Source organism: Spermophilus citellus (genome assembly GCF_964194105.1).
Source record: "Spermophilus citellus genome assembly, chromosome: 6".
In the NCBI taxonomy this organism is placed as follows: domain Eukaryota; kingdom Metazoa; phylum Chordata; class Mammalia; order Rodentia; family Sciuridae; genus Spermophilus; species Spermophilus citellus.
Window position 1 is genome coordinate 138,188,178 of NC_138187.1, and position 254,003 is coordinate 138,442,180.

At 32.9% G+C, this 254,003-nt stretch overlaps 1 protein-coding gene across 1 annotated transcript; it reads left to right on the forward strand.

Moving 5' to 3' along the window:
• Nucleotides 1-5,321: 5,321 nt before the first annotated feature.
• DENND1B (DENN domain containing 1B) lies at nucleotides 5,322-238,947 on the forward strand. Its single transcript, XM_081300539.1, has 22 exons — nucleotides 5,322-5,707; nucleotides 7,894-7,958; nucleotides 77,324-77,367; nucleotides 99,664-99,713; nucleotides 101,724-101,843; nucleotides 112,575-112,644; nucleotides 113,336-113,416; nucleotides 117,877-117,930; nucleotides 120,615-120,725; nucleotides 137,661-137,761; nucleotides 143,472-143,517; nucleotides 148,883-148,984; nucleotides 159,853-159,978; nucleotides 171,746-171,847; nucleotides 199,626-199,716; nucleotides 206,443-206,483; nucleotides 207,154-207,222; nucleotides 211,465-211,521; nucleotides 212,324-212,431; nucleotides 231,291-231,370; nucleotides 232,317-232,533; nucleotides 233,499-238,947. Exons 1-22 carry the CDS (start codon nucleotides 5,691-5,693, stop codon nucleotides 234,030-234,032), a joined length of 2,286 nt encoding a protein of 761 aa, XP_081156665.1. The 5' UTR covers nucleotides 5,322-5,690; the 3' UTR covers nucleotides 234,033-238,947.
• Nucleotides 238,948-254,003: the final 15,056 nt, after the last annotated feature.

The window sequence follows — 254,003 nt, forward strand, 5'->3', positions numbered from 1 at the left end:
ATTAATAAAGATGATGAAAGTATTAATAAGTTTAACCAAAGAACAATAATAAGAAGCTGTGCAGAGTTAGATTCTACAGAATGCCTGACTTGGATACATACTGACTACAGTTAATGGGAGGGATATATCTAAAAGCTTATTTTTAAATTAATTATTTGAAACTCAAAAGTTTAATATAAATTGGTGAGGTTCACAGCCCACTTGAGTCTAGTTAAGGTATATTGAATCTAAAGCATTATTAATGAAATTATTTTAAAAATGGTAATTCTAGAGTTTACAACTGTGTTTTTCTTTTCACACTCCAATGGGAAAGAAGCTGTCCTCTCCTGGTACTTCTGGGTATCAGTAACTCATCATTTTTATTTAAGGCACATTTATATATGGATAAGTAGCAGGAGGTTGGGGTGCCAGGGCTTACCCGTGTGGTTATCACAGCATATCAGGAAACAGGGCAGCTGGCTCACTGAATTCCCTGAACTGGATTTTTCCACACCATTAATATATAAGGATGTAAAAGTAAAGGACTATTTGGGTATGGCTTAAGGAAGGTTGGAATATTAGGTCACTAAAAAGTTGGTATTAATTTATTTTATATGATACTATAGACAAAACTATGCAATTACAATAATTTAGTCAAGACTTCCATTAATATCAACTAGAAATCCAGAATTTAAATTTTTAAAAAAATTATTTAAAAGTTTTTTTTCTTTCTTTCTTTCTTTCTTCTTTCTCTCTCTCTCTCTCTTTCTTTCTTTCTTTCTTTCTTTCTTTCTTTCTTTCTGCTAGGAATTGAACACAGGGCTTTATACATGTTAAGCACATGCTCTACCAGTGAGCTAGACTACCAGCCCTAAAAAATATTTTAGATGTATTCAAGAGCAGGAAGTCAGGTAAAGAAAGAGTTGGGGGTGGGGGAGTGAAAGTCAGAACTGGATGAATTTGAGCATCTGTTGTCATGGCCACATGAGGCTTGAGGCCTTTCCTAATATGGGAATCCAATAGGATACTCCTCATAAAGCAGACACCCCAGAGGGATTTAAGGAAAATCAATTACTTCAAACACCAAAACAGAGTTAAGGAGAAAAAAGCTTCCTGGAGGATTCATAGCTACAAGCCAGATCTCATATGGGTGGTCTAAAAATTTTCAAGCTGAGAATTTAGTATGAAATGGTCCTGAACTGCTGGTGCCTCCAGGCATCTATCAGCAGTTTTCTCCAGAGAACTTATCATTTCAAAACTCACTAAATTTCCATGCATAAAGCTCTAAGGATCAGATAACTAAAAAAATCACCACATACATAAGAAAATAATGGACCATAAGTAAGAACCAGCATGAACAAAAATCAGAAGAATCAGATCCATATTGCTTCAGATATTAGAGTATTCAGAAACAGAATTTAAAGTGTATATATGAAATGTAATTTAAGAAATTTAGAAGAGGGCTTTAAGATATGTGTTCAGAGAAAGAAAATTTTAAAAATAACCAAACATAACTTTAGAAATAAAAGTAATATACATTAGAAACTAAAAAGATGATGTTAGCAGAAGATGAGACAAAACTGAAGAATCAATGAATAGGAAGACATTTGTGAAATTATCCAGATGCAGTCCAGAGAGATAAAGAGAAAGATACTATGAAAGAGATGTTAAGAGATATGGAGTATAGAATGAGAATACATGTGCTATCAGCAGCCTAGAAAGAAAGGAGAGAAAAAGTGGGATTCAGAACGTTTGAGAACTGATGAAGTCACCAAGTCTAGAGTAAAAAAAATCCAAGGATAGCAAGAAAGATGGATTTAAAAAAATCTGTACCTAGATTTACTCTTATTGAGTAAAACTATTGTAAACTAAAGACAAGGAGAAAATTTTAAATGTAGCTAGAGAGAAAATATGGATTACATTTCAAGATTATTTTTCAAAATTCAAATTGTAACTAAGGAAGCTAGAAGATAGTATGATTTTTTTTTTAAAAGAATAAGGGTAAAATACATTCCCAAACAAAAAATGAGGGGATATACCAGCACTTACATCATATAATTTAGGTAAATGTAAAGTGATCCTAGATGGGAGATCTAAGGGAAAAATAGGAAAAAAGAACAAAATGAGTGGTAACGTTCTGGATTAATCTGAACAAACATTGACTATATAAAACAACATTCACTGGGCCTAGTGCACATGTCTGTGATCCCAGTTATTTGGGAGGCTGAGGCAGGAAGATTGCAAGTTCAAGGTTCTGTCTCAAAATTAAATATGTTATAAATACTTAATTACATACTGTAGTTTTGGATGGGCTTTTAAAGATTCTTGTGTTGTTTTGGAGAAATTGGGTCTATCAGTGAACTCTGAATTTAATCAGTTAGAATCTGCCTGTTAGATGTTATAAACTGTCAGCTAAAGGCATAGAAAGTACAAAGCTTTCAAACTTGAAGGTTGATGTGTGAGTGTTGAAACAAAAGCATAAAAAACCATAATCAATCCTAAAGAAGATGAAGGAGGAAAACAAACCAGGAGACACTGACAGGAAGCACAACATTAAAAGGCAGAAATAAGCTCATATTATCAGAAATTATAATAGGTGCAAATGATTTAAAAGCTGGATCTAATTAGACTAGTTAAAAAGTAAAATTTATTAGGCAAATTCAAAACACAATGATTTAAAAAGTTCAAGTGTAAAAGAATGAAAAGAGATATACTTATACCAGACAAATACTACTCAGAAGAAAACTGCTTAGCATCTAAGGCAAAAGAAATTCACCACATAATGATGAAAGGTTTCATTTACCTGGTAGATATAATAATTATAAACTGGCAAGTATAACTGCAAACTATATGAAACAAACAAATAGAAATATTTGCCAGGACTATAAGGTGAAACAGATGAATCCACCAATGTATTAGGATATCTTAACTCACCCCTCCCATTAATTGAACGTGTCAAGCACATGGAAATTCAGTAATAGAAAATGTCAAAACACACTCACTATCCTTGATACATATTGTTAGAATACTGTACCCAAAGGCTGCAGAATATATATTCTTTTTATTATTTAATTTTTCTTGAGGGGCCAAGGATGAAACTTAGGACCTTTCATATGCTAAGCAAGCACTCTACTATTGAGCTACAATTCCGACCCCAGAATATACTTTATAAACCTACACAAAACATTTAAAATAACTCTGAAAACATTTAAAAACATTAATAGTGTGCAGACTGTGGTCTTTGAAAATGTTAACATCAAATGTCAATAAGGAAATTCTGCTGAAATTTGATTTTTGGAAGGTCTAATACCAATTTGAAAGTCTGCCCTTTGTACACTTCTCTATCAGTCATAGGGGAAGTTCTACATGAAGTGTCACTAAGATTATACCACCGGTTTCAATAATCATATTACCAAGATAAGTGAGTATTAAATTCTTCTCCAGTAGTTTTTAGTAAATTATGTATGTAAATCATGTCCATCTGTTTCTCTTTTACCTTGGTAATCTCAGAATAAATAGAACTCTTCATTACAGATACCTAAAAGGTGGTTTAAAAACATTCACTTTGGAGTGTTTTTTTTTCTCTACACATACAAGGTAAATAGAATAAACAACACTGCATATTATGCAGGGCCATAACTGTCACTTAAAATACCAAAAATGGATGGAGAAAACAATTGTACTTTCTCATGATGTAGGCATCCCAGGTAGGGTTTTTTTTTTCTTTTTTTGCTTTGGAGAAGAATTAATTATAGTGAAAGGAGAAGTTCAAAAAATTCATAACACTTGGAGCAGAAGTGGTTTTTAGTTTACAGAATTTATTTCAAGTCTTGGAGTATGCTAATGTCTTAGGTAGAAAAAACTTAATTTGGGAAAAACAAATTTATGTGGTGTAGTTGAAATTCACAGAATAATTTTTTTAAAAGATCACACAAATTTATAGAACTTTAAAAACTTGAAATTACTCTGTTCATATGGTATTACTATAATTCCCATTTTATAAATGTAGGAACTGAGAAACTGAAGTTAAATGTCTTACCCCAAGTCAAGTTATGACAACACATTATGCCAAAATGAAACTTCAAAAAAATTTCAGTTATGTTTTAGCTTCATTTTTGATTAAGAGGCCATAGCTGTGTAATGTCTTGTTTTGTTGACCAAGTAATAATAACTTTGGCAAGAAAGTTTCAGATCTTTGAATTTAACCTTAGCTTTTTTGATTCTAAGTTCCCTAATTTCCAAGACCTTGTCTGACTTTTATATCTCATGACACACTATATTCATACCACATTGGATTACCTCCTGCATGAAAATAGACTGAAGTAACACACATTTGGATGACAATCAGTGTAGCCATGTGTCCTATGTTTGCTGGGAGGCTTCCCTGGAAGACGTGGTACCCTCCAGCCTGGGTCAGTTTTGAAAGTTCATCATAAGACTTTTTCTACATCTCTTCTGGTAGACTATGAGGCAGCAAGGCAGAGGAAGATGTTTTAATAAGTAAAAGTAAATAGCATCAGATAGCCCTGGGTCTGAATTCTAGTATTGCCATTACCCACTGCTTATGCTGGCCCCAGTATCTTCATGGATGAAATGTAGATAAATTTAACTGTAAGAGTATGGCAAATACTGATTCAATGTTTATAACCTACTTTCTAGTTCTTTGGTGCCCCGTAAGTTAGCCCCTCCTATCCTCATACTTAAGTGGATCCTCCTCGTGGCTCCCCCTACACTACTGGTCCTTGAGGCCTGCCACTACAAGAACATGTACTAAAGTTAGTCCTTGGTTGTGCTGCAGTTCGTGGCATAGGAATGTCTGTTTCCCACATGTGCGGACAAGTGGAGCACTATCGTTTTGCCACTTGACAGGGTTATTTAGCAGGTGCACATGTCTGAACATTCCTGAAGCAGGAGGGGGCAGCTCTGGATTTCCCAGAGCAGTAAGTAACCAGGCCACAGCTGGAGTGAGGCAAAAGCCAGGAGCATCAACTTGAGCTCTGAATTTGCAGTCTGAAACGAAGGGAACCCAATTCCGTGTGCACTTGATGTTGTAAATACTACACAAGTCGAGGAACCTTTTCAGGTACTTCACTGGTAGGGAGGCTATAACCTGGACACTCTCGGAGCCTGGACTGGACCCAGAAAGGAAGGCGGTTGGTCCAGTGCTGAGGACACAGGAGGCACCTTGCATTCTGGCTCGGTTGCAAAACGGTATGTGAGCAGGCGCCTGCACCCCCTCTCTCCCCGCTGGCCGCCTGGGGCGCCGGGATCCCGGCTGAGGCGTCCTCTGCAGGCTCCCGCCCTGGGGCCGCGCGGCCCAGGTGAAGCTGCCGGGCGCGTCCCCGTGCGCCCCTTCCCCCCCCTCCCGGCTACTTCCTGGTTTGTAGAAGGTGCAGGAGTCGCTGTGGGCGGCCTCGGTCGCAGGAACTAAGAGGCCCCTGCTTTGGTGGCGGCGGGGGCGGCGGCCTGCGGAGACGGGGGCGGCGGCCACGCCGCTGCTGCTGTCACAGAAAGGCTCTAGGGGTGGGGTGGGAGGCGGGGTAGCTCCGGGGGCGCCGCGACATGGGCCCGCCGCCACCGCCGCTGTGAGTAGCCTCCTTGGCGGTGGGGCGGCCGGCGGAGGCGGGAGCGGCGCGACCCTCGAGTGGAGGGCAGCTGGCTTCCAGGCCGGCCGCGGGTCGGGACGGACAGCCCCGCAGCGACATGTAACCATGGAGTGCAGGACCAAGTGAGTGGGGACCCGGGCGCGCGGGGTGGGCATCCCTCGGCGGCCCCTCCCGGCTCGAATCCTGGCCCGCGCGGCTGCCTCAGCCCCGCGGGGCCGGCTCCCGCGGGGTCGGAGGGGGCGGCGCAGGCGGGGGCGCGGCCGGGCCCCGAGACCCCGCCGCCGGCGGGACGGCGCTAGGCCGCAAAGCCTGCCGGCCCGCGTCGCGTCGGGCGGGGTCCGCGGCTGCCCCTGGCCGCCGGGGCTGCGCCGACGCCCGCACCCCGGGGTGGCCAGACAGCCCGGCCGCGCCGACACCCCCCGCCGTGGGCTTCTCCTCCTCCCGCGGGTGTCAGACTCGACGCGTCTGGGTGGTGCGAGGTGGCCGGGAGGAAGCAGCGTTGAGGTTAAGCGGTTATTATTTAAAGTGCTTTCCTAGCATTAAGAACCGTTTTTGTAAGTTTTTTTTTTTTTTTTTCAGTTCTGACTTGGATGTTTCCTTTTGCTGTTTCTTAGAAAATTAAACGGGTCCCTGAGGCTTGTTTATTGGAGGCATTGTGTGGTGTGTGGTGCTGGCAAAGGGTATGCCTGTGTCAAAGTATTCATCAGGGGCTGTCTTACTTCAGCAGATTAAGTAAAAAGCAATTTGAATAACGATGGGGATTTTTCTTTTAGGTATCTTAGAGGCATGAGTTCTTTATTTTTCTCCTGAAACTAACTTTGGAAAGCATTCCGCCTTTTACTTCCCTCCCTTCAAACTCTTCCCTCAAATTACAATAATAAATATCACATATATTTGTATAATTGCAGAAGGCCTTTTAAATGTCAGAGTGTAACTGAATCAATATTTAACTTTTACACCTAAGAGAAATTCTAAATAATACTAGAAAAATAGGGAAACTATGTAATTTAAAATTATTTTCTTCAGTGTTTGACACCATAGTGAGTAGGGTGAGTAAAAAAAAGGAGGATACTTTTTGACCTATTATAAGAAGGAAATTACCTGAGTGTGCATTATTTTCATTGAAACAAGCTAATAGTGGGAAAGCCAAGAAAATGTATATTTGCAAATTGATTTATAGAGTTTGTCACTTCCTATGATTCTAGATATATGTAAAGATTTTTTAAATGAACATTTATTTAAAAGAGCTGGCATTAATTTCTTGAAGGAAATACATATTAAAAATTGCAAATGTACAAAGACATTAAGGTCTTGGCAGGGGTACCTGAATTATGTGTATTAGCATTTTGGCATTGTGGTGTCACAATCTTGTGATTGTGATGGAAAGAGAGATTAAAACCAGTATTTTGGGAGAGAAAAGTGGCTTAATAAATTTCACTCCACTGTTTTTGAAATTTAACCAATAGGTTAAATGTGTGAGAAGTTAGTAAAATTGTCAGTAAATTCCCAATGAATCAAAGCAACCTTGCTGTTCCTGTAGGGAAAAATCTAATGTGGAGGTAGATATTCATTTTCCCCAAAGATAATACCTACAAAGCAGATCTTTTTTGTTAGCCTTGGAGTGTATGAATAGTTTGCTACCATAAACATGTTTAAGTACAGTAAGTACATCTCAAGAAGAGCATATGCAAAGTACCACATTTATAGAACATTATAAATATTACATGGCAATGGCAAGTGGAACCAGGTAGTCATTGCAAGTCCTTTGAAAAAGGCCTGAGAACCTATGTTAAGGTGTGGCAGGGTTTAAAGGCACTGAGGAATGCAGTGGCTTTCCAATTTTGATTCAGTAGGATAAAAGCAATGTTTTGCATTTATACAGCAGTATACCTTTATATGGTACTTGCACATATATTATCTGATTTATAGTTTTCACAATTCTGTGATGTGGACAAGACTCTTTATAGGTAAGAAAACAGTCTTTGAGGTTAAACTCTTTGCCTCAAGTCTCTCTTAAGTTGCTAACTGATAGTGTTATTTTTGCTGTGCTAGTTATGGTTATGTACTTACAAAAAGTATATTGAGACAAGAACAAGATTAGTTTTAGAATTAAGAAAATATAGGGGATGTGGGTATAGCTCAGTGGTAAGTGCTTGCATAGCATGCATAAGGCCCTGGATTTGAGTCACAGCACTTCATCCCTAACTCCTACACACACACACACACACACACACACACACACACAGAGCTTTATACAGATGTTTGTTTGTTTTAGGAAATAAATATAGCAAAGTTCTTTTTCTTTTAGGGAAAATCCAGAAAGAACCTTTGACTTGGTATTGAAGGTGAAATGCCATGCCTCAGAAAATGAAGGTATGTGTGTTCTAATTCTTAAAATATTTGATTGCATTTGTCAAAACAAGGGTTAACATCATGGACTGCTGGAGCATGATAGTATCAGGAAAGTAAATAATACTACATGTGGATTCTGCATCAAATGTCTCAAGTTGCTAGTAATAAAAATAGATACTAGGTCTTTATGGTGGGTTTGGAGAAATCAGGCTTAACACATGCAGCTTGAATTTCAAGCATGTGTTAAGCCTGTATAACTTACAATGTATTTTTATCCTTTGTTGATAAAAATAATTTTTTCATAATGGTGAAAGAGTATGTCTTTTCATTTTCTTTCATTTGTTTGAAAATTTAGCTCCATTTAAAAAATGTTTAGTGCATATTCTCTTGCTAGTACTGATGGGACCTTCACCAGTTTCCTGGTAATGTTTCTAGAATGTGAAATACAGCCTGAGTAGCCCCTACTATTGATTTACTCCAGTAACATGGCATTTTCAGATGTTACATTTCAGTGTAACATTATTTGGAAGAGTTTCAGCTAACAGTCTGTACAGTTTCCTGAAAAGACAGGATATTTTAGTACTATGACTTTTGTCAGTTTTTCCACCACTTTTGTTATAATGTATGTGTTTATGGGGGAAAGAGAAGCAGAAAAGGATAAGAAGTATCTTTTCTCATTTAATTCTTTCTAGTGTGTCCATACATGGTACATCTTCATGGATATGTTCAGCATTTAACTTTTATTTGCTGTGTTCTTAGACCCTAGATAGCATTCTGTGGGGTTTTGTGGAGACTAGTTGGCCATCTAAAGCCTTGGTGTAAAGTCTGCTGACATTCTTAGTTTTAGAGACTAGCCAGCAATTACATATTTTTAAGTAATTCAGAACTGCACACCTTAAAATAGAGGAGCCCAACCCAATTGTGGTGAAATGGGCATGGCTAATTTTAGGTAGTAAGTCACACACATTCCTGACTCTACCAGCTCTGCCTGCTGTTCTTCTGGCCTGTTTGAATTACAGCTGTGATCAGGTGTGTCTACTGGTAAGGAGTGATTCTAAGGTTGCAAGGAGCCTTTTTTGATTAAAAAGGTTATCTTTTTTTATCCTGTATATTGTAGTTTGTCAGTTTGCATTCTTTCAGGCCCAACCAAATCCTCTTTACAGAATAGACATGTTATGTGGAATAGATAAATAATTTTTTTCAGCTCTGATTTAAATTTATACTGTATTTATGGTATTAGTTAATCTTGCAAATACCTACCATACTATTACCTCAGTGTATGAAGTAATTCTTACCTGAAGTGTTTGTAAAATAGCCTAAATTCATTTGGAAAACATGGAATGTCTGTGGTTTTGAATGCATGATTTAAAAATTCTAAAATGGTCTTGATGAAAGGATGAATCTGCCTTATATAACAACTGATCTATTCATATGTCACAGAGATTGTGACCTGCTGTAAGATTTTGAGTGGTTTGCTCCCTCCTTCTTCACTTTGCTCTTTCACTTAGCACGAGCTAGTTATTCCAATATGTATCTTGTACTTCCAACCTTTTTAAATTGCCGCTGTCGTCGTCGTCGTCGTCTTCTTCTTCTTCTTCTTCTTCTTCTTCTTCTTCTTCTTCTTCTTCTTCTTCTTCTTCTTTTCTTTTTTTGCTGTTGTTATTATCTAAATCACTACTTCCTAAAAATACCTTCATATGTATTTGAATAGTCTATCCAATTTGGTGAAATTGAAATGTTATGATGGATAAAGTAAACAATTTGTTTTTTCTGTAGGTTATAGTTAATGCATTTTATATGGCTGTTTGGAGCAAAAAATTCTGAAGATTTTTTTAAAAAAAGCTAAACTAATTGTAAAGAGCATTAGTCTTTCTTTTTTGATTTTGATCTAAATAGTATGAACAAAATGAATATCTTAGGGTCTAAAAAGTTATAAATTTTGTGCCCTAAAATGTAATGATATCTCTAAGAGGGCTATAAAAGTTAAATTTTATGTCAAATTGAAAGTTTGATGTTCTATAATAGTTTATCAGTTTTTTTCCTTTATTGATAAATAAGAAGGGAAAGTGTATTGAAATTATTTTTTGAATTATTGGACTATTTAACTGTGCATAAACTCTTTTAAATATGACTATGATATGTATACTAACTTATTTGAAGTGGAATACTTTTTTTTTTTTTTGCTAACATGTAGACAAGCATGGGTGAAATTTTTACATGGTAATTGAAGTGGAAAACAAAATGTGTAAATTTGGATGCTTTGGGCTACCAACATAAAACTGGTTTGAATACTAAAGAAACTTGAGAGTTCATATAAGAGGAAACCCAGTAGGTCGTGAGTGATCCAGGTTCTTTCTACTTCCCAGCTCTTCCACCCACAGAAGGCTTAGATTCTTGTGACTATAAGATGACCATCAGTAGATGTTGGAAGTCTCCTCTCCTGTTTATGTCTGTAGGGCTTTTTATGGCTTTTATATATGGCTTTTTATGGCTCTCTCTTTAGATTCACAAGTTTCTTTCCTAAAATACCCCAGAAAACCTCTTGTTGGATCTCAGTGGCCTGAGTTATCTTGGGCATCACCATTTCCAGTGTACCATTGGCAGAGTAGGTGGAGGGCTGTGGCAAGACAACCATGATTCATTTACTGAATAGTTGGCAAGGAGAAGGTGTTGGGAAACCAATTAAAATATTCTTGGTAAAAGGTTTCTCAGAACATTGCTTTTTTTTTTTTTTTTTTGATGACTACTTGATCAAATAGAAAATAGGTTCAGGGTAGACTTGATTTATCCAAAGATTGAAATGCTCTTTACTCTTTGTGTTAAGGTATTTGGTATGCTTCTCTTATTCATTATTTAAATAGGGAAGTTTTAATTTCTCTCATTTTTCCTGAGTAGCTTAGGTTATAAGTATCTTTAGAGATAGTTATTATTAAGTTTTAGTTAGTAGTTTGAAACAGTATGAGTTGTTTAAATATAATTTGATATAGCCAGCTGTGGTAAAATAGTGATCTTGACCTGTTCTGTTGCTATTTGGATTTGCTTCAGAGGCATTACGTTGATTGTTCTGAGCACAACACATTTTAAAAATTTATTAATTAACTAGTACCAGGGATTGGATCTGGGTGCTTTAATACTGATCCACATCCCAGCCCTTTTTATTTTTTATTTTTGGGACAGGGTCTCTCTAAATCATGTAGGGCCTTCCTAAATTGCTGAGGTTGGCTTTTAACTTGTTATCCTCCTACCTCAGCCTCCCGAGTCACTGGGATTACAGGTGTGAGCCACCATGCGCAGCCACAATAAATTTTAGAACACTGAAGAGTAACTTAGCTTCATATGAAGTGCCCCACAAATTTAAAAAATCACCATGAGAGGGGTTGCTAGTGTTTCCCATCATGCTTCCTGTGTGTTAGTAGAATTGCTTCTGGTGGTATCTGTGGACTGCTTGTGGCATCTTTTAATGGCCATTTCCCGCAAGATAACCTTAGTAACTTGTACTTTAACTCTCCAGAGTGAAGTGCCGAAATTTAGATCTTAATGCTCATACTGGTAGATCTCCAAGCTAGTTGCCCTCCTCCCTCTTCTCTTTTTTCTTCTCTATTCCCCATCAGACAGGGAAGTACAGCCAGCAGTGATGGCCTCTGCTCAGTTCTAATAACAGAACTTATTGTTATTATTCTGCCTCCATTTTTCCTAAAGTGATTTAAGATTTCAGGGAAATGAAAAGTAACCCTTCCCCAGTAGAGACAGGACATGCCTCCTCTAAAGGTTTTTCTTTTATGCAGTGACTTTGAGACTGTAGTTTTCTCTTTTTTTATTCTGTTGATAGTTTGCTGCAAGCAACAGAAGCAGCAAACAGTGGTACAGTCCTTCTTCTGTGGCACAGTCCTGATTTTTTTTTTTTAAAAAAAACACATTGTCTATTTAAGCTTCACAAGTCATAGGGGACCAGAAATATTTATCTCTATTTCACAGATGAAGAAGCACAAGGAAATCAAGAAACTCGTCTGAAGTACTAGTTGCAGAGTCTGTACTTTAATCACTGCTGTATTGCATAATGACTTTATGTAATCTCAGTATAGGCTGTTTTATCATTGGAGGAAATATGCTATATGTGATGCAGGTAATTTTTTTGAAACAGTAATATAGTGTTTTAAAATTACTGAATCCAATATAATTCCACCTAAAACTACTACCAGGTTTTTTTCATGTGGTTATAGACCCTAACTCAGCAGACTAACCTCCTAGTCCTTTATTTTTTTTTTTTTTAGAATTTTATATCTCTATATTTAATGAATCTTTGATCCAGTACTTCTATTTGTTAGTAATTTTAAGCACATATATAGCAAATATTTTTCCTTTTTTATTTCCTCTTTATCTAGAATAATTTTCCTTAGGAATAAATCTCTTTTTATAAACAGACTTTCTGCTTTGATCAGCTTATTCAATCTGGTATCAAATTATCCATTTTTTAAAAATCTCTGGTTTATGTTAGCAGTTTAATGACCTTTTACTCTTCTTAAATCAGACCATTAAGTCAAAGAATCCTAACTTAGTATTTCCTGTGGCCTGCACAAAAAGGCATTTCTAAGCCGACTTTGGCATTTAATAATGTTTTCTTCTATTGATACCATTCATACTAGAATTCAGAGCCTTTCAATTCTGCATATATTTTAGCACTTATTGTGTTCTTATAGAAATGTCTAATATAGGCACATATGGTCATACAGATAATATGACTAAATGTCTGTTTACCTGCTTGAAATAAGCTCTTCATAGACCATATTAACAGATATATATTAAATTGTATCCTTAAGAAAAAACTTATTGCAGTTATCGGACATGTTTAGTGAATATTTACACAATGAAAAAAACTTGGACCTAGTTTATTTCTGGCCACTGAATTATTGAAATGCTGATTAAATTAATTAAATTAGTTCCTGGAGAGCTGTTTGTAAAAGTGATCTTAGATGCATGCTGGCATGACAGTATCAGGGACATTAACATACACCTAAGTCCAACAACCCTGGCATTTAGAAAATAGAATCTTGGTGAATTATACATACAGTAAAATGGTTTAGGAGATGTTGTTATTGTCCAACATGGAAAATATCTGTGAGTAAAATGTGGTTACCATGATAATTATTTTTGCTCTAGCTTTGTGTTCATTAAGATATCTTTTTGTGTCGTTCTCAATCTAGATGTACTAAGATAAATTAGATAACCCATACTGGAAATACAACTTTATATCCTAGTTTGTTGAATAAAATTAAATTGTTTTATTTTTTCATACTCACCCAGCAGGAACTGAGTTAATGCAAGTTAATGTGATTCTTTTAGAAGCAGATCATTGGAATATGCCATTTTTGTTGCATGCACAAAATAGTTAAGCTTGTCTGTATTTTTATAGCTGTCTTGAAATATAAAAAGCAAATCAGATTTCACTTTTCAATTTTTGTTCATTATTACTTTGATAGGCATGTTACCAAGTTTTTATTTTGATAATTGATTATAACTTATCTCATCAGGCACTTCTGTGTTTCACATGTTCTCTGCCTTTGCTGCTTTAATCTAAGTGACTCCTTGGCTTTGGGTGTTAATGATTCCAACTGTTATAGGTGAAAGGCTATAGGCCTCTGATGCAGTGTTCTTCAGTGGTGTGCTTGCCCACTGCTGTCTGGCCACTACTGTGTTGCCACAGTGTAACAAGTTTGTTCAGGTTTCTTCTTGGAGCTTTCTTTTCTTGACTTTCAGGATAATGTGTTCCTGACATATGTTGAGAGCCACAGCCAAAGGGGCCCCAGCAAACTTCCAGCTGCCAGCAAACTTCCAGCTGCCCGCTGATGATTGGTTCATAGGCCCCAGCAACATCTAGCTGATTGGCTCCTCTGCGGTGATGTTCATTGGGCTGTTTCCCCGTCCTTTAGACTGCCAGCTGATGATTGGCTCACAGCGGCCCCAGCAACATCTAGCTGATTGGCTCCTCCATGAGCTGCTCATTGGGGAACTTCTTTGGCTCTGCCCACGCAACCCAGCCAATCGGCCTCAAGAGCAGGAGGATTGGGGGAGGTGGAGAGGTTTGTGTGGGGGTGAGAGGCTTGTGGGAAGCCAGTGGTGGCAGTTGGGCTCTGAGGGTTTTTTCCTGAGGAGCTGTTTTGTTTGGCGTTTGTAGTTCTAAAAATAAAGTTAGTTTCTTTTGACAAGTGGCTCCTAAATTGTGCCCAGCCAGACTGCGGCAGACATATATATATTTTTTTTTAAAGAGAGAGAGAGAGAGAGAGAGAGAGAATTTTTTTTTAATATTTATTTTTTAGTTTTCGGTGGACACAACGTCTTTGTTTGTATGTGGTGCTGAGGTGCCGAGGATCGAACTCCGGCCGCATGCATGCCAGGCGAGCGTGCCACCGCTTGAGCCACATTCCCAGCCCAAGATTTTTCTTATGTTCATATAATATCCTTCTTTTTCCCCCTTCCTGTATTTATTTTTGACTTGCACATTATAGGATAGTAATGCATGTATATATATATGTATGTGTATATAAATACATATCTATATATGCATGTATATATATATGTATGTATATGTGTGTGTATATATGTGAAATAGGCATTCTGGGGTGCTTTAAGTAGGTATTTTGTGGTGCTTTGAGTAGGTGTTGAAGTTGTTTTAGATAACAATGAAAATATTACACTTAATCCCTATTATTTTTAATCAATTCCAAAAGAATAATTCTTTTGGGTGCAACCCATTACAATTTTGATCCCATTCTTGTGATTGAACATGATGTGGAGTTATACTTGTTGTGTATTCATATATGAGCTTAGAAAAGTTTTGTCCGATTCTTTTCATTGTCTTTCCTATTCCCATCCCCCTTCCCTTCCCTTTATTTCTCTTTGTCTAATCCAATGAACTTCTGTACTTCCCTTCCTCATTCTCCCTTGTTATGGGAGAGAACATTCGACCTTTTATTTTTGGGACTGGCTTATTTACTTAGCATGATATTTTCCAGTTCCATCCATTTACCAGCATATGCCATAATTTCATTCTTCTTTATAGCTGAGTAATACTCTATTGTGTATATGTACTACATTTTCTTTTTTTAATTTTATTTTTAAATTGTGCTAATTAGTTACACATGACAGTAGAATTTATTTTGACACATCATACATAATGTGTCATTCCTCTGGCTGAACATGGTGTAGTCTCACTGGTAGTGTAGTCATCCATGTATATAGGGTAATAATGTCCATCTAATTTCTACCGCCCTTCCTGCCCACTTCCTTCCCCTCTTTCCAATCCAAAGTTCCTTCATTATTCCCTACCCTCTTGCCCCTATTATTGATTAGCATCTGCTTATCAGATAAAACATTTGGCCTTTGGATTTTGGGATTTGGTGTATTTGCTTAGCATGATATTCTCCATTTCCATCCATTTACCTACAAATGCCATAATTTCATTCTTTTTTTTAATGGCTGAGCAATATTCCATTGTATATATGTACCACATTTTCTTTATCCATTCATCTAGTGAAGGGCACGTAGGTTGGTTCCATTGCTTGGCTATTGTGAATTGAGAGGCTATAAACACTGATGTGGCTGTGTCACTGTAGTATTCTTATTTTAAGTCCTTTGGGTATAAGCTGAGGAGTGGGATAACTGGGTCAAATGGTGGTTCCATTCCAAGTTTTCTATGGAATCTTCATACTGCTTTCCAGAGTGACTGCACCAATTTGCAGTTCCTCCAGGAATGTATGAGTGAACCTTTTTCTCACATCCTCACCAACATTTATTGTTACTTGTATTCTTGATAATTGCCATTCTGACTGGAGTGAGATGGAATCTCAATGTAGTTTTAGTTTGCATTTTTCTAATTGCTAGAGATGTTGAACATATTTTCATATTTTTTTGACCTTTTGTATTTTTTCTTCTGTGAAGTGCCTGTTCAGTTTCTTTGCCCATTTATTGATTGGGTTAGTTGTCTTTTTGTTGTTAAGTTTTTTGAGTTTTTATATATCCTGGAGATTAATGCTATATCTGAGGTGGAGATGGTAAAGATTTTCTCCCATTCTATAGGCTCTCTCTTCATGTTCTTGATTGTTTCCATTGCTACAAAGAAGCTTTTTAGTTTGATATCATCCCACTTATTGATTCTTGATTTTATTTCTTGTGCTTTAGAGGTCTTATTGAGGAAGTCTATTCCTGAGCCAATATGATGGAGAGTTGGGCCTATGTTTTCTTCTAGTATATGCAGGGTCTCTGGTCTAATGCCAAGGTCCTTTATCCACTGTGAGTTAAATTTTGTGCAGGGTGAGATATGGGTGTTCAATTTCAATTTACTACATGCGATTTTCCAGTTTTGCCAGCCCCATTTGTTGAAGAGGCTATCTTTCCTCCAATGTATGTTTATGGTGCCTTTGTCTAACATGAGGCAAATTATATGGGCATGTCTCTCTGTCTTCTATTCTGTTCCATTAGTCTTCAATTCTATCTTTGTGCCAATACCATGCCATTTTTATTACTATAACTCTGTAGTATAATTTTAAGGTCTATTATTGTGGTGCTTCCTGTTTCACCCTTCTTGCTAAGGATTTGCTTTGTCTATTCTAGGCATCTTATTTTTCCAAATGAATTTCATGACTGCCTTTTCTATTTCTATGAAGAACATCATTAGAATTTTAATGGGAATTACATCAAATCTGTATAGTACTTTGGTAGTATGGCCATTTTACAGTATTAATTCTGCGTATCCAAGAACATGGGAAGTCCAAAGAAATGAGTTTTAACATTTAACATTCAAAAGTGATTCCCACTTTTGATTCTTAGTTTATGATAGAGAGACATCACCTGAAGCTGGGAGAGTTTTTGTTTGTTTGAATGTTTCAAATTTTTGAATGTTTCAAACAAAAAAGGGTTAAAGATACTTTTGAGAAACTCCTGAGATCCAGGTATTCCTATATTGTTAGGTTGAATGATTTCCCAATTGTAGTATTTATTTTGGGTTGTTAGATTCTTAGTTTATATAAGGGTAAATTGATTTACTTCAGATACTAATTTAATTTTATCTATAGAAAGTGTAGGTTAATCATTGGTATATGGGGTACTAAGAGTGTTCCTCAGTTGACTTATAGAGGTATGTATTTAAGGGGTTATGGCAGTAACACTTAGGACACTCTATAGAAGAAAGTAGAATGATTGAACTTGAAGTACCTATTGCTTCCGTGACTTTTGCAGCTCCTGCAGCCCCTCTTACCCTGTAGGTTCTGTTGTCATTTGCTACCCCGTGGCTGCATAAAGTCTTGTTGCACCCCAAGCACACTTGTTATAAGATGATCTCTCAGCTCTTCAAATAACAATTTCTTTAAGTGGGTGGGTATTAGTATTTATCTGATCAAAGTAACTCACAGTGAAGTGAAACAACTGATAGAAAGCTCTCAAGGGAACATTTTAATTGTATTTATTTATCTATTTATTTATATATGTGGTGCTGAGGTTTGAACCCAGTGCCTCACATGTGCTAGGCAGGCGCTCTTTGAGCCACAACCCCAGCCTGGGAACATTTTGATTTTAAAGAAAGCCTTGTAAATTCAAATTAATTTAGAAGGTGTAGTTTGTTCTAATGGAAAGATCTCTAAACTAAGGATGAAATGTAGCTTTAACTGTAAAATCCTGGTTAGATTTTACCTTCTTTATTTCCTCTGTGTTGATACTTTGTAATTTTTGATTGAAGGTTTTAATAATTATGTAAGTATATTTAATGAGAATATTTGTTCAGTGAATTTCATTAAGATTTTTCGGTTTAAAATTCTTAGTTAATGAAATAAAGCTGTAACATCATAATTACAGAGCTTTATTTATCAGTTTATTTCCTTTGATTAGGCTTCCAGGTAGGTTTTTACAGAAATAGTAATAAAACTATTTACTGCAGTCCGGGGAGGTAGAGACTGCTATCCTTTCATAAAGATAAGGAATTGGAGGCTCAGAAAGGTTAACCAGTTTGCCTAAGTTCCATAGTTTTAGAAAGTAAGACTGGAATTTCAACCTGTTTTTGTGACACTAGAGCCTGAGCTTTTATCCATTGGTACCTCATTTCCTTCTTTTTTTAATATTTATTTTTTTAGTTGTAGTTGGACACAATATTTTATAATAATTTATTTATTTTTATCTAGTGCTGAGGATTGAACCCAGAGCCTCACACCTGCTAAGTGAGTGCTCTATCACTAAGCCACAACCCCAGCCCCGTGGTACCTCATTTTAAACAGTGAACTTTCTCTAATGGTACAAGATCTTTGGCAGCAATTTTCGAAAACTACTGGATTTTAGAAAATCCCTGACAAATTCCAGGATTGACTAGAGTTGTTGTGATATTTTATCAGTTCTTAGTAGACATCCAAACATAATGGGAAGAGGGGCCTAAACTCCATGGGAAACATTTGTCCCTTCCCATCATTTGGTGAATGTGTGTGAGTGTCAGTCATGTCAGGTAACTTCATTAGGAAGGTGACATTCTTTAAAGGGGCCTTGAATGATTGTAACAGTGCACAAGGCTATGGTTTGTAGCACTGAAGTTCTTCTAAGGGGGCATCTAGCTGGGCTGTGAATGTGGCGTGGGGAAGCTCAGGGGTAGGTGATGGATTGGAGAGATTGGACATTTTGTCAGCCCTCCATTGGGCGTTAGGTGCTTATCTTTCTCTAAGTTATTTGGAGGGTTACTTTATATTGAGTGTGAGTAAGAGTGAAGAATATATTGCTTTTGCTGTAAATATTTACATCTAAAGAAGATCAGGAATTATTCTTGCTTATACAGTGTAACCTGCCTTGGCAGGGAGCTGTTGGGGTTAGTTTTATTTACTCAGTACATAAAACAATGTCTGACTCATAGTGTGTGCTTAGTGAATATTTATTGAAGAACTGATGAAGATGCTTTAAAGTAAAAGGAAATTGTTTCCTTAATTGGTGGTGAAGGTTTGATAATTATCATTAATTTCTTCTTTAACATTATTAATAATGAAGTTTGTGAAAGTGAAGCTACAGAAGTAAAAGATAACAAAAAGAAGTTGCTGTATAATAATCCTTTTGGTGCTTGTCTTGTGGCAGTTATATTCTGCTGTGAACTAGGTATTCATTTTCCTGAATTATGCTGTCCCTTAGGTTTTAGGCTTTTGAGGCTGAATTTTGTGCAGACTTTGGGAAGGTGTCTTGTATATGGATGGTGTTCAGTGATTACTTGCTAAATTATATTCTGCTATTAAAACAAAATTAGAAAAAGGTTGTCCTGTAATACCAATATCTGTTGAAGATTTCTTAACTCTTTTAATTTATGTAGAGGACTTGAAAGACTGCAGGTTTTTTTAATTTAATCCTCACAAGCAATGGGTGCTTTATTTAAAAGAAGATTTTTAAAATAGAACTGTTGATTAACCACAAACTGTAACTTGCTCAGCAGAACTGGTGAAGATCAGATAGAAAGAACCTTTTCCTCTTTCAGTTCCTTCTTATTTATCACTTGAATCTGAAAAAAAAAAAAAGCCTGTAGCTATCGGTTTAGTACATCTGATGGTCTTCTGTAGATGTATTTGCTTCTAAAAATTAGTCATTTCAAAAATAATTTTGTCTTGGTTTGTTAGCAGAAATTCACTAACATAAGGGTGTATTTAGTATTTAATTAATGCTAAGCTGTCTTAAAACTTTGTTACCTGAGTAGTTGTAAAATTTAGGTGACTTTATTATGTTGATAAGATACTTAAAATTAACTTGTGAATTTATGTAGAAAACATTGGTTGTAATGAAATCCAAGTGAGTTCAGATGTGTTTTAATACGCTGAAACACATTTTCTTCAACTATGCTGTTCTCTAGATTTTAGGCTTTTCAGGATATATGCATTAAAAGTATTGTTTCTCTTAAATGGACATAGAAGTGGTTTAGAATGGAGTTTTAAATGGTGAGTTATTTAAAAAAGTTAAAAACTTTTAAGATTCCCATGTATCTGGGATGATGTTTGGAAGAGGAAGTTGTATAATTTTGGGAGGAAATTTTTTCAAGATCTTGGTCATTTTTACCCTTTAAATAAATTAAAATAGCATTTTCTGTTTAATATTTTGCAAGTAGTTAATATGGATAATTAATTTAGTTTTTAGAAAATAGTGTGTTATCTTTTAAAACTTGTGTATTATTACAGGACTTGAGAACTAAGTTTTAAAAATTAGTGCATTATAGTTATATATAATAGTGGGATTCATTTTGATATTTTTATAATTTGCTCCATTTCAATCCTCATTACTACCCTTTTCTCTATTCTTCTTCTACCCCGTGATCCCCTTCCTTTACTCTATTGGCCTTCCTTCTATTATTAATCTACTTTATAAATTCTTACATTATAGTTGTACATACATAAAAGTGGAATTCATTGCGATATATTCATATGTGCACACAGAATACTTTGGTGAGAGTTAAGTTTTTGTTTTATGATGAAATTTTGGTGCAATTTTGGTGAATATGTGCAGAGGAATCATTGACAAAAAGGGAGAGCACAGTTTCATCAAGATTATGTATTGGTTGTATTCACTGTTTGTGCACAAGTTTAGACATGTTAAAGAAGAAATTGTAAGCTGAGTTTTGTGATATACAAAAATTCTAGCTTCCAACTTTTATTGGTTACTATAGTGTTGTTAGTGACATTGAATGTTTACCCTAAGAAGTGAAAATATTAAAATTGAATACAAGTTGGAAGACAAAATTTGAATTTTTAAATATTAGAAATATTTAGCTGCAGAATTAAAAACATAATGTGATGAACATACACAGGGTTAAGCTTAACGTGTCATTTTTCTAAATTTGGTCTTTGAGGTAGAAATTGCTATCCAAAATTCCTTATAAAGCCCATTATTAAATCAATTTATTTATAGTTTATTCCATTTAGGAGATTGGCAATGATAATTTTGTTTGTAGATGGACTTCGAAATAAGACAGATATAGCCTTAATGTCAAATGTTCTACCTTAATCCTTGAATAATTTACTACTGCTTTCTTCCTTATAATATTCAAAATAGTGGTGTAAGTGTTAAAAACATTTGAAGTCACTGAATACTACCAAATTGCCTTCCCAGTCATTAAAGTGAGATTAAAATGCATTGAGGATATCTGACAGTTTGTTTTTAAGGCATTTTAATTCTTCAAAAATGTATAATTATATTTAATACATATGATAATAAATAACTTAAATTTACTTTTCAAACAAATTTTAAATATGATTAGAATTGATCTTTTTTAGATATTAAATCTAGTTTTGTCAAAATAAAATATTTGTTTTTGTTTTTCTGTTAAGGGGCATGTCAAAACTAGATTCAGAATTGAAACTTCATTTAGAAGCTAGGTTTGGGGAAGAGTAGATAATGGGTGCTTTTGCCTATGAGTCTGAGAGGTTAAAGCCAAGGGCAGCCCTCAGTGAGAGGCGTTTTCCTCCCACACAGCTGTTTTTAACCTAGAATCCGGATCAGGAGTGTTGAGTTTTCTCCAGAGGTCTTGTTTTTTACTTTTGGGATCTCTGACCAGTATGGCCCAAAGGAAGCCTGCTAGTTGCATCATCTTGAGCCACCTACATGAAGGTGTGGTGCATGTACCATCATTTTGGAACTTGTGGTTTTTACTTTTTTTGATGTATTCAGTATTTATTCTTTCTTTGATTAGACAGTTAATATTTTTATATTACTTTGAAATGTTTTAGATTCTTTGGTTTTTAGTTGTACTTTGCTTATTTTTATTATATTAGTTTATTTATTATCTTTTAAAATTTTTATTCTTTTTATTTAAAATTTATTTAATGAAAAAATTATTTAATGAAATACTCTACTTGTTTGGAAAAAGTTTTGCTCTTTCCTAATCTGATATAAGTAGCAAATCCTTTGCCTTTGAGTTCTTTTTTTAGAAAAATAACTTTTTTCTAATGAAGAGAAAAGGACAATTAGTAGAGAAGTAAAAATATGATGCAAAACATAAAAACACTCTAAATTTATACTTTGATTAAATATGAATAGATAATTCAATCTCTGTTTCAAGGTGAATATAAACAAATGGATTAGATGCCATGATTTTCTTAAAACATAAAATCTGGATCCTCTCATGAATAAAATAGAATGGCTTACCTGATTGACATCATAGTGGAGTGGAAAGATACTGGACTAAGAGTTGGAATACAGATTTTGGTTCTGACTTCACCACTTATTAAATGTTTTACTTTGGCTCTGTCCTTTAACTTTTCACATTTATAAAATCTTTGCACAGCATATCTCAATATTTTTAAGAGTTAAGTACATATATTGGCCTGAAAGTATTTTGTAAATCGCACTGTTAAACACTATCTGTACATAAACTTTTATTGTTTTTTTTTAAATCTGTATTGTGTTTAGCTGTGTGAAAAGGACATAATCACTTCAACAGAAAGGAAACATCAGTGATAAAACTCTCCTGTTTTGATGTGTGTCATCAGTCTGTAAGAAAGGAATGCTTAAAGGAAAGTTGCATAGTAACTTCTAAGTCCCCTATTTAATATCACAGTAGTATCAGAAACAAGGTTGATGGAAGACATTAACGTATTTGAGGCTAATGAGTCAGTTTCACTTTGAAAAGGTTATTTGTCAGAGGATGAAAATTTGTAGCATGCAAAATTTGTTTGTGTTTTTTATATATGTGAAGGCAATTTTATATTATATATGTATATATGTATTAGTTTAAAGATAATCTTATACAATATTTTTGGCACATCTGCATTTTGTGAATGTCATATGAAGTCAGGTGTAGAATTTTTCCATTTGTAAGATAGCATACACTTCAAGACTTGATAGCTTCTAGAGGAATCAAGGAAGACTTAGACAATATTTCCTTCCTTCCTTCCTCCTTCCCTCCCTCCCTCCCTCCCTCCCTTCCTTCCTTCCTCTCTCTTCCCCTTTTCCCTTTTCTGCCCATCTTTTTTTTTCCCCTTGAATTGAATCCAAGGCATTGGACATGCTGGGAAAGCCCTCTCATTCTACTGAGCTGCATCCCCAGCCATGTCTTTTCTTTGGCACTTCTTTCTTCTGAACTCTTCATATACACAAACTTGAACAGCAAAATGGGAGTTCCACAGATGTATAAGTTCCACAACATTCTAAGAGTTAATATTAGCAAGCTAGAACATTATTAGAACAGGAATAGCATTAAGGGTTCATGACTCTGAAGGAGTAAGGATGAGAAAAGATTAAGGATAGCATTACGCAAGTGCAGGGCTTCTCAAAGGACATATCAGTTAAGAGGTACAGTGCAGTTGGCTTGTGAGAGCTGTGTAAGCAGATACCGAGAACAAGTTGAGTAGTCCTTATCTGAAATGCTTCATATTGGGCATGTTTGCCTTTTGGATTTTTTTCTTCAGATTTTAGAATGTTTGTGTATATATAATGATATTTGGAGAAATAGACCCAAGTCCAAACACAGTATTCATTTGTGATATACATTTTATATATCAGGTTACATATAATATATAAAACTGTTAAGCTTATATACTCTTTTATAGTATTTTTGACACATCTACATTTTAACTATGACTGTTATTTTCCACTTGTGACATTATGTTGACACTCAAAAAGTTTCAGATTTTGGATCATTTTGGATTTTAGATTTTTGGATTAGGGATGTTTATCCTATATTGCAATTTTTGGATGAAAAAAATTATAGCAAGTATAAGTCTATCTGTGTAAGGACATTACTCTAATTTATTTGAATTCCTCTATAGCTTTCTTGAAAAAATATGAAATTAATTAATTAATTAATTAATTTTAATAGATTTAAAAAAAATAAATGACAGTGGAATGCATTACAATTATTACTACACATATACAGCACAATATTTAATTTGGGTTTAGAAATTATACTTGAAGCAAGATTCTTGTCAAGTGAGATTCTGTCTCTTTATAAGTGATTTAATAAAGTTTATGAAACTTATATTTTGTCAAACTAATTTATTTAAGACTTTTCTTATACATTACTTAGTTCTCAGCAATAGTGTTTCTTAACTTTATGTTATGACACATAGAAAATGACAATATGTGTATAATGCTTCAGAGCAAATGGACTTCATGCAATGATAGGAGGTATCTGGTCTGGGGGCTCCTAGGATTAAAGGGGTCATTATTTTCTTTCTGTTACCCATTAGAATGACCCAGATTAGAACGTTCTCTTCATTGTGTTCTTGGTGAAAATCTACTTTTTATTTATTATTATTTATCCTGGAAGAGGACAGCAAAACTCTAGAGTTTGGCTGGAGTTAGAAGAATTTGGGTTGTAGTTCTGACTTAAGCTTTCTGAACCTGCCTTTTGTTGTTTAAAATGAAAATAATTATAATCCCTTCTCTTTCAACCATAAAGCTGTGATGTTCAATCAAGATAGTAAAGTGCATGAATATGCTTTTGAACATATGGTTATGTTACTTATAATTTTAACTTAATAATAAATTTTTTAATTCAAGAAAACTCCAAGTATATGCTTTTCATAACTTTCTAGTGTATGCACATATATATAAGCATATATATATATATATAAAAAATGTGTCTATATTTTAATAAACAGTGGTATAGTGTACACCAGGTATGGCTTTAGGAAGGAGAATTTCAAGATTTTAACAATGACAATAAAAAGTAAATATTATAAGGGATGTATTACATTTATGACTGTGTTTCTTTCCATTTCAGGCTAAGTCCTTTTAATAATAGTTAACTTTAATTATGAGTTCTGATAAATATTATAGGTAACAATCTCAATGTCATCTATTTTCATGTATTTTTAAAATAAAAGATATAATATCAATAATAATGACTCATATGAAAGAAAACATTCAGCCTTTGGTTTTTTGGGATAGGCTCACCTCACTTAGCATTATATTCTCTATCTCCATCCATTTACCTGCAAATGCCATGATTTTATTCTCTTTTAATGCTGAGTAATGTTCCATTGTGTATATATACCAAAGTTTCCCTATCCATTCATCTACTGAAAGGCATCTGAGTTGGTTCCACAATTTAGCTATTGTGAATTGTGCTGCTGTAAACATTGATGTGGCTGTGTCCCTGTAGTATGCTGTTTTTAAGTCCTTTGGGTATAAGCTGAAGAGTTGGATAGTTGGGTTAAATGGTGGTTCCATTCCAAGATTTCCAAGAAATTTCCATTCTGCTTTCCGGATTGGCAGCACCAATTTGCAATCCCTCCAGCAGTGTATGAGCATGCCTTTTTCCCCACATCCTCGCCAACACTTATTGTTGTTTGTATTCTTGATAGCTGCCATTCTGACTGGAGTGAGATGAAATCTTAGAGTAGTTTTGATTTGCCTTTCTCTAATTGCTAGAGCTGTTGAACATTTTTTCATATGTTTGTTGATTGATTGTATATCCTCTTCTGACAAGTGTCTGTTCAGTTCCTTAGCCCATTTATTGACTGGGTTATTTGTTTTGTTGGTGTTAAGGTTTTTAAGTGAGTGCTTTACATATACTGTGGCAATGGAGGGGAAGCATGGGAGGAATGGAGGAACTTTAGATAGGGCCAAGAGGAGGGAGGGGGCAAAGGGATAGGAGTAATGGTGGAATGAGTTAGACATCATTACCCTAAGTATATGTATGAAGACACGAATGGTGTGAAAATACTTTGTGTATAATCAGTGACTTGAGAAATTGTGCTCTATATGTGTAATATAAAATGAATTGCATTCTGCCATCTTGGATAACAAATAAGAAAAAATAAATAATAAAAAAGATACTGAGCCCAAAAGCCAACTGTGTGACCCCGGAGATCCAGGCTGTCTGATTCGCGCGGCCTGCCCCGCGGCTACAGTAGGCGTGGGGCCGCAGAGAAGGGATTAACTAGTAAGCAGGGAGATAAGTGGCTGCGACAACGCGGTGGAATCCTGCCAGCCAAGCCCGCACTGACCCCCGGGCTGAGTTTGGGATTTCAGACGGGGAAGGAAGCTGTACAGTCCCATCCCCCACAAGGGACACTCCACTAAGGCAATCAGCGGCCACCATCTTGGAGAGCTGAAGTATTCACCGCCACTCTCCGACAGATTGCAACAACAAAACAGGTGTGTGTCACGCAGCTCAGCCCCCATACATAGGGGGATTTCGCATAAAATCTCTCCTAGACTTTCCTGGGGAGGGAGTTTCAGAGTGAGCCTGCATAAAGACTAAGGGGAAACTAGAGGCACCTGACCTTCAACCCCCCCCTCCCATCAGCAGCCAAAACAAAACCTGTCTAGCCAGCGCTGGGGGAGGGGCAAGCAGAAAAAATCAAAACCATAGAGTGCCGGGGATCCCAAAAGCCAACTGTGTGACCCAGGAGATCCAGGCTGTCTGATTCGCGCGGCCTGCCCCGCGGCTACAGAAGGCGTGGCGCTGCAGAGAAGGGATTAACTCGCAAGCAGGGAGATAAGTGGCTGTGACACAGTGGAATCCCGCCAGCCAAGCCCGCACTGACCCCCGGGCTGAGTACGGGATTTCAGACGGGGAAGGAAGTGGTACAGTTCTATCCCCCACAAGGGAAACAAAACAATAGAGTGCCGGGGTTCCCAATAGCCACCCTCCACACCCAACAAACGGCAGGCCCAGAGTACAGTTTGAACTGCCGAGAACCATCACTCAGGGGAAATCTGGTCTAGCAAGAGAAACCAAGACTAGCAGGAGAAACCAGGGGACTAGAGGCAAGGCCCTCGCGACTGGGCGGCTGTAAACTGCAGGCCCACCGGCGACAGTTCACCCACTGCCCGCGTAACTGGGCGGTAGGAGAACGCCCGCCCGCTGGCGACTGATCACCTGACCACGGCCTGTGATACTGGGCGGCTGGAGACCGCCCGCCTGCTGCGACCGGGAGCTGAAACCAAACAGAGACAGTCCAGTCACACCCCCCCATTAGGACACCCCGGCAAGGAGACGGAGGCCCGTCATAGCAGAGTAGTGTCGTCACTGGAGCTCGGACGTTGGAATTCCTTCCCAGCAGAATCCACGTTAGCAGGCATAGTTTAACAACACAAAGGAGAGACATCAGAGTAATACAGAAACAAAACAAATCTATAGAAGAGAGCAAAAACACGACAATCAAATAGGGCTGGAAAGTAACGTGGACACACCAGAACATGAGAAAACAAGGGAAAAAAGGATTACAAACAATGCAAGACAACTCAATTCTACAGGAGGACATAGAAACATCAGAAACAGGGATAGGGAAAGAACTCAAGGCATACCTAACTCGAATGGAAAGGAATATTAGAGAAGACATGAGACAGCAAGTCCAAGAAATGAAAGTATATTTTGAAAATGAATTAAACAAACAAATTCAAATGGCAAAGAACGAGCTCTACCAGGAGATAGAGATCTTAAAAAAAAAATCAAACAATAATCCAAGAATTGCAGGAAACTATAAACCAAATTAAAAACTCAAATGAGAATATTACAAATAGACTTGATCAAGTAGAAGTCAGAACATCAGATGATAATGAAGACAAGCTTTATCAACTTGAAAAGAATATAGTCAACACAGAAAAGATGCTTAAATCCCATGAGGAATCTATTCAAGAGATATGGGATGTCATAAAAAAACCAAATTTGAGAGTCATAGGGATAGAATAAGGCACAGAGATTCAAACCAAAGGAATGGACAGCATATTAAATGAAATAATTCTAGAAAACTTCCCAGAGCTGAAAGATGGAATGGATTGCCAAATCCTGGAAGCCTACAGGACCCCAAACATTCAAAACCATAATAGACCAACTCCAAGACATATAATTATGAAGATAGCCAACATACAGAACAAGGAGAGAATATTAAAAGCTACGAGAGAAAAGAGGCAGATTACATTCAGGGGTAAACCAATTAGGTTAACGACCGATTTCTTATCACAGACTTTGAAAGCGAGAAGATCCTGGAACAATGTATTTCAAACGCTGAAAAATAATGGATTCCAACCAAGAATACTGTATCCAGCAAAATTGAGCTTCAAATTTGACAATGAAATTAAAATCTTTCACGATAAACAAAAGCTAAAAGAATTCGCAGCAAGAAAACCAGCTCTGCAAAGCATTTTGAACAAAACACTACAAGAAGAGGAATTGAAAAATAGTGCCCAAAACTCACAGCAGGAGGTATCTCAGTAAAGGGGGAGGAAAGTAACCAAAAAGTAAAACTAGCTAAACTAAAATAAATAAATAAAGAAGCATGACTGGAAGTACAAATCATATCTCAATTGTAACCTTAAATGTTAATGGCCTAAACTCACCAATCAGGAGACATAGGCTAGTAACCTGGATTAAAAAAACAATATGCTGCCTTCAGGAGACTCATATGATAGGAAAAGACATACACAGGCTGAAGGTAAAAGGTTGGGAAAAATCATACCACTCACATGGCCCTCGGAAGCAAGCAGGAGTGGCCATACTCATATCGAATAAAATCAACTTCAAACCTAAGTTAATCAAGAAGGATAAAGAAGGACACTATATACTGTTAAAAGGAACCATCCACCAACAAGACATAACAATCATCAATTTGTATGCACCAAACAATGGAGCTGAAACGTTCATAAAACAAACTCTCCTCAAGTTCAAGAGTCAAATAGACCACAACACAATAATTATGGGTGACTTCAACACACCGCTCTCACCATTAGACATATCCTCTAGACAAAAACTGAATAAAGAAACTATAGAACTCAACAGCACAATCAAAAACCTAGACTTAACCGCCATATATAGAATATATCAACCATCATCAAGTGGATACACGTTCTTCTCAGCAGCACATGGATCCTACTCGAAGATAGATCATATATTATGCCATAAGGCAACTCTTAGTAAATATAAAGGCGTGGAGATAATACCATGCACCATATCTGATCATAATGGAATGAAATTGGAAATCAATGATAAAAGAAGTAAGGAAAAATCCTACGTCACATGGAAAATGAACAATATGTTATTGAACGATCAATGGGTTATAGAAGACATAAAGGAGGAGATGAAAAAATTCTTAGAGTCAAATGATAATACAGACACAACATAGAGGAATCTATGGGACACAATGAAAGCAGTTTTAAGAGGGAAATTCATTTCTTGGAGTTCTTACCTCAAAAAAAGAAAAAAGCAACAAATAAATGAACTCACAGAACACCTCAAAAACCTAGAAAAGGAAGAGCAAAACAAAGCAAATGTAGTAGAAGACAAGAAATAATTAAAATTAGAGCAGAAATCAACGAAATTGAAACAAAAGAAACCATTGAAAAAAATTGATAAAACTAAAAGTTGGTTCTTTGAAAAAATAAATAAGATAGACAAGCCCTTAGCCATGCTAACGAAAAAAAGAAGAGAGAGAACTCAAATTACTAACATACGGGATGAAAAAGGCAATATCACAACAGACACTACAGAAATACAGAAGATAATTAGAAAGTATTTTGAAACCCTATATTCCAATAAAATAGAAGATAGTGAAGATATCGATAAATTTCTTAAAGCATATGATTTGCCCAGATTGAGACAGGAAGACACACACAATTTAAACAGACCAATAACAAAGGAAGAAATAGAAGAAGCCATCAAAAGACTACCAACCAAGAAAAGCCCTGGACCGGATGGGTATAGAGCGGAGTTCTACAAAACCTTCAAAGAAGAATTAATACCAATACTTTTCAAGCTATTTCAAGAAATAGAAAAAGAAGGAGCTCTTCCAAATTCATTCTATGAGGCCAACATCACTTTGATCCCAAAACCAGACAAAGATACTTCAAAGAAAGAAAACTACAGACCAATATCTCTAATGAACTTGGATGCAAAAAATTCTCAATAAAATTCTGGCGAATTGAATACAAAAACATATCAGAAAACTTGTGCACCATGATCAAGTAGGATTCATTCCTGGGATGCAAGGCTGGTTCAATATACGGAAATCAATAAATGCTATTCACCACATCAATAGACTTAAAGACAAGAACCATATGATCATCTCGATGGATGCAGAAAAAGCATTTGACAAAGTACAGCATCCCTTTATGTTCAAAACACTAGAAAAACTAGGGATAACAGGAACTTACCTCAACATTGTAAAAGCTATGTATGCTAAACCTCAGGCTAGCATCTTCCTAAATGGAGAAAAACTGAAGGCATTCCCTCTAAAATCTGGAACAAGACAGGGATGCCCTCTATCACCACTTCTATTCAATTTAGTTCTCGAAGTACTAGCCAGAGCAATTAGACAGACAAAAGAAATTAAAGGCATAAAAATAGGAAAAGAAGAAATTAAATTATGGCTATTTGCGGATGACATGATAATGTACTTAACAGACCCAAAAGAGTCTACAAAGAAGCTGCTAGAGAGTTAATAAATGAATTCAGCAAAGTGGCAGGTTATAAAATCAACACGCATAAATAAAAGGCATTCCTGTATATCAGCAACAAAACCTCTGAAATGGAAATAAGGAAAACCACTCCATTCACAATATCCTAAAGAAAATAAGATACTTGGGAATCAACCTAACAAAAGAGGTGAAAGATTTATACAATGAAAACTACAGAACCCTAAAGAGAGAGATAGAAGAAGATCTCAGAAGATGGAAAAATGTACCCTGTTCATGGATAGGCAGAACTAACATCATCAAAATGGCGATATTACCCAAAGTTCTCTACAGGTTTAATGCGATGCCATTCAAAATCCCAACGGCATTTCTTGTAGAAATAGACAAAGCAATCATGAAATTCATATGGAAAAACAAAAGACCCAGAATAGCAAAAGCAATTCTAAGCAGGAAGTGTGAATCTGGAGGTATAGCGATACCAGAGGTCAAACTGTACTACAAAGCAATAGTAACAAAAACAGCATGGTACTGGTACCAAAACAGGCAGGTGGACCAATGGTACAGAATAGAGGACACAGAGACTAATCCACAAAGTTACAACTATCTTATATTTGATAAAGGGGCTAAAAGCATGCAATGGAGGAAGGATAGCATCTTCAACAAATGGTGCTGGAAAAATTGGAAATCCATATGCAACAAAATGAAATTGAATCTCTTTCTCTCTCCATCTACAAAAATTAACTCAAAATGGATCAGGGAGCTAGATATCAAATCAGAGACACTGCGTCTGATAGAAGAAAAAGTTGGCTACGATCTACATATTGTGGGGTCGGGCTCCAAATTCCTTAATAGGACACCCATAGCCCAAGAGTTATTAACAAGAATAAACAAATGGGACTTACTTAAACTAAAAAGTTTTTTTCTCAGCAAGAGAAACAATAAAAGAGGTAAATAGAGAGCCTACATCCTGGGAACAAATTTTTACCCCACACTCCTCAGATAGAGCCCTAATATCCAGAATGTACAACGAACTCAAAAAATTAAATAATAAGATAACAAATAACCCAATCAACAAATGGGCCAAGGACCTGAACAGACACTTCTCAGAGGAGGACATACAATCAATCAACAAGTACATGAAAAAATGCTCACCATCTCTAGCAATCAGAGAAATGCAAATCAAAACCACCCTAAGATACCATCTCACTCCAGTAAGATTGGCAGCCATTATGAAGTCAAACAACAATAAGTGTTGGCAGGGATGTGGGGAAAAGGGTACACTTGTACACTGCTGGTGGGGCTGCAAAATGGTGAGGCCAATTTGGAAAGCAGTATGGAGATTCCTGGGAAAGCTGGGAATGGATCCACCATTTGACCCAGCTATCGCACTTCTCGGACTATTCCCTGAGGACCTTAAAAGAGCGCACTATAGGGATACAGCTGCATCAATGATTATAGCGGCACAATTCACAATAGCTAGACTGTGGAACCAACCTAGATGCCCCTCAATGGATGAATGGATAAAAAAAATGTGGCATCTATACACAATGGAGTATTATGCAGCACTAAGAAATTACAAAATCATAGAATTTGCAGGGAAATGGATAGCATTAGAGCAGATTATGCTAAGCGAAGCTAGCCAAACCCTAAAAAACAAGTGCCAAATGTCTGCTTTGATATAAAGAGAGCAACTAAGAAAAGAACAGGAAGGAAGAGCATGAGGAAAAGACTACAGTAAACAAAGACGAATGGGGGGAGAGAAACGGAGAGAGAAGGGAAAGCATATGGAAATGGTAGGAGACCTTCAATGATACATAAAATTATAAGAGGTCATGAGGGGCAAGGGGGAGGGGAAAAAAGGGAGAGAATTGAACAACAGCAGGGGAGGTAGAGAGGGAAGATGGGAGGGGAGGGGAGGGGAGGGGGGATAGTAGGGGATAGGAAAGGTAGCAGACTACAACAGTCACTAATATGACATTATGTAAAAATGTGAATATGTAACAGATGTGATTCTGCAATCTGCATTTGGGATGAAAATGGGAGTTCAAAACATAATTTGAGTCAAATGTATGAAAGATGATATATCATGAGCTATGTAATGCTTTAAATAATCAATAAAAAAAAGATACTGAGTGAAGTCCAAATAGAATAAACCTAAATTAATCTATGCTAATAAAAAAAAGATAATAGTGACTCATTCTTACTGAAAGTCAGGATATTGGTACCATTTTTTCCCCATAAGAAATAAAACTACCTATCTTAAAGGGAGCATGTTTTAATTGTTGGAAAACACCTAATAGTAGCCTTTGGTCTTGACATTACAATCTTCAGAGCATCAGGGAAGTATATTAATTCTGTCAAAATACTCTGTTTCTTAAGCATGTTAACTGTATGTTTATGATAATTCCTAGGACTTTTATTGAGGAATTAGTCTTATACAATTGTTGAAGATGAGATTTTTGGTTTTATATATATCAGTAATGTTCTTGTGAAACCTAACAGAACATCATACTCACCATAGTGGGCTGGCCATTCTGATTATGTAACCAGTAATGTGGTAATCTTGTCCTGCCAGCAGGCTTTTGATCTCCATTGCTAACTAAAGGTTTTCTCAAACTGGGGCCTGCAAATAGAAAAAGCAATCTTGAAATTCATCTGGAAAAATAAGAGAGCCAGAATAGCTAAAGCAATCCTTAGCAGGAAGAGTGAAGCAGGTGGCATCACTATACCAGGCCTCAAACTATACTAAAAAGCAATAGTAATAAAACCAGCAGGGTATTGAACAGACTGGTAGACCAGTGGTACAGAATAGAGGACACAGAGACTAACTCCCAAAATTACAATTATCTTATATTAGACAAAGGTGCCAAAAACATGCACTGGAGAAAAGATAGCCTCTTATGCAACAAAATGGAATTAAACCCCTAACTTACCATGCACAAAACTCAACTCAAAATGGATCAAGGACTTAGGAATAAAACCAGAGACTCTATTAGAAGAAAAAGTAGGCCCTAATCTCTATCATGTGGGATTAGGCCCCAACTTCCTTAATAAGACTCCTGTGGCAAAAGAATTAAAATCAAGAATCAATAAATGGGACAGACTCAGCAAAAGAAACAATCTGTGAGGTGAATAGAGAGCCTACATTTTGGGAGCAAATTTTTACCCCTAACACATCAGAGCACTAAACTCTAGGGTATCTAAAGAACTCAAAAAGCTAAGCACCATAACAACAAGTAACCCAATCAATAAATGGGTCAAGGACCTGAACAAACACTTCTCAGAAGATGATATACAATCAGTCCACAAATATATGAAAAAAATATTCATCATCACTAGCAATTAGAGAAATGCAAATCAAAACCACTATAAGATTTCATCTCATTCTAGTCAGAATGGCAGCTATTATGCATACAAACAACAATAAGTGTTGGCGAGGATGTGGGGAAAAAGGTACACTCATACACTGCTGGAGGGATTGCAAATTGGTGCAGCAAATCTGGAAAGTAGTATGGAGATTCCTTGGAAAACTGGGAATGAAACCACCATTTGGTCTAGCTATTTCTCTCCTTAGTCTATACCTAATGGACTTAAAAACAGCATATACAGAGACACAGCCACATCAATGTTTACAGCCCAATTCACAGTAGCTTAACTGTGGAACCAACCTAGATGCCCTTCAACAGATGAGTGAATAAAAAAAAAATGTGGCATACATACACAATGGAATATTACTCAGCAATAAAAGAGAATAAAATCATGGCATTTGCAGGTAAATGGATGGCTTTGGAGAATATAATGCTAAGTGAAGTTAGCCAACCCCCCAAACCAAATGCCAAATGTTTTCTTTGATATAAGGAGGCTGATTCATAGTGGGGTAGGGAGGGGGAGCATTGGAGGAGTAGACGAACTCTAGATAGGGCAGAGGGTTGGAGGGGAAGGGAGGGAGCATGGGGTTATAAATGATGGTAGAATGTAATGATCATTATTATTATTATTCAAAGTACATGTATAAAGACAGGAATTGGCGTGAATATACTTTGTATACAACCAGAGATACGAAAAATTGTGCTCTTATATGTGTAATAAGAATTGTGATGCATTCCGATGTCTCATATAAATAAAAAAAGAGAATAATTCCATAAAAAAGTGAGCCTCATCTCCAGAATGTATCCACATTTAATTCTTCTTTTCTTTTGGTACCAGGGATTGAACCAAGGGGTGCCTAACCACTGAGCCACATTCCCAGCCCTTTTATTTATTTATTTTTTAATTTTATTTTGAGACAGGGTTTCACTAAATTCTTAGGGCCCTACGAAGTTGCTGAGGCTGGCTTTGAACTTGTGATCCTTCTGCCTCAGCTTCCTGAGTTGCTGGGATTACAGGTGTGAACCACCCTACCTGGCCACAATTCTAATATTCTAGATCCTCCATGATGTGGATTCAGATAATCATTCTAGACTTTACTTCACTACCTGCACTTCTCATCACTCAAACAAATTTTAGGTAATCATGCATAATTTTCGTTCTGTGCAGAGTGTTATTATTTTCCATTTAATGTGGTCGATTTGTATTCATCATGAAAGTTCAGCTTTCAAATCCTGCCTTCAGGATAATATGTCAGTCCTCTCCAAATGCATGTTAGTATATTTAAATTACTATAATCAAGTTACATAATTTATTTGATGGTAATTTTTTAAAGTTTATGCTTGCCTTAATGGAAATTATTTAAAACATACTTTTGAGTAACAGTCTTTAAATCAGAAAGTAATAAATGGAAATGGTAAAAATTAACATTACTTTTAAGGGGCATACAAAGAAAAACATGTCTTCTTTCCTACCTTAAATCAAAGTCCTTACCACCTCTTTCTAGAGTATACTCATTGTTTCTTTTACATTTCCTCAGAAATTTTCAGTGTATTTGTTGCATGTTTACATAAATATCCTCTCGGACCTAAGTGGATGCATTTTATGAAGATTCTTTTCTCTTTGCCTTACTTAATTTAGTTTTCAGATTGTTTTAACATCAGATTGTGTTGACATAGAGTTTGAGTTGCTGCGAAGTGTGCTGGTCCAACGTCAGTACAGTGAACTGGTTTAATTTTCAAACTTTTTTCCTGAGATTTTCTGTTGTTTTTCCATCTTTTAGGTCATTTTTGATGTGAGTGATGTATTAAAATACCTGAAAGATTTTATGCTTACTCTTCCTTATTTTTGTTATTATTAATGTTATTGATTCTATGAAGTGGAATATATATTAACTTTAGTGAACAGAAAATTTCACTTGCATATTTCATCTAATATGGGCACATATTGTGAAGATTATTAACCCATTAAATTACTCTTTGAAAATATAATTTTTTTCATTTGTAGCATTTTTATTAATTTTTTAAATAATAGCATTAGATTATTATGCAATCTGGAAGATATGAGTTCCAAATACATTTGCATGACCTACCATATAACTTTGTGCAAATTACCCTTTTTGTATTTCTCATTCCTCATCTGTCAAGTGAGAAAATTAAATTGCAAATTATGAAATCATATACAAATGTTATGATAAGACCTTAAAACCAGTTTATCATCTAACAAGGTTTTCCCCTAGAATAAGTCAAAATAGTATCTGTAGATATATTTTTTCCTTCATTTTCAACTTTTATAAAATTTATTTATTTTTTATGGTAATAGCCAATATAACTCTTAATCTGCTTTCTTTATTTTCCCATGTGTTTTGGAAATCATTTGGTAAGAGGGTTTGTATAATATACTATGTTTAACTTTTTAATAATGCCAGTTCTCTTCTCCATTTGTGAATACAGTGTATTCTTTTTATTGAAAGAAATGTTATTAAATTCTTAAGGAATGATTAAAAAGAAAAAGCATGACTTCTGCCCTAAAAAGCCATTACTGATTCTGCCTAGACTTCAATATTGCTCAGTTTGCTTTTAGTTTCTCCTTGTGTGCATTTTTGTCTGTTTTCCACCATTAACTTCACTTTTTTTCTTTGACATTCCAGCTGGCCTTTGTATCATCTCAGTCCCATTTCATTTGTGGGGAACCAGTGTTGCAGTGATCACCCCTTCTTTCTCCTTCCAGTTGCCCCTATGTTCCCTGTCAACTTCTGCCATTCCTGGATCCTGTCTTTAATAAGCAGTTTGTTTGTTTCTCAAATGTTAGAGACATTCTATTAAACTTCAGATCTCCATGGCACACAGACTTGTTTGTTCCACTGCTTGTTTGTCCATCCATCCATCTATCCTCCTGAATATAAAAAGGCTCCTTGATGTTAGAAGGAATGCAGAGATGATACTGGGGCCTACTCAATACAGGAATTTACAATCTAGTGAAACAAAAGTGTATTTAGGGGTTATTAGTTGTTAGAGTTTAGATTTTTTCCAAGCCCCATTTGTAACTGCTACTCTCATTAAAAGACTCAATGCTTGAGAACCCAGTAATTATAACCAGATGAAATAAGTTTTGATTCTGTTCTTAATTTATTGAAGTATCTCAGTTATTAATATCCTCTCTGAATGTGACCACTTCTAATTTGAAGATTCAGTTATTAATAAGGAGGTGACAGGGAAGAGCTATTCCAAAACCAGTCATTAAATAATACTGGATCACAACTGGTCTTAGGTCTTTGATTTTACTAAGGTTTTCAGATAACTTCTGGGAAGCTCTTCAGATTAAAAAAAATCACCCTTTCGATTTTTTTTAAATTAACTAACAACTGGGTGAACTCAACATTGAGGTGATGAAGACAGGTATTATTTCCTGATGGTTGATGGCTTACTTTTCCTGTCAGTTTTGGTAACATTTGCAATAAAAATCCAACATTGACTAGGTAGTGTACTGAGTGACTAATTTTTTAATGTTTAATATGTTAATGCTAGCAGAGTAACATTTAATAACTAATTCCAGCTCCCAGGTCTGGTTGTGACTAGGATAGGAGGTACTGGGCCAGCTAGGTCTCCAGGTCTGTGTTTCAGCATCAAGCTGCTTTTGCTGCTGATAAATCTCAGATACAGGTGTGAAGATTGAGCATCTTTCTTATTCCTGGGTTATAATTCTGTTCTGCTACTCTTTTCCATGTGTATCCTTGTTTTTATAATTGGGTTTATATTTGTGTTGGTACTCTAGTTTATCCTTCAAATAAACTATAATTTTTTCTAAAGCAAGAAATGACATATGTATCACCTATTATCTTTGAATTCTATTCCCTAATATAGTTCTCTGTGTTTAGAAGGCATTTAAATGAAAGTATAGTAATGAGTGATGATAATGCTTACCTCTTCCTAATTTTCTTCCCATTTAAAAAAGTCTGCTTTTCCTTGTTGTTACATATTGTATCTTTTCCATTTTGAAATATATTGCTTTTAAGAATATACCACTACTAATATTGTAGAAAGTATTTTCAGAAAGTATTTTTACATGAGTTACTTATTTGATTTTCATATCAATCATTAGATGGATATTAATATTTTTGTTTAAAATTGAGGAACCTGAAGAACAGAAAGTGAAGTGACCAGGCTTACACAGATAACTGGCAGACTTAAACCAAGATTTCAACTCTAAAACCTACTTTTATTCCAGTACACTTTGATTATATTTCAGATAAGTGTGGTAAATTATGAGAATTATTCCAAACTATAGGATCACATAAATTATTTTTTAGGTAGAATGAACTTTTTTCTTGATAAATCATAAATCAGAAGTTTAAATTGAAGTAGCCAAATACTATGTGTTATCTATATGTGAGTGGGAATGCCTTCATGATTTACGAAAATAGATCCAAGCCCATTGTAAAAAATTCAAACAAAAGAAAAAAAATAACATGAAGACACCAAAAATCATCATAAATACTATCCCCCAAAGAATGTTGTGGTTAATATTTTGTTGAGTAATCTTCCACAATCTCTGAATATTTGTACATTATATTCTTTTTCATAAACTGGCTCCTCTGCCCATGGCATCCTGTAATTTTACCTTTAACAGTTGACAATTTATCATGAACATCATTTTGTGTCTGAAAATGGAGATATACTCAAATTTGATAATTCTCTGAGTTCCACTGTTTTGAGTCTGCTGTGCATACATCTCATGGCACTGGTATTATCATCTACTTTGAATAGTTTCTTAATAATATCATTTTTGAACTTTTGGTATGTATTGGCAAATTGTCTTCACAGAAAAATTGTGTTTACTATTGACAGTTTGAGAGCATCTGTGTACCACTCTTCTCAACAATACTATTAATCCTTTTAAAAAATATTAACAGTATCAATTCAGCATCTCAAAACACTATTTTAATACGCAGTCAACATGAAAACATTACAAAAACAATTCATACTATTTTTTCTAGTCTTTGAAGTCCTGTATTTAAAAAAAATAGATATTATGTTTCAGAGCAATTTTAGTTTCTTAGCAAAACTGAGTGTAAAGTACAGAATTCCCATATGTCCCCTTCTCTCACACATGCAACTTCCCTCACTGTCAGCATTCTTCACAGGAGTGGTAAATTCATGATAAGCATGGTAAAATCAGGATCACGCAAAGTTCATGGTTACTAGGGTTCACTCTTGGTATATAGATTCTCTGGGTTCTGACAGTTTTAAAGGTATGTACCCACCTTTATAGTACCATATGTAGTTATTTCACTGCCCTAAATTTTTTCTGAATTCTACATATTTATCCTTTCCTCTCCAACCTCTGATCTTTTTACTGTTTTCACACTTTTGCCTTTTTTCCAAAAATATCTCTGTTTTAAAATTTTGATTACATTTTTCCCTATTGTGCTGTACTTTTTGTCTTTGATTACAGAAAAGTTGACCATTATTTAGTGTTGGCATTATTTTCTTCTGTTTTTGTCTTATATACATTGGATAGATCTAGATTAATGGATTTTCCCTTTTAGTACTTATGTTTTTCTTCTTCTGTTGGCTTTGTTTTTAGAAACTTAAAAATAACATTGTACATCAATAATGATCCTATCTACCATGAATTAAATACTCATACCAGTGCTAATATGAGAACTTTTCAACAGTAAACAATATTTATTCTTTTCCTTCCTTTGTGGTATTGTTTTCATACATTTTTCTATCATGTAATTTATAATTATTCTCAGTAAATCCTTAATTTTCTTTAAAAATAAATTAGTTTTTAAAGAAGTTTGGATATAAAAGAATAATCTTGTATTTACCTACTCATTTACCATCTTTGGCAATCTCCTTTATGTAGATTCACAATCTGGTCTAGTATTACTTTCTTATACTCTGAAAACTTTAAAAGAATATAAATTGTAAATGAAGTCTGCTGGAGACAAATTCTCTCAGACTTTTTGTATCTGAAAATGTATTTATTATACTTTAATTATAAAAAATATTTGGAGATAGATTTCTAGTTTGAGAGCTTTACCATTCAACATGTTAACATTGCTGTTCCCTTGTTTTTTAGCTTGCATAATTTTTTATATATATTTTTAGTTGTAGTTGGACACAATACCTTTATTTTATTTATATTTTTATGTGGTGCTGAGGATTGAATCCAGTGCCTCACACATGATAGGTGAGCACTCTACTGCTGAGCCACAACCCCAGCCCCTAGCTTACATATTTTTTTGTGATATTGCACCAGAAATTTTTGATTGTTATTCCTTTTGTATGACAGTGTATCTCCACTCTACTCCAGCTGCTTTTAAGATTCTCTTTCATTATGATTTTAAGAAATTTCATTATTAAGTGTCTAGTTAGCTTTTGTTGTCTTTGTAATTATACTGCCTACGACTTTTTGAACTTCTTGAATCTGCAGATTTGATTTTATACAAATTAAAAACTAAATAAATTTAATTTTATACATATGTCAAATTAAGAAAAGTGTCAATCATTGTTTCTTTCAAACTATTTTTCTATTCACCCTCTTCTTTACTCTTTTTCCCTTAGAACTACACTTTATGTATGTTAGACTGTTTAATATTACTTTAAAGAGGCTCTTTATTTTTTCTCAGTATTTTTTCACTGTGCTGCTTTATTTTGTATAGTTGTATTTATTCTGTATTTAGATTTTCTGACCTTGTATTCTGTATTCTCTTGTCTGCATTAAGCCCATACAGTGACTTTTGTTTCAAATAACTTGTCTTTCAGTTCTAGATTTTTTAAATTTTACTTTGTGCTTTTATTTATTTTTAAATTTTCAAAATTGATTTTTTAAAAATAAATGACAATGAAATGTATTACAATTCTTATTACACATATACAGCACAATTTTTCATATCTCTGGTTGTATATAAAGTATGTTCACACCAATTCACGTCTTCATACATGTACTTTGGATAATGATGTCCATCATATTCCACCATCCTTGCTAACCCCCTGCCCCTCCCTTCCCCTCCCACCCCTCTGCCCTATCTAGAGTTTGTGTATTCCTCCAATACTCCCCCTCTCTACCCCACTATGAATCAGCCTCCTTATATCAAAGAAAACATATGGCATTTGGTTTTTGGGGATTGGCTAACTTCACTTAGTATTATCTTCTCCAGCACCATCCATTTACCTGCAAATGCCATGATTTTATTCTCTTTTATTGCTGAGTAATATTCCATTGTAAATATATGCCACATTTTTTAATCCATTCATCTGTTGAAGGGCATCTAGGTTGGTTCTACAGTTAAGCTATTGTGAATTGTGCTGCTATAAACATTGATGTGGCTGTGTCCCTGTAGTATGCTGTTTTTAAGTCCTTTGGGTATAACCAAGGAGTGGAGTAGCTGGGTCAAATGGTGGTTCCATTCCCAGTTTTCCAAGGAATCTCCATACTGCTTTCCATATTGGCTACACCAATTTTCACTCCCACCAACAGTGTATGAGTGTACCTTTTTCCCCACATCCTCACCAACACTTATAGCTGCCACTCTGTCAGTTCTAGATTTTCTATTTGTTCCTGTTTATTAGTTTCTGTTTTTCTACTGAGAGTCTTCATCTTGTCATTCATTTTTTTTCCTATCACTTCCTTTAAACTCTTAGAAATATTTGAAATAACTTGTGTTAGTTTTTTTTTCTGTTTTGTAACAAAATACCATAAACAAATATCCTGACTTAGAATAGTACACATTTATTATGTTAAAGTTCTGGAATTCAGAAGTCAGTAAAATCAAAGAATCAGCAGAGGTATGTTTCTTTCTGAAACATATGGGAGATCATTTTATTTCTCACCTTTTTTTTTAAGCTTCTAGAGGTTCTCTGCATTCCTTGTATCATGGCCCCCTTTCATCTTCCTAACCCACAATGGCTGAATAGCCCTCCTCACATCTCATCACTGACACTTCTGCTTCTCTCTTCAACATATGAGGATCCTTGCAGTTATATTGTGACCACTTGGATAATCCAGGATATACTGCCTATTTTAAAAAGTCACCTAATCAGCAACTTAATTCTCTCTGAAATTTTAATTCTCCTTTGCCATATTAGCTAATATAGTTACAGGTTTTAATGATTAGTACATAGACATCTTTGAGAGGTCACTATTCTGTCTCCTGTGTAATTATTTTAAAATTCTTGCCTACCAATTCTAGTATCTGTTTCATGTTGAAATTTATTTCTATTCACTGTTCATTCCTCCTGTCCTCCATCCTGATTATGAATTATACTTTATTGCTTATTTTCATGTCCAGTGACTTTTTGTTGTGTGCTGAATATTGAGGATATATTATTGAAAGTTTAAAATTTATCTTCTTTTAGTAAGTTTTGAATTTTGTTTTGCTGTGCAATTTTGTGCTGGATCAGTTTGATCCTTACAAGATTAATTTTTAATCTCTGGGTGGGTTTAGAATATTTTACTCTAAGGCTACAGCAGCTGACTCTTTAGGTTCTCATACTCTTTAGGTTTGTATCAAGAACTGTGCAGAGTCTAACCTTTTACTCTATTTGCGTGCCAGTTAGCCTATTAGAGTTTCATGAATACTATCAGAAGATATGAGTTTGCAGAGTTAGATACAGAGAACTTCATGACATGGCACAGCAAGTAGCATGAGCATCAACATATTTGCATCAGTATTACTTGCCCCTAAATCACAGAAATATAAGGTGAATAGGACCAGATGGATGACTGTAATTGGTTGCATTACCAGAGAAGAACCTTGAGCTTAGAGAACCCAAATAGCATGTAATGTACAATAAGTATGCCTGCCCTTTACTGCTGGAGGGTGAGCTCATTTCTATCTTCTAAGGATGTAAGCTGATTTGCCCTTTGCTTTGGATGGAGACAGATTGTCTTTTCCAAGGTTGTTTGCTTTAATCATGTTACTATTATGCTAGTAGTTTAGAATGGCTTTAATGATTTCTTGCCCTATAAAAACATGTTGGAAGAGATAGTCTGGAATAAAACCCAGTTAGTGCCTGTGCTCTCAAAGAGTAAGAAAACATGAGAGACTCCTGGGATTCTTTCCCAACAGTGTGACATTTCTGGGGTAGTATTAGTTGATTTCCCATTTGTTCATGGTTTTATATGCATGCCACTTGGCTATTCACTGCCAGACTTTGTAGAATGTCATCCTGCTCATTGCAACCTAATAATTTGACCTATTGTGACCTTTATGCAAATTTCTGGAGCTCCTAATATTTGGTAGCTTTTCCTACTAATTTTGCTTCCTTCCCCAACTTGATTCTGTCCTTTCTCTCCTCAGCATGGCTGCTGTTCTTTGCTTGTGTGCTGTAGTTCTAAAATGCCTCAAAGCTGAAAGCCAGGCAGATAGTAGTATTCATTTCATGTAATTTCTTTCTCTTAGGACCAGAATTTTGCTTTGCTTATTTCCCAACATTTGTTTCAAATATTTTGTGCAGTTTTATTTTATTTTACATTTTTTACAGTTAGCTAACTACTTTATGCTTACTATCTCATGGCCAAAGTGAAATGTTTTAACACTTTACATGATTTATGGGTATACAGCATCATGCCATCTACACTGAAAATTACTTAGAGGTATTTTCTGCTTTTTAAAAGTTCTTCAGAGTGTTATATAAATAGATACTCAATAAAATGTGCCATGTTCTTTGATATTGCTGTCATGATAACGATAAGAAAAAAGGTTACTTGATGACAGATTGGTTTATAGTTATTTACCTCTATCAAAACATATGCCCAGTTGATCACATACTTTTTCTTTCTTTTTTTGGTGCTGGGAATTAGAACCCAGGGCACTATACATACTAGGCAAGTGGTCCTATGATTGCACTACACCACTAGCCCCAGATAACATAAACATTTTTATGAACCATTACTGTTTTGAAAGAGAACAACAACTGGAGAAATTTGTAAAGGCTGCCATATTTGGTGGTATTTAATGATTTGAAATAGTGTCATTGTATTATATTTATTATTTCCTTATATAATTTAAATTTGTATAATAATTTATAGATTCAAAGGGGTTTTGCACACATTGTCTTAAGCTAATTTTGTATTTCTCAACAACTCTATATTAGCTTCAGCAGCTATTCCCATTTCACTGATGAGAAAATTAGATCTCAGTAATTTCATACTTAAGATTCTAAATCCATGAAGTAATGTTAGTGAGCTTTGGCGTCACTCTGACAAAATATCTGAGAAAAACCAGTTAAAGGAGTAAAGTTTTATTTTGACTCATGGTTTCGGAGGTTTCAGTCCATAGTTGCTTGGCCCCATTGCTGTGGGTTTGTGGTGAGGCAGAACATCATGGCAGGGAAGGTGTGGTGGAGCAAAGCAGCTCACCTTCTGGAGGCCAAAAAGTAGAGAGAAAGAGAGGAGGAAGCGAGGAACAAGATATAGTCCCCAAAGGCACATTCCCTAAGAATCCTCTCCCTTCAAGTAGGTTCTACCTCCTGTAGTTTTCCTCCACCCCTCAATAGTTCATTCATCTGTGAATCTGTCCATGGGTTAATCCATTGTTGAGGTTAAAATCCTCATGATCAATCACTCTCTAAAAGCCCCACTTCTCAACATTCTTGCATTGGGAACCAAACCTTCAACACATGACATTTGGGGGATATGACAGATCCAAGCCATAATAGAAGTAGAAAAGCTAAGGGTAAAAATTGAGACTTTAAATAAAGTGTACTGCTCTTTGTGCATATGTGGGTTGCCAAATTTATTTTATATGAGTGTATATAATTTATACCCACTTCATTTATTTTGTTCTTGTTGTTTGATCTGGAGCTAAAAATTTAAATCATAATAGGGTGAGATCATATATAGATATAAACTTTTAAACTTTATGATCTTTTACATATTTGAAACTTACTTTTAAAATTTTTAAAATAGCAAATCCTTAGTGAAGGCATAAAAAGTATGTTTTTGTGTTACTTTATTCAGTAATTATTTAAATTGTCAATTGGATAATTAGGTTCAATCTATTATGTAAAAACTTGTTGAAGATTGTTTATTCACACACTCTTACATTGGAATTGTTATATTGATATTAATATTTCAACATTTAACTTACTTTAAATCACATTAGTAGTTTAAAACTGCTTTAGTGATTATTTGCCCTGTTTGCATGTATAAAGATGATACCATTGTAGTCACATTACATGCTTATTTGGGTAACATATCTTTGTTTAAATTGAGTTGGTAAAAATGGGAGTTCATAATCCGATTGAATCAAATGTATGAAATATGATATGTCAAGAGCTTTGTAATGTTTTGAACAACTAATAATAAAAAAATTAAAAAAATAAATTGAGTTGGAAGTGTTGAACATTTGGAGTATGTGCTTGAATTATATTGTCTATATAATCTATATGATCTGGGGGTATGACAAAAGTACTACTTCAGTGAAAGAACTTTTTGGTAGGAGATATTAATTTTTACCAGTTTGTGGTGTTTGATCTTGATTTGAAAGAACCTAGCTCTATCAACAAATAAAATAATGATTTACTTCCCAAGAAATCCCAGAAAATAATTTTTGTTAGGAGAAAACATAGTCTGTATATGAAAGTCTTTGAATGTTTTTCTTATCAAAATACAAAAAACTGTCTTTGGATTTACTGGATTTAGTTATTAACATAAATACAATTTTGCTTTTCACTCCTTCCCTCAGATAGGGAAAATCTTTGGAAATCATAAAAGCAAATGAATATGACAAAAACTTATCTTGAACCAATTTTGCAGAAGTACTTTATAAATTTAATCTTTTCTTCTTGTTCATAATACTATTGCCATACTATACTTCATGTCTCTGAAAACTTATTTCTAGTTCTACCCTAATCAATTACTAGTTACATGACCTTTCCTAGCTCAAGTTCCTAATATTGAACAAAAGCTATAGACAAACCTATAGTTCCTTGCAGTTTCAGCATTCTATCATTTTAAATATATTGTTGCTTTAGTTCAAATACATTATCAAAATAGTTTTCAAAATATATTGTATAGCATGGTGAATATAATAATAGCTGTTTGTTTACAACATCAATTCCTAAACCTCAGCTTTCCAAGAGTCAGTCTTCCCTCTACAGGGATATTCTACTCATAGTTCCCCTTTTTTCATTCTTCTGCTTTTTTAAAGTCATGTAAATAAAAACTAAGGACCTTCTAGGGACTGATATAGCACTATATAATATGACTATGATCCCTTCTTTCCACATTTTGACCTCATCCTCTGTAACTCTTGCCCCTAGCTCTGTCAGCTACGCCACATTGGCCCTTTTTGCTATCCCTGTAGTACATTCACATTCTCCTTCAAACATTTGTACTTTGAGTTTGTTCTGTCTCTGATATTTTCGCTCCACTGTATCTGCCTGATTCCTTTGCCTTCTTCATGTGTGTGTGTGTGTGTTCATTCTCAGTGAGATCCACTTTGACTAACTTAATAAAATCAAAACTGCACACACCTTTCTCTGTCACTCTCGAGTAAGTTATATATGCCTTTTCCCAAATCACGCACAAATTCATGACTGTATTGATTGGCTTTGCTGATACAAAATTCAATCTGATGGCACACAGTTTCCCTAGGATAACTGAATGGAGCTATTGACAATATTTTAGAACACTGGCATATTCTAATTTGGAAGTGAAGTCTGATTTTTTAGAAATTGGTGGATGCATTTCACAACTCAGTTATATTCTATTAGAATGAATTCATGTAATTATTTTCCATGGGTGTATATTATTTGGTGAAACTCAGATATTTTCTTTACTTGTGTTGTTTTCTTATTACTGAGTTTTGAGGATTTTTTTTGTATTTCTAGTGTATGGTAACTTTAATTTTTCCAGGTTTGTCTTTCTATTCTCTTAATGGTCTCACAAAGTAAATTCCTTTATTTTGAAACAGTTTTATTTTCATTTTCATTTAGTTAAATATATTTTTGGTTTTTCTTTTCTTCTTTAATTCTTCTTATTTAGAAGTGTGTTATGTAGGTTCAAAATACTTGGGTATTTTCTAATGATTTTTCTGTTCTATTTTGATAACATAATTCCTGAGAATATTGGTTGCATGATTTGGATTTTTTAAAAATCTATTGGAACTTGCCTTATGGTCCCAAATATAGTCTCTCTAGTTAAATATCATCTACTTAAATTTTTAATTTTTTTAGAACATTGTTGATTTGTTTGCAAACAAGTATGAACAATGAAGGCTTACTTTTAAGCTTAGAGTTGCCTTTAGCTACTGTTCGTTTTACTTCACTGCTGTGGTATTGTCTTCTGAGTACTATATTCCGTAGCCTGGTTATTAGGTGTTTTTATCCACCCTGGATGGTGTGGATATCAACTATTCCTGGTCCTGGGACCTCTCCCTGTTCTTTTGTGTGGTCCTGTCCTCAGCTTTGGGTACCTTCCTCCTATATGCACACTGGTCAACACTCCATTGAATACTTTGGGTGAAGTGGGATGGCGTGGGTATAGTGAACCCTCTGCAGTTCCTCAGAGTTTTGTTTCTGAAAAACTTCCTTTTCCCTAGTACTCTTTTTGTGGACTCTTTTGACCTTGTCCCAAGCCTCAAAAATTTGTCTCCTCATTTCAGGAAAGTGCCTAGGTTTCTTTTTTCCAGTTGCCACACTATGGAAACCCTGGCTGGTACATTGGGGCAATTTTCTGTTTTGTGCACTTTTAAAGGATATCTGAAAATTAGTAATGATACTTTTTGAAATTTTAGTTGTTAAAAAGGGAGGGTAAAACCAGTCTGTTATTTTTAGGGTTTTTTGTTTGTTTTTGTTGTTGTTTCTTTGAGATGGCATCTTTCTGTGTTGCCCAGGCTGGCCTTGAATTCCTGGGCACAAGGGATCCTCCTGCCTCAGCATCCCAAGTAGCTGGTACTACAACTATGTGCCACCATGCCTGGCCATTCTGTTACTTTTTTTCCCCCTTACTTTGAAGCAGATGTCCTGTTTATAGATTGTTAAAGTACTCTTTACCATTCTATACCCATAGTTAAAGATAAAGGTAACTACATATATGGGATAAATAATTTTGGGAATATAATTATAATTATTATGGTACTTCTGAGAATCTTCTGTCATCTTTCTACCAAAAAAGTGATTTAGCATCAGCATATCCTATTTTGTGTGTTTTGCAGTTCATAGTTCAAGTCTTCTATATGAGAGGAACTGGCCTGGGTTAGGTCAGGTTTTTGGCTAATTCAAAGCTTTGGGTCATATTCACCAAATGTGGGTGCAGCTAGTAGAAACCCACCCTGGGTAAAGGGTCCAGCTTCCAGGAAAGGGTGTTGTTGTGACCTGGGCTCTAGTTACCATTCTGTACTTAATATTGATATTTTTAAATTTACTATTTTTTCATAATTATAGAATTTTAAGACTTTTCAGCCATCAGTAAATTACATTATTGTTATCGCTGTGAATGTCTTTTTTGTCCAGCTAGTATGGGCATTTTAAGAAAGACAATAGTAATAAATTAAACATTAATCACAAACCAAAGGCCTGAAAACCAAGTAATAAATTTAACATTAATCACAACAAAAGGCCTGAGAACCAATAGGATTGTTGTTTCTTCTCATCATAATGATTAAATAAGGTGTCCTAGAATACTTAGTAGATACAAGCAAGCAAGTCTAGAAGAAAATACAAAAATCTCTTTGTTTTGAGGTACTTCATGCCCTCCAGGTGGAATGTCCACATTTTTAAAAAAAGATCTGCTATTTTAGTGTTTGTTAGAATGTATTTTAATTGGTTCATTGATTAATTAATTAATCATTAATTAATTAGTTAGGAAATTTGATTCTGGAACATATGTTAGATTGTTCTAAGGATGGAGGTGGGGCCATAATGTACATTTTAAAAAGTTTCCCAAGAATTGTTTGTATCTGAAAATTAAAAGTCATTGTCTAGAGGAATTGGGCCATTTGTGGTACATAGTACTACTTGGACATTGGACAGATGATTCTCCCACTAGATGTTGCAGGTATATTGATATGATGTCTTTTAAATAAATTCAGGAGAGGAGCATTTGTGTTCAGGTGGAACAACTGGAGCAGGGTTTGGATTGAAAAGGGCTGATAGTGGTTAATAGTAACAGATGCCAAAAAAAAAAATGAAGGATAGTTTGAACTGTGAATAGACCTGTAAACATGCAATTAGGCAGTCTTGGATGATTTTCAGTATAGTTGATGTTTTAGTCAGCTTTTCATTGCTATGAACAGAATGCCTGGCAAGAACAACTAAGAGGAAGAAACGTTTATTTGGGGATCACAGTTTCAGAGGTCTCAGTCAGGTGGCTAACTCCATTGCTCTGGGCCCAAGGTGAGACAGTGTATCATCGCAGAAGGGTGTGGCAGAAGAAAGGTGCTCTCCTCATAGTGGGGTAAGGAAGCAGGGGTGCAGAGAGGCCACAGGGAAGATGCACCCTTCCAGGATACACCCCCAGTGACCCACCTCCTCTAAACATGCTCCGCCTGCCTAGAGTTACCACCCAGGTATTCAAACTAGGATGAACTGATTAAGTTACAGCTTTAATGATCTGATCATTTTACCTCTGAATATTCGTGCATTAACAGGAAGTTTTGGTAGACACCTCATATCCATAAGAAATAGCCACAGATTGTTGATGTCTCACGTGGATGCTAGTGTAATCAACCCCTTGTAACTGTGAGTTCTTCAACCAGTTGTGGACTGAAATATATATACATATACACACATAGGTGTGTATATGTATATATGAGTGCATATATATATGCACACATATATCTGTACTGCATCTGCGTCTGTACTGAACATGTACAGACTTTACTCTTATTATTCATTAATAGTTACAATAACTAATTACATAGCATTTACATTAGCTATTATAAGTAATCTAAAGACAACTAAAAGTTTATGAGAAGACTTGTGTACATTGCATTGCAAATATCATGCCTTTTTACATTAGGGACTTGAGTATTTGAGGATTTGGGATCCACGGGAAATCCTGGAACCAATCCCCCTAAATAAATGAGAGGTGACTATATTGAGAAATTCTGTTTATGAAATAGTCTTAAGGAGACACTGAAGAAATAGAAGCTTTGATATCTACTCAGCACTCATAAAAATGAGAAACTTGTTTTCAGAATGAATATGGAGAATAGCACAAATATGGATAGCAGTTAGAAGAGGAAGGGATATGAGATCAGTAGAGCCCTGGGGTTAATTAATAGCCATTCCAGTACATCAGTCATGTGATGTGGGCCTTTTTTTTTGGGGGGGGGGTACCAGGGATTGAACTCAGGGGCACTCAACCACTGAACCACATCCCCAGTCCTGTTTTGTATTTTATTTAGAGACAGGGTCTCACTGAGTTGCTTGGTGCCTTGCTGAGGCTGGTTTTGAACTCGCAATTCTCTTGCCTCAGCCTCCCATGTTGCTGGGATAACAGGCATGTGCCACCATGCCTGGCTAGTATGGGCCTTTTAAGAAAGACAATAGTAATAAATTTAACATTAATTACTTAAAATTTTTTATATATATATAATTTATCATTTCAATTTAAAATATAAGAATTGGTCAAAATGTTTCATGTCATTGAGTCTCAAAAGAGGTAGCTTTCATTAGATATTTTAGGCTCCCTTTAACTCAAAAATTTGTTATTATCATTCAGTAAAATCTTTAATCTGTAGAAAGAGGGTTGTTTGATAGGTATTCCAAACTGTATTTTCTAATAACAGTTTTTATTAATAAAAATCTAAATATCCACAATGGAGTGAATGTCATATAGGTCACACTGAAGTGAGCATAAACTGTTAAGCAGTACTTCAGATCATTGCTTCTGAAAAAAGAAAATATGCCCCAGAGCCCATGAGAAGTAGCCTCAGACTATTGCTTTTTTTTTTTTTTAATATTAAGTGTGATGGTGAAAACTCTGAGGTAATGCTCAACTTGTGCTTCTAAATTTTATTTTTCAATATTCCTTCCAAAAGCCAAGAGCATCTTATAAAACTTCCTATGGAGCTGAGCAGTATACTCACGCAATAAAAAAATAATTGAAGTAGATATATTTTGCAGAACATATAGTAGAACAGAGTCACTCTGCTTATAATATTTGGATGGTTATACTTGGTGTTACAATCAGAGAAACAAATCAGGACCTGGACATGTAGAAATATTTAAAGATTCTGCACCTGGAATTCTGAACTTTGAGCAAGTACTGATAGAAGTCAGAATTTTCCTTATCTGATATGTTGACTTTGATATAAAAAAGTGATTTGTCCATTTTGAATGAATGTGGAGTTTTGTGCTATTTGACAAAGAACCATTTGCATCCATCTTGCGAATCTTCTCTCCTGTATTCCTTTTTTGAATAAGGCCAGGTCATCCATCTATCAATTCATTCATTCATCCTTAATTGGCAGCAGACTTTGTTCTAAATATAGTACTACATGCTGGAGATAGGAGTTTTTGAAAATAATTATGCTAGTTTCCAGATTAAGCTTGCATCTCTTATTTTTTTCTGATCCTTCTTTTTCTTATGTGTTCTGGGATAATCCCTAAAGCTGTTTTTTTGAAATTGGTTACTCCTCTTTCAAAATTCCCATTCAGTTATTTAGTGCTGTGTTATAAAGAATAAAGGCCAATCTGCTGGGGGTGGAAACCTTCCAAATACAGAGGCTTAGATACCACGGAAGTTTGAAAGCAGATGGTCTGACTAGAGGGCACTGATCTGTGAAGTTATTCAGGGATCCATGTTCTTACCTCTTGTTGTTCTGCTATTCTCTGGACTATTATTCTTATCTGCAGAGTCAAAGCTAGGTTACTAACTGTGTCCAAGTTCAAGCCACATGACAGGCAAGAGAAATACTTCAGGCAAGAAATTTCTTCTAAGACAAGGCAGTGGAAAAATTGATATATCGCTTTCCTTGCTAAGAACGAGTCACATGGCAATTCTTAGCTATAAGTGAGGTTGGAAAATATACTGTTTAGCTCATTGATCAAGTGCTTAGGAAGAAGGGAGAAAAAGATTTAAGGAGGTCAGCAAGCAGCTGGCTACTCATACCCATACTATTGAATGGGCCTTTTTTATGAATTCAAGAGCTCAACTCTGGTCCAAGGAACTTGACCTCTCACATACAAACAGCACATTTTTGGCTCAAACTGGCTTTCTTTTTCCTCTGTTCTTTCTTTTTTCTTCATCCTTCATCTCCAATGCCACCCTTTCCTCATCTAATTTCTAAATACAAGCTGATTTACATATCAGCAGTTTAAAAACATGTCAGGGTAAGAGTGATGGGAATGGAGTTACTCTTTATACTAGTTACATGGATTCTAATTCAGCCAGCCAAAAATGTCTAGTTACACTTATAATAGAAAAGAATTTAAAACAGTGAATGAGTTTTATTAAAGTGCCAAATGTTAGCTGTAATGTATATTTTAACTATTTATTACAATAAAAACTTTGGTCACTATCATACCATTCATTGCATTCTCTCTCTCTCTCTCTCTTTTTTGGGGGGGTACTGGGGATTGAACTCAGGTGCACTCAAATACTGAGCCACATCCCCAGCACTATTTTGTATTTTATTTAGAGACAGGGTCTCACTGAGTTGCTTAGCGCCTTCCTTTTGCTGTGGCTGGCTTTGAACTCAAGATCCTCCTGCCTCATCCTTCTGAGCCGCTAGGATTACAGGTGTGTGCCACTGCGCTGGCCATGCATTCTCTTTTGTGTAAATCCTTCATCTTTCTACCATATTTACTCTTCCTTCTCTGTTCTTTATTCTTTCCAAGAATGATTTATTTCTAACAGTAAGATTTTTAAAATTTTTAAAATATGGAATATTAATGAAGTTATATAACATAAAATAATCAAATTAGGGTAATTAACATTTCCATCTCTTTATCTTTTTTTTGTGTTTGGAGTCTTCAAGTTTCTTTTTTATTAGTTATTAAAAATACATAATAGGTTATTATGAACTATAGTTATCTTGCTGTACTATAAAATACTAAAACTTATTACTTCTATCTATGTTTTAGTAACTGTTATCCACCCTCCCTGTATGCCATCTCACCCCTTCTCTTCTGTGTCAGTCAACTTTTCAATCACTGTGACTTAGAGAAAGAAGTTTATTTGGGGCTCATGTCTTCACAGGCTGAGTGTATTGTAGACTGATTCATTGCTCTTAGCCTGAGATGAGGCAGAACATCAAAGTGGAAGGGCCTGATGCAAGAAAGCTACTCAGCTCTGGCCAGCAGGAGGAGAGAGGGAGGGAGGGAGGGAGGGGGGGGGAGAGAGAGAGAGAGAGAGAGAGAGAGAGAGAGAGAGAGAGAGAGCGCGTGCGCGCGCGCGCGTGATCGCGCAAGGGAGCGCACAAGGAAGGAACCAGGGACAAGAATATAATCCCCAAGATTTTGCCCCTAGTGACCTACTTCTTGTCATACTTCAACTGTCTATGCTTCCCACCCAGACATTCATTCATTTTTTTTTTTTTTTTGGTAGTTGTAAATGGACAGAAAGGCTTTGTTTATATTTATGTGGTGCTGAGGATTGAACCCTAGCCTCACACATGCTAGGCAAGCACTCTGCCCCTGAACTACAGCCCCACCCCATCCATTCATTATTAATCCTTTGTTCCATTTATTTATTTATTTTTTATTTATTTATTGGTCACTATGATCAAAACACCTGACCATAAGAACTTAGAGGAGGAAAAGTTTATTGGGGGTGGGGTGTTACTGTTTCAAAAGTATCAGTTCATAGACAGCTAACTCCGTTGCTCTGGGTCGAAGGTGAGTTAATACTCATGGTTAAAGGGTATGGCAAAGGGAAGTTCTCCTCATGGCAGAGTCAGGAGTAGAGGAGGTGGAGGAAGGGCCTCCAGGGAGATGCAGCCTTCCAGGGCGTACACCCCCATTGACCCAACTCCTCCAGTCATGCCCCACCTGCCTATAGTTACCACACAATCATTCAAACTAAAATGTATTGATTAGGTCACAGCTCTCACAATTCATTTTTCCCATTACTGCATTAATATAGAAGCATTTGTGGGACACCACATATCCAGACCATAACAACCATCAGATGGATTAATCCACTAATGAGGTTACAGCTCTCATAATCTAATATTTACCTGAAAGCTCTACCTTTGAACTTTGCTGCATTTGGGAGATGTTTTCAAAACAGGAACTTTTCAGGGAACATTAAAGAACATTCCCACCCCTGATCCCCAAAAGCTTTTGCCCATTTCAAAGTGAAAAAAACAGAGTCCATTTCTAAGAGGTCTCTATATATTCTTAACGTTTTCAACATTGCTTACACATCAAATTTTCATCCAAGATTCAAGGAAAACTCTTGACTGTGAGACCTTTTAAAGATCAAAAACAAGTTAAATACGTCCAATATGCAGTACCACAGAGTAGACATTACCATTCAAAAAGGGAGGAATAGAGCATAAAAAGAAGGAATTGGAACAAAAAAAGGCATAAACTCAGTTTAGTAAACAAGTCCTATAGCTCTACATCCAGGGAACATGGTTGCAAAATGATATCTTGAAAGGGTTTGAGCTACTGTGTCCCTAAGGCTTGCTGATTATAGCCCACATGGCTTCTCTGTTGGCCTGGCTCTGCTCACTTACTGCAGCTTTCCTTGGCAGACAGTCCACATTCCTGGCATTTCTTAATTCCCGAGTCTCCATTGCAGCTTTGACTTCTTTCTCATGTTTTCACACATCATCCTCTCAGGGACTGTCTGGAGGAATTTTAGACTCGGATATATTTTGACTGAGTTTCCAGGCCTTCCTCTGAAATCTAGGTGGAAGCTACCATGACCTCTTATCTCTAGCATCCTGCATTCCTGAAGGATGAACCAGCACCATATAGATGATACTAAGCTCTCCTGCCAGCTTAAAGCAGTAGCCAGGCCCCCTTGGACCATGGCTGCAGCAGCCTCTGAGTGCTGGGATAGCTAAACACTCTGAAAATAATTCTGGGGAAACAGCTTTTTAGGTGGCCAGCATGCTCTATTCTCAAAGCAGTATTATTCAAACAAACTTTCACTTTTATGCCCTTGAGCCTGCCATGGGGTCTTGCTGATTCCTGAGATGCCCTCAAGGCATCTTTCATGTTATCTCTGTGCAAAGTACTTAGTTTCTTTCTAGTGACAGTAATCTCTTCAGCAACTACACCTTTCCTGGTCTCAGTTATACCAGTGCTTTCATGGCCAAACTGCAAGATATTGAACTCTGTCTTTGCTTCCTGCTTCTGATTCTTCCAGTAAACTTGGCTAAAAGCCACTAGCAATACCCAAGCCACTGCCTGAATGCTGTGCTGCAATGAAATTTCCTCTACCACATTAATTGGTTCATCACCTTTAAATTCAGCCTCACAGAGTCTTAGGGCACAGTCAAAATATGGACAGGTTCTTTGCCAGAATGTAATATGAATGGTCTCTAATCTACTTCCCAGCAGAATCCTTATTACCATCTGAAACCTTATGAACATAGTTTTTATGGTCCACATTCCTATCTGCATCCTGGTGTTTTGAGCTCCCACCAGAATTCCCCATTCCAAAATCACAAACCTTCCAAAAGCTTCTAAACCACACGTTCAGGTGTTATCCCAGCAAGGACTCTACTTCTTGTTATCAGTCTCTGTGTTAGTCAGTTTTTTTTGGTCACTGTGACCAAAATTCCTGACAAGAAAAACTTAGAGGAGGAAATTTTATTTTGGGCTCATGGTTTCAGAGACTCAGTTCATGGCTGGCTGACTCCATTGCTCTGGATATAAGGTTAGGCAGAACATTTGGTGGAAGAAAGTGGTATAGGAAAGTTGCACAGCTCATGGCTGCTGGGAGGGAGGGAGGGAGGGAGGGAGGGAGATAGAGACAGAGACAGAGACAGAGAGAGAGAGAGAGAGAGAGAGAGAGAGAGAGAGAGAGAGAGAGAGCACGCGGGCGTGCACGCAGGCAGGAGCAGTGACAATACATAATCCTGCACTCCTAATGACCTACTTCCTCCAGCTATGCTCCACCTGCTTAGTTAGTACTCAGTACTCCATTAAAATTATTAATCCATCATATGTATTAATCCATTGATGAGGTTATAGCTCTCATAATCTGATCATTGCCTAAAAGGTCCTACCTTGGAACCTTGTTATATTAGGGATTATACTTTTAAAAAGCAAGCTTTTCACAGAGGGACATTAAAGATACAAACCAGGATACCTTCCTACCTCTTGTAATTACTATTCTATGTCAAGATTGGCTTTTTTAAAAATTAAAAAATATATATTTTTATAAATTTATTTTATTTATTTATTCTTTATGTGGTGCTGAGGATCAAACCCAGTGCCTCACCCATGATATGCAACTGCTCTATCACTGAGCTCCAGTCCCAGGCCCAGCCCCAGCCCCAGCCCCAGCCCCTAAGATTGACTTTTTAAGGCACCACGGGTGTAGAAAGAACGTGCTGTATTTGTATTTATGTGTCTGATTTATTTCACTTAATATAATGTTATCCAGTTTGAGCAGTTTTCCTGAAAATCATAGAATATCCTTCATTTTTGTGGTTGAATAACATTTCATTGTGTATACGTCTGTGTTTTCCTTACCTATTTATCCACTAATGGGCATATAAGTTGATCCTATATCTTGGCTATTGTGAATACTGCAGCAATAAACATGGGAGTGTAGATGTTTCTTTGATTTACCAGTACCATTTCCTTTGAGTATACACTCAGAAGTGGGAGAGCTGGATCCTATGGTAGATCTATTTTTAGTTTTTTTGAGGACCTTCATGCTGTTCTCTCTAGTGGCTGTATTACTTTGCATTTCTACCAATAGTGTATAAGAATTATTTTTTTCAGTATCCTGGTCAGCATTGTATCTTTAATGTAGTTGTGATGTTGATTTTTGTTATTTATTTTTTAAGAGATGGTGTCTTTGTTTCTCAGGCTGACCTTGAACTCCTGGGATCAAGTGATCCTCCTCAAGTGAAGCCTTTAGAGTAGCTGACTACAGGTATGGGGGCACCATGCCTGATGTGATATTGATTTTTAACAGTCATGTTAATTGGTTGTATTTTTTTCCATCATTTTACTTGTGGGATAATTCATGGAGAGAGAAGATATTTAATATTAGGCATGATAGACCCATTCAGTATTTTCATAATTTTGCTTACTTTTATGTTATTTATATATCATAGATTTTGCCAAAATTTATTTTTACAACTACATTTTTGTTTTATCAATGTTTTCTTTTTTAATTTTGCTAATTTTTTGGTGCATTTTTCTTATAGAATTAGGAATGGAATATTTAACATTTTCTGCCAGTCATTGCTGGTGTGTACCAGCAATTTTTCACACACTTTAAGTGTTTTTTTTTTTTTGGCCAGGTTTAAATTTTAACATGACTCTTAAGAGTAAAATCATGCTCTCCCAAGTCAGTCAGACATCTGCTATGTATAAGCATTGATTTTGTTCCCTCCTAAGCATAGATTTTTTTTCTTTTGTTACGTTTGTTCATCATGACCTCTTGAAGTTATCAAGCTAATCATCATCATAGGTTAAAAAAAAGCATGTTTGCATTTCTTTTAAGTTTGGGGAATCAGTTTATATTACTGTATAGCAAATGATATATATGTTATTTAATTTTGAATTCTGTGCATAGTGGTTGTACCTGTATCTTTCATTAATAATTATCTATATGCATTCCTTTGAATTCTGATTATTCTGCAAAATTTCTTTTGTTTTTAAAATTATCGGCATAATGTGTTATAGGAAATATTGAAAAAATGAAGATAATTTTGTTACATAGAAACATCGGTTTTTGAGCATACCCTTTTAAAGTTAAGTATGAGCTTATTTACTGTGTTTGCAATCATATTATATAGTTTTCAGTTAATAATTTTGTGTATTGATTGTTGTCATGAATGTGAATTGTAAGATCATTTTTGAAAAACTGCAGTCCTCTCCACATCATTGTAAATATTCATGAACTTACCCATAACAACATACTTGAGATGATGATTCTTTTACTGCTATCTTATGATTAAATTTGTCTAATGTGTTTAACATTTTATAGGTTAAAATATCTTACAAATGGTTTTTATAAGTATGATTTGATTTATGTACTATTTTTATTTCCATTTCTAAGTTTTAATCAAATACCATGTTTGGCTTACTATTTCACCTTTGTTCAACATTAAGAACTTGTAAAAAATAAATATTAAGGAATATGGAAAGATGGGACAGTTTTCTTTTGACCTGCTTTTTGACCAGTCTTTACAATGATAAAAATAAAAGTAAAATTTCTAATAAGAAATATTTAATGTAAAAACTGCAAAAAACTTTTGTAATTTTTTAAAAAAGTATGCTTTGATTAGGCACATTTTTAAATGCAAGAGATTGGAATGTCATAAATAAGCCTGTATTATTTTAGGAGATCATATAGAGGAAGGGATTCTATGTTAGTAAAATACATTTACTGACCCATGTTCGAATTGGTGACCAAGATTGTCAGAGCATTGAGTTCTAAAAGTTTTTCTCTTATCTTTATGTTAAACAATGGAAAGTTTTACCGTATGGTCGAATAACATCTTCATCAGGTTCTCAACAGGATACCTTAGTTAATTTTCAGCTGAGTGCTTGACAGGATTTTCTCTTTGGCTAGCTGGTTGGATGAGAGTCTAGACACTGAGAGGCCAGGCTTTCGTGGGGCCTCACAATATCATTATTGTGCATGTTGAGTAGGAGCAGCTTCCTCTGATGTAGGGGCTCCATGCCCAAACAGCAAAGACAAAGACATAGCTTTTGTTCTCCAAGAGAGGAGCTAATCCGACTGCTGCACACTGTGAAAAACCTATTATGAGAGAGGAAAAAAAACTTTCCTGGAAGGTGAAGGGTTAGCAGTTTAACCTCTGACCATAAAATAAGCCAGTAAGGAGGAAAAAGTGTTGGGTAAGGCAGAAGACTAAGAAGAGAAACCTTTTTCAAGGTTTGTATGCTGTGTTTGTAAAAGCAGGTCAAGCAGAGATGACTGTCAGAGATGGATACTTCAGTTCTAATAATACATGCAGTTTTCCAAATGTGTCTTTTGATTTAATATTCTTCAACATAAGTGTTTACCTTCTTAATTTGAAGATCATAGATGGCAGACAATACCATAAAAGCCGGAAACAATAGAAGACTATCATTTTTCTTTTATTCTTTCTCCTAAATTAAAAAGACCCCCTATAAATTTGTCAAGTTCTGAATATTTATTTTCTTGTTATATGAGGATAGAAACTGGTTGATTCATTTTCTTCATTGTTTCCTACTACTTCCCACTACTTTCCTTATTTAACATAATTAGGTATCTTTAAAGAAATAGAGAAATAGGATAGTGCACCTATATAGTCATTATTGAAAGTCTCTCCTATTTTGTCTGTGGCATTTTGCTACCTGTTCTATGAATACATGGGTCTTCAGGTGGCCAGTATAATTATAATTATAATTATAATTCATGCTGGCTACAACTTAGCATGAAAAGAATCTGGAGTCTCCTGTCTGATCTTATATTGGTATTATCAATATTGAGAACTTAGTTATAATTTAATTGTTAATTTCTGTGTCATCTGCCTGCTTGTATCTACCAATCTGAATTAATTGCTGCCCCTTTTCCTGTCAATGAGAGTCCTCCTCAGATGTTAGTCTTGGAAAATAATTTAGGTTTTATCCATTTGGGTCCCTTGCTTGGCTATACTAATGTATGTAACTTATTCCTGAGAATAACCAAGTGTAAATATTGGTAAGCAGTTTGCTTTTGCTTTTCTCTTGACAGAAAATGAGAAAAATAGATAACATAAGAGAAAGGAGGAGAGAGGTTATGGCATGTATTTAATAAAAATGACATAAGGGAGATAAGCATGGAAGGTAGAAGTTGAACTGGGCATGGTGGTGCATGCCTGTAATCCCAGTGGCTTGGGAGGCTGAGGCAGGAGGATTGTGAGTTCAAAGCTAGACTTAGCAATTTAGCAAGCCTCCAAACAGCTTAGTGAGACCCTGTTAAGATGTGGCTTAGTGTTTAAATGCCCCTGTGTTCAACCCCTGGCACCAAAAAACTAAAAAAAAAAAAAAAAAAAAAAAAACCAAAACAACAACAACAACAAAAACAATAAAAATATAAATGTAGAATTTGAGAGTGAGTTGAGGAAAAAAAGAAAGGAGGTGAAATAAAATGGATGAGTTATGTAGGACTGTGAAGGGAACTACAGTGCAGTGTTCTGAATTTTGAACCAATAAATAGTTGAGACCATAAACATAAAATTTGATAAGGAATTACTCTTTTTTTAGTATTTATTTTTTAGTTGTTGTTGGACACAAGACCTTTATTTTCTTTATTTTTATATAGTGCTGAGGGTTAACCCAGGGCCTCGCACATGCTAAGTGAGCACTCTACCACTGAGCCACAACCCCAGCCCAGAGAAGGAATTACTCTTTAAGGTAGAAATATAAAAGGATGGTGCTATGTAAAGCAAGTGACCAAACTTGGAAAGATCCTAGATGAGGTGAAGTAGATTTATGTGAAGAGAAAGAAATAGTAATAACCTGTCATTTTGGCTAATGCATTATCTCCATTTACCATGGTAAAATTGGTGCATGTACATCTTACCACTTTTCCCCTCTTGCCCTACAATATGAATACTAATGATGGCTGATACTGATATAAGGCTTCCTAGGAGTTACTGTTCTAAGTTATGTATGTATGTATATAATCTCTACTTTTCAACAACATTGTTTGAAGTAGGTACTAGTTCTCACTATTTTCAAGGAGAAAACTGAGGTACAGACCGTGAAGTATTTGAGAAAGTTCAAATGCAACTAAGGAATGGCAGCGTAGAGTGTGTTTACATGGAGTTCAGCTTCAGAACCCAGCCTTTTAAGTGTTATGCTATGAATTCTCTCAGAATTCAGTGAAGATGTAATCAGAAACTGACTTAAGTTTTAAACTTTAATCCCTCTTTTATTATTTCACTTCCTTAGTACATCTTGTAAATAGACTAAGTGAAAATATATTGTTCACTGTCATAGAGAATGGATATTTTTTGTCTGTATCTCATGAATTTCAAATTTTTCTTTTTTTGTCTTATTTTCCCAATATAGTTTTCAGTTAATAATTATTTTTCCAAATGTATTATTCTCTTTGTTGTTCCAAATGACATAATTCTTCTCTTTGTTACTCCTTTACAAATCTGTTTTAATCCTTTTGAGTATCTGGTTTTGTCATTGTCCTTTTCAAGTTGTGATGTGAATATTCTCAAGAAGTTATCTGGAGAAAGTGTTTGCTATTCCTCAAAACTCCCTAGTGGCTAGTATCCTTTGAGATACCAATTATTCTTTATGTTGAGTCCTGGAATTATCATATGGTAATATCAACATTTATGAGCTCCAGTAAACTCTTTTAGAATGGCAAACTCTACCCCAATTTCACAATGTATCTATAAAATTCAGACATCTCAAAATTTTAAATTTCTAGAATGTGTGTGTGTATATATGTATGTGTATATATATAATATATATATATATATTATATATATACACCAATTATGATTAAACAACTGTCTCTGGCTCATTCTTTTCAAAGTGTCGTTCTTAAGTTCATGGAACTAGTCTGTAAATAACATCTTGCTCATTTAAAGTGTACTTAGGAGCAGCAAAATAAGGAAGGATTCTCTTGCATTTAGAATGGAACATTTAAATGGACTTAGGCAACACATAGCATCTTGCATGTACAAGCCAAAAATTAAAAATTCAAGTACAGAGTTGGTTACTTTTTGATTAATCTTTCATAATGTTTTCTTTTCTAATTTAAGTCCCTATGCCATAACATACAGGTTAAAAGTTAGTGGTCCCTTGATGTACCTTATTTGGCTATAGTATTTATTGAATGTTCACTTATTTTTCCCAATTTTAAAATTAGATGATTTGTTTTTTATAGAACTGTTGGCTTCTCTTGAAAAATCAAAAATATCTGCCAACACAGGGCTTACATTTCATATGGCTAGAGATGAATAATGGCTGCTTTCTTGAGAAGGGGAATAGTATCTGTCTTATCACATGGTCTTTCATTTTCCATTGTTTCCTGTTGGCTCACTCCTCTCATTTATATTACACATGTGATATCTGTAACGTGTGTGTGTGTGTGTGTGTGTGTGTGTGTCTGTACTTAAAAACACATATTTAACCTTAAGATCTCCCACTTCCCTTTTCTACCTATAAAATGAAGGAATATATTTACATAATAAACAAATATTTGCACTTTGAATTTTTCCCAGGTTTTAAAGAAAATCTTACTTTTTTTAACTTTATACTACATTGTTCCACTGTGTGCTGAATCTGTGGTTCTCAAAGTGTAACCTGGAGGCTGTGAGGATCCCCTAGAGGTCTTCAGGGGACTCTATGAGATAATAATAATAATAATGGTGAAATGTTTTATCCTTTCTCACTTCCATTTTCCACAAGTATATTATAGACTTCTGTTAGAGGCTTCACATGACGAAGTTAATTACTTTGATGACCAATGAAATATATAGTTGCGGATTTTGTGTCTTACTAATTTCTGACTTTAAGTTTTATTAGTAAATATCATTTTCTCTAACTCAATAAAAAGTTCTCTGATGACCTTAATACTATTAAGATACTAAAATCAATTCTGAGAACTACTGTGCTCTACAGGGGAGGCTAACTGAAAACACATCAGTGGCAAATGTCCAAGGATGATTTCCAGAAAATTACTATTTATTTGGTCCTTTCTTTCTTGAAGCATGGTTTTATCTTAATTAGTAATGGCTTTACCCTATTGATACACTTGTTATCTTTAATGAAAATATGTAGTGAAAATATATAAGAGCAGAATGCTTGACTCTTTTTCATATCCAGAAATACTTGATTTCTTTATATTTAAGTCAGAATTGATCAGACTTGTGTTGAATTATGATAGGTAATCTCAAAAATAAGCAAGATTAAATAAATTTATGAAATTTGCTCTGAAGAAATTGATATGATACTAAAGAATTACATATGTATTGTATATGTTCATTGAATAGAGAATGAAAAATAAATTCAATGAAACAACTAAAAAGGCCACTTTCATAAAGTATGCATCAAGAATATAAAACAGTTTATGGCTTCAGGAGCTTTATTTAAATGAGGAGACAAATAAAATATTTAAGTAGAAGTATAAATCAGTATTGCACATTTCAAAGCATCTGGGTCAGTCAGTATGTATTGCCTGGAAATGGGAAAGATTGTGTGACTTCAGTGCTTTGCGAAAGCCTCATAGCTTATGTCCAGAGAAATTCATAGAATTTGGAGAGATGGAGAAAAGAGAATATAGAATTTCATGTAAGGGGTACAGCGTGTGTTGGAGTATGAATAAAGCCTTAGAATTGGAAGTATATGCTACACGAAAGATAACTGGATTGGGTAAAAATTTGGGTATTGGAGTGTGGTGTGAAATACATTTTGATAGATAGAATGGAATTAGGTAGGAAGTGCAGAATTTCACTACGCTAATTGGATGAAGTTATTTATTGTGTTAAAATGGCATATTTTATTGAGGCATTAAATGTATATGTATTTTAAGGATTTAGGTTTTGATAATGTAAGCAGTAGGGAGCCACTGAAATTTTTCTTTGAAGGGAAGCATAATAAAAAACACTCTTTTAAGAAGATTAATTTACTGGCAGTGGATTGAGAAGAGATGTGACAGGAAAACTACTTAGGCAATAAGGATTTAGAGTAGGATGAAAATGGGAGAGGAGGACTGCATATGGGCTACATTTCAAAGGAGAACTAACATGATTAGGTAGCTGATTAGATGTAGAGGATGAAGAAGGCATGATAGGGCTGATTCTGGGATTTTTATTTTGGTGTCTGGCTTCCTTTAATAGAGAGAGATGGATAGGATTCAGTTTTAGACACTTAGTTAAGGGGATAGTATAATGAAGTCAGGGAAAATTGGGCTTGAGAATGCAGAATTTTGCTGTATCTATGAAAAGCATTTGTGTTTTACATATGACATTATTGGCTGAGTATCATTTATCTGAAATGCTTGGTACTAGAGATGTTTCATATTTTGGAATATTTGCATAGGCTCTAGCTATGGAAAATCCCTAATTAAAAAATTCAAAATTTGAAATCCGAAGCTTTTTATTTTGTAGTGCTGGGGATTGAACCCAGGGCTTTATGCAAGTGCTCTACTATTGAGTTACATTCCCAGCTCATTTGTTTTGTGTTTATTTTAATTTTTTGAGTCAGGGTCTCACTAAGATGTTGAGGTGCCCTTGAGTTTGCAGTCATCCTTCTTCATTCTCCTGAGTTGCTCAAAATCTGAAACAGTTTGAGTGCTCTGTCCTTGCTGTATATGTCATATTTTAGTTCTGAGTACAGCTTGAAGCAGTTTGAAACCTAAAAAGACTAAGTTTAAAAGGCTTGAGGAAAATTTTTCTTCACAGAAATATTGAGGCAGTGATTATTATTAGCTCAGGCCACATGTTCGAATCACCTTCAGAATTTTTTTTTTTTTTAAATACAGGTGTCTAGTATGGTATGGAGTTGGGCTGAGTTTTTTTTTTAAAACATGATATCCTTTAAGTAATCCTAATGAGCAAAAAGAGTTGAGAATCACTACATTTATACAAAGGAAATACTTTAGAGTTTTAGTAACAGTTTGAGTTTTAAAAAATTTCTTGTGTGATTATCTATTTTCTTCTTATCTTTTCAACAAGAGAGAAACAAGAGTTACATTCTTTCCTAAGAGATTTAGTTGAACATTGTGAAGAGCATTCAACCATTAGGTTTATTAGACAATTTAGTAGGGAAGCTGAGGCAGTTGGAACAGTTCCTATGTACGTGCATGTACACTTGTTTTAGTGGATATGAAGAAGCTTGACATGCAGGAATGAGGTCTCCTTTGATCCCTCTACCTGTGATCTACAATATATGGTTATGTTATTCTCTCAGTCTCACAGATTAAAATAGTCCACATTTTTCTTGAAGTCTCCTCAGAAATAGAATTCGGTCCATTTGGTCCCCAAACCATATCACTGTTTTCTATTTGAAATACACATGCAGCCAAGTCTTTTAAAATGTAATTTCCAATAACTTGGTAATTATATGTTCTTAGGAAAGTAAGTGAAAATTGTTCTAGGATTTAATTATTGGTAAGCGTGTTCAGACTAATAATTTTCTGTCCCTTCAAGGAAGCGATTTCTTTGAACCAAATATGCCAAAATCAGTGGTATATTTCCAGTCATAATGTTGACCTCAAAGGTTAATGACATACACTCAATTTTCATTCAAGGAAATTCTGGATATCATCAGAGAAAATTTTAGAAACAAAAAATATTTAATTGGAAATAGAATGATTTGTTTCTCTACTTCTTTCATAATATTTCAAAAGAAACTTGAAAACTGAAATTTAATATCTAGGTTGTGCTCATTTTGCTTGATATTTTACTTTACCCTTAATAAGTTTCTTAATTTTTATTGTAGTCATTTTAAAGCTTACCTAGAAGTTCTTAGGCCTCTCTGGGAGTATAGGTGACATCAGACTGATGTTTAGACTTGATGTTGACAGCTTGATCACCTCTGAGTATTTTTTGGATCTCAGTCCAGGAGGACCTAGAGGTTTTCATTTTCTTTTCATATTTTTGAGGCATTTGTTTTCTTTTCATATTTCTGTGGTCCCTGTGGGGTATCTCAAATGTACCCAAGAGCTGCTCATCTCCCTCAACTGCTATGCTTTATGCTTCTCCCTTGAGGTTTCCTTGCAGATATTTCCACTGATGCAGTTCTTTTAGTCCTCTGTGTAGGCTAATGCTTGTGACATTGGTTGATACTGATTATGTAACCTTAACTCAGACTGTTTGAAGTGTACCCTGTATCTCTGTTGCTGTACTTGGCTCCTGGACTGCCATTCATGATGACATTGCAATTATGGCTCTTTGTACTTTCAGTGTCACTTGATCTTTCCTAATCTGGTTATAGTTCTGAAAAGTGGACAAAGAGGTAGTTCTTCATCATCTGTGTTAAAGGTTCTGCAGAAGAAGAACCCTCTTTTAGTTTTGTAGAACATAGTCCTTTCCTTCTAAGATTATCCACATGCCACCAACATCCTTGGGTCAAATCATTTTCATAAAACAAATATTCACTGTAATCTTCAGGGAGAGTTTCCCTTTGACCCTTAGGTCTTATTGTATTTTGGCATGAATTCTGTCTCAGAAGAGTGGATTATCTGCTTCCTTCCTTCCTTGCTGTTTCTCCATGAATTGCCCACATATGTCTGAATTCCAGAGTTAATATTATATAAGATCCAGATTCTTATCCTAGGAAATTCATTTTAACATTATCTGAATTATTAAAGTAACTTTATAATTGAGTTCTTTTTTTTTCTTTTTTTAAAAATATTTTTTAGTTGTCAATGGACCTTTATTTAATTTATTTATATATGGTGCTGAGAATTGAACCCAGTGCCTTATATATGGTAGGTAAGTATTCTACCACTGATCTACAACCTCAGCCCCCAAGTCCTTTATTATCTTTCTTTCTTTTTAAAAATACCTTTATTTTGTTTATTTATTTTATATGGTGCTGAGGATTGAACCTGGTGCCTCACATGTGCCAGGCAAGCACTGTACCACTGAGCCACAACTCCAGCCCAAGTTCTTTATTTTCTTATCATTCAGTTTATATTCAACATAGAAGCCAGGGTAATCCTTTAAACTATGTCAGATGACGTCACTGCCCTACTCCAGCTCTCTGTGGCTTCCTTCCCTAGAGCGTGAGCCAAGTGCTGTTTTACAACTCTTCAGGCCTTGTAGATTCTTTCTTTTCTCCCCTATCTTTCTGACCTCATATTATCTCCCTTTATTATTTGAAACTATATCTTCAGAGATTTCTTTATATGAACAAGTAAATTTTTTTTAAAAAAACTGTAGTATTTTCTAGACTGTGTAGTATTTAATAGAATAATAGTTTATAAAACCATTTTTATATTGATATGCATGTACATTGTTTCCAGGACATTGTTAATTGTAAATGGTGGTTCAGTAAGCACTGTTGTGCATATATGTTGGCACAGAGGAGAAGTATAATTTCATGCATTTTACAATGTCCTTTTGGATAATTATCTGTTTTTCCTGATGTTATAGTTTTTAGTCACTCCTTTACTCCTTGACAAATCTTTCAGCTTTATTTTTCTGAAAATGCTTTTATTTTGGCTACACTGCTGTCCATATATTCTTAAAGATTTTGAATATATTATTCCACTGTCTTCTGGCTTTCATTGCTGCTATTGAGAAGTCTGCTGTCGGTATAATAACCTATATTTTCTGATTTTTTTTTCTCTTTAGGATGTTTTTAATGATAAACATATATCTTTATATTTGCAATTTCATTATGATACATCTAGTCATCTTTTTTTTGCTTAGATTTGCTGTGATTTGTAAATCTTAAAATTTATAGGTGTCAACATTTTGGAAAAATCAGTCTTTAGTTCTTCTAATATTATTTTGTTCCCTTTCCATTATACACATTTCAGTCTCTTTGGTCAGATATTATAGAACTCTAAGAAGATGTTATGTTACCATTCTGATCTTTGTTTTTATGTGTCTCTCTCATCTCTATGCCTCATTCTTTTAATGTCTTTTGTGTTTTTGTGTCTAACTCAGTTCACAATTTTTCTCTTCAGTTGTATATTGTATGTTGCTAATTCTATCCATTATGTTTTTAATTTAATATATTATACTTTTATATTTTGTAGAGTTCTAGTTTTCTGAACTTGCCTTTTAAAAAATATTTTCATTTCTTGCTCATGTTTTGAATCCTTATTTTATTCTTTACACATTTTAAGTATTTTTATTATATATGCTTTTTAGATAATTGTAATATCAGAAGTCTTTGATTGAGAGGATTAATTTTATTCTGTTTGTTTTTATGGGTTTTGATCACAGGTATTTAGATTTGCAGTATCTTGTTTGGCAAGACCTGAGTTGAGTGTTTCTCCTTTGAAAGAGCACTTGTACTTGCCTTTGCAACATACTTGAGATGCTAACTCTCTAGGCTCACAGGATCTAGCCATAGGCTTTGTAGATAAAAAGATAAATAAGAAAATAATTATTGTACTTATAGTAACTTTCTTAGTGAATTTATCTGTTTGAGTCTTAAATTGATTTTATTTTACATTTAGTTTGATTCTAACTTGAAAGTATTCTTGGAAAACTGATGCATGGGTGAGTTTGTTTTTTTAATATTTTGATTTCTAATTGTATTTTTCATTTGAAAATTGATTTTAAATGTTTTTAGTAATTATTCTTCATATAGCTTTCACATATTTTTATTTTGGTAAACTTCAAGTCATTCTTATAGTTAGTATGATTCTATTCATGAACTTAACTTATTCCAAAAGACTGGAACTGTGTGTACTGCATGTAAGAATGCTAGGCATCTATCATAGGTCAGACTATTTTTTTTGTATTAAGTCATGTGGCTCAGTGGTAGAGTGCTCACCTCTACCACTGATCTATCTACCAGCGCTCGATCCTCAGCACCACATAAAAATAAATGAATAAATAGAATAAAAGGTATTGTGTCCATCTACAACTAAAAAAAAATTTAAAAGGCATTTTCCAAGTTTGTATTTCCAGTCACACCTGTATTATGCTGTAATATGAAAATTATCTTAGGGGCTGGGATTGTGGCTCATTGGTACAGCGCTCGCCTAGCTTGGGTGGGCCCTGGGTTCAATCCTCAGCACCACATTAAAAAAAAAAAAAAATAAAGGTATCGTGTTGTGTCCATCTACACCTAAAAAATAAATATTTTAAAAAATTATCTTAAATGTTAGGAATGTTTTAAATGTTAGAAATAAATTGAAACTGCCTTAAGAGTTTTATATTTCTGAAATTTCATGTTAAGGCTGTAGATCTTGTAAATATTTTAAAACAGAGTTAAATACAATGAATTTTGAGAAGAAGTATATCTCTTTATATTTGATCATTTACTTATAAAAATAATATAGAAAAATAACTGTGTATTGCTAAACCTGGCTTTTGCCTTCTTTCTTTAAGGGAATCATGAAAAAGCTAATGTATGTGAGGATATGTTGAACATATCAGCTGACTGAAAGGGCATATCAGGTTTTATATGACAGATCATCTTTCTACAGCAACCTATTAACTTTTTTCCCCCTGTGTTCTTATAAAAACTTTTGTGTTGGCTTTTAATGATTGGTATCTGAAAAACGTCAAAACATTGATTCTCAGTTGTAAGTTCCTTGTCATAGATTAATCAAGATTGAACATCTGTGGTACACATTTCTTTCCCTTTTTTGTTGTTGGTATTTTTTTTTTTTTTAAGTCTCATGAAGGGCCCTTGGGACAGATGGCCCCTCACTGTTGATGGTTCGATTACCATGATCACCCACAGCTTCAGAGGAGTGCGAAGAAAAGAAATTGCTTTCTTTGTCAAGGTGTTTTCAATTCAATTCTCACCCATTAGCCCTGTTTGGTTAAGTTTGGAATTACTCTATCAGGTGATTGATGAGGGTTTTCATTTTATTATAATAGGTCTTTTTAAAAAGGGAATGGAAGAAACAGAATGATATATCTATCATGCTATGAATTGGATTATATTTTCTTAAGGTTCTTTGAAGTTCTATTTTAATTGCCTTCATTAGAATTTTCTAGTTTATGAACAAAAAAATGCTTCTTCATTTTGAGTTATAATGCTAATTTCAGATCATTCTGGGAAGAAACATTTAGAAAGTGTAGAATTTTCCATTAAATTGTTTGTATGGTTTGAGTTTCAAAAGTATCACAATTATTCTCTAGTAGGATTAGTTTGATTATCCTATATCTCTTTACAATGAAAAGAATTGCAATGGGATCCTAACAATAGTTTTTATTTGTATTACCACTTATGTACATTTTTTAGGAGGATGAAAAAAATAACCAAATTTAAAAAATTGCTTGCTTTTATTTTTAAACATATATATTATATAAAACACAGAAGTGTAATCTCTCTGTAAAACACTGTGAAATAACATTTTCATTTCCTTTATGTTTTTTTAATATGTAGTCAAACTTCCATGGTTAGGAATTATGTTACTTCCAGATTGAGATGGTATTGATTTAAATACTATTAATGATTAATAGCCTTTTCTAGGTTTCTTCACATAATGTTTTCAAAATTTGTTTAGAAGTGTTCTATAGGGTTTACACTATTATTTTAAAATTTTTTGAAATACATAGTTTGCTGAAAGTATCTTCCTGTGGATAAGAAATTTTCTATATTTTTGACCAAAACTATTGCCCAGTGAATGAAGGGAGATCCACAAAGTAGAGCAAATTGTTTCTTTCTTTCTTTCTTTTTAATGTAGTTTCTTTTTTTTTTAAAGTGAAAATCATTTTTTTATTATAACATTGTACAGTTTCATGAAAAATAGGGATTACCTCCCATGTTTGGGAAACCCCTTCCAATAGAGCAGAGATATGTGAAATCAGCTCTGCACTAAAATCAGAATTCTGCATTGTACTTTTTTAAAATTTTTTTAAATTTTTTAAATTTTTTTATTAGTTGTTCACAACATTACAAAGCTCTTGACATATCATATTTCATACATTAGATTGAAGTGGGTTATGAACCCCCAATTTTACCCCAAATGCAGATTGCAGATTCACGTCTGGGCATAAAAGAAACTACAGCAGAGCAGCATAGTTAGGAAGGAAGTCCTACTGGGTACAAGGATACTAAATTCTAATTTTGTCTTTAGTAGTTTCTAGCTCAAGACCCAGGATCCAGTGTAACATTTTTAAGTCTGGATCATCAATATAATCTTTAAGATCCCTTCTCATTCAGAAAAATTCCAAGATTCTATTCATATATAATGAGACATTTCTTAAAAACATCAACACATAAATAAATATATATGTATTTACAGATACCCTTTTTGTGCATTTAATCTTTCAGTTGTTTAGATTCAAAGTAACTGCTTAAATTCTGTGAAGGAAAGGCTTCTAAGAACACACATCAAAAATATTTTCTCACATATCTGAGATGGTAAAGTACAAAAAGAAATCGATTTTATTTAAATATTGGATTATGAATGTCTATGTATCATGCAGAGGTAGAGAATGCTAGCATATATTTATGAACATATAACTACAGTCTCCATAAGTGTTCCTTGAATAATAGTTACAATGTTATAAAATATTACATTTTGAAATAAAATTCTTAGTAAAATATTACTAATACTATAGAATTATAGTATTAGTAATATTTGTTAGTACAGAAAAGGTTTTAAAGATATTTTGTCAGCATTTTTTTTTGCTAAAATTTCTGCTATAATTGCCATGGTTGATGTTTTTTCTAAGCTTCAAGAAGATATCTCTCTTGTCAAATAAAATATGTATGAAATAAAAGGAATTACTGCCCTATTTTAAATAATATTTTTAATCAACAAATATTAAATTGTGTTGTATAATACTGATCATTGTGAAAGATAACATGGTATGTGAGGAAAATAGTTCTCAAAGTGTGGTTCTCATAGAACCAGTAACATCGGTATCACGTGGGAGCTTGTTAGAATTGCAGTTTCTCAGACCCATGGTGAGGCCTACAGAATCAGAGCTTATTTGAGTGGGACCCAGTATTTTTGCTGTAACAAGTTCTCTTGGTGTTTCTGTTGCATACTAAAGTTTGAGAACTATTGAATAGTGCATTAAGAAGATACTAAAATTCTATATTATCAAACATATATTTTTTAAAACATTAACATAGGAATTGTGCATATTTATGGGGCACAGTATGACATTTCTTTGCATGTAAACAGTGTGTATTGCTCAGAATAGGGCAATTGGTATATCTGTTGCCTATCATCTGTATGTTAGCCTTAATTTGTATAATATTTGATTATATGTGTTTTAATAAAAATATATGTGTTCGAGGCCAGCTCAGCAACTTAGTGAGGCTAAGTTTAAAAGAAAAAAAAAAAAAAGAAAAAAGCACCCTGGTTTAAATCCCTGTAGTAGTGGGGGGTGGGCGGAAAGGAGATAGTCTGAATTTATTATTATTTATTTTAGTTTTACTACTCCTTATGTTTTTAAAGTTTGTAATGCAATCCATAATATTAGGTTAGTTTTTGGTGGGGTATGAATCAGTAGAGCTTTTCATTAATCCTTTGTTATGGGACTGATATCCTTCCACCAATGCTTTAAATTTGTGTTTTGTTGGAGTGCATGCCAAGGAAAAATGTCAAGGTATTAGTTTTCTGGATCTCTAACTTCACCAGGGTCCTAAATAATTGAGTGAGATGCTTTCTTAAATTTTTTTCTGCAGTCAGGCTTGCTATGAAAATGCCATAATTAATGGTTTGGAAATCTATTGTGACAGATTTAACAAAAATTATAATTTTAACCATAATTATCTAACTATATACTTTTCAATCTTTTTTACACAATAGTACTTGTATAAAAATGATATTTGTTTGGTGTACTTGGAAAAAAAGGTGATATTCTTTTCTTTAGTGTGAACCTAGAGAGAGGAAAAAGGGAGAAAGATAAAGAATTCAGAATTTTAAAGGATCTGTCTCTAGTCATAAAAAGTATTGTATTATTAATGGTAGGCCATCAGCTGCTTTATTTGATAATTTTACAATGCTTCCATTTTATTTATCTTATTTCTCAATCCTGCAGTCTTTGTATATATGTAATATATTTATAAAGTGCATATGTATTTCTATATATAGCATATATTGTTGGATTTTATAGAAAAAAAATCCACCTCCTTTTTAATTAGTTTTAGGTAAGTCATTTATGTCTGTACTCTTTTGTGCAAGTTCTCTTTTTATCACACATGTTGGAGAGAAACTCTGACCCTGACTGAATCCACCAATTTTATCTTTCATCTGAGCTGCTGGATCATGATAAGAAAATCCTACTTTGTTACCTTTCAATGCCAGAATGGACACTTTCATAAACTGAATATTAATTATTGCCTAAATCTTCTCCTTCAACCTCCAACAATCCCTCTCTAAGCTGAATACTTTGTTTTAGAGAGCTTTTCACCAGGGAGGGTAAAATACCAGTTTTTACATGTTTCATCTTTGAGCCACATATCCCACAAACTTGTCTTCTCCCTCCTCCATTTTCCTTGTAACAGTGGAAGGCTAGCTCTAGCTTCTGTCCGTGGCTCATATCACTATCTTGGTCAGGATTCCACCCTTTCTGCCTTCTTAGGGATCTTATTTTCCTTTTTTGTTGGCTTTCACTGGCTATTAATTCCTATCAGCATGTTCTAAACTATCCTGACCAAAAAAAAAAAAAAAATCTGTTTACCTTAATCTTTCCATTTACCTTTACTTTTTTCTGCCCTATGTAGCCTTCCTTAAATAAGTTGCCTCCATACACATTGCCTCTTTTCTCATACTTATTCCATAGTCATCTTAAATCTGCCTCCTCACCAACATTCTAGCTGAATTCTGCCTACTTTGGGGTTGTTTTTCTCCTTTGGTTTATACCACTAGCTGCTGGAATAGCTTTTCTTGCCAATCCAGCTTCATCTCTCGACATTCTTTCCCTTCTACTTTATGTTCTAGACATTAGATTTTTTTTTCTCGTTTCTAAAATGCATTCTGCTTTGTTTTAACCCCCAAGATTTCATGCTTGTTGTTTCTCTAGTCTAGAACTTTCTCCGTTATCCACTTTATAGTCAAATTATCCTTTGTGTAATGTAAATGTCAATTTAGAGGTCCTTTTCTTTAGTTGCTCTCTAAAGTAGGTTAGATTTTCTTATGATATCCTTTAATCATAGTAACCCACATTAAATTTTTTTCATATTTGAATGTTTTTCTTTTCTATAAATTGACCATTATATCACCACAGTTAAAAGAATGAAAATCACACATTTTCCAAAAAACAGTTTAATTTTTTTGCTCACTTTTTTTCAAAACACATCTTCATTCCTTCATTTGCAACATTTCTTGAAATTATTAAGCTGATGAAATTTTAAGTTGAATTAAAATGACCCTGAAGTCTACCATGTTTAGAATAATACCTTGCACAAAAACTAAATAGCCTTTGACATATTTGTTCATGACACTGTAGGGTACTGGAGGACAGAGACTTTTTCTTTTTTTTTTAGCAGTCTTTAGATTTTTGAACAAAATAAACTTAAATGAGCCACAAAATGGATTAATTTTTGGAAATTATTTAAAATAGGTGCTTCTTACATGTTCAGAATGCTCTAATCTCAGACATTAGATAGCTATATGATTAAGCTAACTTCTCATTATTTTGACTTCTGTTTCTTCATATATAAATTCTGTTCTAATTCTATAATGTAAGTAAATCAAGCAATAAAAGGTATAAACAAACAAAATATTATTATTTTATGTTCTACTTTTTCAAAAATATGTCCTTTTGAACTGTGAATTTTTTAAAGTGCATACTTTAAAAGATAGTGTATTCTTAATTCATTTTTGAGTTCTATGAATTAAGTCAGTTTTATTCACTTATGCAATTAGAAAGTTTTCCCTTTTTAGTTTTTGTGATTCAGTAGAATCACATTAGTATTCCAAGTTATTTTAATTTTTCCTTTTCACTGTAGGTCAAAAAATGTGAAATATCTGATTGAAAAAGAAAATAAAATATCATCAAATTTATCTTATTTTCCATTTTTGTAAAGGTTTAATCATGAAATAAAAATCTTTGTGATAGTAGAGCATAGATAATAATTTAAACATTTTTCCTTAAATGTTTACTGACTTGATAAAAATTTGTGTATTTTTCTTATTATACTGTAATTTATCTCATTAAAACAAATTAGTTATATTTATGTCAAAATTAAGATACGTTCTTCCTTTCATATTTATTTAGTTTCTAGATTGTTGGCAGCAAAGTATTTTTAAAATAAAGATAGAGTCTCCTTTGAATTACTAGTAGAAGTTGGAAAGAAGAGAAACTGTTATTATCAGTCATCACTGCACTGATGACTCCTGCCATCAGTTCCCATCCTTTCACCCATAAAATCAGCATAAAATTGGCCTAACATTGCCAGATCAGATTGATTATTTAGAAAGTAATCCTCAGGGAACAGAAAATTCAGTCTTTGTGCAAAGTTGTAGAATTGAATTATTATTTTTTTTAGTCCCTTTTGTTTCTTCCTCTGCAGTACTTATGAAAAGTTGCTACAAAGATATGTCAGATGTGGTTTAAATATAACCACATAAATATTAACTAAGTTAATGCATTTTAAAATATGGATGCATATGATTCTAATAAAGTTTTGAGTGCTGAAGAGTAAAATTTATTTAATGAAAACAATAGGATATGTTCCACTAGATAATTAAACCAGTAGGTGCTGTTTTTATGTACTCACTTATTCTTTCTCTGTGAATAAAGAAAAAAAGAAAAAAGATTGAGTAAGGGATTAGTGTAAAGTAAGGCAGTAAACCATACTTAACTAAATGCTGCTAACAATGAGAGCAAACTGTGAGAACTACACCAGTTAAAAGTCCTGATTTAAAGACAGAGGCATTGTTTTTTTTTTAAAGTATTTATTTTTTAGGTGTAGATGGACACAACACAATGCCTTTATTTTTATGTAGTGCTTAGGATCTGACCAGTCCCGCTTGTGCACCTGTGCAAGGCGAGTGCTGTACCACTGAGCCACAATCCTAGCCCCGAGAGGCATTGTTTTTTGTTGTTGTTTTGCCCTTTTTTTTTTTTTTTTTTTTTTTTAGGAAGGAATTAACCCAAGGGCCCTTTACCACTGAATCTCATCCCTAGTCTTTTTTATTTTATTTTTTTTTAATTTTGAGACAGAGCCTTACTAGGTTGCTTACACCCTCCCTAAATTGCTGAGGCTAGCTTTGAACCTGCTATCCTCCTGCCTCAACCTCCCTTCTTCATGCTGGAAGGAATTATGGGCATGAGCCACTGTGCCCGGCTTAAAGACATAGGTGTAAAACACTTGCACAGACATTTTCTCAAATGTCTCTCAAAAGTTGTTTAAAAGCGATATTTTAAGCACATTGAAACCCCTTAATTTCATTATTTATGAAAAAGAACTAGCCTACATTTTGTGTGATGATTTATTTATATGGCCATTAATTTTTATGTTAATTTATCAACAGTAATAATTTTTGTTTGCTATTTCATGAAGATTCTGTCATACACCTTTGTTTTAGGAGATTTAAATCTGATCAGTTATTTTATTTGCCACTTAACATATCATCTTGTATGCCTGTGAAACATATAATAAATGTGTGTGTATGTGTATTCCAATTGGTAATAGTTATCCTCAGGACATTAATGCCTCAGGATTTTTAAGTGATCTATTGTTCATTTAACTTCATTTCAAATATGTATACATTGTTTTACGGAGGGCATAATCATTTGTTGTTACTTCATAAATTTGTAATGTATATGTTTTAAATGACTTACCTGTGTTAATTTATATGGAAAGTTTTTATTGCTTTATAAGTAAAAGGTTTAGTTATGGAAAGCTTGCTTTCTTTGCGTTTTAAGTTAAAATACTTGAAAAAATTCTGTTGAAGTTACAAGTAATATTTTAGCTATTCACTTTTTAATTTGCATGTCTTAGATTTTAAGATTCTGAATATTTTCAATTGTCTGCCAGTTGAAAATACGAGAGGAGCCTGCTCATGCTAAAAATACTGCTAGCCATTCTTGAGTTTTGGAATTAGCACTTAGGAAAGTATGCATCCTTGAATTTTATTTTAAAAAAGCACTATGGAATATTGGAAATAATGGATTAGGGCTGTAGTTTTCCACTGACTTGGTACATAAAGTGAATACTTTGACTTACCAAATCCTTTTGCTTAGGTTGGAGTTCAAGCACTGTCAAATTGGCAAAGTTTTATTGTGGACTTTCAAAAGTTTTTTAAATTTTTTTCCCCAGAAATAATATTAACTCATTTACCTTTTAAAACATTTAAAATATTCAGAATTTTATTTTTGGCAGTTAAAAAATAAGTGTATGACCAAAATATTTACCTAGTGATAATTAAGAATTTTATTATACCAAGTGGAAGAGAAATAGTTTAAGGAACAATGAAAATGTAAAACTGGTGTGAATATAAGTAAAAGAATACATATATATATATATATATATATATATATATATATTAGATATATTAGAAAAAAATTTCTGAAATATCCTGCAAATATTAATTGTATTTTAAATAAGCAGTCTTCTACCTACCTATTAACTTATCTATTATTTTAAAACTGATTTATAGAGTTTATTTTGTTTTAGTCTCTGTCAGTTGTAATGTTTGATTACATATTTACCACATTTATATTCTAATTTCATGTTAAAACCAATAATTTAAAAGTATAGTTAACATTGAAAATACTCAGAATCTTAAAATATATGATATATAAATAAAATGTCAATTGCTAAAAAATGATTTTTATAACCTTACCAAGTTATTAATTTCATTTGATCCTATTTCAAAAGTCACTAAAACCTTAAAAGATTAAAATATTTAATTTGATAAATAGTACACAGTGACCCTGGCCAAAAAATTATGATTGTAGTTTGTGTAATTAAATGTTTTTCTTTGGCTCTTTTTAATGATGATGTATCAATTATTTGCAGATCCTGTGATATTGTGGAAATTCCCAGAGGACTTTGGAGACCAGGTTGGGACAACATAATTTAAAAACATTAGAAATGGAATATTATGATTATTATTACTCCTGTTACACTTAAATTGCCATAATTTTTTTTTCTTGATCAATGTGAGGGAAGAAGGAGCAAGTGTGGACAATAGGTAGAAGAATATTTTTTAGTGTTACCAAGTAGATCAATGAAGACTCTCTTATGTTGAAAATAATAGGGCCTAGATATTTACAGTTTGAACATATTTTCATACTTATACTTAATTCTATGTAGACATTATTTCTGTTACTTAGAATTAAGGATAACTGCTATAAGTAAGTGATCAGTTCTTTCCTTATCACAGTGATATCTCAAATATTTACAATTAGAGTTTGAATTATCAATATCTTCTTACTTATAATTTTTACCTGTAGCTTTATTTTCTTAAACATAGCATGAGTGTCTGCAGGATTAATTTATTCCATTTGTGTTTTAAGTTGTAGTCTTCTATAGTTTCATAAGTATTTAGTATTATCAACATGATGAAATATTTTTATATCATATATGTAAATAGAAAAATATTTTAAAATTTGTATGTTAGATTTATCATTTTGAAGTTGAACTATATAATATATGATTAACAATACAAATTTAAGTTTTGATAGAGATAAGTACTTTTTGTTGGATATATAATGAGTAGGTTCCTTTCGTTTTGAAAGAAATGGGATAAAACAATCTTATCACTGTTGGAATTATAATACTACAAATTTATAATTTCAGTTCACTGATAGGATTCTGACAACTTACCAAACTTAAATCTGATAACAGTATACCTTTAAAACAATTCATTCAGAAATAGACAGGTGCATGATTTTGAATGTATGTGGAAATATAATGTTTTAGATGAAAGAAATCTGAAAGAAAAGTCAATTAAATGAGCATGTTAAGCATTAATTAGATCTAGTGCAGACCTTGACAGTGGTTTCAAATAGAAAGTAGGTATGTACTTTTAATATGGTTTTAGCCTTTTAGAGAAAGGATAGATTTATAAATATCTTAAATATATAAAAGAAGTCCCTGTGGTGAAAACTTTTTTTGGAATTAAGAAGCTTAATTGGATATGTTCCCAAGTTGTATATGAAGAATAGAGTCTTGCTGACTCATTTTACCCTTCTGAAATGTTCTTTTCCTAGTCTTCTCAATTCTTTCTTGCCAACTGACCCAGGAACAAATCTTCTGTCCCTTTTCAGGTCTTTTTTGTTATTTTTATTTTCACTGCTTAGACTACCCCTAAGAATTTTCAGGCGATCCAAAGAGTCCTAACTGGATTTGCATATGAGTGATAATGTACTTGTTGGGTCTACTCCTAGAAGAATTTTTTGTGAGTTCAGCTATAGCTTTTCTTCTTTGTGACTCTTAAAGTGATGCTTGGAATTTTTCACTTGGAGCTGAATTGTTGCTCCGTTTCTTAAATTTGTGAGGTCATCAGAATATCAATAAGTCCTCACATTCTTAGTGAAATACTAGACTCATTAACCATGTAATAGTGATGAACATCCCTAACCCCAATGATTTCAGTTCACAGCAATTCCAAGACTTTTTGAAAGTTAGAGCTGAAAGGAAGTTTAGTTACCATTTTGTTTACCTACCTCACTTTACATGCTGAAGAAGCTATGCTTTATAAGGGGCCTAGCAGAGGGCCTTGAGGAATGGTTATACTGTGTGCTTTTTGGGGAATGTACTAATACTACAGAAGATGCAGATGCTGTTTGTATTGCTTACTCTTTGATCTTCTTCTTTCTTCTACTTGCTATCTACTTTTGTTCAGAAGACATACTACAGAATGTAATTTTACTGTAGAAATAAAGTGTACTAAAGTAATGGCTGGGTAGTTGGGTAAAAATGTACATTCATGTGATGTAACTGTTAGTTTATGTGTTTAGTAATCTGATAAATTTGGGAAAAACAAACTCAAATAGAATAAAATATGTGCTTGTACTGTACTTAACATTTACTAAATTAGAGGATATGGCTATTTTCATTAAGCCAAAATTATAAATCTTAACACGTTTCCTAAAGATTTGTATTAATGACATGAATTTGATTTCTCTAAGAAGAATTATTTATCTATCTATCTATTTATTTATTTATTTATTATTTTGAAGTGTTAGGGATTGAACCCAGGGCTTTGCAAATGCTAGGCAGTGCTCTACCACTGAACTACAAATCATTCTTTTAAAAATTTTATTTTGACACAGGGTCTTGCTAAATTCCCAGCCTGGCTTTGATGTTGGGATCTTCCTCTTTGAGCCTACCAAATAGCTGAAATTATAGATGTGTTCCACTGTGACTGAATAAGAACTACTTTAAAAATCTACCTCATTTAAGATATTAGAAGCTCAGTTTTCTCTAATTTTATAAGACCTTTAGAAATATTCAGTTTACATATTTTTGTAAGACAGTCAGAACAGTGCTTCTTTAATTTATGAGACTTTATAATAGGAAAAACATTTCATGCTAACATGAGCAAAAGCCTTTATGGATTATAGACATATACTGTACTATCACAGATGGAATTTTTTTGGGTGGTATTTTTAGGTATACTGTTTACAGTGAACAGATAATCTAGTTTTGAAAAATAAATTTATAAAAGTAATGTGATATTTTTTCAAGGGCTTTTTAGTGATGTTTTTGATTATTATGAGATTTTTTGCCAAAAACTGAATAAATTTTAACTTTGGCAGTTATCATGTAGCATTATCTTGCCTTAAAAACTTAAAATTATTCACCGAGTACTTTTTGCAAGGAGCAAAAAAGTAAAGAAGAAGGCATTCTAGAAGGCTGTTAGGGAAAGGAAGATTTGGAGAAAAGGAAGATTTGGCCTGGGCATCTGAAGTGAACTATTTTGGGCTCTGCTTCTACCATGAGTGCATTGTTGAGAATGCTGGTAGTAAGAAAGGGAGCATGGGAGGTGATTCGTAAGCTTTATTTGACCACTGAGTTTGTTTTTTTTTCTGTTAGTTGTTTTTCTTCAGATGAGAGTAAAGGACAACCCCATGCATAGTTAGGGTAACTGAATGTGATAATCTGTTGTATTAGAAAGAATGGTAAAATTATTTCATTATTCAAAGCTGAGGCAGAGTGATAGAGATATTAGAATGTTATTCCTTACATTAATCTTTCAGTCCTAACCTTGTCAGTTATATTATTTTTACCATTAGGAAATGTCCTCTGCTATGAATAACATAATAGTTATTTCATGGGATTCACAATAGGAATCAAGGTCTGTAAGAAGTAGTGAAGTAGGCCTGGCTAAATTTCCTTCACACCTAGTATACCTGTTTCTCAGGGTTTTGTTTTTTTTTTTTTGTGTGTGTGTGTGTGTGTGTGTTTGTGTGATATTTCTATTTTTACTTCCCTTTTCCATTCCATTCCTTCTTAGGTTTTGTCCAGTTCTTTTTATTTTGAAGATTAAGTTTGAAAATTAGTTCTTTGAAGACTTACATGAACATTTATAACCAATAGTCTACACTTCCGTAGCCTCTATTATATTCCTCTATATTCTACAGTTTTATTTTCCTTTATTCCTTCCTTCCTACTTGGGCTGTATGTTTCTTGAAGGAAAGGGGGAACATTTTCATTATCAATTTCCACAGTTAGCAGAGTAGATGGCACATGATGGTATCTGAATAAACATTATTTGAGTGTCTCCTTGAGTGGGTGACAGGTCAAAGGAAGTTGAATAAATTCATGATATCTTATCATAATCATTTTAGAAAAACAGGAGGCAGGTAATCTACTGAAAGGGATGTGAGCACAGTTTCATTAAAATTTGAGTGAAAAGATGTGATGTGGCACAGGGTTTAGGCAGTTTGAAATTTAGTGAGTGGGTCCATGATGGTTACTCATGATGGGTACTTGATTCATGTGTTCCTCCTCCCTCCTCTCATCTCTATGGAAGGCTTAAAAACAATTTAAATTTCAGCCTGGTGTATGCTCCCATGATAGGTGATCGAAGTGCATTTAGAAATATTTTTAGAAAAATGCATGTATCACATGATTATTTTTATAATAATAATAATAATAATAATAATTCTGTTCATTAAGTAACTTTGGGCAGAAATGATCTGGAAACAGTTTGTATTACAATTATAACGAATACCAAAAATAGCTACGTATTGTACAATAGTAGCAGAGCATTGAAAAATTTATCCTTCAGGTATATCTTTATAGTTCTTTTTATCTGTAGACAGCCTACTAATCAGCTGATACTAAAATGAATGTATTCTACATTGTATACAATTTTCTTTTTATGTGCCACAATGCCTAATGATTTTTCTGCATGGTTTAGGAAAAATGCCTGTTTTTAAATAAAAATTTATATCTATATTAAAATATATATTTTAAGAGATTTTGTCAAAACAAATTTAAAGTTGAGGAACATTGATATCTGGGAATTTTATGTTTGTTTCTTATATCAGTCATAAAGTAGATTATAAAGTAGAAACAATCTATTAAATCCTAATAATCTCAAAATAAATAATTTCAACAGTTGTGAATTTTTTAAGTCAAAACTTTTTACTCATTTGCTCTTAATTTTGTCATTTTCAACTACCATTTGATTATACCAAACAAAAGATAATTTAACCACTTCTAAACCAACTATTGTTTTTCTAAATGGAAAAAATGGAATGACTTAAACTGGTTTTTAATGTGAGAGAATAAATTTTTATTTCATTACTTATTGAATATGTATACATATTATATACGAACACACTTCTGAGACAAATGATTTCTTCATTTTTATCAAAATAAAATTTCATAAAGGAGATAATGGATAATTGTAAGGGAATTATATCATAACTTGTAGCTTTCTTTCATAATCCAAAAATTTTGTAAGTGATCTGTTTTAATCACCTTAAAATATCAATTTCTTCTCATCAGTTTACTTTGTGGTAGATACACTTATTGTATTTTTGGTACATTGCTATGTCTAAAAGAAGAAAATCTAAAAGAAACACTATAAGGTGACAAGCCTGTGGGAAAATACATAAAAAATAAATCAAAGATAAGATCAGTTGTAATTATATTTTTCTATCTAACGAAGCTTATAAACAGTTTTGTTTTGGAGGTGCAGTGTTGGGAAGCTCATGGCAAAACATGATCACATTCTTATTTTACATAAATGCTCATTTTATATTTTTTGCTGATACAATTTAAAATTTTGTTCAAAAGAAGGAAACTAATTTGGGAAAAAATGGTGATTCTTAGAAATTTTGCTTTATGAATGACCTGAGTTTTTTTCTGTATAACAAAACTATGTGATTTAGCAAATTCCTATTGAATAAAATATTTTTAATGGATTTTAAATTTTATTTGAAAACTCCTATAACAATCATCTTAGTTTTCTGCTGAAGGATGAAAGATTTTATTTTAATGAGTTCTTAGAGGTAAGGTTTTTATATCTATTTTATGACAGTAAAAATATTATATTTTAACTGGAATATCCAATATTTTTAAGCAACTTTTAGAAATTAAATAATATATAATATAGATTAAAGTAAATCAATGTGGTTTTGCAGAAACTTACTTGAGCATTTGACAAAAGTAAAATTAGACTTTAGTTCTATTAAAGGGTTCTGAGTCTTTGAGAGAAGCAGAATAGAGAAATGGTTTTTCAATGTAACACAGGCTGATGAATCAGAATAAATTCTACCAAAGTCATAGGAAAACAAATTGAACATAATATTATGGGAACATGAAAGTCTCTCTTCTAGTTCAAAATTTTATTCTTAAAATTTTTATTTACCTTTATTTTAAAAAGAAATTAAACTTGGGTATGAAACAAAGTATGGAAACAACAAGAATAACATGTTTAGATGTTACTTGATGGAAATGAGGTCTCTTAAAACTCACATAAAGTTACAGTTCATTCACCATGTTACTTTGAAATAATTTTGTTTATTTTAACTATACTGCCTTAAAAATGACTTTTAGGGAATTTTATTTTTAAGAATAGATTTAAGTTGAATGGGATTTCAGAGGTAAAATAGTAATTATCCATAAATTGCCATTTTACTTTTATATTTAATGTTTTCTATCTTTTCTTCCCCTTTTCACTATGATATTAGTAGATAATCTTTTGAAAGGAAGTATTGCCAAATTGCTCATCAGTGTTTAAATTTTTGGCTTGAAATACAACTTGGGAAACAAGTAAACATGAAGACACTCAACTATTGAAAATTTTAAGTTTAAAAATATTCTGTGTCAGCCTAAAGTATTGAACTTGATCAACATATGGTACCAGCTAGCCTCATCCCCACCCGTTCTTTTGTTATCTTGTTATTGTTATAAGGCTTAATGACAGTTGTAAGCCATAGTTCTGGATGTGGGGGTTAGTTCACCCTGGGGAGAAGAAGAGGAAACTGCAGTGTGGATTATGGAAATATGGATTGATTTAAGAAGAGACCTCTGGTAAAAGAATGGGGCTCAAAGAAAAGCTAGGAGAAACTAATGAAAAGATGATGGAATATGATGTGAAAATGATCATTTGAAATCTTTTCTTTCATTCCCAGCTGCTGTGTTTTGCAGAAAAGGAATGCATTTGTGTATTAAGGGAAAGCTAAAAGAGGCCAGATGAATAGTATTATTTATTAGATATATTTTCATTTTGATTCAGATAAATTATGTGCATTTAAATAGACTTTGCATATGTTAAGGCATTTTAAATATTAAGGATGTAATGTTAGAGATATTTTATAGAAATATTTTACGTCTTACATAATATTTGGCCTTCTTTACATACACCTATTTCAAAAATTGACCTCATGTTATAATATTATTTTTATTAAATATGACTGTTTTATTGATAATATGAATTACTTTTAAACTTAATTATTCAAATAGATAGCTAAATGTTTATCAATAAGTATTTTTTAGATAAGTGATAATATTGCAGCTTATCTTCATTAGTACTGAGTGATAATATCCAGCTGTTTGCCAGATAACAATTCAATCTAGTGGTCATTTTTTGCAAAATACAGATGCTAAGTACATGTGGCTTGAACTTGTTTCTGACATCTTCGTATACAGAGATTGTTCCCTGATTCTACAGTTTGGGAAAAGTTAGACTAGGAGAAATTTAGCATGAGAGTATAAAAGTAAGGCTTTTGGGAAGAGGGTCATATTTTAAAAGAGGATGGTGTTTTCAATTTATGTAAAGTATTCCAGAAGAATATATTTTTTTAAGTTGTAGGAAACCTTTGACTGAAGTTAAGGAGAGAATGTTTATATGGACTTTACTTGTGTAAATGAACTTAAAGAGCTAAGATGTAGCGTCTCAGAGAATATCTGCTGCTTCTATACACCTCAGCCTTATTATAAACTTATAATGATAAGTTTAGTTTGATAATCATACTCTGTGACTTTTACATAAATATTTTGTTTTGAAAGAGATGGATAGTACATCTGACTTCCTCTTTCAAATCTGATAGATTCTAGCTGGCCAGGTAGGATCATTTAATATTTTGCATTGCAAATTTCAGTGGTTCAAAAATTTTGTTGATTATCCATGGAGTTAAATCAAGTAAAAAAGTGTGACTTGATTACTTCTAGGATATGGAATATGAAGGAGGGAGAATAATATTAAATAATTCTAAGTTTAGAGCCTTTGGGTGTAGAAGGACAGCATATGAAATTAAGCACAAGAACTTGTTACAATAGGCACTAATTTAGTGTGACTGGAATGGATGGGGCTTGATGTTGAGTATAAAGATTGTTGGGTCCAGATTAAGAGCTTTGGTTTATGTTCTTTGGTGGTGACCTATAGGAACTAAGTGATAACCATGAAGGGTAACAGATTTCCAGATATTCCATCTGTATTTTAGGAGGATAATTTTAGGGTAAGTGCTTTGGAAAGGAGAACAGGAGCTTGTTTGAGATATGGAGACTAAGTGAAAGTCCATTGCAAATGTTGAAAAGAACTGTTGAGAGTCTGAACTAAGGAATCAAAGATAAAGTGGAAAAAGGAATTAATTTGAGATTATTATTATTATTGTTTTGGAGGAATAGATACATGAGATCTACCCTCTTCATAAAGTGTCCCCCTCTTCCCACCCCCTGGCAATTATCATTTGACTTTGTTTCTAGGAGTTTAACTGTTTTATATACTTCACATAAGTAGAATCTTTCTAACAAATATTTATTTCACTTAGCAAGCTGTCCTCAAAAGTCATTCACCTTTTTGCATATGGTAGGATTTCATCCTCCTCCTACTTTTTCTTCTTCTTGTTCTTTTTTTCCCCCTTTATTGCTATGCTGGAGATTGAATCCAGGGCCTTACACATGCTAGGCATGTACTCTATCAGTGAGCTATACCTGTAGCCAGATTTCCTTCTTTTTAAGACTGAATACCATTTCACTGTATGTATATGTCATATATCCTTTATCCATTAATCTATCAGTGCAGATACATTATCTCAATTGTGAAAAATGCTGCAATGAACATAGGAGGTCATATATCCCTTTGAAATCCCTATATTGCTTATTTTGATAAATACCCAGAAGGGGAATTGCTGGATTATATGGTAGTTGCATAAGGAACTTTTTTCCATGCCTACTGTCCTACATTCTCTACCTACCATTAGTGTATAGGGGTTCCATATTCTCTATATTCTTTCAAACACTTCTCTTTTGGTTCTTTTTATGTTGTTTTTTTGATAGTGGGCATCCTATTAGGAGTGAGTATCCCATTGTGGTTTCAATTTGTATTTTCCTCACAATTCGTGATGTTGAGCATCTTTTTTCATGTACATGTTAGACATTTGAGTGTCTTATTTGGAGACATGTCTGATAAATCCTTTGCCCATTTTTTAATCAGGTTTTTCCATCATCTTGCTGTTGGGTTATAGGAGTCCCTTATATATTTTGGATATTAACTCCTTAACATATGTATGGTTTACAAATATTTTCTCCCATTCTGTATGGTTTGTCTTTTCACTGTTGGTCATTTTTTTTGGGTGCTTAGAAACTTTGGAATTTGATGTAGCCCATCTTTCTGTGTTTGCCTTCTAGCCTCTGCATTTATCCATGCACATCTATATCACATATATTGGTGGTACATTCAGGAGATCATTGCCAAGCCCAACAACATGAATCTTTCCCCCTTTGTTTTCTTCTAGGAGTTTTAAACTTTCCAGTCCTTTAAAGTCTTCAATTTTGAGTCAATGTTTCTGTATAGTGTAAGAAAAAAGTCCAATTTTATTCTTTGCCATATGAAAATACAGTTTTCCAAATACCATTTGTTAAAGGGACTTGTGTTTTCTGCATTAGCTATTCTTGAAAACTTTGTTAAAATCATTTGACCATACATACATGGGATTATTTCTGGGCTTTATTCTGTTCCATTCATCTGTGTGTTTATGCCAGTATCATACTGTTTTAATTACTATAGCTTTATGATAGTTTTTGAAATCATGATATGTGATGTCTCCAGCTCTGTTCTTTGTCATGATTCGTTTGCATATTTGAGTCCTTTTAGTTCCACATCAATTATAGGATCTTTTTTTTTTTTTTGTCCTATAAAAAATGTCACTGAAAGTTTAGGGATTTCATTGAATCTGTAGATCACTTTATGTTGTATGGATATTTTAACAATGTTAAGTCTTCCCATCCATAAACTCAAGATGCCCTTCCATTTATTTATATGTTTTAAAATTTCTTTCATCAGTATTTTATAGGTTTTAATGTATAAACCTTTTACTTCCTAGGTTAAATTTATTCATAAGTATTTTCTTCTTTTTGTTGCTAATTGTAAATGGGATTATTTTTTCAATATCTGTTTCAGATAGTTTGTTGTTATTATATAGAAACACAACTAATTTTTTTTTAAAGAGAGAGTGAGAGAGGAGAGAGAGAGAGAGAGAGAGAGAGAGAGAGAGAGAGAATTTTTAATATTTATTTTTTAGTTCTCGGCGGACACAACATCTTTGTATGTGGTGCTGAGGATCGAACCCGGGCCGCACGCATGCCAGGCGAGTGCGCTACCGCTTGAGCCACATCCCCAGCCCCCACAACTAATTTTTGTACATTGATTTTTGCATCCAGTAACTTTTGCTAAATTAGTTTGTTCTGTTACTTTTTGATGGTCTCTTTTGGGCTATTTACATATAAGATATGTCATCTGTGCAGAAATAAATTTCCTTCTTTTCAATTTAAATGCCTTTTGTTTATTTTCCTTGACTAGTTGCTCTGACTGGGACTTCTACTATTATAGTGAATGGCAGTGGCAAAAGTTAGCATTATTGCTTTGTTTCTGATCTTAGAGGAAAAGCTTTTAGTTTTCCACCTGTAAGTATGATGTTAACTGTGAATTTTTCATATATAGCCTTCATTATTTTGAGGTAATTTCCTTTTCTTCTTATTGTCTTGAGATTTTAAAAAATCTTAAAAATGGTATTGAATTTTTCAAATGCTTTTTCTGCATCTTTTGGAAGTTCTATATGAAAGTGAGTAAAAGAGGGCTGAAGTTTCTAGTTTTAAAACTTAAATGATGATGCTGTTAATTAAAGACAAAGAAGTTTTGAGGAGAACGATTAGATAAGTCTTTGAAACAATGTGTTTCACTTCTTTCTATATTCTTAAAATATTAATAGTTGCAAATGTAAAAAAAAAATGTGCACCCCTGGGAAGACATGGGGCATTGATAATATTAAGAAAAACCTTTTCTAATGCTTTCCCAGTACTTTACACTTGTTAATTCATGTAATTTTCACTTAAGTCTACAAAATAGATATTAGAAATTATATCCTTTTATAAATAAGGAAACTGAGACACAGAGAGGTCAATCACTTGCTCAAGGCTCCAGAGTTAATTAAGTTGCGGAACATTGCTTTCAACCAAGGCAATCTGAACTCAGCATTTATACACTTAACTGTTATGCTATTCTGCCTCTGAATTATAAAGGCATGTATTTCCTAGCATGCTTAAAGTTTCATTGTGTTGAAACTTTTCTTTACTATGTGAATTAACTTATCTAATCTTCAGCATGCCCTTGTTATTTCATAGATAAGGAACAATTATGTGCATGATTTTATATAGCTGTGAAGTAGCTATACTGGACTCTAAACCTAGCATTCAGTCCAGCAAGCACAAGTTTTTATCCATTGTATGACAGTGAGAGTAGATTTCTCATTGAGACCCTGGAAAACACCAATAGGGAGGCTTATGGAGAAGGAGTTGTGTGGTAGTATGAAAAGAAGTGACCAAGATGGACGGAGAGGTAGAAAAAGAGAATGTGGACATCTGGGGAAGATACTTTTGAGCTGGATGAGATTAGTCAGAAGCATTGGTTTTCTCAGATCGAGGGGTGGAACACTTTCATCTGTGAATCCCAAGTGTTTTATATATAGTAGATACTCATATTAAATGATGTTCATTAAATGGATGCTCAATATTACAAAATTAAAATACAATAGAGGATGGAGAATAGACTATTTCATGTAGATATCCAAGATCACTGGCAGCAGTAGCTTGAAAAGACTAAAAAACAAAAGGGGGTTAGAAATTTGTTGAGTGTCTTGAAAGTATGCTTTCAGGACATTTACAGTGTAATGAGCTATTTTACTTTGTAGCTCATGAAAGGTCAAATCAAACTTTATATAATGTGTCTTAATCTGCTTTTGTAAGTAAGGTGCTCTTGTTTTTATATTACTCCTTATTTTCCCTATATCCCAAATAAAGTAGTATTTTGTAAACAATAAATAAAAGATTTGAGATAATTTATTCAGGAGAAATATAATAATTAATGTAACTGTGAAAGCATATCAAGTAAAATGTTTAGAAATGTTTTAGGACTTCTCTCATACATTGAGTAAAATCCTTTAAAAGAGACACAGGAAACTGTGCTTTCTCTTTAAGGTCACTTGTGCCAAAGTGGCCTAGATTAGGGCTGAGCAAAGCTCCTTGCTGTTTGGTAAGGGCTGTTTGATGGCTTTCTGTACGTAAAAAGAAGCAGTGTTCATTTTTCAGTTTCTCATAGAAAGGGTCCTCCATTATAAAAACGATGAACAAAATTGGCACCTTCACTTAGAGTCTCAGCAAGAGGCCAAAGATTACATCAGCAGGGAGTGTGAACTAAATTTTTATTTCAAGAGGTGGGTCTTCTGTAATGGGTGCGGCAGAATAAGTTTGCAACATGATAGCTCACAGTATTTCTATTTAGAAATACTTACTTAAACCACTTATAACTTCAAATTAAAAATTATGGGCATGTGCATATTTTATAAGAAAAATCTTGCATAATTTAATATCACCTAAAAATACAGAAGAGAAATTGGAGCTCCTGGATTATTGAGTTTTTTAGTTCAGCTTTCTGGCTAAATAAAACCTGAGTCAGTCTTTATTTTAATTACTGAGTACTTAGTTCCTGCTTTAAATTGAAGGACTTAAAATGTCCAATAAAATTTATTGAATAAAGTTGCTAAAAGTATAATAACTGACCCCAGTGTGTTTGCCATATGAGCTAAAGTTTTCTATTTGGCCACAAGATGTAGACAGCTTTGATCCATCTACAGATTCTCAGAACCTAAGCTAATGAAATACCTTCTCAATTCATTGTCCATTTTTATGGACCTCATTTAATCTTATCCTGCCTGTGTTACTCTAGTATTTTTTACTTGATCTTATATAACTTTTTTCTAAATGCAACACAGATTTTAAATAAAATACTTCAAATTCATTTATCATTTTGTTCAACTGAGAATCATTTTAAGTTCTTATTTACAAGTCTCTTACTTGAAAGAAGTTAGGTATATTTTTTGACACAAATCTTATATCTTCAGTAGTAAGTAACAAACAAGCATAGATATGAGCAGTATCTTTTTTTTCCCCCCAGAGCTTACTTTTAAGGGAACAGAACAGTCTAGGGCAAGTAAAACTCATATTTGTGATTACATATTGCCCCACCTCTTGACTTTTACCATTTGTTGATTCTCTGCCATTTTATTTTCCATAAATATAACTGGTTGAAGTTTGATTCTGAAGTATTAATTGAAGTATCTTAACTTTTCATATATATGAATAATACCTATCATAGAGATGAAGTAGGCATCAGATATATGGATCTGCTAATTATAGATTACAACCTGGTTGGGGAAAAAAAGCAAAGCAAAATGCATAGGATGGGGCATAATGGCTTTCAGCTTCAGGTTGTGGGTCTACCATATTTCATTACATTATTATCACAGATTTTATCCAAGTTTATCCCAATTTTTACAAAAAATTGGAAGTTTTTAAAAAAATTGTTCCAGTATTACATAAAAATCATTTATTACTAAATTGTCTTTGATGCAAGATTAGGATCCATGGAATCATTATGAATATATATTAATACCATTGTGATGATTATGCCGTGAAATATGGAAATGCTGACTTTACCATTTGCTAGCTGTATGACTTTTCTCAAGTTTTAGCCTCTCTGTTCCTCAATTTAGTATTTTTCACATTTAAAAGAGAATGAAACACAGAGTGTTGTAAGGATTAAACTAGTAATATATGTTAAGTGCTTAGGTCAGAACTTGGCACATAGTAAACAATTATTTTATTGTATTTTATCTAATAGGAGGATAGAAAAGAAAGCTTGAAGACTGTTTTAAATTACATTTCTTTAAAATGTCTGTCAGGAAATTGATTATGATGGTACTAAATAGTGTCATTTCATGAGCTCAATTTTATTTTTTCTCAGCCTGAGTGGTGTGTCAGCACTGGTTAGGCTTTAAGGAAACTCCAAGTAGAACAAGCACTTGAAGATTTTGGAGATACATTTGTTCCAATTGATTATGCCAGTTATAATAACTAGAACTTTCTGGCTAACTACTAATTTCATCCATCTGGCTGCTGGCTCATCAATCACATATTGTGACTACTATACCAGAAGTGGATGGACCCCCCAACCTGTGCACTTTCTTCTCCCTTCCTTTCTGCTGTAGCTCTGCCAACTTCTGACTTTTCATTTCGTTACTTACATGTGATCTCTTTCCTTGGAACTTCTGACTATGCTTCACCAGGAACTTCCCTCCCAAATTTGGTTTGTTTAACTTCTTCTGGACCCCCTGGTGTTTTTCTCTTTTTCTCCCTGTTGCTCTTACTACTCTGTGCATTGCTTAGCTATGGTTGCTATTCATACATTGTAAAGAGGATGTTTTCAAAGTGGACCTTCAGGAATATCTTTTGCCAAGACAGTTAAGGGAAAGTCCTAATTTGAGATTGTAGAAGAGGGTGAAAAATACTTCCATTACTTAAATTGGTCATTGCTTTATATAAGTTTGGTATTTGATTTTTGTTAAGTGGATTGAGGAATAAGTACATGAATGAAAAAGGAATTTTATTAATCTCTCCTTAAATGAAAAATATCTACTGACATAGCTTTTTGAAGAAATGTTTAATTTGAAGAAAGCAGCTGATTCAAAGGAAGTAAGCTCCCTGAACATATTGAAATCATCAGATATGCCCATTGTATGACAGTGTTTGTGTCTATTGTGTCTATTGTGTTGGTTAAAAAGAAGTGGTTGGATATTCCCAAGTATATGTCCATATGTGCATCTATGTCTATATCCATATACACCTATATAAAATATATGAAAAATCTTAAAGGGAGGTAGATGAATTATTCAATAAACACTTTATTATTTTGTAATCTCACTATATTAAAGTTTTGGCAACAGAACACAGGACCTTTAATGTTATAATTAACTCAGTAAATACTTATTAATATAAATATCTTTCTTCATTTGATTTAGTACCATGTAGCTAATAAAGATAACAGTTGTTTGGAGAATTTTATTTTTGTTATTGGTTCATCATAGTTATAATATTACATTAGGATATATTTTGACATAATTTTAAATGCATGGAGTATAGTTTGCTCCAATTAAGTTCCCAGTACTTACCCTTACTCTCTCCCACCTCCCTCCCCCTGTTCCCTTTCCTGTATTGTACTCATTGGTTTATTTATACTTTTTAAAAGAATTAGTGTCTTGTTGGGTATACATAATGGTAAGATTTACTGTAGTTTATTCATATATATAGTCAGATTCATCCCATTGTTTTCCCCTTATCTTGTCTATCTCAATCCCCTTTTTTTCTCCCCTGATCTTTTTTTGGTTTTGAGTTCATCAATTCAAATAATTCCCCCCCGCAATTTCTTTTTTCTCTCTCTTCTATACCCTAATTTTAGATTAGTTTCCTCATATCAGGAAAAACATTTGAACCTTAACTTACTGAATCTGATTTATTTCATCACTTAGCATTATAGTGTCCATAATGAAATGACATAATTTCATTCTTTTTTATGGCTGAGTAATATTTCATTGTGTATACAAATATATACCAAAATTTCATTATTCATTCATCTGTTGAAGGACTCTTAGGTTGGCATTTGTCAAAGTAAAAAGCAGTCATTTATGTTTAAAACACTAGAGAAAGAAGGCAGAGAAGGAACTTACTCAACATTGTAAAAGCTATATATGACAAACCCAAGGCCAATATCAGACTAAACAGAGGAAAACAAAGAATTTTCTCTAAAAGCAGGAACAAGACAAGGATGCCCACTTTCACCACTCCTATTCAATATAGTCCTTTAAAATCTATCCAGAGCAATCAGGCAAAAGAAGAAAATTAAAGGAATACAAATAGGAAAAGAAGAGGTCAAATTATCCCTGTTTGCTGATGACATGATCCTATATTTAGAAGACCTAAATTCTACCAGAAGACTTTTAGAGCTGATAAACAAATTTAGTAATGGAGCATGATACAAAATCAGTACACACAAATCAATTGCTTTTCTACATTCCAGTACTGAATCTGCTGAAAAAGAAATTGTGAAAACTATCCCATTCACAATAACCTAAAAAAAAAAAAAGCCTAGGAATTAATTTTTTTTTTTACCTGTCCGAGATTTTATTAGTGGGACCATAGTGGCCAGTTGCAGAAGATAAGGGTGTCGAGAGAGAGAGAGAGAGAGAGAGAGAGAGAGAGAGAGAGGGAGGGAGGGGGTGGGGGTGGGGGGAGAGAAAGAAAAGAGAGGAATTAATTTGACAAAGGACATGAAGGACCTCTACAATGAAAAGTGTAGAACCACTGGAAAAAAAAAAAAAAAGAAATTGAAGAAGACCCTAGAAGTTGGAAAGACCTTCTATGTTCTTGTATAGGCAGAATTAATATCATCAAAATGGCTTTGGTGCATTTTAGACGCTAGGCATTGTCCTAATCATTTTACATGGATTTACTTGGACCTCACATAAATCCTTAAATAAATCCACATTTAATCCTATGATATAGGTACTAATTTTTGTCCATTTCTTAAATGAGGTAACTGAAGTACCTAGCCAGTAGATTGCATAGCCAGTGTTTAGGTGTTAGCTGTTTGACTCCAAAGCAGTGTCCACTGAATCACTCTAACAAGTCACCTTGGGGAGCTCAGTTGGTAGAGTGCTTGCCTTGCACATACAAGGCCCTGAGTTCAATCCCCAGCACCATAAAAAAACAAACAAAAAAACAAAAGAAGAGAAGTCACCTTGTATATATACTGGTGTGCATGCCTGTCTTATCTCATAATCTAATCTTGAGTTTTCCCACTTCTGAAAATCATGAATCGAATTTTTTTTTTACCCATCACAGCATTGATTTGTGGGTGGATAAATTGACTTATATAAAACTCATTTGTTTAGAAAACTTGAAGCATCTTCAAACTTATATTACTCCAACTTGTCTTGACCTAAATAATTGGTTGATACTCACTTTAAAATACCCTAGTATCTACAAATGCATTTAAATATTATGGGAAGTATCTATTTTTTTAAAATTTATTTCACTCAATCTAAAGATGTTACTAGTTACAATAGGAATGAATGAAGCAAAGAGTAGTTACATTAGTCTGAGAGGGTGTGAAGTTCCATTGTCATTATGGAAAAAGAAAGGATGCCTTCCTAAATGGCTTTTTCATAGAGTTGGGTAATGCTGTTCAAATCCTTGCTTAAAAGTGAGGGATAAAAATTTATCTCATTAAGTCTCAAGTTATCAATTCTGTATAGGAAAAATGGTTTGTAATGGGTTAAAGGCAGTTTGTAGTGGAAGTTATTACAAGAAAACTCTGAAACCCATTTGTTTTACGTATCCTTTCATGCTTTTAAAATGTTTCTTTTTATTAAATTAGCAAAAGTAAACATTTTTTTTTGTGTGTATGTGTGTGTGTATAGGTACATTTTGTATTGTCACTGTGCACTGCCTTTTGGGTGGGGGAACTGAGGATAGAACCCAGGGGTGCTTTACTTCTTAATTACATCTCCAGCCCTTTTAATTTTTTTATTTTGAGACATGGTCTCTCTAAGTTACTGAGAATCTTGCTAAATTGCTGGCCTCCAACTTGTGATGCTCCTGTCTCATCCTTAGCCTATCACTGGAATTACAGGTGTGTACCACCACACCCAGTCTCCTGCATTGGATCTGGGCTATTTCATTAGCATTAGATCAAACTGAAGTGATAGGAGACTGAGTAGATCTTATCACCTAAGACTGATACATATAGAATTAAAATTTTTGAAATTTGTATTTCTTAGCAGTTTTAAAAATAATTGTATTTGCTTCAAGGCAGTTATTTTTTGTTTTGTTTTGTTTTGTTTTGTTTTTGTGGTACTGGGGATTGAACCCAGGGCCTTGTACTTGCAAGGCAAGCACTCTACCAACTGAGCTACATCCTCAGCCCAATGGCAGTTATTTTAATTTATTAATAATAAAATTCATCAAAAAGTTTTGATAAATGCATTTCTAATTTATTTAATCACTCAGTTAGGAGGCTGAGGGTATATGTAGCTCAGTGGTAGAGCACTTGCTCATTATGTACAGGGTGCTGGGTTTGATCCCTAACACTACAAAGAAAAAGAAAAAAAAGTAAATAATCACCTTTTTATTAAAACTGTGTGTGTATGTTTTCCTGGAAAATTTAAATATCTGGTAGTGTCCCTGATAGTTCGCTATTATGCCCTGAAACATTTCAGTGCAGTGTTTGGGAATTTCAGTTCTGCATTATGCAACCTGCTCATGGCTGTGTCGCTCAGTAAATGTTTCCTTTAAGAAGAAGAAGAAAAAAAAAAAACCTTATTACTCTCTTATATAAAACACATATAGATTGAAGGAATACATGGTGTTTATTCTCATTTATATGGAAAGATAGTACTTAAAGTTAAGCAGTCATCTTTTTAGAAATCTATGGCCTTTGTGAAAAATGTAATTAATTTGACAAGTGAACCTTTTGTTTTTGCAAAATTATTCTGAAAGTGTTATTCATGTAAATAAAATCATGGATATTTGAAAACTGTCCTTTTATAACATTGTGATATATTTTTCTTGAGAACTTTAGTGAAAATTTTATTATTTGATGAATTTGATTTTCAGGATTCTTTGGAAAAAAATGTTGCTTCACCCAAACTTCTTTATAGTTACATGTGTCATAGTTGTTAGAATGTGAGGGGTCTGAATTCTGACTTTTTCTCTGACCAGTCTAAGGCAAAACTGATCATAGGTAGCTAGTGCTCTTGTCAGTGATTAGTTTAGGGTGATTGGTAACCCTGTGGCTAATTAGATACAATGGGAAAGTCAGGGGTGGGGAAAGGTTTCCTTACTGATATTAAACACTGCATACTGCTATATTGCCATTGTGTCTTAGTGTGATGTTCTGAACTTTGCTAGCTTGTTCAGTGACCATGAGTAGAGAGGTAGTTGAGGACAAAGCTAGGAGACTCAGCACAGCGTAGCAGAAGGAGTCCTTGAGGATGATGTTGAATTAAACAGTCCTTGAACAAGTCTGCCTTGTCTCTCTGTTTATATATGTGTTAAATACTCTTAGCTGATAAAGTTATTTCTATTCCTTAACTGTAGATGCTATTCAAACTGAAGCAAAAAACTCAGGACCCTTGGGGGATTGCAGTATAAGTAATCAAATGTGTTTTGAAAAACATAAGTGATTCTGTTCTCATCTTCCTTCTAATACTTTCCCCCCCATTGAGAACTTTTGGAATAAGTTATGAAACTGAATTAAAGGATTTGGTGAATGATCGTTTATATGGAGAGGCCAAGGAAAAAAGAGGTGTCTAGATGACTACCATGTTTTAGGCTTAGGTAACTGGGTAGATGGTGCTGTCATTCTAGATAAAAAGCACTATATAACTCAAAAAACAACTTGTTTTGTACATAATGTGAGGTATCTGGGACTATCTGGAAAGTGATACCAGAAAGTTGGTAGGCATATAGTCCTGGAGTTCAAAGATATGTCCAAAGTATAAGATGAAGAGTAGTTGTAGTTTTGAAACCCTAGGTATAGATAAGGTGCAGAATACTCCTTAATGAGTAGGGAAGAGAAAAATATGGAACTTCAGAGAACACTAGTATTTCAATATAGAGTAGGAGTCGAAGTGGTTGAGGAGGAAGAAAAAATGATTACTGATATCCACAATGAAAAATCTCATTTCGTGTTAGTTTTTCTTTTTTTTTTTCCCCCAGAGAAATTCTGATACCTTTGTAGTTATGGAACTTACTGTTTTTTTTAAAAGGCGAATTCTTTCTGAAATTCAGCTTGTTTTTACTTGATCAATTTGTAATGTTAAATGGTAACCTCATAGAATAAAAAGCTAGCACTATCAGTTAATTCTCTTCTCTTTTATAAGATTGATATAGGACCAAGAAATATATAAATTTTCATTAGCCCTTGTCTACAGTCATTAATATGATAATAGATGTCTTGTTTTTAAGATTTAAACAGACATTTATTATTGCTGCTTGTATTTTACTATGCATATTTTTGTATTCTGTTCTGTTCCTTTTGTTATTTCTGTTTTTATCATTTGATATGTGTTAGCTGATATGTTCTTTTATATAAGAATAATATATTCAGGAGAGTTAGGAGTTCTGGAACTTCCAAATAAGGAAATTGGCTAAGGAAATTAAAAAAAAAATGAAATCCTGTAGAAACAGGAAACTGATAACTTCTAGAAAGCATTGCCTTAAACCTTTCATGTAATCTGTGAATGCAAATCTAGAATTGTGTGTGCATGCATATGTGTCATATTAAAAACTGTGTGGTGGAAGTATCAGCCATTTATGAGCATTTTCCCCAATAAATGTAGAAATAAAATTTTCAATTAGCGCTATTGCTAAAAGCGTTGAAAAAACTGTTTGAATATTTATTCCTCCCTCCAACTCTCTTTCTTTTCTTTTACAACTTCAGTTTGAATAGCACCTGTAATTAAGGAAGAAAACCGAGCCCTGGGAGCTAGGTAGGACTTCCAGCTATTGATCTGTGTAAACCCTGCTTATACTGTCAGGGGAGAAACAGTCAACTGCTGAGCTGCTTTGTCACTGACATAAGCTGAGAGAGGATTTTTTTGTCTATACTGTTTATACACTAGTCTATAGACCTGCTGGCTGGTTGAATTTTAAAGAGTGCGGAGGTTTAAAGACTTGTCCCCTGAGGGATGCTTCTGCCAGTTGGGAAGCGAGCTGAGGCTGTTTTGCAGAAGTGTGTGCATGTGTGTTGCTTTTGGAAAAAAGGAGGGGGGTGGTGTGAAAGACTGAGCAACTGAGAAGCTTCCTTCTTAATTTGAGTCTTAACATTGATGTGACATATATGACTAATTTGGATATTTTATAGGTGGACACTGGATTTAGACTATTATAGAAATTACATATGCAGTTTTGTAGGAGGATATCTGAATAATGTTCATGTCTGTAGTAAATTGAATGGCTTCACTTGATGCAGCACAAGATAAAGATTAAGCAACAGTCAAGTAAAAATAAACTATTCTTATTTGTGATGAACTATTTTTTAGTAATCTACTTCCAGTTTGGTGACTCCTGTAATTAAGTTTAAAAATATATTATCAGTAGTAAAATAGCTTTCTCCAGATATGGGGCCTGTGCTCTTGCGTTTAAAGGTCCATGCTCATAAGGAAGCCTGGGTACAATGCCCTTAAGGGTAGAAGTGTACTGTTTTTTCACACCAGGCATTTCTTTTTTGCTTCCGTGAGTTACGGCTCTTGGAGCTTTCTTAGATCTTGATATAGGAATTCTACAATGTTTTATTATTGTTATTCTCTTGCAGTGTACACTTTGAGAGAATTCAAGACATTCTACTCAGCACTATATTTATATGTTGGGTTTAAAAATTTGATATTGATGATTTCACAGGGTATTAGTTTTATTGCTGAAGAGGTGGTTGTTAAAGTATTTTTATTGGGAATGATGAAGATATTTGCTTTTCTCCCCCTTTTTAATAGGAAATAGCCTCATACATCTTTGCTTTGTTTTCTAAAATCACCAGGGCTTTGAACTTGTATGATATTGTCTTCAATTCTGAAGTTTAGCTTTTGAGTCAGTTAATTTGAAGTAAATTTTCAGATCTAGTGAGATTCATTCATTCCTTCCTTCCTTCCTTCCTTCCTTCCTTCCTTCCTTCCTTCCTTCCTTCCTTCCTTCTTTCCTTTCTTCCTTTCTTCCTTTCTTCCTGACAGTGTTTTGCATTCTGTTAATAATTGTTAAAACTTGTGATTTCTGAAATTTTAAAAAATTATTTTTAGTACAAAATCATTGAAGGTTTCAAAATCAGATTATTTCTATGCTACATAAAACATTGATTTTAATATGAAGCAATTTTTAAATGAAAGCTCCCAGAATATATGTTATAGTTTAATATAAAGGTTTGCTTATAGATATACATTCATTATTTAAGATAAAACTTAGTTCCAAGTGTTATGATTTTTTTCTATAGAAAATTTTTTCATTGTTAAACCATTTGAGTATGGGACATGTAGAATTGTAACACCTCTCAGTGATTCATTCCGCTGCCAACTTCATTCCCTTTTCTCTGCCTGCATTTTAATTGAAACAACATTTATATTTTTGAGCCAGGATCTGTCAGAAGTCCCTATGGCTAGTCTGTGGTACAAGTAGCAGCAGACGTAGCTTACCCATATGGTGCGGTGCTTCCTGTAAAATCCATATGGCCTTGTTGAAGGGAATCCCAGCGGGATGTGAAGGGTGTTAATACCCTTCAGGCCAGGCCTTTCCCTCCTGGGGCTTCCGTGGCATTGTCAGTGCAATCTGCCAAAGCACAAACTTAATTCCTTTTTAATAATCAATTATTTTAGTCTAGGAACCTGTGCTATTTTTCTTCAGGGGGAAAAAAACCCAGCAAACTTTTTTTTCCCCCTAGAAAATGTCTCAGCATTTTAACTGCACCTTTAAAAAACATTCTAAAGCTTCTTGTTTCTTCTTTTAATTTGCATTTGTAGGAAGTACTACAGAGCGTGCCAAAGTTCTGTTTCCCCTTTGACGTTGAAAGGTACGGTATGAGCCACTATTTAAAATAATTTTAGCTCATCTTAGTGCATATTTTAAAATGATTTCATGTGCTTTTTTTGATAAAATGAAACATGTTTTCATTGTTTCTAGAGAAACAGTGGAGACTAGAAATTCAAAGTTAAATAATATTGGAACAAAGAAGCTTGATTATTATATCTTTTACTTTCTCCATTGTGGTGTGAGTTAGGAGAAATCTTAAAGTAGTATTGCCAATAGGTTGTATTTCTTCCATTTATTCTTCAGGTATACATTGTAAGCACTAGCAGAATAAAAGAAATGTCCTTGATCAGAGCCTTTGAATTGTGTCTTTTCAAATTAGGTGTATATGTTCTCGTTTCATCCTAATTGAAAAGACCATCTGTATGATGTTGTAATACTCATGGCTAGTTGTCTCCCAAGTGTAGCTTCATAGAAACAGTACAGTATTATGGAAGACTCCAAAAACTTTTCTAGCAGTTTTTGAAATCTTTTGTTTGTATTTTACTGAACAAATATTGAATGAACTACTTGTATGTAGTGGGAATTTAATAGAGTTATATTCCTTTGAGCATGATAACAGATCATTTATTGTTTTTTATGTACCTTTCACACCCTATTATCAGTTTTCTTAAGTGTGTGATGTGAAAAGTTTTAAGAAAAATTTATTTAAGGAAAATATTTTCCTAAGGATGAGTGAGACTATATTAAAGATAGAGCCCTTCTGATGATGGGATAATTGATAATAATAAGTATTATTGATGAATGCTACTCCTTGTTTTACCTCACACCTGGGGACTCAGTTGTCCTCCCTCACTTCCCCAAAGTTAAAATTTTCAAATCAATAGGAAGAATGAAAAAAAAGGAAGAAAAGTTGTGAAAGGATATCATAAACTTTGAGCACTAGAGGACACATTAGTCAGCGGAAGTTTTATTTGAAGAATATAAGTTTAAAAAAATTGCCCACTTTAATGTATGTTTCTTAAATATCTAGCACTTGAAATTCAGTATTTTCTGACAAAATAGTTTATAGTATTGGTCCATTGGTAATAATTTATTTTCTTTTCTACAATCACTATGGCTGTTTTAGAACCAAAGTTAAGGAATAATGGATTTTTAAATTTTGGGACAGAGCATCAAATGTTCAATTAGTCATGTAATGTTAAGGTTATATCTAGTATCTGAAAGTATATTCATATATTTTAGTAGTAAGGATTTTATCTAATGGTTTATACTGTTACTTAAACCCCAGTGTAACACATATTATAGTGTTATGATAGTAATTAGCTAAAATTATTTACAGCTTAGCAGTATGCTCCTTTGGAGATGCCATATTCTTATTTTTTACCTGAAAATTTATTCCTTGGTACATCGATAGCTCTAAAACACTGTTTGTTGTGATAGTTTATTGGTTGAGAATGTTAACAAAAGAAACAATTTTTAAAGAGTGGGCAGTGGTTGCCCTTAGATTTTGGAGCAGTGTGATTTGCTATATAAGCAATTAATATTGGATAAAGCAGACTGGGAAAATAGAGTTGAGCACAAGAACTCAGTCATCACATGTAGCTTCTTCTACAGTTTCAGCAACAGTTATTTCATAATTTACAAATATTTTCTGAGGACTTCTAGTCTTATGACAAGTTAGAACAAATTGTCTTATGATTTCCTGGTAAGGGATTAGCATATGCTCAATTGGTTCAGTCTATGAGGTATTACAATTTATCTTGATGTTTGACTCATGAGTGAGTTTACACATTTCACACTCATTCTAGTTTTAGAAGACAGTTCCAGCTTTAAGAACCAACTGATGGGAGATACGAAAAATTGTGCTCTATATGTGTAATAAGAATTGTAATGCATTCTACTTTCATATATAAATTTTAAAAAATAATAAAAAACCCAACTGATGGGATAGATGAAACCAATGCCACATATAGATATATTCTTGCCTTTGTCTTTCTTTTGGAAAATAAAAATACTGGGCTTACTGTTTCATACTTTTACTATATTTTAGGGTATCCCAAAATCAAGTTGGACAGCACTTTACCTTTGTACTGACAGACATTGAAAGTAAACAAAGATTTGGGTTCTGCAGACTCACATCAGGAGGCAAAATTTGTTTATGCATCCTTAGGTAAGTAATTGTAGTAGAAAAATTGATTGCAGGATAGACTAACTGTGTTATTCTTTATTTTGTTACGACAAAGCAAAAACAGTAAACCTCTTGTTTTTCTTAACTCTTTTTTTCTAAATCTGAATAAGTGGAACAATAATTTTTCTTACTTCCTACATACAAAATCAGTTATGTGTAAAGATTTACCAGTACCATAGTCAAATTTTTCTTCAAAGACCTTTACTTTTTTAAACATAAGGTTTTGTGGATTTATTTTTAAAAATTAAATATTAAGATATGAGTTCAAATAATATGTGAGTTTTACATATTAAAGAGGATACAAAAAATTCAAGTAAACTAATGTGTGCCCTTTTCTGTCATTGAACCACAACTTCAGAGTATTTGAGATGAATTGCTGTTTTAAAGCAAAGGTTGCAAAATTGTGATGGGGCAGAAGTTAAAGGTTTTTGTTTGGCCACTGGGTGTTTTAAAAATTTTAAAAGATGTTGTTAACCTTATAAATTTTAGGACGCTTTGTATAAAATTTATATTTCTAATTCCTTTTGAGAAATGGGAATGTCTGCTAATTACAGTCCTTTACTCCCCAATGGCAGCAATAAGCTGAAACTGCATGTCAGATTTTTAGTTCTGTAATTATCTTGCTAGTTTCCATAGTTCTCACCTGTTCTGTCTCAATAACTTTCCTGATGGGCCTAGAGTTAGTAGGTAGACTGTGTCTCTGGCCTGTGGACCTCAAATTTGAGTTGCTGGCTATTGAGGAGGAGGGGTTTTAAAGGCAAGCATTCCTGCAGTGTGTCCTCATGAATCAGAAATAAATTTGCATGTAGCATTTAAATTTAGTAAAGCCATCGTTACTTCAGAATATTTACATAAAATATAAACTATGACTATTTGTTAAATGACTGTAACATGAGTACAGTCTCCATATCTGCATTCCAGTTTTCATTCATTTGTAGGAACAGATTCTAAAACACAGTAATCAAGTTATTTTTTTTTTTGTGGTTCTCAAACTTGTTTATGCAAAGAACACCTGAATGTTGAAGTATTCTTTAAGTGTTAGGAGAAGTGTTATCGCCAAAAAAATGTTTACATAAATACAATAAAATATCAAAAGTTAAATCATATTTGTCAATCAAGATAACCTGTCACATAAGCATTGTTCATTATTTTATCTTTTATTAAAATTATTCCTTTTATATGTGATGACTTTTTTAGGTCATTTGACAGTGCTTTTTGGTAGATGTGAAATATATGTAAAAGCTCTATGAAAATAATCACAGAGAAAAATTTTAAATTGTGAAAATTCTATCCTCCTCCTTATTTTTTCTTTGTAACTTAGGAAAATATTTCCTGTTTGACATTTTAATGGCATATCTTAATCTGTCTGAAAGTTAGCAGGCCTAGAGCGTCCTTTGAGAACAGTTATTTAGAGTAGTCAGATAATAGTTTAGTTTTAACAGTAAACAGGGAATTCAACTATAGTAGAATTAAGCAAATTATTCAGAAAGTTGTTGTGGATGGGTAAATATCTATCTGTAAGTAGTCAGCATTCTCTCTTGGAAAATAATTTTGGCAAATCTCTTTAAGTGCTATATAGCTAGAGGACTAATAGTGTTCTTGGTTTTGGTTTGTCTACCTGGTTGGATCATCCTCTGCCACTTTATAATTGTTGAAAGGAATGATGAAACTATAAATATACTAGAAAAAATACTGCTGACTTTAAAAATATTACTGTGGTGGTGAGAGCTTTTATGTACCTAACCTGGATTGCTGAAACCTGAAAAATAGGTGCAGTTGCCCATGTGATGATGATGAATATTTTTGTTTGGTGACAAATATAATAAGGAAACTTAAAATATAAGTAATAAACTGGTAGAAATAAATTTATAACCATTATAACAGGGTTTAATAGTCATAATATATTAAATACTTAAAAATTAATAAGAAAAAGAAATCAGTAGAGAAATAAGTATCTGAATAACTCAGAGTAAATGTGAGTAGTACACTTATGACTGCTGCTTAGCCATACTGAAAGTAAAAAAAGAGCATATTTAGATCAGTAGAATTGAAAAAATATATTCTTAATAAGCTTGAGTTAACATACATTTTATGTGCTAATTAGTTGGATCTTGTCATTTCACAATACTTGTATACTTCAAAACATGATATTTAGGGGCTGGGATGTGGCTCAAGCGGTAGCGCGCTTCCAGGCATGTGTGCGGCCCAGGTTCCATCCTCTGCACCACATACAAAGATGTTGTGTCCGCCGAAAACTAAAAAACAAATATTAAAAAAAATTCCCCCCTTTCTCTTTCTATCACTCTCTCTCTCTTTAAAAAAAAAAACATGATATTTACATGATTAACACACATCATTTATATACAATTTAAATAATAATAAAAATAAAACATTTGATGACCACAGGATGAATATTCTTCAACAGAACTTGACTAAGTACTTTATGGTGCATTTCCCAGCCTCCATTCTATGCCAGAATTCCTTATGCTACCTCCAAAAGCACAGAGAGTTTTGACATACTCCCACTGTTGGCAGCAGTGCCTAGCATATATGAATGCTTAGTAGATATAATAGATACTTGTAGAACAAATGAGTGAATGGCTTAATACAAGGAATGTTATTTAATTGCTAGGCAAAATTAAACACAAATCTACATCCTGACTTGGAGAAATGTTCATGAACATTTCTTGGAGATTTATTGCAAAATGATGAAAATTTTCAAAGTAATGTTTATGAGACTGTATGTTCTATGTTTATAAAGAACATATCATATGTATGTATTTGAATATGTATTTTAAGAAGTAGCTAATCTATGACAAATTATAGTATATTAGTCTATGAGTGCATATTCTTATCAAAAAGTCTAGAAGGATATCTTCTTCCTTGTTTATTAAACACTTTAGAGTTTATCTTTTTTTGCAATATGAAAAAATCATTTCAATTGTTTTTTTCTGAAATTTTGAGCTTCCAACATTTTACAGATAATAAACTATAAGTATGAAACTATAGATAATATGTTAAAAATTATCTTTTTTAAAAATCATCTTTTCCCTGATAAAATAACTATCTTATTAATGTATTTCAGTATAGTCAGCAAGTTGATCATGGCAGTGTAACAGAATTAAAATGGGAAGGGGGAGATTTTTTCCTATACTCCAGAAATGTGAAGATGTAAAAGAATAACCTTGGAAAGAAAAAACTATTGCTGATGTTGTGACTGTGACAATCTTAGAGTCTGATATTAGTGCTTTTCTGTAATTTCAATGTAAAACATAATATTTTATGAGATGGTTAGATAAATGCTAATATAAAATACTAAATTTTATTTCCTATTTTCCCCCTTTTAACAATGCTCATTTGACATTATGCTTAAGATGTAGTATAAAAGAGTTTTGAAGACTTTTGAATGTTAACATTTAATACCTTGTCCTTGAAGCTGTCATTTGGTACAGTATTAATGCATTTATATTGAATCATACTGCATCTCTAAGTGTTATATTGTGAGAGACATTGGTTTGATTATTCATTTATTATTATTCATACTCAATAGCAAATGAATTAAGATTCTTGGGTAGAATTAATTGTTGTTTTTCTTGTCATTTCTACAATAACATGAACTCTGAATTTTTCTGTTGTTATCAAATATGTCTCCCCCATATTCTCATTTATGTTGTTACCCCATAATGTGTAAATTTGTGTTTTAGTGATCTAAAAATTCTAAAAGAAAAATATTTATAAATGACTCTTGATATTTTGTTGATATTGAACAGTTAGAAATGTTTTAGGACCTTTAAAGTAGTTATAATAAAATGATACATCTATCTACCTATCTACCTACCTACATATATAAGGAATTTTAAGATACTTTATTGCAAAGTAAAATAAACCACTGCAAATTGACACAAAATTTTCATTAGTGCAAGCAGAAAACAACTTTGATGGTTGACTTTTTGAGTAGCAGGGACTCTTAAATTAATGAAAATTTTCATGATGACAGCGAATTAGCAGCATCATGTAGTGTTTGTTTGCTGTAGCCACATTCTCTGCTAAGTGACTTATAGGCATTATTTTAAAAAATAATTCTTGGAGTTTAAGTTAGAAATTTATATCCAATACATTAAAGCTACTTTTCTCCTGGATCATGCTATTATGAGATTTAAAATAATTTAGATTTATGTTCAAGTTCTAAGTGGGATAATTTGTACACAGTGCTATAAAAAAACTATGCACTCTTTTCCTCCTATACATACACTATTATAAAACTTAGAATTTAGTATTTTTTAAATTGTACTCATTTTGTTCACATTTTAGAAGAAAAATTAGAATTTAGGCCTATGTAATATAAAAGTTGATATTTAATTTTGAGCCACTGTAATATGCTTTAGTTATTTTTCTGACATATTAATAATTTAAATCTTACCATTATTTTTATTTAGGATTGTTTTTAATAGGCTAGCAAAAATGCAAGAAATAACTTTTTTTCTTAATTTGATTAACATAATTTTATGACTATAAAATTGTTGCCAAGTGTTCAAAATGAAATACTCTTAATAAGAAAGACAGATTTATGTTTAGGGCCTTTGTAGTTCCCCTTGTCCCATTTAACTCATACCAAACTCCAAGCTTTCACACTCTTCCTTTGGGCAAATCCCTTAGAAGCAGAATGTTTCAATTTTACACATTTTGTGTCAATTTTCCAGACAGAAAAACAGCCTCTAGACATTAGACGTTTTTCTACGGAAAGGCAGTTTCCTTAGTTTTATTTGATTACTATAAGTTAGGTTCCGGCTGATCACTCAGACCGTTAGTGGTTACCTGACTATTTGACAAAAAACATTTCCTTTCCTTTATTTAACCTTTGACTTTGGAATGTAAAAGTTTTATCAGCTCTATGGTGGGAGTCCTCCTGTGCCACAAAATGGACTCTCTCTTTCTCTCTCCTCTCTCTCTCTCTCTCTCTCTCACACACACACACACACGCACACACACACACTCATAAATACATACACCACAGGCACACACAAAATCATACCTATCTTTTGTCATAAGTCTTTAAAGAAAATTAATAATCTTACAATTAAACTTTAAATTCCTCCTGTCTTTTGTTTCAAAATAATTAGTTTTAATGTATTTGTTTTTCATTTTGTATATATTTGCAATACTATGAAAGTCACATTGACTATTAAAGAAATTACATGATCTGTTTTAAAATAGTCTTTACAATATGTTGAGTAAGTTTTTTAACTTCTAGGATTTTTAGGTTGATTGTGAAAAACATTTTGAATATCTTTGGATGTATAAGATTTAATGAAAAAATATTAATGATAATCAGTTTAAGAGCTAATAGATTAGTTAAAATTATTTCTTTCAACATATATTATTTGAGAATTTCCTCAGAAACCACAAAAATAAAGATATGGGAATAACATTTCTTAGCTCTCACAATGTAAGTTTATAATTTACAGTACTCATTTTCTGTATATGTGTGTGTTATATTCAGATCAAAAGTTTTGGGCATAGTTTCCTTTTTAAAAAAGGATGTTATTTTTCTCCACATATTTTGATTTAAAGTGTGAAATGGAATCTACTCAAAAGTATTGGCGTTATTATACTACTTTATGTACCCTGGACTGTTTTCTTGTCAGTAAGGAAATTGAACAGTAGGATTTCTTGTTGAGTGGTTACTTTGTATCAGGCATTGTGAATTCAGTTACCTGCAAGGACCAGGTTGGTGACTCAAATGAGAAAAGTAGGTTAGGTTCCTAACTATGGACATAAGTTTGGTGATCTGAATAACATACGACGCATATAAAGACAGAAGTCAATATTCAGCTTTAGGCATTTGTAACAGAGTGAAAAATGAGTGTCTAGTAGTGCCAGTTCTTTTGATTTTTATAGGAACAGAAATTGAGATGTTGAAGTGAATTATCTGAGATTTAGAAATTGACAAGTTACTCAATTAAACAACAGCCACTACTCCGGGACTGTGATGATCACACAGAATATGGCCATGGGCTGGCTGGTTGCAGCCTGCAGATAGCCAGTTTACAATCTGTGTTCTAGATGCTTGCATATTTGCAATGGAAAATGTTCTTGCTTTCTTGATGCTTCAGGAACATGTGGCTGGGTTTTGGATTAATTTCACTAAAGTTATGCTTTTATTAAAAGCTGTGAATGATGTATACTCTTTAAAAGGAGATAATATCACTGAGAACCAGCGTATGTGCATAAAGAGCACATTGTCTGTGACTACACTCTGTTCTTTATAGTGATACTATGGTACTGGCATATCAGGACATGCTTAAACAGAAGTTTGATTCTGTCTCACTCTTTCACAAATTATGTGTACAGAAAAATGCTGGCTAGCTAACGCAGTTATGAATCTTGTGATGAGGTCTAAGCATTAGAGTGTTAAATAGATTTAAGTTATTTGGGAAGGCATCTTCTACCTTGTTTTAGACTGTTTTTTTTTTCCCCCAAACTTTTTAGCTACAGCAGTGAAAACAAAAGCAGTATAAAAATTTAAATTGGTTTAGTTACCCAAAACATTAGAAGAAAAAGCCAAATAAAATAAATCTGAGACATTAGCACATCTAAACAAATGAGAGTTTAAAATATAAAGGAAATGCTCTGAACATTAATAGAGATACACAAATTTAGGTATTATGAGTTAGCTGATTTAAGATTATACCAGAATTAGTCCAGTTTATTTAGCCATGTAAAAAACATTCAGTCATTGGACATATTTATTCAAGGGCTGGATATTTATTTTAGAAATACATGTCTACATTGGATGATGAACTGGATGCAGGTTGACTAGAACTCTAATCCCAAGATTGCCATTTGGCATCCTTGTAATAGTGGATAAGTTGCTTTGTATTATTTTAGTTAAATAATAGATATTAAAGTAGTAGTATAAGAACTAGACAAGGTAACACAGAAATATCACACTGTTATACTGTTTTTTTTCAGAATTTTATGCCCTTTCAACTATTTGAACACATAAATTCTGTAATTCTTAGCTTCTGCCTCTATACCCAGATGGATATATAACTGACTATTGAGTAATACACCCTAAATAGAAATAATAAAGCATATTGGGGTTAGGAAAGATGATTGTGAAAAATATACCATAAAGGTAAAGCTGGTTTTTAAATAGTCTGATTTTTAGATGAAATCATAGTATGGTGCCAGGACGAAATTCAGCAAAAGTATTCTTAGACATTTATAAAACAATAATAATTATATAGCTATAGAAGGCCTAGCGTGAGAATTTAAAAATTTTTAAAAGTAAAACTAAATATGGATAGTTTAAATATTTTTTATTATCTGGATTTATCACTTTCAAAAACAAGTAAATAAATAATCCTACACATAAATTATATTTTTCAGTATAAATTAGTTGCTTAATGAAAAGTTGGGCTCTAATTAAGCTTCATATATTGAAAGGAAATTATAACAAATGAAAAATAAGTATGTAGATGAGAAAACCAGAACATTTAAAAGAACATTAAGGTATATGGTCTAGAGAGAAAAAGATCATCTTACTTTTTAATAGCTTATATGGGATCTATATTGTATTTTTCACTTTTATAGTGGACTAAGAAAAAAGAATAAGGTTAAATAAAGTTTCACACTATTTACATAAGATGAAAAATGACAATGTAAGATATATAACTGCCTAAAATTAATAAATTCTTTTTCTAAAACTCATTGAGAACAGGATAGGAACAAACTGATTCTTGAGTATGTTAGAATTAGAGCTTGTCTTATTTAAATGTATAGGTATGAAATACGTGACATTGAACTTTTCTTGAACTAGTCACTTCTTCAGGCCAATAAAAGTTGAAATGTGAATATGAAATGATTTTAAATGAAAGAATTACATTCTAACAGTATAGTATGTCTTGATAGGATAGCTCCATTAAATTATTTCTTTCAGAAACTGATGTACTCATTTGCATTTTATTGAGTTGATAACTTAATAATATTTAGGGTTTTTTAATAAATGAAAGATATAATAGAGTAGGACTTAAAGACTTGAATAATATGAAAATTGCAGTTGTCAATACTAATTTCTGATTTTCAGATTCCCCAAAAGCTTTCACAGATTTGTCACATCCCTTTCCAAATTTTTTCAGATTCTCACACAAAGCTGTCAGCATGCTTGTTGCAAACATCTATTCCAGCATTTCTTTAGGAAGCTTTTGTTTTCATTTCGGTCTGGAGTGGTTGCTTTCTAGGCTTTTGGACAATTCTTATCCTTGGACTTCTCTATACTCCCATGGTCTTGGAGTTCTTGTTTTCTGTATCTCCCTGCATTCTTCCCTCTTAATTGCCCTTATTTTGTTGAGGATGGCTTAGGAGAATTTTTGAGTCCTTACACAATTGAGAATGGTATTATTCTATGGTCATACTTTGCAGGTAGTTTCTCTGAACATGAAATTTAACTTCGTATTTTGAAGACATTGCTTTTGAGAGGTACAGTGATAGTTTGAATGTGACTCCTTTGTATGTTACCTGTTTTGTGTAACTGGGAACTCTTAATCACTTTTCTATCCTTCTTCTTTAATTTCATGGTGATGCTCTGGTTTGGCTCATTTGTTGTGCTATTCAGTCACCCTTTTAATCAGGAAACTTGGATCTGAAGTTCTATGAAATTTTTCATTCATTTTCAAGAAAGAAACTTTCACTTCTTCCCTTTTTTCTTTTTTTTTTTAAATAGCTGCTACTTGTCAACTACATGATATATGAGACTAATAATGCCCTGATGTTTTAACATTATTATCTATCTGTCTTTTTATTCTAGTTTCTGGGAGATTTTCTTATGGTACTTTCTACCTTCCCATTGATTTAAAATTCTTGCGCTTTTAGTACTTCCAACAAGAATTCTATTTTTGTTCTATAATAATTTCTTCCTCCATTTTTTTAATTTAAATCTAGTTTTGTTTAATAAGATCTTATTCTTTATTCTGCTCCTAAGGATATTAAGGAAAGTTTTGAAATTCTCTTCTGCTGTTTTCATAGTCTATATTTATTTGGAGATCCTTTTATATTTGTTCATTACAAAAATGCATTAGTGTCTGTATTGATCAAGTTTTGGGTGGTTGGACTGTTCATTTACATTCAAGAAGATGGTAGTAAAGTGAATTGGAAATATACTATGTGCAGAGGTGGGTTTAACATCTACTGTCTTGCTGGTTTTTAAGTTTCCCTTGTACATATCAATTCATACCCTTTTTACTCATTTATTGCTATTTTAATAGTATTTCCAAATGGCACAGATAAATGCATTATTAAGTTTGTTAGTTTTAACAAGTTGTGTAAATATATTTAAACATTATTGGCACTTTCCATGTTTTTAGTTACTATCTGTAATTATCTTAAAGAATTTTGTATTATTCTGCTGAGTAAAAGTACTGTAGTTTGCCTAACTGTTCCTCTTTTGTTATGACTTTAGGTTATTCATGGTTCAAAAAGCATCATTCATCATCACTAGTAAAGCAAATATTCTATGAGGAAATTCTAATAGAATACTGTTTGTCTAAGCTTAGTTCATTGATTATTTTATCTTTAATATGCTTTATGCATGTTCTCTTCTCTGACCATTGTTTGGTAGAAGTATAACAGTGTTTTCTCTTTAAAAGTAGCTTACTATACTAATGCTTTGAAGAAAAAAAATGGGTATTTGTTAATTCATAATTAACAAAACTGTTGTGATTTACTCTTTTTCCATTTGCAAATGAAACATGGTAATAAATGTTAAATTAATAACTTTGGACCGATTTTAAATATACTAGTATTTTTATTTGTTAATAATAATATAGATTTTATTGCATACAGATGATTTTTGGATTTAGTATTTAACTTTCATAAAAAATTACACTTTCATCTAGTAAAATGAATTAGAGTGACTTTAAGTCATTTTTGATTTTGGTATCTAAAAACAATTATTACTTTTTGAAATTTTTAAATTAGTCTTTCTGATATTTCTATTAATATTTATTTTGAAATTTATCATCCTACTTAAACATCATTTCTGAAGAACTGAGTAAACATATAATTCTATTATTTTTTTCTTTGTAGTAATATTTAAAAAGAAATATAGTTATGTGATGCATAATGATGTGAAGGTCAATGGCAGACCACCCGTACAATGGTGATCCCATAAGATTGTGACAGTAGTGACATTGAAGCCATCTTGCTTGTATAAGGACAAGCAAGTATAAGTACATTCTGTGGTGCTCACATAAGGAAATTGCCTAAGGTCATATATCTCAGAATGTATTTCCATAATTAAATGACACATGACTGTAATTATATATTATTTTAAAAGCTTTTTAACATTAGTTTTTATATAATATTATCTTTACAATGGTTAATTTTTATCCTGTGTTTTTAGTTATTACTATGAACTAGGATTATTTTTAGATGCGTTGATATTAAAAAAAAGTGTTTAATGGGCAATTTTTCAAATAGATCTTTGATTTGTGATTTGTTTTATGAGAACCAATAGTGGATAATGTGTAAAATTTTTCTGAAGCAGTAAAGAGAATAGAATGTAGGTATAGTTCTTTTCTGTTTTTTAGGATCAGTCTGCTCAAAACATTATAAATTTAATGATTATTTAATCTGCCTTTTTCTGATTATAAATTTTAAATATGTGGACGTGTATATACAAATGCACATTTAAAATAATTTGTTTTGTCATAGTTACTTGCCGTGGTTTGAAGTATATTACAAGCTTCTAAATACTCTGGCAGATTACTTGGCTAAGGAACTGGTAAGCTATATTTTTATTTTATTTTTATTGTGTTAAAATATACATAACATAAAATGTTATCATTTTAACCATTGTAAGTATATAGTTTTGTGGCATTAAATATATCCACATTATTCTACATCCATCAATTCTAGACATCTCTAGAAGTTTTTATATTGCCAATCTGAAACTTAATACCCATTAGACTTTAACTACCCATTTCCTTCTATCCTCTTTCCTGAAAATGACCATTGTACTATATCTGCCACTATGATTCTATGTACTTCATGTAAGTGGAATCACACAATATTTATCCTTATATTCAAGATACCCATGTTGTACCATGTGTCAGAATTTCCTTTCTTCTTAAAGACTGAAGGTGGCTTTCCATTATATCTATATATGCTGAAGTCTGTTGTTTTATTCAACTGTTGGTCGACACAGATTGTATCTGCCTTTTGGCTTTGCTTTTACGAAGACAGTTGTACAAATACACATCTTTCAATCTTATACTCAGTTTTTCTTGGTGTATACCTAGAGGGGTTAATGCTGGGTAATCCAGTAATTCTGTATTTCAGTTTTTGAGGAACCATCCTACCATTTTCCACAGTGGCTACATCATTTAACATTCCCACTAGTAATGTACTAGAGTAATTTTGATTGTATTTACTTGCTATATTTCATTTATTAATTGATTTTTTTTCTGTTCTAGGAAAATGATTTGAATGAAACACTCAAATCACTCTATAACCACCCAGTACCAAAGGCAAACACTCCTGTCACTTTGAGTGTGGTAAGTAATCACTAAATGCTTTAAGAAATCTTAGCAGTTTCTCATTTAAGAACAGTGTTACTTTAAAAAATTATTTACCATGTCACCTATGCTTCTGCTTCTGGAGAAGCTTTAGCGATAGGACTAAGATTAGTAGGTGATAATTTTGAGCCTTTTGATGAGCTATAATTGTCATAACTTGATATATTTGAGTTGTGTATTTTAGTAGTTATTAAACTGAAGCACTAAAAATATTTTGAACTGAAAATAACTGTGAGGTTGTGATGATCTGATGAACTGAATGGTTGTGATGATCATTCATACTTCAGGTGAAAGTCATGTATAAATAAAGGAGTACATACAAAATGTGTGTGTGTATATGTGTATATAAAATCACTAGTCCCCCTAAAATGAAAACAATTGTTAATAAGAATAGAAAATGACATTGCCACAAATGACATGTAGGATGAAAATACTGGATGAAGAGTTCTTGTTCTTTCCTTAGTCTGAAATATGTCTTCTGATATAATCACAAAATAATGTAAGTATCATTAGAGTTTGTCAAAACAGCAAGCCTGTTTACTATTGAAACTTTTTAATGAACTATGCCATCTATATCTAAAAATAGACTAAAAACAAAGTTCATGGTAGCAAAATGTGGATATTTTCATTAATATTCTCCATTACTTTGGCATGTGAAACTGAAGGTTGAATTTTATTTATATTGATTTTTTTCTTTCACAATGATAGTAAACTTCCATATTAACAAACAAGAAAAAATTTTACCAGGCAAGAAAAATTGCTAGGATAAGTAATTTGAAATATAGATAGTAATAGGTATTTTGTGTTTTTGCAAGATAAGGAAATCATTATTATTATTCTTTCTTTGGTAACAACTTTCTCCTTGCCTTATAAAATTATATTTATATTATAATTTAATAATAGTTTTTTTTTCTTACTTAACTCCATTTTCACTGTCACACCCTCATTCAGGTGCTAAGCACTTCAGATTGTCCTTAGTTTAGAATCTTTCCTTCCAGTTCTTTCTTCAAATTAAACTGTCTTAAACCTTGTAAAGTCCACTACTGAAAAACAACTCCTCATTTTATATACAGAATTTGTTTGAACTTTTGGCCAGGCTTTCTAGACCATCCAATTCCTAATTTTACTCTAACTTTTCATGTTCTGTATCACAATTTTTTCTTAAATCATTCCCTACAGTGGTCACATTGTTTAGCCCAGTTTCTTGAATGAACATCTTGCTTTCCTTTTGCACTGAATCTTATTTAGAGACTGTTTATATTTAGACTAGCTCAGTTTCCACCTTTGTGAAGCTCTTGGCACACACCTCAACGTGTTCTTTCTTTCCTGTGATCTCTGCTGCCTTGTGTCTGCATCATCTTTTGTTGGATACTGCCAAAGTGGAAAGAGACTGGGGATGGAAAGCCAAGAAGACCCTGGATATTTTTAATCAAATTTGAGAGTCATCAGCAGAGATAGTTGTAGCTTTGTGAAGAATATACTGTAGAGAATATGGAGAAGAGGCTAAGGTCTAATTGCCCAATTAGACTGTGAGGACGAAGAAAAGAAATCCAGTGGAAAAAATAGAGGAAAGAGCAGATAGGGAGAAATTCACACTCATAGGTCATGAAAGCCAAAAGAATGCAATGTGTATGGTTAGTGGCAATACAGCAGAAAGGCAGCAGAAAGTGCAAGCAAAACAAAGAATAATCGTTGGTTTTCCAAAAAGAACTCTTTCTTGGAAAGTATTATGTTTGTAGTGATTCTGACACTTTGCTAAAGAGTTATGAAAATTTATTTCCCTTTAATTGACATATAATAATTTTACCTATTTATGGGATGCAGTGTTGTGTATGTGTAGATTATATGACAATGAAATCAGAATCAGTTAGTTATACTTGGGATCTCTGCTTCTATGACAAATTTTTAGATTTCAAATATGAGTTAAATCACTTATATATCCTTCTGTGTCTGACTTGTTTCATTTAAGATAATAAGCTCTATTTTCATGCATGTTGCCACAAATGACATAATTTCATTTCTTATTGCTGAATATTCTGTTGTATATATGTATCATTTAAAAATACCTATGCATTCATTGTCAGATGGGGAGGTTAATGCCATGTCTGGTATGTTATGAACAATGATGCATTGAACCTGGGAGTGAAGACATTCTGGTTTCCCTTCTTATGGCCAGACACCTAGTAGTGGGGATACTGAATCATATGGCATTTCTATTTTTAATTTTTTGAAGAACCTCTGTATTGTTTTCCATAATGGTTGTGCTAATTTACGTTTCCACTAACAATGTATAAAAGTTCCCCTTTATACCCTCCACAACTCTTATTATTTTTTGTCTTTTGGATAATAGCATTGTAACTGGGGTGAGGTGATAACACATTTTGGTTTTGATTTGCATTTTCTTGATAGCTATTTATGTTGATATTTTTTTTCTATATATATTTTGGTAAATTAGGTCTTTGAATAGCCTATGATATCTTTCACATTTTCTACACCTAGTCTCAAGTATTTGGTAAAATAACTTGTTACCTATGTTTAAATTTCATTTGCTTCTAATAACAGAATGTACCCAGTGTTACACACTGCTAATGAGGGACAATTTTGGGATTAGAACATTTATCTTCAACTACTAGTAGAGATTTTAGTTTTATGTTGCCAGATTAAAAATTTATGATCATGGAAGTTTTCTTGAAAGTGGGTTAGTGGTCACTAGAATATCAGATTTTATGAGATGTTAAATGTCTAAAAATTGATTTTTTTGAAACTGTGTTTCAAAATCATTAAATAACCATAGTTTTCTCTACTCTCACAATATAAAAATGCTTTCTTTAGGATTTTTTCTAGCATGGAATTACCAAATCAGCATTTAAAATAACACTTATAATCAATGGATAATGTAGCTGCATGAGTTTCTCTCAAAAACACTTTTACATAAGTTTCCCCTATATTCATTTTTTCTTATGTATTATAAGAATCAAGAAATATTTATTGCCAGTGAGCAAGTATTGAAAGATCAGCTCTCACTAATACCGGTGAGTTGAAAGACATTGGCTTCTAAAAATAATTATGAAATTGGGAAAAAAGTTGCTTCTTTTTCTTTGCCTTTAAAATTCACCTCAGTCCTATGGGAAATGGTAGACTTACTCTTTAAAAAAGTAATCTTTTCGAATATATTTTCTGTTTATACTATCTTTTAAACCATGGTCTTATCAAATATAGTTATTGAAAACCTATCCAAATAAAATTAATAGAGACCAAATATGCATGTTCTCCATCTTCAGAAAAAGCAATTTTAAAGCACATTCACAGCATGAAATTTTTGTCACAAGATTATCTTGTGGTTTATCTCAGATTATTTTTCCACCATGGAAAATGATACATTATGACTGTGTTAACCAGCCTTGTTCTCTCTAGTTTAATTGTGCTCTAATACTGCCTAGAAAAGTTTCTGAGTCTTTAATTATAAAGATGATACTAAATCAAGATATTAAAATAATTTGGAACTTAATATGAACAGAAAATAAAACAGTTTTTGATGATTAAGTTGCACTTTGATTTTATAAATATTTGTAAATATTGTGGGAAATATGAAGGCATATATACTATGTTTTGTATGTAAATATTTCAGTGAGCTATTGTATTGTTTGGTACATTATAGCATTTGATCCTTGTTCACTTGGTGTGTGAAGGTCATTTTGTGATGAGCAACTGTATTTTTAAGATTTAAGCATTTAATAACTGTGTTTTACAAAGAGATTTATTGTGACTTAGCTTATAAACTCTGGAATTTTAATATATTTTGACATATTTTTGGGAGGAGAAGCTTTATTTCTCTAGTCTACCTAAATTAGATATGTTTTAAGAATATATACTCGTAATTATATATATATATATGTATACACACACATACATACAGGTGTATATGTGTGTGTATGTGTATAATTTCTTTGTTCTCTACTTTTTTACTTACATTTTGGGTTCCTGCACAGAAGAATAGTATAATTATGAGTATATCTGCATTTGTGGGAAATAATGAAGAAATAAAGAATAATGGTCTTATGTCTTTTTCCTTTTTATTTGTTCTGTTATACATTTCTTAATATGTTGTTGATAAAGAAATTAAGAAAAATGATATGAGGGAAAGTATTTCTTCATTTAGAACATGTAGGTAGGATCTTACACATTCAGTTAGGTCCTGAGTTTCCCTGAATCAAGTTGAGGTATGTGTATATGTGTATAAAATCTTTGGTAATTTACTCTTTTTGGCCTTAACTGAAAAGTCATTGTTAAATTTATATAAACCTGCTCTTTAATTTAAGAGTTTCTTAAATTCAACAAATCTTGAGTGTCAGTCCATGACATTTATTAATTAAATAATTTTCTTATTTTTAATCCCAAAATTTAATTCTTTTCTTACATGATTTATTTTTACTGATTAGCATTCCTACTTCATTGCCCCTGATGTAACTGGACTCCCAACAATACCTGAGAGTGTAAGTTTTCTGTTTTTTACTTTTATTACTTATATTACAAATTTTATTTATTTTGGTCTCACTCTTATGGATTCCTGCATAGAGAAATAAGATACATTATAACTGTCTGTATTTGTGAGAAATAATGAAGAGATAAACAATAATGGTGTTGTATTCTTTTCCTCTTTATGCATCTGCCCTGTTATACCTTTCTTAATATGTCCTTGATAAAGAAAATTGGGAAAAATTATCTGAGGAATAGTTAGTTATGAACATTCTGTTAGGTTCTGCTTCCCTATACAAAGCTGAGAACGTGTCTCAGGAGATGGCTACTTTAATGAACTGACCACTGCATTTTAGATTTCTTGTCTGTGACTCTGTCCTAATCTAAGTGTCCTATACTTGATTTCCTGGTTTTATTTTAAAGTAATATATATTTCATGAAGCTTATTATAAGAAATTGGAAAAATGAATTAATTTTGCATTTTAATTAGAGTTCAAATTAATATATTGTTGATAAAGAAAATTAAGAAAAATGATATGAGGGAAAGTATTTCGTCATTTAGAACACTTAGGTAGGGTCTTACATATTCAGTTAGGTCCTGAGCTTCCCTGAATCAAGTTGAGGTGTGTGTATATGTGTAAAAAATCTTTGGTAATGTACTCTTTTTGGCCTTAACTGCTTGTGTGAAAAAATTATTGTTAAATAATTTTTCATTTAAGAGCCTCTTAAATAGTAGAAGTAGTCTGTGTTTCTATAATGTCACAAATTAATATTTTATGGAAAAGTTTACATGGGTAAGTGGAAATAACAAATATTTTTTGCTTTTTTAAATAACTATGAAAATATAATATTCCCTTATATACTTTTTCTTCAGTTTCTCTTGGAAAGTTGAACTGAATCTAAATAATTCAATCAAAAGTCAAGGGAAAATCAATTGGAAAAAATATGTTCAAATATACTTATTATTTACCTAAGAATTCTACTCTTTTTTCAAATGTTTTCAAACCTACTGAGTGAAAATAAAGAAGGCAAGTGTAAATATTCTAATACTCAAAATAGAATATCTAATCAAAACTGTTTCTAGTAGAGGTGAATCCTGGGAAACCCTATTTAAAAGGATTTTTTTAGACAACCCCTATGAAAAGACTTAGCATTATTTCTCTTACTATGGGCCTGAGATAGATCCTCAAGTGTCAAGGCCCATCACAGATAGTGGGGTCTTGATCTCTGCACCTTGTGCACAGGGCATCCTCCTATATTTACCTCATGGACAACTGACCATATCTTGGCTTATGTGGTTGTGGCCCCTCCACAGCAGAGTTTCTAATACAAAGTCAAAGTAACTCTCTTCTACCTTCTATCCTCTCCACCTTTCTCTTACATTTACCAACAGACAACTAATAGCTTCAATTAACAAATACCATGGATTTTTAAAGACTATTACTTTGAAAGTTTTAGAGAAATAAACATTCTAATGAAATGCCACTGAGAATAAAAGTTTTAAAATCTCCCTTAAAGCATTTTATTTAGCAAAAAAGTCTTGTTTAGGGGGAAACAAACGAACAAACAAAGGACAGAAATATGAAGAACCATTCTGTGTTGTGAAATAATTCCCTATCTAAAAATTATCTATCTTTAAAATTATAGGAAAATATTAATATTTAATGTTGTGAATGTAACTTTGTATATGCAGTGTTGAAGTGGAAGGTGAAGTGGGCCTTAATAAAACAGGAAATGGATCTCTGCCCATCAATTCAACATCATTGACTGATATATAGTCTCTACTGATATGTTCTTCTCTGACTACCAGTTTATTCTGATAAAGTTTCTGTCTTTTCAAAATTGAAAAAAAAAAAGCAGGATTTCTTTTCTTTTTGCCCAACTAAGTTTCATCCTTCCAGGTCATAGTCCACCTGGTAGTACAGTTTCAATTTATTATCATATCTTAATAAGTTTCTTCATTACTTTATTGCTTTCTGATATGCTTAAATTTGATTACAGAAAGCTAAAAATTAGTAATTTCAAGGAGAGAATCTGAAAATCAATGTAATTCATCCCAATTTTGTTCTTATGTAGGATACATCTTATAAGAGTGTTAAATCAAGGAATCAATTTAGGATATCACCAAATACATTTGGTTATAGTGGTAGAAAGCAAGTCTGACATGTGGTACAAACAAAGGATATTCCTTAATAAAGAATCAAGGACTTCTTATAAATCCATCTTATCCTTTGGTTGTCTTGTGTATTGGACAATGATTTTTGCCTGCAGAGTGAATGACAAACATGAGAAGACTCAGAGAATTCTGGAACAGTGGTTTTTCAAAAATCACTGTAAGAATCATCAGGAGTATATGTTTAAACAGCAGTTTCTTAGGACCATACTCTGAAGATAATAATTCGGTAGTTTGGTGGGGGCCCAGGAAATCAGCTTCTTTTCAAATACTTGGTGTTGGGGGAGGGAGGCTGGGAAATATGCGACCCTCTGATCACCCTCTGAGAAACACTTTTGTGGAGAGGGTTATGCTTCCAATAATAATGGAATATTGCATGCTTCATGTAGCAGCAGAATAGTATTAAATTTAATTATTTTAATGAATGCCACTTTTAATAACAACATCCTTTGAACTTTTTATACTTTTAATGTTTTTCTTCATATTCACCATAAGCTGTAACTTGAGAATTATTTTTCACTTGTACAGAGAAATCTTACAGAATATTTTGTTGCTGTGGATGTGAACAATATGCTGCAACTGTATGCCAGTATGCTGCATGAAAGGCGCATCATTATTACCTCTAGCAAATTAAGCACTGTAAGTACTTCACACTTTCCTTTTAAATAGCATGTATTGAGTGTTTCACAAAAAGACCTAAAAACCTCTGCAGATTTAGAAATGTGTTATGTGTACTTATAAGACAATATCTACATACTTTTTTATATATGGTTTTAATCTGGCTCTTGAAGTACAAAAGTCTGATTTATAGAAGGCTTTCTCAGATGCATTAAATCAGGTTAATTATTTTTTCTTATCAGGAGATGAGAGTTTTTTTTTTCCTCTTTTTAACTCTCCACAGTTCATTTTAGTACCTTCTACCACATAAAGAATTCTTAAGAGCTATTATGAGATCTTTATTATTCACTTATGGCTTTTTCCATTGGAGCTACTTGAAAGAAATCAAGGGGCCATGATAATAGCTGCTACCCTAACCTGGTAATAGGTAGATTCATCTTTGTTGCCAAGTAGTGGTTTGGGAGTAGATTCTATAATAGTTCTGGTTTGGAGGAGCTCTTCAGACTGATAATAACTTAAAAGTCAAAGTAGCATTTTTTATAAATCACAGGTTTTATGACACTCACTAAAATGTTCTTTTGGAAGGTCTTCATTACTGTGGTAAAGGCTGTGAGAATAGGAGGATTTTCTTGGGTCACAGAAAAAAATTTAAATGTATTTTACTAGTTTTCATAATTTATTCTGCATTAAGCATAAAAATATGTTTTTTTCAACTTTTTAGTTAATACAAACTTAAAGTTTTGAGTAATCTGTAAGATATTAAAAACCATATTCAATACTGCATGAGTTTGCTTCTCCACATATTTGTTTACTTGATAATAAATAAAACCATAATTTTAATATTTTATTTTCCTAGAGTAGAAATAAAAAAATTTATAATATTTTAGCACCTAAAAGTAGAATGAGGGTTAGGATTTCTTTATTTCTTTGGGATATCTGTTTAGTATTTAATAATGAGCAAGGTATTTTCAGAGACATTAAATGGTCATCCCAAGGCCAAAAAACTAGAAATATTAATGAGAAACTAGGTTTCCTAATTCTCTTTTGGCTTATTTCTTTTGCTTTACAATTGAAAAAGTAAAATTTTGAGATTTTAAATATTTAATATTGATGAACTCACTTTTCCCCAAATTGAAATACATTGTACATGTTGAAAAATGTGAGCATATAAAGGAGTAAATGTGAAAAAGTGATGAGGTAGTATCAGAGAGTAAGTACTGGTCAGTAATGTAGGTCATATTTTTCTTATACATCTTTAAAACATGTTGAGATGTTCAGTCTGAATCACATGGTACTTTGACTCACTGCTTCAGAGGTTCAGTCCATAGTTGGCTGCTGATTCCATAGTTCAGGGCCTGAGGTAAGGCAAAACATCATGGCAGAGGGCATGATAGAGGAAAGATGCTCAGTTCATGAAGCCAGGAAGGAGAGAGGGGGGGTGGGGAGGGAGAGAGAGGGAGGAGAGAGAGAGAAAATATGAGAGAGAGGGGAGAGAGAATGAGAATGAGAATGAATGCAGGTATGTGAGAAAGTGCTTGAGAACAAGAAATCATGGATAATATAATCCCCAAAAGCACACCAGCAGTGACCTACTTCCTCCACCCATGCCCTCTCTGTCTACGGTTACCACCCATGAATCCATTCAAATTATTAACCCATAAATGGATTAATTGACTGATTAAGTTACAGCTCTCATAATCTAATCATTTGACCTCTGAACATTCCTTTATTGGTTCACACTTGAGCATTCAGGGGTTATCTCATATCTAAACCATAACATTTTATATATTTGAGTTTCTACTGTTTTTAACTTATCACTGAAGTGAACCCATTCTTTATTCTCTGTCCACCTCTTCCTCCTTAATTTTTAAACATGATATTAATATTATAAAGGATATTTTTATATTGATTTTATGAAGATTAAAATAATTGTACAAATTGTTTTATAGGATTAACTTTATAAGAACTAATTTGTATTAGGATTAATTCATGCAACAAATATTTATTAGGTACATATTATGCATCAGATATTTTCCTACATACTAAGAATTCAACAGAAAGCAAAACAAAGTTCAAGCAATCTTGGTGCCTATATCCAACTCTTGTGAAACAGATAAACAGATGAACAAATAAATAGTTGTTATTTCATACAGTGCTGAGTACTATTTGTTAAAGGATAAAGTGAGTGTGCGTGTACAGAGGATAAGGCAAGAGCCAGGTTTTGGTTTTATGTAAGGTAGTTGTGGGAGGGAATGCCTCTCCAGTGAGATAGAATTTAGGCAGAGATCTGAGAAAAATAATCTATGTGAATGGAGTGTAAGCTGCTGCGTTTAGAACACAGTAGGAATAAATCTGAACACGTGTTTTTGAAAAATATTCTGTTTTATTTTAATTTTTATCCCTCTCTTAGAGGATGTGTAACCTTTCTGACTTGGTTTCTTCAAGAGTAATTGCAATCTTAATCTCATAGGGTTGCTATAAGAATTAATGGACACAAACACATAATTGAAGTGCTTAAGATTATGTCTATGTAGAATAAATGTTCAATGTTTAGGTTTTTTTAAAGAGAGAGAGAATTTTAACATTTATTTTTTAGTTCTCGGTGGACACAACATCTTTGTATGTGGTGCTGAGGATCGAACCCGGGCCGCACGCATGCCAGGCGAGCACGCTACCGCTTGAGACACATCCCCAGCCCTTAACTGTAGTTTTATAATAGCCTAGATTTGTAGTTTAGAGCAAAAATTAACATGCCTATCCTTTAATTTAATATTTTACTAAAACGTATTGTTTTAAAGGTTGGTATTATGTAGGGAGTTGTTTCCTATGTTCAAGGTCAACTTAATATCAGCAGTTTATGACAGTTCTTAAAAACTTTTGGGTGATGTCACCTGCAAGTTACCAGCTCTGTTTTGGATCATTCTCTGGGGCAGTTGAACTGATAAAATAAATATAATTCAATCTGTTTTTCATGATCTTCTTACCCTTGTAATGTGGGAGAAGCTGCTTTACTTGAATCTATCTTGACCAATTCTCTGATATATATAGTACCTATAAATATATGTGCTATAACTTCCATGGATAGTAAAATTTAGGATGAAGGATTAATGTCATGATATAAATTAGAGCTAAAGTATTTTTTAAGAAAAGCTTAATGAAATCGCTGAAATATCCAAAGAAAGAATTATCACTAAAGAATTGACTTGATTTTAAGATTTTTACATTCTTGTATTTTTTACATACCATAGGAACTATAACTTAATATTAATGCAAATATTTTTTCATCCTTTGATCATCTTTTAAATATATATAGCCAAAATCTCAATTATTATAAGAACCCATATAAGTTAAAGTGTCTTAACATTCACAATTCTATTATTTTAGCAGTTTGTTTGCCTTGGTGGTTTACTCTTGAAAACCATAACATTTTTCTGATTATGTTAAAGTGATGTTTGTCAAACTATAGCTTGTTGTAGTTTTTTTTTTTTCATGGCAATAAAGTGGTAGGGAATCAACTAACTTAAGGGGACCCTTTCTTCAGATGCTATTTGTAATTAAGAATGATTAGTTTTAACTTTTGTGAAAGATAAAATTTAAAATAAAAATATTTAGTTTTAAAATATCTAAGCAAAAATATCAAGACTGTTATTATGTCTTGAAGATTTTAACAGGTTTTCTTCCCATTTATTCAAGTGTGCATTGTGTTAGGATTAATTATTATAATTTTACATGTTTGAGTTTAATAAACAGGGACATCATCAACTTTGTTTTTATTCTTTGATTTATACATTAATAAGTATACATGAAATGGTTTGCAATAATCCTGAACTAGAAAATTGATTTTATGCATGCTGTAGGCAGGCCTTAGATGTTTAAGCCCCAAGTGAATCTTGGTAGCCTAGCAGAATATCCTCTCAGACTCTCATATATTCAAAGCAAAGGAATAAATCATGGTATTACAAGGTTGTATCAGTTGACTTATTGCTGTTTTGTGACCATAGGTAGGGAAGACTGCTGTTTAAAGTCATGTCATCCGTTCTCAAATCAGTCAGGCATGAAGCCTTGTCATATGCCTCTATAATTGTACCACACCAGACTTTCTCTAACTAGTCAGCTGGGGCTGTGCATTTTGTCTCAAACACCCGGCTGGCCAGCATCTGACAGGAGCTTTCTCATCATCCTGTCAGTAATATGTTAACTAGAGTGTATCTTTGTGGCCTGTAGAAGCAGGTGGAAGGGATGCTTCTCTTTAAAGCAGATGTCTAAGTGTTAGCTACTATTTGGACCAATATTTAGTTGGTAAATATTACCATCTTAAAGTCTGTAAGCATGTTAGTTACAGAGATTTGATTGTGCAGTGCCTTTTCTTTCTAGAGTATTTAGAGCAAGCAATATGCTGTGAGTGTTGGAATTGCATTAATAAACTGTAATTTCTTCCTTTGTTATAGTTGCCCCTAGGCATTTAAGCATATGCTTTTCTCTCCCTTTCTCATTAATTCTATCAAGGGCATACACAAAAGGAAATCTTGTGATTCCCCAGAAAATTAAAACATAGATTTTATATGTTTAGTTTGACTAAAGAGGAGTCCAGAGGATTTTAACCTCTCCATCTGGATTGTACATATTCTTGATTTGTCTATTAATGGTACCACCTGTATCAGCATTTAATCTGAAACCTGAAGCTCAGAGATTCTTCCTGGAGATTAAGAATTGAACAGTTGGCAGAAGAACAAAGAATATGCAGGCCTACTTGTTTCTTAAGGTTCTTGAAGAATGCTTTTGACCTTTGTGTTCTTCAGGCTTTAAGGAGTGGTGCAGTTAAAAATTGTTATTGGGCTGAGGTTGTGGCTTAGTGGTAGAGTGATCGCCTTGCATGTGTGAGACCCTGGGTTCGATCCTCAGCACCACATAAAAATAAGTAAGTGAAATAAACGTATTGTGTCCCACTATAACTAAAATATAAAAAAAAATTATCAGAACCTTTCAGGGAAAGATATTTTAGAAACAATTTTTAGATTGTGAATTCTACCCAATTATATCAGCTGAAACTCTAGGTAATAATTCTGCTTATCATTGCGTTGTCTGACATGTACACTGCTGTTGTGAACATTGTGGTATGGCTGACTGCAGTGTTGAAATGGGCATGTTGATGTCATCATGAAATGCCTTTTAGGTAGGGGTGTGTGGAGGTTATTTGGAGGAGGTCTCAAAGGAAAACTAGAAGTATTTCTAACTTGCAGTTCTCTTGGAGCTAAAAGCTCTGTTTTTCATGGAATTAATCACATATGTTTCTGGCTTAGAGTTTAGTCCATTTGTCTTTTGAAAGTGAACAATTGGCTTTTAATTCACAAAGAAGAATTTTTAGTAAAACAATTATGGAATTGTCTCAGAGGTGTATTAAATTGTTGCTCCCCTAGGTTCTATAAGTTTTGTTCTTGTAACAAATCACCAGAGTGGCCTTGGACAATTTCAGCTTACTGAAGAATTTTCTATAAAGAACGATGACTTAATTTTGTGCTATTAGTGATTATCAACATTAAATAAGAGAAAATTTGTATGTATTGTTTTGTTTCTTTGATAAAACTCTTGAAGACACGTTATTTTTAAAAAATGTATCTTCTATGTTATATATTTTTACACACTATAGATTCTTTTCATTTTGCAGTTCTGCAAGTGTTTTTTTTTTCTTCTTATGATGAGCAGCCTTAGATTTGAGCATCATGGATATTTCACTCAACATTGAGAAAAGAAGCTCACCATTTTTTCCCACCATCTCTTTCTCCTACTATACAGTGATAATTTGGGGGGCCCCTCCTTCTCTTCTATCTTCCCTGCCCAAATCCTATGGATTATATTCTTAAAGCTTTCTTCTCTGATCCCTGTTCTCCATTACAGTTGTCCACTGTCTTAGTTTAGGCAACTATCACTTTCTATGAATATCTTTTTAGATCATATATACTGAATACTAGCATTATCCCAATTTACATAAAATTATGACAATGATTATAGTCATAAGTATTGTCTATATGTGACAGTGTATACTATCAGTCATCCTTATGAGCATTTATTTAAACAAACGTAATTATCACTGTGTAATAAATACTGTTGTTATCCACAGTAGACAGGTAAAGATGAGGATTTTGAAATTTATAGAGTAAGCTGCTCAAGCCCCACATGTGGCTAAGCCAGTTCTAATGCCAAAATATATATTTTCATCCTTTATGTAATTTTGCCTTTTACAATGACTTTCTAATAAAACCAAATGTGTATTTACCTTCTATACCTATATTGCATCCCTCTGCATAACAAGCTTCAGTTTGTCTTTGCCAGTTTAGTTAACTGTCCATTAATATCTTACATTGCTACCTTTTCCCCTCTCTTTTTTAGTATTTCAGTATTACTTGCTTTATCTATCTATCTATCTTTCTATCTATTTATTTATTCTAATCAGTTATACATGACAACAGAAATCTCTTCAGTTCATTGTACACAAATGGAGCAAAACTTTTCACTGCTCTGGTTGTGTATGAAGTAAAGTCACACCATTCATGTAATCATACATGTACCTAGGGTAATGATGTCCATCTCATTCCATTGTCTTTCTTACCTCTTTTCCCCCTTCCCCGCTCCCCATTGCCCCATCCAGAGTTCCTCCACTTATCTCATGCACCCCACCCCACCCCATGTGGATTACAATTCACTTATCAGAGAAAACATTCAGCCATTGGTTTTTTGAGATTGGCTTATTTTGCTTAGCATGATATTCTCTAACTCCATCTATTTATCTGCAAATGCCATAATTTTATTCTCTTTTAATGATGAGTAATATTCCATTGTGTATATGTACCACAGTTTCTTTATCCATTCATCTATTGAACAGCATCTAGGTTGCTTCCACAGTTTAGCAGTTGTTAATTGCGCTGCCAGAAACACTGAAGTGGCTGCATTACTGTAGTGTGCTGTTTTTTACATCTTTACAGTTCTCCCATTTTAACACTGCTTTTTTAGTAGTGGCACTTATCTTCTATTTGTATCTCCCATTTATCACCTATTAAATTAATTCTATTTGTAATTACTTAATACTTCAGAATAAAAAACCCTCCTATTTATTTAATACTTCTTAATCTGGCATTAAAAACTATCTGTTCTCTGACCCCAGACTTTTCTCCTAAATTCTTTCACTATTTATTATAGTCTACTGTGATCTCTAGATAATAAACTCCTCAGGGCAGATTTTTTATCAGATTCAGTCACTACAATATATTTAGCTCTTAGGACAGTGAAGATACATAACTGACTTTTAACAAAGAAATTTTTGAGTGAATGCATAAAATGGCAGTTTTTCCTTTGCTTAAGTGTATTTTGAATGCTCCTACCTCCATGCCTTTGAAATTTTTTCAAAATACGAATTTCTTTGTAGAAGCCTAGTTGTTATGAATAACTTTATTACGTCTTCATCTGTGAACTACTATAGCTTTCTCAGATTGAAATCATTAGTGAATTTGTTGATCTCTTTTTTAAATTGATTTTATTATTATTATTTTTAGCACAGTTTTTCGTATCTCTCTATATAAAGTATGTTCATGTCAATTTATGCCATTATATTTGTACTTTTTTGCATTATAATTCTTTTTCTTTTTTTAAAAAAGAGAGTGAGAAAGAGAGAGAGTTTTTTAATATTTATTTTTTAGTTTTCAGTGGACACAACATCTTTATTTTATTTTTATGTGGTGCTGAGGATGGAACCCAGCTCCCCGCGCATGCCAGGCGAGCGCGCTAACGCTTGAGCCACATCTCCAGCCCATAATTCTTAATATACATATATACCACAATTTTTTATATCTCTGTTTGTATATAAGGTATGTTGACACCCAATTCAAGATTTCATACGTGTGTTTTGTATAATGATGACCATCACATGTTTATCTCCTATTAAATCTTAATCTTTTAAAAAGTTAAAGACTATCATTTTTAAGTTGAAGACTAATTTTCACGAAGGTTTGGACTTTTGTTTTTATAAAACAGATTTACATTTATGTTTTCTACTGAGAATTTCAATTTTAAAGATTTGTGCTTATCTTTTCTGCAGAGAATTTCAATTTAAGGTCTATGCTAAAATCAGAATGCCTTGTGGGTAGAAGTTATCAGTGCATGTACACTTGTTTTTTACTTCCATGAATTTCTTTGCAATATTGATTCTTGTTCAGGACTTGTTTTGACATTTTTTGGTCTTTATATAGTACTAAGTATAAAATTTACTGCTTTTTCCCTGTGGAAAGTTCATTTGTTTATTCATTGGATCTTCCTCATTATGGGTGACTGAACTCATGCCAGGTAGCATTCTACAGGTAAGAAGATGAAGTCTCCGCCTGTGCATCATTCTGGGTCCAATCAGGAGACAGATACTATGTGGTAATTTGACCACAGAAAGTTTAGCATAAAGAATTAAAAACTATTATAATGTGGGATTCAGTAAAGAGGGATGAGCTGATAAGAAATAGATAACGCTAAAAAATATAAGAATAGCCCTGATGAAGTGTTCTTACCATGCCTCATTAGATAGTAGATAGTTTCTATGGTGATATTCTGGCAGAATTTGCTGAAAACCTGTCCTTTGGGGTGCCAAGGAGACCTGCCCACAGAGAGATGCCATGTTTTCAAGCCTTACTGGAAAGTCACATGAGGAATGCTGAGGAAGTTGTTCATAGACCTGAATAGAAGCTGTTCACAGGACTTTTCTCACTGCCCTAACAAAGCAAACAAGGGAAGCTGCTGTCACTCAGGAAAGGAAATGTGTAGAATGACATGCAGAAGGACTATTCTTTACCAAGTATTTAGTATCTGCTTTATAAGGGGACAGGGATTAATGTCATTTGCTACCTGTGAATTTAGACCTGTGTATCTGTGCACTGTACACACACATATACTTACATATATGTGTTTAAAGGTTGATGTATGTACTTACATATATATGATATACATGTTAAATATGTATATTAAGCATATATAAGGGAATTTTATAACAACATTTTAATGTTAATATAGTAAATTATATATAATCATTCTTAAATGTTATTTATAAATTATTAGATTTATTAACCCCATTTATAAAGATTTGGAAGTTCCTTTGGAATTATTCACCTTTGTGCTTATCTTTTTTTCAGTTCCTTGTAGCTTGTAGTCAGTTTTGTTTTGTTTCTGGCAAGAGATATTTTAAATTGTGGTTTGGGGATATATGTAATGGTTAAAAGTAGCTTCAGTTAGTTTTATTTTATTTTTTGGTTATTTGAAATGTTGTGTGCAAATATGGTAATAATATGATTATCTTCTAAAATAGATTTTTGTTTCGATCCTGGTGACCTCATATAAGCCATTTAATTTCTTATTCCATGAACTACATACCAGGTAACCTCATATAAGCCATTTAGTTTCTTATATCATAAACTTTCTTATCTAAAAAATGAAGAAATTGAATAAGAATGTAGCCTAGGTAGTTGTGAGGTAGATTTAAGGAATGTTGTAGTGTTAGACTTATTAATTTTGGTGAAGAAGTAAGTGGGCTTTCCACAAGAAAAACAAAACTTCTATTGAATCGATTGTAAGTAGGAACTAGAAAGAACATATTTAGTAATAAGGAAAATTCATATAGGAGAGGGAATGTGTTTGATGGTGTTGGCACTTATGTGTATTGTGAGAGCTATGGAAATACAATGAGATGAGAAGAGTTTCATGTGACAGTAATGGCTATAGAGAGGTTTGTTTATTTTGTTCATTACCCTGTCCCCAGTACCAATAACATTTGGTGCCTCACTTACTAGCTTTGTGATAATTGGCAGTTGGTCCAGCCTTGCCTCAGTTTCTCTAACTCTATAATTAATGAAATAATGAATATATGAAGGAAGAAAGCAAACAAGAAAAATTTCAAATCATTTGGCTAGAATAAGCCAATGACCAAATATGTGATTATTAGAACTTTCCAAAGGATTTGGGTATGATGGAAAAAGGAATGGATTTTTAGGAATGAAGTATATCTGAATTTACTATCTACTGTGGCCTAAATATCTCACCCCTCCAATTCTTATGTTGAAATGTAATTGCCAATACAATAGTATTAAGAGGTGAGACCATTAGGAAGTGACTAAATTGAGGGCAGAGCCATCATGAACGGGAATAATGACCTTATAAAAGAGGTACAAGGAAGCTCTTTGCCTCCTCCTACCATGTGAGGACACAGTAACAAGGTGTCATCTGTGGAGCAGACAATGAGCCCTCACTGGACAATGAATCCACCAGCACCTTGATCTTAGACTTTCCCACCTCCAGAAAAAAGAAAAATAAATTTCTATTACTTATAAATTACCCAGTCTCAGGTAGATTGTGAAAGCTGCCTAAATGGACTAAAGTACCATCTAATAAAATAAAGGAAAATAATGAAACAAAATAACATTTTCTTTAAAAAATTTTTTTTTAAAAAATCACCATACTGTCTTCCAAAGTGGCTGTGCTATTTTGCGTTCCCGTCAGAAATGAATGAGAGTTACTGTTGGTCCAAATCCTCATCAGTGTTTTGGGTTGGGGCCATTCTAATGGGTAAATAGTGGTATCTCATTGTTTTAATTTGTATTTCCCTGATGACATATGACATGTGATATCTTTTCATATACTTAGTCATATGTATATCTTATTTGATGAGGTGTGTGGTAAGGTTTTCAGCCTATTTTTTTAATTGTTTTCTTAGTGCTGAATTTTAAGAGTACTTTGTTTACTTAGGATAACATCCTTTATTAGATATGTCTTTTGCAAGTGTTTTTCCTCAGTCTGAGCCCTCTGATTTTGTTGCATTGATTGTGTCCTTGACTAAAAATTTTAATTTAATGAAATCTAGCTTATCAATTCTTTCTTTTATGGAACATGCCTTTGGTGCCATAACTAAAAAGTCAGGCCCTAGGTCATATCAATTTTCCTCAAAATGTTATATCTTATGGATTTTCAATTGGTATATATATTATAATTATGCATGATAATGGGATTCATTATGATACATTATGCATCTATCTAATCTTCTTGCATTTTATAATTTTACATTTTAAATCTGTGATCGATATTGAATTAGGTTTTTGTTAGGGGTATAAGGTCTATATCTACATTTTTTTTTTTTGGCCTTGTGAATATCTATTTTTTTCCTCACACAATTTGTTGACAAGACTATCTTTTCTCTATATTGTATTGTCTTCGCTTCTTTGTCAACGATCAGTTGATTATATTTACATGCGACTATTTCTGAACTCTCTGTTCTGTTTAATAGATCTACTTGTCTATTTTTTTTCTTTAAACAAACACAACACTGTCTTAATTACTGTAGCCTTATGGTAAGTTTTGAAGTTAGTGTCCATCTCCAGTTTTGTTCTTCAGAATTCTTTTGGCTATTCTGTGTCCTTTGCCTTTCCATATAAACTCTAGAATTAGCTTGTATGTATCTACATAATTCCTTCCTGAAATTTTGATTGAGATTGCATTGAGTTTATAGATGAATTTTGGAAGAACTAAATCTTGAAATATTGGGTCTTCCTATCCATGGACATTTTACTCTCTCTCCTTTGACTTAGTTATTTCATTTTAAAAAAAAAGAGTTTTGCAGTTTTTCTTGCATAGTTCTTGTACCTGTTTTGTTACTTTTATACTCAAAATAGTTCACGAAGGATTTTATTGATAGTATTATGGTAGATGCATAGCATTAAAAATTTGTTTATACCCATTGACAGAAATTTAAGCACTATAAATAACTACATGTAAACAGATTAAGTAATACAAGAGAGAATTCAAATGTAAACTGTGGACTTAGGTATTAATGATGTGTCAGTGTAGGTTTGTCAACTATACGGTGTGCCACCCGAGTGAAGAATATTGATAATTGGGAAAGATATGCAACAGTGAGAGTAGGGGAGTTTATATGGTCAATATCTGAACATTTTGCTCAGATTTTCTTTGAACCTTAAACAGCTCTAAAATAAAATTTAAAAGATTCACAACCAAATACTGACATTTTTCACTGTTACAGTTGCTGTTTCTTTAATATAAATATCACTTAATTTGAATATTAACGTTTTGTTCAAGTGAGAATACTTTAAAATTGGGATAACATTGTAGTTTTCAGATATCGAACTGACACTTTTTTTGGGGGCCTAAACTTTAAAATGTGAATATAAATTAAATGTGTTTCAACAGATGCCTTCTTTATGGTTTCTAGTATTTTTCTTTTTCATTCCAGGCGGAATTTATCACATTACTATTTCTAGCAGTTTAATCTGTATACTTGCAGTTATTTATAGTGCTTAAAGTTATGAATGAACTATTGCTTCAGTTAAAAGTCAGATGACATCTCTAACATATGTATTTCTTCTTTTATGCATAAATACATTTTGGGGCAATATAAATCTACCTCTCAGTAACTCACATAGAATTCTAGTTGCAATGAGTAGGATTTCTACCTAAGAATAAGGTACAATCTGGCCAGGTTTTACAGAGACTAGAATAATGGGACTGGCAATGTGTAAATATGAAATTTTTCCCTCTAAAGTGTGTCAGTTAGGAATTTTTATATTTTCCATTGTGGTCATTACATTTGATGAGTAATTTTTCTGCTGTCTCCCTGGGAATCTGATGAATGTGTTTTTTGCCTCCACAAAGCACATGCCTACTTAATGTTTAAAACACTGCTTAGTTTTTTGTTATTAGGCTAATATGTGGAGTTTAACTTCAAGAAAAAGTAACAGATCACAACAGAATATTACAAAAGAGGAGAACTTTGGTTTCAAACTTAATTGTACTTTGCTTCTTACAGGATATATGATCTCAGGCAGTTGTTTTAACTTTGCGTCCATGTCCTGATCTGTAAGATGGGATTAAAGATAGTTGTACTTATTTCATTAGATTTTTGTGAGGATTAGATCTGTATACTTCAAATAGTCAAAATATGGCCTGGCATAAGGTAAACAATATATAAATATTTGAAATTATTATTAATATTTTCATTATGAATGTCAGTCTGCTATTAAACCAAGTGGCCTAGGATTGAAATTTGTAAGTGCATTTTATTCTATAACTAAATTCACTATTGCTGACCTTAGTTTTCAAGTTTCTTAATCTGAAGATTTTATAGGCCCCAGGTTTTGAATCTTTTTTTCCCCATTGGTTCTTTTTAGTTATACATGATGGTAAAATCTATTTTGATAATTATGAAAGCATGGAATATGTCTTGTTATCACATGGTTCTCATAAATACTTATTTTATAATTGGAATCTATAAGAAATTTAGATCTCAATGTTTTCATTTTCCATTAATCAGTCCTTTGGGACAATATCAGTTCAATATTTTGAGTATACTTTATGAAAGTGAATGTGTTTTAAAATATTCGTATGCTACTTCAAGCTAAGATTTTTTCCCCTTAAACCTTTAGTCATATGTCTAAGTACAAAGTTCATTCATATGTCATCTATACCCTTTTTACATAGCCTAGAGGTTGTTTTATGCAATATTTTAGTGCATCTATATTTGACTGCAGTCCATCACATGAGCTCAGTTAAGGGATTTTCCATTTGTGGTGTCGTGTTAACATTCAAAACTTTTTGGATGTGGGGGAATTACAGATTTTGGATTTTTGGAATAGGTATCATCAACCTACAATGTATGTTTTGCTTGTTTATTATTTGTATTCTTCATAACACATACAAACAGGGACTTTGTTTTGTTCAATATTGTGTTCCTTTTACCTAGGAAGGATTTATGAAAACACAAAGCAAGCCCTTAAAATTTTTGTTGAACTGAGCAAATGAATTAATATATTTCCAATTGCATAGTTAACCTAATGCACTGTCAAGCACTGAGAAGTAATCTTTAGATGTATTTTAAAGGTAGATCTGAATTATAGTTAAAATATGCTGTTAACCACTTAATGGGAAAATATGTATTACTAAGTATCTAAAAAAAGTAAGAATTGAATTTATCTTATTTAAAGAATGTTTGACTTGTGAAAGGCAATGCTTGCAAATCATCTAGCATAAATTCTTATTTTAAAGATTAAGAAATTCACAACTTATTATGTTAGATGTGCCAGAGGCCACACAGCTTATTAATGTCAGAGCCCTAATTTTTTTCTGTCATATACTTTTTTTTTGTACCAGGAATTGAACCCATGGCAAATTTAACCACTGAGCCACATTTCCAATCCTTTTTTATATTTTTTAAAGAGGTAGAGTGTCAATGAGTTGCTTGCTAAGTTGCTAAGGCTGGCTTTGAACTTGAAGTTGATCCTCTTGTCTCAGCCTCCCAAACTGCTGGGATTACAGGCATGTGCCACCAAGCCTGGCTCGTATACTTGATTATAATTTTATATAACATATATGAATGTGTTTGATTTCCTAGTAAATTTATTTTTACTTTCTTATAATTTACTTACAACTTTGTTATGCTTTCTACAAAGTAGTTGTTAAAATGATGTTGTTCTTGCATGCAATTGGAGGCATATAGGGGATTTTTTTTTTCTTTTTGGCTGGTGTTGGGGGTGAACCTAGGGCCTTACACAGGTGAGGCAACTGCTCTACCAGTGAGCCACATCCCAATCCTTTGATATGCTTCTACTTTGTAAATATCCACTTGGATGTCTCCTGGTCAACAGAACTTGCAAACTCAAGTTCTGTATGATTCAACCTAAGCCTGGCATTTTTGTTATATTAGTCTTAATAATTCATTCTCATTGCTTAGGCTAAACACTGGGGCTGGGGAGAGATTGTTGTATATTCCTACCTCTCCTTGCCATTTATTTTCCATATCTAGAAAGTTGTCAAGTCCTGTGAAGCTTTATTTTCTCCTGATCTCTCCTGATAGATCTTGATTATCAGGGATGACCCCCTGCAAGATGTTGGACATGACAGAAATTTTTTGACTCTGCTTATGATCACTGAAACTATCCTCTTAAAAAAATCCAGTCACATACAATTGTGCCTTGTTAGTCATTTAAGGGTGACCATTGACGGATAGAGGAAGTATTCTGTGTAGCATTTAGAAAGGTATTCTGAATTTCGGGTGTGGCCAGTGAAATAAGTCAGCCTCATTATAGATCATTTTGACAATTTGTTTTTCCTCCTGCTTCACTATTACTATTTTCTCAAAAATCAAAAGGAATAGCACCCTTCCCTTTTTTTTAAGATTTAAAATGAGCTGTTTTAAAAGTCATCTGTGTGCAGATGGAGAAATTGAGTAATTAGCTGACTTTCAAAGCTACCTAAACTTTCCTGACCCATCAGGTTATCCCAAAGGGATGGAGAGAGTTAGGACAGCTTTAAAGATGCCTAATTTACAACCAGGAAGTACCTAAAAGCTCTAGGAGAATTTGACACAATGAGTTAGAGCAACCCCGTTTTCATTTCCTTCTAGTTAAATTTTGTAACATAAATAAATCCATGATCTATAATTGTTAAATAGAAGTATTTGAATGCCTCCTAGTGGAATCTGATATGCTCCGATTACATTTTTTAAAAAAATAATATTAATTGAAAGAATACTCATAAATTAATAAAGATAGCAAATTCAAGGCATTAAAACCCTTTAATGAAAGTATGATGTGGAATCAGATACATTATCTGTTGTACAAAATTAACCAAAAATCTGGAAAAATATCACACACATGACAAAGATAAGTACATTTCAATGAAATTTTTTCATGATTTTGGTTTGAATGACATTATTTAAATTGTTTTTTTCAATTTTTCACTTAAAGATAAACAAATTAGCTTCCAATATGATTGGGATTGCTTTGGTTACATTTATTCTTTAAGGTAATTGTGATTCTCATGTATATGTTTTAATTTCTTTGCATAACAATGAAATAGAGAAAATGGTTTATAGAAAGTCTGTGGTCCATTTTCAGATAGTTTTTTGAAAATTTTGATTCTCAGTTTCATCAAAATTATTTTATTAGTAACTTTGAACTATAGGCTACAGAAAAACTTTAAAATGACAAAAGAAGAATGCTGATTTAATTACTAGACAGTAAAAATAAACTTTACCTCTATAGAAACATAATTAAAATGAAACAAAGTCAAATGGAAAGAATTCTTATGAGGGTCAGTAAAAAGGAGAAAAAAAAATGATATCTCCTTGTTAAGCATTAAAAATGTTTAATTAACTGCTTGCCAAAACAAAACAATTAAAATGGCAATTACCTTTAAAATAGCAACAATGTAATTGCAGCTGCTGTGATATAAAGCTAGGAAACAAAATGTTAATCTAGAATGAACAGTTTAAATATGAAATTATGATATACTTGGCTTCCTGTAGTACAGCTGTCAAGCTTGGGCAGTTTGCTGGTCAATAGTGACATTCTATGTGTCAGTGAACAGAGTCTCTTGATACCATAACCCACAGTTCACACATTACTGAAGCTCCAACTGTCGAACGTTCAAGTCCCCTGGTATTATTGCAGCTTCCAGACTCTCCTGACTGGCTCATGTTTCATTCTTTGGCAATTTGCCCTAATGATATCCCTCAGGAGCTTTCAGCCTCTCTTCTTTTCCATATTTAATCGTGCTGTATTAATCTGAATGATGCGCAAACTGTGCTGCACAAATCGTAATTTCCTACAATATATTCTGAGATGCTTACCTGATTTTTCAGTTTTAACTTTATTTATGTTCTAAATTTTAACCCCAAAGTATATTTTTATGTGGTTATAACTATCTACATATGATTCCCATGAAGCTACTCTTGCTTTTTATATATTTTTTACAGGAGTCCCTGAGACATAAAAGACTTTATTTATATAACTGGTAGAGGCATTGTGAGTTATGTCATTGTGTAAATTTTTCTATGATTATCATTCATCTTTGATACCTTGGACATGGCTTTTTGTTTGGAGGGTCAGCGGCTACTTATTATTGTTGTCCTTTTGTAAATTTTAGTTAACTGCTTGTCTCCATGGATCGGCTGCTCTGCTCTACCCAATGTATTGGCAACATATATACATCCCAGTGCTTCCTCCACACCTGCTGGACTACTGCTGGTAAGCTGGCTTTTGCCAGACGGCTTTAAATCCAGGTTTCATGATTAGAAAACAGATCCGCTTATTTGTAGATTAGGTAAACCTCCTGTATATGTGAAAAAAAAAATCACAGGAACTTGACTTTTGCGTTAGTAATACATACTAAAGAGTACTTTTATGGAGGCCAGAGTAGTTCTTTCCACAGAAAATGTTCCCTTGGCAAACAAAGCTCTTTAAATTTTGTGAATTTATTCTGCAGTCATTTAGATAATTCAGTACATAAATAGAAACAAAATTTTTGTTTGTGGCTGGGAAAATTGGACAGAAGTATGGTATTAATTAGAAAACCCAGTGTTCCAGGTGTCAGAACTTGTCTGGAAAGTCTGCCAGTTACTACATTGTCTCTGTCAGGGCACACTTTTGTTTCCTGTACCCCAGGATACACTTTCTTTTACCTCTGCTTTCCCCAATAGCACACTGAATACCTTGTACTGACAAAAGGGTTGCTTTTAATATAAGAATTATATTAAAATATAATATTGGTTTAAGTCAAAATTTCAGCCTAAAGCTGCTATAAAAAGAAAAAGAAAAACAGTGTTGGGCGTAATAATAAAAGGTTTGCTTGCCTTAGAAACAACTCCCAGTGATTTCACCAGTCTGAATTCATTCAGGCCTCTAGAAATTATGAGAACAATGACCAATGACCCCCTTGTTCTCCTCCCTAGAAGAGTCTACATACTTAGAGTGAGGATAGCAGGGAGCAGACTACTAAAAAGCAGCTTTGGGACCTTCTTTAGGACTGGGGTATGTTATCTTTACTGCATAATCATTTTCTGGAGGCATACCTTAATTTGTAAGAAATTTGATGGGATTTTTTCCCCTTTAAATCATACACATACATGCACAGGAGGAAATCATTTCAGCTTTAATGTGTTTGTTTAAATCCTAACTAATATTAGTAAAAATCAGTTCCTTTAAAAATAACATTTATTTAGCTTTTTATTTCTTGAAGGACAAATTAAAGTACTTAAGGATTAAAATTATATAAGTTCATATATTAAAGTTTTTAAATTAAGTTTTTTTGTGACTAATCTGCTTATAATAAGTGATGATAATAACAGTATATGTACTTGGACACATATTTTGATTATACTGCTCTATTGGTTTCCACAGCATGGTAGTAGTATTGATACTGCTGTGAAGTAGGTACCAGTGACCTACCACTGCTCTTCTGCCCTTGGAGAAATGTTTCGCAGATTATAGGAATGCAATTAATTATATTGTGAAGTATCATACTCACAAGATTAAGTGTAAAGCTCTAAACCTATAAATAGTCTCTTATGACATGTATTTTAGAGTTTTCTTTTGACCAGCACACCTACAATATCTTAACCATCCTTGAAGGCAGAGATTGGAGTTCATTCATGTCAACATATGCAGTAGTTCTTTGCACACGGTGTTCTGTAATTAAAATTTACTGTATTGATGAACAGTTTAAAAATATAGGTCAATTGAGTGTTTCAAGAACTAAGACTTCTAATTATGAAGTTTAGAATTATATTTTATCGGGTTATAATGCTCATGTCATCTTAATTTTTTCTATTAAAATAATCTGACCTCTTAGAGGTAACACACCTCTAAGCTCATTTCTCTATAATGAATTACACATTTAATGTTATTTAGAAACTGTTCAATGACTCAGGGAAATTTTTACTAATTTTTTCCAAAGCTACCTTTCTGATACTTTCCATCCCTGACAGCAAATCCTTTTTTTTTTTTGCTGCTTCCATTATAATGAAAGAAGCTTGTTCTATATTTCAACCCTGGAATTTTCTTTCTAATGTCTGAAGTAGCTGTTAGGACAGGTTCTAACAGCTTTTATAACAGAGCAGTGATACCCAAGCAAGGAGTTTATCTGAAACTTTCTGAACTTTACAGATACAGTGATAGGTTAATTTCTACTGTAGGAACTAAGAACTATGATTTTTTTTTCTAGAAATAGCCATTTGAGATTCTGGCTCTCTTCCATTATTAGAAAATTTGGTGGACTAAACAATTTTCTAAGAAAAATGGTTTTTCTTCCCTTTGAATCCTTCAAGTTAAAATCATATTAATCTACCTGCACAAGGGGAAAATATTTCATATTATCCCTTCAATCTCTTTGAATAAATGATTTTAATATTCCAGTTCAAAATAACACCATGAAGGTTTGATAGGAGTAGATGTATTATTGTTAACTCTTTAGAGTGATAAGAGCTTTCCAAATCCTGAAGTAATCTAGCTCCTCAAAGTATTTCTGTTTTTGTATCTGATAGCTCTGGCATAGAACAGGTTGTGGAGAACCATAATGCCATCTTGTGACCATGGGTGAATATCGCATCTTGGTTTATTGATAAAGCCTATCTACTTTGTTGGTCTGTTCATTCATCCATGTATTTGTTCATCAAACATCTACTGAGCAACTATTTGCCAAGATGTGTGTATGTAATGTGATGAATAAGATTAAGTTTTTGCCCTTGGGAGCTTCACAGATAGGAAGACATACATATATACTGACATAAACTTATATGTGCATACACATACACACATAAAGCTCAGATATTGTAAGTCCTATTGTGGAGACATACAAAAGAACCATGCATGGAAATCGAAGAAACAGCCCACCTTCTTGGAAGGTTAGGGATGATCCTCAGAAGAAAGTTATACAATCTGTATTTTTCCCTTAATCAGCCAAAATAAGAGTATTTTAATGTGGCAAGTTTATGACACTGATAAACTATCTGAGTTCATAAATGCTTAAGAGGTGTTGTGATCTACGAGTAGTAAAAGTAAATTGTTGTTTGGTCAGGGAATAGTTAAGTCAGTCTTTTCATTTAGCTCATCTATCTGATTCTGCTATGAAATGATCAATTTAGCTTCTAAGGAAACACTTTTTTTTAAATGGAAGATTACAATCTTAATACTACCCTCAATAGATTGCTGTTATAGTTACAGGTAGTCTGTTTGTTAAGAAAACCTAAAAAGAAAAGAAAGGCAATATTTTGAGTGAAGGTTAGTTTCTACCAAAAAGAAACAGCATTCATAATAGAGCCTTCTATATTCTGTCTTTTCAAAATAACTTCACTGATGGAAAGATCTAGGACAGTTTTGCACATGGATGTTAACATCTGTGTTGCTAAGGATCTCTTCCTGACTTATTAACACCCTAATTTAATTAGGAAATTTTAGCTAGGGTTTGCAAAATTTCTTTCCATGAGACTTGGCTTATTTTATATTAGGAGGTACACAATCCACTATGAAAAGGTGGGAAGGAAACACCTATTCAATTAATCCCATATTCTGAAAAATATCATAATTACTTTAGAAAATCTGTGTTGTAGATTAATAATGCTTGTGCCTCAGATAGCTCTATTTTTGGATTTTATTTAAAATTAGTGAGGAAAAAAACTTGTGGATACTTACTTAGCTATCTTATAAACAAATTTTGAATTACTTTATTATTATTATAAAAAGTTTTGAGTTACTTTATTATTTTATTATTTATTACTCTGCATAGATGCTTTTTACTGAATCTTTAATTCTATCTTTACAATTTATATAAACTTATTGTTTGTATCTCAAAAGATAAGTAGCCTTCATAATCTTTAACAAGTATTTTTCTAGATGTATTTCCTAGAATTTTAGTAGATTACTTAGCAGTTTGAACTCTCATTTAATAAAACTGTGGTCCATCCAGTATCCCTTCAACATGTATAAGAGGAACATACTATGTTTAAAAGCCTTGAATATTTTGGCAAGCACTCTTCTATTAAAATGTGTTTTGGAATTTAAGATACCATAGACTTTCTGTATTATACATCTTGTGGTTAGGATATCCTAACTGGGGGTGAATTGGAAGGTTTTGTGGTAACTAATAATTTTATACTATTTTGGATGTTTGGAGGGCTTAACATATTTAAAATCTTGAGAGTTGCCTACCTTATTTAGTGACAGTGGCCCAAGCCTGATTCTGGGGGCCCAGAATAGTGATCTATACTTTGTTTGTTATCTGTAGAGTCCAAGGGATGAAAACATGAACTAGGGAGTAACTGGCCTTCCCTTATTTAAGTAAAAGTGGAACAGTCCACATTTGTTCCTCCTTTTTCCTTTTTACGGAAGAAAATCTATTGGGTCTTAAGGATATCGAGACCTATAAATAGTTCTCGACTTTCAGTCAAATGAAGTATCCAAAATATCAGATCAATTCCAGATGGTCTGTTGCATAAAAATTAAAAAAGAATAGGAAGGAAAAAAGCTACAAAAGGCAAAGACAACTGGGAATTAGAATGTAGTACAATAATAAGTAATGAACTAGAACGTACAGGCTACTGAGAAGCAAAGAACTTCATCCATTGTGTGTGTGTGTGTGTGTGTGTGTGTGTGTGTGTGTGCGTGCGTGCGTGTGAATTCTGGAAGTATAGGTTACTGTTTATCCATCCTTAAATGAACTTGGAACTTTCTGAGATTACTTTGAAATACCTGAATCTGTCAAGGTGCCTGTTATTTTTATCTATTATTAGTTCTCAGTAGAAAAGTGAACACAGAGTTTGGACAGCACTGTTTTAATAATGGCAGTAATGGTTAGAAAATTATGCAAATCCTTTGAGAAAGAGGATTATCTGTTTGCCTTAATAGAAAAGGTTTGCATTAATAAAGCACAAAGATGCCCATAAAAGAATTGCTAAAATGTTTTATTTTTATATAGCTATTTGTTCACATATCTTCTATCACTTTTGTAGACATCTGTACATTCTTATGTTTTCCTGTTAGATAATAATTTTGTTTGAAATGTCAAGTTGAATAATTTTCTTCTTGTATTTCCTAAGAAATATTTCTAAAATTACTAGTAGCATAGATTTTGTATATTAAAAGTTCTTTAACGTTTGCATTTCTGCTAGGGTACAAGATTCACAAGGAAACACATTTCAGTCATATTGTTTATTATTATTCCCAAGCCCCTACCTCAGAGCCTGGCACCTCCAATATCAGGCATTGAATTAATTAATACAAAATCCTTGTTTTATTTGAGTATTTTTAATTTATTAAAATTATTTTATTCATTACACTGAAAGTGGAATAAATCTGAATTTATAAAACTTAAATTAAAGGTGATATACATGAGGGAAGAGAAAGCACATTATGGGAGGAACTTGTTTATTTTTTCAACTCTACTTCCAGAATACTGCCTGGCACACATTAAGTCTCAGTAAATATTCTGTGACTATGTAACTGACTGACTGAGTAAATATTTGGAGACACAGTAGGTATGAAATAATGAAGACATATTAAGAAAATCACAGAAATAAGAATGAGAAAATATGTGCAAAAATGTAATAAATTTGATGATTATTTAGGATCTATTTGCTGTGAGGTATATGGAAAAGATTCAACTCAGACTGTGGCCTAGGCCCTGAGAGTCTTAAATAAAAACATGCTTTTTAGGTATTATAACTCTTAATTTAATTACAAATGATTTTGTGATTTTTAGATAAGCCAACCTTAATTTAAATGTTAATGACCTCTAGGATTAAATTTGAGTTTTATATATTGAATAATTTTGAATGTAGAATGTGCTGTTCTGGAACTGAGCATTTAGTAAATTTAATTTTTTAAGCACTTGAAATACTTATATTATTGTTTCAGTTTTAACAAACTATATGAATCTATATATATATATATTTTTTTAATTTAGTGCCCCAATGCCATACCTGATTGGAATACACTCCAGCCTCATAGAGGTGAGTATCTTTTAGAAATGAGATAGTGATAAAATTTACTCATTAAAAATAATACTTAAAACAGTTTTGTTTGAAAGAATATCAAATGAATAATACCAAGCAGTGACTAACTTCATATTTAAGAGCTAATTAAATGATCATTTAAAAAAGTTAGCATTGAAATAATTTCATTTAGATTAGTGTACTAAGTGAGCATTTTTAGTGGCATGAAACCCATGAAAATAGGTTATGTTTTATAGAAGTCATATGGTAAGTTTTGAATACTAAAAACTTTAATCCTTAATGAACTACTTTTCTTGATGGTAACTTGATATCTTTTATATCTTTTTCTTGGAACTATATTTTGAAAATTAAAATTTACGTACTTGTGGCTCAGAAAATGAAATGTTTTTATTTTGAAAACTTCATTTTTTTAGTTTATTTCTATGTGGTTTTAATATGCTAATGACAAACTTTGAAATTAGAATATAGCTTCTTTTTATATTTTAATTTTCAGTCCTGTTGGGGGATGAAAATTTGGGATTTTTTTAGCTGTCATCAGATCATTCCAAAATGATTTTTTTTTAAACTTAAGTTATCCTTGTAGTGAAACTACTTAAACTTCAAAGTTCTTGAATCTGAATCAGTGATATTTCCAGAGTAGACTTTTTGCAAGATTAGCCTGTGAAAAAATAAACAAAGCTTTATATGAAAGCAGAAAATTTGAGTCAGTTGAGTGGAAACATTATGATGGGTGATTTCAGTTTTCTTTGAATACTTTTCTCTTTTGGCTGATTGTACAGATTAACAATTTAACCTAATTTCTAATTAACAAAATAATGAGTTAAATGTGATTTTCTTAGTTGCTGTTACTATATACATCAGTCCTTCCCTTTGATCAAAGAAGATTCTTTTGATGTATTTTAAAATTCTCAAGGGTCATATGAGAGAGTCATGTTCCAGCAAAAGGCCTGGATTATAGAATTACACCTGAGCTCTAGTTTGAGGCATTTTTTTTTTTTGCAAAATAGTAGGCAATATTTTTTATTTGCTTCATCATTAATAGAAAGTAAATCTTAATGAATTTTTAATAGGCTTGAATTGTTTTTTATATTGAAATTCAGGTTGGATAACTTTATGATTTCTTATATTTTATTCATTTTTATAAAAGTTTTCCTATAAGCTTAGGCATTTTCAGTGAAAAAACAAAGTATATGAAATGTAGAATAGATGAATTTAGGTATTCAGTCTGGTATTAGATCATGGAATATTTCGTAGCATTTTTTAAAATATTTTTTTTAGATGTATGGACATTTGTTTTATTCATTTATTTGTATGTGGTGCTGAGAATCGAACTCAGTGTCTCACACATGCCAGGCAAGTGCTCTACCATTGAGCCACAGCCTCAGCACCTCACTATTATTTTATTGATCAGTTTTTTGTTTGTTTTTGTTTTTGAAGTGCTAGGGATTGAACCCAGGGCTTTACACATGGTAAGCAAGTTCTCTACCACTGAGCTGCATCCCAAGCCCTGACCAGTAGTAGCTTGACTTGATAACGAGTCTAAACATGGTTAGATTTTTTTTTTCCTAAGGAAATCATCAAATTTGACTTTCATATTATTGTGCATATTATTATGCATTTTCACATTAGTAACTTTCTGTATTTAATGAATGTAAGATGATAATTTTCCTGTATATTTATACAGATGCAAAATATTTAAAGTTGTTGACACTACCTATTGATGGTTATTTTTTAATATAATATTCTATATCAATTTTTAAAATTGGCTTTCCAAAATTAATACATAAATTATACATGTTTTAAGTGTTCAGTTTCATTTATCATATATTTATTGGCCATATGTAAAGAAAATATTTTTTAAGGAGCAAACTTAAAAATTTTTCATGTTTTGAAATTATTGTCTTTTAAAAAAAAGTGCATTCTAACTTTAAATAAGCTTTTGTTATTAAACAAGAATATTTAGAGCCACAGTTAGGTTAGTTGAAATCTCTGTAATTTTTATTCACTGGGTTTATTCAAGTGTCTTGATAGTCAGCTATATTTGGTTTATCTGGTTTAATAGTGAATGAAAAAATATACTTGGGCCTTCAAGAATTCTTTTAAAACAGTTGGGTGTTATTTAGTAACTTTCTTCTTAATGTATTACACAATGATATTAGGTATTGCAATTTTATTCTTACTATTTCATTATTGGACTTTTCAACTAAAATTTATTTTGTGCTTATTTATTTTATAATAAGTAATTTATAATTAAAATGTGGATGTAACTACTTACATAGTTTATATGTTAGACTGAGATAAGTAAGTTTTTGCATTTTTTTTTAGCAATTACAATGAAATTTTTCAGGAGTCAAAATAGTCTTTTTCCTCTTTCTTGTTCAAGGCAGTTTCCACATAAATTATCAGTTTATAAAAACTTCCATAGTTATTCTAAATCATATTAATGATATTTGAATTGTTTTAATTATTTTTTATGTAATCATTGAGTAAAGAATGGCAAAAGTCTCTCTTTAAAATTAAAAAAAATGCTTCTAAAATAAAGGAAAAACATATTTTGTTCTTCCTGAAAACTAAACTTCAGGGATGATCTCAAAGCAGACTAAGGCATGTAAAAGTGATTATGAGTAAATGAGTAAAAGCTATAAATATGAGAATTGTCTTATTTGGTTCATTTTACAAAGGACTATAAGTGACATGTTGTTCAGTTTCATAAGGTCATATGATTGCTGCCATGGTGTCATTTCTTTGCATTAATGTGTATAATGTACATCCATAGTCACATTTGCAGATATAGAGTGCATGAAAAGACTTAACCTACTTTAACACCTTAATGTTTTCTTAATAAGCCTTTTAGTCTATGTCCAGTTATTATTTTCTTATTTTTGAAGAAAAAGGGATTCTTTTCTCATGTTTTTTCACTCTTATTTTTATATATCATAACTTTATAAGGTATAAAAATATGAGACAGATAAAAAGGTAACATTTGATTTTTACATACCTATTTAGAAAAAAAATTGCTTAAGCTTGATTTGAAAAGAAAAAATAGTTAACATACTGATGCTATTCCAGATTTTCTTTCAAAAATACTGGTTTGCCTCCTTCCTTCCCTCCTTCCTTCCTTCTTTCCTTCCTTCCTTCATTTCTTTCTTTCATTCTTGAAATTATTTCAATATTAGGGCCTCTCAGTTTCTTAATTAAACCTGAATACATTTTTCTATTGTTTTTTTTTTCTCTTTTTGAAATAGGGTCTTTCTCAGACCCTATTGCCCAGACTGGCCTGGAACTCATGATCCTCCTGCCTTAGCCTTGAGAGTAGCCTGTATTGCCACACCCTGCTTCATGTTGTTATTCTTATTGATTAATTCTTTGAAAAAAAATTCTGTGGGCACTATTATCTGACTTTATAAAACTAAAAGTAATTTTGAAAAAAGTGAACATTTCATATTAATTATTCAGACTTTAGTGTGTTATCACAAAACATTTTGGGGCACATTGGCACTATCCTGTGCTTTTTTTTTTTTTTTTTTTTTTTTTTTTTTTTGATACTGGGGATTGAACTCAGGGGCACTCAAACACTGAGCCATATCCCCAGCCCTATTTTGTATTTTATCTAGAGACAGGGTCTCACTGAGTTACTTAGTGCCTCACCAGTGCTGGGGCTGGCTTTGAACTTGTGATCCTATTGCCTCAGCCTTCTGAGCTGCTGGGATTATATAGGCTTGCGCCACTGTGCCCATCTATCCTGTGCTATTTTTAAAAGCTCATTTTACTTCTTAAAATATGTGTCTAGCTCCCAGATTATTTACGTATTTTCTGGTATAAAGCTAACTTAAAAATGAAGATGTATATTATAGTTATAACATAGTTTGTCCAAATACCATTACTACAAGTACACCAATATAATATATATTTGTTTACAATATTAAATGGATTATTATATTTATACTATAGTTAATTTATAAGTAAACACATATTTCTGTATTTAAACCTCTCTTAGTGTGTATAGGAAGAAAAAGAAATGAGTGTATTTATAAATGTTTTTTGAAATAATATCATTAGTGCCACCAGAAATGGTTCTCTGTGTCTTAGAAGTGACTATCTTTAAGGTCTTATTTTATAATACAATGTGTTTTTACAAGGTGGATGTTTAAAATAGTGTATCTCCCAAGAATTCATATCATACGTAGATATTATACCTCTCTTAAAACATGAATTCCCTACTTTAGGCTGTTAGTTCACTAGCAGATTTAACATTCTACCAAATGTGCAGAGATCTGAAATTCTTAAATAGATCAGAGAAATTTCAGTCATAATCAGTTTAAAAAAATAATTGACTTAGCCAATTTAAAATTGAGATATTTAAATAATAAATTTCAAAAATGGCTTTTATTCTGCAATGATAGTTTTTAAAATATTACACTGAAATTATTTATTGATCTATTACAGGTTGACCTATAAAATTATGGAATTATAAATTCATGGATTTATTTCCTTAATGAACACATTACTTATCACTTATCACCATTTGCCATAATTTAAATCAAACAAATAGAAATCAATGCTTTTTTAAAAGTATATATGATAATTTAAATAGGACAAAATAACCATAACTATTTTCTTTATTAGGTCAAAAACTTTGATAAAATTGTAATTTAGTATAATTTGTAAACATATTGAGGTATGTTGACTATTTTAAAGCTTTTAAATAAATAAGACAAATAAAATGGTCATTCTGATAGACTATTAAATTTCATTGTTTACCATGAAATTGATGTAAGGAATATTGCTAACTGTAAGTTCCAGCTTACTCTCCTCTCTGTTACTTTCTCTTAGACCACTTTCAGTCCTCATCATCAAGGTATATCTACTGGTATGGAAATGTAGAGAAAATATTTATTCATTTTAAAATGCAGATCAATACTGTGGTCATAGTTATTATTTTATGTTGTCACTACAGTATGATTTATGCTAAAGATAGGTGAGGAGCTGGGTACAAATTACTGTATTATTGGATTGATATTCATTTGATGAATTTTAGACTACAGGTTTTTGTGATGCAAGTGTGCCAATTTTATAATAGGTTTTTGTTGCATTATCTCTTTGGTAGTTAAATTAATTTAGTATTGTATGAGCAAATACTGCATTTTAAGCATTTCTACCAAATGTTTTGAATGGATTATGATCAAATTTCCTTCCTAAGAATACGAAGTTGTTTATATCCTTTTGTAATGTAGGATTTTTTTGTTGAAATTTTCAAGCCTATTGCATTAAGATAATGTTTTGGTGTTTAAAAAAACACCAAAAAACATATAGTTTGCATAGAAAATGTTTTGTCTTTTTCATATATGTGTTTTTTAAACAGAGAGTGAAAAACAAATCATTGGAAGATGTGGTTATGTTAAATGTTGACACAAATACTCTAGAATCACCATTTAATGACTTGAACAACCTGCCAAGTGATGTGGTAAGTCTGAAGGATATTTTGTGGGGAATGTATATGTTTTCTCCTGGACCCTTGAGTTAAGAGTTATTTTCTCACTTTTTATCTTAAATAAAAGGGTTAGTGTGTGCAAGTGGTGTGAGAGGAATTGATGTAGTTCTATTTTTAGCATTTTTACCTTTTTGCAGTTGAGGAGATGTAGAATGGGACATCATATTCCTTATTGTAAAAGTACCATCATAATTAAAAAGCTAGATGCATTCATTAGGCAGAGTTTCTTTAAACGTAAGTCTCTTCATCTCATCTTAATCATTATATTACAAAGTAGGCATTTCTGTCTGCCTAGTGGCATGTCTTGCAAAAGAATGAGAGAGTTTTTGAAGGCAAGAAGAAGAAGGGGGCCAATTATCGGCTTTTGCTTCCCTGCCACCTGCCAGCGCTTTTCCTTTTAATTAATGATCTGATGGCACTGGTCAATATAATAAGAAATGCTTGTACAGTTGGGGTCAGAAAATTCTGGCTTTGATCTCCCTCAACTTTCTGAAACATTTATTTGTTTTCTCTAAATTATTTCAGTTTTATTTTAATCTTTTCTATCCTGCTGAGGACCGCAAGAATGAAAACCAACACTGTTTGTCATTTGCTTTGGCAGAGCAAAGACTGCTTACTTAGAATTCTATTTGTAAATTAAACTGCAAACGCAGTTTGTCATAAAAGACATCTGATCCTTTTGAAATGACGAAAACTGTCTTTTGTCTGTAAAGGCTGATAAATTAAGTGCCAGTTCTTTTCTGGTCTTTGATCTTGCAGAGGGTTTGTGTCTGCAGCTTATAATGGGACATATTCTATATTTCATGTTAAATAGTCTCAAAAAGTACATTTTTCTGGTCTTCTTATTCTTTAGTATAGGGCAAAAATGCAAACGAGTACTATTTCTGTATATATTTTATTTAATGGGCTAGTTAAAAACATCCTGTGATTTAGTTCTAAGGTAAACTAACTCCCCTTTTTCAAAAAGCAAAGCATCTATTCAAGGAAATTAAAATTTGGGAATTAAAAATCATAATACATTTTTGTGTAAATTACAATTGCTTTGAAATCCATTATTAAGGGTTTAAAAATTCCAAATTCCAAATATACAGCCACATGAGCCTTGATTGTTCTTATAGTTAGTGATAGGAAAAATATTATTTCAAAGTCCAAATCAGATTATTTATGACTATAAATAACCTAAAATGCTTGCTGACCTTGAGGCACATTACTCTGAACTCTTTTATCTTAACTCTAGTAAAAATTCATGCTGTTTGAACACATCCACACTCAGGCCAATGAACAATTATCTTTTCAGCTCATTATAACTAGATTGTCTCATTATAAACTTTTGCAGAAACTACTAAAAATGATTAGTTATTCATTTAGAATCCCATCAAAGTATTCTTCAATGGATGGAGAAATAATTATAAAAAAATAGAATTCCAACTTTTAAGAATGTTTTCCTGTGTGCATATATCTCGTACTGTTAATGCTCAATTGAGGAAGGATTGTTTATTAAAGAAAGAGAAAGAAAGAGAGAAAGAAATTCAGCTTTTCTGTATATGATATTAAAAATTTTATTGTCAGCTTTAGTGAGATGATTCTTTGAGAAGAACTCTGCTTTTTTTAAAATTGAGAAGTACTAGAATTAGTTGATAATTAAGACACTTATTTAAATAGATGGGGATGATAAGTAGTATTCACAAAATGTACAAATATGAGTTTTAAATATAAAAGATGGTAGGTCATTGTGTAGTCTACTCATAAACAACATTATAACTAAACAAAACTGAAATATTTAAAATAGGTAAAAAGGAACACTGCCAGGTGTGGTGGATTGATTATATAGAAGCTTGAAACTGAAGGCCACAGAATTACAGATAATTTGAAGGCTACATAAATGAAAATGCTTCTGAGATAGAGCAAGGATCATTTGTTAAAAATATGAATATTTTTAAAGTTATAGTAATTTTCTAAAAATATTTAAGGTGATTGTTTAACCCATCTCTTATAGCTCCATAGGAAAATGATGAAGTATCACAACATATTTTTTAAATGGCAAATGTTTTAAATGAGATGTGTTAAAATCACAAATGATTTTACTGAATTTTTGTGTGTAATTTAAATTAATAATACGTATTTGAAGCCTAAAGAATATTAGTATTTGTAATCATTTGATTGTTTAATAAGTTGACTGAGATGTAGGTGGAAAGTGTTTTAAAATCATCCACCAAAGCATTTAAATTATACTTACAGGCTAGATGACTTTCTATGCATGTGCACTCTATTATTGTGTCAGATTGACCAGTGGTCTTGGCTGTTCAAAGGTCAGTGGTCACAGTTGTCCTGAATTACTAGGTCTTTTTTCCTGTGGACCCTCTGCTGTGTTGCATGCTGTAATCTTCTTAATGGCTTCATTCCAATATTCACACATAATATTTTAGATTTATTGACTGTTAGAAATACTACCATGCCAGTAGCAGTTCCGCTACTCTTAAGGTATTTAAAATTGGAAAAATAAATCAGGGCAAAGCTTCCAGGAATCCTTTGTTTTCTTGAGGGAGGGGAAAAAACTCTCTTCCTGTCTTCTGACAAGAACACTTGTTTTTTTATTTCATCATTTCACTATAGATTTGTATCATTAATATATACACACACACACAAATATTTTATGGGGAGTGATTTTAGTGATACTGATTATTACATGGAATACCTTTTAAAGGCATTAGATAAATTAAAACGTGGTTTATGTGTTTTCTGTCTGTGAACACATGACTAAATTTTTGGTGGTAGTATCATGTAGAAATCTTTGAACATATATAGTCTGAATGTTTTGAAATAAAAAAGTAAATTTTAAGTATCAATCATAGTTAGGCTTATTGTTGTATGTTTTTATAAGTGGGAAAAAGCTAGTTGAATTAAATATAGCATTTAAATCTCAAATGAATCCATTTTAATTTAAGAAAATAGACTATTGAAACCTCCCATTCCAAACATTTATACAAATTTAGTTTTAATTACCTAACAGTTTAAAACGGTATATTTCTAAGGTATTACTCTTCGTTTTTAAAAGTATTTTGGAGATTGCTGCTATTTCAAAAATAACAAATAGTGTAACCCACTTGTTGGAAAATTAAGCTAATGATTAGAATTATAATAAGATTCAGGAAATCCAGACTCAGAAAAAATAAGGTAAACAATTGTAAACTAACTCCCATAGACAGAAGTAGGTTAGAATTGACATTTGAAAAAGTTTTGTGCATTAGGATATTCATTACAACAGGCAATTAATTTGCCTGTATTTCTTAACTGTCTGTAAATAATTTTGTCTCATTCGGTTTTAAAAAATAATGTATTCTGAGGTAGATCAAAATGCTTATCCCTGGGCTGGGATTGTGGCTCAGTGGCAGATTGCTTGCCTCACACATAAGAGGCACTGAGTTCCATACTCAGTACCATATAAAAATAAATAAAATAAAGATATTGTGTCCATCTACAACTAAATTTTTTTAAATGCTTATCCCTATTTTAGATAAGAAAATCAAGTCACACAAAGCATGGTGTATCTCATTTAGTGCAGATAGGTTGATCATCAGTCATACGCGCCAAGTACTAGACCATGATCTGCTCAGATAAATGTGATACACAATGTAATAATTAATCATTTGAAATTTAATATCAAAGTTTATTTCCCATGGTCATATTGTTAAAGAAATATCAAAATAATCTATTTGATTTAAGATTTTCAGCATTGTTCTAAAAATGTTGTTCTCATATTGTATATTATACTATTGGAAAATTTGTTTCTGTTTTCTACTGTAAGAGTGTATAGAAAATATAGTGCATTTAGGAGTTATTGTACAATTCACTGTAGACCCCAGTATGTGATAAAATAGCCATGATTATTAAAAAGAATTTTTGATAACTAAAATATTAGAAAGATCCTATTATATAAAATGAACTTATCTAAAATACCGTGCATGTTATAGTAAAGCCTTTAAGTATTATCTGAAGAAATGTGTTAATGATTTAATGTGATAGGAAAAGAAAAGACATAAATTACTCTAAAGCACCCAGAATCACTAAAAGCCTAAAAAACTTGAGAAAACACCTAAAACTTTGACTTTAAATAACATTTTTGGATATCTACACTTATTTGGGAATAAGTTGGAAAAAGAATTAGCTATTTCAGAGAATTTTTAAATCACCTTTCCTAAAACCATTGTATACTGACCTCTTAGGCCATGCAAATTGTCAATAGATATGTTTAATTCATTGAATATTTCCTCTAATCTAACATGAAGGTTTAACATGTTAAATGTCATAATATACATTATAAAGGGAAAAAAAAGGCCCCAGAGAATATTATATTAGTTCCAGGTTTGCCTCAGCTCTGCTATAATCCTTATTGTGTCTAATGGTAAGTGAAGCCTCTAACAAATTTCTGGGATGGCCATGTGAGAAAGTATACAGTTTTATTCAGCTTATTGCAGAATTTGGAGAACATTTTATTTGGTTTAGAGTAGATTTCAGGGAAAGTACTGCTTTTAGCGTGTCTCTGAAGTGTGTTCATGAGCATGCTCTGAGTTCTTAGCTTTATACCACACAGCCTTGACGCAGTACTTTGTACATAGTAGGTATTCAATAAATGAATTATATTAAGCAATTATGTTGAAAGGAAACATAATTGCTCTTCTTAAAAGTTTGCTTTTAAAGTCCCTGTTTACAGTCATCTCCTGGAAAATTTTGTAAGGATATTTTCATTTGACTTTCATAATAAATAAAAGAAGAAACATATAAGCATATTTGAAATATACTTTTTTGTCTAAGAGTGTAGCATTCTATTTCCTATATTTGGAAAAGGAGGCCATCTTGTGAGGATATGATTGTATTTCTGTACACTAATTGAGTGTCTCTGGAAAGTCACTATTCTTTTATAAGTGATTATTTTCAGAGATGTGATATTTAAAAATAGACTTTTTGTTTGTATGTTTGTAGGTAAAATAGTGTGTGTGTGTATATATATATATATATATATATATATATATATATAACTATTTTCCAACTGTTCTCCTGGTGTATAGTTTAAGAACATAAGCCTTAAGTGCAAAAACAAAAATAAAAAATCGCTGAAGCCTTAAATATGCTTCCAAATATTTCAGAGATCTTTGTTATTTTCTCTTAAATGAATGAGGCAAGCTATCCCTCCCACCAGACTTTAGTAATCCCCCCTTTTATGTCTCTGTACTTTTGCCATTTATAAAGTTGATTTATTGTTTGTTACTTTTAGTGATTTTTAAATGCCCATGAAGTCTTTGGCTTCCTCATGACTTTGTATTTCATATTAAATTACCCCGTCTTCTTCTGTTGCCCACACCCTCTCCCTCCCATATTACCTTAATAGCATGTCTCTCTCTGTTCTAAAGCTATTTTTTAAAAATGTAAACTTTGATTTTTGACTATTAAAAGAATTTCCAATTTATTCTAGTCCTTTAAATTGTTGACTTTTCCGTATTCAAGAAACTCTTTTGTATGTGATATTGAGAGCACTGTCACCATAGTTATTCCCCAGTCTTTCTTATATCATGACTTGGTTAACTTTTAAATGAATTATGATCCTGGTGTCCATCACAGATATTCTGCTCGAGTAAACAAGAGGAATAAATGTAAAAGTATGCCTGAAACAGATTGTTGATATGCTAATTTAGTTACTTTTTCAGTCTTCACTGATTCAACAAGTATTTGTCAAGCATCTGCTATCTGCCCATATTTTGCTAAGAGCTGGGGATATAGTGGTGAACAAGAAAATATATACCCCAGTTTTATGCTGTTTACATTGTGTTAACAAACACTTATCTAGTATTACAAGTTGGGTCAAATGTTGTAAAAGAAAGGAAAAAATGCAGTAGAAGAGAAAAACAAGGAGATTCTAATTTAGATTAAGGGTGAGATTGGTATACTGGATCTGTTCTAGGCTCATTGATACAGAGAAAATCGTTTGCAGTTGTTGTGTAGCAAGTAATTGTCTTTTGTGGTAATGTACAGGCTCTTGAGAGCTCAGATGTTCTCCTTGTATACCACAGCAGTAAAGACTGTAAGCCTGAAGTTTGTTTTTTTGTTAAAGCATGACAACCCCCTGATGCTGTACCAGTTGCATTGAGGGTGGGATTTCAGCAGCACCTATTTGAGAAACTATGTAAGCAGTCAGAGGCTTGGTCTATATTCTTATTTCATATCTGTCACATATCCTTTTGTACTCTTTGTCTCTTCTTTAGATGACATATTTATTAGGGTACAGACTAAGCTGCTGTAATAGAGACCTCTAAACACCCTTTTCAAGATAAAAATAGAAGTTTTTTTCTCTGTTGTGTAATAATTAAGAGGAAAGTTGTTCAGAGCTGTGGGGTGTCTGCTATCCTTCACACATGGCATTCATCTCCAGGGTTAAGGTAGCTGTTCCACTATTTGCCCTCAAATAAAAGGGGAAATCCAGGGAAGGGCACTCATACCCCTTTTAGGGCATAGCCTGAAAGTGTCACATTCCTCAGTTCACATCCCTTTTGTTAGAATCCAGCCATATGGCCACACCAAGGGATATTGAGAAATAGCTGGGTCTTAACTATGTAATATTTAAAACTTAAGACTTACATTACCAAAGAAAAGAAGAGTAAATGTTTTGGACTGACAGCCCCATTTCTGCTACCAGCAAACTAAAGTGAAAATAATTTAGCTGAACTGACGTATTATTCTTACTAGTCCACAGTGTTTGTGGTACAGGTAAGCTCAGTGTGTCAGGATTATCTTTCTTCAGAAGTAGCCTGAATGGTGGGTATGAGTCAGACAGACAAGCAAAGGAGGAAGAGGAAAAGCATTTACAAAAGTTGGGCCATGGTGAAGAGGTTGGCAAATTCAAGAAATGGAAAGAAGCCCTCTAGGTTATGTGATGAGTAAAAGAGTTATGCAAAAGGAGATGGTAGAGATAGGCAAGAGTGATCAGAAGGGACTGTGGTTCTTTAATAGACCTTTGGAATTTATTGAGAATTCAGTGACAGTTTTTAGCAGAGGAATAGTGTCATCTATTTGAAGTTAAAAAATATCATTTTGGGTTCTGGGTCTGGAAGGTCACTGTGAGTTTAAGAAATAAAGCAGATAGATCTGTGAAAACCATTTGCAGTGGTGAGGGTGAAAGATAATAGTTACTTGAACCTGGTAATACAAGGATTTAGAGAAAAGTGGAAAGACTTTGAAAAGTATATCAGAGGTAGAATTGACAAGCCTTGGTGAAGTATTGCATATGGGGATGAGAAAGGGTAAAATGCTGAGGAGGACCTAAAAAGTTCCTTTGAGAACAACAGAATAAATGAAATTGACACTGTTATGACCTTGAGTTTGAAGTAGTGTGTTAGTTAGCTCTCCAGCACTGTAACAGAATACCTGAGATAAACAACTTATAAGAGGAAATGTTTATTTTAGCTCATGATTTCAGAAGTTTCAGTCTCCATAGGAGCAAGTAGCAGAGGAAATGGCTTCCCTCATGGTAGCTTTATGATGAAGAGTCAGGAAAAGGCCAGAGCCTGAGTATCTTTCAAGTGCATGCACCAAGTAACTTAACTTCAAAAATAATAAAACAAGACAATTGATACTTTTTCATTATTAATAGGATTATGTGATAGTAGCCATATGACTAAGATTTCAAATGTTTTTCTAAATTCTGAGTTATATTCAAGTATATAGAATTCATGGGAACATACATAATTTTTTCCCAACTAAATGTACAAGTTTGGAAATTAAATCATAAAATGTCATTTCTCAGACCACATATTGAAAAAGTGCAGAAGAAACACCATCCTTTTATAGATAAAAACTGCTAAAAGCTAATTAGTGCTGCAAAGGGCAATGGTAACGGGTGATAATTTACTCCAGTGACCCTAAAGGAAGAGAAAACAGTAAAGTTGACATAATCATTTTATGTGAGATTGATATCCTTGTATCTAAAATTGATTTTTAAAAACAATTTCAGTTTTACAGACTATTTTTGAGCATTTATTGTCTCATATAAAAGCAGTTAATTCAGCTGCTTTTCTGGTCTCTGAAAAACAAGAACAACCTCAGATCTATAGGCACTAACAGTTGAAATCTTCTAGTTTATGTTGATGTAGTTTGTAAAAGTTGAAATAATATATAAATAGCACAGGAAAAAGGGAAACATATTTATTGCTATTTTCAATCTCACATATTTGTAGGAAATTAGATGGTATGCTCATGAAGAATAAGCACTGTCCAATAGAAATCCAATAGGAATATAATGTGAGCCACATATGTAATTTAAAATTTTTAATCTCATTAAAATTCCAAAGAATTTGATGAAATTAATTTTAGTGATATATTTTATTTATCCCATACTTACAATACTGTTTCAAAATATAATCAATATAAAAATTATTCATGAAATAGTTTCTATTTTACACTTAGAGTAAATCTCAGTTTGGATGAATGACATTTCATTTGGACAGTGCAGTTCTAGAACACATATTTTCTTTTCATTTTCTATACATTCATACAAAGCTCAGAAACTATGACTGGGTAACTAGAAGTAAAAGTTAAAGTTTATGATTTGGTCAGGTAGGGATTGTGAGATTGATACTCCTGGATAGCTCAAGCAACAGTCATGCAGTCAAGGGCATAATGGAGTAAAACCAGAGGGGTGGGTACACTTGATTCCATTGCCTGTGAGCAAAAGTATTATGCTTATTCAAATAATAATGTGTGCTTGATTTATAGAGAGCTAAATTGTCAATTTCATATTTTATTAAAAAGTACACTTTTTTGCACACATATAAAGCATGACTTATTTGTTTTTAATTTTTAAAAGCAAAAATTAAAAATTCCCCAACCTATTTAGGTTAAATAATATTTCTAAAAATTGAGAACATTTTCTTTTCCTTCCATCGTAATATATTTTGGGGATAGTAATTAAATATGTGCCCTGATATTCATTTCTATTGTTTTGTATTTTAAAACCATTTGAAACTTAGAAAAAATAATATCATTCAAACTAGAATAAAGAGCATTAAGACAGAAGATTTATTTTTGTATCCTTCAACTGTATTATTGTTTGGATATGTGGATTACCTAAAAATGTTCATTTATTGAGGTTAGATTTTAATATTAAAAATTCCCTCTTAAATGAATCCTGGTATATGCACTTTGTGGGCTAAATGAATTAGGCTCTAAACTTTTATCTGAATCTATGGAGCTTCGATATAAATTGAAAAGATCACAGCTATGGGGAGAAGACCTATACTGCAAAGGCCTTTCTGCATAGATTATGAACATCATAACTCAATAATTTTTTCAAAACTATGGTTATAATTGGACCCAATGGGGGTCTGTTTCTTTGATCAGATCACAGCAACTGTGACTTCACACTGGAAAATGTCACCACTGTGCAGGTTTATCACCTGTAGAGCTGCTCTTTCCTCTGATGCTGTGCTCATTTCTCATTAGCATTATTCAAAGTTACTTGTTAATTAGGTTGACACTTCAATTACAATCATCATCTACAAGACTAGTCAGGACTGCTTGCATAAGGAAATAAAAATATTCCTTTTTGCATATATGTGTAAAGGATAAATGACATTATTTTATTATCTGGTAGTTTCATACAGTAAGAACATGCTCTGTTAAGGGAGGAATCCAATTGGAATTTGTCTCAGTTTTTATTAAGAAAACAGAATTGTTACATAGTTTCACGTTTCTGTTTTAAGCATTGATGGGGGTTGTGTATGAGGATCAATATTTTTAAATATAAAGACTATAGTTTTCCATTTTATGTGAAAGAAATTATTGAAGTGAATTTGATGCATAGGAGCATGTTACATATCTCCTCTCAAAAAAATGAGTTTACATCAGGAGTAGAACTCACTTAAACATTAATCTGATAATATTGTTCTCTAAAGTGCGTAGCACTTGAAATTAAAGGATGGAATATGTCTGAAAAATGATAACACATTTAGGTGACTTTTAAAATCATACAAATTCCTAGATGAATCTTTCTTAATTTAAAAACATTAGTACTTTTTTGATTACTGGTTTATGATATAGTGACATTGAACTTAAGGCCAGCATGTGGTAGTCTGAAAACTAGAAAGAAAGTGTATATCATATATTTTCCTCTTATTAGCTACATAGTGAGGGCAGGTTAATTCATGTCTTTGCACCTCTTATCTCTTCATTCATAAATGGGATATGAATTCTTTTCTTAGAAGACTATTGTGAATATGAGACAATGTGTAATATTTGCAGAACATAATTCTCCACTCATGGTACAGTCTCAATAAGTTTATCTCTTCTTCCCTCTTTTTTTTTCTAATAATGACAAAACATATCAACAAATGACTGGAAAATTACATATGCAAATGAAGCTTCCAAAAGTAAAATAAAATTCTAAGTGATCCTGAAGAACCCACAACAAATAACCTTACATAGCAGAAATGAGCTATATTCAATGAGCTTCACCTCAAAACAAGTGGACACATGTTGTAATTGCTAAAAATCTGCAGAAAAGTGGCTCACAAGCAGTTTACTGTAAAATAATTAAAGCTTATTTATGTCAAGAGGCCTTGGGAAAAAAAAAGAGAGCATAAACCAATTTGCATTAGCACGTTACTATTCACTCCTGCTTTGGTTTCAATTAACAGACCAGCAGGTGCTCGATGCAGTTAAAAAGATAAGCTATCAGGAAGAAGGATGAATTTTTGGCTGACCTGCAGACACTGTGGTTTGCCTGCTGATTGGGTTCGTACCTCGCTGTACCAATTTCTGAGGTGTTAATTTAACTGTTCTTCTCTGTCATGCAGGTCTCGACCTTGAAAAATAAACTGAAGAAACAGTCTACAGCTACCGGTGATGGACTAGCTAGGGCCTTTCTTAGGGCACAGGCTGCTTTGTTTGGATCCTACAGAGATGCTCTGAGATACAAACCTGTAAGCATTTTATTTCATAACTATTGTATAGTTCTTTGGAATGAGGCAAAAGAAAGAAACATCATTTTAATATCATACCTTAAAAAAGTATCATGACTATCTTATAAAATCCAACATAATATACTATAGAACATCTCCAATTCCTTGGCTTTCTGTGTTAAGTTTTTTGGTAAACTTTAGTTAATACTTCCCACATTCTTTTGCATATCACCTTATTAAAATTCTAAAAATGGAACACTTACCTCTTAATTAATTGTGTTCAAACATAAAGCACTTATCTGATCTTGTTAAAATTATTAAGAAATTCATCAATCAAATTTATTTAATGAATTTAAATATGACAAGTACAATGTGAAAGTTTAAGAAGTTAAAACTGAAAATTTTTGCAATATTTGGAAACTTAATTGTTTGCCTAATGTGTAACACTTTTCTAAAGTGGGCTTATCTATTTAGTGTATTTTGGCTAATTTTGCTGTTAATTTCACATTCTAAAAATGGTTATTGTGTAGAATTATAGCCAAGTTTTTAGGTGGTCTAATCTGCATTATTGATTAAGGTATGTTAAGTTGATTTATAAAAATGATTATACTACTGTTCCATGACCAGAGAAATATATTTCAAAGGATAAAAACATAGAATTAGTAAAAGTAATACGAAGACCTGCTGTTTATTAGGAAGTTTACTAAACTGTAGTACCCTTAGTCACTAGACTTTGATCTTATTTGTAGAATGAGAATTCTTATAGTTTCTCTATCTTTCAGGGTTGGTTTGTAAATCCCTATTGTAAAGTAGGAAGTACTAAACATATGTGAATGTGTTCAAGGGTTATTGAGTTATTGGAAGAGTCTTAAATACATGAGCATATTGGCTGCTGTCTCTAAGTAAATGTGTATGTCCATTTTACATCTCTGTTAGCTTTATGTTAGCTGTAACAAAATACCTGTGGTAATCAACTTATAAAAGGGAAAGATTTATTTTTAACTCACAGTTTTGGATGTTTCAGTGCATGGTCCATTGGCCTCATTGTTTTTGAGCTTTGGGAAGTCAGCTCGCTTTTCCAGGGAGCACGTGCAAAGCTCCTTATCCTTACTTCATGGCTGGGACACAAAAATTAAGGAGAAAGGGTCCAGGATCTCAATATCCTCTTCAGGAGTACATACTCAACAAATGGAAGACCTCTCCTTAGACTCTGTGTCTTAAAAGATTTCACCATCTCCCAATAGCTCCACTGGCTGAAAGACCAAGCCTTAACATGTGGGGCTTTCGGGGACACTTATCTAAACCATAGCACATGCTAATGCTTTAAATGTATGCATTTATAGAACTCATAGTATCATACATAACATACAGAGCTCATATGGGAGAGCCTTAAATATTGTTGTTAGGATCTCACTCTTTGCAAGACTAGAAAACAGTTATCTACTCTCTAATAAGGCATATACATATTCAATTTATTCAACTTTACTTAAAACAGAAAAATTAGTTTGAAAGACAAAATTAATTAATTATTTTGATTATAGGATTTTTTTGTAATAGGAATTGATTTTGAGTTTATAGTATAGGAAAGAAGGTTAAAAATATAATTTTGCATGAATTTTACCACATTTAAATACTTATTCATCTTTATAAACTAACATTTTCTTTTTGTTTTCCTTCTAAAATTTGTGAAAAACTACAGATTTGAGGACAGAAGTAAACTGAAGTGAGAAGAGAAACATTTTTTAATAGATTTAAATTGTCAATATGTTGGGTACAGTGTGGAATGATTAAAATAGCATGTTTTTAACATTTTTGAGCTTCATTGAGCAGACAGGAATATAAGATTTCCATGATTTTCAGTTTTTTCAAAACAATCTTGAAAGCCATAATTTTAGTACCTGTTAGAAATATATAATTTTATCATAGAATATCTTTGTTTTTATTGATCCCATTTGTTAATTTTTCTAATTTTTTCCTTTTAATTTTTGATATTTTCTCTTTTTTATTGCTAGTTCTTTTAGGGAGCTGGGGAATAGTATTTTCATTTTGTATGCATTTTTATTGACTTTGAAAAGTTTTGAAAGTTATTGAAAACATTCAGGTTTTTTAAAAATTTGTTTTTCAAAAGTAACAGTATTCAAGGGAAACTATTCATATCTTTATTATGTTTAAAATGTGTTTTAAGTCATTTTCTTTACAAATTGATTGTGTCATAATTTATTAAAATGATTGCTTTTTTTCTAGATTATTTTTGGTCATTTGTGTAATAGGTATATGTACTACTTTATATATTTTTGATAGATATAAATAAAGATGGATCAAGTGTTGAAATTATAATATTTCATGGTTTTGCCTATTCATGAATATATTTTAGTAGAATCTTCTCACTAGTAGAGTATAACTTTAAAGGAAAAACCTACTAAATACCTTTAAGGTGGATATAAATTCTTTCATTAGTCCTGACTTTTTAAAGTTTTATGATTGTTCATGGGTATAAAAATGAAACATTATTTCCTTTACTGACAACACTTAAAATGTGTTTAGGCCCAGACTAACCAGGGTGTCAGGCTATCTCTTTACCTAATGCTGAGCAAGTAATCTGTCTTCCTTTTACTTTCTTTCCAAAACTTTGACCTCAGTTTATATAATTCTGCCTGAGGCACCAGTAATCTCAAACTTCTCAGGCTCCCAAACCTTTATTTATAATTTTCTTTCTTTCTGGCAGTTCTTTTTTTTTTTAAAGAGAGAGTGAGAGAGGAGAGAGAGAGAGAGAGAATTTTTTTAATATTTATTTTTAGTTCTTGGCGGACACAACATCTTTGTTGGTATGTGGTGCTGGGGATTGAACCCGGGCCGCACAGCATGCCAGGCGAGCGCGCTACCGCTTGAGCCACATCCCCAGCCCATCTGGCAGTTCTTTTATCTCCTTTGATTTTAATGTTCAGCCAAGTTACTTCCTGATTCTTGACTTCATACTTCATGCCTGATCCTTTCTTTCTGTGAACTATATATTCATTTTCCTTAATATACTACTTCTCCATTATTCACTGATTATTTTCTTGTTATTTTTACTTATACTTGTAATTTTTGATTGCTATTAAAGCAGTAACTGACTGCTGAGCACCCATTAGATGCCAGACATTGATAGGCCCTAGAGATAAACACTTCCATTTAATTTTTACAAGCCTTCAAAACATTACCTTTTTATTTTAAAGGTAAACACAATGATAATCATAGATTTGGAAAAACCTCACTGTGTTTCCCTAGCTAGTGAACAGTGGGACCTGGATTAGATTGTTCTTTCCACGGTCCCTCTCTCCAGTGTAACATGTTCCTGTTTCATCTTGCCTGTTATCATAGACTCCTGAAGGTACATTTCCTAAAGGTGTATGTCTTCTTAAATGAATGTGTTGGGGCTCAGAAAAATGATACCCCAAGCTGTGCTTTGACTGCTGATCCAGAGGAAGTCTCAGAACTAAGGTTTCTCTGACCTTCTTGCCTTCTTTACCCTACGCCTGCTGTGTCCCTCAATGTCTTTGGTCCTTTCTTCCCAGAAGCACAGGGCGACTTTCTCTGAGGTTGCCTTCCCAGAAGGAAGGCAGTTGTTATGAAATCTTATCATGTAACCAGAAACATTAACTGTCAGAGACAATACCATTACCATGCCCATAGGGTAAGTTAAAGTATGGTAACTTTAACTTACCCTATGGGCATGCTAAGTCTGTATATGTATCTAGTGTATAATGATGGAAATCAGAATAATTAGCATTTTCATCTCCTCAAACATTTATTATTCCTATTTGTTGAGAAACTTCAAACTTTTCTAGCTGTTTTTAAGTATATCATAGATTGTTTGAGACTGTGGTTTCCCTTCTAGACTATAGAACACCAGAAGTAATTTCTCCTAAAAGTATTTTGATGCTCATTATTAAACCCAAGACTTTATTTCTTAATCAGTTTTTGTTTTCTTTTAGGACTTTGAATATATCATCCCAATATCTTCTGGCCTGTAAGGTTTCTGATGGGAAATCTGATTTTTGTCTAATGAGATTGCTGTAGTCCTGACTTGTCACTTTTCTCTTGTTGTTTTTAGAATTCTATCTTTATCTTTGATTTTTCACTTTGTAATATGCCCTGGAGGTCTTTCTTGATTGAGCATACTTGGGATCATTTGAAATTCCTGAATCTGGATATCCATATGTCTTTCAGGACTTATTTTCAACTAAATTAACTTGGATTTTCCTGTATTTAATGTCTTTTCTTATCTCCTTTCAGAACTCTCATAAGATGAATATTTCTTTGTTCAACAATGTCCTTTATGCTTTTAAGACTTTTTTCATTCTTTTTATTTATTTTTTTCTTTTTGTCTGAATGGGTTATTTCAAAATATCTGTCCAAAAGTTTATAAGTCTTTGTTCTGCTTGGTTCTATTTTTTGTTGAAGTTCTCAATTGTATTTATTTCATTGATTAAAGTTTTGGGCTACAGAAATACTGTTTGCCTCCTTTTTATTATTTATCTTGGTCAAATTTCTCATTTATATCATGAATTATTGTCTTCACTTTGTTCATTTGTTTATCTGTATTCTCTTGCATATCACTGAGTTTTTACTTAGAATTGTTCTTTTGAATTCCTTTCCAGGTATTTCATAGTTGTCCTTCTTTCTCATGAGTGTCTGTTTATGGAGAATTATTGTGTTGCTTTGGCAGTATCATTCTTTTGCCGCAGTCCGGCTGCAGCAAAATAACCGGGGGTGACGAACAACTTGTGTACATTGATACAGCAGGAGAGGGAGCCGTTTATTGTAGGACCAGAGGGGTATATATATTACTGAATACACAGCTTATCTTAATTAGCATAAACTAGATACAGCAGTCAACCAATAAGAAATCTCCACACTTAATGGCTCGCTGGCGCCATCTTGACTTGTTTACAAACCCTAACATTCTTTCTTGCTTTTTGTGATTTTACTTATATGTCTGCATTTCCAGTGTAACAGGAATCTTTTCAAGTTGTAAGGAGTAGCTTTCATAGGAAAGGAATTTTTTGTTCAGGTGTGTAGTGTAGGATGTTGGGTAGGTAGATGCTTTGGCTTTGGTTCTAAGTGAGCACAGTATAGCCTTCATGTGATTTCTTTAACTGTAATCAATGTTAGCCATGTCTACATATGCCTCTGTAGTCTAGACAGCAGCATTTTGGGGTGTGTGTGTGTGTGTATGTGTGTGTGTGTGTGTAAAGGTAGGTAGTAGTACAGTTTTACAGTGAATGACTTATTGCTTCTATGTTATTTCTTTAGCTGTAAGCAGTATTATCCATGTCTACAAGTACACAGTAGTCTAGACTGCTGCTGTTTTTGGAGAGGTACAATTTTGCAGTGGATGTGGATTACCAAATATGTATGTCCTCAGGTCCTGCAGAGTTGAGTGTTAACAGTGGTGTAGCTTGCAGCAGCTGCGACCACAATCCTAGAGACATGGGATGCAGAGGGGACTGTCTGTAGGTCCCAGGAGTCAAATATAAGTGATCCTATGGTTTGTGGTGGCAATAGCAACAAACATTCCCAGTATCAAAGGACATGGACAGGACTATCTCTAGGGCTTGCTAGGTGAGCATGGGTAATACTGGAGTTTTTCGCAGCAGCAGTCCAGTCCCAGTCCCAGAGTATTGGGATACAGAGGGGCCTGCTCTTTGCTCTGTGAGGTATGTGTTGGTTCTGAGGACTTTTAGTAATATCAGCCAATATATTGGGATGCTCATGGACCCCTGAGGCATAGAGTCTAGCAGTGATTCTGTTCTAAAGATGGTGCTGTGCTGCAGTGACTTGATTTCTGGGGTTGAAAATTGAATTAGGGGTTGGGAGGGGCTCATTGTGAGTTCCTTCTCTGGGTCCAAGCAGTTACATGGACCCTAGGCAGCTCCTTCAACTGGATTAAGCCTGTGAGGCTGTGGAACTCTCCTCTACTTAGAACTGCTGACATGCTATGATGATGGTGGTCACTTTTCCCCATAACTTTTTCCTGACATTGTGAAGTTCCTCTGGCTGAGGAGCAAGGGTCACAGTTGCAGTACGCTTTGTTCCTCTCTCTGTGCTGCCATTCTGTGTCTCCATGCTATTTAGAGTTCCTGTTACTCCTGTGCTGAGTTTCAGAGTTCTACCTTAGTCACATTCCTTGTGATGCAGCCCTTTGTTTGTTGCCCTGGTTTATCCCTGTGCTGGAGGTGAATGCCAGGCCATCTCTTCAACTGTCTTATAACTTTCTCCAGAGGGTTTTTACCTATTCTTCTCAGGAATGCTATGAGAGATTACCTGGGAAACTTTATCTAAATAATGAGACAACCAGCCTTTGTTCACAGTGAAGTTCAACCCCTCACCTCCCCGGCAAATTAGAAAAAAATTTTTTCAGTCTATTTTCTGTTTTCTAGGCTCAATATTTCTAGAAATTATTTATCATCCCTCTAAAATGGCTTACAAATCCCCTTCATTTCCTTCTCCCCATGAGAGAGGGTATTTAATCTTCAACTATCTGACATACCCCCCACTTTTTTTGGTACTAGGCATTGAATCCAGGAGTGTTTTCCCTCTGAGCTGTACTCCCAGCCCTTTGGGTGTTGTTTTTTTCTTGTTTGTTTGTTTGTTTTTGAGACAGGGTCTCCCTGAGTTGATTATGGCTTCACTGAGTTGCCCAGGCTGGCTTTGAACGGGCAATCCTCTTGCCTCTGCCTCCCACGTCCCTAGGATTACAGACTGCTACCATGCTGGATTATCATCAGACCCTTTGAGTTGCAAAAAATTTGTGTCAGTCCCCTGCATATATCCACATTAAACAACTTTGCATGCCTTTTCTGCCTTTAATCTGTCTATTGTCATTTAATTTGAAAGTTGTCATGCCAGCTTTCAAAGTATTTGGGAAAATTAGCTTTACCCCTACAAAGATGTACAATTTACACTTACAAAAAGATTAAATTGAATGCGAAATCTTAGAATTTTCTCAAAGAGATCAGGTTGTATATCATTGCATTGTGTGTATATTAATTGGGGAAGTACTTGCTATCCAAGCTATGTTTTCCAAATAATAGTTGTTTTTGTTTTTTTAATCTTAGATAACTGCCACTGCTCAAATAGCTTTATCCTCTTCTCTCCAATTTTTTTTAATTCTTCTTTTCTCATCTTTATCTTAGTATTCCTAGAAGCAGGACTGAGTATATTGTACTGAAAGGAAATTTTGATTTTTCTCTTTTTTTCCTTTCAATAGCAAATCATATAAAGTAGAAAGCAGTGATGGAAAACATCACAGTATAAGAATATACTTCTTATTCTGTTTATTCAGATTTATTATAAATACAATTTATACATTTAGAAAATATATATTGAACATTTCTTCTACAGTAATATAAAGAAAATTATAAAAGAGAATTATGGAAATGAATCTATAGGAAACAGAAGAAATGTGTAAGACACCTATTGAATATATGCATCATTTTTCTAGGTAAAATAATAGCTTTTACCATCTCCTCAAAAAACAAAAAAACCCGAACAGGTTAAGATTCACTCATGTAGAATTGGCAGAACCAGTCATAAATTACTTTTCTGAATCAACCTGGAGAGTCTTATCTCTATTACATAGTTAACATACAGTGTTTAAATATTTTGTTTAAATCATGGGAATGAAGTGCTCAGAATTGTGTATTATAAGGACTGAAGGTAGGGAGGCAAGTGAGGCTGTTTCTTCACAGAGAAGAAAGGACTCAGTGAGGAGCATCAAGGTTGGCCAGAGGCTCAGAACTGAGTGACTTTGAAGAAGGCAGTAGTACTGAAGAACCAGTCAGATGTAATTGGGAAGGAAAGCTCTCCCAGATGATTTGTGTATTCCCATGTAAATACCAAAGGCATGTGCTAACTTATTGTATGAATTAGGTACTTGGCAGAGTAAACCACCTTGTATCATGAGCCAGGAAATGAAAGTGGGACACAGGAAGGGACCAAGGTCCCACAGTCCCCTTTGAGGTCATGCTTCTAATGACCTATTAATCCCTCCAAGATCTAACCTCCTCAAGGCTGCACCATTTTCCAATAGCACAACCCTGGGGAGCAAGCTTTTAAAATATGGACCTTCGGAAGACACTTAAGATCCAGATAATAGCAGCTAGCTATTATTAAAAATTAAATTTTAGAAGTAATATATGATAAAAATTCCTTTAATCAAGGAAAAGTACTCACCTCTAATCTCCAAAAGGAAAACATTGTCATAAACATGACAGTATTTATAGTTGCTATTTTAGATAACAATCAAGGGTCTTTAATTGTACCTTTGTATGTCACTGTGTCAAAAGCTGTTAAAAATAAAAGTCATAATTTTGACTAACAACTAATGCTGAAGAAATGTTTGCTTAGTAAATTAAGGGTCAAATACCTGATTATCCTAAGAACATAGTTTATTCCTTTGAATATGTAAGGTTCTGTCATTTGTTAAAAGTTAATCAAGCTTTTCTGAGTTGCCTTAAGCATTGCTAATGTATCAAAAGTAGATTACTTTTAAAATGAAGATTGCTTAGGAACCTGGGCCTTACTTTGATTAGTTGGAAGAGTTGCCATTCAAATATTTTTTGGATTATATTCCTTTAAAACATTATCACTTAGTAAAGTTGTTGAATTTAGTGATTCAGAATAAGTCATTTATACACAGGGATGGCATCTATAATTTAAGATGCTACTTATTAAACCTTTGCTTTAAGATTTCCATTTATGAAATTTGTAATAGTGAACTCTTCTGGTTTTTATAATCTTGGTTGAAAAGTACCATTTACTCATCCCTCACAGTTTTGTGGTTCCTAAAACATGTTTAGGTATTCATTCATCTCATTAACCATGTTTGAGTATTGATAGACCTTTTGACTTTAGAGATGGTTTCTGCTAAAGAAATGTTTGGATTGTATCTAGCAGTTTCTTTCTGCTCTCTTTTAATAAATGTGGAGGAAATTTCTATTAATTGCTTCAGCAAAAATGTAAAAATTTTCTCCAACTACTATGGGACAGGTAAGACTTTGCTTTTGATAATAAAGTTTCCATTTTTATATCACTTGTAAAATATTTCATAAGAGTGGTGATTATCTTGTTATTTTCTTAAATTGTGGTAAAGAAAATTTATTTTTGCAGTATGTAGCAAATTAATGCATAATCTATTAATATTATCTAATTTTTCAAATTTAACCAAAATGCTAAATCTAATTTAGAAAAATCAGTGTCTCTTTCCATTTTAAGTTGCTGAATCATAGCCAAATGAAACATTGGTAGGTAGGTGTATTTTTTCAAGACACATCCTGTCAGTAGCCTTGGCATAAACTGGTATAATATATACAAAAAGAAGATTTTACTATTAATGATTAAAATGTTACAGTTTGAATATAAGGTTTCTTTTTTTGTTGATTTGTGTGTTGATAGATCAGCACTGGGGGAAATTTATTTTTTCATGGTTAATTCTGAAAGTAAACTTGCTATTCCTTACATAAAAATAACATTGGGATTTTTGAAAGAAAAATGCTATATAATCTGAAAATCATTTATTATAATTTCCTCTGAGAACCTGCACATATTTGAATATTCCCAGGAGAGACCTAGCAGAATCTTTCAGAGATTATAAAATTTAAATAAACTATCAGTATGCAGACATTTTTGCTTAGTTTGTTTATTCTCCTTATATAATGGTGACATTACATATTAGGTCCCAGTGCATTAAGGAACTTCATGAGTAAAATACTGATATTTTAGATTACATTTCACATTTTTGTACAGTATAATTTTTTTTCCTGATACCTTCACTGCAAACTCCTACTAAGTCCTGCACATCTTATGGCACAAGATATCATCTTGTGAAACTTTATTCTCCAGAGTTTAGTTCCAGAATTTAGTTTCAGATTTCCAGAGTTTATAGGTAAGACTTAAGGATAACTTTTCAAAACAGAGAAGAATCACCTGAAGAGCAAAATTCAGTTATTTTTGTTATTATGTTGAAATTGTCACATGAAGAGTTTTCCTTTTGTTTTATGTCTCTACCTTATTACTCTTTGTTGCCACAGAATCATATGTTTATTTACTGTTTCTGTGAATGAACAATATAGCATTAAACAACAGATTAGATAGTAGATAGATATTTCTTAATTGCATAAACCCTTTTTTTATAGTGGGTGGTAAGCCTAACTTTAATACGCAATTCTGTATAGATAATTCTTAAGTATATCAAATTACAGACATTTCCATGTTCTTCTTGAGCGCTTTGCCTTCACGGTGCTATAGCAGATACTGTTGGTTCACTGCCTAGACCTCCTGTACTGGCTGGTGATCCTTTCAGTGAAAAATTTCTTTGGCTAAATAGGAGGTACCTTTCCAGGGAGAGAATGTGCTCTCCTCTATTACTCCCCTCCACAAGAGGAGAGCAAGCCAATGATACATGCAGTATAAGAAGTTGGGGTCAATTCTGTGTTTAATTAGTGCTTTCCCCTGTGTAATTAGGTAGAAGCTGATCTATGAATCTGATCCCATTCTTGCTTGGCTTTTTTTCTCCTTTCCTTATTTCCTCTAGTATCTTTTCTCAGAGTAATCCTCCAACAAATTACTTGAACAACAATCCCTATCTGGGCCTCAGCTGAGAATACGATTTAAGATGCACATCCAAATTTATTCCATCAACTTCTCCTTAAATACATTTTCTTTCTGTATTTGCAGTGTTTGATAAATGATACCATTTTATTGCCCTCAATTAGAAATCTCACCTATTCCTGTATAGAGTTATTTCCCAGTTTTTTTTTGTTTCTGAACATCCTTTTATTCTTTCAAGTTATCAAGGACAATGTGAGAATTGCTAACACGATTCATTGTAATGAATGAGTCATTGTCCTTAGTCTCTGTTTTTATTTTGATCATAAAGTTCAGTCACTTATGTTTATTTATTTGTGTTGAGTGGGCAGGGGGTGGCATTTAGGTTTATGAGGGGAATAGCAGGTGGTAGGGATCAGCCACTGAATGATGACAGATTTTTGCAGTCAAATAAGAATAAGTGGAAAAAGTGGAGTCTGTAGGACTTGAAATTTAAGTCCTTGTTCATTTGAAGAGGAAGCATCTGGTACAGCTATCACAAGATGGTTCTAGAGATATGATTACTTAGCACTTAGGATAAGTAAAATCAGATGCCAAGTGGAATTTATCCTAAAATATATCCAATCAGAATTATATTTGCAATTATGAAGATAAGGTGATTGTAAGCATCTCATTGATTTCAAAACAAATTAATTTTATAACAACTAATGGAAACAGCAAAAATCATGTAATAATTGTCATATTATTATATAAGTATACATATTATATTATATAAGTATACATGTTATTATATATTATTATATAAGTATACAAATTATATATTATTAAATATTGTTAAGATATTTTCTAATCAGGCTGAAAATAAAATTGTTGGATGTTTTCAAGTACACATACTATTTATATTCTCATACTTAAGTATAACAAGTGTTAATCTTAGTTTTAGGAAATTTACTCCTACTTTGAGGCAGTGAAATTGACCAGTTTTCAGAGTCCAAAGAATTCTTGAATAGTAAGGTATTTTAGAGGATTTTTAGTACTGGAACATTTCGGCTAGCCTGAAATCCAGCTATTATGTATCAGGGTCTATTTGTTGATTCCCTATCATATACTCTATATGACTCTCCATGTACCTCCTAAAAGAGACTGTTTCTTTAACTGCCTTTATATTGATGCCCTGAAAATCTTCATTTCTATCTAGGGTGAGCCTGTCACTTTCTGTGAGGAAAGTTTTGTAAAGCATCGCTCAAGTGTGATGAAACAGTTCTTGGAAACTGCTGTTAACCTTCAACTTTTTAAGCAGGTAAGAGTGGATCTACACATTTTTAGTCTGTAACAGAACATTGTCATTTTTACACATTTTCATCATCCTGAAACTGTGTCCTAATCCTGAGTAAAGTCTTTTCTAGCATTTTATTATTTTTTAAAACTCAGTAGCTAGCTATGACCTAGCAGTCCAGAAATATTATGTTATAACTTTGCTATTAAAAGGAACTAATGAAAAAATTGCTAAGCTCCAGGTTTCACTGAGGAGGGGCATATATCCACAAAAGAAAACACAACATGAATAGTTGTTAAGCAGGGAATGTGAGGAGGAGTTATTTTGGAATGGTAGATTGATATGGTAAAAAATAACTAGGATAGTCCCAGTGTTATCTAGTTTATAAAATAATTTACAAAATGAATATTTAACTAACCTTTTAAGCTTTGTAAAAGACTTTTCATAATTATGAATTTAAAATTTAGGGGAAAATTATGGTTATACCATATATCCTGATTTTCAGTTCAGAAAATATAATTTCCATTTCAAAAAAGTTGTAGCTTGACATCGGAATTCAGAAATTTTGGTATACTAGTTCTTTCATCTCATTATTCAGTCACAGCAAGTCTCTTAAGCTGTGTTGTCTTAGTTTTGGTTTACATAATTTAAGTCCTTAAAATTTGCATTTCTTCTTTGAAATGACAATTTTAAGAGTAACATTGATGTTGTGAATTTAGTGTTAATCAAGAACAGTGGTATGTCAAATAGTGCTCAAGCAGGATAAAAATATGTAATGCCTTGGAGGAGCTGATGACCCTAATAGTAATTTATTTAGACGCTTGGGGGGGTGGAATTACTTATAGCTTAAAATATTTTCTTCAAAATAAGTCAGTAAAGAAATCAGCATGGTAACAAATTACTATATTATCTATATTCTAGGGAAATTTTAAAAAATAATCTGAGATTTGAAAGTATTTAGGTAATATAACTGTCTTTTAATATATAAAGGAAAGGCTTTCTATATATAAACTTTTAGGATCATGTATTTCAGGACCAGAGATGTCTTGTTATTTTCCAAAGATATAGTTGTATACTTTGGAGTTCCCTATACCTAGATGTATCCAAGCATATATTGAATTACTTCCTAGGGTCATAAGGAGGATCAAATAATAGTGCTTTATAAGTGCTGAAGAATATAGTACAGTGTATTCCCAAGTTAGTCATCCAGTATGGGCTTGTTGAATTAAATATTAATGTGCCCATTTTTGTATCAAGAAGAGATACAACTTTCTATTATCAAGAATGAGTAGTTAAGATCAGATTGTTAAATGGGGCAAGGATTGAATGGGTGGGTAGAATATAACTTGCTACTTTTGAGTAGAGATTCTGTAACTGGATTATTACCACTTAATAAGTTAATAAAGCATGGTAAATTTTATTGCATAGTAATTTTTAAAAAGCATTTTTAAGAATCATGTAGAGTTGGGTTAGATACTTTTCACTTAACAGATGATTGCGCATAAGTGCATGTTTATTTTCCTTTAAAATACAAATATTGCCACCTACCTAACAGGGTTATGATAACATTTATGTGTGCTTATATATACACTCAGCATAGTGGATGATACCTTGCAGATGCTCAGTAAGATTTATTGTCCTTCTCATTCTTAGAGGAATTACAATAACATAATCCAAGTCTATGTGGGATTATTTTTAAATTAGTAAAATGAAAAGGCTAAATCTAAAAAATGAAAATCATCAATGAAAGTAAAATCCATTTTGTGGACAACTTGAACAGTTTTGCATAGACAAATGTACCATTTTTAGAAGTTGATATCATTTTATGAATCTTAAGAAAGTGATTCTTAAAGATAGCCCTGAAAGTATTTAAAAGAGTCTTGTTGACAGAGGTTTACAAAGTTTTCTAAAAGAAAAGTCAGTTGGTAAAAATGTATCAACACAGATGGATCTTCAACTTAGAAATGGCTGAAGGAATATAAAAATTTACTAGGTACAAGTGATTACTATCTATAGCAATGATTTTATGATCCATGGTAGATCTAGAATCGGTGTCTCTTTTAGCATGTTAATGCTTCCAGTTTGATAGAACTTGAACCCAGGAGAACAGCATACAGTTTTAAAGAAAAAATTAGAGTGAATTTTTATTTCTGGCAATATGTCAGAGTAGGTTGAGAAATAACCTGTTTACCCAAGCAATTTAAAATGTAGGAGTTGAAAATCATTTTGTCGAAAGGAGGCACAGGAGACAGAGCTCATGGGTCACTTTTTCTGGGTAAGAAATATAATAGGAGAAGTTACTTCCAAAAATCTGGGAGGACTTCATGTAAAAGTAAACAGGAAATAAAGGTACCTTTTCCTTTCATTTATTTCCTGGGTATCTGAAAGGAGACTAAAATTTCAAAAGAATTTTCACTATTAAAAATCATTAAACATACAGGGAATCAAATCATGAGTAATATTAAAAGTAACAGAAACTGACCAAGACTTCAAATACTGGAATTATCAGAAATAGAATATGACATAGCCATGTTTAAAATGTTGAGAGAAAAATAATCAAGCTTTAATAAAGTTGTTGAGAAACAACTTTAAAGGATATAAAACCGATTTTAAGAATACAGCAAATAATTAGTGAAGCATATAATAATTGAAATTAAAGGAAATTGTTGGGTTTAATTGCAGATTTGTCTTAAATGAAGAGAGATTTAAGGAGTTGAAGATCTATCTGAAATAGAAATTATCCAGAATATGGTACAGAGACAAAGAAATAGAAAATATAGTGAGATAATAGACATGGAGAGTCTAGAGTAATTCATATAATCAGTTCTAATAGGTAAAGACTAAAAACCGAAGGGAGAAAATAAATGAAATGACTTCACTAGAATCAGTGAAACACTCCATTTTATGGATTTAAAAAGTCCACCATATCCACACCAAGCAAAGAAAAAGAAATCTAATATATTCAGTTACAAAATATTAAAGAGGGAATTTTTTAAAATGATAGGAAAAAAAAAGATTACCTTCAAAGGAGAACTGTACTGACTAAACTAACTTCAAATCGACAACAATGAATATAGATGATCCTGGCCTGATATCTATAACATGTTTAGAAAAAAAATATGTAGAGTCGTATACCAGTTTAAACACCTTTTAATTACACAAAGGATGTGAAGGCATTTCTCAATAAAACCCAGGTTTGCCCCTTGGGCTGGTTTTCTTGATATGTCTACTTGGGCAGGCCACTGTCCCCACTTTACTCATACATTAACTTAGGTTTTGTGATGAAGAAATATTATAGATATAACTAAAACCCCTAATCATTTGACTGTAAATAATAAAGATTATTGTTATAACCTGACTGGTGGATCAGTCTGAATCACTAGGAAGTTATTAAAAAGAGGACTAAGGAGTCCATGAGAAAAGAAGAGAGAAAGCTGTTCCTTAAGAATGAACTCATATAAAATTGGAAGAGGTGTGTGTCCTAAAAGATGCATAAATATCAATAAGAAATACAAGAAACATGAAAAAACAAGGCAACATGATTCCTTTAAAAGTTCACAACTCAGTAGTATCTGATTCCAAAGCAGGATGAAATTCCAGACAAAGAATTTAAGTAATTATACTAAAAATGATCATTTAATTCAAAGAGAAAACTAATAAAAAGCTGGATGGTTTAAGGGAAACAATGCAGGATAGAAAAGAGCAGTTTAGTAAAGGAGAGAGCTTCTAAAAAAGAACCAAAAAGAAATTTTATAGATGAAAAACTCAATAAATCAAATGAAAAGTCTCACCAAGAGTAGATCAAAAAGAAGAAAGAAATCAAGCCTTTAAGACTTGGGTGAAGAGTTATCATATTTAGAAAGTAAAAAATAAAAAGGAAAGTAAGAATAAACAAAACCTACAAGGCCTATTTATGATTAAAAGCCAGGTGTGAAATCATGGTGTAGAAGAAGGAACAGAAGAACAGCCTTGATATTTAGTGAAATAATAGCAGATTCTCTAATCTTGGGAAAAATATGATCATCCAGGTATAGGAGTTATTTAGAACTTCAAACACACATGACCGGAAAAGAACTTCTCCACATTTATTGAACTTCCAAAATTATAGAACAAGGAAAACTATTGAAAGCTACAGAAGACAAATACTTACAAAGGCAAACATATCAGAATAATAGCAGATTTCTCTAAAGAAATTTGGAGGGCCTGAAATGATAGATATCAAGCTCTGAAAGAAATAACTGCAATTCTAGATTACTATATCCAGCGATGTTATCCTTCACAACTGAAGAAGAAATAAAGTCTTTTCAAGATAAACTAGAGGAATTCATGGCCACTAAACCAGAATTACAGAAAATACTTAAAGGAATTCTACACACAAAAGAGGAAGCAAGATAAACACAATCATGAGAGCATGAGAAAGAATACATCTCCTTAAAAGAGTAGAAAAATTAATAAGAATTAGGAAAGAATGAAATATTATTACCTTATTAGATCATTAGATCTCTAAGATGAATAAAGGAAGTTGTTCCAAACAACCAGAAGAAAAACATAGAGATAGGCCCCAATACAAATGACAGTAATTTGTCCATACCATTCAAAAATTATCCTGAATATAAAAGGTCTTAATTCTTCAATTAAAAGAGGCACACTGCCTAATTGAGTTTAAATAAAATTTAAAAAACAAAACAAAAACAGAACCTGACAATCTGCTGGACGCAAGAAACATACCTCAATGGCAGACATACAGATACTAGAAGTGATAGAAAGTGAAGTTTCAAATAAGTGAAAACAAAGCAAGAAAGACTAGTTGTACTCATATTTGGCAAACAGACTTCAAGTCAAAATAAGAGACAAAGAAGGTTATTCCATTTTGACAAAGCAAACTGTCCATCAAGAAGATATAATGTTGTAAATATAAATGCACTAAATATTAGAACACCCTCAGATTTATAAAACAAACATTACTGAACATAGAAAGAGATAGGCCCCAATACAATAATAGTGGGCAACTTTAATATCTGAGTCTCACCAATAGATCATCCAGATCAAAAAAATAAATCAACAGAGAAATACCAGAGTTAAATTACAGTATAGATCAGATGGACTTAACAGACATCTATAGAATATTCTGTCGGACATCTGCAGAATTACATTCTTTTCATAAGCTAATAGAACTTTTTCCAATATAGACCATATTTTAGGACATAAAGAAAGTCTAAGAAAATGAAAAAGGAAATAATTTATTGCATTGTATCAGATCATAATAAAATGAAACTAGAAATCAACAGCAAGAGGAACCACAGGAAGTATATTAACATATGGAGAGAAAGCACTAAACATTAAAAAACTCAGGCGGAGGATTAAGATATTTGTAGAATCAAATGAAAATGGAAACATAACATAGAACAATATGTGCAATACAGCAAAAGCAGTTCTAAGAGGTAATTTTATTGCTATGAGTGCCCACATTTTAAACAAATGAGAGATCTCTAATAAGTAATTTGATAATGCATCTCAAGGTCCTGAAAAACAAGAATAGAGCAAACCCAAAAGCAGTAGAAGGAAAGAAATAATAAAGATTGGAGCTGAGCTAAATAAAATAGAGACTAAAATAATGATACAAAGGATCATGAAACGAAGAGTTAGTTCTTAGAAAAGATAAACAAGATTGACAAACCTTTAGCCAAACTAACCTGAGGGGTGGGGGCAGGGCCGGGGGATGGGAACAAAAAAATACAAATACAACTGAAAAGGGGGATATTATGACAGATACTACTGAACCAAAGATGATCATTAGGGACTGTTTTGAAAATTTATACTCCAATAAAATTAAAAATCTAAAAGAAATGGATAAATCTGTAGATGCATATGACCTATAGAAATTGAACTAAGGATGATATCAAAAGCTGAATAGATCATTAATAAGCAGTGATATTAAAGTCTCCCAACAAAGAAAAGCCCAGGACCAGACAGGTACACTGCTGAATTTTATGAGACATCTAAAGAAGAACTAACACCAGTGTTTCTCAAATTATTCCATAATGTAGAAAGAGAAGGAATTCTTCCAGACACATTATGCATAGCCAGTATTTCCTATCAAAACCTGATAGATACAACAAAGAAAACTATTGACTAATATCCTTGATAAAAATAGATGCACAACTCCTCAGTAAAAATACTTGCAAATCAAATTTGATAACACATTAAAAAGATCATACACCATTATCAAGTTGGTTTCATGCCCAGGCTGCAGGAGATGGTTCAATATGCAAATCAATAAATGGAATATAGCACATGAAAGAATAAAAAACAAAAATTACATGATAATCTCAATGGATGCATGAAAAGCCTTTGATAAAATTCATCATCTCTTTATGATAAAAATCTGAAGAAAATAAGTGTAGAAGGATCATACCTCAACATAAAGTCTCTACATGACATACTTATGGCCAATATCATATTGAATTGGGAAAAACTAAAAGTATTTCCTCTAGATTCATGAATGAGGCAAGTTCATTCTCACTACTTCTATTCAATATAGTTTTAACCACAGCAATCAGCCAAGAGAAAGAAAGAAATGGGATACAAACAGAAAAGAAAGAATTCAAATTGTCCCTGTTTGAAGATGATATGGTTGTATACTTTGAAGAACCTAAAAACTCCACCAAAAGACTGATAAACAAATTCAGCAATATAGCAGGATATACAATGTGCAAAGATTAATGTATTTTTAAAATACACCAATAAGCTCACTGAAAACAAAATCAGGAAAACATTCCCGTTCACAATAACCTTATAAAAAGTCTACAAATAGCCAAGAAGGTAAAAGACCTCTTCGATGATAATTATAAAATACAGAAGAAAGAAAAAGTAGATACTAGAAGATGGAAAGATCTCCCATGTTTGTGGATTAGGAGAATTAACATTGTTTAAATGGCCATACTGCCAAATGTAATCTACAGAATCAAGCCATTTCCCTCAAAATGCCAGTGTCATTTTTCATAGAACTAGAAAAAAATCCTAAAATTTATTTCGAACCACAAAACACCATGAATAGTCAAAATAATCCTGAGCAAAATGAAAATGCTAGAGTCATCATAGTACCTAATTTTAAATATTCCTTAGAGATATAATAACAAATACAGCATGGTATTAGCATAAAAACTGACATATAGACCAAAGGAATAGAATAGAGGACCCAGAAATAAACCCACTCCTATACAGCCATCTGATTCTCAATAAAGTTGCCGAAAAATATAGGCAGCCTCTTTAACAAGTGGTGCTGGGAAAACTGGCTGTCTCCCAGTAGAAGACCGAAACTAGATCCTTTCACCTTGTATAAAAGTCAACTCAAAGTAGATCAAAGACCTCAATGTAAGCTTGCAACTTTGAAGCAATTAGCAGAGTGAAGAGGCAACTTACAAAATGGGGGACATCTTTGCTAGCTGTTACGGAAGATTAGTAACCAGAATGTGTTAGGAATTCAGCATCAAAGAATAAGAAAAGGGCAACTGAACTGAACAGATGCATCTCAGAAGAACAAATGGCCAATAAATATATGAAAAAAAATTGTTCATCATCTTTAGCCATCAGGGAAATGCAAATCAAAGCTACCTTGAGATTTCACCTCAACCAGTTGGAATGGCTATTATCAAAAGAGAAAAAAAAGCATAAAAGTTAGGAAATGCTGGTAAGGATGTGGAGAAAAAGGAACCTTTATAATATACTGTTATTAGGAATGTAGACTAGTACAGCCATTGTGGAAAACACTATGGAGGCTCCTCAAAAAACTAAAGAGAACTACCATGTGATCTACCTATAGACTCCTGGATGGATGTATACCTGAAGTAAATGAAGACAGCATATGAAAGAGATACATGCATACCTCTGTATACCTATCTTAATTTTGACACTATTCACAAAAATCAAATTATAGGATCTGCCTAGGTGTCTGTCAATGGACACTATACACACATATACATTGGAATATTATTCAACCATGAAGATTGAAACCATGTCGTTTGCAGGAAAATGAAACATGTTAACCAAAATGAGCCAGATACAGAAATACTAGTGTTGTATTTTTTCATATATGGAAACAAACAAAGAAATAACCTATAAGTAGAATAGAAACTATTAGGGAAGAGGGAGAAGGGGGGGGGGGTCCAGGGTAAGGGTGAAAGAAAGTAGGGTAAGAGATAGTCCTAGAGAGGTAAATGCAGTTAAGAGAGGATGTGTGTATGTATGGAACTATCCCAGTGAAACCCACCAACTTGCATAGTTAATATGAGTTAATATTTATAACAAAGTTTATTTTCAAACCATTCTAGTGATATCTTTAAAAGGTACTATTCCATGCCTAAATTGCATTTATCTTAAGAAATCAAATAACAAATGCACATAAATTTATAAATTATTTGAATCTAATTTACCATGTTAACTTATTATAGGAGAAAAATTATTATTTCAACTCAAAAGATGCCAAAAATTCTATAGAATTTAATAACCATTTATGATAAAATGTAGAAAAAAAGGCATGATTAAAGATATTTTCAACAAGTGTCATTCAAATTTTTGAAACACTAATAGTTTCTTTTGGGGAGAGATGCCAGTATTTTTCACTTAAGCTTCTTATATACACAATTTAGCCCCCCAGAAGGTAAAAATGTTTCAAGAGGAAGATACTAAAATTACATTCTTATTACTTTAAAGAAGGAGACATGCTTCTTAAGGCTTAATACTTTGATTTCATTAAAATTCAAAACCTTGGTCATCATGTGTATTCACAATAGATATAAACCACCCAATCACTTAGAATCTCTATACTATAATTCACAAACTTCCTCATGACACATATAATTCAATATAATTGTGTAAAATATTTGAATAGATACATAGTGGTGAAGAAACCTAAATGACTAATACTGACCTATAAAATATTCAACCATAATTTTTACCAGAGAATTCCAAATAAAAAGCACAGTAAAATATTACTTCTCATTCAGTAGACTGGCCAAATTTTAAAAACCTGAAAACCCCAAATTTGAGCAAAGGTGTAGAGCAAGAAACTAAATTTTAATTATTTAGGTATAAGTTTATACACGTTATTTAGAAAACACTCCTATTCTACCATTTAAGTCAAACATGCAAATTTCCTATGACCCAGCAACTATACTCTAATACACATCAAAAGTTATTTACTAAAATTGTTCAGAACAACAAAACATGTGAGTAATTTTAGCATGAAGGATTTGTTATATTCATACAATAAAAAATTTTATCAGGGAAACGAATGAACTATAATAAAACTCGAGATGAAGGAAGTGAAACAACTGTCAGTGAGGAATGTATATGATGAACTCTTGGAAATAATGTCAAATGCAATAAAAGCTAAATAATACATTATTTATGTCAACCTAATCATGTGATCAGAAACCATAAAGACAAAGAAAGCATAAGCTGGAGGTTTTTTTGTAGGGAGGGAGGGGCACAGAGATGCCTTAAAGGAAGGGCAGTGTTCTCCCAGATTATCATATCCTTAAATTGTATAATATTTAAATTTTATTTTTAAAAAATTTAATAGACAAATAATAATTACATATGTTTGTGGAATACAATGTGAGTGATATACAAACACACATATATACACATGCATTGTGGAATCATATCACGGTAATTAACATCACTCACCTAATGTATTTTTTTTTAGTGAGAACAGGCAAAAATTTTCTCTTTCAGAAATGTTGAAACAAACAGTACTGGTAACTACACTGTACAGTAGATCTTCTGTTGGCTCACTGAAACTTTGTATTCCTTGTTCCTCATCTCCTCATCCCCGGGCTGCAGTTTCTATAACAAAGCATCAGCCACCAACTGCCTTTACTTTATTATTAATAAGCTATAATTTTTTAAACAATTAATATTTAAATTAAATAATTATGAAAATATACTACTTTTTTGATGTTTTTAGGTTAGGCATTAAAAGCTGTGTTTTCATTGATTTCTAACTTCTTTGAGCTTCAGTTCCTGCATTTCCAACAAGAGTTACTCTAAAGATCACAATGGAGTATTACTCTGCATTAAAAAATGACAAAATCATAGAATTTGGAGGGAAATAGATGGCATTAGAGCAGATTATGCTAAGTGAAGCTAGCCAATCCTTAAAAAACAAATGCCAAATGACTGCTTTGATATAAGGGGAGTAACCAAGGACAGGGTAGGGACAAAGAGCTTGAGAAGAAGATTAACATTAAACAGGGATGAGAGGTGGGAGGGAAAGGGAGTGAGAAGGGAAATCGCATGGAAATGGAAGGTGATCCTCAGGGTTTTACAAAATTACATATAAGAGGAAGTGAGGGGTAAGAGAAGAATAATACAAGTGGAAGAAATGATTTACAGTAGAGGGGGTAGAGAGAGAAATGGGGAGGGGAGGGGAAGGGAGGGGAGGGGAAGGGGGATAGTAGAGAATAGGATAGACAGCAGAATACATCAGACACTAGAATGGCAATATGTAAATCAATGGAAGTGTAACTGATGTGATACAGCAATCTGTATACGGGGTAAAAATGGGAGTTCATAACCCCCAACTGTGAAATATGATATATTAAGAACTATGTAATGTTTTGAACGACCAACAATAAAAAATCACTAAATTTGAGACATATTTTGGCTCTAACATTCCATGATAATATGAAATAAACATATAGCTTAGACAGATGATAGGAGGTTCCATTTGGATGAATTGCTCTTTAGATAATGGATTTGGAAGGAATCCCAGAAATAGTTCCTTAAATCCACAATCTGACATCACTGTATTTCTTTAATTAGCAGTTTTATAAAGATTTATTTTTAGGTCTCTTACCTTCATTTCATAGTACACTAACACAATAAAGTAAATAATTTTCTTGTGTTTATTGTGGGCTATTAAAGTTACTGGAAGAAAGGTTTTCTCTACTCGTTTTGCTACGCACTTCGTATGGCTAAGAATTGTGTCTGAATTTAGTGCGTCAATCCAGGAGCTTAACTTGAACTATAAATTTAAAGGATCTCCATGAATATAGACCCTCTTAATTGGAAAACTGTTAAGAAATTTGTATAATAATGAAGGAGTTCAAGTATATTCATATAATGCTTCCCCCATCCCCCAAATAAAAAAAGAATTCTGCTTGTTCAAATTCTAACTCAATTGGGGAAGAAAATGATAGGGAAGATTCAAATTGGAAAAATCCCTTTTAGTGTTCCTCCAAACCCTTTAATACCTTTCATAAGATAATATAAACATTTTTTATCAGAAATTTCCCATAGAACAAAGTACTCCTCGTGACAGAAGAAAAGGCATATTTTTATTTATTTATTTAGTGATGCTGGGGATCAAACATGGAGACTTAAGCATAGTAGGCAAATACTCTACCACTGAGCCACATTTTCAACTGAGAACATGTGTGTTTTAAAAGTATTGGGTGGTGGATATAGGCCTGCTGTGAAGTATATTTTAGGAAGCCTCCTGTATTTTTCCAAAACATCTCTGCATATCCTGCATTCTATACCTCAATTCCATGTTCAAGGAAAATTAGCAGTTAAGTAAACATACCATGTTCATCCTTTGACTTTGAGTTCCTCATCATACTGCTGTGTGTTATTGATGGCGTGCATATTGCACTGTTAAGAATACTTGGCCCAGGATGCAACAAACCTGGGTTTGGATCTGATTTTGCCACTTTCCCAGAGTATCTCACTATGTAAGGTGCTTGGTCTATTTCTGGGCTTCGAATCTTTGCCTAGTTTTCTATACTAAGGCAATATCCAATCACATTGAATATTCCTTCAAATATATCTTTCACAATATAATGATTTGCATGTGCTAGCAATACCAAACCACCAATGTTGATTTTCTGCCGTTCTTCAATATCCTGTTCAAATGTTAACCCTATTGCCATCAGTTCTGTCCTTTGTTTCCTTAGAGCTTTATTCATGCCTGAGTTTTGCATTTATTCCATGTTGTTGTAATTTGCCCTATTTTCATACTCATTTTCACCTCACTAAAATCTTCACTGTTGCTTACTACATCTGCACTCTTTCTCTGTGCCTGTGTTCATCCACTATAACAATAATGTATTGATGATTTGTTTTGTGGCAAGCACTGTCACTCCAAGCACTTGAGATTCAGAACTGTGTAACCCTTCACAGAGTTGTCAATTCTTATGAAGGGAATAGGCTGACAAACAATAAATAAGAAAAGTACCAGTAAGTGAAAAATTTGGAGAACTTTGGTTGACCAATTTAGACTGAGTGATTAGAAAAGGCATTACTGAGGGTAATATTTAAGTTCAATCTAAATAATGAATCAATTCTGAGATTTTTTTAAAAATTATCATTTCAGGTGGAAGAAATTTCTGTTGAAAAGATCCTAGGTGAGGAAAAGAGGTTAACATTTCCTGGGAACAGAATTAAATCAACTGTGGGCAAGGGGGAGAGTTGGACTACATGGGGTTGGAAGGGAACAGATCCACTGGGGCTTTAAAGGCATAAGAAGTTTATATTTTATTCTGGATTTAATAGTATTCCAGGAGGAAGTGTTAGCTGGGACACAACTGGGTCTGATTTTTATTTTATAAAGATTACCCAGATTATTCTGTAAGAATGGATTAGAGGAGAGAAGGTATTGAAGCTTCTATTATGAAGCCATCACAGTTGTCCTGGAGAGAAGTGGACTAGGGTGGTGATAAAGAAGATTATGTGAAGCAGAACAGACATTTGGTTATGTTTTTTTTTTTTTTTTTAAGATAGAGTGAGAGAGGGGAGAGAGAGAGAGAATTTTTAATATTTATTTTTTAGTTCTCGGCGGACACAACATCTTTGTTGGTATGTGGTGCTGAGGATCGAACCCGGGCCGCACGCATGCCAGGCGAGCGTGCTACCGCTTGAGCCACATCCCCAGCCCAACATTTGGTTATGTTAACAGGGTGATATTTCTGACACTTGCTGCGGAAAGATATAAGATCAAAGATAATGCCTGAATTCATTATTATATAGGCAATTCCAATAATTATTTAGTTATACATTAATTTTCTCAATAAGACTATGAGTTTTTCTAGGATTATGACCATATATAATTAATATTTGTACATGCAGTTTCTTGCATAAAATATTGTCAATTCTGGATGCTAAGTAAATCTTAGGAAAATTTCTCCATAGCATGTTTTTATTATTTCATGTACATAATGATTCTGAATTCTGAAATATTTATGTACTATAGTCATGACAACTGCAAAGGATAAATAGGGACTCTGTGATTAGAATGGTTTGTTTCATTAAAGTAAACTTCATTATGACAAAAGGAGAACACTGAGATAACAGAGTATATTCATTAAGTAGTACATAAATAATTATGTTGCAGTAAAAATCCTTAAGACTATCTACCTCAAATGAAAATCATATTTTGTAAACATGTCACCAATTCCATCCAATTTTTATTATGTAAAGAGCATAAGAAGAATTCAGTGACTAATATTGCTCGATTTTTTTTTTTTGACAAAAATTTTATGTATTGGGGCGGGGGTTGTGACTCAGCAGTAGAGTGCTTGCCTAGCACGTGCAAGTTGCTGAGTTTGATCTTCAGCACCACATAAAAATAAATAAAGGTATTGTATCCAACTAAAATATAAAAAATAAAGTATTTACTTAAAATTTTTATGTATTTATGGTATAATATGATGTTTTTACATTGGAAATATAGAATGGCCAACCATCTAATTAAAATATAAGTTATGTTACACTTAACAGTTTTTTATGGTGAGCACAATTAAAATCTATTCTCATCAATTTCCAAATATATAGTACCTTGTTATTAACTATAATCACTGTGCTATACATGAGGTCCACAACACTTATTCCTCTTATCTAATTCAGATTTTGTAGCCTTTGACCAACATTTCTTCATCTCCGCCTTCACCAGCCTCTGATGACCACTATTATACTCTTGTTTCTCTGGATTTTTTTTTATATTCCACATATTAGTGAGATCATGCATTATTTGTCTTTCTTTGCCTGCTGTATTTCATTCAGCATAGTATCTTCCAGGTTCATATTGCCATAAATCACAGAATAGCCTTCTTTTTTAAGCTGCATTGTGTGTGTGCATGTGTATATACATATATACATACATGTATGTCTTACTTATAAAACATATATATGTTTATATATGACAAATACATATATAAGCATTTAAATCTATGTTTTATATATGTTTTTATACATGCAGTCACCCATATATAAAACATTTCCTTGATACATTTATTCATCCATTGGTAGGTTGATTCCATATTTTGGCTATTGTGTATAATGCTGTACTGAACATTGGAGTGCAGGTATCACTTTGACATATTTATTTCATTTCTTTTGGATGTATAACCATAAGGTATCACTTTGACATATTTATTTCATTTCTTTTGGATGTATAACCATAAGTGGAAATAATGGATTGTCTTTAAATTTTTTTTAAAAACCTCTGTACTGTTTTTAATAAAGATTGTATTAGTCTACATTCCCGTTAACAGTGTATAAGGATTCCCTTTTCTCCACATCCTGAACAATATCCGCCATTTCGTCTTTTTGATAATAGAAATATTAACAGGTGTGAAGTTACCTCACTGTAGTTTTAATCTGCATTTTTCAATTATTGATGTTGAGCATTTTATTATATAACTGTTGGTCACTTATATGTCTTCTTTTGAGAAATTTCTTTTCAGGTACATTACCCATTTTTAATTGGGTTATTTTCTTGCTATTGAGTTATTATGGATATTGCCCCTTATCAAATGTGTTCTTTAAACATATTTTCTCCCATTCTGTAGGTTGTCTTTATTTATTATTTCCTTTGCTATGCATAAGATTTTTAGTTTGATGTAATTCTGTTTGTTTTAGTTTTTGTTGCCTATGATTTTTTTGGGGGGTCAGTATTTAGAAAATCATTTCTCAGAACAATGTCAAGAAAAATTTATCTTTTTTTAGTATTTTTACAATTTCAGGTCTTATATTTAAACATTTAACCTATTTTGATTTGATTTTTGTAAATGATTTTGAGATAAGGTTCCAATTTCATTTTTCAGCATGCGGATATCTAGTTCTCATCATTTATCACAGAGGTTGTCCTTGCCCTGTATATTTTGATACCTTTGTTAAAGATCCATGGATAATAAATGTGTGGATTTAATTCTGAACTTTCCGTTCTCATTTGTGTGTGTGTGTGTGTGTGTGTGTGTGTGTGTGTGTGTGTATAAAATCTTTTTTTTTTTCTTGTGATGGTGGTGGTGGTTGTTATTGCCAGTACCATGTAGTTTTACCAGGTTTTGAGACCAGATAGTGTGGTGCCATCAGCTCTGTTCTTGCTCAAAATTGCCTTTGCTTTTTGGGATCTTTTATGAATACATATGAATTTTAGAATTGTATTACTATTTCGGTGAAAAATTTCATTGCAATTTTGATAGGGATTACATTGAGTCAGTAGAATGTTTTTAGTAGTTTGGATATTTTGGTATTAATTTCTCTGATCCATGAACATGCCGAAGTTTTTACATTTATTTTTGTCTTTTCAATTTTTTTCTCGTATTTCATATTTTTTTAGTTTTACAAAGATCTTTTACCTCTAGTTAAATATATTGCTGAGCATTTTATTTTTTAATGCTATTACAAATGGGATCATTTTCTTGATTCTTTTCTAGGTAGTCTGTTACTAGTGTATAGAAATGCCACTGGGTTTTGTAGGTTGATTTTTGCATGCTGCTTACTAAATTTATTTATTGGTTGTAACAGATTTGGGGTTGAATCCTTAGGATATTTCATACATTAGATAATGTCAACGGCAAACAGAGACAAGTATACTTCTTCCTTTTCCCTATGAGGTGTCTTTTATTTATTTTTCTGGCTAGGACTTCCAGTAAGTACTAGGTTGACTAGAAGTAGTAAAAGGAAGTATCTTTGTCTTAAAGGAAAAACTTTCAACTATTCACCAGTGAGTATGACTTTAGCTATGAAACTGTCATACATAACCTTTCTTAAGGTGAGGTGTATTACTTCTAGTCCTAATTTGTCAAGAATTTTTTTAATCATTAAAGGGTATTGAATTTAGTCAAATTCTTTTTCTGTATCTGGTGATATACTCATATGGTTTTTGTCCTTCATTCTGTTGGTGTAGTATAGCGCATGATTAATATATGTGTGTCAAACTATCTTTGCATCCCAGGGATAAGTCTCACTTGATCATAGTGAACGATTCTTTTAATATGCTGTTGAATTTGGTTTGTTAGTATTTTATGGAGGGTTTTTGTATTCTGTGTTCATCAGGATTATTGGATATAATTTTCTATTTTTTATTGTTTTATTTGTATATTACAGTTTTACATAATAGTGGGGTTCATTTTAACATAAACATATATGCATGGAATATAATTTGCTCCATTTAATTCCTCAGTGCTTCCTCTTTTCTTTCTCTTCTCCCTTCCCCATAAAGAAGAAAGAAATCATGGCATATTTCTGGTAAATGGATGAAACCTGAGAACATCATGCTAAGTGAAGTAAGCCAGATTCAAAGTCAAGGATCAAATATTTTCTCTCATATTTGGAAGCTAAACCAAAATAAAAGCAGGGACCCCATGAAAATAGAAGGGAGATCAGTAGAACAGAGGAACTAGATTGAAGGATAGGGAGGAGGGACAGGAAAAGGGATGACCAGTGGAATAAAATTGACCAAATTACACTATGTATATATGTGAATATACGACAGTGAATTTCACCTTTGTATTTGTTTAGGAATTTGTTTCTTTTGTTATCCAATTTATCAATGTAAACTTGTTTATGTAGTCTTTTATGATCCTTTGTATTTCTGTTGTATCAGTAGTAATTTCTCACCTTTCATTCTATTTTTATTTGAATCTTTAATTTTTAAATTTTTATTTATTTTTTTAGTTAACCCAACAAAAGTTTGTAAATTCTACTTTTTCACAAAACTATTCTTAGCCTTATTGGTTTTTTTGTTTTCCTTGTGTGTATTGTATTTATTTCTACTTTGACCTTTATTTCTTTCTTCTTCTCACTTTAGTTGTCTTCCTTTTCTAGTTTCTTTAGGTTGTTTATTGAGATACCTATTCTGTTTTATCATTAGTGCTTATTGCTAGAACCTACTTCATAGAACTACTTTTGTTGCATCCCATAAGTTTTGGTATATTGTGTTTTCAATGTTATGTGTTCTCAAGATACTTTTTGATTCATTCAGGAGTGTGTTATTAAACTCATAGGTATTTGAATTTTCCAGTATTATTTACTGTTACTGATTTCTAGCTTCTTTATACTGATTTATGGCTTTATATTTTATACTTATGATTTTGTTAAGACTTCTTTGATGGCTAACATATAATCTATCCTAGAGAATGTTTTCTGTGCTTGAGAAGAATGTAGATTCTGCTGCTTCTTGATGGAATGTTTTGTATATTTTCGTTAGGTTTATTTGGTTTAAAGTATAGTTTACAAGTATAGTTCAAGTCTAATGTTTAAAGCACCCATTCTGGCACTCAAAATTCTTGATCTTCTTGCCTGTAGCTCTCTCATATTTCTACAAATACCCTTGTTCCAGCCATTCTGAACTTTTTAGGTATTATTTCTCCAAAACTTGTTTCATATCTTTATGCTTCTGGAATTGTGTTGTAATAGAGGCTTTAAAATAATGAATGAGTTACAGTGAATTATGAATAAATAAAAATAATATGCCAAATGCTGGCTTTGCTCAGTAGTGTTTAAGTGATTTATATAATCTTGTTTAATCTTCAAAATAACCATATAATTACATACTTTATTTCTGCCATTTTGCAGGTTATAAACCCAAATTGTAGAGAGGCTAAATAACTTGCTGAAAGTTAGCACAGCAGCCAGTATACAGTAGAGTCAGGTTTTGGCTCGAGGAAGCCATTAAGATTTATTCTCCCTCTAGGAATAAATTAATGAAAAAATACAGTCATGCCTATTCTTGTTTCCTTTGCTTTGAATAACTTACCTTAGTTCACATTTGCCCAACTCAGGCTTTTTTTAAGGCTCAGTTTGGGCATTTCTTTTTCCTGCTCTTGACCACCTATGCTATTATAAATTCTCTTCCTTTTAGCATTTTGGATTTGCACCATACAATATTTGTTTGATTTTTTGATTTATGGACTCTATAACATGGGTCATATTTTATGTATTTTTATATCCCTAATATCCAATATATAATAGGCATTTTATATTGGAAAATCAAGAAATAAAAGCTGTGGTATGACTCCATAGTATAAAGAATAGGCATGAAAATATTTTGACAATTTTAGTAGATGAAGAATTTATGAATTAAGTGTAATGGATCTCATTTAAGAGTAATGACAAAAATTATAGGAGTCAAGTGATACTGTGTTTTAAATTGAGTGATGACTGCAGTTTTAAACTCGGAATCACATAACGGTGTAATGCATAGAAATGGAAATTCTCTGAGCTCATTCTACATTTTGTTCCATGACCCACCTTCCCTGATTTCATAAGATGTTAAATAAAAACTAGTGGGTCAAAAGCAAATACTTCCCTTTTATGTAAACTAGAGATTTTGAAAGATTTTAACATAAATAATAAATTGCTATAAGTTTTCATATTTTTCTAGTAATCTTGATTCATGATAGTCACTCATGGCATGTGATCTGTAGCTAAGATCAGCACATGCATTGCTAGCACTGAAGATGCAACAGCTTTGTAGTATTAGGAATCATTTGCATACAAATGGATGGGAAATGATAATTGCATCAAACACATATTTCACATTGTGGAAAAAAAGTAAAAATAAAATGTGACATAGGGAAGATATGGAAATAATGTCATAAATAAGGAATGTATAAGGGAATACAATTTATCAGAACAAAGGATACATTTTTCAGCCTTCTTTGTTAAGTAATTCTGGTAATACTTTAAACAGTGTTTCTCAGAGTGTGTTCTCAGATACCCTGTGTCAGAGTTCCTGGAGAGCACATACTTGAGTCATACCTTCAAATTATTGATTCATAATGGCTTGATTAAAGCCCAGGAAACTACATTGTTAATAAGATACTATGAAAATTAGCACACTGAAATTTTAGAGATAGTCATCCAAGAGTTTTGTTCTTTTATTCATTCAACAGTATAATTTCAGTATCTCCTATAATACCAAGCAGTGTTGTGAATGGAACATGTAAGATAACAAAGCAGAAAAAGAACCTTTTACTTTATGATGCTTTTATATCTCAGGGAAACAAAGACAGGAAATAAATTTAATAAATAAATCATGTAGATATTTAGAGGTAGCTGGGTATATTGGCACATGCCTGTAATCATTCTGGGGAGGCTGAGGCAGAAGTATTCCAAGTACAAAGCAATCAGGTCAACTTAGAGTCTCTCAAAATAAAAATTTAAAAGGGCTGGGGGTATGACTCTGCAGCAGAGCTCTTGCTAAAATGCACAAGGTCCTGTGATTGATCACCAGTACCAGTCCCTTTCCTGCCCACCAGAAAAGTTCAAAGGTATAAGTACTATGGAAAAATAAATACAACAGGATAAGGGAAATGAGGGCTATAAGAGACAAGGGTATATATAATTTAAAATAGTATTTTAAGTGTATATTTCATGGATAATAAGACATTTGAGCTATAACCCAGGGGGCGAGGGGATGGCAAAGGTAGACCAGAGACAAAAATTTAGATGGATATTACGTAATGTAGACGAGAAATAGATATCAATTTGAAACTGATTGATGGAAGTTATGATGAGACCTGATCAGTTTATGGATCTATTTTGAAGATAATTCTCATAGATAGTATGAAGAATATAATATTAAGAATGAGAGAAAGGAGTCATGACTGATTTCATGATTCTTCATCAGAGAAACTGGAAAGATATAGTTGTCATTTAATTGATATGGGATTATAGGAAAAAGAGATTTTGACAAGAAAAACAAAAGTTTAGTTTCAGACATGTTAAGTTCACTATGTTTATTGTTTATACAAGTGGGATAGTGATTAGACAAATGCATAAAGAAGGCAAGAGAGAAAATCTGACTTGAGATATAAGTTTGGGAATCATCATCAGATTGATTGTGTAAAGCCCTTAGAGGTGACCAGATGAGATTACCAAAGGAGTGAATACAAATAGAAATGACAGTGGTTCAGGGACTGGAAAGTAGCAAAGGAGGCCAAGAAAGAGTGAATGACCAGTGATAGGACAGAAATCAGGAGCTACCACTTTATTTTAGTAGCCAAGTGAAGAAAGAATACCAAACAGAGAGCCATAAGAAGTACTTCTGACATGTAAATTTAAAATAAACACTTGGAATTAACTACTGGATTTAGTAACATGGAAATATGATTACAAAATTGCTCAACAAGAGCAAATTTGCTGAAACAATGAGGTAGAAGTTGTAATTAAAGCCTGAGTGGAGAGGACATGGAGACAAAAAGTACTGTCAGCTCTTTTTAATTTAATATAAAAGGGAACACAAATGGATATAGTACATGGGGCCAAGAGATAAAATATTTGTAGGATGTTGAGAAGATCTAGTAGAAAAAGAAACTATATTCAGAGGAGAAGCAGAAGAATTGTTAGAGAAGTCAGTGTTTGTGAGGAGCACAGCAATTCCTAGCAGGCACATGGGTAAGAGGGTAGATAAAGGTGGTAATAAAAGCTTACAGAATTACTCTTAAAATTGCTTCACTTTTTTTCCCAATGAAATTAGGAAACAATATCAACAACTGAGAGAGAATGGGGGAGGTAGTTAGACATTTTATGATATAAAATCATAAAACAGATTGAGAAAGTGAATGAATTGGAGAAAAAGGAGAGTGATAATAGTTGTTGTGGTTGGTTGGATATTGTCTAGACACCTGACACCTCATGTAGGCCTACTGAGTTACCTGCCTGTTCCCACTTCTCTGCAGTTATTAACTCTGGCTGTACCCTGTGCTTAGAATGCTTTTCCATTAAGCCTCCTCACTGCTGGCAAGTCTTGGTTCAAATGTCATCTTCATGAGACCTGTCCTGACCACACTGTTTGAAAACAAAAAAGTTTCTGGCCCCATGTTCCCCACCCTATTTTGCAAATATATTTTATTCTCTTAACACCCATTACCTCCTATCATTCTATGTAATTTACTATTTTTCTTATGCCCTGCTATCCCCTACACCATAGATGTTTTATCATAATAAGGTTTTAATCTTGCCCATTGAATTTATTGCTCTGTCAGGCATCTAAAAAATGTAATACAGTAAACATTTGGGTTAAATATGTATTAAATGATTGAATTAATAATTGATTCTTGTGTCTCTGATCATATAGTTAAACAGACTGAATTCTGAAGAAAATTCTTATTATCTTCCAAGTAACATCTTTGAGGATAGTATTAGTGTCCCTTGACTGCTATTTAAAATTATTAGTTTTAGTAATAAGTTTTATTGAATGGATTCTTTATGTTGTTCAAGGTGTTTTCCTTTTCATTATGCATGGTAATCTAATTTAGTGTACTGGAACCTTAATGTTATCTCATCACCTAAATTTTGAAATGACATAAAAATAACAGTTTATTTCTGCTCTTTCACATACTTAATTTTCTTGGTTTGAGCTCCAAACTAACATACCCACACACTATAGCAGTCTGTACTTAAATATAGCTACTAACTGAATGCTTTGCACTTAGCAGGTATCTATAAATATCTGCTGATTTAATTTATTGTAACACTAAAGTGTAGTTTCACTAACCTGTCAATGTTTACTGAACAATTCTACAAAGAAATATTTAAATCAGCCTGCTTATTAAACTTGTAGACTGAAGTATTATATAGATTAAAAAAATTTAAAGATTCACAAGAAATTAACACATTTAAAAGTAATTTTACTATGTTTAAATTTGGTTCATTTAAAAGACTATATTTTATCCAGTTCTCAAGATCTTAATTTTATTAGATTTGTTATCTTGGTACTCAAGAAGAGTTTTTAATGTGAGATAAATTTTGAGATATGGTAATTTCTCCTTCAGACTAAAGAAGGAATTCAGGTCTGTAGATTTGTTTATTGTTTTGCATCAGTGCCTGCTAATTTGCTCAAGTAACAGGACTGCCAAGTGAGCATGAAAGAACAGTATTCCATCTTGCCTCTTCTCAGCTTGCTAGAGCAACACCGCTGGCCCCATTTCATCAGCACAGTCTTTATCATGAGCTTCTCCCCCATCTTTAAAATTGAATATTTTTTAAAAAAATCAGAATCCTAAAATTTAATTAATGACATCTTCAGCGCTTTGATGGGGTGATTGTAATTAAATATTTGTGTAGCATATATGTAGATCACTAAGGTCATTAGAAAGTTGATAATAGCATAACTAGAGATATTTAGATTAAGTGCTGGAAATGCATTGACTGGTGAATAATTAAAGGAAAGCATACAATTTACCCCTTAAAGACACATTCCTACCATGTAACTGGTTAATATGTTTAACTCTCATCCACGACACTGATTAGAATGTTATTTTTATAATTTGGGCAAGGAAACTTGCCATCAAGTCTATTCTCTATATTACCTTTCATTTTTAGATAATCATTTTATATTTAATTGTATTTTTTAAATTAATATATATGATGAATTTTTTATTTTAATGAATATGGTACTGCTTACATTTGAAGCAATAAACAGTTTCTTTAAATGAATTTTCTATAAAGATATGTATTTGAAGATAAAAATACTTTGAGAAACCTTATTGATAGCACTGTCAAGATCAGCAGGGAGCAGCTCTGCTGTTTGAAATACCTTGCAAACTGTTATGCTACTTTATGATTATGTCATAAGAATTAACAAAATTTAGTTTTTCTTGCAATTGATGACTAAAGGGAAAAATTAACTTATCTTGAGAATTATATATATTCCTGTTTTTTGAGAATTATGAATATATTCTTATTTAAATATATTTTTATTTAAATTAATTTATGATTTATAATAAAATCATATAATCTATACTATGAAATTACATTAATGAATTTTTGTAAGATTTATGATTATGTTTTGGTTTGATTATTTATCATTCTAAGTTCTAGGTTTTAAATTTCCTTTTGAAATAAAAGCAAAATGTTAGTTTATGTAAAAACCATCATTTAAAAGAAAATTCTTAAATTCCCTTAAAAATCTACCTATAGCCTACTTTATGTCATATCTGTATTGCTCTCAATGTTATTAACAGTGTTATGTCTCATTACTTGAAAGAACAAACTAATTTTGCCAAAATTATGTCTTCCAGTTACCTAAAGATGCATGTTTGCACAATGATATAGGTAACAATTAATTAAGCAATGTTATAGCACATTATATAGTCATAGCTTTTCAACAGAAATGTTTTTATAATTCAGAATGATTCCTACATTGCAATAACTTAAAATATTTTTATCTCTTTTACATGCTATGAGGTGCTCCAGAGTTATTAAAGTGATATGACCATGAACCAACTTCATTTGGGGCAAAAATTATTTTAAAACAAAAATAGAAACACGAAGTTTGCAGAACTATTGTATTCAATACTCTCCATTAATATCCTTTTTCCATTTATTCCTGGGTCTCAGTATTTTGTATATGTGTATATATAATGTATGCATGTATGGGCACATAGTCTTTTAAGAACAAACATTTTCATTGTGTGTACACATTCACATGTTTCTGATTGTCACTGACAGGATTGTTGGCACAAAAGTGATAACAACATGGCATTTACAAGTGATTAATTTTTGTTGGCTCAAATCAGTAGTTTAGTAACACAAAGTGGTTACTCTTACTCAAAAATGCATAATCAGTAAATAGTTTTGGGATTTATCATCTTTTTGACTTGAACTATTCCACTCATTTAATAAAATGGATGGATTATTTCCAGAAATACAAAAATGAAAACCTTTTAAAAAGTCTTATAGTCCTAATCTTTTAGAGCAAATTAAGTTCTTTAAAAGGATGCCTCAGTTCATTGGACTTGCCAGTAACATATTACTTTAAATTTATCATGTTGCTTTCATTTTATTTTTTAAAAGATGATACTTAGTCCATCAAATTAGATCACTTTAAATTCACTTTATACTGCTATGTTGACATTATATGCAAATTAAAGTTTACATGTGTTTTAAACTGCCTTATTTTCAAACTAATCTGTTGTCATACATTTCTCCCATGCTTCCATTATAAGTTATAAACTTTGACTTCAATATAGAATTAAATGAATTGATTCTACACATTATACTTATTTAGATTTAAACCAGGTAAAAGTGTCTAATGTTTAGCATTGTTTCAGTATACTTGAGACTGTCTATAGTGTATAGTCTTTTCATACTATTTTTTTTATTTTATTGTTGGTTGTTCAAAACATTACATAGTTCTTAATATACCATATTTCACAGATTGATTCAAGTGGGTTATGAACTCCCATTTTTACCCCGTATACAGATTGCTGTATCACATCAGTTACATTTCCATTGATTTACAAATTGCCTTTCTAGTGACTGATGTATTCTGCTGTCTATCCCATTCTCCACTGTCCCCTCACCCCTCCCCTCCCCTCCCCTCCCCTTCTCTCTCTCCATCCCCTCTACTATAAATCGTTTCTTCCACTTATATAATTTTTCTCCTACTCCTCCTTTCCTCTTATATGTAATTGTGTATAACCCTGAGGCTCACCTTCCAATTCCATGCAATTTCCCTTAACTCTCACTTTCCCTCCCGCCTATCATCCCTGTTTAATGTTATTCTTCTTCTCCAGCTCTTCGTCTCTACCCTGTCCTTGGTTACGCCCCTTATATCAAAGAAGACATTTGACATTTGTTTTTTAAGGATTGGCTAGCTTCACTTAGCATAATCTGCTCTAATGCCATCAATTTCCCTCCAAATTCTATGATTTTGTCATTTCTTATTGCAGAGTAATACTCCATTGTGTATAAATGCCACATTTTTTAATCCATTCATCTATTGAAGGGCTTCTAGGTTGGTTCCACAATCTTGCTATCGTGAATTGTGCTGCTATGAACATCGATATAGCAGTGTCCCTGTAGCATGCTCTTGTTAGGTCTTTAGGGAATAGACCGAGAAGGGGAATAGCTGGGTCAAATGGTGGTTCCATTCCCAGCTTTCCAAGAAATCTCCATACTGCTTTCCAAAACTTCATAAGGGTGTATAATCATTCCTTTTTCATACAAGGGGAAGCAGAGATAAGAAGTTGCCCAACGTTATAAAACCAGTCAAAGGTGGGTTGTGGTGAGACCTTTCACACTTCAGACCAAAACCTTTGCATGCCAAGCATCTGGAGGTATTAAAAATAGGTCATCTGTGGTCTCTGTGCTCAAAGAGTTCTAGGTTTTGTGAAAGCAAAGCAAACTCTCAAAAAGCTAAGACTTTATTAATTTAGGCTGCTTATTTAAACCAATGTTAACCACATTTTTAGATAAAAGCATTCTATAGTAACAAAAAGATATCAAAACACATTTTGAACAGGAATCTGCGGATTCATTGGCCATTATTTCTTAATTCTGATATGTAATTTTTTTCTGAAAACCTTATCACTGATAAAACTTATTGCTGTCAGTTGTCCTAAATTGCCACATGAAGAATACTGTATTGCTCTATGCATCACTTCTCAATTAGTTTTGTCCATTAATGATTCAAATAAAAAATAATGCAAAGTGTGAAAAAATGTTTTTTTTTAATTTTAATTTGTTATATATGACAGCAGAATGCATTTCAATTCATAGTACACATATAGAGCACAAATTTTCATTTCTCTAGTTGTACAGAGTAGAGTTACAACATTCATGTCTTCATACATGTACTTAGGGTACTGATGTTCATCTCATTCTACCATTATTCCTACCCCCATACCCAATCCCCTTCCCCCACCCCCTTTGTCCTATCCAACGTTCCTCCATTTCTCCCATGCTTACACCTACACCCGTTATGGATCAGCTCCTTTGTATCAGAGAAAAAATTCAGCCTTTGGTTTGGGGGATTGGCTTATTTCATTTAGCATGATATTCTCCAGCTCCATCCATTTGCCTACAAATGCCATGATTTTATTCTCTTTTAATGCTGAGTAATATTCCACTGTGTATATATACCACAGTTTCTTTATCCATTCATCTATTGAAGGACATCCAGGTTGGTTCCACAGTTTAGCTATTGTGAATTGTGCTGCTATACACATTGATGTGACTGTGTCCATGTAGTATGCTGTTCTTGGGTATAACCAAGGAGTGGGATAGCTGGATCAAATGGTGGTTCCATTCCAAGTTTTCCAGGGAATCTCCATACTGCTTTCCATATTGGTTATACCAATTTTCAGTCCCACTAGCAATATATGAGTGTGCCTTTCTCTCCACATCCTTGCCAACATTTATTGTTGTCATTCTGAATGGAGTGAGATGAAATCTTAGGGTAGTTTTGATATGCATTTCTCTAATTGCTAGAGATGTTAAACATTTTTTCATATATTTGTTGATTGATTGACAGATATATGAAAAAAATTATACAGACTATTTTATTAACTCAGTTGAAATTTAAATTTCTAGGATAAAAATTAGAGTGAGAATTAATTAATTTTAGAATGAATATAAGCATTTTTTGTTAATCCTCAAATATTAGAGTCAGCCTTGCAAAAAACTTCTTAAGTTTTTTCTATGTTGTCCTCTGGATTTTAGGCAAGAAAACTTTAGAGATATTTCACCTTTGTTATCAATACGTCTAATTCTAGATGTCACACTTCAGCAAAATAAAAAGTACCCAAGTGACAGTAAAACATATACATTTAAAATATATCACAGATTTTCATTTGAGGTTGGTCATATAAAATTATGTGGAGATATTTTTCAAATGCAATAGCAAAACCACAAGACTTTACTATGCTGTATATGTTGGGATAGGTAGGAACAGGGCAGAATGGTTGGGAGGTGCCCTGCAAGGTAATTGTAATTTTGAAAGTGTTTCTTGATGCTTATCTTGGCTTCTGCATCTCACTGCAGTCTCTTCTTTAAGAACACTGAAAACAATTTTAAAAGAAACTTATAGTCAAAGAAATATGTGTTTATCTCAACTATGTTTGAATTAATAATTTTAACTGTGATCATCCAATGAGCAAATAAGCCAGAAATTGTGAAAGTTATATTTATTTTATTATTAAATGATTAGAATTTCTCAACACCCTATTACACTTTAGGACATAATAGTTTAGACAAAGAAAGTTTTATTTCACTAAAGTTAATATTAATCTCAAAAGTAGTAATGTCTGACATTTCTTGGACACTTACTGTGTCAGAGGCTATGTTAAGAACACTAACCTAAGTTATTATAATTTGATGTTTGCAGTAACACCAGGAGACAGGTACTGGTGAGGGAAGATACAACTTCAGGGACAAATGGCTCTTGTGCAAACTCTTCTGTGGAGATTGTACACTGAGTTACCTTTCCAGAGCCTATGAACTTTACTGCTATAGTTTGCCATTTCTTATTTTTAAGAAAACTACAGTCTTTGCTGGACATTTCTCTTACAGTAACTGTAGTAATTGTTCATTGTGGTTTAACTAATTGGCTGCTGTTTACTTAGCACCTGCTCTTTGCATTGTTTTGAGAATTTCTTATTCTGTATGTATACGTATATCATATTATATGTGATTATATGAGGGAAAATCTGCTATTAATATTTTTGATATAAGTGAAAATTTAATATTGTGAAATAAATGAAAAATTAACATATTTGATACTTTCCAGTTTATAGATGGTCGACTGGCAAAACTAAATGCAGGAAGGGGTTTCTCTGATGTATTTGAAGAAGAAATCAGTTCAGGTGGCTTTTGTGGAGGTATAACCTATTTACAATATTATTATCCATTTTAAAATAACAATTATCTTGTTTTTTTGTACTTGAATTTATATATTCTGTTTCATAAACAACTCTTTTCTTCTATATATACATAATGTCTTAAGTATATTTTTCATCTTATAATATCAATATCAAGTAATTTTGTTTGATATCTGTTATTCAAGGCATTAAGTTTGTCTTCATGAATTGGTAGCTGTTGACTTGGACAATCTCCTAATAATACTGCAAATGAATAATAGAAGTCCAAAAAATATATATCCTTTTGACTTTCCTCCTAAATAGTTGTCTTTACCAGAAAATAATTGTAGTGGTAATTTCTGAGTATGAATTTAAAAACTGAGATTCGGATTGAAATGGCACATGTAATATAATCTAAAGGGAAATATTTGAACACCATGACTCATTCTGCATTTTTATATAAGTGTATTATTTTATGGAAGTCTTTTCCTATTTTACTTTGCAGATCACTTCAGCATTAGGAAAAGTATATCATTCCATAAATATAACTAGTTCTACAGCCCTCTGGTGTAGTGTATTTATGGTGTCACGCAAGATTCCCATAAGTATAATTAATTATTCAAATGTAAATATCCAAAAATATAATTATATGGGCAACTAATGATTTATAGATTGATGTTTTGTGCACAGATGTTCTAGTATATAGTCGCAACTTACACAGAATTTTGGTTGAGTCCTTGAAATGTCCCATTTATTCATTCTTTCAGGCAGTATTACTGAGTCCTTACTATGTACTGTTCTAGATACCAGGCAAGCAATATAAGATTTTTTCCCTCTATATCTTGGTGTGTTTGTTTTTAACCTGGTATAATAGCATTTTTTCAACTCTTTGTAGTTATATTTGAAGAAAAGAAGTTTTTAGTCTGCATGAATAAATAGTTGTTAGAATTGAGAAAACATGAAAAGATAAAAAGTCATAAGTATTCATCTATAAATTTAACAAATTTTAATTTTATTCTTAAATAAGATTTATTTCCTCACCTCAAAATATAGAAATAAATATACAATTTTTTCATTAAAAGAAGTACAAATGAATTTTGCAATTGCAGACCTTTATCTAAGGTACAGCATTTTATTGATAGCATTTAGCTTGGGGAAAAAGTTCTATTTGACTTAGTAGGTAAGCTTCATATGGAATCATTCAGCTCCTTGCTTTCCTCAGCTCTTAGGGAAAAATTTAGCTTCAATGGAACTTTTGTGTTAAAATAATGCTGTTTTACTTTTCAACTCAGACAAGCAAAATATTGTCAGCTTATGGACAAATTGCTTGAGGCACCTATTCAGTATTTACATAACTGCTGTCTCATTATCTTTATGACCCGTGGGGCTAGTAGCTTTTATAGAATTGAAGTTGACATCTTGTGACAGTAATGGGGTAGAACTATGATCCTTTTATACAGTTAAATTCTGTAGTCTTAACCATTGCTCAAGATACCTCTGTAATAAAGTAGAAATAAATGGCTTTTCTGGTGGAAGAGGATAACTAAGATTTTTTTTTAATTAAAGATTTTATCACTTAAAAAATAATAGGGAAATATGATCACTGGTTATCATCTGACTTAGAGACTGCCACATTGTTAGTTCAACTCAATTTCAATTGTTTTGTTGTTCTTTAGTACAATTTAGTACAGAAAATGTTTTTGAGCTTTTATTCTAATTTGAGGGAGCAAATAACCTATCCCAAAGGAAATCCTAGTTCAGCAATTACTCATTTCAGTAAATAAAGAAGTACCTTAAAATAATACCTGTCAAATTTTATTTTTAGTTGTATTTTAGATTCTTTTAGAGATACATGGAGATTATTCTTAGAAAATAAAGCATAATTCACTAGGATTTGAAATAAGAAAAATGACTAATAAAATTAGCAATATTCTTCTAACTACTAATTAGGACATATTTGTCTGTTTAGGATATATATATATATATATATATATATATATTTCCAAAAATATTTCTGGGTGGTCTTCTCCAACTGTGTCATCTAGTATACTCAGGAGAAGGAAGAGTATATCTGCCATGACATTCACCTGTAAAATGTAAACAGTAATAACTCTCATTTCTCTTACAGTAACTGTAGTAATTGTTCATGTTTATTGAGTACTAATATGTGACAGAAATTCTCATTTTATCCTGACTATACTCTAAGAGGCACTTTGACTAGCCCATTTATATGAAGGCACTCAATTCAGTAATTCTCTCAAAGTCATAGGAAGTAGAGACCAGTCTGAACTCGGCACATATCTACCTAGTTTCAAAGCTCTTGCTGTAATGACTATAGCATATCTATGTTTTTATACTAGGAGATATTAATAAGGGAACAGGTTGTAAGCAAAAGTAGCACTTAAGCCCTCTCTTCTCTGAATAAAAGCAAAAGTTCTATCTTTCTGACCTTATCTTGAAGACTTGTTTATACATCAAGCACAGAAAAGATCACTGTAAGAGAAATCAACATTAACTAAAACTGAAGAACAAAATTAAGTTTCTTTAAGCAAAAATAATTAGTAAAATTTAGGGAAGCATCTATACATCATGACAGTAGTAATTTGTATGCTATTTTTGTTGCTAGTGTTTGTTTTATGATAAAATGATTGTTGAGTATGGTATAATTGTGGTTCTAATTAAAATTATACAAGGCAGTATAATCAGATATCGAACATTTAGATTCACATTTGAATCTAGAAATATGATTAAAGAATCTGTGAATTCATAGAGATTTTATAAAACCTTTTTCTGTCCCATAAATTTTCATAATCAGGACTACTAAGCAATTCATGTTATACTTGATTCTTTTCATCACTTTTGCAGAATGTTTAATCTTAATTTATAAGAATAGTAACAACAGATACCAGGAAATATATGAAGGGAAATGTATCCATGGATGTTGAAATATAATATAAGAGGACATGAATATAACAAGACTCAATTAGGTAAACACAGATCATCTCAGAGCCACAGTTTCCTCATTTGACAAGTTATTCATAATAATAACTAACACTCATGGTATTTCTGGGATGTGTTAGATACCCTGCTAAACATCATATCATCATTATCTTTCATACTCACATTAATCCTAAAAGCCATTGACTGTTAAGATGAATGATGAGGCTGAGGCTCACCAAACTAAGGTTCTTTTTCCTGATTAGTCTGTGAAAGCCACTCAAGAAAGTTTAATAGGAATGTTGTTTTGTAAATATATTTTCAGTTAAAATAATACTAGTTCTTAAATCCTCATCAAATAATCTAAACTTTAGAAAGGAGAACTATTTTAATGTTGATTTTTATATAGGAGTATGTGGGTACTCTTCATTAGTAGCATGTATTTCCTCATTAGCTTCCTGATATAATCTAGTCAGATCTTTGTTTATTTTTTTTTTTACTGACTAATGTATTAAAGAATTTGATGAGGTAGTAGACATTTATCAGTTTTAGTGGCATTTTTCTGGCCACATAAGCACTTTAGATCAATTTACATATTTTGATAAATAACTACACATTACTGGAATTTGAACAAATACATTTGAAAAAACAGTCTTTGCATAAGTGAAAGCTAAAGATATTTTGTCCTTGAGTATGTCAAAATGAGTTGTTTAATAAGAATGTTAAAATTTTTAAATAAGGCTTGTTAATTGCCTGAAACAGTTAACTTAAAAGAAACATTGATGGATTATTTTTTGCATTCAAATTAATTTTTAAGAAGAAAAGCAGCCTTATTTTTTTTAACATTACCAAAGGATTATGTGCTTGTCTCATAAATTTCATAGAAATAGGAACCTTACTTATATCATAAAACAGTAAAATTTAGGGATACAGTCCTTAAATTTTTTAAAACAGGAATCTACCTAAATTGTTGTCATCTTAACCAGTTTATTTTTTCCTAGGGAATTACTGTTTGCTCTCATATGTCATACTTTTATATTATTCTAGATTTTTTATTTCCCTTTCAAAGCTCTAGCTTGAGCAGCCCCTCTCCCTTTCTTCTTTTTCTTTTTTCTTTATTTTTGTGGGAGGGGATGGGAGTTGAACTCGGCGGGCACTTAACCACTGAGCCTGGTCCCCAACCCTATTTTGCATTTTATTTAGAGACAGGGTCTCACTGAGTTTCCTTGCTTTTGCTGAGGCTGGCTTTGAACTCATGATCCTCCTGTCTCAGCCTCCAGAGCTGCTGGGATTACAGGCGTGCACCATTGCACCCAGCATCCCTTTCTAATGTAATTGCTTTGGAGGTGATACAGAGAAACCTCTGTATAACTTAAATGTTCTGATATTTTACTAAGTAGTCTTAGAGATAGTATTTCAGAGTTGAAAGAATAATGAACCAGGAATTAAAATGCCTAGATTATTCTTTCTTGGTTGTTAGACTTCCAAATTTGGGCAAAGAATGTATCATCTCAGAACCACAGTTTCCTTATTTGGAAACTTATTAATAATAATTAATAATAACTAACATTTATGGTACCTAATAAGGTACCCTACTAAATATCATATAATAATTATCTTTCATTCTTATATACATTAATCCTAAAAGGCAGTGATAGGCTTTGATGAATAAGGAGGGTGAGGCTCTGCTATTAAGAACCTAGTTCCATATCACATGGTTTGCAGGGTGGATCTGGACTACAGAGGTCTATTGCACACCAAATGCTGCCTCCTTCCCATCCAGCTATGTTGCCTATGGCATTGCCTGCTTTGCCTGTTTTATAGTAGAAAGGTTCAGATCGAATAACATAATGTAGATAAAAACATCTGTGACCTGTGGAGAGCTCAGTAGGAACTTTTTTTAAACCTTACAATCCTAAATAAGACACTAACCTTTCTATAACAGATCCATTGTCTTATCATAGCTATTTTATTTGTGTTTGAGTATCCAAAAATGCTGAAATATTATATTATTGGCATTTCTCTGATTTCTTGAATTCATTTTAGGAAAATAATTAAATACTTTACAGAATAACTGTAAATAACATCTAAATCTTAAATTCATGATTTTGACTCAATCATTTTTAATAATAAAGAAGTAAAAAATATATGAACTGATGAGACTTTTTAATAGACGAGTGAATAATCTGGATGAATAAAAATATACACTTAATTTTATCATTAATAAAAATCTCCTTGAGAAATAAACTTATAGGATAACTTGGAATTTGTTATTTTACAATGGAAAGTACATTTAAAAAAATTTGGACAAGCCAAGACCTCTTAAAGCTTACCCTTTTAAACTTATTTTACATAAATTATTTTAGGTAGATAGAGTGTAGTCATTTACAAAATTTAAAAAAATATAGTATTTCTCTCTAGATTATTTTCTCCAAAAAAGGCATAATGCAGGGTGGAGTGGTAAGAAATGTTTATCAGAATAAAAGTGATTTCTTGATACTTCTTTAAATTAGGAAAAGACTTTAAGTCTAAGAGTGAATCCAGAGCACAATGCTTTGCCTGATGTTAATTAGGGTTACAAAGAATAACAGGAAAGAAATTCTTAGGCTGGGATCATTCTGCTTCTGTTTTTGTAACAGCGAGGTGGTACTTCTCCTCCCCACCTCTCTAAGCCACAACCACAAACAAAGGAACACCATTTTTAGAAGTTACTTGCACCTGGTTATTGACAGGGTAGCCACTGGCACTTTGATTTTTTGTTTGTTTTAGAAGGAAGTTACTGGGAATTGAGCACAAGGATACACTACACCTAAGCTACATTCCCAGCCCTTTCTACTGCTTATGTTAGTATAGGGTCTTGCTAAATTGCCCAGGTTGGCTTTGAACTTGCCATCCTCCTGCCTTAACCTCCTGAGTCTGAGATTGCAGGTGTACCACTGCCACTACACCCACTGCCACTACACCTAGTAACACTTTGATTTTTATTGTGATTTTTCACCCTTCTTTAGAGAATATTTAAACATTTATACTAACAAGGAAGTAGTTGAAATCAGTTGATATGAAAGATTAGGCTAGTAATATGGATTACTTTTTTCCCTTTGAATCTCATTTTATTGGCCAAATTATTTACCGTATTTCAAAGTCAGTTCCAAATTGTATTAGAACTAGTTTTTGTCAGCATTTGAGCTTTGTAACAATAATAACCAGGTACACTGTAGCTTAAAAGCTACATTTTCTTTACATTTCCTTGGGTAATACCTTTCAAATTTATAGATTTGTAACCAGAGAATATGCTCAGAACTAAAACTGTAGTTTAATTGCATTAAAATAAAGTTAATTAATGTGTTAATAATTAATAACCACAGAATAAATTTGTTGTACCTCAGATTCTTTCAGCTCCAAATTTCCTTCTGATTTTTTCACACTTCTCTATGCAATTGAGTGGCATTTTAAGTAAAATTATGTAAAAAAGGCCAACTTTCACAAAACAGCAGAGACATAAAACATTGAAAATTAAGTTTAAAAAAACAGAAATTTTGGATTTGAAAAGAGGTGAGATATTCCCTCTGAGGCCAATATGAAAATAAAAGAATAGATAATAATATATTATTTTCATATGTCAATGAAAAAGTGTCCATTTTCAAGTGCTAATTATAAAAATTAAAGCATTAATCTCATTGTGCCGTTGCATCTTTTACAACATTGTAAGTAAAATTTGCCTACTAAGATGCTAGAAATACTAGTTATTGATGAATTTTAATTTATAAATTTTTATTTTTGATTCCTGATATCAGATTTTCTATATTCCAGGAAACCCAAGGTCATATCAACAGTGGGTACATACAGTAAAGGTATTAATATGCTTTCAAAGTTTCTTCTTTCACTGTGATATGGAGAAATCAGTAAAAGTATGCTATTTATACTTTGCTACTTATTTATAATATTTGAAATGTGTGCAAATTTTCTTAGTGTACATATTCTTTTGTTATGCTTATAGTTTGTTGATATTCATAAATATAATTTTAAATTTGAAAGTTTCTGTTTAGAGATAAATGACATATTTTGTAAAGCAATATTTTCTTATCACTTTATACTATATTCCAGATAAGGAACTAGTTGGAATAGTCAAATTTCATGGAACTTTTATAACTTCTTGATAACATAGTTTTGTTAATATGACTTTTTATAAAATCTCTCTTCTATTGATTAAACTTTACTACCCAATATTAAAACAGCTGATAAATATTTTATTCCCTTTTTATTAAGTTTTAAATATGTAGGTTTTACTACCCATGTTACTTGTCTGCAACTTCAAAGATAAAATGTCTTTTAAATGATGTAATATACCAACTAAAAGAACAGAATCAAATGTTTATAGTTATTGTAGTATTTTAAAACATTAAAAAATAATTTTAAAAGGTATTTAAATTGTGAGTAAAATTATTTTTGTATACTACTAATAATGCTTTGTTTTCAGAACAGTTTGCCAAAAGTTTTTGGAAACATTTCTTTCTTTTGCAGAAAGGAGGTGCACTGTTCAACACAGCAATGACCAAAGCAACCCCTGCAGTACGGACAGCTTATAAATTTGTAAGTGTTCTTATGGTATTTACTAATTTTTTTGACAGATTTATATACTCTCTAGAAGATACACATATGAATTCAAAATATTTTTCAATAAGCTTTAAAAAACTTTAAAATTAATATTGACCAACACAAATTCAGCTACAAAGTTATCTTATTGTATAGAAAGAGCATTTCCTTTAAATAATCTAAAAATGGTTCTTCATTTTATTTCAAAGCTACCGTCACAATTGTACAGCACATTAAAACGGTCCATGAGGAGGTATCGTCTTATAAATTTGATTCTTTCATTCATTTTAAATTCTCATTGTGCATTTGAGGCAGAAGTAGAAAAATGTGGCAATATCTCTTCTCTCAAAGATTCATTGACTCTCCAAAATTAAAATTCTTCAGTAATTCTCCATGGCATGTAGTAAATTACAATAACCACAGTAACAATGAACAGATAATAAATTTAAAATCTCTTTAAATATGATAATTAAGACCTTGCGTTACCTGTTCCTTCCTGTATTCTGTTCTGTTTTCCCCGATTCTTCTGAAACTTTCATATGTCTGAACATACTTAGCAACGCCTTATTTTTTTAATACAAGATATTTTCTTCTGCCCTTCTATTCTTGTTCAAGAAGAAGATGTCCTACTACTTAGAACATCCATTTCTTGGTCTTTATCCATCTAGTAAACCACCGGTTCATCTATTAATGTCCCTTGGAAAAAAGTTTTCCCAATCCCATGCCAAAAAAACAAACAAACAACAACAACAACAATAAAAAACCAGCTAAGTTTATAGATCTATTTCTATGGTTCCATTTGAACTGTAGTAACTTGCTTCAGCACTTTCTGTGTCTTCATATATGTTTATCTCTACACTAGACCAGTAGCTTCTCTAGGGATTATCTAGTGGTAGTGAAGTTTTTTGTTTGTTTGTTTGTTTGTTTAAGTTCAATAGGTCACATATATTCTGTATTTCTAAATATATTCAGGGTAGTAATTGTGATATTATAAAAATTTATCTTCAAGTGCTTTCTCAATAAATAATTGATATGATAGAAATAATAATAAAATAATACATTTTAATGTTTAGAATTTATGTTCTTTTCTTACATGCAATTGCAATATAAACGTAGTTACTCTTCTGAATGAAAAAAATCTGTTTCAAAGATTGCATTTTTTTTGGTAGGGAAGCTAATCTACAGAGTTGATTCAAAAATAAAGTTCTAACATTCTGAACTATTTGAATCCATAAAGCATTAAATGAAAAGAAGTCATCAGTTTGCCTTAGAAAGTTCAGCCTCTGCCTTTTGTTTGGTTTCCTCATGACTTTGCTGTTCTAGGAGATCACTGCCTCTAATGGGCTGATTTAAGTTGCTTTTGAAGGGAAATTTTTCACAACGAAATAGCACACAGCTACCAAGTGAAAAAACAAACTAATATCAAGCCTTGTTTCTCACACACACAAAATTCTAGATGCTAGGAAAGTTTTTGCAGTTAGTAGGCCCTCATTTTATTCCTGGAGCAAGCCTAGAGAGCATGTATAGTTTTGCCAAATGTGTGCTTTCCTCCTGAATTTCACTCTTATCTTTTATAAAAGTACAATAATAAAACAAACATGTTCAGACTCATTCATTATTTAAAATTTGATCCTTCTAGTCAGTAGAATGTTTTCTTTTGAACACTTTTCTGCAAGGCAATGAAATATTTTCAAATTAAGAATTCTGCTCTTTGGAGAATTATTCCCTAAATCAATTTCAACAAATTATGGTATTTAGAATATACTCAATAACTTTTTATCATTTATCTTGTATCATATCAGACATGAATCAAAAGGTTTGAGGCAGGTTAATCAGTTATTTGTGACCTTCATAATTTTACCTAAAACTGATCTCTCCAGATTGCTTATGTTCTAAAATATGTGCACTAAAATTCCTTCTTTGACTATAAATTGCTATGAATACTGCTTCTAATTTCTTTATGTGGGTATAACAGAAGTTATTTATTTTCTACAAGTGGCAGATTTTTAAGCAGCAGAGGCCATGTTTTTGCCTCTGTTTTATACACTAAACACATTATTTGAATAACTGTCATGAACTGGGCCTCATTCTCATCATGGAGTTAGCTTAGCATATAAAGTACTGTAAGTAATAGAGATGATATTCCTGATGTTATATTGATATTGGCATCATTTCACCCTGTGTTTTGAACATACTACTGAAGTACTGTATATGTATTTGTTGAAGTAAATAATGATTTTGTGCTGTACTTATAATATTTTTTCTATACTTATTTCTATGCCAGAAAGTTTTTTTTCTCTGCTTTCTGTACTTTTTCATATTAAAAGGGCCCATAAAGCAAACAAGAGATGGAACACACATTCTCATAATTTAAGAATTACAGCAAAGTGAACTATATATTTGATTTGACTAAAAGATTTTCTAATTCATCTTTTCATTAGATCCTTGCATTAGTCAAAGCCATTTGTTTGGTGCGTTTCTATAGTGAATAGTTGCTGACATTGTTGAATGTCAGCTTGGTGAATTGAAAAGGATAGAAAGAATCTGCTCCATCTTCTAGGTAGTATGAAGGACACCTAATGAGTAGGCAGGGTTGTATACATTTAAATTAATCAGTGCACAAATTGCAGAACTACGGAAGAGATTAATACTAGCTTCAACTTGATACAGGAGAACCTGGAAAGATAAGTATGATCAGGTGGATTAGAGGATTACTAGATAAACCAGAATATAGTCCAAATGCAGTAAAAGCAAAGATGGATACAAACTCTTAAGAGATGGGAACAAAAGCATTTTTCCTTGGTAATTACATATTTTTACCAATGAAATATAGGAATTAATATAGGACCTCTTAAATAGATTAGGTAGCTTTATGAATGAAGAATGTGAAAGTGCTATTTATCAATTCTAACAAAGAATAGGATATAATTTAGAGTTATTGGCTTTTTGGATTACTTTTACTATGTAGTATGTTTTAGTTTGCTTCATTTACAATGAAGAATCAATTGTTTTATTCAGTTCAAGATATTCCTTATGGTATGCCAAATACTCTACTGATTACTACAGATATTAACAGGAAGGAAATAAGATCCTTCTCTGCAAAGAAATTGGGAAAGTCGTGTGTTTACTTTTTCTAAAAGCACCTTGAGAGATCAGGATGGGTTAAGTGGAGCATGGCCTTTGTAGTTGAAGTCTTCAGCATGTGTGTCTTCAGTTTCTCTGTCTATACAGTGAGGTTCACAATGCCTTCTTTTTGGTGAGACTTAAATTCAGTGATTATATTTTTTATAACTTTACTTCCTCCTTTGAGAAGTTGGACTCTATCATTTTAATATAAATTAAAAGAAGAGAAGTTAGACTTTATAATTAAATAGATTGAGATTTGAATCTTGGCTTATTATTCCTGAGTCACTTTCCTTATTTGTTAGATATGATAACAATCATGCTGAACTTCAACCTGTGATGACTAAAAGAAATAATGTATGCTAAGCACCCAGCACACAATCATGTATTTAGGAAAAAGAAAATAAATGTGAATTCCTTTCTTCTCCTTTTTCACTCTGGCCACAGTGAATGGGAATTTCAAGTAGAGCAAAGGGTAAGGCTTTTGTGAAACTCCCAGTTGTCTTTAGTTAAGTTATACTCCACACACTTCACAGCAGGACTTGGGACACTCAAATCTGGAGCCAAACTTTAGTGAAAAACGGATAGCCTTCAAAGTGTTAAATGACTTTTAATTTTTGCCAGAAAAATATATATATGAAATAGACATATCATCACAATGGCTTTATTTGTAAAATTTCTGTGACTGCCTATAAAAGCACCTTAATAAAATTTTGTAAAGTTGCCTGAGTTTCTTGAAGTTTAAACATTTGCCCCAATAATTTTCTGGAATGATATGCTTCCTCTTTGCCCCTAGCTTGTCACAATTTTAAATTAAGGCTATACTTTAGAAATCTGGTAGATCCCCCTTGTGTTTTCTATAGGTTACCAGACAAAATAGACTAAATGTTAGCCTTTGTGTGATTTGTGGAAATATTAAATACAGCCTAATTATGATTTAATTTAGGTATAATGAAATAGTGAATGATGGTGTCCTGGAAAATAGTTTTAGGTTATAATCAGCTTCTTTTCTAAATAATGCAAATAGTAATTTTCTTTAAATGTGATCATGTGTACTTATTTTTAAAGTGTTAATAGAACTATGCTGAACCAGACACATTCATTATCATTTTCTAGGCAAAAAACCACGCAAAGCTGGGATTGAAGGAAGTGAAGAGTAAACTGAAGCACAAGGTGCGTGATGTTGTTTCCTTCTACCCTCACTGTTGTCTTCATCTGAAGCTTATATGTTTACAAATCACATGAGACTTATGTTTTTAATGACTTTTGAAATATGCTTATCCCTTTGTTCAAAAATGTATTTTTCATAACAAGCCCTCTGGCAACTCTCTGCCATTCTATATGCATACACTGAACAATCTCTTTATTGTTTGCATATTTTATCACAGAACTGTGGAGATCTTCAAAGATGATTAACCGGATGTATGTTTTCATGAAGTTGATTGCCTTGATATTACATTTGAAGTTCTTGCTTCATGCTGAGAATTTTTTTTTTTAAAAGATACCTTTGAAATAGAATTAATTCAGAAATGCCATTGTTTGGTTTAGAGGCTCTTTCCAAAACAGTTACTTTAAATTGAAGAATATTATTCTTAATTTTGTATATGAGGATTTATATTTAAATGTATGATATTGCAGGTATTTGAATAATTATGTCAGTATATGTGTATTTTGTTTGATTATACATTATATTATGATAGATTTTATTATAAATTGTTAGTTTTTACTTTCACCTTTCAAGAAAGCATAATAATTGAAATTTTCAGAGTAGTTCAGGTTATTCAAGAGTTCATTATGAAAATTAATTCACATTTTAGAAGAATGTACTTTGTTCCTAAATAGACTATTTAAATTTTATAGTTGAAGTGTTTTTTATTGTATGCATGTGTATCAGATACTAAGTCTATTAATCAAATAACTTTGGTAATAGAATAAATATGCTAAAATAATTCCTTGCTCATTTTTTCATATATAGGAAAATGAGGAAGACTACGGGACCTGTTCTGGTTCGGTACAATATACACCAGTTTACACTTTACACAGTGAAAAGGGAGGAAACATAGAAAAGCGTAAGCTTGCCCAGGTAAGGTCATTTACCCTGTTGGCTCCATGTTCTAAAATTACATAATTTTAGTGTATTCTTTAAGGACAGTTTTGGACCCATTTATTTTTTGTCTCATGATAAGAAAACCTGCAGTATTGTCGAGGAAATGATAGTGGATTCTGGTTATGAGATTAAGAACCAGATGTCCCAGCCATCAGTTTCTATATATAGGTTGAGCATACCTAATCTGAAATCCACAACCAAAACTGAGCACTCAAAACACAGGTGCACTATAATATTTATAAAAACACTGAATAAAATTATCTTCAGGCTATATAAAATATATATGAAACACAAACGCATTTTGCATTTAGACTTGGGCCCCATTCCCAAGATCTCATGTAGATGCAAATATTCTAAAATCCTAAACTCCCAAATCTAAAACATTTCTGGTCCTGAGCATTCCAGATAAGGGATGCTCAGCCTGTACTTCATCATGTCATCACAGAGCTCATAATCCAGTGGGGTGAGACAAATATTTGATTTCCATAGAGTATGAACACCGTGATGATGAACAAGAAACTACAGATTTCCTTTACTACAAAAAATCAAAGGAAACTCATATATAATGACATTTGTTTACTAAAACAGTCTGTGAAAACCTCTGTAGAAGCTGCTCAACTTACAATGGGGTTACTCCTGATATAAACCCACCCTAAGCTGAAATATTATAATTGAAAGTGATTTTATACACCTAATTTATCAAACCTTTACCTTATCAGCACAGTATACTGTGGAGTTGTTTGCCTTAGTGACTGCATGGCTGACTGGGAGCTGTGGCTCACTGCCATGTCCAGAGTTGAGAGAGGGTGTCGCATCACATATGACTTGCCTGGGAATAATCTACAGCTTGCAGTATGGTTTCTTCTGGAAACATGTTGCTTTTTCTTATCATTATAAACTCAAAAAATGTTTAAGTTGAACCATTGTAAATTGGGGGCTCTCTGTATATCTATCACTTTTCGGAGGTAGATATTGTATTTGCTAGGAATATTTAAAGCTTCTGCCTCTATGCTAATGCCACTTAAAAGACAGTGGTAAAGCTTTCTGAATCATAGCATTGTTTGCCTCTCATTTAGTATCAAAAGTATATTTCTGTAGGTTTTTAACCAAGGAAAATTTGTATCCATCAAATTATATTTTAAATGCTGTTAGAAAACAGTGTTTAAAACAGAATTCTTGAATGGATATATAAATTACAAAAATAAAGAACTAGAGAGTGGCTACAAAGCTTATTACAGCCACCAAAGTTTATAAGCAGAAGTTGAAGGCTAGAATGGTCCCATCACAAGGCAATTTGCCTTAAGTTTCATAACTAGTCAGTGGCAGAGGAGGTATAGAAGTTTATTTCTAATGCTTAATTAGCTTTCTGGGATAGCTGGATACCGAAGATTATAGATGGCCATAAAATGCAAATATGTCTTTGTGTAAGTCTGTTTTGTGCTGCTATAACAGAATACCTGAGACTGGATAGTTTATAAAGAACAGAGCTTTATTGCTCATATTTCTGAAGGCTGGGAAGTTCAGGGCAAAGGCATGAGCATTTGGTAAGGCCATTATGTAGTGTCATCAAGGGGCAGAAGGGAAGGTAGAGGGCAAAAAAGAACAAGATGGCCAAACTGACCCTTTTATAAGGCACCAGTACCACTTCTGAGGGTGAGCCCTCCTAATCTAATCCGTTCTTAAAGGTCCCATTGTTACACTGCAGTTAAATTTAACATGACTTTTGGAGGGAACAAACATTCAAACCATAGCAGTCTTTGAATGGGAAAAGGCCAGTAAAGCTGTACTAACATCCTAGACATTTGTAAAGAAAACCCATTCATTTGATAGTTCAACACCTACTGTGTGTTTTCTAGATACAAAGTATGTATATAGAAGGAAAACTTAAAACTTCTGTTTTCATGGGACTATTCTGTAACATGTTAAGTAGTTTCTCTTCATTTTCTACTTATTAAACTGATATCTATATGTAGTTATATTACTATATCTAGTTATATTACTCTGAAATGATTAGAATTGCTTAATTGCAGCATATTGTTAGTGCTTGTGAGCTAAATAAGCCCTTCAATAAAGCCCTTATTCCCTATAGAAGCTTTTGTGGTCACTATTAACTGAAAAACATTAACTTGTAAACTAATGTTGTGTTTGCTATTGATATTTCTGATTCTACTCTCCTCACAAGTATGTTCAGTTCTTGTCTGTTTTCAACCCTTAATATCTTAAAAAAAAACTTTGTAGAACAATTTACTGGCTTAATAATGGGACATTTAGATCATAATTACCATGGCAAAAAAGATTATTATATGAAAAAATATGAGATCTTTTTTACCTATAGGATGCTTGAAGATGAAAACAAAATATGTAAATTAAAGAAACTCTTAAATGTCAGTTTTAAGTTAAACTATTGTCAGGTTTTTGTATTTCAAAATATTCCTTTCTTTTAACATGGCATAACATGTCTAATATAATTTAGTTATAAAATCGATTTTTTTAATTTCTGGTTTTGTTTTCTGCTAATTCCTAGAGACAAAGTTTTCTTCTTATTGTGTACACTTAAGGTCTACAAAGATATTTTGATATACATGATAAAATGTTTACTCAAGATAATTAACATATCCATCACCCTCCCAAGTTACCTTTAGTGTAGTGAGGGCACCTAAAAGCTACTTCCTTAGCAGATATCCAATATAGAATACAATATTAACAATTCTGATCAATACACAGTACATTCTGATCAAAAAAGTATATTAGGTCATAGAAAACCCTACATGATAACAGGTCCCATTCATTGTATGAATCTTCAAGCTGTCATTTGTTATCACATCACTAATTTATTTGTGTTTGTTAGTTAGCATTATATGGGTTCTCAAGAAGATGTGACAGAAGTGATGGCTATAAAAAGAATTGAGAAGTAGGGCTTATTCTTTTATGAATTCTATTGTTATATCATGTGCATGTATGACTTTAACAACAAATTTCACCAGCTGTCCCCTCTCTATTTCTTTGCTCAACATGCAAATAGTGTATTCTAAATTTATTTCTGCTTGTAACCTTTTTTGCTTGTGGAAGTGGCTCAATTGTCATGTGAGAATTAAGGCAAGAGAACATTAAGGTAGGCTGACCTTAAACTTACCTTCAGATAAGTACAAAGATCCAGCTTCTAGAAACTTAACAATATGAATTTGTTTGTTTGTTTGCTTGCGTTTTGGCAAATAGCTTTATGAAGCAATTATAAATAATAGACATTTTATGAGATACTGTCATAGTACTGAAATTCCCTTCTCTGAGAATTGTTTCCCCTGATCACCCTACTCACTCCTACCACCTCCCACTGTCCCTGATAACACAGTCTCTTTCTGTTTTCTCTGGCTGGAGTTTATTGAACCAAGGATTAATGCTGGGTCCAAGTGGGCTGATTACATCCTTCCATAAGGAATTGGATTCTGTGATTCCTCTCCATTTCGAGTAGTAGCTGCTTCAACTGAGGACCAGCAAGATTTATACCAGGGCACAGAGAAGCAAAGAAACCAGTATACAGAATGCACAATGAACATAGAACAGGCCAGGTGCTGCAGGGGCAGGTGAAGGGAAGATGACATTCTTCCCTGACTGTTCTTTCAATTTCCTGTTTCCAGTTCTATCACAGGCCTACGTATATTCTTTAACTTAGATATTGAAGGAATACCCGTATCATTGGATCACAAATGTCCTGATACTGTTTTTTTTTCATTTGTGCAAATTTGCTAAACACTAAAAAAATAAATATTTCAAATAAAGGATTAGGACAATTTCAATTTGAATACACCATGTTCTTTTAGAAATAAGCCTCTGGCCACAAACAAGCTATCATTTCAGAGTAATATAACTCATCTCAAAGAAGTAAAATTAGCATTATTAGAAAGCATGAATTCTGGGAGACTTGGGGGAAAAATTAAGATGGAAAGTAAAAATGAAAGAATTGCTCCAAGATGACTTTTTGGCAAATAGTCTTATAAAGCAATTATAAATGATAGACATTTTATGAGATACGGTTACAGCTCTTAAAACCCTTCTCTGAGATTACTTCTCCTGATCACCCTACTCACTCTTATTACCTCCCAGTGTCCCTGATACCATGGTACTCTCTCTTGTTTCTCTAGCCACAAATTTAACTCTTTGATAAGGATATACATGAATCTAAAATCAAACAAACTTCAGTGATAGAAAAAAATATAAATAAAACATTAAATTTAAAAAAAATATCAGGACACAAATGTTTGGACATATGAATATATTTAGCTATTGAAATAAAGACTCTTGGATATAGGAATAAACTGATAATGGGAAATATACTGGGTATACAGGCTTCTTGAAACTAGATACTTATCACTTAAAATGTAAAGATTTTCTAGACACTCTTAATTCCTGCATCATAATTATAAATATGTTGAATGAAGAAATTCCTATATAGTAATTAGAATTCTTTTTTTTTTTTTTTTTGCGGTGGTGAATGACATTGTTTCATGGTTTACGATTTGGCTTTTTGTTTGTCTCCATATTTTTTATTGATGTATTTTAGTTGTACATAATGGTGAAATTTGTTGTTAAAGTCATATATGCACATGATATAACAATAGAAACAAAGTCCTAGCCCTGGACTTACTTAGCTCTCACATGAACTTTGAATCACTTGAAAAAATAAAAACTACAATTGAAAATACACTTAAAATATATATTTTTTCTTCCTTATATAAGGCTGTCTAGCAGAATAATATCACTTTCTTGTGTTAGAACTGGCCTCTGAGTTACATGTCAAAAGGAGGGATGCTCCAGTTCCTGTCTATTTAATTCATCAAATAACCAAATTATCTTAAAAGATACGTCATGTGCTAAATTTAATGACTTAAAAGCAAGATTCTGCAGGGAATTTTAGGATTTGGTGATTCGAATAATATTCCTTTTCTTAATTTCTTTTCTATTCCTCCGTATTTTTAGAGTTGAAATCATAAAAGAGGGCACTAGAGCAACCTTAGAAAACACGGAGAAAGGGGCTGGGGATGTGGCTCAAGTGGTAGCGCGCTCATCTGGCATGCGTGCGGCCCGGGTTCGATCCTCAGCACCACATACCAACAAAGATGTTGTGTCCGCCGAGAACTAAAAAATAAATATTAAAAATTCTCTCTCTCTCTCTCTCTCTCTCCCTCTCTCACTCTCTCTTTAAAAAAAAAAAAACACGGAGAAAGATGGACAGGTTCTTGATAACAGTGAGGATCTCTCTGTCTGTCTGCATTACGTGATTCATACAAAACTCCCAACAATCCAATCAGAGGGAAACTGTTATCCCCTCCCCATTTTTCAGACTTATAAGCAGGGAAATTGAGAGATTAAGATCTTCACACAGAGTTCTTCAGGTAATAAATGGCAGAATAGGAATTCAAAAGCAGAGAGATAAGTTTTAATGCTTAATTGCCTAACCACTACCATGGTACCTTTGGGCTGGGTAGACTGCTTGAAGCAGACAGGCAGTTGGAGATGAGGGCATAGAGTGTTAGTGCCCCAAGGTGACCTGACTGAAAAAGATAGTAGCATTGATTGATCTCTCATCCAAAAAGAACATCCCTTAGCAATACATGTCATTTTCCTGGGATTCTATAGACATTTAATGCATATAAAATACCTGCCACATAAAAGGTACTCAATAGTTGGTAGGTGTTCATTTATATCTATACATAATCTTGATTGCCAGGTCTTTTAGGCAGTGCCACCCTCAGACTTTCTTCTCTCTTGGTAGTTACTGCCCAGAGTCACTGACAATTATCTGGACACTAAAAGAGCAAGAGTTCCTGAAATTTACCTTCTTTATTTTAAGTAGGCATGACTTGAAATCTCAGTATATGATTTGAAAAGCAATATATGCCGTTATACTGGCAAATCCCCTTTTCGTCAGAATGTAAGACCTATGTGTGTTGTTTTATTGTCGGTAAAATTATCTCAGCAATGCATGTGGGTTCCTAGTCCATTTGATTATCTATTTTAGAAGTAGATCTCAAGTGTAGCAATTACATTACATTTCTGGTTTCCAGTGAGAGTTGCCAGTGAAAGACATTATTTGCATTTGATATTTATTTGATATTTTCCAAATTATAAAAATGGAATGATTTTAGAATATATTTTAAAGTAAAAAAATAAAGTTTGTAATCTGGGTGCTATAAAAAAGAACAAGGTCCAAAATATGTCTTGTTTTAAGCCTGTGTTCCATTATTTAGCTTATATTTGGTATAGATTGTAAATCTACAGTCCACCCCCAACAAGCAGTAATTTGTGTGCTGGTCTGCTAATTAGGATGGTTATTTTCTGTTTTGTTGATGAGGGTACAGCCATGAAGATCTCCCAATTAGGCTTCACATTTGTAAAACCCAACCCTTTTCCCTTTTGTGTGAAGATGACAGTTCTAACAGCAGCCCCAGCCTAACAGGACTCCAGGGAAAGGATCCTCCTCTGGTTTTATTGAAAACAGGGCCAGTTGGGTCCAGTGAGAATACTGCCACTGGTCATGGTGCAGAGCAGTTTTAATCCTGACAATGTACTTACCTTCTTTCATCAATTTTATTTTAGAACAGAATGCTAAATACTGAGTGAACAATATTTAGACTATTAAGACTGTCATCTGAAGTTATTTTTTAAAAATTATAAAATTTTCCAAGAATAAGAAATTCTCTTAAATAATATGTAAAATTTATATAAATTTAAGGTTCTGCTCCATTTTAATAATATTAGCCATTCTTGACTAAGTCTGGCAATTACAGAATTATAGCATGTATTTATCTAAGTGTATGATACACACATGTGCACATGCACACATATACACACACACACACAATTATAGTGAACAAGTATGCGAGCTGAGCTGTATTACAAGTCAAAATTAACAGATGGATGGCCCTAAGCAAGGCAAAAAAATCACTGCAACAAAATCTAGTGAAAGTGGAGGAGTGAAGCTTTTTGTTAAGCCCTATTAAAATCCTGGCATACATATCACTTTTAACTATTTCATGTCTGGGAAAAATAACAATCTTCTTAGATTTTCTACCTGTTCTATCAGGTATGTAAAAGCTGCACAAGAAAATATGAATGGAAGATTATTTTCATTAATAATATGATATAATGCAGTGTGCCTATTAATAAATACTTTTGGAATGTAGTCAGAATTTTAACTTAAACAGTGTTTACAAATAGAAATATGTGTAATAGTCATAATAGCAACTGATAAGAGCAAGTAAGTTGGTGGACATATTTTTAATATACTCATATGGACTAATATGAACTAGTTTGAGATATGAGCAGTTATCTTTTGAATGCACAAGGAATGTGTTTTCACCATAAAATATGATCTATGAGCTTTTCCATTTCTACCTACTGTGCCAGGTGCTATGCCCAATTAATGAATGAAATTTTGCTGTGTTTTTGAGTCTTTGTGTATTGAATGGTTTGTAAATCATTCTAATGGCTTTGTGGAATATAGGACAATAGCCATGAGCTCATTTTATAATTAATGAGTAGTATACTTTTATCTGTAAAAAATATGCTCTGAAGATAATTACTTTTTTGGTTTGCATAGATTTGTAAGTAAGGCATTTGAAAGCTATATTTTTATTGAACTTAAAAAGAAATCCCAATATGGTAGCATCTTTATAAATGTGAGAAGACATTTGTCTTACAGATGATCATATTTTAAAATGCTGAAAATGAACTTGCTTCCATGAAACTTATAGGAGCAAATGAAAATGTAGGTGTTTTCTTAAATTACTTAGTCCTAAGGATAAAACAAGATGAGGTATTCACACCTAATAGGGTGTGGCTCATATTAATGTATTTATGACAAACTTACTTCATAGGAATTCAGAGGATTCCAGGAATAATAGGTGCACAGATGAAATAATAGATTTCAGGAAATTATATACTTGTTTTGGGATCTTTGGAAAAATACAGTCCATTGAACAGCTTTTCTGGACTGGACAGTACAGAAAAGACATATTCATAGTTTACAGAGTGAAGTAGCCACTTGCTTCTGACCAAGTAAAAAAAGTGATTGTAAATCACAAGGGGATAACTGTGTTGGAGTAGGTAACAGATAATTGAAAATAATACTTAACTTTGTAAAATAAGTTTATTTTTACAAAATAATACAAATAAGTTTAACTAAATCATGATTAGCAAATAAATAAATAAATTGTACTTTTAGCACTTCATTCACTTTGGCTCAATCGTGAGAACATTTGAAGCTAAAATGCTGGATTAAAGTAATTAATTTGAAGAAGGCTTCAAATGGTAAACATTTGGCTGGGCATAGTGGTGCATGCCTGTAATCCCAGCAGCTTGGGAGGCAGAGACAGGAGGATCACAAGTTCAAAGCCAGCCTCAGGGAAAGTAAGGTGCTAAGCAACTCAGTGAGACCTTGTCTCTAAATAAAACAAAAAATAGGGCTGGAATGTGGTTCAGTAGGTGAGTGCCCCTGAGTTCAATCCCTGGTAAAAAAAAAAAAAGAAAAGAAAAGAAAAAAAGAAAGAGAAATGATAAACATTTGAAATAAGTTAAATGAGTGTGTATCTGTTAACAAATGCCCATTAAAAAGTACTGCCAAAGTGAAAGTACATTGCAGCAGTCTCCATCCCAAAGTCACTCTTTCACGTAGGATATGTTTAGTCTAATGTATGCTAATGTCAGAGATTTTTGCAATTGATCTTTTGAGTCCACATTGAAAACTCTGAATACCATATTGTTAGTTAGAAAGTTATTTTCTCTGTTGTTTCTCTGTTGAAATAATATTAATTTCCAACAGGTCAAATTTGATTTTAGCTAAACCTGTTTAAAAAATAATAATAATAAAATCCCTTATGGGTTACAAGGGTGCCATCTAGTGGAAATCATTAGTACTTTCATTAAAAGAAGAGCATTTAAATTTATAGCACCTTTTCAGAATAGTCTCTTAGAAACACAATAGGACACACATTGAGACATTTATATTGTCATAAAATTGTTCAAGAACATTCAATCAAATAAATAATTTAAAACTAAATATTCCTTCTCATAATTCTGGGACGTCATTTTTTGTATGTTTAGCTCTACTAAATAACACCTGGCATATTAAAAAGAAATAATGAAAAATAATACTAATTATATAAACATATTCCATATACATTTTGAAATATTTTAAAATGTAACTCCCTAATGTTATAATCTTACCCTTCAAATTTATTGTCACAAACAATTATTATTTATTACAGAATCTTCTCAACAAAAATAAAGGTACTTAATGAATATTACCACTCTTTATGTGGAATCACAAAACTAATATTTCTCCTCCCTGTTTTTCATCCAGATTAGTTTTTGAAGTTTCTTTTTTTTTTAACTAGTACCTCTTTAATTTGTAGCATTCTGATTAACAACAGCTCTCTATTAAAAAAAAAAACACTAAATTTTGCAGACAAATTCTTATTTTCTCTCAGGCATCTTAGGATAAAGAAATGGCGATTTTCCTCTGGTTTTGTGTAGAGAAGTGCTTTTAAAGTTTGTCAGAGATCAATGTTAATGTTGATGAAAGGAAAAGCCAGTCATTTCCTCTGTAGAGGTTACTCCTGCTGCCTTTTAGTGTTCCCTGAGAGGGAAATTGCCAGAAATGTCAATAGATATATAACTACAGGAGTATAATAGAATCTTACTATAATCTGAGCCTGATTTATATCTATACACATTGTTATATTTTCTAATACATAACATAAAACAGTAGAATGATACATAAATATCTTAAGTTAGCCTGTGCCCCCATGCCAATTACAAAATAGGGCTACTATGTTTGCAGCCTTCTCTGAAAGTTCTTTATGGTTTTTCTAACATTGGAATATAATACTAGTCATTTCATAGAAATCTATTCCCTTTGTGGCTTTATCAGTGTCTCTGACATTTGTAATAAATGCTTTAAAAACTGGTTATTATTTGATTCTGAGACCAAAATATCAGTGCAATTTCTGTTGAAATTTTGACTATATTCAACACACACACACACACACACAACATTTTAAATCTCTCTGTATCACACATGCACATATATACACTTAATATGTTGATGTGATAAATTTGAAAAGTAAAATGTATCCATAGTTATTTTCCTAATCAAATATTTTTTAATCCTTTTTAAAAGCATAATTTATTAAAGTGGTTGGCAATAATATGGTTCTGTTGATTAATGCTGACTTCCGAATTGTTTATCCCAGCTAGAAGTTCATCTTCAAATTAATTAATGAAGAAAACCAAATTCTGTGTTTTATTGAGAATATAAGACAAATGGACTTGACGTGTATAAGAACCCTTTTTTAAATGTTGAAATATTGAAACTCTGTCAACAAAAGTGAAATATATTGCCATTTATCAAAGGTTTACTGATATATTTATTTATTTTGCTTTGAGAATGTTATTTATCAGTCTTGTAAAATTGTGTTTATACTGACCAATAATAATCTGGCCCTGAAAAATTACTGCAAGATCATTGGCAATATTTGCATTTTCAAATATTAAAGATCAAAAATTATGGAACAAAGTATTTTAAATATTGTTGATATAATCACTTGTTATATAAACAGCCTTTAAAAGTTGTCTTAAAAATATTGTTTGCAGCCATGTTTCTTATACCCACTCAGGTGAATAATGAGACCTCCTGCGAGTAATGACCTTCTTTCCACCTATTAACACACTTCAGTGACAGACCATCTTAGGGTACCCAGCAGTGTTGCCATGGGATGAATTTTTATATAGTCTGTGATCAACAATGGAGAAATGAAACTAAAGTACTTCATTTCCAGGATGGTTTTAAACCTCCTAATCTCTGCTCAGTAAAAAGCTCTCTATAAATGGGGTTAGTTCTGATTTCTAGCATTCTGTCTAATAAAGGTATTTCTTTAGTCAAATACTAGAACAACTTAATATTAATTAAAATAAGCTTTTATTAATGTAATTAGTGGTGCAATATGGACAGAATAGACACACCATCCTGGAGTCTAGTTTAATTCAACTATATGAATATCTAGTGACTGCTGATTGACAGTTTTCAAGATCACTTACCTCTTTGTGGCTTCTGAGAACTTTCATTTACAAATTCAGAAAGCCTTTCCTCCTTTGACCTTTGTATTCACTCTCCCTTTTACCTTTTTTTTTCAAGAGACAAAATGTAATATATGCACACAGTTTTATATATAATGCAGCATCACAACATATAGGGCATTTACTCTTTTTTTTGTACATTCAGTTATGTTTGAAATACTTCTTAAGGCTACAGAACAGAACATAGTAAAATAAACATGAATATATTCATGTATAAAAAGTGATATGATAAAGAATATAAAGTACTATTTTCCTTTCAACACTTCAAAAGACATGTACTCTCCCTTTTACTTTTTTAACCATCACCCTCATCAGTTGTTAGAAACCACTTGGATGGTTTATGAACTTGAGCAACTTTCCTGAGCTCCCCAAGCCTCTTAGCCTTCAGGTCTATGACATGGTGATGATTATGTTCACTTCCATAGAATTATTGTGGATGTTATATACTCACAAAATTTGTTATTCCAACACTCACTAGAAGTTTCATAAATATGAGGTAATATTATTTCCATTCTATCAAATACAACAACAACCACCAGAAAAAATAAAAAAGGAAGAATTAATGCCTATTATGTTTTAGAAGCAGTATGAATTAGACTGGTTGATAATACCCCTCAGCTCTTTTTTGCTGATAGTTTTTTTTGTTTCATTTTTCTTGCTTTCTTTAATCTTTGTGTTTCAGTTTGAATAATTTGTATTGACCTGTTTTGAAATTCAGTGAGTCTTTCTTCAGTCTGTTGATGAGCTGATTAAAACAATTCAACTCTCATATTATGTTGTTTCTTTTTTCATATCATTTTCACTTTTTAAAAATAGATTTCATCTCTCTGCTATCAGCCTATCTATTCAGGTATGTTGTTTATCCTTTTTATTCTTCTCATGTCTCATAATGCTTAATTGAGTACTGGGCCCCATGGGTACAAAAAATTGTTTACATCCAGAAATGGGCAAGATTCTTCTTCTGTAATGCTGTTAGTTTAAGAGGTTGAGTCTACCAGAAGTTGCACTGGATTTGGATTTTTTTGCTGATATCATTTCCTTCAGTGGGTTGCTGTCTTGTCCTTAGGGTGGAGCCCTGCCAGTGCAGTTACTAGGTTTGCTCAGTGTTCCTACTTCACTCTCAGCTATCAGCAGACCTTTTACATCTGAGCCATACTGGGCTAATGGGGACAGGGGGAACCTCTCCATGTTTTTCACCCTCCATAGCCGCTGTTTCCTGGTCCTGGCTGTAGGGCTTTTCTGTGCTGTATCCAGCTTCTTGGGGACTATGTTCCCCTTTATTTCAGGTGTGGACTGTCTTAGTAGCCCTCTCCCCTCTCCCTTCTCCCTGTGATAGACAAACTTCATCAGTCTGTATTTCATCTAGGGTGGATGAGAGTTACCTGTACCTCCCTCGTGAAATAGACCTCTGCTTGGTATCAATGTAAAATCATTTGCTTAAGAGAGTTTCTTGTTCCTCCTTAAGACACAGAGATTTTGCTTCTCTGTTGGATCTGAAGGAATGCTCAAAGAAATTGAGGCTTCCTACTTGTTGCTGAGCTTGTCACCTCCTGCATACCTGAACCAGTAAGGGAGCTCTTCAGTTTCCCATCTTCACCTCAGTCTTTTTTATGAGCGCTGGGTGGTGAGGTAGCCTGATTAGCAAACAAAATTATGGACATTTATGTTTGGAAAAGAGCCAAACTCCCCTTGTCTTTGAGATTCCCAGCTATTCAAAATTAACATGTTGGCCCATACTTGGCCTCTAAGACTATTAAAATTTTAGCAGATTTCTTCTTACCTGGTTATATGGCAGTTTTCTCTTTCCTTGTGCTTTGCAAATGGTGAAATTGGTCCTGTCTCCCATCTCTCTTTTGAAGAGATTGAAATATATGAAATTCAGTGTATTTGGTTACCTGGCAGCTCAGGACCCTGAGAGGCTCAAGAACGATTACAATTTATTTTTTAGATTTTCCAGCTCTTTCTCATTGTCAGAGTGGGAGTGACATTCTCTTGCAGCTTTCTGCATTGCAGATGAAAGTGGAATTAGAAGCAAAAGAAATTAAAAGATAAGATTCTTGGTCTCAAGGGCTTGGTAAGATAGGAATGAATTGAAAATGATATACTGATTTTACAAGGGAACATATACCAGGTAACCTTTGAGTGGTAGAAATAAAGTAAATAAAGCTGACGAAGAATAAGAAATCACTGTGATCTTGGAGAATTGGGAAAGGGTCCTCAACATGTCAGGACCACTTCAAAATCTTCCTACTGACCTAGCCTCATGTGACATTTACCATTTATTCTCATAGCACTTCATGCAGGTATTTTTCTCTTTGGATGAAAAATGCATAAGCTCAGAGATTTGTTTCAGACTTGGGGGTAAGCAAAGTGAAACTTTTGGACAACAGTTTGCCTCAACTCCAAATTAGGGGCAGTAGCAAAGATTACATCTACCTTCAATAATTCATGTATTAAAAACACCTTAATTTTATGAAGTATAAGAATTCCATTTTCTTCATTTTCTTGCTCATCTGTCTATATTCCTTATCTCCCCTATCTAACCCCAGCCCAAGAATTTAAATTTACCTTGTATTTGCCTTATTTGTATTTGTCTGCCATCTAGTGATCAAAATGGTAACTGCAGATCACCTGGCCCTTGTTGCTTCTGGAAGACTTCTTTCACCTTTCTACAGTCTGATGATACACTTTCTGGAGACCATTATAGTCAAAAGAAAGAAAAAATTTAGCTTTATTAATCAGCTAAACAAGACTTACTTCTTGAGGTTTCATTGGACATTAAGTTGTATGGTTTTGCAACTTAGTCCTACCCCTAAGGTTTTCTTATGATTTTTCTTTCATATAAAATAGTTTCTCTTCTTGTCTTCATCAGACAACTCTATTTCATTCAATTTCTAGCTATATGTTTAACTTCTCTAGTAGGATCTTCTCTAATAATTTTCATCCCATACTGATAGCCTTTCTTTTTCAATACATTTTCCCAAATCAAGTATTGACTTCATGAATTTTCATATATTCTAGATGTGTATTTTACATTTTCATGGAAGCAGAATTTAATTTTATGGTTATGTGTGTTCAGAACCTAGTAGGAGTCTGATTGAAGATGTATGACATCTTGTTTCCTGTTTCATTTTAATCTTTTGTATCAAAGTGATATATATTCTTTATTTCATTTTTATGAGTGTTTTTACATCCCCAAAATGTGCCTTTATTTTGTATAGTACTGGTTTCCAAGACAGTTGCTAATAGCACATCCTCTATGTAACTTGTGTTAGTATAACCCAGTGTTAGTCCAGAAACTTTTTATTATTTCAGTTTTAGTAGATGAGCAGCTAAAGCAAGCACACTTCAGAAGATTCTATACCTCCTTACTTGATTCAAGAATTTACTATTGTTTGTAGTATGTAATTGCAGTTCTATATTGTTAGCATTACTAGTCTATACACTGAACCTATCTTTTCATTATTAAGAATGTTTCTATTTGACATTAATTATAACTAGCATTACATAATCACTTTAAATAATGTCTGATCAGTAATTTACATAAGTTTTCATCTGTGCTGTCTGTTAAAGTCTTACTTGAATTACATTCATGCAATGAGAAGAGTAAGTTTTTAAATCTTACATTCAGGATTTAAGCATTTTTGTCTTGTACTTTTTAATGTCTTCTGAAGAGGAAATATCTTTTTCATTTCTTTTATATGACTCATAGCATTGAAGAAAATAGCTTGCATGCCATAGGTGCTTAGTGAATGTTTATAAAGGAAGAGATGCTAAGAGGCATGGCTTACTACCTTGCTTTCAGTAGGTTCTCAATTAAGATTTGATTAAGTAGCTTTTAATGTTATTCTTCATAATCTGGACCTACAAGTCTAGGGTATATTCCTTGCCTATCCCACCAAGTTCTCACTTGCTTGCTAGATCTCTGACCTCCTCCACTTCCATATAACCACCATGAATTTAAATTTTTCCAGCCTTTTGCCTTTTTAGAGTATGTCTGCCATCTAGTGATCAAAAAGGTAACTGCAAAGTTTAATGGGCCCTTTGAGGAGCCCTATGTACCAAGTTAATTCACAGCACACCACTTTACCTGATGGTCCCACCACAGAGACTTTGTATGTATTGTTAACTATTACCATCATCTTATTAAAACCAGCTAACTGTTGAGAGCTCAACTCAAAAAATCTTTCAGAGAAAGACTTCCTTTGACCTCTCAGGTTAGGTCAAAGTGCTTTTGTTGCAATCACAGCTTAGTACAAGTTAATTTTAGTCATAATTTTATGCTTATTTGTATGATTATTCACTTTAATTAATGTGTAATTTACTAGAAGGTAATATCCATGAGGGCAAAGAGCCTTCTTCTTTGTTCCTCTAGCATTAGCCCAGTACCTGACACATGGAAGGCACTTCTTTAATCTTTGTTGAAGGAATGAATATAACAGTCATCTATACCTCATGGATCCTTAAAGTGCTTATGTTAGTCAGTAGGGTATTTTCTTACTAGTTGTTTAACTCATTGAATAAATACTCAACAGAAACTACCTACTTTGTATGATACTCATTTACTCAGAAAACATTAACTGCCTACAACAAAGGATAACTATTATCAAAAAGTAAAACTATAATTAGTGAGGAAACTAATGAGATAATACAAAGGACAGTCCATAGGTCGTTGGAAATATTGAAATGCTAGCAGATGCAAAACTCACTAGTTCTGTTAGACAAAGGTTAACAGTCATAGAAAATTATTAATATATTAATCAGTTTTTTCTTTCTAATTATAATTATGTTCTGTAAAATTGATCACAGGATACACTGTTTAATACCATTCCTATATAGAAGTGATGAACCCTGGTCTAGGTAGGAAATATGAAATCCTAATTCAGATGTGCTTATGAAGCCCACATTATGACTTTGATGCTACAGATTTTGGAAAAAAAAATAGTAGCTTCATTTTAAAAAAAGTTGGAATTGAAATAAAATCATCTACACTATATGCAGGAAGCTGTAGGATATAAAGTAAACTATTAGGGAAGAACATGATCTAAGGATTTGGAACACAACAGAGAACGACATGGATTCGGTTTTCTGGTTCCTATTTTTGACTGTGTGTGACTTTGGGTAGATTATGAAGCCTATGTGGGTATTCTTCCAGATTTCTTGTACAGTCCTTTAGACACTAAGTGAGTGCTTAATAGAAGAATTTAATTAATTCAACTCTGTATTCCCAGGACCTAACCCCGTATATATGTGAGAATGCTTTGTAAAATACTCTATATATTGTTATATATTTATTTTCTGATAATCCTTTTCTACTAGTTCTTAAATTCTAATGATATTAACAAATAGCAACATAAAGTCCCATATTTCTTATAGTTTTGCTCATTTAGTTTTCATTTTGATTTCTTTCATCAAAAAGTTAAATGTAAGACCAACTGGCTGGCATAATGCTGTATACGGGATTCAATGCAATAATAATGTCTTGTCTTTAGAAATAAAGAATTGTATTATATTTTGTGAGTTGGGGGATGAAATATATTTTCCCCAAAGAAATAATGTTGTGAATGGTGATTCTGCAAATTTTCACTTAACTCATAAACCTCCAACTTAAAGTAGTATGATAGTAAAGTGATACTATGGTTTTAGGTCATCCCCTTTATTTCTTTTCTTTTCTTTCTTTTTTTTTCTTTTGCAGTAGTAGGGATTAACTCAGGGCCTGGTATGGGCTAGGCAAGCACTCTACCACTGAGCTACATGCACCCTGGTCCCTCCCCAAATATATTTATAATCACCAGCCTTACAGGGAACTTAGAGGAGTAGAGAAGAATAGATCAGTGCTATAGGTTGCAGAAACTTGCTTATTAATTTTGGGTGCAATAAAGGCAGTTATCTGGGTTGGAAAATAAAAATGAGAAGACAGAAAATTATTTATCTGTGGTTTCATGGCTGAAGTGTACACATTCATGTTCACTGTTGCCTGTCTCAAACAATAGATTGCATTCTTAAGCAACTAAAACATACAGATTCTGGCCTTTAAATGTCGTTTTCCACTTAGAAAAACTAGGAATCTTTTCTGAGGTTATGTCAAAGAACACAGGAACCAACTTTAAAGAGCTACCACTGATGAAGGATGGGATAATTTTTTAAAGTTTTATTTTGAAATATTTCAAACATGTGCAGTAGTAAAGAGACACTTATTAATATTGCCCAGGTTTCTTTCATGTACTTCCAGTAACAGTCAACTCAGGGTCAGCTCATGCATGCTCCTTCTTCCACCACTGTATTATTTTGAAGTAGAAAACCAACAGTATATCGGGCTGGGGATGTGGCTCAAGCGGTAGTGTGCTCTCCGGGCATGCGTGAGGCCCGGGTTCGATCCTCAGCACCACATACAAACAAAGATGTTGTGTCTGCCGAGAACTAAAAAATAAATATTAAAAAATTCTCTCTCTCTCTCTCTCTCTCTCTCTCTCTCTCTCTCTCTCTCTCTCTCTGTGTGTGTGTGTGTGTGTGTCTTCTATCTTTAAAAAAAAAAAGAAAGAAAACCAACAGTATATAATTTAATCTGTAAATGTTTCAGGTTCTATCTCTAAAGGATAAAGGCTATTTTTAAATCAAAATCATGGTGTAGTTAGGTGTGGTGGCACACACCTGTAATCCCTGTGGCTTGGGAGTCTGAGGCCAGGAGGTCACAAGTGTAAAGCCAGCTTCAGCAACTTAGCATGTGGCACTAAGCAACTTAGCGAGACCTTGTCTCAATATTTAAAAAATAAAAAAAGGGCTAGGGTGCTTAGTGGCTAGGCACCTGTGGGTTCAATCCCTGGTACTTGTACACACACACACACACACAAATTATGGTTTAAATTTTAAAAATGAGGCAGTTTGAACACCAAGAATAATAATAACTATGGTCTATTGAACCATATTAAATATATGCCATGCTTATAAAAAGTCCTTATGGCTCACTATTAGAAATTGTTAGAGAACTAACTCATTACTCTAAAAATTGTTAAATAAAATGAAACAGTTGGTGATTTATCCTCTCTTTTCCCATGCACATTGCACTTTGGGATAGCTAAAGAAAGTTGTTCTTTAGAGAATGCCCTGAAATTAATATAGAAGGAATGCTCTAGAAAAGCATAATTCTGCAGTTCCTAAAGAAATGATGGATTTAGTCAGTGGTTATCATAAGTCATGAGAACTCTCAAAACCCCCAGAATCTCTGTTGAACCAGAACCTACATTTATCTTTTTATAAATTGCTAAAAGATTTCTGTACACACTAAGGATTGAGAAGTACTGCTCTAAAATACTTGGGGTGGGGGAGAGTAGGAGCAGGGAATAAAAGAAAGACAAGTTAGGCAAATACTGATGATTGTTAATACTGTGTGACAGGTGCATGGTGGAGGTAGGGTTGGTACTCAGTCAAATATACGTAAATAAAGATCTGTGCAACTGTGTGCTTGTGTGTGTTCAGTCCACTGATTTATTTTTCATTATTAGTTTGTAGAACTATTAAGTGTTGAGATGAATACCAACTGTTTTCTTTCATTTCTTCTTTCCTTGTTTGCCAAGTTACTGGGTAACCTTCAAAAACTTTCTTTTGAAAATGTTCCTGATAAAATCACATTATTACTTTAAAATTTACTAAAGATATTTGTTTTAAACTCTGAAAGTCATTTTATTGTTCAATTTCTTTGTAGGCATGCTTAAAAAGGCCTCTTAAGAGCCTTGATGGTGTTCTGTATGACGATGAGGAGGACGACATTGAAAGAGCAAGCAAGTAAGTCATAGAGTGTGGTGTCCTACCCAGGGCATGGCTTGGTAGCAAAGCCTTAGGCTACAAAGGATGTCTCAAAGAATGCACACTCCTGGAGCTCAGGTTTTACTCCCTTGCAGTGTCCTTCTGCAAAAGTAAACAGTGCTCTTGGGAACTTTGTGGAGAATGTCTTGGGACAGGAAAGAAAGACAGGCCTGAAATACCTTGTTCTTGGAAAGCAGCAATGTCTAGAGACTTTACTATCTGGGATGGTGATAAAGAAGACATAAAGATAAAGGTAAAGATAAAAATAAAGAAGACACCTAAATTAGGTTCTTACCCTTATGCTGAAAGGGGCAAGTTTAAATATGAGGAAAGGTGATAATCAAATTGAATTGAGTGAGACATTTCAGTACAGGATAATATCAGAATAGAAAAATTTAGTACAAATGTTAAAATCAATTATAATATTAGGCAAGGGAAATAATAGTGTAGACTTCTTAATAATTTTGATACATGGTAGTATTTCTCTACATTAAATAAATGTTTTATATAAAAATATTCATTTCTTTATAAAATAAGTGAGTAAATAGAAGGAAAACCATATAAAAATATTGAAAGTGAACTTGGGCTATTACAAACTTTCTAAGTGTTCATGCGAATATTTCTAAGGTAAAGGGCCCAAATCCCACAGGATTAAATGCTGTGAAAAGCCCTGCTGCTTCTAGATGGCTAAGGTACCATAAACTTTTGGTTCTTAATGCATGTACTTAAATTTCCAGTACTTGAATTGGTGCATAAATAACTAAGAACAATTAGTTTGACCATGAACCAGTTATTGGTTTTGTGTTGTTCCACTGTGAAATGCTGCTATGGATTTAAAGCCATCTCATTGATTGAATGTGGTTGGTGAGCTGAGACACAGCATCTTAGGGTGTCCACCTACTACTGCATGTTTTATTTTCTCCAGGTTATCTTCTGAAGATGGCGAGGAAGCTTCTACTTATTTTTATGAAAGTGATGACTCTGTTGAAACAAAAGCAATGATTCCTTATCCAGGTGAAATGGACTTGTTAGGAGAGATCCTTGACACACTGAGCACACATAGCTCAGATCAAGGAAAGCTGGCAGCTGCAAAGAGCTTGGATTTCTTTAGATCAATGGATGATATTGATTACAAACCTACGGTTAGTTGACCATTCAGCTTATAAAAGTAAATGAAAACATTCTTGCCCTTGCTGTGATTGACTGATCTTATAATCTTAGTTGGTGGAAGCATTTAACCTCTAAATAGGTGTTCAAACCTCAAAACTGGTATAATTTAATCACTAAGAATTATTTCTAATAATAAAATTCCTATATTTTCCCTTACACTTACCTAATTCTGGTGATTATTACTATTAATTGAATTTTTTGTCTGGAAGTAATTTTTTATAATCTAATTTTATAGTTGTCTTCTTTGGGGGAATTTTTAAAATGTTAAGTGTTTCTATCTTTTTATTTTACTTCCTGGGTTTTCAGAAAAGTATAATAAATGGATTTTTTGAGTCATTTTCCATCTTCTTACTTCCAAAATGAATGGTGTTTTAAACAAAATTGAACTAAAGCCAGGCACAGTGTTGCAAACCTGTAATCACAGCAGCTCAGGAGGCTGAGGCAGGAGGATTGTGAGTTCAAAGTCAGCCTCAGCAACTCAGGGAGGCCCACAGCAACTCTAACATTAAAAAAGGAGGGGGAGGGCTTTGGGGATATGGCTTAGTGATTAAATGCCTCCAGGTTCAATTCCTGGTATTAAAAAAAATTAAAAATAAAAACAATTGAATAAATGCTTTAAGTACATGAAGGATAATAGTATGAGCAATGGCAACCCTGTTCTGATTGTAAGAGACTCCAGAACTTGGCATGAATTATATAGTCTAGTTTGAATTTGACAGGTGACAATTATAAAGACATAGAGACCAAAGTCCATCACGTTTCATTCCTGTTCAATTAGAGGTGTCAGAATAACTGTCAGTGCTATAATTCCCCCTGGGAAGAACTTCAAGTTGCCAGTCTTGAAAGATATGAACATTGATTTCAAAATGGAAAAAAAATGCTGCTAAAGTAATGCTGTGATCTTATTAAAAGTGTTCTGAATTTGTTATTCTTTCAGAATAAATCCAATGCTCCTAGTGAGAATAACCTGGCTCTCCTATGTGGTGGTTCTGGTGATCAAACAGAGTGGAATCTCGGGCAGGATGATAGTGCTCTCCATGGTAAACACCTCCCTCCATCTCCCAGGAAGAGGGTTTCCTCTAGTGGCTTGACAGATTCTCTCTTCATCCTAAAAGAGGAAAACAGTGAAAAACACCTCAGTGCTGACAATTTGAGTAGCCCTACTGTGGTGGAAAAGCCAGATCTTACTGCAGGATTGAGTTTTCCAATAGCTGTCACTGAAGTATCCCAGACTGATAAAGGAAGACGAGAAAAGAAAGAAACACTAAGCCAGATTTCAGATGATCTGCTTGTGCCCAGCCTTGGGCAACGTCTATCTACTTTCGTTCCTTGGGAGAAAGAAGGGAAAGTCAAAACAACTTCAGAAGATACTGGACTGCTCCATGAAGTAGTGTCATTATGTCACATGTCATCTGACTTCCAACAAGGTTTAACAATTTCAGAAGAAAATACAAGGGGAAACCAAGCTTAAGTCACCAATTAAGGGTCATTCACTTGCATCTAAGCTTCTATGGAAACATTTTGGGATTGCCTGAAATTTATGTAGTAAACAAAATCATTTGTAGGAATGATAACTCTTGCTACTATTTAATTTTTTTTTATTTGGAACAAACATTTCCCCCACTTGTTCATCTTGTGGATATGTATGTTATCCATCGATTTTAAAATGTAAAGTGAATTCTTCTACTGTGCTATTAAATCAGGTACTAGTTTGTATGTATGTCTAAAGTAAGTATTGAACATATGATTTCCCAGTATTTGGTGCTTAAATGCCATTCATTTATTTAAAACTAAGTATGCATATATAATTCTTGCATATAACCAGTAGCTATTGTACTAATCTGGTTGAGCATGAACCTGATCAGGATGTCAAAACTAGCCTGAAACTGATGAAATTGTTAACCCACTAATTGCCTTAATCTTAAAACTATATTAAGCATACTTTAATAATGTATGAAATTACATGTAAACTTTGAGATCTAAGTTATTTGTCCTTCAGAGCAATAATGCCTTTTTCTATTCATCAATTTAAAATCAAAATTCATTTTTTAAGGCTCAAAAGCTCTCTTGTGGAAATATTTAATTTGCTTTTATAAGGACACTGTAGCCATGTTTTCCAAAAGGTATAAAGCTATAAATTTACCTTTCACTCAGTGAAATATATGAAGTGCTGAATTGCAATGTGAAGTTAATGACTTCTGTTTACAAATGAGACATGTACAGCATTTTCAGTCTCTGTGTATGCCTTTGCTAGCTAGGGGTTCACTGCAAGAAGGCCAAATGCAATGTAAACTTGTCCAGACTAAAATTTTCATGTCTTTTTTCTTAGCTAATCATTTTCCATCAGAAATGCTTCATATCATTATCTCAGATTTATTTTTTTTCAAATAACTGATTTTGTATATAGAAGTTTTAGATTTATAGAAAAATTGCAAAGACAGTGCAGAGAGTTCCCACAATATGTACTCAGTTTCCTAGATTATTAAAATCTCACTTCGGTGGAATATATTTGCCATAATTATGAACCAGTATTGATAGTCCATACATTATTAAGATTTCTGCAGTTTTTCCTTAACGGATGCTTTCTGTTCTAGCATCCCATCCAGGACACCATATTACATTTATTTGTCATGTTTCCTTAGGCTCTTCTTGGCTATGGCAGTTTATCTTAAACTTTTCTTGTTTTTGATGACCTTGACAGTTTTGAGAAGTAGTGGTCAGATATATTTCAGGGTACCCCTCTTGGAATTTGTTTGATTTTTTTCCCTCCTAATCACAGGATTATGGGTTTGGGGGGAACAGGTCACAGAAGTAAAGTGTCATTTTCATCACATTATATCAACATGTTTTGTGGATGTTGATGTTGATAACCTGACTGAAGTAACATTTGTCAGGCTTCTCCAACATTAATTTACTCTTCAACCCCCTTTCTACACTGTGGACTTTGGAAGGAAGTCACTACAAGTCTCCCACTCTTAAGGAGTTAGGCTTCATCTCCTTTAGGCAGAGGGTTATTGGAATAAATCATTTGGAATTCTTCATGGGAAATTTGTCTCCCACAAATTTACTATTAGGCTTTGGAATTCATCTAAATTACATAATTACTTCATGGTAAGGCAGACTAGCGATGTTATGGCTAATTTATCTCTGTGTACCTATTTTCTGTAGCCTCAGTCATGATTATATTCTTTTAAAAATACCTTTTTTAACGAAAAAAAGGAAAAAAATGTATGAGAAACCATTCAAGAACTCTAGTAAGACACCACTGCAAATATTTACTGAAGAAGTATAATTTCAGTTAAAAATCTAAAAGTAGGTTTGTTTAAAACATTGCTTAAAATTATTTATTCAGGTCAGTTTTTTTTAAAAAATTACATTCCAAAATTAAAGGAGTATATTGTAATCAGGATGATTAATCATTCGTAATTATAAAAGAAGATGAATCTTGTTTTCCTTATAAGAATGGGTTCTAATATTAAGGAAAAAATTTTTAATCTTTATTTTAATCATAAAAGTAAGATTCAGAGTTATTGTCAAATTTTGCCTTTATATGTTCATTTCAAATTCCAGTTTACTTTATTGAAATATGCAACAAAAAAACTCCATATATCAGAAGAGCTGTTCTAACTGAGAAGTAAAAAAGGCTACTCTGATGGTTAATCTGCTTGGCAAATGCTCCATTATTTGTGAAAGAATACAAAGTCATCTTTTAATACAAATTTTGAAATGAGGTTTTTTTTTCTCCTTCCGAACTCAGTCTGAAGAATGAGATGATGATGAGTGTAACAGACCAGATTGGGGTGTCAATTGACTTCTTAATACATAGCATGGCCACAGAAATGTATGTTCTTTTTCTAACTTTCAGTCATCTCACAACATGTTTGGCTCTAATACTATGTTGTTTTGAGGATACTTAGCCACTCACAAATAACGTTAATTGTCTTAAGGAATTTTAAAATGATTTGTGCCTTATTTTTACATACAAAATTAGATGTTTTACTCTGTTAAAGACAAAAGCAAAAACAAAATTCTACCTGTTATTTCTGAAAAAAATCCAGAAGACCATTAGCAGATATTGGCATCTCAAAACATTAAAGTTCTGAGTACTCAGAGTCTGCTTTTAAACTAGCTTCCCAATATTTAGGTAGATATACTGCAAATGAAGTGAAATTAGCATGAATTCTGAAATAAATAAGTTTTATTTTCTACTGTGCCCATATTTTCTGTTGTAACTAAACCAGATTACAAAAATTCCCTCACTGTTTGAAATTTTTTCAAAAAACACAGCACCTCCTCTTTAGCAAAATTATATAAACTTAATGACTTTTGATTTTGTGATATGATCATTTATATGGCCTCTAAACTGAGTCATGACTCTTCCTGAATCTTGCTGTAGCTTTTATTGTTTTGCCCTTAGATTGCATCCATGGTCTTTCATGGAAATAGAGAAATAATATATAAATTTAGTGGCTGTTGTTTTGTTTAGTGAAAATGTTGCTAACTGGCATATTTTTATGATTAACTACTTTAGCAAATCTTAGGCACCAAAATAAAGCATGATTATTTTTCCAACTTAAAACTAATAACTCCTTTTAAAAATACGGACTTTTTAAACCAGTCACAAGGTACGATAACTGAAGGTGCAGGGGAAATAAAATCATTAACATTGTTCTTGCTCTGAAAGGAATCGCAAAAGTATTGAAATAATAATATAATAATGTGCTTTGCTTAGAAGTTATCAGCCTAAGATTCAAAAGTCAAGAAAGATGTTCTTTTTTTTAATACCTGCTTAATCTAAAGCATGTTCTAAGTACAGAACTAAAGTACCATATCTGATTTCATTAACTTTCCTAATCATTATGCTAATTATGATAATGCTGCTAAGATATCTTTCAGAGACTGTTTGTCCTTGTTTAACTGATTTTCTGTCAGATAAGCAAGTGGCTTATTCCTCTGTGGGGAATGATGCTCCTTTTCCATGCTTAGGGCCACTTTATTCAGTTTAGTAAGAAGTGAGGGTGTGGACGAGAATCCAATCATGTTGATAAGAATCCAGTTTTTGTAATATGAAATGACTTGCATTCTGCCTCATATATAACAACTTAGAATAAATAAATAATTTAACTTTTTTTTAAAAAATCCAGTTTTTACTTTTTTCTCTTATCTTTATAATAGCATTCTCTAGAAACACGTCCTTCCATTTAAATTAAACTAAGTGACAATACTGTTATTAGGATTTTATGCTAATATTCTAATACTAGAATCCAGGAAATCTAATGAATTGTTTATTAAATAAAATGATGAAGTGGATCCTGAACAAGAGGAGAAAACTGAATATTCTTATAATTGGTAGACCTTCATTCTTTATTTGAAAATTCAGATTGATTACTTTCATGAATAAGTTTTCTAATGAGAACTCCATTTTGTTTAGCATCAAAGAATCTCAATCTAAGAAAATAATTGTAAATGAGAATATAAATTCAGGAATGTAAGATGAATCTCCAAGTTTAATTCCCCCAGAGCAATTTTTAATATAGGAAAGAGTTTTTAGAAACCTTGTGTCAGTACTGACATTTTATCTATGTGGAGCCCAGTAATATGGTTAGTGCATGTTTCATAAAACTTCTTTAAAAGCCACATTGGTTTTGAGCAAAGCAGTTAACATTATGATCTGGTTAAGGAATAAGGAATTATGTACATTTAGACCGAGATGTATTTTATTTTACAAAATAATAGGATTTTGTGCAATATTTTTTTCTTTCATAATTTAGTTAATATAAATATGCACATCTGCTTTTCTAGCAGATGCCTTAAGGTCATGTCTTTCAGTATTTGCATAAAATTGTATGTAGCAATGTTCTGTGTGATTTTAGGAAAAAATATTCTTTATATTGTTGGAAAGAAAAATGTTTTTTTTATTTAAAATAATTATGGATATTGCATTATTGTATCATAACTAACTGCCTCAGCATCAATAAATATGCAATAAGAAAATCCTGTACCTTAGATTACCAATACTGTTACTTTAAAAGAAATGTTTATGGTACAAAGTGTTGATTCTATGTGAGTACACTTAACACATAAGTCTGTTCTGCACCACATAAATTTAAATGGCATTTGTATGGTGATGACCACATATATAGATTGTAACATCATTTGTGATGAATCTTTGCTAAAATTTATAAAGGGCATTGCCAATACTTTTTAACTGTGTGTAAATTAAGTTAATTTTTGTATAATGTACAGTTTGTTTAACCTTAGAGCTTCTATAGATTTCTACTTTTATTATACTTGAAAGAGGCAGAAAGCACTGTGGAAAATTTGTAGCCCTGGATGTGATATGCAAATATACCAAAAAATAAATAAATAAAACAAGGTACTCAACAGCAATGTTAACAGAATGCTTTGTATCCAGTAGGCTATGTTTTTTCAAGCCACGTTTTAGTTTAATGAAGTAATTGAAGATATACAATCTTTTATCTTAGAAGGTTGTAAAGTTGCAAATGATTACCTCTTTGATACGACAAACATGTACGTCTCTTCATCTCTGCTATTTCAGTTCTCAGATGAGAGCCTTGTTGAGATCCATTAATGAATCCACCTTCTGGTTGATGATATGCTGTTTAGAACAGAGCCAGTTTAGAACACTGTGCATGTTAAATGCACTGCATGTGTCAAGTCACCAACCTTTAGATATAGTTTTCATAGGTTATTTTGAGAAATAATCACATACCAAAAATTAGATTTTAAAAATCCGTTATGATTTAGCCATGCCTAAAACAGCAAAAAATAGAAACTGCATGAATCTTACAACTTAAAACACATAAAGCTTTTTTACAAAAGGTGACATGAAGGGTTCAAAAGTGAACTTTTCCAAAGCTTATTTCTTTTGCTTTAGATGAAGAGTTATTTCAAAGGACTGAAGATCTTGAGCTTCATGCTCAACATGATAACAGGTATCTGTAAAAACTTACTAGGCATTGAGATTTGCTTCACTGTTCTTGCATCCTTGAGGCTACAGTATAAATCATCTCCAAAGTTGACTACTATTGGGAAGATATTGTGTATAAAAGTATTGCTTTGGGACTTTTAAATATGAAAAAATAAATATTGGATGAATTCTACATTACCATAAAGTACCCAAGAATGCAGATATATAATAAAATTGGTCACAATCAAACTTTGTGTGATGCTGATTCTTCTTTCATAGTTGACCATTAATCCCCCTCAGAATTCTAGGTGAATGACTAGAAGGACCCTGCTACCCTCATCTCTAAGCTTTGTAACTGCTGCAGAATCTTTCTGATAGGGCTGCATGAGAGGTATGCACGCTGTTAGGTATAGTAAACATTTTATTAGGTTCTGAAAAATCATAGGCAAATAGTTAAGTAATTAAAGTGTCACTGATTGTTTCAGAGCAAGATCTAAGCCAGACAACTTTGTTTATTGACCCAAATGCATAAGGTTCTAGTATAGAGATAAAATATAGCCAAGTGCTCCAGGGACTAGCAGAATGAACTTCTCATCCAAGACCTACAGTCCTACTAGATTGTCCTTAAGTTTAAATGAAATATCCTATAAAATTTTTATGGTCATGACTCTGGTAATTTCTTGTCCAGAAGTAACAGAGTGAATTACAGGACGTAAAAAGTTGTACATACACGGAAAATATAGCATTGATAGCTAAAATATAAGAGACTGTATAATGGAAGGTTCTAGGTTAATTAAAAACCTTCCCCAGGTTCTACTATTGATTGTGGCTTAATAACTTCCCTGAAGTTTTGTTTTCTCTGTATTTTAAACAAAAGTGTCTGTTCTTAGAATTATGTAATATTTATTGAGAAACTTCTGTATGCATAGTAGCTGCCATGTAATTTGAGGGATAGAAAATATTTGTAAGTATCAATTTGAGTTTGAATTTATGGTGATTTGGAGTATGCAGTATAAAATACAACTATAAAACCTTAGGTCTTATCTAATCCAGTGTCGTCGTCTTAGTTTTTCATTAGAATCACCTGGAGAGAAAAAAGAAAAAGAAAGAAAAAGAATAACCAGATGATTGGGCCATACTCCTACAAATTCTGCAGTACCTTCTATAGTTAGTTTTTTGTAGACATGAAGAAACTGAAGTTCAAGAAATATCAGTGATATCCTCAAAGTTCCATAGCACCAAATGGCCACATTGGGATTTGAATTGCAAGCTATTAAACAGAAATACGGGATAGAACTTACATGGCATGCCCAGCATGTTTTCCCCTTTAATATTAGACAATGTCTTTTTTTTCCTTTTTATTTTTTCAAATTTTAAAGTTTTATCTTGTACTGAAATTTTTGGTATCTTTTTCAGAGTTTGTATTAATGCTTGATTTTCTCCTTTTCATTTTTTTTCCATTTTTCATACTCCCCAGCTAGTTTCTAATTCCATCTCAAATATTCTCTCTTTTGTATGTATGCATGTTCCCTCTGCTATCTTTCTATTCTCTCTTCTCTGTCCACCTTATTTGATTGGCATGTGTTGGGGAGACCCACCTGGGTTACGCAGGATAACCTCAGCATGTGGATGACATAATCTATTTTGGAAAAAGGCAAAGATTTAACTTGTGAGTTTTAAAAAATATGGAGCCACTGTTATTAACATTTGAAGTTGTTGAGGATATCTAAATATCACTTACAGAACATCCAAAGATATTATCTCCTACTTTTCTAATTTCTCACATTCAAGAACCAGTTCTCAGGACAAACTGTTGTTCTACAGTTTTGTTATGAAATTGACCAAATTATGCTATGTACACATATGGAATATACTATAGTGAATTATCTTTATATGTATCTATAAAGCACCAATTTAAAAACCAATTAATTAAATGGAAAGAAGACTATCAATAGAGTAGAGGAAGGGGACCTAGGCCTAGGGGAGGCAGAAGGGAAAAGAAAGAGGAAGTAATGGAGCCTGAAATGGAACAAATTATGGTCCATATAAGTATGATTCTGCCAAAATGAACACCACTATTATGTGTAACTATAATGTACTAATACAAACATTGAAACTGAATAAAGCAAATCTACCTTAAATATGAACAATGTTTTATATTAATGGTGTTTTAGAGTAACACCATTAGACATAATTTACAAATTACTTTTTGTAACTCCAGTTTCCAATTTAGGGATTCTCCAGGACATTAAAATATATTAATAATATTAGTTTCATATTTCATTGTATCCTCAAAAATCTAATATTAAATATATTTTAAAGCAAGCACTAAGCTTTCTGAGATTTGATAAATGTCCAAATTGGACACAGTCCATTAGGCAAAATTCCCAACTCATGAACAGATGTTAGAAAGAAATGTACTGCTTTATCTTAGGACTTCCTGTATAAGAGACACGCTTCCTGACAAACTGTTAGAAAATCCTGTATTTCTAAACTAAATCACAGTCAATAGAAACTTGAAATAAGTGTTTTTTTTAAAGAATAAAATTTAGCCATATCATCAAAGAATAATTAGTTAAGACTGGTGATCATATACATATTGCAAAGGATCATTCTGGCGAACATACTATTCTTTGAAATTATTGAGGGGTATCACAATTGATTTTTGATGTACAAATAAAAGGGGAACTCAAAATCCATGGGTGTTTTACAGGATTTTCAAGTTGCTTTACCAACACCCACTACAAATTTGCTTCTTTGTTTGGTGAAGATTCTTTTTCTTTCAAGGTGCATTTTTTTCACATTTTTTTTTCAAATGAACTTTTTTTGAAGTACAATTCATTTTCATAAAAATTCACGTATTTAGCAGGTATAATTCAATGAATTTCAACAAATATATATCATGTAATCACTTTCAAATCAAGATTTAGAAAAGTTCATTACCCCCAAAATGACTTTGTGCTCTTGTGACTGTCCACTCTTGATTCTGACTACTGGTCACAGCTCATCTGCTTTCACTATGGTTTCATCTTTTAAGAATTTCCCATAAAGGGGTTCAACCTTTCAGGTTCTCTCACTTGGTGAAATGATTTTGTTGGTAGATTTAGTTGTAGTCACCCTGGTAGTTATGTAATGGTACCTCATTTTGGTTTCATTTTTTTTTCTTATGACTGAAGATTTTGAAAATCTTATGTGCTTATTGGTGATTGATTTCTCTTCTTTGGGTGAAAGTATACTCCCAATATTTGCTGACACACATATTGAGCTGTTTTTTCTTCTTGTTAGTGACTTGTAAGAATTTGTTTTCTTTAAAACATTCTGGATAAATGTCCCTTAATATACTTTTTGTAAGTTTTTCTTTCTGTGACTTGACTTTTGATTTTCCTAGTAATGTTTCAAAAAAAAGGGTTTTAATTTTGAAGAAATACAACATTAGCAATCTTTTTATTTCACAATCTACACCTTTTTGTCCTAAGAAACTGTTGTCTAGTCAGAATATCACAATGTCTTTCTTCTAGAAGTTTAATAGTTACTTGCATTTAGGTCTATGATTCATATTGAGTTCATTTTTTTAATGTTGTGTTAAGGGCCAGATTTTCCCATTTTTCCTAGTACCACTTGTTGAAAAGACTATTCTTCCCTCATATGAGCATAACATTTTATGTCAATTGAACATATTTATGTGTGCTTATGTATGGACCCTATTTTTTCTATTGATTTACATACTCATTTCTATAGCATTTTTTCACTATCTTGATGACTCTATAATAAGCTTTAGAATTGGACAGTTTGATTCTTCCATTTTATTCTTGAAAATTTAAAATTTAAATTTACCTTTCTGTATAAACTTTAGAATATATTTTCCCCTATTAAAAATAACTTGCTTGAATTTTAATTTAAACACTCTTTAATACCTGATATATGTTTTATCAGATATTGAAGATTGTTTAATTTTCCTAGTAAAAATTGTAGATTTTTAAATTTCTTCTTTGAGTTATATCAATTATATCACCAAAAACTCAAAGATTTATTAAGTTCATTTACATTTGGATTTTACATCATGTTGGTCAATTCCCCTCTTTCATACTTAAAATTTTCTTCTTTATCTTTTATCTTTTAACTGTAGCCAATAGCCACACTTATTTTGATTAATGCTTGGATGAGATAATATTTACTGCCCTTTTACATGCAAACTGTTTGTGTCTCCTATTTAAAGAGAATTTTTTATATAGAGAATTTCACCTTGTTTTTCTTCTTTGGTCCAATCTGGCAGGCACTTAGCTTTTCAAGTGTAGTGTTTAGATTTTTCACTTATTGTAATTATTGATATGAATAGGTATAAATTTAGCATATTACTATTTGTTTTCTATTTGTGCTATTATTTATTTATTTTTATAATTTTTTGTCTGCTCTTAGATTGAGTCATTTTCATAATTATATTTTATCATCAGATGCTTTATCATCATGTCTTATCTTTTTTTAGAGAGAGAATTTTTTAATATTTATATTTTTTAGTTTTCGGTGGACACAACATCTTTATTTTATTTTTATGTGGTGCTGAGGATCAAACCCAGCGCCCCGCATATGCCAGGTGAGTGCGCTACCACTTGAGCCACATCCCCAGCCCATGTCTTATCTTTTTTAAAATTTATTTTTTTAAGGGTTGGGGAAGTGACTCAGTGGTAGAACAACTTGCCTCATATGTATGAGGCTCTAGGTTCAATCCCCGCCATATTGCCAAAGGGAAAAAAATATTTAGTGTTTGATCTAGGGTTTAAAATATGTATCATTAAGTTATCACAGTCTATGTTTAAACATGTATTACTTGATGTATAGTATAAGAAGCTAACAGCAGTATTCACCCAGTTCTTGAATACTCTTGTCATATAATTATATCTAAATATTTGGTAACTTAAATTTTTTGCTTAAAATATTCACCTTTAAAGAAAATAATAAATGAGAAGAGTCTTTTATGTTTACCCATATACTAACCCTTGCTGGCCTCAAACTCCTCTCTCTGATGCCTATTTGCATATGCATCATATTTTGTCTATCTTACAAGCTTCTTTTACTATTTATTGTAATACAGGATTGCTGGCAATAAATAAGTTTCTGTTGTAACAATTTCTTTTCTTTCTTTTTTTTTTCTCCTTCTTCTTTGTATATGTTTTGAAAGATTTTTTTTTTTTGCAGGTGAACAAAGCCCTTTCAGCACTTTTAGTAGCCACTTCATAGTCTTGTGGGCTTTCTGACAGGAAATCTACTGTAATTCATGCCTTCTAGATAGTGTCATTTATCACTTGCTTCTTTTATAACTTTCTCATGATCACTGATTAATCATATTCAGTATATATTTAATTTGTGATATTAGACTTTTCTCCAGAAGCTGAGTCTAGATGTATTTTTATGTCTTCAATTTATTTTTTTGCATGATATTTAAAGATTATTAGCAGCTGTTTTTTTTTGTTTGTTTGTTTGTTTTGACTGCAAAGTGTATCATACATCTTTTGTTATCTCAAGACCTGTTTCTGTTGACCTGTTTATCAGCATTTAGGGCATGCTTTTCTGCTTTTTTGCATGCCTGTTAATTTTTTATTATATATTCTTGGATGCTAGAATTCATTGTATTGTTTAAATAATCTTGGATTTTTATTCTGGATTGCAGTTGAATGCCTTGAAAATCATGTTAGCCCTTTAAAATTTGCTTTAAGCTGTGCTATTATGGGTCCGGGGTAGTCTTCATTGCCACCTAGTGTGTGTCTTTTGCTGAGTCAGTACTGTAGAACTCTTCCCCTTACCCCCATGTTAGGAGGTCTTTAGGTCTTTCTCTACTGATGAAAACACATTCCTGTGTTATCATAAAACATGGCCCATAAGAAGTGACAACCCTGGGACTCTTACAAAAGTAAAGCAAAGTCATTCTATAGATGCATCTTAAAATTCAGAACACATGGTACTACCACAGAAAACAACTTCCAGTGAAGATGATTCAGAAAAATAAAACCATATGAAGAAATTTGCTCCTTCAGAAGTAGAAAAAATAAAGCAATAGAGATTGACTATTAAAATATAAACATGTATATGTTGGGAAAATAATTGTTATTACTTAGACAAGATAGTTCAAGAAGATAGACCCCCTGATTTATTAGAATAGCAACTTAAATGTGAAACTTTTTACCCAACCATAATCTCTTTCTTTACAAAATGGTCATATAATGAATGAAATAGTATCAACAATAAATGCCATATGTATGTTAAATTTTAACTGGAATAATCTATATAAGCAACTGACATTTGGATTGTTCGAGCAATGTCTCCAGACATTTATTTAGAGATTTTGAAAATGTTAACATAGCAAGGATTTAGAAATCATTTAAAACTTATTTATATTTAAATTATTTGACCCTAGGCTCATTGTAAAGCCAGAAATGATATCTTGATATGTTGGATATTTGAATGATCCAGTCAGTGCTGGTGGAATTCCAACCTAAGTAGTTGCATCTTATTTTATGATTTATCTTGGGTTTCTTTGCATGCACGTCAAAAAAAATTTAACCTTTCTCATCTTGTCACATTTTAAATGTCAACAGACCAGTATTTACGTAATTGGTTACTCCCTTCCCTTCCTTTTCAATACATTACTATTTCCCTCAGCGCAAGAGTATTTATTGTCCTGAACAGTAACAAAACAAAACAAAATTTTCAGGATAATTGACTTTTTTTCAGAAACTTCTGTATTCTGTGTTTAATGCAATCTTCACTACCATTACAATTTCTACTCTTAGATAAGATTTCAGATGATACATTTGAATTTTTTGAAGGGAGTACTGGGATTGAACTCAGGGTCACTCAACCACCGAGCCACATCCCCAGCTCTTTTTTTTTTTTTTTTTTTTGTATTTTATTTAGAGACACGGTCTCCTTGAGTTTCTCAGCGCCTCACTTTTGCTGAAGCTGGCTTTGAATTCGCGATCTTCCTGCCTCAGCATCCCCAGCCACTGGGATTATAGGCATGCACCACTGTGCACAGCAATACATTTGATTTCAATTTATTGTATTGTTCTTGGTGCCAAATGCAAGACATTTTGTGATTCTTTTACTAAATGTCTTTCGGATCAGCAAAATACATGTCCATGGTTAAAATGAATAATTCTGCAGCTCAGAATTAATGTGATAATTTGTTTTTATTGGCCCATATTAATTATGAAAAATTATGAGTTTATTATGGTATATTGATACATGTACGTAATATAATTTGATCACTTTCACTCCCTAATATCTCCCTGTCTTGGCTTGGATATGATGTAGCTCCTCAAAGTTCTTATGTTAATGCAGGAATATTGAGATGTGAAATGATTAATTATTAGAGTTTTAACCTGATCAATCCACCCTACTTATAATGAACTGACTGGGTCATAACTGTAGTCTTACGAGGTGTGGCAGGAGGAGGTGGGTCATTGGGGACATGTACCAGAAGGATTCAGCTCTCCTATGGTCTTTTTCCACTGTTCTTGCTCTCTCTCCTTCCTGGCTGCCATAAGTGGAGCATCACTTCTCTGTACAACCTGGTGGGCATTAAATGGCAGCAGAGAGTAACTTTCATAGTCTCAAGGAGACATATGACTGACATATAACATAAGCTGTTTTAAAGAACTCTATATTAACTTTTCATTACTGCAATGAAATACCAGGGCACCTAACTTTATAAAGACAAAAAAATTTATTTAACCAGGTGTGGTAGCACACACCCATAATCCCTGTGGCTTGGGAGGCCGAGACAGGAGAATCTGGAGTTCAAAGCCAGCCTCAGCAACTGTGAGGCACTAAGCAACTCACTGAGACCCTACTTCTAAATAAAATACGAAATAGGGTTGGGGATGTGGCTCAGTGATTGAGTACCCCTGAGTACTCAACTCAATCCCCAGTACCAAAAAAAATATTTAGTTTTCAATTTTGAAGATTCAAAGTCTAAGAGCAGGTAGCCCCATTGGTTTGGCAACAAATCATAGTGAGAACATGTGTGTGCAGAAGAGGAACTCAGTGTTTGGGCTTAATAATTACTTTTAAGGGCCTGACCCCAATGACCCAAGGATCTCCCACCTGGCTGAACCTCCAAAGGCGTCCACTACCTCTCAGAAGTGCCTCTGTGCTGACCAAACTTCAACCACAATGGACCCTTAGAAAATATGTAAGCCACATTCGAGCATTTTATTTCGAACAGTGACAAAAAATTCCATAGCATCCCCCAAATCAATTTTTACTTTGTAATTGATTAAATAATGTGAACTCTGTCTAATCTCTTAATCAGCAAATGTTTGTGGAAGGGAAATGACCAAATTTGTTCCTTAACACTCTTAGGACCCACCTTAAGCTCTGAATCACACGTTGATCTGTCATCTTGAAATATTTTTCACTTACCTTTATCATTTCTAGCTTTTATTTCTTGATTAAAGAACACAGAAATAAATATCCCATACAAAAATACTCAATCATTCCTTTTAAAATAAACTGAGAATATTTATGAAACAGATTTAAGCTTAACAATGCATGGCAAGAATATATTTTTACGAACCAAATATTTGTATAATGGACTCATCTCTAGCCTAATAACTTGAAGGTAGATGTTAAATCTACTAATATGTTCAGAATAGTAAAACTATATATATATATATATATATATATATATATATATATATATTCCTACCAACCACTGGAACCCCAGTAAATCTAAGTAAATGTGATTTTTATCATGTGGGTGTGCTTGACTAGTTTCTTCAAGAGAGAAGTGGTAGAATTAATGTGTATTTAATTTCAAAAGATAAAAAGAAGCTGGTAGCCTCTATCAATTCAGATGATAATATCATGATTGACCTTCTAATTCTGAATGGTGTTTTCTTAATCTTTTTTTTTTTTTTTTTTTTTGCCTCCTCATGACAAGGCCTCTCATTCTACCAATACAACATTAAGGTTAAATAAGTTACCTTAATTGGAATCTCCTCTCCTGTGGCCATTAGTTGCTTCAGATGAACAGTCCATAATTTGTAAATTGATTATTCTTTCCTCTCTTCAACTTGAGCCACTTAAGCTCTGTTAACTACAGATTCAATTGAATTAAATTAGTATTTGGCAGTTGGAGAGATGTTGAATTGAAATCCACGTACTATTTCACATCAAGGGGGCTCTTGGGTTTCCCTTCTATCGGGGAAGTAAATATAATGCACTAGAAAAATAACAAGTACTCTTGGTAAAATTTGAGCCTGAGTTCATGTGGGGATGTCTATATTCTTGACCTATGAAACTGAACAGCCTTGCAAACCCGACAAAAGAAACTTATTATTAGCCTTTAGTTAAGGTTATTAAGTTAGACTTAATGAATTTTTCTTTATGAAAAAAAATATTTTAAAATTAAACCTACCCTTGATAGTTGATGCTTAGTTATTACATTTTTGAAAAATCAAAACATTCCCCAATCATTCAAACGTAGAGCAATTTCTTTTTAAAGCCGGTATTAGAAAATGAGACTAACTTTGCAATAACATAAATATCTCTGTTATGGGAAAGCTAACATAGAAACTACCTTGTGGACCACCTGACTCCAATAATAAAAGACTTAGCAACCATATGAAGGTGGATGTTGAGCATGGAGCTGAATGAATTAACCCATGATGTAACCAAATCTATGACATGAAGGGGTGAATTGAAACAGAGTGCTGAAACACTTACACTTTGCAGACTTTCAATAACACATATGTTTGTTTCCATTCAGTGTCTGTCTTATTTTAACCATGGATGAGCTTCAGATTTGAGCCAGGAGCCTTAAGCTGCAAACCCTGAACTCTTCCAAGACATGCCCCCTTTAGTGTTGGAAGATGTGGATTTTATCGGTTTTCAAAGGGAGGTATTTGCCTAACATATTAGAAGACCCTTCAACTGGTTCTTAAAGCAGCTCTCTTCAGGCAGACACTGCCAAATATATCTGATGGATGTTGTTCCCAGGTTTCTGGAACCACATAAAACAAAGCCTGAATACTAAATCACAGAAGAATGGGTTTAAATTGGAAACATGAATTTTTTGTCATCACTCTGCAATGCCATACGAAGCAGTAAAAATTTCACTTTTACTGGAAGCAGGTTGAAATTTGAAAAGTCATATTCACTCCAGAATTAAGAATAATTTTATGGTTTGGATCATACCCTTGCAGAGCATAAAGCTAGGTAAAAGTTGGCTAGCTAATCATCATCATCAGAAGCATACTTTAAGCCAGGATATCTGGGCAAGTCTTGTTGATGATGGTAGTAGATGATCTTGGTTCCTTCACAAAAGGGGTTTAAGGACTAATTCTAAAGAGCAGATGATGATGATGATGATTATGATGAAGATGATGGTTATAATATGGTTATAAACTGAAACTCTACAAAAAAAATCTGTATTATAAGTTTAGGAAGTCTGATAGACCTGAAGCCTTTGATTTATTTTCTGGCAATTTTATTGAGAAGAAGCTGTAATATGTACAGTTTATTTCAGTCTTACAGATTAACCAACTTCTTTAGCTAATGGAACTGCCATCATGAGGCCACTTTAGAGGTGTGAGAACAACATGAAAAACATACCTTTGTGTGAACCAACTAATATTAGAGATGTGTCATGAGACAAGTAAGACAGAAGATAGGAATAAAGTCATTACGCCCTTGGTTTGTTTGGTAGATAGAAGTAAGAGTGTGGAAACAATCAAAATGTTACCCATGTTTGTCACTTGTCCTACTGACCCTCCATTTTCTCTGAATAATAATAATAGATATTGCACACTTAATATATATTATGCAGTTAAGGGATAATTATCATAATACTCTTTGTGAGATAGTGGTCTGACTCATTTTTCAGATTAGTTCAGATCATTTAGATGGGGCAGAAAAAAATTTAAACCTATGAGGGTTTTTTTTGTTGTTTGTTTTTGTCTCCAAAGTTTCCTAATATGAAGATACAAGTTTCTCTTTCAAAGGGCTGTTGCAGGTTTAAATGAGACATCATGTATATATTGTGGCAAATTTGTTAACATACTCCTAGTGATACAGTTAGAGCTCAGTGAAGGATCCCTCCTTAATAACCCAATAATCATCATTATCATTATTATGCTGCTCTCAACCCATTATGACTGATGCTTTTCAATTCCTACCACGAACACTAATTGGTAAAAATAATGATTATTGCTCCGGCGGCCAGACTGTAGGACCATCTTGATCTCCATTTCATAGAGGACCTGTTGAGCAAGTAGTAATTTAAGGAGGAGGAAGAGAGACAGGTTTGACGTGCTCTGAGACTGCCACATAAGAGGCCACTTAAAGGAGCCTTCCTGTCACTCCTTATAAACACACACCATATGTGCCTTTCACAGGGGCTGCCCTGGGCCAGGGTTCACCAGGGGGCAGGAAGTAAGCCGGCTGTGTCCACTTTACACCCCAGTCCCAAATCCTGCAAATAGCTGCCAGAGCACTGTGACTCTCAGTTCCTCCTGGACCTATATTTGAATTTAATGGATCCTTATTCTTATTTGCCACTCAGAAAGAAATTAGGCATATATTTATATTTTATTAATAATGTACTAATTATTGTTACTAGGCAATTGAATACTTCATACTCAAAAAAAAAAAAAAAAAAGAAGAAGAAGAACAAAGTACCCTATATTGCCTTGGATTGCCTCATTGACATAAATGGATACATCTCATTTGCCTATTACTGTGTATAAAAAACCACCCGAAAACCTCACTGGCTTAGTACAGTGGTTTGTTATTTCTCATAAGACTGAATGTTGGTTGGGGTTGTTTCTCTGCTGCTCTTACATGGGTCATACTATGTGACTACATTCAGCAGGCAAGACCGGATCAGCAGGCGCAGCTGGCATGGCTGGACCTCTCTCTCCTCAGGGTATTTACATCTCAGGCTTCTTTGCAGCATAGCAGTCTCAGAATTGCCTTCCAAGAGAGGGAAAATGGGAGTCACAAGCCTCTAATGCCTGATCTGAAATTGGCACAATATCATTTCCTTGGTGAGCCCTTGGCTGAATGGAATTACAAGGCCAACTCTGATTCATGAGGAAGGGAGACAGATTCCACCTCTCCATGGGAGGGATGGTAACATTACATTGCAAACAAGGATAACAGAAACTGTTATAACCATCTTTGAAACCAATCTGGATATAAATTGCAAAATGTATTCGATAGGACATTTGCACCATTTGTGAGGCAGATCCTAGATTTTTCTATGTAAAGTGAAGTTTACTTTTCAAAGATGTCCAGTGCAAATACTCCAGAGAGCTAATTTTGAAGCATTTCTCACATAAAGGTATTCAATGTTTTACTTGTTCAAGGATGCAAAGATTTGTAAAGAAACCACGTTGTCATGTACACACTTGGAGTTTCCACATGGAATCATTCATCTGTTCATGCCTGCATGCATTCATTCATGCACAGGTATGTATCTATATTCTTCCGTGAAGCTGTAAACCTAGATGTCACAGACTAATAGATCAATTAAATTTATGGTATTACTATTGGAGTTACCTCTTTATTCCTGTGTTAGTATCCATAAGGACAATTTATATTCTGTAATATCTTAGTTTGTATCTTTAAGCTCAGCTACTTATTTCTTTTTCCTTTAGGCAACAGCTCTTTTTGTCCTTCCCATATAAAACTCTATTAAGAGGTTGTAACTTTAATGGGATACAAAGATAAACATGTCTCATGGCATACTCCAAATGTAGACATCTAGAGACATCTGTCTTCTTGAACTTACGCTTAAAGCAAAGTTAGATATTGAGGGAAAGTCAGAGATTAAGACATTAAGAAGGCTACAGAGCCATGATAGTTTAGGAGCCAGATCATCCAATGACAGAACACACTCATCTTGGGCACACTGGGATTTTGCTGTTGGCAGGTACAAATGCAAACAACATTCACTCATTATTTGTTGGTTTAGCCATAAAATATTTATTATGTTTTCACTAGGGTCTGTTGTAAGTGCAGGGTTTTACAGTGAAAACAAACAAAGTTCTTTTCCTCATATAACTTAAATTCCAATCAGGGGAAATAGAAAAAAATAGTGATAAACAATATGGAAAAAAAATAAAGCAGAGTTTAAGAGACAAGGAGAAACCAGCAAGAGACTGAGAAGGGACTGGTGGTGAGGTAAGAGGAGGAGGTAGAATAGTGTATCATTGTGTGGAAAGTATGTCGGCAGGAGTGACAATTATTTCATATTCTTCTGAAAGGTCAGAGAAGTGGAAGATGGAGTACTGACCATTATAGTTGGCAATGGGAAAGTCTTTGATGGACAGAAAGGTCAAATTAGTTTGAATTCAAGAGAAGATTGGAAGAGAGAAAGAGAAGATAGAAAATGCTTTTGCAGATACTTGACTTAAAAGGATATATGGTCATAGGAGAGAATTCTATGTGATGGGACATAGAACAGCATGTTTGGTGTTTAAGGGAATGATTCAATAAAGTGGGGAAACTGATGATATTCAAAGAGAGAGGAATTTTCTGGAATTATGTCATTGAGTAATTAAGAAGACTATTTTAGACCAAGTTTAAAAATTCATATCATTAAGATGTTTGAGCATATACCCCAAATATATAGGCATGTATTTCAATGTTTGATTTGTATTATACTTTAGTAGTATGATGTTACATGTGTTTCAAAACATATGTAAAAATATAACAAATACTGTGTGGATAAATATATAAATAGAAGGCCCAGGATTTTCCTCCTCAGACCACATAGATGGTCTGTACACATAACCCTTACCATGAGCTTATCTCACTTAGGGTTCTTACCTTGGAATGTCACTCTTGGTGACCTATCAAAACTAGGTCTTTCAGAATTGAGAATTTGAGTTTTATTGCTTTTTTAAATTCTTTCTAAAAAGTGTTTTGATCTTAAACTAACCTTTACAAAGAATAAAGACTATAGCTGGGCACAGTGGCACATGCCTGTAATCTCAGTATCACAAAAATATAAAATAGTATAAGGACTCTTAAGTGTAACCAATGTGAGATAATTTAGTTAAAAGATTCATAAACATGTTCTTCAAATGCTTCCATGGGTTGCTTTGTCACATTTAATGCCACAAAATGAAAAAAAAATACTCAGAAAGAAGAACCACCACATTTCAATGGTTATTTTTCTATGGTTTGATCACTTTTTGACCTTTTTGACCATGGCTTTGTCTAAGTACTTGATTAAAGGATGAGACTGTATATCTAATCACAGTCATATAATTAAACCTTTCACCACATGATAGAAAGAGAAATGTATTCTATTGTTTTGTTGTTGTTACTGTAGTTCCTGTATAAAAAAAAAAAGGTAGTTGTCTGCTAAAGGGCACACTAAAACGTTGTTCCCAGGTTGCAGAGTAAAGAGTTTAAACAATAGCCACTGGAGCTTTTTGCAAAAGATACAGTGCTCTGGAAGATGTTTTTGCTATATATGAGGCTGAAATTAGTGGTGCAGACATA

What these genes read in the sequence shown, in the direction of transcription:
- DENND1B (XM_081300539.1), top strand. An exon ending in TTCCCCTTTGACGTTGAAAG is followed by an intron (nt 99,714 to 101,723) that starts GTACGGTATGAG and finishes ACTATATTTTAG; the next exon opens with GGTATCCCAAAATCAAGTTG. An exon ending in ACCTTCAACTTTTTAAGCAG is followed by an intron (nt 171,848 to 199,625) that starts GTAAGAGTGGAT and finishes GATACTTTCCAG; the next exon opens with TTTATAGATGGTCGACTGGC.